The sequence below is a fragment of the Scardinius erythrophthalmus genome (assembly GCF_964197995.2).
Source record: "Scardinius erythrophthalmus genome assembly, chromosome: 1".
NCBI lineage: Eukaryota > Metazoa > Chordata > Actinopteri > Cypriniformes > Leuciscidae > Scardinius > Scardinius erythrophthalmus.
The window spans coordinates 55,234,546-55,494,646 of NC_138221.1; the positions used below are offsets into that span (position 1 = coordinate 55,234,546).

Consider the following 260,101-nt stretch of genomic DNA (forward strand, 5'->3'; position numbering starts at 1 on the left):
TCCGTTCACTGCTTTGGAGTGTGGCTTGTGTAACCAGACAAAGTCAAGCTCAAATTTGTGGCCTGAAAAATGAACTCAGTGAACCGTTACAAAATAGTCTTCTGAGAGAAGGTGGAGAAATAACATGCTTTTTAACTTACGTGACTTAACTTTTTGAGTGCGTTGTGTTTGATGATCCTGACCCTGTCATAAGGCTTGGCATCCGGTCCTCATATATCATATAGGTGCTTCCTGACTGGATTTGACCGTCTTTGAGGAAATTGGGTCTAAGGGTTGATCTCTCCACTAGTAGGCAGTAGTGAGCTCATGACTGCGGTATCAGCAAGTAGACAGACAGCTTATAGGTATATGAATGATAATAGTGGGATCAAAACATACAATATAGCCGTTTGGGGTCAGTAAGATTATTATTATTATTATTATTATTATTATTTTAAAGAATGAAAGAATTTAATACTTTTAATTAGCAAGAATGCATCAATAGACCATTTAAGTGTTTGGAAACAGCAATGATGTGTTTTGTAGGCGGAGCCTTACGGGTGAAAGAAAATAAAGAGCTCTTTAAGTTGTTTACGATCATTATTATTGTAATGTTATGTGCTTTGAGACATGCTTTGAGACACGAGGTAATTTAACGTCGTCTCTCGTGACGCTTTGCATACTCTGCTCTCTTGCTGTGTGTTCATGTGTTTTGAAGGAGGCGTGGCTTTGGAGACGCTCTGAAGGGAGGGTGGGATCTTATGCTCTCAAAGCTAGCTTGCTATTGCTAGCCGTTCCAAAATTGCCTACCCTACATTTGACAGTAACAGTCTATGGCAGCCACAGAATAAAATAACAAAAAGGTATTTCAAGTGTATAACTCACAATTCTGACTTTTTCCCTCACGATTCCGAATTTATTATATCAGATATTCTGACTTTTTTCCTCAGAATGGACATTTTCCCTAATATCTCTTTTTGTGTTCCACACAGAAGAAAGAAATATGAGACTGAAATGACATCGCAATTGCTGAGTAAATGATGAAATATCATTTTAGAGTGAATTATTCCTTTAACTTCTTTTATATCCAAACACTCCAGAGAGTATAAACCCATAAAGAAAAGCTTCATAATAATGTTTTTCACAGATCCTGATGTTAACGGAGAATAATTATGCGTGCAAAGCCACAGAGGAGAATGTTGGACAACAATATTGAAAGGAAAATTGAGGAAGCATTATGGAGAGGAATGCAGCACGGGTTGAGTAGAGGACAAAATCAGCCTGTTGTCAATCAGAGGTCAATGACAGACCTTAATTTTCTTTCCATATGGGGAGAACGAGATGATTACTATTGCATAAGTAACAGGAATTCAACCAGTGACCCAGACGTACTAATGCTAAACAGATGAGTATGTGTATTCTAAGGGTGTGTGTTACATTTAATATTTACAGAACCTCAAAAGTTCTTCTTTTATTACACTAGATTTTTTTAATGATCCGTTGCTGAAACGTAAAGCTTGCAGTATTGGCCATCATTTGTGAGCACTATTGTTAATGTTGACACTCCAACTACTTATTCTCTTATTATTTCTAATTACCTTGGAATGCCCCATTATTCCAAATGAATGTAAATAAATAACCCACATTCCTACTTCTGGAAGCAGCAAAGCATTGTATCTTCAGATGAGTGCATGTCGGTTGAGAGCTTTGTGGGATGCATCAGCATGATTAGGAAACAATTCACATTTGAATTTTTTTTAATTATTAGAAAAATAATACAAGTTTATTTTAGGAGTATGGAAATCTATTTTTTATATATATAAAAATATGTATTTTAGGTAGGCTATAGAATAAAGTATATTCTCATTTAGATAGGTAAATGTGTGCGGGTCAGATTTTGTCTAAGTTGTGGGATAATTTAATGCAGAAAACAGCTTAATAAACTAAATAAGGTTTATTGAAAATGTAGGTAAGGTTTATGTAATTTGGTTTGAAGAATACAGTGTAGGAAATACCATTAGCTCAGTATAAAACCAATAAAAGTCAGTGGAAAGATCCCACCATGATAGAAAACGAATGTGTTTTCACAGAAGTGTATGGTGAACTAGTAAGTTGTGCAGACATTTTGCCTGAATTTTTTTATGGGAGATGAACATGAGCTTCCAAAGACCAAAATCCTGTTATTAATTCTCCTGGGAGATGAACATGGGCCTCTAAAGACCAAAATCTTGGCTATTCATGTAACAAGCTGCATCCTGCAAATATACATACTGTACAGGCCACATTGAGTTTATGAGCGAGTTCACTTGTGTTTGTGTGTGCTTATAAATGTTTATGTTCATAAATGTTGTGGGTCTTCTCATGGTTTACTTTGTTCTAATACAGAACAGGGAAACTTCTGAAAGAAACCGACAAAAACTGATCTTTCTGAAAACAGTTTATTTGGACGTAGAAAGATTTACCTTTCGTGGAGAAGTTTTGACCGACACTTTATATTAGAGAAAGGGAGAAAACGAAGAAGAGTAAAATAAATAGGAAAGTCTGTCTCAGCTGGGAGGCTCTTTGAGTTTATGTTCAGGAATGGGATGGAAGAAAGGCACTGAGGGTGAATTAGAAAGCAAGAAAGGGAGGGAGAGAGAGAAAGAGGGAGGGAGAAATGAACAGACTGAGGATTTTTCCCAGTTCTTTTTCTCTTCTCAGCGCACTGACCCAACGGCAGCAGCACACACATCAAAAAGTCCTGTAAGTTTTGCTTACACACACACATGCACATACAATCACACCAGAAATAAAACTGCTTTAGTTCATTTAGGCTTTTTATAAAGGAAAATTAATTTAGTGGCAATTTTTGTAAGCAAACTGTGCAGCCTCATTAAGGTGATCCGTAAGTTACAGTGCTCAGAGAGTTTTTGCGAGCTAGTTAACATCTTTCCAGCAGATGAACAGCTGCCGAGACTCTGAGCATGTGGAAGGCGTTCATGCTCTGAAACCCGCCTGCTGTTTTACAGTACAGTAATACTGGAAGATAGACTTAATGTATTTTGGTTTTAGCACGTTTTAATAAAGGATTTAATTAATTTGCTGCAGGTTAGTAAAAACATTTTCATTTTAAATGAATGGACGCTAGAACATTTAGCTGAATTTTAGCTTTATTTAAAAGAAGGCCTACACTATGCCATTTTTTTTATAACGAGCCGATGCATCATGAATTCTTCCAAAACGTGTTTTTGTCTGACCCTGATTCACTACAGTAAGTGTTTATATTTTGTTGGTTTTCGTGGGAGATTGTGTAACCTACGTCACTCGCCCGTGCGTGTCTCGTCATAATCCCTGAAAAAGAAGAAGAAAAAAAAAAACTAAATAGAGAAAAGTTGCTCCAGCTATTGAGGCGTGTATGACTTTGGAGTGGAAAGGATTTGAGCCTCAGGTGTTGTAAAGGCGGAGATGGCGTTTTTATTACTCAACAGGTGAGTACGGTATTTTATTGAACAGATAAACTGTCTATTGTGAAGGGTCATTTCATTATGGTTGTTGTAGCTGTGCTGGGATTTATTTCAAAGTACTACCGTGTCTATTAATGGGTAAAGCTACAGTAACGTCTTCAGCTTGTCAGCTTGTGATCCTTTCCTTCTAAACTGGTTATATCTAATGAATGTTTAATGTTTAACAGTAGGATAACCGCATTCATCCGCGCTGTCACGTAGAGCCGAAGCACAACCAAAACAATGTTCTTCCGCAACATGCATGAAGTTTTGTTTTTAACCGCTAGAAGGACAGAATGTTAGTGTACACTTATTGTAATAGTGTATTTTTGTTTAATGCATATTTAATGTGCATTTATTGAATTTAATTTATTTTTACAAAAATAATCGGTGGTTGAAGACCTTTGGATTAGAATGTGATGTGTTGTTATTTGTTTTGTTTGTCAATTAAGGACTGATTATTTTTGTATGAATTTGAGTCATGGTTTGTCCCATAATTATTCAATACCTGCACTTTTGCAATGGAAATTAGCATGAAAGTTTTATGACTAACCCTTTTCATTTGGACTTTTAGTGAGTTGTTGAGACGTTTCATGCTAGCATTACCAAAAGCTTTAATTTTCTTAGTCTCAACATGTCAGACTAAACAGTCTGTTATAGTCTGACGTAATACAGATTCTGCCTTCAGATCATAAAAAAATTTCTCACTCAAAATAAAGCTCAGCACAGAGAAGAGCTTGATATGTATTGCAGATCCTCCCAGCTGTGCTGCTGCTTTCCAAGTGAGATCCAAAAGTCAAACACTCTTATTGGTCTCTTCACTCAGTGCTGATATGTTCACTATGTGCATCTGAATGATCCATTATGGCTTGGTGAACATGACCGAATGCATTTAGTGGAGTTAAGCTGTTTCAAATGCTTCCGTTCAAAGGTTTGGGGTCTGTAAAAGTGTTTAATGTTTTTGAAAGAAGTTTCTTATTGCTCACCAAGGCTGCATTTATTTGATCAAAAATAATTATAAAAATGTTCTGTTTGCATATATTTTAAATGTAATGTGATGTCAAACCTGAATGTTCAGCATCATTACTCCAGTCTTGAGTGTTACATGATCCTTCAGAAAGCATTATAATATGCTGATTTTCTGCTCAGGAACATTTTCTTCTTAATATAAATGTTGAAAACAGCTAAATGTTGCATGTTTCCTGATGTTGCAGTCCCTGTATCCTTAATATCAGCATGGATACAATTTGTCTACCCTTTTTTAACAATCATTTTCCATTTTGTCTTCTTGAATGATGTTGGTTTATATAAATATTTGCTGGTCAACCACTGTCTTTCACCGACAAGGAATGTGATTTTTAGGCTTTTCATCTTGATTATATGATGTTTTATATAATCCACTGGTTTAAATTCCACTTTTTCTGTCCAAGAACTGCTCACTTAGACAGGAAGAGATGTTTGACCTACATGCAGGCTAAAGCATCCAGCCAGGTTTTTTGTTTTGTTTTTTGTTGCTACTTTGGGCCAGTTTATCTGAAGTACATTATACCATAATCAATGACATCATGGCAAAAGTGAATTTGAATAATTGCACAGCAGTCTCCATATGATTGGTTGCTATATGATTCCATGGAAATTCAAGGCACAGTGTTTACATTCTTTAGGGCATTCAACCTGTGATTAGTATCAGTACAGAAAGTATTTTAACATCATATATTCTTAGCAGACATGAATTTGGAAGCGTTTTTATCTCATGAGAATTAGCAGATGAACTTTGGCAGATACGAGCTGGATTCTGTCGAGCGGAGAGAAAGACAGTCAAGACAGACTGAACTCTGTTAGTTTAGCTGTAGTAATGTGTGCAGGTTGGACTCAGACCAACAGAAACATTCATATGTGTCCTGAAAGGGCCTACATTTGTCAGGCTGCATTCCACTTAGCACTACCCAGAAGCCCCTCTTTCTATTTTTCAGGATTATACTAATCCAGTCTACCTTAATGATCCCACTAATAAATACACAGTCTCACATTAGCGAAATAACAACAGTGTGTGGAACGTTATTATAGGGAGTGCCTCTTATAAGTGCATATTTTTTCTCTTTTCTCAGGTCGCACCATGTTTGGGTTCCTCCTGCTTGCCTGTCTGTCTCTACATCTGGTAGTCTCCGTACCTCAACCGCCCTGCCGTCGATGCTGCGACCACCTCCCACGACTAGATGATGCCGCAGCCTTAAAGGAAAGCATGCCTGAGGTCCGCACATACATCAACATGACCATTCTCAAAGGTACCCGAAAGTCTTCAAAAAGTGCTTTAGCTCAAGATAAAATGCAATGTTTCAGAGTCATATAGCATCAGAAGAAACTATAGCGAGGGAGAACTTTGAAAATCTCACTGTACACTCTTAGAAAAAGGTTTAATGGGGTTCTAAATGGAACCCTTACATTCTTGACTTAAAGAACTCTTTTATGTCAAAATGTTTCTATATAGGGAGAAATGTCTTAAATGATTGCATAATACTTTAATGTTTAAGAGGTTATTTAATTTTTTCTGGTAATAAAGTATATTTACAAGCTGTTTCATTCATAAAATGTAATTTAAAACAAATTGAATTAAACTAAATCCATATAACTATCCCATGATGAGAACCCCTAAAAGGTTCTATGAAGCGCCTGATAGAATAATTTAAAGTTCTATATAGAACCTTTTCTTCTAGGAGTGTATAGCTGAATTTTGACCCCAATGATCCTTGTTGGATTTCAGTTTTCCCTGTTTCCCAATCTTTCGCTTGTCTGTTGTCTGGCACAAGCATTTTGGGATATTGGAACTGAACTGCAAACTGAACATAACTGTAATTCAACTGGGAAATAATGTGTTTATTGAGCTGAATGATTGGAATATGTGTTTTTAGCTGCTTTCTTCCTCTCAGTGAGCCTCAGTTAACCTCTCTTGGCCCAGAAATATCTGCTCTGCTGGAGGCCCTCTTGGTGGACAGGAAGTGACAAACCTGGCAGGAAAGGTGCCGATGTGGCGAGAACCGTTACGAGACGGTTGTTTTATGTGTCTGTGTATGCACATATGTGTATGTGTTTGTTGCATGTACAGAAATGAAGCCTGCAGGAAATGTGGTTTGTGGAAATTTTGAGCTGCCAAAATGGTACGTTGACAAAGATGGACAAAAGAAAAGAAACTGAGCCCAAGTTAAGTGCGTTTTTTTTTTGTTGTTGTTTTTTTATTTTAGAAGCTGTGATTTGAGATTCTTGGGACTTATTTTAGTCTGCAAGAAATTGCGCTTGTGCCTTTTCGGATTTCAGCATTGGTATAGGAACTCTTTATAATTTACATTTGTTAATGCAATAAAGGGATATTCACCAAATTTTTTTTTTTATAATTTACTCGCCCTCAAGTTGTTTCAAAACATGTATGAGTTTCTTTCTTCTGTTGAACACAAAAGAAGATATTTTGAAGAATGTCAGTAACCAGACACTTGAAGTGGCCCATTGACTTCCAGAGTATTTTTTTTCCTACTATGTAAGTCAATGGCTACGGGCGTTACCAACATTCTTCAAAATATCTTCTTTTGTGTTCAACAGAAGAAAGAAACATGTTTGGAAACAACTTGAGGGTGAGTAAATGATAACAATTTTCATTTTTGAGTGAACTATCCCTTATCATGCAACCAATGGTGAGAGAACTTAACTTGGCAATTTTGTTTGAATTAGGAAAAATTGTGTTGATCTACGGTCGGTTTTCAGGTCTAATGGCAGAGCAAAGGTTTGAAGATAATCTTGCTGAGCAAGTTATTTAACCCTGTAAAGCCTGGAAAAAAAAAAATCTAATTTCTAAATGAAACACTTTATTGAATCATTAGAAAAAAAATGTTTAAACCAAATTTTCATGTGTTTTTTTTTAAGTATCATATTTGCTACATCAAGCTTTTAAGGCTCATTATAATATGATATAGGAGAATATGGAGCTCATACTCGAGGTGGGAAAAAAAGACATACGTTTTATTCAAAAGACCAAACTGAGCAAAAATATGTCATTTGGTGCAGATGTTGTTATTTATATGAAAACAAAAGTCAGATGAAATCTTAATATGAAGCTTCTAATGTAAGTCTGTGAGATTATAAAAGAGATATATATATATATATCAGATTTCACTCAATATCTCCCAATAATATGTCTTAAAAAGATGATCATTAAATGCTTAATTTTATGACAAAGCTGTAGTTTTTACTGTGGGGGCAAAACATATGCAATGAAATACAATGATGATTGAGAAATGGACAAATAAACGTTCCTCAAAAGGCTGATGAATCATATTTGAAACTCACATTTTAATATGATTTTTCTAAAAAAAAAAAAAAATGTATGGATAAAGTAAATTTAAGTTGCTTCTGTCTAGTAAGTGTTCAGTTTGAAATATTACCCGTATAGCGTTTCATTTATAAAAGTTCACTGCAAAAAGACACGATCTGATGGGGAATGTTTTTAGAATTATGAAGATTATGTAGTAGATTGTGTATAAAAGGCAAAGTTTTCATCATGTTGATAATTTAGAGGCCTTAGAAATTAGTGTATCAAATATGATTCAGGCTTTATAAGGTTAAAAACTGTAAAAATGTTTATAATGTCCACCTGAATTATAGCCTAATACATGATTAAGTTTCCTTTAGGCTTCTAGCTCTTTTTCCTTCGGCATCTTTCTGACTTTTCTGACATCTTTTCAAGGTGACAAGGGTGACCGTGGAGAAAGGGGCACTCCTGGGAAGCCTGGGATTGAGGGTTCCCCGGGACCACGAGGGTCTGAAGGCCCTCAAGGAGATAAGGGACAAGCCGGAGCCCCGGGTGACGCCTGCAAGTCTCAGCACTCTGCTTTCTCAGTCGGCCGGCGGAAATCCCTTCACAGCGTTGACAACTACCAGGCCCTGATCTTTGACACCATCTTCGTCAACGCCCCCGAACACTTTGACATGTTTGCTGGGAAGTACCGTTGCCACATACCAGGAATCTACTTCTTCAATGTGAACATCCACACGTGGAACTTCAAGGAGACGTACCTGCACATCATGCAGAACGACAGCGAGAGGGCCATCGTTTACGCTCAGCCCAGCGACCGCTCCATCATGCAGAGCCAGAGCGTCATGCTGCCTCTACAGGAGGGCGACGAGGTCTGGATCCGTCTTTACAAGCGGGAGCGTGAGAACGCCATCTACAGCGACGACGTGGACATTTACATCACCTTTAACGGATACCTCATCAAGCCTGAGACTGAGTGATACCAGAAACGACGGCGGGAAGGACAAGATGGTTGAAAATGTGCCAAAATGCTTGAGCGTTGAAGCAACTTGAACAAAACTGAAAAGCATCCAAACATTTCATATTAGATTTCTGCAGTTTAAACGAAACCCCCCGGATGCAGTGCAGAGAAATCTGCTTTTCATACTTCAACAAGTCTTGTATGAAGAAAACCAGTATCTATACAAAATACAGTAATTTGGTGTTATTTTATTTCATGGTAAAAGCATGTCAAATTAGACGGATGCCCACATGGGCATGTTGTGCAATGCTATCTTCAAAAAGTTTGGTGCCAACCACATGTTTTGAATTATTAGCTGTCAAGAGCATCAAACCATAGAAATGCTAAGATTCATGGTAATACTAATACAAATGTTAGATTTTAAGGACAGTTCTGTTGACTACTGGATAATACACAGTTGAAATCTGAAGCAAAACCAGTTGAGGACCACTGATGTGGCCCAGATATTTAGGTCTGTGTTGAGACTTTTTCAAATCAGGCAGGGTCTACCTAAGATTTATCAGCAGCGTCTGGGAAATGGAAACTGGTTTATGTTAGTTGTGAAAGGATGTTTACATGGGGTGACTGACTATTTGATCCTGCTGCTGGTCTTTTCTGACCTTTAACAGACATTAACAGGCAACTGGAGTCGTAACAGAACAAGTTCATCACATTGAAGCATGAGGTTGCTGTAGGATGTTCTGGGTAGCGTTTAGTGGATTGCTGTGTGGTTGCTAGGGTTTTGTAGATGGTTGCTAAGTCATTGCTTACTATCTCAAGTTAAAAGAACCCAAGAACTAAAAGTTTAAGACATCTGGTCAGTTTTTTTTTTGTGGTGGGTGGGGGGAGGGAGTCTAATATACACTACTGTTCAAAAGCTTGAGGTTGTTTTTTTAGATCTTTTTTTGAAAGAAGTCTCTTATTCTCAAAACCGGTCAATATATTTTAAAATGTAATTTATTCCTATGATCAAAGCTGAATTTTCAGCATTGTTACTCCAGTCTTCATTGTCACATGATACTTCAGAAATCGTTATAATATGCTAAACCTAACCGTAACCAATGTAGTTACTTTCTTAGGTAAGTACAGGTAAGTGCATGTACTGTAAAATAAAATGCAACCAAAAAAAAAATCTTACTGACCCCAGACTTTTGAACGGTAGTGAATTTCAAGAAAACGCGATCAAAAACAAGTCATCTGCCAGTTTTAAATGGGTAGAGAGCCCTGAGAAAGTCAGCTTTGAGTGTGTGTGTTGGTGTCTGGCTCTGTTTATTGGAAGGAGGGGGGGGGGGCTTTTAGTTGATGTTAAACAGGATGTATGTGGCTTTCCTATTTCAGTAGCAAGAATCCACTTGAGAGAGACTCAGATGATAGAAATATAGAGAGGGAGAGCAAGATTAAATGTTCTGAAACCACAAGGTACAGATCTCTGCCCAACACATGACTTAAAAGAGTCTTCAATACAAGCTGGTTGTTGGTTTAGTATCTTAATCCGGCTTCAGTCTGGTCTACAGAATCCGGATCTCAGGAATGTATTTATTCTGAGATGATTAAGTAAAGAAATGGAGCTGAGGAAAAGTAAAACACAACACAATTGTTGCTTAAGGAATCAGGTGCTAAAAATCATTTGTATTTTGACATACTTGACAGTGATTTTAAAAAGGCTTTGGTTTGTATATTAAAGGAACACGCCGACTTTTTGGGACTTTAGCTTATTCAACGGATCCTCCAGAGTTAGTCCATACATACCCTTTGCATCTCCGTGCGTGCGTAACTCTGTCTGACGCACCCACCGCTAGCCTAGCTTAGCACAAAGACTGGAGGTAAACGGCTCCAGCTAGCATACTGCTCCCAATAAGTGACAAAATAACGCCAACATTTTCCTATTTACATGTTGTGATCTGTACAGTCACAGCGTGTACAAATAACAAGGTCACGTGAGACGCAGCCATCTTCTAACCATATACATACTGGGAACTATATTCTCTGAAGGCGAAGCACAGCTACTTGGGCGGAGGGATTTGCTCGCAGCACCTGAGAAGCCCCATGGTGAGGAGCAGAGAGTTCGCTAAGAGTTGGAGTAAATCACTCCGCAGAAGTAGCAGTGCTTCGTTTTCTGAGAATATAGTTCCCAGTATGTATGTATACAGTTAGAAGATGGCTGTGTCTCATGTGACCTTGTTATTTGTACACACTGTGACTATACAAATCACAACATGTAAGGAAAATGTTGGCGTTATTTTGTCACTTATTGGGAGCAGTATGCTAGCTGGAGCCGTTTACCTCCAGTCTTTGTGCTAAGCTAGGCTAGCGGTGGGTGCGTCAGACAGAGTTACGGCACGCACGGAGATGAGAAGGGCATGTGTGGACTTATCTAACTCTGGGGGATACGGTGAATAAGCTAAAGTCCCAAAAATTCGGTGTGTTCCTTTAACATCTCAGTGGTGCTAAAAATTATTTGTAATACATCAGGTGCTATAAATGACATACTTGACAGTGATTTTAAAAAGGCTTTGGTTTGTATATTAACATCTCAGTGGTGCTTTATGTTAATGTACTGTATGGATGTCAAGCATTTTTTTTTTATTAATGATTTTTAATGACACAATAAAGGGTTAATTTCACCAATGTCGACTTGAAAAGTCATGAATGGAAGTTTTCTTGTTGTGTCTTTTTTTCTTGCTGGAAAATTTTCAGCCTTGAGATAAAAAACATTCTAAAGATTTCAAAATAGTGTTATTCATTTAACCCTGGTTCAATGTCAGCCATTGAACAGAGGAAAAATGCTGCTGTTCCCACACCCTCTAGTGGCGAATGGGAATAGCGCATGTCATTACGATCACAATAAAAGAGACTAGCTGTCATATTGGTCACTCACTTAATAGTAAAATAATAAGTAATAATAAAACATTAATAGGAAACATTACTTACAAAGAAGAAAAAGTCTGATTTTATTTTTCTCGAATACAAATTCCATACAAACAAGTCACTTCCTACACAAATGATCAATTGTAAAAGAAACTATAAACTTCTCTGAATTCAACACAAGAGCAATCACCATTGAGTAAAATTATCCAAATTATTTCCAACATTCCTGTGCAACAAATATATGAAAAAAACAATCTTATTTCATTAAATACAATCTGAAATATCAGTAATTGCACAGCAATCATTAAACAATGACTGCAGTAGAGCATAATCCAGTGTGTTAACATTTGACTCATGAAACTACTGTACTTAATGCGTTGGACAGGAAAAACAACCATTTGACCAACTGATTGTTATTCAATAGTACAGATTATGGCTTCTAATTTCTCTACAGGAAGTACAATCATTCAAAATGTTGGCACAGCAAAAACATTTCTCATGTAAACAACAATTACTTACTAATGTAAAAGAAACAGTTCAGCCACAAATGTAATTTCTATCATCATATAAGAGGAAATGCTTAACAAAATATTCCAAGTAACCTATGTGATCACGAGACATAAAAAAAAAAAAAAAAGACAAAAAACACGATGTAGTTTTGAAGCATAACCAACTTCTCTTTCCACACTACTATGCATGTTTGCATGTTACTATGCTACGAGTAGGCCCTCTGTAAATAAACGATAGAAATTAAACTCTTGTAAATTGTTCCTCTTAAGCAGGCTGGGTTTGGGAAGAGGTTTAACAATGTTTTCAGAGTGTACAGATCTGAGAAACTGCTCTCTTTTGTCTTTGTAAATACTGGCAAAAGTCTCTCATAATAACCAGCATTTTAGCAGGTCACACAAGGTTGCATCTCTGCCATGTAGGAAGAGGAAAAAGACAAAGCAGCAGCTCAGATTTGACTTCGGCTCACTGCCCCTGTGAGATCTCTCTAGGGTAAACAGACAGTGGCACTGTTGCCCCCTGGTCCCATAGAAAGCAACCACCCACCTACTGAGTGACTAGAGCCAGTGTTAGTTCCGCATTATTTCTAAACCTCGTCAACTTGGCAAGATTCCTACCTGAGATAAAAAGCAAAAATAAAGCAGGATCACACGAGCAAGAGTGCTGATGCTATGATACCTCAGCCGGGCCAATTTAGTGCAACAACAGCAGGGTTACGAGTGTGATTTCTTTGAATAGGCCTACACAATTTCAATAAACAAGGTTTACTGTGATGACGCGTTTTCACAGATATCAACATCGCAAATATAGTTAAGTTTTAATATTTTCATTTCTAAAAAATGAATATACATTTAGTTAGCCTATTACATTGGCAGTAAATGTAAAAAAACGACGTCAAAATTTCACATCATTGTCTTCTAACTGCTGTAGCCTAATCCGTCTAGCCAGTTATCTAGTTTTTTTTTTTCTATTAATTCACAGGAGGATGTTAACAGCAGTCAAAATGGCACATTTTAACCTTTTCCCTGCCAGCATTTTAGATCATTTTCACGTCATGGCCCCTTGAATATTTTGTCGTATGCATATCTGAACATGCAATAGCGAATCAAAAGAAAGAACAGACCCTCTGCTTATTTTTTTTTTATTTTTTTTAAAACGTTAATACGTTTTATTCTAGCTTCATGCATTCTTTTTTTTTTTTTTTTTTTAAACGTTAACACGTTTTATTCTAGCTTCATGCATTCTTTTTTTTATATTTTTTTTTATCAACACTTGGATAAGTTTATTTTTTTTTAAATGCAACAGCTGAGAAAATCCCGTTTTTAACAAAGACTAGCCTACATCTGGATGGTGCGTTCAAGTCATCTCATAGGCTATAGATCGTATTTACGAGTTGAACGCACATGAACGCCACCACAATGTCGTACGAGTGGGAAGCTCGGGATTTTCTTTAAGCCCTGGGCCCGTATTCATAAAGATTCTAAGAATCCTCTCAGAAAACTCTTAATTTAGCTTAAAAACTTTTACGTAGGAGTCTTAGCTTAAGAGCAATTCGGGACTGATCTGAGAGCAACTCTGAGTAAGGAAAAGACAAAAACTTTTATCTTAGTAAGAAGGCGGGGTTGACCCCGTTGCTATGTATGACACAATCTTTTGAAGACTGTGATTGGTTGGTTGTCCAAGAAGGGGAAAAAAGTGATTTTAAGTATAGGGTCTATTCAAGCCTTCACTTTGAAATTACATGCGTAATTTTTCCTATTTGACCGTTCTCACACACACATTATATATATAAATCCTTATTTTATTAACCATGCTGTTGATTTCCTATAAGGTATTTGCTTGGCTTAGAATGATAAAAAAAATTTCCACTCTTTCTAATTACACTGATTGTTGGCATGTCTATTTAAGTGGTGGTTTGAATGTTGGTTTTAATGTATCAAACATGGAATTTTCCCAGTTGCCAAATATCGTAATGTAGTGATTACTTTCATTTCGGGCGCTATGGCATTTCTGCGCTGTGTTGGAGATATTAGCGTGTCTCTAAAAAGATCTGTCACAAACATGATCCCTGCATGATCTAATCTAAAGCGTCTTATTAACTCACTGTCATCCATTGTCTGCAACACATTTCTTCTCCTTCTTCGTCTTTCTGCCATTTTCTCCTCTGCTAATGAAACTCTTAAGCCTCTTAAAAGTCCTCGTCCGTGCTCCTAACAATTTTGACCTTAAGACCTCTTTTAAGGGTTAAGATGCTTTCTGAATTACTTTTTTCTTTGCTAGGATTTTTTCTTTAAATTTAAGAGTAAACGCCCACATTTCTTAGAATTTTCTTAAAATTTTGTCACTAGAAGCTACTCTTTGCATTAAGATTCTTTATGAATACGGGCCCAGATCTTTACGAGTTGTGGGCGTGTCCGTGAGAAACATGGCGGAATACCACAATACCAAAAGATATTTAGCAGTGATATTGTCAGGCTTTTCTATTTATAGCGAAGTAAGCTAATTACCTGTACATAATATGATGGCATTATAATATAACGATACGATAAAGTTTGCAGTGGCTTCATAAATTAATTAAAAATATTAAAAACCAAAGCACACCTGATGCACATTTCTTTGTTCTTCATTTTCTAGAACTAGAGTAGAAACTTGCTGTATTTTTGTTTAATTAATTAAGAGGAGGTATATACACCGACATCTTACTCCGACGAAAGTGACGAGAACGCACCGGCCGTCGTAAACACGACTTCGTAAGTATGAACAGAGAATGTCCGTAGACGGGCTCTGGTATGAACTTCCCACCCAGGAGGACTTGAGCGCACCATTATTCAGAACGATGATCAAAACATAGATGGAGTAGATCGAGTCCTTGCTTGCACAGTCCTACAGCCCGTCTTGGGTCTATTTTTTTTTCAGTATAACGTTAGGCAGTTTTGATTTATATGCTGTTTAATGTTTGTGATTACGTTATTTTACATATGCAAATTATTATGACATTGCATGTTTGTGCATGTGTGTTCAGGAGATACATTCTCAGAAGATGCGTAATAGCGCCCTCTACCGTAAAACAGTGAAAACACGGAAACCCGGAAAATTCCGTCAATGACGGGAAAAGAGGAAACATTATGGATGAGGCCAATATTAAAGTTAACACTTAAAAATAGCTGCATTTAAATTAAACATTGGTCTAATGCAATATCATTTTAACTGGCAAAGTGGAAGTTAACTTTGTGAAAGAATTCCCTCCGCTCAAACAGTAACCTAGAGCACGGCGCAAACTACACTAAGTTCATGGGTTCGATTCCCAGGGAACGCATGAACTAATAATTGAATTCACACACATGAACAACTGAATTCTCTTCATTTTGAACCTCAAGGTTTGAATGCCCTTTTTAATGCCATGCTTTCTAAAACTTCCCATTTGTCTTGGCTATGTTTGTTATCTCATAATTTCTTTCCTGTTGCTGCTAACTTTGCTGACACAGTAAACTCAGTTCCTGACTGGAGTTCCGGTTTCAAAGCACAATCTACAAGATTCACATCAGTGATACTTACAGCTAATGCTTAACGTATCTGTATCCAAGCCCACAGAGCATGACAGACCCTGTGAAAGCCTTGAAACTCAAGCCATCAGCAAGATCTTACAGACTGTGATGGGGCCATAGTTCAGTGGACATGAAAGTGGCATTGCAGCTGCAATATCATTGTCATTTAAAGTGTAAAAATAATGAGAAATATAAACAATACTCATTAAGAGTTTTTTTAATCATCTTGTACAAACAAGACAATGAAGGCCACGAATCCATCCAATTTTAAAATTAGAAATTTGTCAACGAGGTAAGAAAAAAATAAAATAAAATAATATTAAGATATATTCTCTGAAAACAAGTATTTACATATTATTTTGTATAAATAAGAATGTATTTTATATTACTATTGTTTTTATATTATTTGTCTTGTTTAAAGTTGGCATGAAAGGAAAGTTGTAATAGTCTTTTCTGCTATATTGTGAAGTGTTTCCGAGTGAAACGGCTTCTCAAACAACAAAATAAATTGTAGGGTGGGACTTGATTTTGTCCATGGGGAATTGATTGGATGGTTGTGGTTTGCTATTGGTGTGATGTCATGTGAGTGACAGGTTCTCCCACCCTGACGCCAGTGAACACATCATAAGAGATGAGATGAGCTGCAAGAGGGAGGTAAAGTTATTTTGATTCAAGATTATGAGAGCATATTCATTTTAAAATAATAATGGATAAATACAGTAATATTCCATAAAAATATTTGGCCATTTTGGCTTCATGCTGATTTTAAAGGATGATTTTTTTTACTGGAAAGAGAATAGTGATGACTTATCTTAAGAATCAAAGCATCAATGCAACTAATGCACTAAGGCAGTTTTTACCACAGTCCCGATTTGACTGTAACACTCTCTCTAGGTCTCCATTTTGAATACATAATCATTAGGATACAGAAACTATCAGGTAAACTTAGTAAATGCCTATTTGAAACAGATCCGTTTCTCTTAACGTTTCTCTTTGGCAAACAGGTTCTCCAGCAAGTAGCGATATTTATTATAGTTATCCAGGAGGTATTTGGGAGCGTACATATGCTCTTTGGGGTTTGTGGGTGGGTAGTTTGGTACAGACCCATCAAACCAACCTCCTGTACGTATTAACTCTTTAATATAACTTATATTCCGTTTCTCACTGTAATCGCCCCAACGTGGGAAGTCTCCATTCTGAGCTGATACGAGCTTGTAATAAATCCCTTCTGGTTTGAAACACCAAGAGCAGTGCCATCCAGCATAGTGAACAGGGCTTCCGATGGCCCACGGTACTAGAATGCGTCCTGTGGAGTTCTCATATTCCCGGAATCCCGACATGGAATAATAGGATCGGCGGCGAAGGAGAATCCCATCACCCTTGTAAACCTTAAAGAGCATAGCTGCCGTGCAAGCAGATAAGATGTTTAGCGTTCCGAACTGCCTCCAGTAAAATCCATATAGGGATTTGCGCATGTGTATCCCAACCGGTTCCGACCAGCCGTTGTAGAGTTTGAGGAAAAGGATTCCATCTCGAGCAGGAATTTCATCTGCATCATCGATGATGAAAACGTCATCCGCTTTGAGGCCCTCAATCCTTGACATTCCATTTTTGGTCAAATATGTGCGCAGGTAATCATCCATGATCCAGCCGTCCTCACGGCCGCCCACTGGAAAGTGGTCCAGGAAGACGTACAGAATCTTGTGCTTAATGTAATCGAACGTTCCGTTTAGGAGCAGGTGCCGGAAATATAGAGGTCTTGTGTCCCCGTACGCGGTAAAGTTGGATTCGCAAACCAAAAACACGTCCACAACATCTGCAAGTTCGTGAAATCGAGCGTGTAGTAGGTCAAACTCATGGTTGATGTTGATGGCATTGATGACTCGACGTGGAACTTTTCTGGGTTTTACTTTTGACTTGGACGGGAGATTGGAGTGATACACAATTGTAGGTATGCCACAGTGAGGGCCGTGCCAACCCTGCCGACAGGGACACTGAACCTCCTTCTTGCCTGCATTGATTGTGTCGTCTTTGGAGTTATGTTGCAGTAACCTGCGGTGAGAAGCAGTGGCGGCCATATCCGTACCCTCACGGAAGCACACAGCTCCGGATTTGGTGTGGATGAAAAAGGGTGTGGAATCATCATGGAGTACAAAGGTACGTTCATGAAGTTTCCCACCTGGAGGATCTGGCAGAATCACATTTAAGTCATATTGATTCTGTTTGGAGGAAAAGAAGATTATTATTAGAAATACAGTTTAATATATTTGTAGACAAGTGACATTTTTGAGAGCTGTGACATTCAGTATTGTTAGCTAATCTGTCAGTTACTTAGACGCATACAATTTTAGATGAACAACAACACATGACACTTGACAAAAAAACAGAGGTGTCAAGTAACGAAGTACAAATACTTCGTTACCTTACTTAAGTAGAAATTTGGGGTATCTATACTTTACTGGAGTAATTCTTTTTCAGACGACTTTTTACTTGTACTCCTTACATTTTGATGCAATTGAAGAGAGAGAGAGAGAGATTTTTTTCCTTACATTACTTTTATACTTTAAGTAGTTTTGAAATAATTATTTTTTATACTTTTACTTGAGTAAAAAGCATGAGTTCATACTTCAACTTCTACAGAAGTCTTTTTAAACCCTAGTATCTATACTTCTACCTGAGTAATGAATGTGAATACTTTTGACACCTCTCCAAAATGGAGAAGCCAGGCGTGACAAACTATGTACACCCTATGATTTATTTTTGGCAACCATCATTTTCTATGACTTTATCAGTAGGAATTTTTGGCTCGCCCTTCTTTGCAATGTTGCTTAAGTTCATTGATTCTTGTGGGCATTTGTTGATGCACAGCTCTCTTAAGGTGTCATTAATTTCAATCGGGTTGAGGTCTGTCGGGTTGATTTCAATCGGGTTGGTGTCTAACATTTCAAGCATAACAAGCCCAAACTGTCAAGTACTGGTCTTTCCACTGTGGCTTCTCCATTTTGTTAAATAAATAAATAACACGGTGTAATATGTCATGTGTTGTTGTTCACCTGAGGCTGTATTTACCTAATCTTAAGACCTGCCAAGGACCAGATGATTTTATACTATGTCCTGATACGTAAAACCATAGAATACAAAAGGTTGTAGTCTACTTTCCTTTTCACATGACTGTATAATATACTGTTTATATAAAGCTGAAGTCTGTAGATGAGACCATGTGACCCAACTAGTAACCTTTATGCTAACCACAAAATAACCTGCTCTCTATATAAATACTCTTAGAGTCATGACTAAACCTGTTCATTAAGTCACATGAGGAAGCAGTTGTACTCTGAGATGAGATAACGGACAGGTCAGGTAGAAGACCTCCGATTAAAACTTCTTTCACCCTCATCGCCTCTACCTTCAGGTGGCTGTGTCTGTTGAAGTCTTGTTGGGAGTGGAAGACAGTAGTCGGAAAACCCCAGAAGATCCCATTGAACACCTTCAGGGTCTTTAGATGGGTGGAGGAAGACGAGAGCTCCTGCAGCAGTGAAATATTGTGCAGGGCTTTGTAGTAATGAAGGAAGGAAATGACACAAATCCCCAGTAAGCACAACAGGAAGACCTTATGCTTCCTTATTCGTATCCTATAACACAGGTAGAATTCTGTTAGTTGGACAAAAACAAACTCAGTCACTAACATCCAATTTCAAAGAGTAAGTGTGTCACTCATTTCTTTAAATAGTCTGGCTGTCAAAGTGTCTTCTCGGTTCAAAGTAGCAGGTAATTAATTAGCAGAAAGTTAACGCAATGACATTTAGGATCCCGGGTGTCACTGAGGTGCTTTTGTCTTAGCCCATGAAATATGAGCAGTGTTGTGCAACATTAGCAACCATGGGAAAGACTAGCGGAAACAATCTGACTGACTCTTCTTTCGTGTGAATGGCCCCTTACGTTCTGTGAGCAAGCTGAGCAAATATATGTGGTAGAAAATGAAACTATTTTTCTTCATTTGACTCTTCCTTATTTGACAAGAAAAGTGTCTAACATTTCAAGCATAACCAGCATAACAAGCCCAAACTGTCAAGTACTGGTCTTTCCACTGTGCAAACTGCAGTTTATGCCTTTATTACATTGACAGTTCTCAAATCGTCTCTCCAAAGAGGCAAAGGTCTGGCCTTAGTGCAATATTTGCATATATATGAAAAGTTAATGGTGTCAATAAACATTATTTTACTAGTACAAGAACGCTGTGGAAAATAAGCAGGTTTGGAGGAAACTAAAACCTCGAGATAAATGGACTTGGGTGGACATGAGAAGAATCAAGGAAGTGGTTTTACTGCTGTAACTTGTTACTTTCAAAAAAGGAAATAAAAAAGGTGGAAACAATAGCCTACATACACAATGAACACTTAGCATGAAGTTAGCATGAACACAAATCCTCTGACACAAAAGTTAATTGCTTCTTTTTCTTTTGGCTGAGAGAGGCTGAGTGAATAATTCTCCTAACCTGTATGTTCAGTTTTTCTCTTATAACCAGTTTTTCTCTTATAACCAGTTTCTCTCAGCTTCCGGTGTTACTACTGAACAGGACAAACAAGAGCTATTGCTTAACTACAAATGATACGATCACACATTAGTTCAAGCATGGTTTTATATGGTGCAAAGGTCAGTGTGTCTTCAATTATCAATAATTAACAAAAAGACTCAAGACTGACTTTAAATACTGAAATATTTATACATTATTTATATTTATACTACAGGGCTGTTGAATACTTGAATATGATTGACCGACAAAGAAAAATACATTTCCACGGCTGAATACTTCATACATGTGTGGCTTGTAAACGTAATCTCTCAATCTCTCTCTCTCTCTCTCTCTCTCTCTCTCTCTCTCTCTCTCTCTCTCTCTCTCTCTCTCTCTCATAACTGCATTAGTCTGTTATCAGTGGCTCAAGCCTCTGTTACTAGCTCTAAAATGACGTTTTGGAATTAGCAACAGAGCTAATTGAGAACGTTCAAACTGCGAACAAAGTGTAGCCAATCCCATGACAAAGATTGTTTAATTCAATAATCATTTAAATAGTGTATGCTATCCTTTTCACAGACTGTGGTGATGTTTTTTTAACGATCATCAGCATCGTAAATCCTGCAAAGTTTTTAATATTTTCATTTAAAAAAAATAAAAAATGTAAATTTATAACACCTTACTTTGTATTATATTACCTTTGCATCAAATTACAAGAAACTAGTTAAGGCTGCTGTGGGGGTGTTTTTTAATACAGGAGCTGTAGGAGTGATGGTCAATTTGACATTGTTCTCTCTTCCGACTGCCGTTATCAATCTCTCTCAGTTTTTCCCCCTCTTTTTGGAAGTTGCGAAAACACCATTATGGAGTTTTTCTTTTGCTATTTTAATGTATGCTCTCATTTACCGCTATAGAAGTTTACCCAACTATGACGATCAAGGCCGCATTAATGCACGGGCTTACCTGGGCTGAAACCCAGGGGCTTCAAGTTCAGGGGCCTCCCATGTTCAGGTTCATCATGAGCTGAAAAGGTCATATTTTTTTGTAACTTGTCAATCACTCTAATCGCACGTTACATGTCTGCTGATTGAGTGACCCACGTGGCCCCATAAGCCCCGTTCACACAGCCAGCGATTTTGTCGCTGTATGTCGCTAGTCTCTATACTGTGAAGTCACTTGTGGACTTTGCTGTCGCTCTAATGTTATTGGTAGACTGCTTGTCTGGCCACATCTATACAAAACACCATCACAAGTGATACAACTATATTATTTTAATTTGACTAGGAATTAAGCTCAAAAGAAACAGTTTGCTGTTGGGAGAGTGTTTTTATATTACACACAGCAGTGTTCAGTGGATTAAATAACTTACTAGATTAACGATCAATCAATCTACAAATTAAACTCATTTATACTGTCATAAATTACTAAAAGGTCATCCGAATTTGACAAATAATCAATTTTCTTGTCCCTAATAGTCAACATAATGCAGGGGAAACTACTAGATCATAAAACTACAACACTCGAACTATAAATGTATGAATTAAACTCACTGAGACTGTCGACAGTTTCTTTTCCATGCATCATGTTTGTGGTTCGTTACAGTCAAATCATATAAAACAGTGAAATCGCCCTCGAACTCTTCTGTCTTGCCTCCACTCGAGGATACGGTGACGGGAGCTGAGCTACGCCTCCACACCTGTCTCGAGTCCCACGGAGGAGCTCAGGAAGAATAAAAGGAGGAGTGATGTAGGGATGGGATTTTTTATCGACAAAACGACCGACATTCGACACATGCTCCACTCGACAAAAAAAATAGAGTGTCGACATGTCGAGGGGGCGGGACTTGTGGGATTTCCAAATTGCATTTTTTTTTTTTTTTTTTTGCCTTTTAATTTATTACATTTCCTCGGTTACTTTAACCTCGGTTCCCTGAGAGATAAGGGAACGACTATTGCGTTGCAAACGCTATGAGAAAACTCCTTTTCTCGAGAAAAGAACGACCATGGTGTGTAAACAGAAGCAGCAGCGGAAATATGCACGATCCGCGAGTGCTGAAGATGTTCTGCACGGCTTTGATGGGTGCTCAGGAGGACACAAATGGTGCGGGGCGACAGCTTCTTACAGTGGCGGGAGTTTTTTCCCCAGCGCCGTCAACAGAAAGAGCGTTAACTGTAGGTAGGCTACGTACACGCTACGCCGGCTGCAAAGAAGCTCTGGCCGCCCTGTCAAGGATGCTTGTCAAAAGGACGCCTGGCCGGGACTCGCTCTCTCTCTCTCTGCTCGTGCGTGCGCGCTTAAAATTTCATATTTTGTTATGAACATTCACCCGCCAGTGTGGCGGATAGCCTTTTGAGATTTACTCCCCAAACAGAAAATCTACCCGCATTTGGCCTTAATTTCGATGTAGAATATTTTCCACCCTCCGCATTGCTGCTGCTTTTTTTTTTAAAAAAAGAAAAAAAGGCCGACAATCCGACAAAAAGTCGACACATGGGCCTCGACAGTCGATTTCCCAAATCCCGTGTCGTTCCCATCCCTAGAGTGATGACAGTGAAGGATGACAGTCATCCGTATGGGGCCACCGCTTTACTTTAATGACACAATAATCAAACAACAAAACTAAATTTGTTGATCGTTTGCTGGTTCCCGCCTCCTTTTTTCCTTATCAACAAAACTTTTGTTACAATGGTGCCAAAACCTGAGAAGAGGGAGGTGAGAACCACGATTATAGCTGTTAAACACGATTATTTTAAAACTAAGTTGAAAAAACGTGGGCTGACGTCTTCAACAGAAGCAAATATTATCAATTAACAATCTGTAGCTTTTTAACGAGAAGTTATCGTTAAAAATCAAATTCCCTATGGAGAAAATGAATAGAGTTTTTGTTTTTAAATAGTTGAATATAACTTTCAAAAAAGTGCAGTAAAAAGTTACAAATGTAACGTTAATCACAGTTGCTAGGTGACAAGAACAATCCTCCGTAGGCTAGACCGTTCCATTTAACAACACTCGGTCCAACCTTCGCGGCCTTCGAAGGATGCAGCCTCTGAATTGGGACACAGCTTAAATGTGGGAGACTACCGGAACTTCAAGAAGAGGTGGGATGTCTGTAATAACAGACCGTTTAAGCGGGTATTCTTGAGGTTATAAAATGTCAACTTAATATTTTGTTCAATTATCTTTTGTATAACAATTTATCTTTTGATTATCTTTTGATTATCTTATCGATTATCTTTTGTATAACAATCTGCTGACTGTACACTATCCCTTAGCATTGCCGCCCAGTTTGGGAACCACTGGGTTGGTTAAACCATGTCATTTCTATTTGTCAAGAGCACAACTTAAGAAAAAAGGACAGTTATCTTACTTTATCCTACCCAATAAAGTATTAAAACCAGTCTGATCTTGTTTTCTGTGTCATGAAACCACAAGACACTGATTTTACTGGGTGGTTTTGTGTTTGTTCAACCCAATCTCGCAGCAATTCGTACGTATTTCACGAGGTGGCTAATTCATACGAATTCGTACGACCTCACTTCGTAAGATTTTAAGATCGTGAGAGCATCAATGTGCTGGTTCTAAAACATCACAAAGTTACATTTACAGGAAGACCCGCCAGTACAGGCATGTGCTTGCCTGAGCTTATTTTGTATAGCATGCTTAACCTTGATATTGTGAAAAGCTGAAGGCTTTTTTGTGGCCATCACTCATGAAATACAGGTGAAGCTACAATGGTGCTGGTTAAGGTATGACTCAGGACATATGAGCTTTCAAATATTCCAAAGCTCTTGTTGCAAAACTTATTTTTAGCAGATGAAGTAATGGGGCAGATTAAATGCTTGTTCTTGCTTGTTCCACCGAACACAAAAGGGTATATTTGAAGGATCTGCAGTTTATGGTTGTCCCAACTAAACCAACAGAGTTCAAGTTTGCAGACAAAGACCATCTGGTAACCAACGCTTATTCTTATCAGACCAGTGCTTACAATTCAATGATCTTGTAAAGAAATCATTATCGTTTTATACCTTACCATCATTTGTTTAAGAAACTTATGGAGAGACACTATATATTTATTTTTTAGTACACATGAAAACTTTTTGAAGACTACTATATATATATATATATATATATATATATATATATATATATATATATATATATATATATATATATATTAGGGCTGTCAAACGATTAATCGCGATTAATCGCATCCAAAATCAAAGTTTGTGTTTACATAATTTATGTCTGTGTACGGAGTATAATTATTTTCTATATATAAATACACATGCATATATATATTTAAGACAATGTGTTATTTATATAGAAAATATTTATATATAATATAAATTATATATAATATAAATATATATACACAGTATATACATGCAAATATTTCTTAAATATATACATGCATGTGTGTGTATGTACTTAAATATATACATGCATATGTATATATAATATATATATATATATATATATATACAGTTAATAAAATAGTTATAGTTTATAGTAATAGTAATTTTAGTTTGACCACACCCTTTTGAACACATCAGTCAAAGATGAAAATCCTGCCATGGCGTTTGTCTTGCCATTTTTTTTTTCTGAATGGTGAGGGAGATCCTTCTGTGTTTTACCTAAAAAAACAGCATCATAGAGTTTTGCAACTATATGAAGGAGAGTGACAGAATGACTGAATTTTCATTTTTGAGTGACATGTAAAAAGGGCATCCAGCAAATCCTTATTATCTTTAGTGCAGAATAAACTATAATGTTGACCATCATCCTCTGTTCTCACTTCCCATCTGAGAATGTGTAATGAGCATGTGTGTGTTTCTTCAGAGGGCACCCATGCCTGGGGCACAATGACTCCTTTTTTCTGCCAGGCTCTCCCTCTTCTAATTCTCAAATGTCAACTTTTTTTCTCAGCCTGTACAAAAGCTCTGTTCTCTTGCTTTGGGAACACACACACAGATGCAGAACACCCGTAACCTCCTTTGCCATTCTGTAGACCTAAACTGAGAAAGAGGATTATGGTTTGTTTTAGTTTTGTTTCTCTCTCTCTCTCTCTCTCTCTCTCTCTCTCTCTCTCTCTCTCTCTCTCTCTCTCTCTCTCTCTCTCTCTCTCTCTCTCTCTCTCTCTCTCTCTCTCTCTCTCTCTCTCTCTCTCTCTCTCTCTCTCTCTCTCTCTCTCTCTCTCTCTCTCTCTCTCTCTCTCTCTCTCTCTCTCACACACACACACACACACACACACACACACACACACACACACAATTCTTAATTGAAACTGGTTTGTTTTAGTTTTCTCTCTCTCTCTCTCTCTCTCTCACACACACACACACACACACACACACACACACACACACACACACACACACACACATACACACACACACACACACACACACACACACACACACACACACACACACACACACACACACACACACTGATGGTGGTTTTTAGGGGCAGCATCACCAATTAGATCCAAACAAATCTTTGTTTGGATATAAAATACTTGCAGCCTGTAAAGCATATAATGTGCTTGCAGTTTTGCAGACTCTGTCTTATGCCTTTCATCTATACTTCCTAACAAGCTATCACAGAATATCTTAGTAACCACATAGCAATGCTCTGCAACCACGCAGAATACCATAGCATTAAGGGTTTACACTCAGTTTGCATTTGTAAAACAAACTTTCTGCAAAATGCTAAACACAGTTCTCTACATCAGACACTTCACTCAAAACGAACACATCTTGTGTTTCATTTAGAAAACACTGCTATTTAAATGCCAAAATAATTTCCTGATTAACCTACACCTAACGATCATGTGTGAAAACATAGAAATCAAAACTCAATGTTTTCAGAAAGAAAGAAATTATTTTAGCCTCTTGCATTTCTGTTTATAGTGTAAATTAATTGATCATTAGAAACTCAAAACTCAATGTTTTGAGAAACAAATACATTTTTGACCCTTGGATTTCTGTTTATTTTGTAAATGTATACTGAATATGCATACAAGTCAAGTCAGCTTTATTTGTGTAGGACTTTATACAATACAGATTGTTTCAAAGCAGCTTCACAGTAACATATTCAAATTCTTCTGTAAAGCAGCTCTAACAAGCCAATAGTGTCATTATTCAGCTCAAGTCAGTTCAGTGTTGATTCAGTTCAGTTCAATAACTGTAAAGTTGATCAGTTGTGCATATACACTGTTTGTGCACATACATGTATGCGCGACAAACTACTGTACACTCATGGCACACTGAACATACAAAAGAGACAAGAGTATTGTTTTACATTTTCACATCCGTGTGCAGTTTTGCATGTATGTGGCTAATAATTTGATGGTTTGTGTGAAGGTGCTACGCAAAAAAACAATCTTTTTAAAAGTTCAAATAGTTTTGAATGAAGTGAAGAGATCTGTAATGTTTTGCATTTTTTGCACAAGTTTCATAAATTGTGTCAGATATTAAAAAAATTTGTAATATAGAACAGTGATTAAACTTCCTGGAACTACCTGTGCATTAAACAGTTTTAATGCACAGGTAGTGCATGCACAGATTAAACATCCAGGCCAAAATCACAAGTTATTTACAAAAGTAATACCTGAAATCTCCTCAATAAGCCACGTGATTTTTATATAAATCGTGTTCACAGTATAAACAGCGAGAGAAACTTCTTACTTGGAACTAATAGTAATATAAGCAACAGTAACGGTGATGTTCACTTTAGTAAAAGGCAATACATCCTCAATTACTCTAAATAAATATGCACACAGAGGTCTGTATAAAACACCACCCTCGGCTGATTATTGCGAATCAAACATGTTACTTTATTCAGACAAAGGAAATCCATAAAACACACCTTTTCCTGTACATTCATACGTGCACGGCCAATGATAACTGGAGCGAGAAAGACCACAAACTGACAAACATGACAAAAATAGCCTAGGGTTATATCATGTGGTCATATCTGAGCCACCTGATATGAGTTTAGATTATATCAACTTCACTGGCATTCCAACAAAAAGAGACACAAACAAAGGAGTTTCAGCATTTAGGAAACATAGCAGAAACCAAATAGTAAAAAAAAAAAAAAAAAGTGCAGAGGTAGGCTAAGTTATATCTCAGAGCTGTTTGCTCCAAGCACAGGTGGGTGATTCTCACGAAATCCAGATTTAGAAAGTGTCCAGCGTCAGAATTTTTTAAATGCCCTTGAAGCCAATTTTCTTTTTGCACATATAAGATTAAGGTCTGAACTTACTATAACCATTATTTTTAGAAGATTTTTAATGTTAGACAATGATTGAAAATTGTTGCGGAGGATGAGAAAATTGGTCTTGGACACATTTATATTCCTTATTATTGTCACTGCATTTACCAATGATCACCAAATAACACATGTATCTTTACTGTAACATGTTGTATGTTTATAGTATAACATGCACTGAAGCTTTTTATTTTTCTTAAATTTGTTAATTATAAATATTTCCATCTCAAAGAACCCAAATCCAGTCATGGACACGTTGCGGTAATGAGAAATTTCCCCTTAAATGTGGAAAAAACAACAAAATTGGTATTTATGATTTTATTTGAAATTATGTGCAAAATAGTTCATGAAGAGATGTTTATAACTGTAGTCTTCTTATTTAGCATTTACTTTTATCATCGAAATGCTTCATGACACCTCATAAGTCTAATTTCGCGAGAATCACCCAGGTGTTTCCTGATCACACAAAATTTCACTCTCTAAATGGAATGTTCTAGAAACCGCATTATTTTCCTTTTAGTTGTTTTGCATTTGAGTTCAAACACTTTCATTTAAGTAGTGGAGTTAACCAAATGTTTAAGATACTCTTCAAGTTTCAAGATTTAGATTGTGATTTGAACACCTGGATGTCTTCTTGTACATGCTTAACCTGCTTCACTTGAATCTGAACAACGTTTTTCAAAGGTTTTCTAAATAGTTTAAAAGACACCAAGTGTGAACACAACAGGGCTGAATCTAGTAAATGTATCTAGGCTATGCTCTAAGCAAAAATTCTAAACCTAAAAACAACTGATTGCTTATTATTATAAAGCAGAAATTAAAAGGACTAAATTAAAAACAAAAACAAATGCACAAAAATGTTGGATGAGGTATGAAGAACACATTAATTCACTCGTCTGAACTAGTAATTATGTTACATTAATGGGTAATTCCAACAATTTATTGATACTGCTAAGTAGAAAGTAAGCTCAAGTAAGTAAAAATAAGTAGAATTTTAAACCAATACTTAACTTCTAACAAAAAATATTTTAGCAAAATATGTATTTTAGAGAATTTTGCTCTGTCTGTTTGCCATGTCAAACATGTCATGTCAAGCAACTCAAGTCAGTCAAGTTTTACAAAACTCGCTTTGTTCTTAGAATATGCTTTTGCGTTCCGGTTTGGGTGACGGTGTTGGCAGTCAGAGCACTATAGCAACATGCGAGAAGTGCCGGTGTTGAGTCGCATTTTGACAGCCTGCCAAAGTATTAACACCTCGTTGAAGTTGCTACCTGATCCTAACCCCACCCCTAACCCCTCCCCCACAACTAAACCCACCAATTCGGGAGTAATAATTTGGCGGGGGTTAGAATTCGGCACAACACCGGTATGCAAGAAAAGTAAGGGTACGCTACAGATTAAAATATAGAAGTGCCGGTGTTGTGCCAAATTCTGACCCCCACCAGATTATTACCCCTCAAGTCCGCAGTAGGTTTAGGATTAGGTGTGGGGGAGGTGTTAGGATTAAGCAATCAGGTACAGATCGAAATTAGGCACTGCGTACCTGCCAACTTCAAGCACTGGATATATAACAGTAAAATTTATGCCCCAAAGAAAACATGTGTCAGAGGCATTAAAACAGCACACTCATCTGTCAGAGACAGGGCAAGCTCCTATGCTTTTTTTTTTAAGTGCTTATAAAGCATTTTCATGTTTCAGACAACTTGAATCATGTTTTTGATCCACGGCAGCTCACTCTGTGTCTATTTTCCATATGCGTTTTTTACCACTATAAAGTGACATGAATGGCTGTTGGTTTCCCACGACACGACTAATCGATAATCAAATTAGTAGTCGATTATTTTCATTATCGATAATAATCGATTAAATCGATTAGTTGTTACAGCGCTAGAACACAATGAGCGATTTTGAGAAATAATTATTGCATGGATTTGCTAAAGTTAGAGATATCAAATTGTGTTTTTCGTTGCGAAAGCCAAACTACTTTGTTTGGCCTTCCAAAAGAGGACACAATTAGAAAACAGCGGTTAAGCTTTATTTACAACACTGCACATTTTTCGGAGGACTGTTTCCAGAGAGTACAAGGGCAGCTTGTGCACAAAGGCTGATTCTAAAAAGTGAGGCATCTTTGCAAGTATAGTCTGGCGCTTCTGACTCACAGACACAGCCTGTAAGTATGTTTTCATATTTTAACAATTTGCTACTGACTATTCGAACACGAGTTTTGAGCAGTATAGTAAAGTAGCGATTGTTTGTCGTTTCTACGATCACAAATGCAGACATGGTTTTATGTTTACATAGTGTTCTCACACCCATAGCGTGGCGCAACGTGTAAAAAGACGGTATAAGTCATTATAATCAGTTATTATGCCCCCAATGAAATAATACTGATACGTTCTCGTCCAGTCGCGCTGGCAAAGTTGATTGATCAGCTTGGTCATCTGCATTTTCCGCATCAGATTCGGGCTCGAATTGATAAGGTAGTGCCGACATTATCAGCTGTCATAATTGCTTTGGGAGCTGATGTTGCAAATATGGTAAGGGGCGTAACATTTCCATCACAAGCATAAGGTATTCGGGCCAATCACAATGCACTGGATCGCTGGCCAATCAGAGCACACCGCGCTTTTCAGAACGATGAGCTTTGTAAACATTTTCTAAAAAAGTTTCAGAAAGGCGGGGCATAGAGGAACAACAATAATGTATGGTATGTGTGACTTTTTTTAAACCAAAAATCACGTAAACACGTTGCATTAAACCAAATACACAAAATAATGTTCTTTTTAGAATCATAATATGACCCCTTTAAGCATTTACTAATACTTTATTAAAATCTTGTTAACATTAGTTATTACATGGCTTGGTTGAATGCGGTCTGTTATTTCTTGATAACAGACCGCTGCGAAGTATAACACACCGTTGCCATGAAAAACAGAGCGTTGCTATGGACGCAGGATTCTAACCGTAGAGACCGAACGGACTATTTTCCTTAGTGGAAGCAGTACAATCGTTTTTAAATCAATAAACTCCTTTTAAAATCAATATTTTGTGTAAAATTATTGATTTATTTGGTGGGTAGCCATGTAATAAGCGGGATAATGTAGAGCGAGGCGGTTGTTATAGCGAATACAACCCCTTCAGGCTGATCAGCCTGTCGGGGTTGTATTCGCTATAACAACCGTCTCGCACTACATTATCCCTTACTTAACGCACTGTGAACTAACATGAACAAACAATGAACAGCTGCTTTTTTTATTAACTAATGTTACCAAAAAATTTGAAATACAGTAACAAATGTATTGCTCATGGTTAGTTCATGTTAGTTAATACATTAACTAATGTTAACAAATTAAACCTTATTGTAAAGTGTTACCAATATTTGAAATAGAGTTTTGTTTGGGGCGAAGTAAACTAGACATCAGGATTCACAATTGTATAGTCTATTTCCGTTTCGTTGTCATGTCAGTGTAATAATTTGCTTATATGGAAGAACTTCCGATCAAAAGAAGAAACTCTTCAAACCGTTGCTCCACCATGAGAGCAGTTAACCTGAAAGAGAAAACACACAGAAAATGCAAAGTATACTTGCATTATGAACCATGTTCTGACACATTTTGCCACTTTGTGTAAGGGTGTCTGATTGTGCTGCAATCAATTTGCACATAGTAGAGTTTCACTTTCACAAACCCTAAGACCTTGCTTGCAACTCACCACCCACAAGTGCAGTAGTGCAAACTCAGAGGCTAATTTCACAAATCGGTCTTAAAGGAGAACTCCGGTCAATTTTAACATTGAGCTCATTTTTTTTGTAAATTTGGAGTGCTGTCAATACAGAGAACAACGACAAAAATCGGTGTTGCCTACACCGTGTTATCCTCTTTTTAAAATTTGCACCCTGTTGACTTCAATGGGGCAAGTTTTAAAGTCAGCATGAAATCAAATTTGACAAATCTTCTTTTTATATGTAATATTGTAGTGTTTATTATAAATGATTTATCTGTGCACTTCATTATTTTTTTTAAATTAATGTACCCTTATAATCTTTAATCAAATACATTACCCTTCCCTGCCCCCTCGAAACGACCTCTCTTCTCTTTCGGTCACGTGCCATGGCGAAAGGGTGCGGCTATCGAGATGCTCTCGAGGGTGAACTTGACTGATAACAGAGAATGTCTAATAAGGCTGATAACTTGACTTGATTCATCTTGGTTCACGGGAATAATAAAACAAAAATAAAAAATCCTTCATGGGAGGGTAACGGTGGGGATTCCGGTGGAGAGAAATCCTCCACAACTGAATGTAAACTGGCATTCAAATCTGCCTCCATTTTGTTTGCAACGCCCAACCTCCAACGATCCAATCAATTCCCGAAGGACGAAATCAAGCCCCGCCCTACATTTTTTTCTCACTCGGATATACGTCACAACAAGGAAAAAATTACAATCTCAACTTCCGTTTCATGCCGACTTTAAACCTGCTTTTAGCCTCTTATGTCATTACAAGAGCACAGCCAATGTGAGCGATTCCTTTAGAGTGAACACGAGTGAATCTGACTGCAGTAGATGTGAAAGATATTAATAAAAATAAAGTTAATTGAGCCAGCGCTCATACCTGTATTTAGCCTACATCCTGTTTTCGGTTGAAGTCCAAAGTAGTCGATTGTCGAGTTCACGCGCATATGTTTAGCTACCTATGATCACGCGTGTGAACTCGACAATCGACTACTATGGACTTCAACCGAAAACAGGATGTAAATACAGGTATGTGCGCTGCCCGAATTAACTTCATTTTTATTCATATTTTTCACATTTACTGCAGTCAGATTCACCCGTGTTAACTCTAAAGGAATCGCTCACATTGGCTGGGCACTTGTAATGACACATCAAGGATGTTAAGTTTAAAACTTGCCCCATTGAAGTCAACAGGGCGCAAATTTTAAAAAGAGGATAACACGGTGTAGGCAACACCGATTTTTGTCGTTGTTCTCTGTATTGACAGCACTCCAAATTTACAAAAAAATGAGCTCAATGTTAAAATTGACCGGAGTTCTCCTTTAATAGACAAATGGTTTTGTGTATTATACACGTCAGGCCTTTCAAATGCCCAAGTTTTGTGTTCTGGTGAATAATCACACATTTGTAGGAGGACCCTCATCACTGTTTTGGCCTTGAGCCAGACACATTTAAGACAACTGCAGAGCTTTATGCAACTGTGTTGCAAAGAACTATGGATGAAAGGCAAAGTAAACTGAACAATACCACTGTAAGTTGTATGTTTGTGTTATTGCCTGCATTCGAAATCACATACTCTCTTGAGTAGCAAAGTACTTCATGATTGCTAAAAAAGTATGTTGAGTATGAGTATGTGTAGTAGTAGTATTGTCATTATCACGTGACGTCACTTCACTGCCATTCAGATCTTCATGGAACTTCAATATGTGCACTTCTTATGCCGTTATGCTAAAGAAACACTTGTCTTGTTTATCTCCATTCCTCAGCATTTCAGTTGTAGTTTGTATCGCTGCTCTGTGGTTTGTTAGGAGCTATTCTGGCATTGAGGGCCTGTAACTTCCAGATGGGTCACCCTATTTCTTTTTAGATAACTCTGCTTTTTAGCTGAACTCTGAGACAAAATACTGTAACAATTTTTTTCTCCGTGGGACAAATTATATAGAATAATTAAGAAGGATACAAAGAATACAAATAAAAATGAAAATAAAAACTGTCCTAAAAAGAACTTTGAAAGTGTCTGAAAGTTAAAAAAAATGCTTATTTGTAAGTTGTAAAGGCATTATATACTTTGAATACACACATGGATAGGATCCTATAAAGAAGTCCTATATAGTCTGTCTCTCCTTCTTTTGCCTATTAGTAAGTTTGCCTATATAATTATTAAAGTCAACATGAAATCAAAATGGACTATTCTTATTTTTTTTTATGAAATATTGCACTATTTATTATATATGACTTATATGTGCACATCCATTTTTTTTGCCCTAGTAATCTTTAATCAAAATAACTAAAATAACCCTCCCTTGGGGAGGTAAATAAGCCTTCCTTGCAGCATCTTCTCTTTAATGACGTGTTTACTTGAGTGGGGATCACTCACATGACATCCCACCACTAGCAAATGACACTGACCCAACCATCTAATCAATTCCCCATGGACAAAATCAAGCTCCAGTTTTTTTTTAAAGGTGTTTCACTAGCATATTCATCACAAAAAAGAGGAAATAAAGGCTCTCACAACTCCATATTTAAAATATGTTGTGCATGTCCAATCAATGTTGTTGTAAATGTATAACTTAGAACATAATACAAGGGTTTACAAATATACAATGTGACATCTTGAAACCTTATGGATCTATGATACATCAGCCAAATCTGTCTACATTTCGAATTTTTGTTTTGTTTTTTTGGAATAGGCTATTGGCATTTTTCCCTTCAATTGTGTGGAATATTATAGCAAATATAATATAAATACTTATTTTTAACTATTTTTATGCTCCTGCACGTGCCATCATTAAATTGTGTATTTTTCACATAATCTGCCATAAACATCCTGAAACGTTGTTATTGGCATTCATCATTAAAAAAAAAAAAAATCAAATCTGTCTAGGATTCATATCGAGGCAGGGTGAACTAACAAGGTGAAACACGAACATTTAAAAGCCCATGTGACTAGTAGACAGCTCACAAAGTGCACTCAAGTAATTTGACATTACTGGTTACGATATAAACAGCATTATCAAACCAGCAAAAACCTGAGCAGTTAAATATCTTACCTGACAGACAGGTGTGATCTCCCCATGCTGTTCCTACATGTGCCAGTCAATTCGTTTGTTTCTCAACGCATGTAGTGTTTCTCTGTGTTTGCCTCTTAACTGTTGACTACACTCGCCAGGAAACTGAACTGTACACGCTCTAGCTCGCGCGCGCACTAGTGAAGCGCGAGGACTCTGAACAGACTATTGCGCGTGACTTCCTTACAGGTGAATTAAATTTTAACCCATCCACACCCACTCTATCCTTGTGTATGTCTTATAATAATTCGTCATCTCTCTTTATGACAAGTTATTGGCATGAAAATTAGCCTATAATTATTGGTCTGGCGCGGATTTCGGGTGTTCTGCCGAATTCTGGTGGCGTCGACGTTTCAAAAGCTACCAGTCCGTATTTCCCCCCACAGTTTGCGCTTGTATGTCCCATCATGATTCAGGATTTCCGATGACACTATAAAACACACGATATTCTGTAGTTCAAACGACAGTAAATTCACACTTAAAATAACGGTTTTTTTTCCGCAGTGATGTCATTGACAACCCAGTTTTGTTTCCCGAAAGTTCAGTGAAAAGTTTTTAAAAGAGCCTTTTTTCCCCAAGTGAAAAACATTCGAAAGACATTCAACATACGAGTTCTTACTATAATCCTTTTGTTTAATGGATAGGTTCCAGGGATAAGTTTCTTCATGGAACCATAGATGAAAATAAAGAACCTTTATTTCTTTATTGAAGTCATGTGCTTCAACTAGTAAAGTCATAACATAATGATACATTTGCAAATCATTAGCTAATGATTAATTAAAGCAGACAATTCAAAGTTGAAGTAGGCTACATGACTTCAACCCATCGTGGTAATTAACGCATTAATTATGACCGCCGCTAGCCTAGCTAGCGAAAGCGGTCATATAGGGATTGTCAAAGTTTTTTTTTTTTTTTTTCCGTCATCTAACTGAATTTTTCGTCAACGATACCAGGGACACCGAAACACCGGGGAACATGAAATTTGGTGTGCATGTAGCCCCACTAGATTTTTACGGAAAAGTTTCGTTTGGTCCCCGGGGGCCACTTCCCCCCCCACGCTGGGGCCCCCGTGAATTTTTCGTCAACGATACCAGGGACACCGAAACACCGGGGAACATGAAATTTGGTGGGCATGTAGCCCCACTAGACTTTTACGGAAAAATTTCGTTTGGTCCCCGGGGGCCACTCCCCCCCCGCACTGGGCCCCCCCAAACCCAAAAAATGCAGTTTTTCCTAAATAACTACCTGAACCGTGGCACCGAGGATGAAGAAATTTTTATGGTATGTTGCTCTTAAGGGCCCACATCAACCTAGCCCATAATCACTCATTTGTGATTTGCGCCCCTCCCATAAAAAATGAAAATGCAATATTATTCTGCTTTAATCGCCCCTATCTTCAGTTGAGATGTTCAGAACTGCACCATATTTCATGTGTATGATTAACTTGACATCCTCTGGGGGTATGCTAAGTTTCGTAGAATTTCATCCATGGGGGGGTATAAAATAAATTCATTTATGTGCACATTTAGTGACTGTACACTCATTGGCCTGTAGATGGTGGTGTTGAGCGAAGGGTTGCTGGTTTAGGATGATACTGTCACTAAGGTTAGCCTGGCTCCGCCCTCCTACGTACTTCCGCTCAATTTCATTTTCCTTCAGTACTACGTCTGGGACTGCTGTATATTCTTAGGTTTCCAGAACCAAATTTTTTGTAGGACCAATCAGCGAACAGAGGGAGTGGCTGAGAACGATGACGTTGATGTAGTGCGTCAGTTTGAGTTGGAATAATGGCAGCGGAGAAAGACGTGAGAAAAGCTATTCGGTGCGTTGTTGCAAAACGGCCGATTATACAGAAGTTAAAGCCGGAGCAAGAACAATGTTTGCTAAGTTTTATTGGTGGCAATGATGTTGTGGCCCTCCTCCCCACCGGGTTCGGGAAAAGTTTGATTTCCAGCTCACTCCGTTAGCACTAGAATTCGTGCCAGAATTCCATAACTACTAAACTGCCGCAAGCAGTCATTTTGATCGCTATTCAAAGCTCTGGGCTATCTTTAATGATAAATCCCCAATTGAGAGATTAATACATTTATTGTACTAGGATGTCTTTTAAAAAGAAAACAACACCATACTGTACATTTAAACAAGTTTAATTATAATTTATAAATAAATAATATTCGTAGATGCCCTGAACAAAATAGCCTAGCCTATGTTTTCATGTTTCCACTGTTTGATCGCGCCCGCCGACACACACACACCATATTCCAGCATTGCAGCCTGTTCATTATAGCCATAATAAAATATAATAATAAAATACTCAACCTAACATATAAATTCAACTGCTTCTCAGTAGCCTACTATAGGCTACAATTCGTACCATTTTATGCGTGTGATGATTTTTTCCGTCGATATTGGACCGTGAGTGAAGTTCAAAATCCTATGATAAAGAATAGTTTAGCGTTTAAATACATCGAAAATGTTGAAACATTTGGATTCTAATTAGAGAGTTACGTGAGCCCAACGCCGCTTACTTTCACTTTCGCTTATAAAGCATTTCATTTTGGCTTTAAATCAGGGGCGGATCTAGAAAAATATTTACGGGGTGGCGAGAGGGGGGGCAGGGATTTTTGAGGGGTGGCAAACGTATATATACTGAATTTAATCACAGTTAAATTGGCCATAACTTTTAATTTGTTGCTGCCAATAGGGATAGGTATCATTCGTTATTACTACTCTTACCAATACTCCTTATCGATCCGATACTTTAACGGTACACTGTAAAAAATTTGGAGTAGGAATTACTTGAAAAAAGCTTGCTAATTTTTTTCACTCAGAAAATGCTAGTAAATTTACAACGTTTGCCAAGTAAAACCTAAACATATTTATCAGTAGCTTTAATTAGAAATCTTTAAGTTAAATTTACTTGGAATATGTAATTAAGTAAACTTTACTTAACCTAGTTAAGTGAAAGTAACAAAGATAATAAGTCATTTAACTTGGCTAGTAAAAGGTCGATTAACATCAATTCAGTTGAAATTTCCTTTGCATTACATTTCACTCAAACAATAATATTGAATAATACCAATCATTTATAGTATGTGCTTTACTTAGATTATCTAAGTAATTTATACTACATCATGTCAGATGTTAAGTCTCATGTAAATGCAAATACAGTACCTCAATACTTGGTAGACAATACACAATGACGGTAACATTTGATGGATCATTTTTGTGTTTGAATGTGTCATTTTGAGCAGAAAATTTACTTGAAATGTCACAAAATGGCAAATTACTAATCCTGAAAACAAAAGCAATGATAAAACAGTGTAAATACAGCTGGAAAACAGTGAAAAATGAACCTCATTAATTATTCAAGGTCCAGTGCATGATGGGAACCCCAGTATCAGAAAAGTTGAGTAATTTTTACTTAATTTTATTGAGTAGATATGTACGCTTTCATTTCTACTCGCTTGAATTAAGTACTGATATGGAATTTACTTAGTTTTTTTAATTATTGCCTGGACTAACTTTTTCATGTAAATTACATTGGTTTATTTCAGTAGTATTTACTTAACCAAAAAATCATTTTTTACAGTGTAGCCTATATCGGTTCTTTTTGTTATATTAAAAAAAAGGGGGAAAAAAATTTAGAACACAATTAATATTGTTTTATATTTTGAAATGTAAAATAAATATCTATAGCAAAAGAAAAAGCAATGCTTTAACAAAACAAATAAAACATACGTTATGCAGAAGGGTGCAGGTTTTTGTGTTTTATATTCAGAAGACATAGGACACCAAAAAACAAAGTACAAACACATGGTCAAACAAAAAAAAGTATACAATTAAACAAATATACAAATTATATATCCAGTGCTTTAATTTCAGTAATGTCTACTGACATTACTGTTCAGGAGTAATATGGGCTAAAAAGACATCTAATAAAGTCAGATTTAAAATAACACTGCATAGTTTATCATAGATAGATTAAAACTTATATCATTCAAGAGCTGCGACTGATTTTTTCTTTGCCTTTTGTTATTTGATTCACATTAATGGAGCAATCGTCAGCAGGTTTATTAGACTGCTGCCTCTTTAAGACCAAATGCAGATCTAATCATTATTACGCATCATATTTTCTCCCAACTATTAACGCCCATACTTAATCCATTTGTATTTGTTATTTCCCCAGTTGTAACCTAGTTTCATTGCTGTGATATCTGAGAGGAATTGGATTTAATAGGACTGCTTAGCTAATCAAATGATCGATCTCCTTACTGCCACTGTATTGTGTTGTAACGTAACGTCGGCGTAACGGCGACCATCAGTAAACGTTATGGATACAAACAATATTTTATATTTTTTATTAAGCTGTTCTTGTCTTTACTAAAAAAAAATAGGCTAATCAAAGGGAATAGTGCTCTTACAAATCACGAGGGAGCGATTTGACCGCTGATTTTGGCTAACGTAATAGACTCGCTGTTTTTGCTGATGCTGAATCGTCTTTAGCATACAATACATTCATTACAAATGTAACTTTAAGTTAAACGTGTATTTAAACTACACCTGGGGAAACTCACTTCACCTTCAGAGGCTTTGGGGCAGCTCAGTCTCTCCAATCGGGTTGCAAGACACTGCGTACTGCAGACAGATGACTGTGCTGCCTGCCCAGACTGCCACTGGTGAAATTTCATTTTCGCGGGTCGCTGCCGTGCTAGTGATGGGTGAAACCATTGTGAGGGGGAGGGGATTCTAAATCGGCGATTTCTGTTTGAGAGGAGTTTGTTGCGGGTCTCCTTGGCCTTCAACGTGTAGGCTATGAACATAAAATATACTTAAAAAATATTATCTGATTTATAAATGGGGTGGCAACAGGGGTGGCAAGACTGTATCCCAGGGGTGGCAGCTGCCACCCTTTGCCACCCCGTAGATCCGCCACTGCTTTAAATGTAATGATATTCAGAACAGAACAAGAATGAAAAAATAACTAAAGGCTTTAGTTATTTTTACATTCTTGTTCTGTTCTGAATATCATTACATTTAAATGATTTGTGTTGAATAGCCTATGTTTAGTGTATTTTTTACCACATTTTATTGTTGCGTATATTGGTATAATAATACCGCGAAATTCAGTGCGGTCAATATGACCGTTTATGACCGAAATAGGTAAATAATAGGCTATGTTCATTTTTTTTTTTTTTTTTTTTTTGCCTTATGTGTAATTTATATGAAAAACATTTTAAATGAAAATACAGACACTTTTAGGAATAGTCAGGCACCAGAAGGATTGTATTTATATTTTCAACAAAGTTATTGCAGATATAAAATTCAAAACGGTAAAAATGACTGGCAGTTCTAGTGGTGAATGAGTTAGCTAAGGCGAACGATAGGGATGCAAAGCCGATAGTTGTTGTCTTCTCCCCTCTTGTTGCACTAATGGAGGACCAAGTGAAGGAGGCAGAAAAGTTGTTTCCGTATCGCGCAGTAGCTTGGTGATCACTGTACAGCATTTGCGGCAGATCCGAAACGACCGCAGCGGCGTATTGTTAATGATTAGACCCAGCTTCGACAGTTGACTGAATACATCACTGTCCTTAGTGTCAAATATACATTTAGAATTTGCAATTGTTCCTTGAACTCTTAAATTCGATTAACAAAACCAGCAGCTCTCGTTGACAGACATCTTATTCTAAACATAATCCTCTGATCATTTGGACTTCTTGTTTCCGCCGGCCGGTTTCGGCGCATGACATACGTCACGACCACACGTTAGCGATTGGCTATGGCAGATCCTGAGTGACTCTGGGCAGATCCAATAGTTTTGAACTTTAACAGAGAACCCGCCTACAAGGAAGTAAACGTTTCTCAATGGAGCGAGGCCAGACTCTCTGTACAAATCAGTGACGTGCGGTGATGTCTTAAAGAGGCTAGGCACTGAGTTATGAAAGCCAGATAACCTGATTTATTGTTTAGGCTAATAATACATAATAACAGTAAACATTGCGCACAAGCGCGGCATATCAAGAAATGTACAAATCAGGATGTATATCGCGTGTATTCTCTCTCTCTCTCTCTCTCTCACACACACACACACACACATACACACACACATACATACATACACGCACGCACGTCGCACACACACAAGCGCGGCACAGGCAGCACACATACCGGTACGGTTGATGTCCACTCCAGCATTAGAATGCAACCATTATTAATCCTTATTGTTGCACAGCGGGCAAAAGTAAAAGTAAAATCACACACTGCTCAATTGAATATGAAGGCAAATGGCTTGCATTAATTCAACCATATTTATCAATTCAACATTAAGCCCAAAATAGTTTTTGACTCACCAATCGGTAGATTATTTGTAGCCTACATAAAATTCATACGCCGCTCTTTCCTCGTGAAGACGTCGATCACAGCTTTGTAAAACTCGTCTTTACGGGCCTTCAGTTTGCAAAGTCTCTGGCTCTCAATTTAAAACATTTAACTCTGTGATGACGGCCGGTGCTGTCATTTTGGCTTTGAATTTGGCGCGGGGATTAGGCATGTAGGCTAGCTGTGGTGTAACGTTAATGACGTTAGCTGCGCAAATGTCCAGTGATATCTCGATTTTAATTGGTCCATGTCTGATATGTTACGGAGATGTTACTGGCATACCATATTTACGTCCAAAGGCACAGCAGAGTTGTGCTTTTTGACGTACATGTTAAAGAATACAGGATCGAAGTGCGCATGCGCAACGTGGGTTTTTCGCTTGGCGTCTGCAATGAATGGACAGTAAAAGCACTGCTTATTCTACAATTTGTTTTTTATTTGATTATGCGTAACTGCTACATTTGTCATCATAACGTCTAAATGATTGGAATAACACACATATTGCATATATAAATGACAAGAATAAACAGTAAAAATACAAATACAAGTTTATTATTTAATAAACAATTTTATTTTTGAATATTGGCAGGGTAGGCAGTGCCTAGTTTGCCTACCCAGACCGCACGTCACTGGTACAAATGAAATGTACTAGAGTCTGGTAGAACCAGGCTACACTAAGGTTGCCAACTGTCCCGAATTAGACATCCCGTATTTTGGGCCTAATTTATTTGTCCCGTGCGTGACCTCCCGTGTCCCGTTTTTTGACAAGCTGATAAACCACTGACTGATACAACAGCAACAGCAGCAGTGCTGACCACGACACTTGAGAATGATCACCGACACCTTTCATCATCCAATCACAGCTTTTTTTAATCACTATTTTGAGACAAATCATTGTTTGATTTGCGAACATCCTCTGCCGTCTGGTCGCTTCCGCTTCAAGCCGGACTCGTCTCACGCTAACGGTAATTTCCTTTTACTGTCCACGTTTTGATTTCGGCTAATCAATTTTGCCGAATGCAAACAACGTGATTATTGTTCATGAGTCTAACATCCAGCCACGCAAGAAAACATGTAATCTACCTGAGGAAATAATATGCTCAAAAAACATTTTTGATTATTATTAATGTTTTAAAGCTTTTAGAAAGTACATAGAAAGCTTTTGTAACATTACCTTAACTGCCACTTTTGATTAATGTAATGCATCCTTGCTGAATAAAAGTAGGCAATTACTTTATTTTTTTTCCCAAAAAATAATCTTACTAACCCCAAACTTTTGAACTGTAAGCCTAGTGTATAATGTTAAAAAAGCTTTCTATTTTAGATAAATGCTGTTATTTTGAACTATGGTTTGTTTGTAATCGTGACTTTTTTCATGTATGACATTAAAATTATTTTTAGAATTAAATACATAAATAGGTTAAGCAATACAAATGTGTTTATGTCTGATAACCTTTTAAACACAAACTTAACTGCAGACACTGAAATGACGTACACTGTGTGATACAGTACAAATATTTTGAGTGTCCCTCATTTTCCTATAAATAACCACGATTGTCCCGCATTTTCCTTTTCTGAAGTTGGCAACCCTAACTGTCACACACACACATGCAGGAATACAAACAAACGCAAACATGCACACACACTGACATCCACACGCACAGACACACACCCATACACACACATACAAATCCACATGCACAGACACACACACACAAACACACACGCGCACACACATGTACGCACGCATACACACACACACACACACACACACACACACATACACAAACACACACACACACACACACACACATACACACACACACAGACAGACATGCACATACTACTAGGTATATACATAAACACGCAATACAGCCAAATTGCTCCACGTCATTTATTTTTGTGGAAAGCCAGTGCAGGCCTGAGCGGCGGTCATATTTTGTACCGCCATGCGGTACATCTAGTTTACACTATTAGTTAATAAAATATGTTATTAAAGAACTGAAGTAATACATTATGACAGATTTAATTAATAACAATTCATATATTACTTAATCTATTAATCATTTAGAATATATTATTAGTCACTGATGCAGTAATCATTAATTAATGGTTTAGTTCTTCACGAGTCATAGGCACACATGATTATATGTGCATTAGTTAAGCATGAATTAAAGTATGGTAACTCTTTACCAAATCTTTTAACTGCATTTTTTTCCTCGGCCAAACTCCATTCCACTGCCTGTCACACACCCAGTTTAAGAGCAGGTCTTCTTCTTGTAATTAGGAGTGTAGTGAGTAGGCCTACATGCTTTACCTTCACAAATTAAATACTCAAAGAACTTTGCATTTAAAGGCCATTTTGAACTGCGTTTCTATTATTTACACACTTTATGACATTGCAATGTTTTCAATCTAACGCTTTTACAAGACTTGACTCTTTGTGTAGTCATACAAATAATTAACCATTTGCATAACTTTAACACAAGTTTTTATTTCTCAAATTATAAAAGCCAACAGAGCTTTTGCCGAAAAGTGAGCTAATATCACAAACCTTATAGTTTGCAACACTTAAGTGCCACTTCAGTCAGCACTTAAGAATCAGTTTTTGACTTTACTGAAAGTTGCTATAACTGTACGTTCACACCGCCGCCGCCCTGCCAACTCTGGAATCCTCTCAGGCGGAGGACTTCTACATTCTGATTGGTTGCCGCCGAACCGCGTCATAGCTTATTACCATAAAGTTGACTTGACTTCAACAGTCTCCTCGCCGCTCTCACCGTCCAAGACTCGCCGCGCCGCCCTCGCCCAAGCTCGCCGCCGGCTCTCATTGAAAATGAATGACTTCCGGCCAATTTGACGCTCTCGCCGGCGGGCGATATTTTTTTTCCCAGGATGGTAGGGGAAGACTCATGAATATTCATTAGGGAAGTCATCCCTGATTGGTCTGATGACCTACCCCTAACCTACCCGCCACTGGGGGTCTGATGACCTACCCCTAACCCCGCCCTAAACCTACCCGTCACTGGGGTTAAGACCAATCAGGGATGACTTCCCTAATGAATATTCATGAGTCTTCCCCTACCATCCTGGGAAAAAAAACATCGCAACAGGTGTTGTACCGAAATCCGACTCCCCGGACAAATCGCACTCCCCTTCGCGTGAACGCGCAAGCGAGTTTAAATGCACTTCCTTTGCCATATATCCGTTTATCGATCGATTTTTCACACAACAAGCACCCAGATCCTGCATGGAAGCTTTGTCTACACTTAAATAAATTAACAGAAAGTGAACTAGTGTGGATAAAAGATGCAAAAAAAACCCCAAAAAAAAAAAAAACATGGCAGATCGATTCAAACTATAAACTTCGACGGGTAAGGAATAAAGCTCCAGCTATCAAAACAAAACTGTTAATTTCACTTAATTTAACTGAACTTATCGTTTGTGTGTTAAACATGCTGTGGTTCATAGTAAAATATTGTATTACTCTCCCCATTGCACATGAATGTCATTAAAAATAATAATATTTAACCTTTTTTCACGAAGATAGGCTTTAAGAGTTCATCAAATAAATATTGTATATATATGAGGCAAATACCTGTCTTTTTGTTTGTTTGTTTTTTGCTTAATTGCGTCTTAAAATAGAAATAAAACAAATTATTAGTGATAATTGACACTTAACCCTTTCATGCATGAATTATGATAACCTCACTCAGGATTTTTTTTTTTCCTGTGTTTTTATTGCTCTTAGGGCATGGAAAACAAGAATTGATTTTTATTTTATTTTTTTTTACAAATTTTTCAAAGAGATCTTCAGATGTCCACTTGAGTGGACAGCATGCGGTTATGGTTTAAACTGAAGATATACTGTATTAAATATAAGACAATAATCAAACAGATAAAGTATGTGAATTTAACAAACTAATCAATACAATTATATTAAATCATGTGAAAACTATAAGATATATACAAAAAATATAAATGCAAAATATTGCAAAGGCTTCATACAACTTCATACAAGTTGCACTTCGCGTATCTTTGATATCAGAACATGAGGACGTGATTCCATCAGAATTTTCTACAGCCTGTCAAGGTACAACTGTGGAAACCACTCAGATGCTCCCTCCAGTGCACCAGAGTATGGAGATTTACCCTTATTAGCTGATAATTCTGATTATGTTCAAGATGGACATGCACATTTCTATCATAGCCCTCCTCTGAGAAAACCTAGCGATAAGTTTTTTCAATCTCATCTGAAATGATCAGTGTTGGGGGAAACGCATTACAAGTAACATGCATAACGCATTGAGATTACTTTTTTGATGTTACAAGTAAAGTAATGTGTTAAAAGTAACATGCATTATGTAATCAGATTTGTTTTTTTATGTTACGAGTAATGTATTGTAACATGCATTACCTAATCAGATTACTTTTTGATCTAACAAGTAATTAACTACATGTAATGTGCATTACCTAATCAGATTACTTTTTGATGTTATGAGTAAAGAAACGCATTACAAGTAACATGCATTACATAATAAGATTACTTTTTGATGTTATGAGTAAAGAAACATTACAATAACGCGCATTACATAATCAGATTAATTTTTGATGTTATGAGTAAGGAAACGCATTACAAGTAACATGCATTACATAATCAGATTACTTTTTGATGTTATGAGTAAAGAAACATTACAATAACGCGCATTACATAGATTAATTTTTGATGTTATGAGTAAAGAAACATTACAATAACGCGCATTACATAATAAGATTACTTTTTGATGTTATGAGTAAAGAAACATTACAATAACGTGCATCACGAAATCAGATTACTTTTTGATCTAACAAGTAAAGTAATGCATTACAAGTACATTACGATCCCTTAGAGATAGGGTGAGAATCTCGGTCACTCGGGAGGAGCTCAGAGTAGAGCCGCTGCTCCTCCACATCGAGAGGGGTCAGCTGAGGTGGCTCGGGCATCTGTTCCGGATGCCTCCTGGACGCCTTCCCGGGAAGGTGTTCCGGGCGCGTCCCACTGGGAGGAGACCCCGGGGAAGACCGGACACACTGGAGATGTCTCCCGGCTAGCCTGGGAACGCCTCGGTGTCCCCCCGGAAGAGCTGGAGGAAGTGTCTAGGGAGAGGGAAGTCTGGGCATCTCTGCTTAGACTGCTGCCCCCGCGACCCAGCCCCAGATAAGCAAAAGAAGATGGATGGATGGATGGATGGATGCATTAAGATAGGTTTTCCAGGGGGAGTCGGATTTTCTCAGCATTAAAATACAGACTGGTGAAATCAGTTGATTGTAACTCATTTTGTGTGAGTGTATACTGTACATGTTACTACATCCAAATAAAATGTATTTAATAATTTTATGATTATATTTTTTAATATCCAATGTATTTTTTATTTTAAAATATTTTAATAATTCATATAATATAATAATTTAATAAAAATTACAATATATGTATATAGTTTTACTTAGAAATTAGTTTTATGATATATTATATTAATATATTAATATAATAAACATAACTTAATAATAATTAAAAAATACGGTTTTACTTGGAAATTGGTTTTATGATAAATATTATATTTATTATATTAGTATTATGATAGATATTTTTTGGGTTGAGCAAGACGGGAAAAAACACACTGCGCAAAAAAGCAGTTACAATCAAATGCTTTTGTCACCACACAATCACTAAACCAAGATGTGACAGGGGCAGTAGTGTGGTGAGTCTATGACCTTATACACCTGTGCTGGAGAGGGGAGTGTGATTTCACCAGTCTGTATTTTAATGCTGTAAAAATCCGACTCCCCCTGCTAAACCCATCTTGTTTTTTAGCAGTTTTTTTTTTTTTATTTTAAAAAAGGGCACCTGACCGCAAAGCAATTGCTCCAGCTATTTTAATTGTATGTCCATAAGCTATGTAAGATGTAAAATTGAAAGAATGAATAAAATAAATAATACTTTTTGAGGCTTTTTTCCTAATGTGCTGGAAAATAACTATTAAAAAATGTTTAAGGTTTCTTTACATTCTTAGCTTTAAGTGTCAATTATCACTAATAATTTGTTTTATTTCTATTTTAAGACGCTATTAAGCAAAAAACAAACAAACAAAAAGACAGGTATTTGCCTCATATATCTAGGCTACAATATGTATTTGATGAACTCATAAAGCCTATCTTCGTGAAAAAAGGTTAAATATTATTATTTTTAATGACATTCATGTGCAATGGGGAGAGTAATACAATATTTTACTATGAACCACAGCATGTTTAACACACAAACGATAAGTTCAGTTAAATTAAGTGAAATTAACAGTTTTGTTTTGATAGCTGGAGCTTTATTCCTTACCCGTCGAAGTTTATAGTTTGAATCGATCTGCCAAGGTTTTTTTTTTTTTTTTTATCCACACTAGTTCACTTTCTGTTAATTAATTTAAGTGTAGACAAAGCTTCCATGCAGGATCTGGGTGCTTGTTGTGTGAAAAATCGATCGATAAACGGATATATGGCAAAGGAAGTGCATTTAAACTCGCTTGCGCGTGCACGCGAAGGGGAGTGCGATTTGTCCGGGGAGTCGGATTTCGGTACAACACCGGCGGCGGTGTGAACGCACAGAGGCTAATTTAACGTTCACTTGACTGACTTACTCACTGTTTCAGTGGTTGCCTAGCAACATAAAACACGCAGGGACAGTGCTGTGCGCCTCGCGTTTTCGAACCTGAAAAACGCGTTTGGTGTGATCGGGGCAAATGATCTAACATTTTAAGTAATGCAACTGAATGCAACCATTGTTCTGCACATTAACATGAATTTGCCAGGTGTTTTTCAAATCCCATCTGGTAGGTCACTTCTGCAACACATTCACATTACCATACAAAATGTTAAAAATACTTGTGCTGCTCAATATTTTAGTGAAAACCTGTGTTTTTCCAGGTTAAGCATTAGTGCAAGGTCCCACAAGTGTGCAAATAAATAATTTGAAAGAATGTTCATCCCTTTGAAAGATTGTATTTTCAGTTAACTTTAGTCAGGTGCCTTTTACATTGTTAATGTGCCTCTGATGTAATCAACTATCTGTCTGTTAAGGTGTGATACAGCGAAATATAACACCCATCACATTTCATTGGTGTTATCAAGGTTAAAAACAGCAAGTTGTCAATTAATCAGAGGAAGACGAAAACATTACTTATCATTTGCTTACATCTCTTATTTTGTGTGGAATATCAAATTATAAATGGTAGAATGTATTGATTTTAGCCTTCATTCATAAGAGAAGTCATGTTTATTGGCAGCAAAAAATGTCAAAAACACCAAGCTAAACAGTTGCAACTTTTTGGAAGCCAGTTTTTTTTTTTAAAGCATAACCCATTAATTGCTAAGAGTTATGGTACCAATCACCTTCAAATTAATTACATTATTTTAAATGTAAAAGAGGTTGGGTCTTGGTAAGAAATATTAAAAATCAGATCCTTTTGATTTGGCACACTTAACAGTAAACTAAAACAAGAATTCCTTTGCTTTCCTTTAATATTATACCCAGAGGCAATACAAGATCCATTAACACATTGTGACTTGTGAACTAAAAGCTGCAGCTAGCAGGAAAGCATGAATGGACAGACACAAAAAAGGTAATTTAATATTTTATTCGAGGACCATGCAATAGCCATTAATGGCCCTTGACATTTTTACAAGTGTAGATCCTTCATTACCTCTACATAGTACAAAATAACTTTAAGTTACTAAAAAAAAAAAGAAATACAACTAACAAAAAGGGTGAGGGCAGGGGAAAAAAAAAAAATCCTGCACAGCATGTACATTTTACAACCTGCTTTGAAGAAATAAAGTTACGTGAACAGAACAATGAAAGATTAAGATTCGCTAAATGAAACTGCATTTACTGAGGGAATGCAGGAGGGGCCATGGGGAACGGCATGGACTGTTGCATCTGTTGAGGGTTAAAGGGGAACGGTGGAGGGTGGTTCATGCTGTTCTGAACGCTCCCTTGATTGGGACCAAACTGCTGGTTCTGATAGCCTTGGTTTCCATAGCCACCACCAGACTGATTGCCAAAACTACCCTGTCCGTTATTGCTGTAACCCCCATTAAAGCTGCTACTGCTGCTGCCGTTGTAGCCACTAGATCCGTTTTGAGTCTTGTTTCCAAACACCTTCTTTTGCCCATAAGAGTCACCACCATTACGGTTGTCCTGGCTGTAGCTGTTGAAGTCCCGCCTGCTGCTGGAGTGGCGATCCCGGCGGTCGTCCCTAAACCCCCCACCTCGCCCTCCCCTTGAACGACCTGGAAAAGAAATTAGAAGTTACAGTAGGATTCGCAGATAGAGCAAACTAAATCCGAACCGTACCCTTCTAGAGAGATTATGAAGGACAAAACTGTGAAGGTAAACCACAGTTCTTGTATCTCACCAATTGGATTTACCTCCTCTGTCTTCGGCCATTTGGATGAGCTTGGGGTTTATGGCTTGGTTGGCCTCCCGGAGGACAGAGACGAGGTCGTGAGCCTGTTTCATGTTGTTGGGCGTAAAGAAAGTGTACGCCGTGCCAGTTTTCTGACTGCGAGCCGTACGGCCAATGCGGTGAATGTAGTCCTCGGAATTGTTGGGGTAGTCATAGTTAATGACAAATTTGACGTCCTCCACATCTGTTAAGAGAAAATGGACGCGCCATGGCAGGAATAGAGGAGTGCGGGTGCACACCGCCACAGCAGCGAGAATAATAGACGTTAGCAGGGGAAACAAATGATTGATAGGTCATCGACTTACCATGCTGAGGAAAGGATGGTTAAAAATCAGGACTTTAAGGATCCAAATGACAATTAACATTGTCCTCTATTAAAAAGTGACAAGACAAACTGCTGCATCTTGCCAAGACTCAACTTGCTCAAAAACAAGACCGATTAAGGGCTTAAATTTAAGGCTGACGCAAGCTTTCCAACCAACCGGTGCTCACTTGAAAGAAAATATGATTCTCTTTGGCAGGACTCGACATGACTGAAGCCAGCAAAAGGAGGGCACGCATCGACCAGCCGGGTAATCGCATTCAGTGCGGAGGCATGTAGATTAAAGCAACTGCTCTCGATGGCAAAACACTAAAATTTTATACAAGACACGTCCTATTACGTAAACGCCCAGTCCTTATACTTAAAAAGTTCAACAGTTCAAGCTGTTGCGCGAGAGCAGATGCGAGCAGGACGCAAGTGCGACCACACAACGGCACCGCACTCCTCCATGGTATGCCGCCCCTTGGATTACGCCCCAATCACAGAGCTCCGACCACCTCTGAATGCAATTTGATTGGCTGGCAGACAGGCAGAACTCCACAGAGGAGCTCCTTACCCCCTCCTGGTGAACCTGGACGCGTCATGCCAAGGTCCTGCCTCCAAGACTCCACCTTCAGGTGAGAGGGGCTCAGAAAGGCACAGCAGTTAAAAGGAAACGGCAGAACTTCATAGAAAACACAATATGAAAATGTTAAAGGACATATTGAGAAGGAACAAACCTAGTCCTCTGGAGGCGACATCTGTGGCAATGAGGATGGGCGCTTTTCCATATTTGAACTCTGTCAAAGTAGGAAAACGAGTCAAATCAAAAGAATTAACCAAGAATGAGTTGATCCGAGACCTATATGGCAAACACATACCATTGAGCACCCAATCTCTTTCCTGCTGGCTTTTGTCTCCATGGATACCCATTGCTGGCCACCTGCAACAGAAAAAGCCAATGAAATTCCTCCATTTGACATTCACACAAAGCAATCGTAACACGGCAGAGCAGAGAAGGTCATCTTACCCATCCCTACGCATCCTCCTAGTAAGATCATCACACCTCCTTTTGGTCTCCACAAAGATAATGGTCTTGTTCTCCTTCTCACTCATGATTTCCTCCAGCAGACGTATCAGTCTGGAATGGAACGAGTTTGTCGTCATGCATTCCCTCATACAGCCATTGAAACCAAACTTCAGTCACTCCTAATGTTCCCAGCACTTACTTGTCCTCCTTCTCGCCATCATTGCAAACGTCGACAATCTGTAGGATGTTGTGGTTGGCACTGAGCTGCAGAGCACCAACGTTGATCTGTACATACTCCTTCAGGAAGTCCTCTGCCAGCTGCCTCACCTCTTTGGGCCACGTAGCACTCCACATAAGAGTCTGTCGGTCTGGCTACAGGTGGAAGCAAATTTATTTATTTTTATTTAATTTAATTTATTTTTTTACTTCTTAACAGCTTATAGCACACCAAGATAATACATACTCTAATTTGGTCCAAGATTTTCCGAATCTGAGGTTCAAAACCCATGTCAAGCATCCTGTCAGCTTCGTCCAGCACAAGATACGTGCATCTGCGCAGATTTGTTTTTCCGACTTCTAGGAAATCAATAAGCCTCCCAGGTGTGGCAATACAGATCTCAACTCCTGAAAAAGCAGTAGAAAAGAAAGACAAATTTAGTACACTATTAAAAAGCGTTCCAAAGAGATTCAAGCTCGGTTCCACTCGTACCCCTTTCCAGGTCCCGGATTTGTGGTCCTTTAGGCGCGCCTCCATAGATGCAGGTGGACTTGAGACGAGAAGCTTTGCCGTACTCTGCCGCCACCTGCTGGACCTGCTGTGCCAACTCACGGGTGGGAGCCAACACTAAGCACTAAAGAGAAAAACACCTGATTAAAGAGCTGATTTTAAGACACTGATTAAGATTTACACTTGACAGATAGTTGAACTTACAATGGGCCCATCTCCGTGCTCCAGGAATGGTTGGTGGTTTATGTGAACAATAGCAGGAAGCAAGTACTGTAGAAGAAAACTCATTAAAACCTGTTGAAATGACTCAAATAGAAATTTAATGACAGGATGATTCATAAGCATCATACCGAGAGGGTTTTTCCCGAGCCGGTCTGTGCAATGCCGACCAGATCTTTGCCACTAAGTGCAACTGGCCACCCCTGAGCTTGGATGGGGGTTGGATCAGTCCAGTTCTGTTTTGTGATCACATCCATCACATAGTCTGCATAAAACAAAACAAATGGTTAGTTTAAACTGGCAAAACTCAATAATGAACATTATAAAATTTAACACTCAGCACTAACATACTTGGAAAGCTTGCTTCATGGAATTTCATGATGGGTTTGGGGGTGTCTCGACCCTTCACTGTGATCTCTTTGGTTCTCCTGTAGTGTTCAACGTCTTGCTGCAATAAAAAAAAAGACAAGTCACATCTTTAAAATCTCCAACTGATGATGTAATTTTTTTTTAAAACACCACAATCATGTGTTTACTCACAGGTGGCCTCCGAGCAACCTCGTGGTGCTCCTGGTAGAAGTTCTTTTCAAACTTCGGGAGCTCATCCAGGTTCCAGTGCTTCTTCCGCAGACGGTCACCTGGATTCCCAAACTTCTTGCCCTGAGGAGGTCCATTTCTGCTGCCTCCAAAGCGTGGGGGGCCACTGCTGTAGCTACTGGTAAATAAAAAGGGTATTATATTAAAACATTTGGACTCAATTAATTGGTGGATGCCAGTGTGTATTTTTTATATATATATATATATATATATATATATATATATATATATATATATATATATATATATATATATATATATATATATATATATATATATATATATGAGAGGTACCTTGGTTTAATAACCCCCAAAAACACAGAAATTGTGTGTACTATACTTCCAAAACACAAATTATGGTAATACCATAGTACCATATCAAATTGCATTTCCGTAACACTTTTGACAAATACGCCATACAGTCATATAGCATAGCATTGGTATGTCATGGTAACACCTCAAAAACACGGTACATGGACTTTTGTGCTTATTACTTGACAAATACAACAAATGGCAGGCAAGCAAAACACAAAAGGCCTGAACAATAGATGATAAAAGCTCTAGTTTCGATTGGCATCGTGAATTCTTTTCTGCGCCACGTTTTAACGTCGCTGCCATTTTATTTCCTACCGGCAGGAGACAAAGAGGAAAAACCGGCCGGCATTTTAGAACATCACAGCCACATGGCCCGACGAGGCCTTAAAACGATATAAAGCTACGAAATTCATGTTAAATGTAACATAAACATGAGTATTTTCGACGTTTACGACATATTTTTCAAGTTAAAACAACAGACACGGCTTTTTCACACGATTTCTATCGAGAAAATGGACACGAAACGTTACCTACGCATCCCCATTAACAGTTACACAACAACACACATTCGGTCAGATTCAAAACCAGAACAAAACGGATAGCAAACTGATTCGATATATCGTGAAAATGATCGATTACCAGACACAAAACACAAATAAATTACAAAAAGCACCGGATTAATATTTTAAATTATGACAAATTTTCCGACGAAAAACCAAAAAACCTCTTACCCTCTGTCGCGACCGCGGTCTCTGTCGGAATATCCAGGCATATTGTAATCTGAGATTATAAATTAAAAAATAAATACTCGGACGTTCTTTTTCCCCAGTAATGCGCAGTGACTGTGCTTGCGAACGCCGATAAGAACGTGCACTCGCCGAGCTTTATAGGAAGAGGAAGTGGCTTCCGGAAAACTGCTGACGTCTTTCTGACGTTCGCGCGTACTCGTCTCTGAGCATGCGCGTTTGGAGATTAGACTTAAGATTCATGTGTTTTAGGATAATATTTGTTATCAAACCCCTGCGAAAGCTATTGTGGCGGTACCATTATAAAATGATGGTATCAGATGGTAATGCATACTTTATATAATCATACTTCATGGTATTTACATTGATTGAACTCTTAGGTTCTTGAATTTACCATGGTACATGTCCAAAAACATTTCAGTATGATGCCACTTTTTTAATTAGTGAACAGTAGTTAATACTTAATAACAATGCAAAACGTTTAATTTAATTGGCTATGGAGAGTTAAGTGCTTTTAAAAAATCTTTTGAACCCTGTGAAAGTCTCTTTAAGTTATAACCACAGGCATTGTCTTATTTATAAATGCAAAACTGCTATCCTCAAAACCTATAAATATATATTCCAAAGGGAACCAAAGACTTCCTCCAGGTTTAGGACTACAATCCAAACAACTCTTAGTTTTGTAGATAAATACAAATTGGGCCTATGTTCATTATATACTATAAAAATATAATACGAGGATTGGAACCGCAATCTAGATTGAATATGTTTTTTTTTTTTTTTTTACATGTATAATCACAAATATTTGTGTTATTTCGTAGCTCTGATGATTTAACTATTATAAAATGTGAAAGAGGTAGGTGAGGTCAAACTTGTGACTGGTTTCGTACAATTATGTAGTAAAACTGCTTTATTGGGAATGCACTCATTTTGGGTTACATTACATTGTGTAAAAGGTAAAAAGTTAAGTCTGTCTTTAGATTTGGACAAATCAAGTCTGACACCTAGAATACTTGCTAAAAGGGGAATATTTACACCTTCCCCCACTTTACAAGATGGAGAAAAATGTCTTTCTTATTCTAATAGTGGCATCAGTCCCTTTGTTCCAATATGGTGCTTAATAGCCCACTTTGGTGTCACAAAATGATTGTGAAACACTATTTTGCCACAATACCAAACCCGATACTGTAGTATTTGCAATCATTCTTATTGCAGTAAGGTAATGCATCAAGGTTGTAACCCCTTTTAACACAGAATCATCTTTAACTCAATTACTGGAATGATTGGTTGATACCTCAATGAAGGAATAACTTTTTTGCATCATTCAGACACAGTCATACAGAACCAGGCGGCCACAGTGATCCCATCAGGAAGGCAAGTTTAATCAGATCTAATTACACACAAAAATAAAACACTCTTACAAAAAATGATAGTGTGTGTTACATTTAGCAAATTCCACCGGTCAGCTATGAAAGTTAAAAGTGTTGCTAGTAAATCATGCTATAAAGGAACGACCCTCTCAAAGTCAACAGGGCATCCAGTTCAAATGAAGGCCTATTTAACTATACAGTAAAAAAAAAAAAAAAAGGTTAAAAGAAGAGAAAACAAAGAGATCTTTGTGTGTGCACCAGATTTTAAATGAAATATATAATCATTCAGCCCATAAAGAGTTTGGTAAATATATATTTTTTGCCTATTATATACAGCCATTATATAGTGTGTGTGCAAAATGTATTTTTTTCTTTCAAATCTAATTAAATTAAAGATAAATGACAGTCAGTGACTCACATATATGAACAATACTCTATAACTATACAAAGCACCATCTCAGAATATTTAACTGATCCATCCAGAGGCTTTTTTATTATTTTTTTCACCTTCTTTCACACTCAAATTTATAATAAAAAAAAAGTAACAAAAGATGTATAGCTCATTTTCAGCGTATGCAAACTCTTAACAACAGTCCATGGTCATAGAGGATTGCTATAGACAGGCAGCATCTCAGAAACATTCAACAATATATATATTTATATATATATATATATATATATATATATATATAAAACTGCATTTGTTTATTTATGCAGTTTCTCTTAATAATCCTGAAGAAACAGGTTTTCAAGCTGTGCATTTTGGAGGCTTACAAAAAGCACATCAGACATGCTTTTGCTGTTTTCTGCTCGATTTACACCTAAAGCTGTTGTATTTCTAGAAAAGATAGAATTGTTTCTTGTTCTTTAGTACAGCGATCCTCCTTGCAGTTCGGCTGTAATGCTCACTGAAGGCCAGTGACATTTTTGCATGGTAAAAAGTTCAGTAAATTGGTACTACAATGGGTTAATAATAAATCACAAAAATAACAAGTGATACAGACACTCATCTCCCTTGATTTCCATGAGGGGTAAACAAATGCATTTTCTTCTTTTATAAAAAAAAACAAAACAAAAAAAAACTGTAAGAATATAATGAGAAGGTATGAAATGGAAGACATTTCACATCTCATTAACATGCTCATACATATTCATCATATTTAAATCTTTTAAAGGGTTCAGTTGACATCCGAGACGAATTAGAATTCAATTACCAAAAAAGTTGACACCAAAAATGCATATTTAAATGTTTTTCTTCACAATTTTTAGTCTTCTTTAAAAAAAAAAAAAAAAGAAAGAAAAAAAGATGGAACTTGTCAGGCGTTCAAAGCAAGCCAATGCCAACCTCACTGAAGCCTTTTTCATTGGGCACATCCTTTTTTAAAACTTCATTTTTTGCTCTGGAAACATCGGCAACGGTTCCTGCGACGATGCCAATATATTATATCTGTATAATTTTATACCTTTAACCTCGTCCTGTCACACCGTATAAAAATAAAGCTAGACTACCTACCTACCTAAGATTTCATGTATTCGTTCGTTCACTTTCAACAAGCTTATGAGTCAGACTGCGAGAGACACCAGTCTCCAGGAATGGAGCACAGGTAGTCAGGATGGTGTCTGGTGTAGGACCGCCCAGAAGAGGCCAGTGGAGCCCAGTTCCCTGATCGAGAGGAAGGTCATCTCGCGGCTTGCTAAAGTCCAAGCGGGCCGAACAGCAGCACCCTGTGTCCCAAATGACAAACTTTGCAGTATTTTTCTTGACATTGGCATCTTCCTCTTGTCTCGTCTTCGGTAAGGACAGTAGTGCTTCTACATAAGCTTATGCCCCGCTAAAGTTCGGCCTCTCATAAAGTCTAGTCTGTGAGAATGCTACATGAAATACTGTTAATATGTTGTCTTAATGCTAATAATCAAAGTATGGACTTAAAAAAAAAAAAAAAAAAAAGGAGGAAAAGGAGGTTCCAAAATAGTGAATAAAAGAGTTACTAGCAGCTGAAAAGATCCACTGTTTTCTTCTCTTCTTTTCAAATAATGCAGAGAGATCTGTATAGCAGCATCAGGCGTTGAATGCTGCGGTATAATCCACCCTTCCGTCGGAGCGTCCTCGTGAGGCCCACGCGCCTGTCGGCTGACTGACAGGACTGTCCCGCCTGGAGAAAGGTTCCTCTGCGAGCGCCGGCCGCTGACCATCATTCCACAGCGAAGCCGCAGGTCTCCTCGATGGCCGTCAGCAGTTTGTCGTAGAGTTTATCGTGGTTCTCGTATGGTGGAATGTCAATACGGTTGAAGCTGAGGTGGAGTTGAAAAGAAACAAATGGCATTGGTCAATTAGTGAGTCTGAATGCAGAAAATGTTAGTAGTTTGTACCAATGACAGGGCGATTTATTTACTGATTATTGTATCAGGTGAAAACATTTAATGCAAGTGTTAGCTGTCTGTAGATTTTGAAGCCGATGCAAGGAAGAGCTATGTCGATTTCTGTTTTAAAATATTTTTTATATTTATACACTACCATTTCAAAAGATTGTGGTCTGTAAGATTTTTTGAAAGAAGCTTCTTAATCTCACTGAAAATAACTTTATTCTTTTTGAATATTTTGTAAAATGTAATTTATTCCTGTGATCAAATCTGTATTTTCAGCATCATTACTCCAGTCTTCAGTGTCACATGATCCTTCAGAAATCATTCCAATATGATGATTTGCTGCTCAATAAACATTTATTATTATTATAAATGTTGAAAACAGTTGTGCTGCTTCATATTAAGGAAACTTTGATTAATTTTGTTGAAGATTCTTTGATGAATAGAAAGTTTAAAAAAAACATTTATTTGTAATAGTAAAGACATTTGAAATGTTACAAAAGATTTCTGTCACTTTTGAGCAATGCAATGTCTTTGCTGAATAAAAGTATGAATTTTTTCAAAAACATCTTGCAAATGTTTCAATGGTAGTGTATAATACTTTAAATATTTCTACAATTTAATAAAAAGGAAATACAATATACAATTTTGTATACGTCTCACTGCTCTCTGAATTTCGCCATTGTCCTTTGAGAAAGAAACGTGCTCACCAGGTGTGTGCTTTGGGCAGGTTGTTGGTGCTGGCATCGATCTGGTGAATGGTGAAGAGTCGTGGTCCAGCGGCACCTGATCATACAGCGTTTTAGTACAAACACATATGTGGGATTTCAAGTAACCAAGATACTTTGAACTTGACCAATATTTCCAGGCCAATCATTCTGCCTATCATCCATCAATCTATCATTCTATCTATCCATCTACCTATCTACCTATCTACCTATCTATCTATCTATCTATCTATCTATCTATCTATCTATCTATCTATCTATCTATCTATCATCCATCAATCTATCATTCTGCCTATCTATCTATCATTCTGCCTATCTATCTATCTATCTATCTATCTATCTATCTATCTATCTATCTATCTATCTATCTATCTATCTATCTATCTATCTATCTATCTATCATCCATCAATCTATCATTCTGCCTATCTATCTATCATTCTGCCTATCTATCTATCTATCTATCTATCTATCTATCTATCTATCTATCTATCTATCTATCTATCTATCTATCTATCTATCTGCCTATCTATCTATCTATCTATCGTTCTATCTATCTATCTATCTATCTATCTATCTATCTATCTATCTATCTATCTATCTATCTATCTATCTATCTATCTATCTATCTATCTATCTATCTATCTATCATCCATCAATCTATCATTCTGCCTATCAATCTATCATTCTGCCTATCTATCTATCTATCTATCTATCTATCTATCTATCTATCTATCTATCTATCTATCTATCTATCTATCTATCTATCTATCTATCTATCTATCTATCTATCTATCTATCTATCATCCATCAATCTATCATTCTGCCTATCTATCTATCATTCTGTCTATCTATCTATCCGCCTATCTATCTATCTATCTATCTATCTATCTATCTATCTATCTATCTATCTATCTATCTATCTATCGTTCTATCGTTCTATCGTTCTATCTATCTATCTATCTATCTATCTATCTATCTATCTATCTATCTATCTATCTATCTATCTATCTATCTATCTATCTATCTATCTATCTGCCTATCTATCTATCTATCTATCGTTCTATCGTTCTATCGTTCTATCTATCTATCTATCTATCTATCTATCTATCTATCTATCTATCGTTCTATCGTTCTATCTATCTATCTATCTATCTATCTATCTATCTATCTATCTATCTATCTATCTATCTATCTGCCTATCTATCTATCTATCTATCTATCTATCTATCTATCTATCTATCTATCTATCTATCTATCTATCTATCTATCTATCTATCGTTCTATCGTTCTATCTATCTATCTATCTATCTATCTATCTATCTATCTATCTATCTATAAATAGATTAGCCCATGTTATATGTATCAAATTGATGTAACTGTAAAAAAGTCTGAGCTTCCTTTGCAGATTTCCGGAATGAGAAACCTCAGGTACCTTGCAGGGCTTTGAATCCTTGCAGCGGGACTCTGGAGGAGCCAGTGACGAACTGCAGCAGTCTGGCTCTCCGCTCCTCATCGTACGACTCCACGGCCCGCCAGAACCACTTCACGATGTTGCTGTCAGGCGTGCAGTGCTTCAGACGGGTGTTAGACTTCCAGTCGTTGATATCGATCTTCCCCAGTCCACACACAATAAGCTGAAAGTAAGAGAAACACTTGAACCCTGTTCAATGTTAAGGCTGGCAATGGCAACATAGAAGGACTGATGTTTTCATACCTCCAACTCTTTCTCATCAAACGCCTTGAGTAGATGTTGTGGGATGACCTCATTAAAGCCTTTCTGCAGGGCCAGGAACTGAGCCTCGATGCCCCGCAGGAACCGCCAGTTCACGTACAGCCTGTGCAAAAACGGGCACAAGACATTACAACTTAAAGCCATCTGAAGAGACACATTATAACGGGAGGAAGAAGGTGTTGAAAGACAGCTCTACCCCACGCTCACCTCACATACTCCTTCTTGGTGTCCTGGGTGACGGGGATGCTCTTGCCGTTGGGTTTCAGCTCATGCTGAATGATCTCTCCATATGCATTGTGTTCTACGCAGAACGTGTGGTCTAACACCCCCGTGATGTCATTATCTCTAAATACACACAAGAAAAAAAAGATTATTATAGACAAAATACCACAAAATGTGATCAAAACTGGTGATTACAATTATCAATTGTATTTTAAATAAAAAATAGACACTTTTCCTTGTACATTAATATGAATGAAAATGAAAATGTATTAAAGGTTTATTTTTTTGTCAACTCTCTATATATCTACAAGCAAATATAAATGTTTTTACTTACATTAAAAAATACCTGCATTGTAATTCATTTCTGTAAATACATCTCTAATTTTAGTCTTCCCTGTAACCACATCCCACCTCAAAAGCTGAAAATGTTTTTTGCAATACAATATGAACACAATAAGTACATTGTACTCAATAAATTTTTGACATAGGCACATTGTAGTTAAAAGACACCTAATATAAAGTGGGACCAACTCTCCATCTCTCCATATATATATATATGAAATTATAATACACTATAATTTTATTATTATTATGATGAAGCATAGACATATTTTTCTCATCAGGCCATGTTCTGCTGAAAATACAGCCAGAGTAATAATTATTTTACAGCTCATCTTTGAGTGTATATTGTAATGGACGTATGGATGTATAAAGCACACTGACAGGATCCAAACGAGGCTGTTGTGGAGGTCTGGATCCACGGACTCCATGTCATCCAGAGTGATGGGTTTCCCGAGCAACTGCTTGTAGAAAGGCAGAGTGAAGCCTCCGTCTATATAGTGGCCGTGGAAAACAGCCATTCCCATAATCCTCCCCACAAAGTGGAAATAGGACAAATGCTCCTAAGAAACAAATAAAAAAGAAAACATAAAAGGTGAGCGTTATCTGTAAAGTGCTTGAATTTAAGGAATATCTGCTTCAGCTCCGGGTCCACTCACAGGGTTAACGGCAGAGTCCGGGTTGATCTGTAGCGTGTAGATGTCGTCTCGGGAATACTGGAACAGTCCGTAGTATGGATTTAACATCTCGTGCGACAGCAAGTATAACCACTCTCTATGACACAAACACACACATTGGCACAAACTATTAACAAAGTCAAACAAAAAATTATTCAGACACCAGATATAATTTTTTATATATTTTTTACTAGCGGGTGCAGGACACTACAGGTCATTTATGTAAGCGAGGATAGCAACATGAAGTAAACTGTGACATATTATACCCAAAAATTCTTCACACCAGTCAAATTTGGGACCACAAATTATTCAGACACTTGTTTTGCTTAAGTGTTTTTTCTTTAATTGCTAATGCGACCTTTTTACACCACAGACTGAACAAAATTAAGCATTGCTTGGTAATTGGTTGACCTAAATTGGTATTATCTCATTGTGTACTTAAATTTAACAGCTGACAGCTATTAAACCTAATTCATTTGTGAGACAGTCTAACAGAAGGATGGCCAAAACCAGTGAAATATCAACTGATTTGAGTTCTTGTCATGTTTTATTACCATTTTCTAAACTATAGCGAATAAACTGTGGTATTGTGAGATATCTTGAAGGTGTCTGAATACATTTTGGTTTGACAACATTTAGTCTAACATGGCCCATGTAACATTGTTATACTCTAATCCTGCCACTAGATGGACACACAAGCTTTAAAGGTCAGCAGGAAACTGCATTCATAACCCATTTAACTGCCATACTGTGGTGCATGTATTAGTTGAACAGGAAACAAATGGTATGCTGGGAGTTGATTTTACCCATCTGGAATTGATGATAACCGTTTGTTCATCAACGGAAAAGGAAAGTCGTTTTGAATAATGTTCACAGATGAATCATTTACGATAAGAACAGGAACATGTATTTAGAAAGAAAACTCAAATTTTGAGAGACAAACAGAGGAGTCTGCTTGCAAAAAGAGAACGCAAAAGAGCTCATAATGAAACAAGAATCAACAATGACTTTGCTTTTCGGTGATGATGAGAACTGAGGGATTTGAAATGTTGTAAAAGCAACTCAGAGATGTCTGTGTTTTTATTACTCAACAGCTGAGTAAGGTATTTTATTGAACAGATTAATTGCCATATGTAGCTCTCTAACAGAGTTCATTTTAAAGCGCATTATCTATAGTGAAGAGTCGTAATCATCACAGTCAGCCAGAGCCGAAGCACAATGTTCTTTATATCTGCTTTTTAACCACTAGAGGGCCAAAAGTTACATGAATGTTTTTGCTTTGAGTCAAACTCATACCTAGCGACTCCACCATAGTCGAGACCTTCCTCTCCTCTGAACTTGACCATTAACCTCTTCCACAGGTCCTTCGGCCTCATCTTCATCACCTGCCGGTATGATTCCTGAGGAAATAGTAGAGACACAGAGTTGAAATTTATGAAGCGTTACAGAAAGGTCACAAATCTACTTCTGCATTATACAGACTTGTAAATACTCGGTTGACAAACTCATTTCAAACTTCTTTTACTTCACATAATTGTCAAGGGTCATAAACAAAATTGTATATGCTGGTGTTATTTTAGTATCATTGAGATACTATTATAGATTTTATTAATAGTTTGAATAATTTCATTTTTTTTTTGTTAAAGCTTTTGTTGTGTGTTTTTGTCATTTTTATTAGCTATTGTTGTTTAAATAGTTTGAATTCATTTTTAATTCAGTTTTAGTTTTATTTGTTATAATACATCAATGAAAATGAGAAACGATTCCTTGGCAACTAGCTTCAATAGAATAAGTTTAATTTATTCGTTTAAACAATTAATTATATTTCAGTTAATGTTTATTTTATTTCAAGTACGAAAAAAAAGGAAGTTTAATTGTACTTTTATTTAACTATAATAACCCTGGTATCTGCACAAGAGCAGAAAACACAATAAATAAAAACGAGCGCAGCGTGTTGGAATGCAGCATCCAGAAATGCCTGTGTGTATCCAGCTCAACACCCTTAAACACCCCAAAGCAGATGACCAAACAGACACACAGACCAAAAACACTCAAGCTGAGCGAGGGGGGGATTAATGTTTTTCCAACAGGCCTGAGACGAGCCTCAGAAGTGTGTGCAGTATGTCACACACATTAGCTGAACTCAGCGTGGTGTTTGCTGCATGCTAATGAGGTTTAACATCACGTCTGATGCATCATGGCTTTTTCCACACGTAAATTGCTTTGTGGGTGATACCCAGCTGAGTTCAAAGGCTTTAGGAACGCTAAAGATTAACCAGGCCTTAGGGCTTTGAAATATCTCTATTACAGGCTGGTTCAGATTGACAGGTGTTACTGGTGCAATTAACAGCCTCGAACAACAACAGAGATCCCCTCTGCCTCCATGCTCACGAGTGAAGGATTCAACGAGGATTCTGCTGCTTTGTGATTGGTTCAGTGGTTGCAGGGCGCACAAAAAACAAACAAACAAACAAACAAACAAACAAACCCCAATAAAAATAGCCCAAAGAAATGGAAAATGTGAGGGTTTTATTTGTTTTGGCCACTTGACTCTATTGGATAGACATGCAGAAGAGAGAATAAAAATGTTGGTGAAAAGAGGCAGGAACGGGACGGTGAAAAAAGATCATGAGGTGGATTTGAATTTGTGCCACATGGATGATGACGACAATAAATGAGTCAGTATTTTAGCCTTGTTTTACTGTAAAAAAAAAAAAATCGAAACACAAAAGGACATGCTTTTTCATAGTTTTTATTTGCCAATGGAATAAAATTGAAAGGTAATTTAGTTTATTTTTCAATATTCCTTCTAGTGTGAAAAGTATTTATTTTGAGTTTGATTTTTACTGTGTTCTAATTCCAAAATGAAACATTTAGAATCTATGTGGCTACAATGGCTGATGATGAAGTTTGGTGTCTGTAAGACTTTTTTTTTTTTAAAGAAGTCTCTCAAGCTCACAGAGGCTGCAGTTATTTGATCAAAAATACAGTATAAACTAATATTGTGGAATTTTTGTCCTGTGATACATTTGGTTTCAGGATACTCTGATAAATAGAAAGTTGAAAAGAACAGTCTTTATTGATTCAGAAATCTTTTGCAACAGTATAAATGTCTGTTACTTTTGATCAATTGAATGCATTCTTGCTGAATACAAGTATTACTTTTTCAAAAAAAGAAAGAAAAAAATCTTACTGACCCCAAACTTTTAAATGGCAGTGTAGATACATATTGAATATGGTCAAAAGGCTATAAGCTGTGTTTAATGTTTGCTAATATATTTCCAAACTGATTATTTGCTGCTGGAAAAGAATCCATTCATCAGAGTTTGGATTGTTTGGACGGATGTTCGTTCTCACCTCAAAGATCTCCTCACGCGAGACCTCGATGCGACAGTGTCCCGCCTGAGGCTGCTGCTGGGACAGCTCCTGTCTCAGGATCTTCAGTTTCTGCACCAGGTCTCGCTTGTACTTGGGCACCGTGAGACATTCGGGGTCCTCGGGGAGATTTCCGGGAGATATGGGAGATATGACCGACTGAGCCTCCTGCTTCAGCTGTCCAGGGCGACTGCGGAGAAAGAGCGAGGGGGAATAAAAAGAGATGAAACGTTCTGCATGCATAAACACTGACCCCATCTTCACCCTCGATGCTAGAGCAGTGTACAGGTCACGACAGAGACGGATAAAATGAGCTTCTAAAGGAAATTTCTCTTCACAAGCTCCAGTATGGTCCGTAACTGATATAATGCTGAATACACAGTCGGCTCCAAAAGTATCTGGACACTTTTGAACACTTAACGACACTTAAAATGTTAAATGTAATTGCATTAGATTGTGGAATGTCAAACGATGAGGCATCGGCAAACAAACGCCGCTTGAGCAGAACTGACTTCACAAACTCCAGTGCTTGACAAATAAAGATGGAGTGAGAGGGCAGAGGTGTGTTCATATAGCACAAAAAATACAGATGAAGTGAGGTGTGCATGCATTCGTCCATCAACAACACATTTTTTAATATGTAAACACACGCTCACTTCACATATCACTCCGTACGCACTTCACAGACACTCTCAGACTCATTTATCCATGTGACACCATGATCCTTACGCTCGTTCTCCGTCTGCACGTGACCCACATTCTTCAAATATTCCCTTCCTCCCATTCTTTTTCCTTGACACGCAGAAACTAACTTCTCTGTGCCTGCAGTTTTACAGTTTCTTGATGCATTTACAGCACTATACTGATCTAAAATCGGTTTGATTCTGAATCAATGTGTAAACAGCCAAGATTATATCTTATTGTTACTTTGTAAAAACAGCCTGATGTTCATTATAATATACAAGCAACAAGAATTCATGGGTCAATGACAAATAAGGATGTCTGAGATGATATAAAGAAGAAGAATCTAGCTCAAAACAAGTAATTAGAATCTAAGGGTGTGTTCACACTTGGCATGTTTGGTTGGATTAAGACTCTGATAGTGCGGTTCATTTGAATAAGTGTGAACGCTGCAATCTGAATCCTGGCGCGCACCAAACAAGCGGGCCGAGACCTGAAAAGATGGGTCTTGCCCACTTCCAAATCAACTTTGGAGTGGTTCGAATGAAATATGAACGCAACACGGACCAAATACAAGTAAGCGGACCAAAAACAGGACGTGATGTCACAAGATGCGACCCTAAAAAGGAAAGAATGTTCAAGCATACCATGTTGTCCATCTCAGCTCGGTACAGGATCAGAACCGTGTCTCCTTACAGCAGATCGTTTGTGTGTGTGACGGAAGGATTCGTGTCGCTGTTTTGACTCCTTTACACATTTTATAAACTCTTCACAAGTTCTCAGCTGGTCAAAACACCATCATATGTGGGCTACGCACAAACAACGAGTGCATTTTAACCCGCACACAGCAATGTTTTGGATGCTTGGTAAGTTCCGTTACGAAATACACGTCTGAAAAGTCGACCAATCAGGTTGTGAACGTATCCCTATGCCTTTCGGTATCTTTAGATTCGGTGTTAAAAATGTGTGAACACTAAGCGGATCAGGACTAAATGGCATTTTTTTGAACCAAGCGAACCAAACTACAAGAGTGAACACACACTTAATCTTATGATCTAAAGTTCTTAATCACGTTGTTGCCATTTTCATAAAATAAAAAATAGTGGAGTGACTTTCCAGAAAACAAGTAACAATTATTTTCAATAGACCTTGAATTCACTTTTTTGTCCAATGTTAATCATTAATAAAAAATATATATTTTTTAGCCATGAATATAATATAGTTTTCTTAGGGTTACTCCATTTGACCTGGTGAAAAAGTGAAAATATCTCATTTTAAAAAATAAATCAATAAGAAAAAACACATGATTTCCTGCAAGTGAAACTGACTTTGATTTGGTGGATAAAAGTTTTTCAAATATTAATATTTTTAAACTTTTTACATTAATATTTCAACAACTTTTATCCACCAAATCAAATTGCATTATTTAAAAATAATTAACAATAATAAAAGATCATGCCAAATTACTCGTGCCAAATCATATTTACAAGAATTACATTATTCTTAGCCTGTTTTGTCATTATAATCTCTGATAATCATTACAATCATTTTGCCATTAAATAGCTTATAATCACTTTTTTGACATTAAGAACAAAAAAATTAAGAAGTTTAAACCATCTACATTAAATACGAGATTTATTCATTCATATCTGTAAATAATATTCTTGAATAACTGAACAGATTCAAGCAAAAAAAAAACAACAAAAAAAAAACAACGTTTTTTTCTAACTGCAATCCATTAATGACCCTTGAAATGCTGGATGTGGATCATGAGGGTGTATCCATCAAAAAACAAACGCAGCTCATGCATGCACACACGCACAGCCATGACAATCAACCCACCCGCCCGATGCTCCCATCACGCACTTGATCGTGAGATCATGAAGCCATCAAGGCTGAGAGGAAAGCTCACAGCACTGAAGAGTTTTGCCAGATGACAGAGAGGTGAGAATTTCTGCTCTGATTTAAGACAGATGTTTCGACAGATATCCACGTAATCTATCTGATGCCTTTTCCAAAAGTGAGACAACTGCAGCGCCAGGAACGTTTACACTGACTCGCTTTGGCAGTTAGTTTGCTTGAGGGATGATGTCTTAATGCAAATGATCTGTTTGGACTGATATCTGTCTGGTATCTCTTTATGGCAAACATAGCGATACAATATTAAATCAAAATCTAGGTAATGGCACGATAATGTGGTTTTTTTTTGTATGTTTAGTGCATAATCATTCAAAGCTGTGTTATATTGCACACTTTTACTATTTGTTGCTTTATTATCTGCATTACATTGCTAATTCTTCTATTATCTGCTTTCTTGCGCATTCAGAGTTTAGATTTGGGTAAAATGGAAATAATTCAGTTTGCGCTGACCTAAAGCTAAAGTACATTTCACACTTTCTCTGAATGGTGGACAATCTCTTGTTTCACAAATCATGTGAAAAACATCAACTAAAAACATTGGATTTTTGAGTCATGAATATTATGTAGTTTTCTTAGGGTTACTCAATTTGATCTTGCAAAAAGGTCCATATCTTATATTAAAAAACAACAACAACAACAACAACAACTTACTAAACACAGCTTTCTACACATGACACTGACTTTGATGGATCATTTTTTCAATATTATATTATAATATATTATATTATATAGTATATATTATAGTAATTTACCCTAACTAAATCACATTTTCTTCACTGCTTACATAAAAAAAAAGAGAAAAAGTTATGTATAAAAGATCATGCTAAATTATTCTGAGCCATAACTTTGATCTCACAACTTTGACTTTCTATTTCCCTATGTGACTTTATTTCTTGTTTTAAACTTTATCTTTTACAGTTTTACCTTGTTAATCTTTATTTCATACATCGGGTGATTAAAGTGAGAATTTCTATGTTCAAATATTTTAGGCACATTTTCAATAAATTCTGCAAAATGTTGCCAATGACCTTTGGAAAAAAACATATTGATTAAAGGGGGGGTGAATTACTGTTTCATGCATACTGAGTTTTTTACACTGGTAAACAGTTGGATTCCCATGCTAAACATGGACAAAGTTTTAAAAACTAAGTTGTACGTTTGAAGGAGTATTTTTGTTCCAAAAATACTCCTTCCGGTTTGTCACAAGTTTCGGAAAGTTTTTTTCGAGCATGGGTCTATGTTACGTAAGATGGTGCGGAATTTCCTTATATGGGTCCTAAGGGCACTTCTCCGGTAAGATCGCGGGCGCGCGCGCACTCGTAAACCAGAGCAAGAGAGTGAAAGCAGTTCGCCATCAAAGCGCCCTGCCCGGCTTTTGGGAAGTCAATGTCACCAAAGAAGTGTGTTTTTGGTTGCCAGGGCAAGACAACCCTGCACAGATTCCCAAAGAATCCAGCGTTAAGGCACCCGTGGATGGAGTTTGTTTTCCTGAGCATAAACGGAGTTGTGTAAGGCTGTTGTTCCCTGCATTTCGACGATGATTGTTTTATAAACAAAGCCCAGATCGACGGATTTGCAGATCGTCTAGCCTAATGCTTAAGGATCGAGCAGTCACAATGATAAAGGTTCGCGGTCGTGCGTTGGAACGGTGAGTAAAACTGTTGAACAAATGTCTCTGTGTGTTGTTAGCTCGGCGCGTTAGCACAGCTTTAGCTTCGCCCACACGGCCCGCCCCCAGCCGCTCGTTTTTTTCCGGAAAGACTCGGTACAGCCAATCTTTCAATTAAAAATATAATAAAACAAAAGACTTTTTGGAGATATGAAGGATGCAATATTACTCTATAGGTACTCAAGATTAACAGGAGATTGAGTGAAAATGAGCATTTCACCCCCCCCCTTTAACGTCAATCCAAACATCCCAGTTGACAGGTGGACGCTTCACATTTCCGTGAAGATGCTATCCAGGTGCAATGATTCATTTACAAGATCCTACGTGAACTGTTATTCCCTGACTTGTGTGATGCCACTCATGCAAGCCGTACCCCACAGAATATTCTTGTTACTGCAAGAACAACATGAAGTGGGAAGACGGAATGTGGGACATGTCCTTTGATCTGTCAGGACAGGAAAAGGGAAACCCGATCTCTCCCCATTAATGCATTCCTCTGGCTCAAGCGACACACACAACTACACATGCACGGTCACGAGCATGTAGATCGATAAAACTGCTCCAACTGAAGAGAATCTGATAATTTCTTACCTGCTCTGAGCCTCAACGGCCCCACGGGAGCCATTCGGACTGGGACTGTTGGAGTAAACGTGAGACACAAGAGATGAGACTTCAGCAATACGACTATGTGTGTCATGTCTCTAGTAGTTTCTAGGTTAAATGGTGTCTGGTTCTTTCTGATGAAATTGAGAGTAGGGTTGCACAATTCTGGGAATTTTCAAAGATGGAAACTTTCCATGGGAATTAATGGGAATTTAAGGGAATTAACAGGAATTTATGGGAATAAACAGGAATAAACTGGGAATTTTCAAAGTCGAAGGTTGGCTCTTCATAGGGAACTTAAATATAGTTGAGGAAAGTATATTTTAGCATAATCTTGACAAAAACAAACAGATGCCATTCAAATACACTTGAATATCCATGCCATTCCTCAATCACATGCACATAGCACACTGCTTACTGCATGGCTATTGAGACCACACCCCCTACTGGCACTGTGCATGCCTCCATCACATGTACAGAAGCCCAAAGACTATTGAAGCCACACATTTGAGCCTGTGGACTAAACAAAGTGAAGTAAGTTTTGATGATATTATGGGGAAATATATTTATTAAATGTTTAAATTGCAAATATCACATACAAATGTATTCATCTAGTAGATAGCAAGATGATAAGTTAGATGCTAAATAAGCTAGCATAACTTTATTTACCACATAAGTAGGGCTGGGCGGTATGACGGTATATATCGTTACCACGGAAGAAAATGTCAATCGTAACAGATTTTTTTTATTCCGTGTATACGCGACACGTAAATAAGTAGGCGTGGTTAACTCACGTGCAGCGTGCGTGAGACTGAGACACTGATATTTGTCAAAGAAACATGAAGAAAGACCAAGAGGATCCACAAAAGGAATTACGTTTTCAAAATTAACGTGATATTTTCGGGGTGCAGAAGTCAACTAGAGCAGTGCAGCACACTGAAAGTTTAGAGAGACGCACATGCTCGCAACGGGGCTTACTTGACAACAAGTTCATATATCAATATTCTAACGAATAGAAATAACCTTAAATAATGTATCTATCTGTCTCTTATGTGTACAGTTACTTTCAGAGTGGACGCGCAAGCGGTTGCCGTGGTAATGAATATTTCCAAAATTCCCCAGCTTAACTTCCCATGGAAATTTTCCGGAAATTTTTCCACCCCTTTGCAACCCTAGTTGAGACTGACTCACTTTAGGACGAGGTGCAGGTTAGCTGAGAGACGGGGGTCCGTGAATTGTGTGGTTCGGTTGTTGTGGTCCACAAAGTACACCCGTCCTGTTGCGGTGTTCCTTATCTCCCAGCCTGGAGGCAGCGGACCCAACTCCTCACAATTCACATTACTGAGATCCCTGCAGAGAGAAAGACGGAGAACTGTTTGTCAGCTCTAGCATTGGTTTAGTCCCTGGTGAGATTAGAAATTGTTATGATATATGTAGAGAACTTGTTCACAATTGGACATTACCATAAATGCACATAATATCTGGAGTATATCTGAAGACTTCAGATGCAAAAGCCGCTAAACGATATTGTGCGAATGCTCTCCGCACATAGTATACGTTCATCGAATACTTTCGCTTCAAATCCGCTAAATCCCAGCCTCTGCCCATTTAGAAATACCGGTTTGTGGCAGAAACCGCTAAACGGCAAGTTCATAGAACCAGAAGACACGAATCGAATCATATGATTTCAAAATGAATGACAGCAAGCGTGTGAGCCAGCTTTCAATTGTTGAGCTGCTAGTTGTTATCCTGTTTAAAGAGATTAACTAAAGATGTTTAGAAGTTTTATGTTTTATGACAATGAATTGTTTAGATTTGACTAATATCAGTTTAATGTTTACTGACTTCAACTTATTTAACAGAACACTTACGATACTCATGCGGCAGTAGTGATTAGTAGTGCAACTGTTTACCATGTCTTGAATTGATTAAAGTGATATTTTTGAAAGTAAGGCATTTCAATAACTGACTAATAACTTTTTCATTGCCATGAAAGTGAAATTACTGAACCTAAACATGATGGGAGCCTGATAAAAAAAAAAGTCAGAAGAATTTAAAAGAAAAATGTCAGAAGGACTTATGTTTTTGCATCTTAACTCTTCATATCTACTTCTTTAGCTAGAGGATTCCCCGAAATGGAAATTTGATGTTCCATTTGTTGATTTTATTACAAATACTTTCATCATTTCAACTTGTCTAGGAAACATTTGACCATTTTTTTTTATTTATTACTTTTCAAATGCCTTTTATGTACATATTGTATTATTTTACCCTTATCCCAAACTTTTTTTAAAGACATCTTAGAGTATAACAAAATTCTTGAAAAAAAAAAAATACATATACTACATTAATTATATTTTTGTAACATAAACCGTTTCAATATTTATTGAGTGAAAAAACTTATATCATGATGATCGTGATTTGATGGAAGTGAAATATGTTCATGATTTAAAATTAATGCAAAAAAAAGTAAAAAATGCCATCACTTAAACAGTGCTAAAACACTTTAAATATATTGTAATGTGCTCTTTAGACTGACGTTAAATTACAAGAGAGAGAGAGAAAGACAAGAACAAAGCAAGAAAACAGACGAAAGAAAGTTCGAAAAGAGAGAAAGTAAAAAAAGAACGAGACGATGATGAAGAAACTTCAGAGATGTTGATTTCGAGCTCCTGCCAAACATCATCAAACTAACAGAGCAACAAATGTGCAGCGCTGCAAAAATGCTCATTGTCAACCCAAAGCCACATTTCATTTTTCAATCTCGGTCCCCTCATAAAGCTCCAACTTTCACCAAGTTCATGTCTTCTCAGTTTCTGCCCTAGCCAGTTGCAACCATCAAAAGCATTGAGCTTCGAGGCATTTTGAAGAATAATGTTCGCACACAGTAATATCTCATTGGTCAAAAATCACACTTTGGTGTATTATTAAACAGTGATGTTTTGCATGTTACACAGAATGACTGGTTAGAGGCGCAGGTTTCCAACCAAATTCACTATAAAATATTTGTTAAACAAGATAAGTTAAATAATTGTAATAATATTAAACATGTAAAAGACACAAAGGATAAGGAGGTACCTGGGCACTCTGGGGTCGTGCCATGTGCTGACGCCCGTCTGCGTGTGCAGGAAGTAGACCTGGCCCTGCTGCGTTGTCCGTTGCTCTGTGAACAAACACCAGGGGGCACCATCCGTCATTTACAATGTGAAAAAAATGACAAGAGGGTTGAATACTATCATTGTTTTTGTGTTCATGTGTGTACAGTAGTGATACTTTCATTCTTTCACTTTCAATTTGATTTACCGTATGCTTATCTGGCCCATGACTGTAAACCATGTTCGTTTCACATTTTCATTTTTACATCAAAAATGTAGTATAAAGAAACGAATTAATAAAATGGGACCAATTTTAAAAATCTTTAAAAACATAATTATTTTACATCAAAACACTGCATTTTTATTTAAAGAATGTGTATACTGTATAAATTAAAACAGATGATCTTGGTTGTATGATATTTCTTAAAATAATAATAATACAATAATTATTCTACTATACAATATTAATATAGCTCTTTTCAAGTTAAATCACACTTTGTGGTTTTGTGGATTTTTTAAATTCATTATAAATATCAATATGATTCATCTCAAAGTCTTTAAATGATGGTTTAAGTCCCTGTTCCTTGTACTTGACCTGTATCCCATGTCTACAGACCCACATTTTGCTACTTGAGCAGAGGAGAGCACACAGAGCTCTATTTAACCTGTGTCTATAACCTCTGCCCTCTGTATCTCTCCACGGACTTACACACACGCACACAGACATAGAGGGATTTCCAGGTCACCCGTCTGACCCTACAGCTGGTGCTGACGGCACGTCTGACATATTTCAGACGAATTCCCTTTCTACAGCTCAAGAGACGTTTTAATTACTCCTGCTGCAGCACAAATTTCCATCGCATGTGTGTGTGTGTGTGTGTGTGTGTGTGTGTGTGAAATGTATGCTGCAGGGTGTATTTTTGACCTTTGCAAGCTGGCCAGTATTAACGGAAGAACTGATGTGTGCGTACCGTATCCCTCAGGCAGGTCGGGCGGTGTGTGTAGGTGAGTTCTGCTCATGTAGTTTCTGTGTCTCTGAGAGCGAACCCTCCGCTCCTGCACCCGTGGGTCATCCGTAGGTACGCCCGCTGCCCCGTTGGGCGTCATGATGGGCGTGTTCTCATCCACCAGGCAGCTGAGTGGCCGGCCAGGACTCGAGTACTCGGACGCAGGCCTGTGTGTGTGAAAGAAGAAATGAGAAAGTATGAGACAACAGACTGCATTAAAATGGTTCAAATTCACATATTCTAAGAATGCAGAGTCGCTTTGAATTAAAGTGTGTGCTAAATGTGTGAAAGTACAGTGTGACTGTGAAATTCAGAAGAACAGAAGATTACAGAGCATTTTTGTGATTACTTATGCAAAACATCATAACAAATATGATAATGACCAAACATGTTTTCTCAAACTGAGTTTCTTCGGAAAGTACAAAGTGAAATAAAGTCTCAGCATCATCTCTTATGGCCCTTTCCATCTGGTTTGGACTTTCCCAGCTTTACTAAAAAAATAAAAAAAACAAAAAAAAAAAACAGCCTAAGTTGGTTTGCTGGTCTTAAAGGTGCTCTAAGCGATGTTGGGTGACATCACTTCTTGTTGACGTTCAAAGTATTGTCAAACAAAACGGAGGCCAGCTCAAATTTTTAACGTTAGTCGCTGTCGTTGTCTAGGACATCTCTCCTCTAGCTAACTTCCCTCTTCATGCTTCTCTCTCCTCCACTCCCCACACCCCCCTTCATGTGCACACACACTAACCCCCACCTCCAAATCATTCTTATCGGTTATTGGCTGGAACACTGTTTGTTATGTTTCGTGGTCCAGGCTGGGCCAGTTTGTTTTTGTTGCCGTTTGTTGAGCATGGGCTGTCTACAGAGACCGTGTTTTTTTACAGTGTGTTCAGGGGACAGGCAGTGAGCGGATAGTGAGGAGATGTTTGCTGTATGTGACAAAACATGTTTTGGCCTAAAAAATGCATGACATCGCTTAGACCACCTTTAACTGGTTAAAAATGACCTCCAAACCTGGCTGAGTAAGTGATTTATTTGGGTGGCCAGCTTGTCCCTACCAGCATCACCAGCTAAAAAACATCCAAATTCCCTTTAAAACCATCCATTCTAACTTACTGGTCCAAACTAAGACTAGTAAGCCATTTTAGGCTGGTCTTAGACTGGACAATCCTGTCCTATCCAACAAAACCACCTCAAACCCAATGACCTGGACAGAAAATTGGGCAAGCCAAAATGCCTTGCTCCTACAAGACTTTATTTGAGTCTGCAAAGCATTTGCATCTCTAACAAAACTAGAAAAGGGATCATGAAAGACTTTAGTGGCTTTTCTGGGGTACAATCAGGCATTAGTTTTGAAAACCCATGAAATTCAAATCTCCATGGTCCAAAACTGTACAGTTGCTCTGAATACTAAATGAATAATGAAGACAAACACTGGCAAGCAGAACGGCGTACAGCGATGAGCTGAGGGACTTGATTAAGTCGCAGACCTGCAACCACTCCAAACAAGGGAGTGAAATTTCTGTCCTTCTCCAGCGTCCCAGGTCGACCGTAAGTGCTGTTATTGTAGAGTGGGAACATCTAAGTGCAACAGCAGCTCGACCGTGAAGCGGCTGGCAACACGAGCTCACCGAACGAGGACGAAGTGCTGAATCATGTAGCGCGTAGACACAGCCTGTGCTCGGTTTCAATATTCCCTCTGTTCCACTCGGTTTCAACACTTCAGAGGTTCAAAACTGCCTTTGGAAGCAACGTCAGTGCGAAAATGATGTTTCGAGAGCTCCCGTGGCTGTGAATAGTAATGCGTGCTGCACACCAGGACTAGTCGGCCAATGTCGACACATAACCTCACTAACGTGCTTGTGGCTGAATTGAACCAAATCCCTACAGGCTACAGTAACGTTTTGAGGAAAGACTAGAAAAACAACGGCTGTAGAGTAGAAACAAAAGAGTACATGGGTGTTTTTGAACTATAGGTACTTATGGCCCTGTTTTTGGTATAAACCTTCTATTATTTGAGGTATATTCATTGTTGTTGGAAATTTACCCTGTCCTTGCTGACCTGGGCTGCATTTCCCAAAATAATCAAATACAATCACAAGTAGATTGTAGAGACCAAAACATTTGGGAAACGCAGACCAGACCAGCATTTTTTCTAGATCTTCGTCTTGGAATGTTGCCTGGAATGTTTCTTGGTCTTTATGGTTGAGTGTTTCCTTAAAAATTCATGAAGTGGGGATGCTCCCTGACATGGCTTTATATATCTTTCAGCTGTACTCTGGATAAATTTGGGTCAGTGTCTGAGATGGCAAAGGAGACAGATGTGGCCGACGCACATTTTCCTTTTGTGTGGCACACGCGTACACACACAAAATGACCATTCTCCTAACCAACAAAACCACCTCAAACCCAAAGACCTGGACATTCATTTGGGTAAGCCAAAATGCCTTGATCCTACAAGTCTTTAGTTCAGTCTGCAAACCATTTACATCTCTAAAAAACTAGAATATATTTTTTAAAACAAATAAATATAATAATAAAAAAAAATAAACATTGAAATAAAAAAATAAACACGTAATAATATATATATATATATATATATATAAACAAAATAAAAATAAAAAGTTAATAAAATAAAATAAAAATATATAAAATAATACTTAAAAATAAAGTAAAAATAAAAGAAAGTTACAATACAAAACAAAAACATTAAAAACAAAAAGTAAATAAAATAAGTACAATTAAATTAAAATAAAATAATAAAAATAAAAGTAAACTGGGACTACAACAAAGTAAACCTGACCCCACCTGGTAGGTCTCTCCCATTGGGTGCTGCGTGTGATATGATTGAGATACTGGATCCGGCCAGATGCAGTTCTCCTCTCCTCCCAGCTGCAGACAGAACACAAAGAGACATTCATACAGATGAACAAACAGACAGAGAGACAGACAGACACACACATGGCGCAGGAACAAACACAGGGGTCGGATAAAAACAGTGGCTGTTCAGTATCCTCTAAAGATAAAACATTGTTTTATATTTAAGCGCTCATTTGGGAGTTTCTTAAGAGTTATTTCACGTACCCATCAGGCAGGTCATTGTCAAACAGACGACTGCAGTCGACGACTGGCCCTCCTGTGCCTATCCTGTCCCTGGACTGAAGACTAACTGTTGACACAAACACAAAAACAGGCTGTTAGATGGGTCCCATCTGTGAAAGGTGTGTGTGTCATGGATTGACTAAGACTATGTGACAGCCATGTCAAGATGAGTGTAAGACATGCGTAGTAGCATGGATATTTTGCCATTTTGGGGTGTTGAGTTAAAAGTCTGAACTGGCAACCGAGAGGTTGTAGCTTTGATCCCCACAAAAGAAAATCACTATAGTGACCGTGAGCACTTTTTTTCCCAATTCAATTCACATTTATTTGTATAGCGCTTTTCACAATACACATCGTTTCAAAGCAGCTTTACAGAAAATGCATGAATGTGTGCACGAGCTTTACAGAAACTTTGCGCATTTGTTCCTGCAATAAGTGTACTGCAAATTCCTTCGCACAAAAACATCAGTTAAACTAGACACAATCGAGTTAAATAATCAGGGTTAAACGTTAATCAAATCTATTAGATCTTGGCATAGAAAACAAGTATATGGTTTTAGTTATAAAATAATACAAATAATACATAAAAAATGGTTTACTTCCATTAATACCTAGTAATTCATTGTCATTTAAAAATATTGCTATATTAAAAATGTATCCTAATTAAAAAAATATATATATAATATTGGAAAATACGATATAGATCATGTTTTTGAAATTTATCATACATTTAAAAAATATTAATTAAAAAAATGTTGGCAGACACCGAAAAGCTAATTTTAATAAAATTCTGAAAATTAATAAAATAATTTTTGCAATATTCTCACCTATAAAGACTGTTTTTCAAAATTTATCAATAAAAAAAGTAATACTAAAAAATGGATCCAAAAAATGTATATTGGCAAATACAAATAAAGATAATGCATTTAAAAAAAGGATAAATTGTTCATATTTTTATACAAATGGTGTGTGTGAGGAGATATATTTAGGGTTAGTGTTTAGAATAAAGGTAACTTAGAGTTAATAACTACTTGTTTTCATTAATGATCAACCGGTAACTGTGACTCATCATAACACACGTGATGAAAAAAATTGATGTGACATTAAGAAACAAATGGAATATAAGAGAGTTGTTTGAAATTCTCAGGCATGGGAAAGCATTCATCTTCTAATGAATGGCTGCTTGTAAAACCTGTGGTGTGGCCATGGGACGTGCAACCCAGTGCGCAAATACATCACCACGCCACAAAACTCTTTATTGATGAAGGAACAATGCGGCTCTTCGAGCGCATGAAAGAAAATCGCAGTGGAATATCAAAGAGAAACCGATAAATCAGGCAGAATGAGGGCGTTTTTTTTCCCCAACCGAGGGACGATTTTAGGGCGTCGAAGGTAAATGTGTGGGTTTAACCATCATTAATGAAAAACTTTGAAGCTCTAGCGCTGGTGTGACTCATGGGATACATGGCAGATGTGGCAAAGAGATGAAAATAGAGGAGCTCTCCAAATTCCTGACAGGTCCTTCTCTCGAACGAGCAAAGTTTGTGACTCACCTACTATCTGTCCCCTCACGGTATCGCTGTCATTGGGTCCCAATTTGTTTAGGTCCAAACGCTGATCTGTAAACGAGGGAAAGAGAAAAATTAGTGTCAGGATAAAGAAATGGTTCATGTGAGAAATAATCAGAGACTTAAAAGACGCCTTATACGCTCCATATTTCATGTGTGAGGTCACATATACTGCAGCGCTCTGTATCAGTGTGTGTGTGTGTGCGTACACACACAGAGGCTGCTTTATTCCTCTCAGACTGTAGATGTGCCGATAGGAGTGAGGCGCTTCCAGAAACACGCTGGGGCTCTCTGTCATTGCCGGAAAGAGGGAGACAGGAATAACAAGTAGCCTGCAGACATTAGAGAGGCCACTATCTGTTCTCACTCTCACATAGACACACACAGTCAGATCAGGATGCACACTCACAGCTAGACTAAACAGGGCTGGATGAGTGTTCACCCATCCCAAAACACTCATCTCACATTTAAACCCCTTCATATGGTCAAGCACCTGCGGAAAATTTACTTTCACTAAAGACTAGGGATGCACTGATATAGATATAATAACAGTAACTAAAATACAAGCGCAAAAGCAAAATATATTTATAAAACTAATTAGCTGACCAGACTAGTTAAAATAATTTTAAATGTAGTTTAAGTAAATGTATTGTAATTTTTTTGTATAAAAAAAATAATGTAGTTGTCGTCAATATATCATGCATCATGTACATTTACTGTAATAAATTATTTATCAGATACCAATATAGCGGTCACTGGTACATTTTCACATTGTCATCATAATTTAAAAATAATTAACACTGGCCAATTGCAATACAGTCAAATTATTGATAATGATGGTTTGACTATTAATGATTACTACTATTAAAAGACTATTAAAAGTTAGAATATAGCCATTACAAATAAAAAATAAAAATAAAAAGAATATTAGCTGAAACAGATATAGACATACTGCAATTTTGTGCACACATCAGACACACAGACACACACACATATGAAGAGGAAGTAGACGAAAATGAAGAGGAATTTTGTTTGTTTGTTGTGAATTTCTTATTTTTTTTAAAAAAGGTAATATTGGCAGAGACCAAAAAATTTTTCTTATTAAAGACCCTAATTATTAGTGATAGACTGAACGGGAAAAAGAGAGAGAGAGAATGAGAAAAGACAAAGAAAGAATGATGGCAGAGAGACAGAGGGGTGCAACAGGAAATGGTGAACTGAATCACTTCCAGCTGTGGGAGCGGCTGTGGGTTTCCTGTGCTTATCCAGGACAGTGGTCATGCTGGAGGGTTTCTAGGGAAAGCCTGCTTTTAAACACAACTGTGGAGCTGGAACAGAGCCAGACAGACTGTGACAGGGGCCCTCGTACCCTAAACATCCTGACACCCGTTCTTGTGTAGCCGACAAGAAAGTGACACACAAATAACAGGACGTCATTTACCTGAGATTGACAGTGGTCTCCAGTCAAAGTAAGATATATTATTGTGTTTAAAAACGTTACTGTTGCGTTTTTTATTTAAAGGTTGCACACTTTTAACACACACAGCCATTGTAGCACATACTTACAACCTCTCTAAGCCAATTACACACACACAAGTATTGAATTTGTCTTGAGCCATGTTTTCTGAGCTAATTATACACACACTATGAGACTGCTTCTAAGTCAATCATACACACAAAAACACACACACACACACTCACACTTACAGCCTGTGTCCTTGAGTCGGTTAATGGAGTTGGAGAGGAGTCGTACACATCCCAGGAATCCTGCTCCCTGTTTCTTATGGATCTTCTTATGGTTCCACACGCTGATGGTGATGGAGTCCGACTTCCCGATATACCTTGAGAAAGAACAAGAGATGTCACTTTAAATCAGACTTCCCAGTCTTGACAGTCCATGGTGCAGTTTGCTTGGAACGTACATTGTGAAACATGATTACATGCAGTGGCTCAGAAGAGAAGATCAGCTGCTTATTTTAGTTTTATGTAGATAGCAAAGAAGATGGCATGGAAAGGATGAAAATAAAAAAGATTGAAGAAGACAATAGACAGTTGATAAAAGCAATGAAGAAGAGTAGAAAAGGTAAAGAAAATGGAGAATGACAGAGGAAGATGATAAATAAGAGGAAGACGACGAAGATGTGGAAGGAGAAAAAGAATATGACAAAAGGGACGTCAAAGTAGATTAAAATGACAAAGGTAGAAGAGGAACAAGACAACAAAAAGGAATTAGCGGAAGAGGAGGAAGAGGAAAAAGAGGAGGAAGACGACAGAGAAGATGGAAGAGGAAGATGACAGAAGTGCAAGATGACAAAGAGGAAGTGGATGAAAAGAAAGAGGTAGAAGATGAAGAAGATGTCAAGGAAGAAAATACCATAAAGAATAGAAAGAAGACGATGAAGAAGAGTAAGATGACAAAGAGGAAGACAAAGTAGATGAAAACAATGAAGAAGGAGAGGAGGAATAAGATTACGAAAAGAAAGAAAGAAGGTCACAAAGAGGAAGTAGCTGAAGATGAAAATGAAGAGAAAGAAACAGAAAAAAAAAAAGAACTGGGTTCTTTTTCACTCTTTTGACGTCTTGGTCACTTGAAGGCGTCTCGGTTTGGTTCTTTTAAACAAGATTCAAAGGGGAAAAACACCCCACATCTTCTCCTAATTTCAGCAAGACGAACCAAGAAGTTCAAGAACTTCAAGCAATCCAATGCAGTTCTCTTGTTCTCTTACCACTGTCTGTCTTTCATCAAGTCCTACATAAAAACTCAGCTGGTTTGTCTGAATGTTTTGGCATGGCGTTAGACAAAACAAATGATTCCCTTAAAGTTGGGGAACAGAAACACCTCAAGAACTGGACATGAAAAGGAGCTAGCCTGTCGAAAAACGTCCAAGCAAAGTTTGAATGTTCTGTAGGCCTGCCAATGGGACAGAATCCCTGGGCAAAAGATCTTGTTTGGACTGAAAACCAATCGAAGCGATAGAGGAGTAGAGAGAAAGGGCAGAAAAAGGGGGTAGGGATGAAAGAAAGAAGAAGACAGAACGCCAGTGACTCAGTGGATGTTCTGACCAGATTGAGCCCAACCAAACCCAAACAATCGATGTACTTCTCTCTGATCTGGAGAAAGTTTATCAACCGTCTACCAAGCCAAACACCAGCTCTGAAGTCTTAGCTCATAACAGCCCTTATTTATTCGAAATATGTAGGAGAGTCTTAATGCCAAGTTTGACTTACACCAGACAAGAGCTTGTAGTTAACCCAATCAGTTCGAGAGGAGACAGAACAAAGAAAAAGTCAAGACAATAAACCTGAAACCGAATGCTGACAACACTTAACAGATAATTATAGTTTTGTGCATTTTAAGTTTCTCTAATAACCCTTCATTAAACGCGAGTGATCGTTTCTGAAGGAAATACCAACAGAACTGTAACTCTGTTAATGAGTCAATGGCAAAAAGATGTAGCCAATCAAATGAAAATATATTCATTTTAAATTGAATTTAAAACTTGTGTGCCAAGTTTAGACAAATTTAATCTTCGTATTCATTTTTGAAAAAACGAAAACCTTGATTTTGCATGTCTAAAGTGGTAAGGTAGTTTCCACAGACCAGAGCATCTCTAAAAAGTGGTTCTGACCTAAATAATCGAGCACATCTTCTCTTGCGTTCATTTTTTAACAGTTTCCTCACATCTAGGTTAATGTTTCAGTCTTATTGCTTATGCTGCTCTATTGTAAGTCGCTTGGGATAAAATCATCTGCTAAAATGTAAATGTTAATCTCTGTTGGTACTGGTTTTGGTTTTCTCCTGCTTGACTGACTCTGTACTATTGTTCATTATGCACATTAGCAGTTATCTTTCTGTGCAACATGCAGCCTTTGGAGGTTTTCAGTCCTGTCAATCTAAATGATTTTGACATTTTGGCATCCAGCAAGAATAACAAAACTTCTAAATAGCTTGATAACCTTTCAACAATGGCTATATTTCCCTGCCAACAACGAGACAACTGAACCCTTGTGATGTGCATTATGGGAGTACATAAAGGCACATTACAGTATCACTAACAAATAAACTTGAGTTCAAAAGTACTTGCTAAACCCCTGATTGCGAACAGAAATCCCAGTGTACTTCAAGTATTTAGGATGGAGGATTTAAGCAACATCTCCATGGTTTTCTCTTCCCCACCCATTATTCCGGGTTGCAGGGAGGGCTGTGGAAACGGCGGCCTATTTTCCGCTGACAGACGTGACATGTTTGGCTAACTCGACAGCCGTCCTGGGGGGTGAGGGTTAGTCTACCATTGCCCTGGCAACCAAACAAACGAAGACGTGTGCTTTCTCTAGCTGCCGGCTGTCAGCTCGATGTGCGGAGACAAGGTTTTTGTGGACCTTTATTGTATCTCGCCCTCTTATGCTTTCCATCCTCTCTTATATTCAGCCTTTGGTCTGTGAGAAAAGTGGCAGGCCTGCGTGGAGGGAAAGTTTCTATTTTTATTCCAGTTGATACTTGTAGTTGTTAATAAAACGTCTGTAAAAATGTAAATAGAGCTAGAAGCGTACGGTATAACTAATGGATATGGGATTTTTCCACCCATGCCCAAACTCCCATGGAAATCCGCACTGTGATCTCCTCAGATAGAGCCGTCGACTCCAGAGGAGGTGACCTAAATCCTCAAAGCCTGAAGGATGCTGGGAGCTTTACTGATGGGCTACATTGATTAAGAGATTGGAAGAAATCGTACACCACTGGTTCAAGAAAAACCCCTGGGGTTACTTTCAAGTGCATGCTAATGTGTTAGTTCAACACTAAATTTTAATTTTGCCATTATTTACACACCCTCAGCCAGACTTTAATGATTTTCTTTCTTTTGTTGAACACAATATTGTGAACCGGAGATGAAAGACAATATTTGGAAAAATGTTTAACCACTGTTGTCCATACAACAAATAGGTACATTTATTGTTGAGCTTAAACAAGGACAAAAAGCACCAAAAATGCGGTCCACCCAAACAATGGGTCTCATTCACTAACTGTGCGTACGCATGAATTTGTGCATGAAATATGCATACGAACGTTTTCACATGATTCATCAGTAACTTTCGTTCTCTAAATTTACAAAAAAAAATTAGGAACAACTGAAACCACTCGTACGCAAAAATCTGATCTTAAATATATGACATATATACATATAGTAAGAGTAAGAAAAGGTGTGTTATAGCATAAAAACGCAGATAAACGTATGTGCATCCAACCCGGCCCACATCCAAGTGTGACGTCAGAGGCCACGCCCATGACCAACTACATCAAACCAGTTCAGCGGTTCTTCTCAGTTCTCGCGCATGTGTCTTGGCGCTCTCATGAACTCACTCAGAGGCCCACACGGAAGAAAATGAATAGTTGAATAAAGTCCCACAAAAAGTATCGTTGTCGCTTGATAAACTTAAGCTTGAGCCACTGTAGTCACTTGGACTATTTTAATAATGTCTTTACTAACTTTTCTGGGTCGGCAAGTTTCAATTACAGAGAAGCCTATGGAGGAGTGAGCTCGCTCTCAGATTATCAAATATATCTTAATTTGTGTTCCGAAGATGAACGAACGTCTTACGGGGCTGGAACAACACGAGGGTGAGTAATTATTAGTCATTTTGGGTGAACTAACCCTTTAAGTTTGGTTTGTGTCTCATAGCAATCTAGCATACAGCTTCAGAAGCCTTCAGAACAACTTTTATTGTGTTTTTTTCCTTAGCATCCTCTTATATTGTATGGAAAAACAGCAGCTCAGACATTCACCCAAATATCCCCTTTTTTGTTCCACAGAAGAAGAAATAAATCATACAAATCTGGAACAACATGATGGGAAGAAATATTCTGTACTATGCATTTTTGTTTCCTTTTCAATCCAAATGTTTTCAACATAGTGAGCCATAATCCATAAGCACACTTAAATGAGATGTCAAAAACAGGCACAGTTTCTATGTGGTGACTCACACAGAAAAATTACCGAAATGAAACCACACGAGGCGTCTAATGACAGTCTGACAGCACTAAAAGCCAAATCTCTAAGACTCAAACTACTGGACAGTGGCCATGTGCTTCGAAATCAGTCTGCTTCAGAGTCGTCTTCCTCTGGATTCTGGTTCCTAAACATTATTGTCACGGGTTTATATTTCTTCTAAACTGAGCTGGTATGAAGCTTAAATGAAATCAAGGTGTGACAGTGTGTGTGTGTGTGTGTGTGTGTGTGTCTGTGTGACTGAGAAAGCCATTGAATGCAATCAGACCAGGAAGAGCTCTTACAGGTCATAGTGTTGGTTCCATTTGGGGTCCAGGGTGTTCCTCACTGTGTCTGTCGAGTGGCACTGTCCTGAACCGTCCACCACCACCTTGGCAAAGGGGTCTGGCAGCCCTGCAAAACACAGAAACAACGTCTTCTGAGCTGGAATCGAAGACGGCATTGAATACAAGTTCATAATGCAGTTTGAAATGTATTTGTGAAACCTGTAAATGTTGCCGCAGAATCCAAAACACTAAAGCTCCAAATACTACAGACGCACTAACACTAGAAATGGAGACTGTCAAGTCATGTGTTATATTGTGTTATTCCCACACAATATTATATACCATTTACAGTGCATTCAGAAAGGTTACTTCATTTTGTTCACATTTATCATGTTACAGGTAAAATACTTTAGAATATTATTCATTTTTAAATCATATTTCAGTTTTCATTTTTGATATTTCCGATTTTCTTTTTAATAAATGGGTCTGAAGGCGTACTCATTGAGCTGTATAACATTACTTTTATAACCAATTATGTAACGATACCGCAACATTTTATGGTTTTTAAGGATAGTTAGAATTTGTTTTACAATGAGAGCAATGAAATGAACATAATTTGTGTGGGTTACTTCCAAAAAGTGCCTTCCCTGCATTACAGCCGACACTGGTGGTCATTGTGGCGAGCAGGACGAGGCCGAGGGCCGTGAGAGGGCGGCACGAGGCCGGTGGCGTGATTGCTGATGAGCGACACCTGCGCGACGCACCGGTCTCGAATCTCTCACGGAGGAGCGGAAGCATAAAGGAGGAGCGACGACAGTGAAGAGAGAGAGAGGACAGGCCTGATTTTTATTTGGATGTGTTGTTTCTGTTTTGTGTGTTGCCAGCAGTCGTCCGTGAGGGGCTGCTGGCTTTTACTTTCATTTTTGTATTTGTTTATTTGGTTATTAAAATGTTTAAGTGTTCGCCGGTTCCCGCCTCCTTCTTCCCACAACATCATACCTCGTTACAGTCATTTAATATTTGCATTCATAAAAATAATTGGATTGGATTGAATACACATATAGTACTCTAGATTGACACTTTAGCATTGATGCTGTTTAAATTAGATTTAGTATTTAAGTGAAATTGGAAAACATTGGCCATATTGGTAATTTCAAAATAAGCAGTTATCTATATTTCATAATTCACATTCTAATATTGTGACACTTACACATCACAATAATTTTTTTTAGCTTTTAGCTGTTTTTTATAGGCCATTACAGGGAAATAATTAACTATTAGTAGATTATTAGCCAGAATTAAGTCGATTATTAGAAAAATTAGTTTTCGTAGATTATTAGCCTCTCTCTCTCTCTCTCGCTCTCTCTGTCTCTCTCTCTCTCTCTCTCTCTGCTATTTTGGCTACACGATTCAACAGAAATCAGATCTGTGTGGCTTTATAAATTCAATTGCAGGGTAAGAAGGAAGGGGAAGATATGCATGAAGGTTTACAAAGAAAAGAGACTCTAGTCTACATTTAACTGCATACGGTCTCTGCTAAAACTCTGCCGACATCATATTTCTGCTCCTACATTTTTTACTGTCTCCTCTTTTTCCTCAGACTCGCCTGGTACCTGTCTCCCTTCCCACCCCCCAACAACGTATCTCTTTTCTCTTTGATATCTGATGAGAGTTTCAGATGTGGGCTTGGTTGTTTGTGTTTGTCGGGGTAGAGAGAATCGAGGCAGAGAAACTGTGGTGTGCATACATGTGTCAACCAGCGGTTGCTTTGTCTCCCCGAACTGACCCACATTTCTGCTGTCTCGTGGGGGAAGAGCACTTATCTCTCTCTGCACACTTTTAACAGATGAGCCCCTGCTAAAACAGTGCTTGAGACACGGTGACAGACATAGAGCGCTCTCGCAGTTCACTCGTTCACACGCACGCTCGTTCTCAGTATTTATGAAGGCTGGATACTTACGGAAGAAGTCTTTCTTCACCAGGTTCTTTGCGCACAAAACTGCAGAGAAAAGAAGGAAAAAAACATCATTAAAACGTTTTGAAATGGATATTTGTGAAACGTCACAACAGTGATTGATCAGCTAATTATGTCTTCCAGTAAAACCCTGTAAGATACAAAGAATTGTTTTCACAATATTTTATTTACTTAAAATGTGACAATTTGCCAGTGGGATAGGCACAATAAACCTAATTCAAGATATAATCTCTGAAAACAAGCATTAACTTAATATCATATGTGATTTTTGCTTATCAAATAAATGTATCCTTCCTAGAAAATGACGCCTAAAATATTTTTTTTTGTGCAAAACTGAGGGGGATTTAGGTCTCGTAACGGCTGACAGGACAGTGATACATAGATATGTTTTTAATTTCCGAGTTCTGTATTTTTAGGATCTCAGCATGTTTAAACCGCCGAGAAATTGTTTAAATCCATAGCGCGGCTCTTACGCAGCTCAGCACTCCCAGATCAAGCTCACAATGTATTAGAGATGAAAAAAAAAAAAGCCCTCTGATCCACATCCCACTGCTGGCCTACATTCAGCTTAACTCTTAAAAATTAAATAAAAAAGTTTGACTGACTTCAAACTGGCCTGGGCTACGTTTCCAAAAAGCATTGCAAGCTAAGTGGTAAGTCGTAGAGAACACTGTGGTGGCAATGGCCTTTACGATCAACTTGGGCTCTCGATGCTTTTGGAAAATGAGCACTGAGCTGTTAGCTAACACACACAAAAAATAATAATTTTAAAGCTTCCTATATGATACCACAGGCAACTGCAGGGAGAACTCTTTATTCTTCCTTTGACGACTGTGAGAATGTCAAGAGGTTAAAAAAACACTTACAAATAATAACAAAGCTGAAGAGCATTGACGATCAAAATGGGTCTAAGGGTGAGAAACGTACCGTTTGCGACAGAGAAACTTTTCAAAGTACTGATTATTGGGTTGTAAAAGGCTCAGAAACCATCCAAGGAGCATTTGGAGACAATTACCATGGACTGAAGGAGCAAGAAATTAAAATGATTTGCTATTTTGGCTAAATAATTTGAAATAAAATATTACGAACAGTAATCAATCAATTTAAATGCTAAAAGTGAATTTAGGCACTTCAACGTTATAGTGTGCAGTATAACATTTTTAAAGATATGCTAAATTACATTCACAGTGTTATTTAATTATTAATGTTTTTAAAGATTAACCAAGTGAGCGTTAGATGGCAGGAAAATGTCATCTAAATGTAAAAATTGGACAAAATGAGCACCGGCAATTAAATATCTGTACATACGCAATATAAAATAAAAAATCTCAGACAATAAAAACAGTCTACCACTTGTAAGAAATGAAAGAGAGACTGAGTGCGTGTTATTCAAAGAAAGAAAAAGTAAATGAGGGCAGACAGATATTTGATGGAGAGACGAAAAGCTAAAAAGGGAGGACAGACTGCAGGAGAAACCGTGAAGACAGGAATGAAGGGCGACTAGAGGGCAGGAGGAACACATTTGAGGTATTCAAAGTAAAACTAAAGCAGTTCACCCCACCAGATGTAAGAAAGCTGAGACGGTAAGAATAACTGGAATGTGTGGAGGAGGTTAAAGGGCAGAGAAAATGTTCATGTGCAGGTGAGTCGCAGACTTTACTTAGCAAATCCAAACAGACTTGGAAACACCCATACTGAGACTGCTATTGATTCTGTCTGCGGCACGACTGTGGCTATTCCTCAACTCACACACGCGCCACGACAATTATACATACATGCAGACACAAAAATACGTGTAAAAAATGCATATATGAGAAAAAAAAACATGTATGAAAGGGTTGGAAAAAAAGACACATACGTGGATATATAAAATAATGCAAGCACATGTATTTTTTTCCAACCTTGGCATGCAGGGTTTTTTTCTCCAAAACATTTCACAATATTATGGGTTTTAATTTATTCTTGTGATGGCAAAGCTTAGTTTTCAGCAGTCGGTTTGTGTTTGGGTAATTTTGACCAGGAGAGGATTTTCTTTCTCCCGAAAAATGCTAGTTTTTTTGCATAGCCTCAGATAAAGGAAGCCTACAATCAATCAGTTCTAAAAAGAAATACAAAACCTGTCATAATTGAAAGAAAACCAGTTGACAAAAAGATTGAATCCAATATTTGGATATTAATATGGCATAATGAGCGATTTACAAGCATTTTTTTAAAAGGAGGGTCATTTTTGAACGAGAACACAAAAGGTGTTAATGGTTTTCAACACAGCATAGGTTTAGTTATAAAAATGTTATTTCTAAATGTGCTCTGAAGATTCAAATTGTCAAAGTGTTTTAAAAACAGGAACATTCCCTTTTATCATTTTGCAAACATTATGGGAATGTTACTTTTTGTTCTATGAACATTCTGAAACAATTAGCATTTTAAAAACGTCACATGAACATTAAACTAAAATGTTTCAGGAAAAAAGTTCCATTAACCATGTATAAATAAAATTGTGCTTACGTTTTGAGAACGTTATTAAAGACCAGATAACTTTGAATGAACATCCTATTGATGTTACCAGAAGAACGCAACTTTGAGAGAACCTTGGCAGAATGTTTAAAGTTCTGAGAACGTTCACTGTTAGCTGGGGAAATAAACAGAGAAAAATAAAAATGATCATGCCACTGTGTCAGGAAGAGTGAAGAGACTCGTGTGAAGGGTTCGAACAGTTGCAGCAGGTGATGATAGCGATGGTCTGAATCCAAGAAAAGTGAGGGAGATGGCGAGAGAAAGAGGAGAGGGAGGGATCGGATAAAAAGGAAACATGCTTGCTTCGCAGTCGATGAAGAATTTCTCTATGCAAACATCCCTGGGAATGTTTACCGGTCCAATGAAACCCACCTCATCATTCCACCATCTGGAATGTATCTCTCTCTCTCTCTCTCTCTCTGTATGGAAGTCTCACTCACACACAAGCACGCACACACACACACTGGGCCTTCGAAACCTTGTCTGCACTCAACTCCATTAATTATTGACATGAAGCAACAGTGTCTGTATTAGAGACAAATTAGAAGAACTAGTGACAGAGCATTTAGGAATGAGTACAATATTGAAAGAGCACAATTTTTTAGTGTGAAAACAACTTAATTATGAGCACAGTAGAATTTAGCATTTGTAGCAAGTGCCCTTTTAATAGACTCAGAGTAGACACCATACTTAATTTTTAAAGCTGAGACTGAGGAACGAAGTACATTTTAGCGCATAAAGTTCGGTTAAGCTTCTGTTTATGTTTGCTGATCAATGTTTATGTGAAAAAAAGCCTAAATTCAATTTGTTCATCATAAAGCGATCAAGTCTCTTCAGAAAATTTGGACTTAACCGCTCAAATCATATGGATTAGGTTTACGATCTTTTTATGAACTTTTCGAACCGTCAAAGTGGTAGTTGCGTATATGGAGGGACGGAAAAATCTCAGATTTCATCAAAAAGATCTTCATTTGTGTTCAGAAGATGAACAGAAAAGTCTTACAGGTTTGGATTGGAATGACATGAGGGAGAGAGTAAATGACAGAATTTTCTTTTTTTGGGTGAACTATCACTTTAAAAGAAACTCAATTTGTTAACAATGGTTCATGCATTAATGAAACCTTTTTTTTGTGTGTGTGGAAAAACCTGGACCAAAGATTACCGTAGTATAAATGTAGTGTATTTAAGTAAATGTGTAAACTTTGGACTTTAAATATGGCATACCCCCTGACTAAAGTCATTTATTAATTGAAGAAGTTCCTAGATCAGGAACAATGCCAAATTCCCTGAGTGATTAGTGAAATGCACTCAAGCAGTTAACAAAACACACCATCAATCTCACGCACAGTACAAGTTCATAAAGCACCATTCCTGCACTGACAAATCAATATTTCTGTGAGACGTATAGTGAACTGGCAGCATGTAATGCAGCCAATCTTCATTCCTACAAATCAACTGCTGTGAATCACTTGCAAAGTGAAATTCTGACACGTTTCCTTGGAGCAACAGCATCTGCCCCAACACAGATGTTAATTTATGAATGGAGTGTTTCACAGCCACCAAAACACGCTTATCAATTCATCAGATGTGAAATGAAGCGAATCAATGCACAAACTCATATAAATAGACAAGACACTGCTGTACAGGCAGCGAACAATAGATAAAAACCTGGCTTAGATTCTGTCAATGTTTATCTCTGTCGTGTCTCAAAGCAAACTAAAAAAAGGTTTGACTGGTTTCTGTGACGCTCTCAAAATGTGCAACACTAGTTTAGTACGTCAGATAACATCAGCTACTCGAAACCAAGAACACCGAACACTTAAAGGATCAGTTCACACCAGAATTAAAATTTCCTGATAATTTACTCACCCCATGTCATCCAAGATGTTCATGTCTTTCTTTCTTCAGTCGAAAAGAAATTAAGGTTTTTGAGGAAAACATTCCAGGATTTTTCTACATATAGTGGACTTCAATGGGGTACAACAGTCTGAAGGTCCAAATTGCAGTTTCAAAGGGCTCTACACGATCCCAGCCGGGGTATTAATCGATTAATCAACAATTAATATACACATGGAAATGTACCACAATACACAGTGAACACAGTGATAAAAAACAAGTTACAGTCGCTGGTTTCTCACAGTGATTAGGGCACTCAACGTAACTGGCTCACTGAATTAGACAAAAAAGCCATTTTCAGGTCCAACTGTGTGTGTGGCTTTGTGTGTGTGAGTTCAGCTCCAGAAGGCAAGATAGTAGCTAATTTAGGCTGCAGAAGCCAAGACAGCGGCAGTCTGAGGGTGACAGAGAACAGTCTGATACCGGTAAAGGGAAGTGACACGGTCAGTACCAGCAGCCGTCGAGCTCTGCCCTTGTCAAGAGGCCTGGAAGAGCCGGACAAAGCGGCTGCAATGTGCATCTGTGTCCGTCACAAACACCTTCTTTGCGTCAAGAATGGCTGAAAGATAAAGATAGGACTGAGATGTGATCCGTAGAGCTCAATGGAGAGACACAGAAAATGAGGGAAAAAACCCCAAGAAAGCACTGATAAAACGAAGGCAGGGAAACAAACTTGCAGATAGACAGCGAGAAGCCGCGTGAAAATAGCTGAAGCGTTCAAGGACTGCTCTTCCGCAAAGTCTCGAAGGACTTCTGGAAAAGTAACGACTTTCTAAAAGCCTTCGTTCCCACAGACGACGAGCTTCCAGCTCTACAGGATGCATACATTATCATTCCCATGACACGTGGCCCTTTTCTTCCATTCTGCCTTTCTTTTTCTGTGTCACGTACTCACGTTCATACATTCTTGTTCTCTGAATCACATGTGGACTCTGTTAGTGGCGAAAGGACTGCTTTTTTGATGTTTTATCATCTTTGAAGTAGTCTTAAAATGAGACAAAAACAAACATGAGAGTGAAACCCAATTTATCAAAGCCCAAACGTGACAGCGAAACCAAAATGGAAGTCTAAACGATAACCATCATGCTGTGAAATCTCTTGAAAGAGAAACTGTTACCATCTAGACACGTCCATGTCCAAGTAACTTCTCATCTAAACCATTTAAACACAACTGAAAAACAGGACGTACTCAACTCATTTTGACTTTAACCCAGATATCGTCGTGAGCTCTCCCTCTTGCAGAACGGGAGCTCAAAATAGCATTGAAGTTGAGATGTTATCACTCTTCGTGTCTGGTGCAGCGGACGTCTCATGATTGACTAGACAATTTTCTGAGAAGTGGATCACGACTTACTTCGGAAAAAGACAATATAGGCGATCACACGTACAGGGCGGCACATCAATATTTTAATGGTCTTGCTGGGAGTCCTGTGTCATGCTTTCTGCGAATACACGTACAATAACAAAAGGAAAGAAAAGTGGAGAGGTGAAGTGGATATGATTGGACCCGTCAGTTGAGCAAAAAGACAAATATTAGCTGTCAAAAACACTTTTGTACACTGTCAAAACACACCAATCACGCCAACTACGGCACAATGGTCATTGTTCTCAGCTAATTCCAATTCTCTCCACAAATGTCTGGGAATTCGCCATACTATACAATACACCAAATCCCTTCTTTCCTTTGAGAAGGGTTCCCCAAAGGTTTACAAAGCATTGACTACTAACAAGCTCAACTGGTTTAGTGCAAGCAATGTAAGTTTGTCCTAATGTCTATTTGATGAAAAACTGCACAAAGATGGACTGTCTCCAACTGTATCTGCCTAAATCACCAAACTTAAGTCTAATTTCCATCCACACAACTCACAAACAATACTTAAAACATTGATGGTGATAATTACAAAGTTGTCAACCATCAATGAACTGCAAAAGAGCCTTTCCCCAAAAGGGTTTGATAAATGGGAAAGTCCATAAGGAATTGTGAGAAGATTTGGGGGTAGACAAAAAAAGATGTTAGTGGTTAAATTATGTGAAAGCTGCGTAATGGAAAGCAACAGTGTAGAGGAAGTGGGGGTGTGAGAGAGAAGGCACATTAAAACCGAAGGTTGTTCAGATAATTAACACTTTGGGATACAGTCTGAGATGGAACATCTATCTTTAAGTTTTCTCAAGTTTCTCAATACGTTAGAGCAGGGTTTTTTCCAAACCTTAGGCCACAGACCTCCAAATATAATGATCCCCTATCTAACATATAAAGGCAGTTATATATTTTCATATATAAAGACTCATTAATCTATTTTGTTTTTTAAATATTACATGAAATAAAGTCTACCCACCAAAGTAGAACCATATAAACTATGGTTATCAATAGTGTAAAATAACTGTGATGAATAAATCAGTAATAATGTCTATTATTTCTGATTATATAAAAAAAAATTATATATATATATATATATATATATATATATATATATATATATTCATTATAGTGTAAAAATGTGTAATGTAAATACATGAACTAGATAGCCTCAAAGTTAACAAACATGGACTAAAATCCACAAACCTCCTATTTTGTTTTCATGGGTTCTTTTGGTGGTGGAACAAAATGGTTGACTACCTAAAAGCTTGCCTTACTAAAATATCTGCCCGTGAGTTCATCCACGACTTTCTGAATGTATAATCCAGTCACTCCAAACAGGCTGAGGCATCTCACTGGAATGCAGGCCTCCTTCCTCCCCGTCTCTCTCTCTCTTACCCAGCTTCCCCTCACACTATCTGCGGACCGGCCCAGCCTTGCCCTGCCCGTCTGAGCCATGTTTTGTCTCCAGTTCTAGGGCCACATGCTCTTATTCACAGCATTGTTCGTCTGTAAACAAAAGGCTTCCTTTCTCTGCGCCACTCCTTCCTACTTAGCTTCTTAAAACAGTACGGGAAAGACGACGGAGGAAAGGAGAGAAGGGTGGAGAGGTCGACTCGTTGTTAGTGGAGAGCTTGGTGTAATCTCGAATTCGCTTCCTGCTACCGCACTCTCCGGTTTCCCCCCTTTCGTGATTTTCGTGAGTAGGGAAGGATTTAGTTTTGCTTTCTCACTCACTGGATTGGTATCTCATTCATTAGGCCACGACTTGGCATCCTGTTTGGCTGAGCTCACATCTAAGTCAAGACGTGCACTTATCAAGGGTGAACTTAAATGACCATTTGAGAACATTGCTACAGGAGGTGCAAAGACATTATCGGATCGGATCGTAGTTCTGGAATCAATTTTCCACCACTTTCTTTACAGTGTCTAGGTCAATCTCTTAGTCAGAGGTCTGAGAGAACTCTTAGTCACAAATTGTAGGCCACATAAGACTCAAAGAAAACCCAAGAGACTTAAGAACCATCAGTGGCTATCCCAGAATTCTTCTGTGGTTGCATCTCAGACTGTGCATCATTTATTTTGGGTCACAAATCAAGGGATTGGCCTACGCTGATACTGAAAGCTTGCATGACGGAGACAATTTACACCCTTTGTGAATAATATACCTGGTGGAAAAGTGTCTGAATCATGTACATTTACCATTTAAAACTATATTTATTGTTAGAGACACAAAATAGCAGATGCACAACATACAAAAAATCTAATTGACAAACTACAGTTTCAAATAGGCTAACTGAGTCAACAAAGTAATCTTCCTTCTCTGCTTTTATTATGTACCTTTGCAGTTGAATTGAATACATTGCAACTTAGTGCAAAATAATGGCAAGAAAACATGTTTTTCCATTGTGTTGTCTTTATGCTGCATGCAAAAACAAACAAAAATGCTATCAGTGTAGTTCAATTCATAAATTAATGACTCTTTATGAATCTGATCATCACCTAAAACAATGCCCAACCAGCACAGTACTATTCATGAACAAACAACTCATATGAACCGGTTCCTTTTAATGAATCAAAAAGGCTGACAAATCAAGACAAATCTTTGACTGAATCAACTCATTTACTAAATTGCAAGTTATTATTACTTTCAATCTTAAAATCTTTGAAGTGTGGACAAAAATGTTCTGTAGGAATCACTGCGACAAAGCCAAAACAAACTACATTAGATTTGATCAACAATTTTACAAACATAAATCATTTGCATGATCTGTGAGGCAAGAAGGTCGGCATTCCTCCATCTTGATGAAGAAATCATAATTGACAAACATGTGGTTGTTTTCCGCAAAAAAATTGACCGCACACATTTTTTTGAAGGGCTTTAATGTTGGTAACATTTATACTTTATTTGAAGCAAAACCTCCAGGAACAAGATTTCACTGAACTAAAACATTTTGGAAGGAGTACAAGCAATTTTGAGAAAACTAATATTTGCCTGATTGTTCACACTCAGGTTGAATTAAAGTTTAAGTGTAGTTACCTTATGATTAACTTGATGACCTAAATTAATGAAGGTATGTGGGATGTTTCATCTAATCACACCAGGAAGGATTTCACCAAATTGAAAGCTAAATCCACCCAACCCACAGCAATGCCCTTTGGCTACAACTACGGTATTAATAAAAAAACAAACAGCTTTGGATAATTCTCTCTGGTGCAAAAGGTTACACGCTTTGTTCTCATATTCATGTCATGAAAATCAGAAATGAGACAACATCAACATCAACATCCTGAAGTATATGGCTCAAAAATGTGGCAGGGAAACCCAAAGATCCGGGTCATATAACCCAGACCTTTAACACTTCAACAAAAAGGAAAAAGACGTTGTGCACCGGTGGAGGAAGGTCTAGGGTAGTGGGCTTAGACTAAACAACGCAGACCTCAGGAAGCCTGGACGACTGCCTAGGTGCACTTGGAGCTGCGTCAGGTAAACATTAAGATCTGTTCCCAAATGAGACCACTGCTGTGTGTGGCTCTGCGGACAAACCCTGAATTTACCTGCGAGAGGAAAGTTCACGTCTGATCTGAGAAGTTTGAGAGAGCAGAAAAATGTGATGAATATGAGGTTTGCATCACTTTTACACAAGCTATATTATGTGAATGAATAATCAGAAAAAAAAAGAAAAAAAATTATATATATATATATACACACACAAGTAGGATTTTCCAGCAGGGAAGGTTTAATAAAATCTAGCCTACTGTTTGTCAGAAGAAGACGTGTATTTTAGTCTATTGCCATTTATCAATTTAATTCCCACTAGAGACAAACCCTGGCATGCTTTTCCAACTGTAAACCATTAAGCGTCTCTATCTGATCAACACAGAAGTACTTTCCCATCTGAATCCCCCATAAACAGCATGTAGTTTAGCTGAGTTAATTTTCCTAACAATCCATCAGTGTCGTCTACTATAAACAGCACTGCTCTTAAAGATCCTATGAATACAATGAAAGAGCAGAAGAGCAACATATTGACCACAAACGACCAATATTTGGCCATTTTAAACTATCAGCATTGGCTAATAACGGCACTAGGGTCTTAAGATGGTTAACTACTAATCCAACAACCGACTAAACTGAAAAATATTGATATTGCTTTCAAAGAACATATTTATATATTTTAGACCCCATTGGCAAATACTTTTATTTTCCTGTTTTAAACACAAATCTGACTTAATTTACTGAGATTTATGCTTAAAACAGAAACATGCATCATTTGCATTTGCGTAGCTAGTTTATTGACATTTAGCTACTGTCTGATTACACAGATGAAACTCACAAAACCTGTCTAGATGATGTTTATGTGTCACCCCAAAATCAAATGAAAATGTAATCACATTGTGCTTAAACGAAACAATTGGCAAACTGTTCTTACAACAAAAAGAACAATTTGTTAAGAGTAAGAAAAGAAACTTATATCTTAATATATTCTCTGAAAACGAGTCTTAAAGGGACACCAGGCAAGCCTGAGTGTTTTTTTCTCTACGAAGCTCCCCCTAGTGTCTGGTAGTAAATGCTTTCAAACACACTGTCGTAAAAACGAACTGTTGTTCCTCCCCCCTCGCCACGAGCAACCCAGCTGATCAGCTGTCAACCCAGAGGAACCGGCTATTTCAAAACCAGTTATGTCTACTGAGGTAAGTAAAGCAATATTTTCTTTCCAAATGATGGCGATTTTTTTTTTTTATTGTGTTGTCATGCATACTAGCATTTTTACCGGGAACGAACGATATGAACGAGGCGAACTACTGCTTTCGTGTTTTTTTTTGTTTTTTTGGGAGAGTGGGCATGAGCATAAAAAATATATATATCGGAGGCTAATATTTGTCTAAAGTTATATTAGCAAGGTCTATAAGTTCATCTGGTAGAATGACGGTTTACCCGCCGGCCCAAAGTTGCAAGTGAGTTTTTTCCGCTCTCGGGCACCAGGGGGGTGCGAAACCACCACCATTCAACCCGAAATAAGTAATATAACCATTCCACTGACTCCGAAGCTGTTCAGTTAAGGTAAAAAAGTTACTTAGATCACCTTTAATATCAGTAAAATATTTACTTGAAATCCCCTAAAGTTGTGATATGAAATTAGGCCAATATTTCCAAACAAATCAATAATGTGACCTCCAACATAGCTGTAGGTCTAAATATTAGATGAGAACCAGACATGTTAAAGGTGGGGTAAGCGGTATTTGAAAAACGCTGTTTGAAAGTTGGTCTTGACCGACACAACCAGACACATCAACAAACGTATAGCCGGTAGGGGGCGAATGACGGTGGAGGAGAGAGAACGAGCAAGATGGAGATTTAAAGAAAGACTGTAGAAAGAGAAATGGCTGAGAGACATTACAAAAGAGAAAAGCTCATAAGAACATCACTGGAAAATGAAGGGTTATGATCAGGAATGAGTGTTAATATTAGAAAAGTTTTCCAGAGCTGGAGAGATGCGGAGGTTGCTTTGGTTACGCGAGTAACACTGGTTTTGAGTGTCATTGTTTGTCTGGAGCTGCTGTGTTGTTTGCAACTAACAACGAACTCTGGTTTGCATTTACTCTTGTGTATGCATGTTCATTTTTTGTGCTTCCTTGTCGTTCGTTCATCATCTTCGCTTTATTTTTCGTGAAGCATTTTTTTGTTGCGCATCTGCTACGATAAATAGACACCCACTCTTTCATTGCGTGTGTAATGGAGGCCAGCTAGCGAGAGTTGTGCATGCTGAAGACTGCTAGAGAATGCGGTGTTTACTGTTTAGTGTCCTTGTTAGTGCACCCACCTCGCATATCAGCGATCGAGGTTCAAGGCCGACTCGGAAAAGGCGGTTATGGTTGAAGGGTGAGCTTTGGAGGCGGAGCAATGAAGGTGTGTTTGTTTGGGTTGATTTCAAATATCAACAATGTTCAGCAACGACTTTGAGAAATAACATACTGCACCTTTAAGAGATCAGGCAGAGGTCACAAACTTCGCTGTCAAACACAGACAATTAGATTAAGTGTGCTTACATTAGTTGGCATGATGTTTCATGATGTCATAGGTTAAAGCACATGTGTCAAACTCATACTAGACCGAGGGCGGGATTGGGCAAAATGTCACCTTAAAATAACGTGTTAAACCTGGGTGTGCTCATGATACCTGCTCATCTGGACCAACTAAAGTCCAGATTTCACATCAGGCTTGCAGCGATAGTCTGTGTTACTGGTGTTACAAGATGTTTGGCTGAACACCTATTACATTACTTGCCAGAAAAAAATGCTATCCCATGTGAATTTTATCAGGGTCCCTAAGCACAGATATACAAGTTAAACATCCAAATGTTTACCATTAAAAATCGTCCAGCCTGACCACAATACCATATGAAGTCTCTTGAAAGCTGTTCTTGATCTACAGAATTAAACAGTGCTAATGAGGAATGTCTAGCCAAATGTTTTCATTTTCAGCCAGACATGCGGTGGAAGTCAAACGCAGACTTGTCTCAGCTGGCATCGGACCACAAGCCAGTTTCTGATCCTGGATCACATTTCCCCAAGTCCAATCTGGTCAATCAAGGTAAAAAAAAAAAAAAAAAAAAACAAGAAACAAGAAAAACAGACAGCATTATTGCTCAGGGACATGAAAAAACACATCTAAACGCTTCTAACATCTTCACACCTGGTCTGAAGTATTGCACAGTGCAGCAGTTAGTGCAGTTGGGTCTCTTATTTAAACACCCTGCGTCTGCGTTTCTGTCGCAGCTGTCCTGCTTATCTGGCCGTTACAGTTCAGATGCAGTGGCTCGTAAGCACAACCCGCCGTCTCGGCCTTCGCCTTCCAGCAGAGCAGCTGAACCAACAGGAAATCCAGTCTCAGTCTATTAATTGGTGGAACAATTTCAATCATTTGAGGGCTCTCAGTCGGAGAAGAAAAACGCTTACAAATGGTGTGCAATTATTGCACTTTCTTTTCGCCTGCTTTCGATTTGTTTTGTTTTTTTTCCCCTCCTGCCCTTTAAACTCTCCGCTAGAATGCAATTCGGAAATTTGGCAGCCGAGTCGACAGCCGTATGCAGCTAAACATGGTGTTTTTACCAGCCGCTCCGTCTGGAGACCCACATGGCTGAAATGGCATTCCATTAACCATTACATCACAATTACACAAGGACAACTGTCTGATGCCAACAAATAAAACACTCCCAGCTATGGATGAGAAATTTCGTGCTGGACTAATGCTGCATTGCATGCTTACAGTCAACATAACCCATTTCACTTTAGCAATATGACATTTCTGAGAGAAACAGGATATTCAATGAGAAAAAACAAGTAGCGCTGGGCTTGACTGGGGAGGGGTTGAAAGATGAGAGTGCTTGATGATGTCAGCCAACGAGTTGTTTCAGAGGTGCAGCAGGTTATTACATTTTGATGACATGGAATGTGTATTAAGGAGGAAAATAGAATTGACAATTTATTTTAAATTTATAATCTTTCTATACAGTCTGAGAATAACAATACTCCAAAGCACAAATAGAGTAAAAGAGTGTGTAGATGCCAAACCACGCAGTGAGTCACACAGCAGGATGAGATGAGACAGTGAGATGAGGGGCATTTCCATGGCAAAAAAAAATTTGATAATACTAATATTATTATTAATAAAAAAAAAGATGGCAAAGTTAGTCACATCGAATGTATGAGAGACGTGATGGAATTGCACATGGACTCTTCAGCTGTGTTGATATGACAACGTTTCATCCTTGTCCTTTCCCACTGCATCTCTGTAAGAAGACAATAGTCTTCAGACTTTTCACAATCAAAAAAAGTTTTTGTATTTCGCATAAAGAAAATTTAGCCATTTACCTTGTAAAATTATTTTAATGATGATTAAACATGTTCCCCTCAAATTCTCATTACTATAATTCATCCAGAGTTCTTCTTTAAATCCGAATATTTTCAATGGTCTATGACCATTTCGATAATATTTCAATGCATGAGGGTGAAAGTCACAAACCATGTCTAGATTAACTCAATATTTCATCCCAAAATCATATGAAAAAGGAATTTTATTGGGCATGAAGGCAATATTTTTTAGAGCTATTACGATTATTAGCATTTTTCACCTATTAATTTTCATTACTCTAGTGTAAAATAATGATGGATTGGTCCTGAAGTATTAGTCATTTTTACCTATTTTTGGCCTATTAAATTTATAAAGAGTAGCTTTCAAGTTTCAAATATAATGGTAAATGGCTATAATTACCCATTATGTCCTCAGAAAATGCTAAAAAATCAGTAGTGGTATTGATATTGTCCTTGATAGTACTTGGTATCAGATCGAAAGCATAGTAAAATGGGAATAAAAGCCTAAATTCAATCTGTTCATCATATAAAGCGATCGAGTCTCTTCAGAAACAGATCGATCTCTTTATGAACTTTCTGAAGTTTCTAAGTGTCAGTTGCGTAACTGTCAATGGAGGGACAGAAAGCTCTCAGATTTGCTTCTCAAACCTGTATGACTGACTTTCTTCTGTGGAACACAAAAGGAGATTTTTATAGGAAAATGTCTAATCTGCTCTTTTCCATTTAAAGTGAGTTATGACTACGGCTGTAAAGCAAGACTTTCTGCAAATGATGACTTAAATTTCTTTCAAAGCTATTGTATGGCTTCAGAAGTCACTTTCATAGTGCATTATGGGGATTTTAGATATTTTTTGTGTTTATGCTTGCGTTTGAGTTCTTGAATGAATTCTCAATGAATTCTTTTCATAGGGCTGCCCCAGACTACAGATTTTCTAGTCCACTAGTTGTCCCTCATTTAAGCCAATAGTCGACTAGTCGGATGTTTATGATATGAATTTAATTATATATATACTTAGGTTTGGGGAGTAGCATCAGAAAATGCTTTAAGTTTCAGGGCTAAGAAAGATTATATGTAACATTGTTCTACATAATGAGCATTTAAAATATAAATGAAGCGCTCAAGCACATGCATAAAGCTTGTCGTAGTGTACCAGCAAAAGTAGTGATTATGATGCTGACTCTCATCTGCACAGTATAGTGGATTACAAAAATATTGTATTGTACAAAAATGTTATAGTGGATAACATTTGGCTACTACTTGCATATTTCAAATGATAAGCCACGTTTGAGGTCAATGAATGACATAATTACATGCCCAAAACCCCCAAAAATTATGGTAAAGGCTGGGAAAAAATACTTTAGAGTTTTTGTTTTTCTGTGACTAACTGACTAATTAAAATTTGATTGACTAAGCCTCTTCTTGTGTTGACTAACATTTAGTCAACTATTAGGGGGGCAGCCATACCTTTTAATAAAGCACAATGACTAAATTGTACAAAGTCATGAAGGAAGTAAAATCACTAGGAAGTGGTCATCCTTAAAAGTGGGCTGGCTTATGGATCACAATTTAAACAAATCATCACAATAGTCTGGCAATAATAATCCATTAAACCCTTGAAACCTTTTCACATTTCTGGGAAGCAGAAGTCATCATTATTGGGTAAACTTCTATAGTGATTAGCATTTCTATTCGTGCTCCAATAGCAAAAGAAAGAAAATGTAGCTTTTTTTTAGATATTGCAAACGTTCTGTGACAATCTGAGAAAAGGGTCCATTAGCCAAGAGAAGGTATGCTTTTCAGTGATTTTACCTCAGAGGTGTTAGCCAAAATGTGAAGCAAACCATGGTAAAATCACTGTAATGCACAGCCTTTGATGCGATTGCCACTGAAATGGGAATGAAATCTGTATGCATGTACAGCAGCCACTGTGAACAGTCGTCTTCATAATAAATTACATCAGAGAGACATTGAAACGCTTTAAACCAAAGAGGACGTCTTGATTCCTGAAAAATGAGTTGCACTGTGGTACAACTAGGTTAATCTCCTATAGTGCAGCACTGGGAGCCGGTGGGAAGCTGCGAGATGACAGCAGGTCAGTCATTGTAAATTTTTTTATCCTCATTTCATCCCACAGTACAGTGAAAATAGCTCATTTAAGGGTGCAACAGCAACCAGGGAGGAAAATGAGCTCTTTCTATATGCGAGAGCCAGACATCTCCAGAGCCCCACAGACGAATCTTCCAGTCTCGCAGACTGCTGCTTCCTCCCACAACCACACTGCTGGGTCATGATGAATACTACAACATCCTGCTGCATACTTGGAGGTTGATTTCACTGCACAGTATACTCCATTGTGGAAAGCATTCCCTGAGGTCATGAACAGAAACTTTTATAGAGACAGACTGATAATAAGGTTGGCCAATATTTTTCACCGATATTCACATTTTTGGTTCTTCAACATGGGGTTTCATCGCCATTTGGTGGGTCTTCAAAGAACATCACTCAACAACAAAACCAAGAGTTCAACAGGAAACAGCAAAGCTTACAGGAAACCCAACTTACTTTTTGTTTGCATAAATTACACATCTTCTTATGTAACAGCCATTCTTTCTGACGTGAGAAATGAGTACGATTTTAAACTTAACAGTGACATAGGCCAAATAAACATATAGGCACCTATTACAAAAATATTCATAATGCATTTTATGTCTTTATTGTTGTAGTTAAATGATTAAGCTATTTATTAAAGTCAAAAAATATAAATAAAACAATTAAAAATGATCTCATTGGACATGTAAAAAAAACAAAAAACAATCGCAATGGTTGTTAAAATATTTAAAATATCTCTAATATTTTAATTTTGCTAAGTGAAACCTGTAGTTCAGGGGGACATTGATGATATTGTAAACAATTATAGCTTTTACAAATTATCGATCAACTGACAGTTTCTTCAAGATTTGAGTTTCAAATAGACAATATGTAGAACCAATTTTTTATTGTTTTACTTCATTTTAACACAATGCTAAATTAGAGTACAACAATAAAAACATAAGAATTGTGGATATTTCAATAATAAAACATTTAAAATTAAAAGAAAAATAAGTCTACCATATCTCAGGTTATAAAGTGGATAAAGCTTGAGGCAGAGATTTAGAACAAAATGTTGCCATTTATCAGTAGATCTATATTAACAATGCAGTAAGTGATTTCTGAGAAACACTGTTGGTATTTGAAATCAACCCAAACAACCCCCCCTCCTTCAATTGCTCCGCCCACAAAATGCACAAACATGCAATGCAAGAGTGGATGATGTCTCTTCATCGTAGCTGAAGCGAAGCAAAACAATGCTCCATGAAAAAAAACATTAATATGGTGAACAAACAAGAGCATACAAGCTTGTTAGTCGCCAGCAGCTCCAGACAAATAATGACACACAAAAACTGTCCTGTTACTAGAGCTAACATTACAACAAAAGCATATCTTGGTCCTGTGAAACTAATGTTACTCACATGTGGAGCAAAAACTACATAACCCCTGCGTCTGTTTTCTAAAATCGATACAGCGTGGTATCATGATATTTTGCGTGGGGATATTGTATCAATACACGTACGCCAAGTATTGATCTTTTCAGGGACTGAATTTCAGCTCGGGATTGCGAATACTGTGCTTATCTTACTGTAAAAACCACGCTTATAGTGCGTGAAATAGTAATAAATTGAAACCTTTTGTTTAGACTAATTTCACAAACAGGTGAATCAGTGCTAACTGTGAACTGTGGAGGAAGCCATTCTAGCATATTTCTGAACATGGACTGCACGGGGTGGTCTTAATAAATGTGCTAATTCAACATGCCATCACATCACATCTGCACTTCAAGCCAGCTGCCAGCTATTCTTTTTTTACTCAAACTGTTTTGTGTTATTGTGTAGACTATTTCACAACGGGAGAAAAAAAAAAAACAGTACAAGCTGTTAATGGCAAATGTATGTAAATTTCCTAAAACCACGATAAAAATATGATTCAGCAGTGTCACGTGTTCATTAAGGTGTGGGTAAGGTTGTTCTTTGTAAAACTGCTTAAAACAATATGTTTTGTAAAAACAAACACACTGAATTGAGCTTGCATGCATTGAAATGTGCAAAAATTATTGTTTAAAAGTTGTAATTTCTATTCAAATGTCAACAGTAGGCTACCAGGGAGAAAAATATTGAACAAGGAAGGGATGAAGGAGATGGATATGAAGATGTGAAATGAACAGACTGAGAACTTATTACATAAAAACAATCTTTGTCCATATATTTACTTTGGGGACATTTTGCAATTGAAAAAAAAGGGTAATAAATTGGAATATATTTTATTGCAATACTCAGCATCTCGCAAAACGTTTATTATTACAATAATATCGTATCGTGGATAAAGAACCGTGATAATATCGTATCGTGGCACCCCACTATTGACAGTTTTAGTGTAAAATCGATACTAGAGGTTCTGTCGCACGCTTCATTTTCGAAAAAGCGAGTTTTTTTTTTAATCCCTCCTAAATGTAACTAGTTAAAAGTAATTGGTCAAATAGTATCAGTGCCACATGGTGCAAACATTTCAGATACAATGAGATTAAACGCTTGCTGACTAGGATTAATGTGATTATGATTTCTTAAAACCCACATCTTAGATTTGGCGCAACTGGCTACGTAAAAATACACGTTAAATATGCGCGTTTAGGAAATTATAACACTGATTTTGTGAATAGGCAAGCCATTTCATTCGTGGAACGAATCGCCAAGCATTTATTAAAAGCCCTAGATCCGTACGCGTGTAACTAACGTTACATGAATTCGCTATTTAAAAAAAAGCACATTAAGAATAGCCAACTCGCAACGCAACTTAGAGAACGTAAACAATGAACGCATAAGAATTGTAATAGTTGCGTTCGCGCTCCATAGAAGGATCCATTATGACGCTGCCCGTCCATCCCGCTAAAGAACGCAACCCTGCAAAAACGCCAGTTTCGGTCACATATTCGCCAAAAACATAATGTATTAACTGACAATTAAACACACTATAGGGCATTTAAATGGAAGTCCACATGTAACGATTTAACACCACAATGACTTAAAGAAATAGCTGTTAGCCAGCTAGCCAGTTTCAGATGAAACTGTACGATGTCGCAAATTCCTTACCTGTTAAACGCAACTTGACGGGTCCATTTCTTCTAACGCCTTGATTAGACATGTCCTTGTCCCTTATCCAGGATGACTACTGAAAACGAGTCGAATGTACTATTGAGTTGCTTTTTGGGTCCTCTCAACGCCAGTTTCACAGTGAACAGAAAATAATGGAGTCACGGTCCTGTGGCCCGGATGTGCACAGCCCTGCCATGTCTACATACATACACTCGGCTTTAACGTGCTGCTCGTATTTCTACCCTCTGCGAAAGTAAATCCACGACGTTCCCTAAAAAGATCCGCTTACAGAGACCTCCTGAAGTTCTCCGCATTTTCCACGAACGAACCGCACTCGGGTTCTTCTGCTGCCCTTCCAAGGAGACCTTGAGGGAAAAGTTGTATCGCTAGTATTCGCTACAGGCGACTGAATTGAGGAAATGTGGTTTGTTAGGTGTCTGGCTTCTGCTGAGCCACTAAAACCGCCCAAAAGGTGACATCAGACCCACTTGTTATTCATAGAGCTCGGTAATCCATACTTATAGATAACTTATGGCCTTTGGAATCACTCGTTTTCCCACCATTATTTATTCATTTATATTTATTTTAAGTCTTGGATAAAGATACACACACAAAACCCCACTTTTGTTCTTTTAATTTTTTTATTTACAACAAATAAAATTGAAACAGATTAGTATGTACAGCTCAGAGCATGAGGTCATCACAAAGAGTAACATGAACAAGACAAGTGGTGTGCAGAAATGATCAGGGGACAATCATACACAAAACAAACACACAGGTCAGATATTTAGAAGTTGAAAGTGCTTTGGTTGTCACTGATCTGGAATGCATAGCCATCAGTTGTAGCTTCAGGGGCGACGCATTCGTCCTCTTCCTCCTGCAAGATGGAAATATATATCATGCGTTTAGGAAAAGCAGGTTCTTAAGCATGAGAAAGCAGGTTATTTAGTATAAGTGGGGTCTAGCTGTATAAGAACAGCTAGACACACCACTTTCAAAACATTTAAAAAGGGTTGAGATGCTTATTTTTTGCCAATTAATATAACAAGCAAACTATTAATACACAAAGTGAGCAAACCTACACAAATAATGTATCGCTTAAGATTTTGAAAGTTAACATTCAACCGACCTCTCCAGAGAAGTACTTTTCAATAAGGTTGAGGGAGGCCTTATAGACCATTTCATTTTCATGCGACTGCAAAGCTTCGATTTTGTCCAGGCCGCCACATTCCTCTATCATCAGGGACAGCTTATCAACCTCACCAATCTTCTCACCAGCCTTAAAAAAAAAAATAATAATAATAATAAATAATAATAATAGAAAAAATCCAGTCAAATAAGAGGCAGGTTTGACACTGACTGTATAAAATGCCTGATTTAAAGTCACAATGAAACTGCAGTAGCAAAAGATATTTTGTTCCGTATTGTGATGAACATTCAAGTGAAACATTGCAAAAAAAGATTCTATAGGAAGCAGATGAACGTGAGATTGAAGGGGCAATATTAGCAGATTAAAATGATTGTAGTCCTAAACAAATCACGAGAGAAGTCATTTCAAGTATTACAAGGTCCAAAAAAATTATATATATAAAAAATAAATAAATAAGAGATCTATAAAATGCATTTGAAAAAAAAAAAGATGAAGTTTCATTCCATGCTGGCTTTAAAGGAATCATACCAAAAAGATATTGGTGATTGCATCCAAGATGACAAGAATAGTTTTGCTGTCCTTAGTGGAGAGCAGGTTCAACAAGGGCTCTAGTATATTGGCCTGAACAAGGTAAACCACTTGCTCTACTGTGCCCCCGCTGGTGTAGTTGGTCACTGCCCATACAGCCTCCTTCTGGGTCTTGTAGTCACCCTGCATAAAGTACAAGAAAAAGGTTAAAAAATAAATAAAAAGACCGCTTCATGGACAAGTCTTATATTGTGTACTTGTACTGTGGCAACATACCCGTCTGAGAACTTCCACCAGGTAAGGTACAATGCCAGCATTGATGACCTCCTGAATCTGATAGTCCCTGCCAGCCGTGATGTTGGACAAGGTCCAGGAAGCCTCTTTTTGAACGTTGTTCTTGTGGTGGCGCAACAGAGCAGGAAACATGGAAAGAGCACCAGCGCTGATCACTGCTTGGGTCTGTTCATCTGTGCCAGTGACAATGTTACCGATGGAACGCAGTGAAGGGGTCTGTGGAAAAAAATAAATATACATATATACACACACACTCCTATAACTTCCCTGTATGAGTATTACTTTCCACCAACTTACCACAATGGAAAGTTCTCCTGATCCCAGTAGCTTCACAAGTTGAGGGACCACGCCAGTCTGCACCACCACCTCAATCCTTTCATTGGGCCCATCGGTGAGGTACGAGATGGCCCAGCAGGTGTCCGCCAGAACCTCTTTATCATCATGATGCAGAAGGCGGATAAGTGTTGGCAGTATCTGTTTCACAGCCTCTAGAGGTGGTGCAGGGTTCTTATTGCGGCACAGGTTTGACAGGGTCCAGGTGACGTTCCTCAGGTAACCAGACTGCAGAAGTAGTCAGACTGGTTAGTCAGGCCAAAATATTAAAGTTTCGATGCCACCTACTGGTAAAGTATGCTCACTACATTTTAAATAGCAGTTTAAACCCAATAATGCTAAACCCAAACCACAATAGGAGGGGAAAAAATTTAAATCATTTACATAAATGTTTTTTTATATACACATATTAGATATAGTATATTCTATAAAAAATCATCATGAGCTGATAGTCAAGTTGAGCCATGACATTCAATCTGTGGTTCTCAAATTATTTCACGTTATTCAAATACACACACATATAGGCTATACATACACGTGTGTGTGTGTGTGTGTGTGTGTGTGTGTGTGTGTGTGTGTGTATATATATATATGCGTGTGTGTGCATGCATATATATATATATATATATATATATATATATGTATATATGTGTGTGTGTGTATATATATATATATATATATATATATATATATATATATATATATATATATATATACACATATATATACACACACATATATACATGTATATATAAATATTAGTATTCATGTTGCCCACAGATTTTTATTTTTTTTTAACAAACTTACAGGGAATACAGAGAAGTCAGGACCAGCCAGCAGAGCTAATAAGGGGGCAATCGCACCATGCTTAATGACTTTATCTCTATATGCAGAGCCGTCACCTATAAACACAAAAAGGACAAAAACAAATTCAACCTCATTCAACCAAGTTGGCAAAATTAATGAATCTCATTTAAATTAAATGCTAATGGCCACCCACCAGCTATGTTTCCAAGAGCCCAGACTGCCTGCTCGCTAATATGAGCATGCGGTGAAGAAATAAGGCCGATGAATGCTGGGACGGCCCCTCCCTGAACCACAGCGCTGGTCTGGTCAGATGTTCCAGATGCAATGTTAGTCAGAGCCCAGGCTGCCTCAAACTGTATGGGAGGAGAGTCTGCCAGGCTCAAGAAGCTCACAAACTTGGGAATCAGACCAGCGCTGATGATCCGGTCAATAGGTGGATGTCTCTCTCTTGACAGCAACTTCCTACATTACAATAGCACAAATCATAATATGAAAAACACTTGATATAAACGCATATTTTTGCACATGAAAATGCTATCTTTTAGGCATTACCTGGCAGCTTGGGTGGCCTGGACTTGAATCTCCAAGTTATTACTGTTCACACCATTTACAATCTCCTCCACAGTCCAGTGCGGAGCCTGATTGAAAAGGACAAAGATCTTACGCTGTGTAATAGCTAAACATGAATTATGCAAGAAGATATATCATCTACCTACCTGACAGTTCTGGCTTTTCTCTTGAAGGGGAGAGGTGGCCTCATCCGGGAGAATGCTCACGTTTCTCCTTTTCAAAATCTGATCGTCTTTCTTTGCTTTACGAAGTTCAACATTTACTTCGATCCTTCGACGTCTCAGCTCCTACATACAAGTATTTGACATTTATATGAAACATAATTGTGGCACATCTGAAAACAAACAATTGACATCAGCACTTTTTGTTGTAGCAGCATGTATATTACTTACAGTTGCATCTTTTCCTTTGTTTTTGAACTGAGTAAGTCGTGCAGTGTTCTCGTTTGCAGCAGACATTTTAATGGCGTTTGATTAATCAGTATATCGCAACCTGAAAAAAAAAAAAAAACTTTTCGTGTAAAGATCAACATAAGGTTCATCACGATCATTTCACACTTCAGAAATCAGATGTTTTTACTTTCTAATACTAAAACTTGAAAAACTACATTATAAACCAACTTTTTACAAAAGAAGGAACTTACCGCTTCTAACCAAAGGACTGTGAAGGTGGAAGTATGAACAGACCTTTAAACACGCGCTATGGAGAATCTGATTGGTCCGTTCGAGCAAAAGCACTTTCCCATTGGACCGTTTTGAAAAATCACACTGCTGGTAGGGACGTGGCTTATGTATTAACGCGAGATCTGGCGAGAATGCCAAATAGATTTCTGGGAACTGGGATTACTTTACATTTAAAAAGAAATTACATTCAAATTACCAGATTATATATTTTCAGATTATAAATATATATATATGACTTTGACATCTGATTGTTTTATTGATTTGATGATCTGACTTAATGTTCTCTATACATATTTATATGTTAACTTAGTTAACTTTAACGAATAGTTAATTTTATTTTATACATGACTTTAAACAATACAATAAAATTGCAAACCTGTAAAATTATGTACTATTTAATATTGATTAAATATATTTATTTTGTTAAAATGCATAAATCGATGCCTTGTGCAACAAAGGGGCGGGGCAAAACGGCACCAGGTTTAATTCTGATTGGTCCATGGCGACAATGCTGGGCTTTCTAAAATTTAAAATCCATGGGTGGAAGAAAAGCCATTACCCCACGTGTTACACTGTATACAGAACGCATAAATCCATTATGTTGGAAAATAAACTGTCAAAAATAACACAAGATATCGTGCCTCAATTTTAAAAAAAAAAAGAATCTAGTATTTCTGTAAATTAAACAATCCTTTGGCGTACGTGTACTCACCATATTTATAATAGGAAATGATTTGTTTGATAACGAAAAACAACTAGTTAATGGTGACACAACTTTCAAATTGTTAATGAACACTTTAATTGACTAAAGAAATTCATTAATAAGATCAAAGATTGGAACAAAACAATTATTGCCATAAAAATATAACAAAGCATATCCTTAACTATGTATGTGGTTTCATTTTGTGCCTTTTAACACAATTATCTAGACAAAATATTAACGATTGTGTTAGATCATTTACGTACACACAATTAAAAGAAAAATATGAATTTTAAATCTAAATGGGCAGATTCTTTAGGTGTCTACTGAGGATCACATAAGTGTTATTCATTTTCAAATGAAGAGAATATAGAGACATCTTAATCAATGTAGAAGAGAGAATCCTGTCCCCTCCATTTATTTGTTTCATATACATCAATATTTCTTCAGTTGTAATACAAAAAAAAAAAAAAAAAAAAAAAAAAAGTTAAAGACAAGTTATACAAACAGGAAACCTTCTCAACTAGCACTTTCATCAGTCCTCAACGCATTCTTAAAGCGACACCTCCTTATTTTAGGTAACCTGTGCTACCCCATTGCTTAAAAACCAATTAGCCGATTGCGTCCACATTCCACTTCTGAAGTAGTATGCTGAATCATATGAAGGGGAAAAAACCAACAGGTGCACCCATGATAGACTCCTGCTGTCCTGGGTAATGTGAACATGGTTCCGAAGGGTTTTAAAAACTCACAAAAACATTTTTGTAGGCATTTAATCCACAAAGAAATCCTTTAGGAGAGCATGATCCCAGTCAAAACTCATTGCTTTAACAATCAAAAATGTAAACCGTCCATTCTTGATCCAAACCCACAGCATTTTATGTCCAATATTCCACCAAACGCTGTGGCTATGTGCGATGCTGGCCGACTGGGATAGAGTTCCATCTTGAATTAAATGTTCAAAGTTTATTTAGAACAGCATGTGGTTGTATTCTATGAGGCTGACGACTGTAGCTTGTTGTTATGAGACCTAGAGAATACAGAGAGAATGAGGTTAAGAGCCCTTTGGTTTTATTGAATATTCACAAATAAAACGAGACAAGTGGAAAATGAAGCATGGAAACAGAAAAACAGCCTCAGGGGTTAAAGGAATGGCAGCCATGTTGGTGTACTACACCGGGAATGACTTTCAGTCGTTTAAATTGGTGCTGGTGTCAGATTAAATTTAGAAGAGATGAAAAACAAAACAAAAAAAAAAACATACCATTTAAACTTGTTTTGAAAGCATGGTCCTTTATTTCAACTTCCTAATAAAAGGATTTAAAACTCTTTATTTCACTTTATTTTCAAGCCAACTGAAACCGTGTAGATTCTGCGCAACATTTGCACATATGCATTCTGCAAAGACTACGCATAAATCAAGCAAGTTCATTAGTCCTCTCAATGAAAACCTGGACAGATCAGCGAACCAGCTGAAACAAACATGTTGTTAAGCACATTACAATAAAACTGAACAGAAGTCTTAAAATGTCTTTAATCAGCCAATCCATGTGATAAATATGATCATGCATCCATAAACATCATAAATAACATCATGTGACAAGCAAACGTAATGGGGAAAAAACAAAAAAAAAAACAAAAAAAAAAACAGGTTCAAAAATGCACAGACAGCATTTCCCTTGATTTTTTGTGTGTTCACAGTGCTTCAACATGGCTGCCGCTCTCTGATTGTCAAAGGCTTCACTGGAGTTTTGGCTTTTTTGACAAGTTTTTCATTCTCCAAACAGTTTTCACTTAAATGTACACCGGTTTCCGCTGTTAATAAAACAGCAAGTTCCATGATTCTCTAATAAAGAATGACTCCGCCCCTTCAGCCACTATGACTTATGACATCACAATCTGCAAGAAAGGACAATGGGTTGTATGAATGACATGCATGAAGAAGCACAAACACAAAAAGTTATGTTATCAGCATACTGTAGTACAGAAATATGAGGATGAAATGCCAGACAGAGAAATCAGAGGTTAGATGATGACAACAGAATTAAAAATATATTCAAAGCAGAATAATTCATAGAGTGAAAAACAAAGTGAACAAAGACAAGATAAGCAGGCACAAGACAAAACTGGATGTATGGAAGCCAATGCAATGGAAAAGATAAAGGAAAATTGTGAAATCAACACTAGCGCAAACTACAGTGACAAATTTAGTATGGAAAAACTAATAGTATGGCAACACCTAAGAACATTGTTTTACCTGTAGTAAAACCACTGTAACGCAGCCGTTTGTAATCGGTTTGACCATTTTAACCGATATTCACAATTTTGATTTGGTAAACAGTTCTTCACATCATTTGATTGGTCAATGTAACACATTTAATGTATTGTTTGGATAATTACCATGTAGCTTAATTAAAACAAAGATGAACATAGGAAATATTATTTTGCATACTATGTTACTACAGTAATTATAGTATAGATACCACAGATAACACATTTATTGTTTAAATTTGTGATAAAATGGACAGAATTTGAAAGCTGAGACTTTGTTTCTTATCAGAAGTAACAAAGCTGTTTGCGATTATTGGATAGGAAGCGCGCGCTATAAATAATGTTTGGTGTAGTGAAAAACTGCAGATCTGGCAACCCTGGCTTGATTCATAGTGTCGAATAGAGCATGCTTTAAAGGGATAGTTCACTTTGAAATTAAATTTTGTTATGTTTTAGCTTACCTCAAGGGCATCCAAGATGTAAGTGTCTTTTTTTCCGCAGTAGTTTCAATTTGGATATTTTTAGGTCAAACCGTTCTTGTCTGACAGTCATATCATGCAGGTCTATGGTCACTGTCTCAGAGAGCATGCACAGAGTCCAAATTAAAACAATTCCCCATCGTCCAAATTAAACAATTCCCCATCATAAGTACACATTGATGGCCTAAGACACGAAACGAGCGGTTTGTGTGAGAAAACGAACAGTATTTATATCGTTTTTACCTCTTGTACACAGCCACGTCCAAGTGATCTGAGGGCGCGAGCGCTTCCTGGTGTGTGACGTGTACGCGGACTGGTGCATAGATATATACACTAGATGTCACCTTGTCTACGGCAGTTCATTGGAACGAATGTCTTTAAGGCGACATCTAGTGTATATATATCTATGCACCAGTCTGCGCACACGTCACACACCAGGATGCGTGCGCGCCCTCAGATCACTTGGACGTGGCTGTGTACAAGAGGTAAAAACGATATAAATACTGTTCGTTTTCTCACACAAACCGCTCGTTTCGTGTCTTAGGCCATCAATGTGTACTTATGATGGGGAATTGTTTAATTTGGACGATGGGAAATTGTTTTAATTTGGACTCTGTGCATGCTCTTTGAGACAGTGACCATAGACCTGCATTAAATGACTGACAGACAAGAACGGTTTGACCTAAAAATATCCAAATTGAAACTACTGCGGAAAAAGAGACACCTACATCTTGGATGCCCTTGAGGTAAGCTAAAACATACCAAAATTTAATTTCAAAGTGAACTATCCCTTTAATGACGCTTTTTTTAAAAACTGTTAATGCGTTATTGTCACATTAACTTCGACAGCCCTAAATTCAACACAACAGAAATTTTCTTCATACACACTATGAGCTGCAGTTTGACACATTTTTCCCACCCCCTTTTGATTGGATATAATTGGCCCTGATCATCAGTTAAACAACTGGCCGATACATCGTGCAACACTAAATTATAGTTTTAAATCATTTATTCGTTTGGAAAAGTAGGGGAAAAAACTATTAAAATCAGTTCAGCATAACAGTTATGAGACACCCAAACATTAGAATAATGGGTATTGGTCATAAAGTGATGTCGGTTTGCAACAACATGAGGGTGAGAGAATGACAAAACTTTAAGTTTGGGTAAACTAACATCCTAACAACATCCTATGCTGTTCTGTTGTATGTGTGGGAGCAGACGTTACCTGCTTGCTTTGAAAGCTTTGAGTTTCTGTACAAAGAAAGACTCCAGGAACTCAGCACACTGGTAAAAAGGCGAGTCGCTGGGATTGTAGTAGCGGCAGTTGTCGAAGATTTTGGTCATGTCCGCTACGAACTCTGTGAGTTTGCTGTAAAAGCGTTTCTGTATCCTCTCCTCCATCGTAGAGAGGTCTGAAGATAACAGGAACACGAAGGGGAAAACAATGAAACCAATTACTAAAAAATAGATGTATGATTAAAAATAAATATATGATCAATCTAACTGGTGCAAATTGTTCAAAATATTGTTTACAAGTCATCTATAAAATAATGATATATAATACAGTATAATAATTTAGGAACTACCTCTTTAAAATGTATAATATTCTATTACAAGTCAAAATGATTCTTGTCATACAAAAAAAGCAGGAACAAAAACTCATACCCATCGGTTCCTTGATGATCCCATAATAATCTGGAGCATCATTCGGATCCACTGGTTCCAGGAATGGCCACGCCATCTTATGGGACTAACATACAGGAAACATTTACAATGATTATACAATTTGTTTGTTCCCAATAACTTCCATTATAATTTTTGACCCTACAAACAATGGAAACCGCAGCCACTATAGCGTTGCATGACTGATGCATAGCTTTTATTAAATTTTTTATTCAAAATATTCAAAAACTGATATTCCGATTCTCAAATATTATGTAAGTGAATGTATTTCTTTGTTTAAACTCCTTTTTAATGATCAAGTTAGACGCACGACAAGCGCCGCCATGTTAGTTTGCGCAGCAGTTCAGAGAATCGTATCAGTCGGATTTACAACCCGTAAATTCATCAATCTCTCCCGAAATACACAAGTGACCGGTGAACTAGGAGAAGAATAGAGCAAACTTTATAATTACCTGCACAAAGTGTATCTGATATAAATAAAACAGGTTGACAAATTATATTACGTGACTGAAAACACTGACTAGTTGTGATATATGACAAGCGCAGAGGGTGTCAGTCTCCGGAAAGCGCAAAAGCGCGTGTGAATTTAGCAGTTAATCAAATGAGGAACGCTCCAATCACACAGGTGTGATTGTACGCGGCAAAGGTGAATCCGATCACAACACCACAATCACTTGCTTTAGTGATGATTATCTAACCTAACCACAATTAGGGTTAAAATTGTAGGGAACAATGCATGTACCAATCATACAAATTTGGATTGTGTTCCATTCCAAATAAAACACCAGCTCTAAAATTCAAAACAGCCATGAAATCGTATTGGTTTTCATACAAACCTGTAAGGAGCGCAGGATTCGCTTCAGCCCCTCATAGTCTTTATCTGTGAGTGGCGTCAGGACTGTCATGGCGTCCTCCGTTGACTGGCACTGCGGACACACATACTCGTCGATGTGTGTGGCTTCACTCTGTAGGATGCCCACACAGCGCCCGTGGTACCAGTTCTGACAGCGATCACAACCGATGTAGAACCTAAAGCAGAAGCATGTCAGAAAGCACGTTCCCAACGTGTACCTTTGGAAATAAATGTGATGAAACTGCAGAAGCATGATTACTGCGACTCGTCGTATGGGGTTCTGCAGATGCAGTAGAGCTCCTCTGTGCTGCCCTCCTGAGCTCGTTTACATTCTGAACAGATGTAGTCATCCATCTTCTTGGCCTCTTTCTCGGTGATGCCCACACACTCGCCGTGATACCAGTTAGAGCAGAGGTCACAACCAATGTAGAACCTGAGTCAAGAACATACCAACATTAGATTGATATCACATCTCTTTGATTTTCATCTTTCAAAACCAGTTATATTTGTATGGCTTCAGTAGACAATTCTAACAGTATTTACATTTCTGCATTTTGCAAAATGCCTTTTGTGTGTGTGTGTGTGTGTGTGTGTGTGTGTGTGTGTGTGTGTGTGTGTGTGTGTGTGTGTGTGTGTTCAACCGTCTACAGAAACGAATTCAAATTGAATTCTCTTACATAGTAGTTGCAAAATATGTCAAATCTAAATGTGAGGTTTAACCATTTTTCTCTGATAAATGTTCAAACCAAGTAATAAATTTAAATAATTTTCTTTGCTACTCAAAGTAACCCAAGGAAACTAACTACACAAACCAAAAGTATAAAATATCCACAAAGTATAATATCCTTTTAGACCAGATGTATTCATATCAAGTCTGATGCACAAAATTAATTTAACATTAATATATTTAGAATTCTCTGCAAAATCTTTCCTTAATATCTTATAGTATGTTTACATTTTTCATGCCAAAAATCTGTGTAATTAAAGAAAACAAATAAATAATTTGATAAATAGGTATATTTCTGCCTTTTAAAATATTATTGTATGTTTATATTTTTATGCCAAAATACTCTTAGTAGTGTAACTAAAGAAAACAAAAGTAATAAATATTAATTACTAACAGATAAAAAACAACAACAACAACAACATGATAAATAGGTGTATTGTTTTGTTTTAAAATCTTGCTGTGTGTTTGGTACATGTACTTACCATAGTAATAACAGTAAATTATGCATAACTACATGCAACTAACCCTCAACCAAACCCTAATCCTACCCTAACCCTATAGTAAGTACATGTTGTTACCGTAATTAATCTTACCCAGTACTTAAATAATTACATTGTAACAATGACACATTCACATAAACTGTAACCTTATGTTAATATTTTCATGTCAAAATACACATAATAGTGCAATTACAATAAATACATAAATCCTAACACATAAAAACAACTGGCAAATAGATATTTCTTTTTAAAACCTTATTGCACGTTTATATTTTAAGCCAAAAATGTGAACTTCTAGTCTAAATGTCTCAACACCTGATGACCCCCTAAACCAGAGGACAGTAAAGGTCTCGTACTTAGACTCGTCGTAGGGCGTCTTGCAGACGCAGTATAACTTGATGTCCCTCTTGTTGTCCTTTGAGGTAGTGGAGATCATCTTTTTGCGTTTGGACTTGGAGGCGGCGTCTCTCTCCTCGTCCCGCTTGCGTTTGTGTGCGGCGGAGGGTGAGGTGACCGTGGGCGCGTACGAGGAGAGACCGCTGTGCACGTGTGCGCTGACAGCCGCCGCAGCTTGAGCCGCCGCAGCCTGAGCTTTCTCCTTCTCTCGCCGGAGTTTAATGAGATCCCGCTTCAACTCCTCCTGCAATCAAAAGAAGTATGTAAATGCCTCAACACACGGCGTGCAGCTTCATCTGTCTATTTGGCAACACTAATGTGGTGTGAACAGAGTGTGTGCGAGTAAAGCTGAGATGTGCGTGAGAAATGAAAGCATGCGTCTTCATTGCCAGATTCTCAATGCTAAGTGCTGCCATAAACGCCGCAAAACAGTCATTAGTAAGTGTACATGACCTTTCAAAAGTTTGTAGCCGGTAAGATTTTTTTCAAAGAAGTCTCTTCTGCTCACCAAAGCTGTATTTATTTGATCAAAAATACAGGAAAAACAGTAATGTTGTGGTATATTATTACAATGTAAAATAACTCTTTATATATATATATATATATATACTTATTTATGTGAAGCAAAGATGAATTTTCAACATCATTACTCCAGTCTTCAGTGTCACATGATCCTTCAGAAATCATTCTAATATGATGATTTGGTGCTCAAGAAACATTTCTGATTATTATCGATGTTGAAAACAGTTGTGCTGCTTCATATTTTTGGAAACAGTGAAATGTTCTTCATTTTGTTCAAAAGAGCAGCATTTATTTGAAGTAGAAATCATGTGTAACATAAAAGTCTTTACTGTCAGTTTTGATCAATTTATTCCACCCTTGCTCAAAAGTTAATTTCTTTAGAAAAAAAACCCTTGAAACCCCAACATACATCTTGAATTAACTCAAACTCTCATATCAGTGCAAAACAGTAAAGTTTCCGCACTTCCTGTTCCTCTCACCTGCACCTGCAGCTGTAGTTCTTTATCGAGCAGTGCTCTTTTCTTCAGGATATCAGCCTTGAGCTGCTCTTTGTGTTTGAAGAGCAGGGCCGACAGCTTGCTGGCGTTCTGCTTGCTGCGCTTTTGCTCCACAGACTCCTCCCGTTTCCTCTTTTTGGCCGCCTGCCTCTCGTCCTTATCGATTTTATCCAGGATGAACTTCATCACCTGGTTACAAACAATCATTCTGCCCAGACAGACAAAAAAAAACCAAAAAAAAAAAACCAATGGATTTGGTTGATTAATGCCAGTCTATTCAACTCCATAAATACGGCTTTCAGTGGCTTATGGTTTATCTGCGGTGCACATGTAACAAATATAATGAGACTGGAATAACGCTTCATGTTTGTTGGAATTTAAAATCCCGAATGTCATTATAATTTTAATAACTTGGAAAGGAAAAATGGAGATTGACAGTGTTTACCTCTGGTTCTCCTCTCTTTCAGCAGGAGTCATGGTTTTCTTCTGTTTTAACTGCTCTATGGCCACATTCTGCTTCTGAGCCACCTAAGCGAAAAATAGAGTGTGTTTACCATGCTTTAACTCTCTATACAGATGGAAAAATTACAAAACAACACAAAACAGCATCAATTAAGATGCTAACTTCTGTAATGTCAAATATTTCCTAGTAAATTCAACACATTCAACTGCAATTTGCATTTTATTCAATATATACATATGCATTTAATTACATATGTTAAAAGGTGCAGTAAGCGATTTCTGAGAAAAGCTGTTGAAAGTGGATCGCACCAAATTGCAAATATTAAGTAAAAACACTAGGTTTTGTCTTTTATTTGACAAAAAAGCTTTTTTTTTTTTTTTTTACTACATTTTAGTCTCATTCTTTTTTTCATCAACGATATTGCATGTTGATATAGTCACGGTAATCATTTAATGACGTTGGTGTCGTCTCGTCACCGTCTCTGAAGAAAAATGTTCACTGACGATCTTTTTTCTTAGATTTCATTAACGAAATTAACACTAGTCATTACATTTTCAGGAAACATACTGAAAACTTTTTTCTTTAAATAATAATAATAATAATAATAATAAGTTGTCCAAAAAATATGGACAATGCTATATTTTATTTGTATTTATTTGTATATATATATATATAATATGAATAAACTATATATATATAGTTATATATATATATATATATATATCCTTCCATAGTTTATTGTAATATTTATTACAATTTGTCCATTATATTATGCATGAACAATATTATGCATTATTTTTAGGTACATATTCCCATATTTATGTTATTGAATTTAGTGTTGTTGTTTTTTTGCTTGTTTTATTCCCAAAACTAAATTGTCCCTTGGGATCAATAAAGTTGTCTGAAATATAAGATGAGACATTTTAAAGAAATGAAATTAAACTTTCATTGCTACCAATAAGAATTAAAATGACAATAATACAATTTGCCTCTAATTTAAATATCAATCAACTAAGTTTTAATCAACTAAGGCTCATTTACACATGCATAACAACGTGGTCTGACTTCATTCATGGGTAATGCCTCTGACCATAGTGAGAAATGATAGCAAATACCAAGCCATGTTTAACACTCAAATCACAAACAACCATATACTGCTGCAGTGCGACCTAAAGTAGCCTAAAGTTGACATAATACCCCATCTTTCTTATTGTCATATTTATCCAACTCAGTGGAACTGTGGAACAACTTGAGTCATATTAGTTTCCTGACCTGTTTCTGTATCAGGTCGCTCTGGCTGACGTGCTGCTGGGCCTGCTCTCTCTTGGCCTCCTGCTGTTTCTTCTTCTGCTGCTGCTGTTCGCAGAGCTGCTGGATCCGCTGGAGCTGCTCCTGTACGCTGGCCGTCTGGATGGTCACCAGATTCTGGATCTGGTGCGCTTGGACTTGCCCTCCGCCCTGCTGCTGGATCTGAATGGGCAGTTGCAGTTTGATCTGCTGGGGCATCCCGGCTGTGGTTCCGGCCTGCTGGACCTGAGCTTGAATCTGGGCCGCTACCTGACTCTGGATGTGGGAGATGACCTGCTGCTGGAGCCCGGGGACGCTGAGGAGCTGCGGGGGGAGCTGGATCTGGGGCTGGACTTTGGTAACGGTGGTCTGGGTGACAGGGATGGTGGTGATCTGCTGTGGAGGTGCGGTGGCTGTCACCTGTGCTATCTGAGGGACAGGGACAGGTACAGATACAGATGTAGGGGGCGGGACTGATGTTTGAGGAAGGACCTGGGGCTGAGGTCGGAGCTGCACGGGCGGGTGGGGTTGTAGAGGTGGAGTCGGTTGGGGAGCGATTGCGGCTGGGACCGTGGTGGGTATGTGCTGGACTGGCTGTGATGGAGGGAGAGATGATGTGGGAGGAAGTGTGGTTGGAGGTTGGGGCTGTGGAGCAAGACGAGTAGCTAGAAAAAGAGAGAGAAAATATATTGGAACTTAAAACACTCAGAAGCATTGTGAGCAAAGCTGATCATAGAGACCATTAGTGACATTGGTTCTACGATCTACTTAGGTTTATGATGCTTTTGAGAAACACAGCCTTGAACAAACCAGGTTAAAAAAAAAAGAAAAGAAAAAAAGGGTATTTGTGTTTTTCACGATACATGGTATTAGTTTTGCCATGATACAGGAACTTCAAAACAAGAGGGCCAGTGCTGTATTAGCCGCTTTCCGACCAAGTAGTTCTAGGAACTTAGTTATAGGAACTGTCCACTTCTAAACAGTTCTATGAACTACTCTCCCCCAAACTCGGTTTTGCTGTTTGCGTTTGCACTGGCCAAGTGGCCATAGGAACTGGTAGGAGGGGTAAGGGAGTGACACAAGCATGGTGACTTTTATTTTGACGGTGCGACGGACCTTTATTTTGGCGGCGCTGAGAACGCCAGAGCAAACAATGCTCGCATTCTCTGTGTTTATTAGTTAGCGATCTGTCTAACAGTACTGTTTAATATCTTATTAGATTGAACTGTTATAGAAAGTAGACAGTATATGAAAAAAGGCTATTAGCCTACATAATCATGTTTGGCTTGGTCCCCTCAAAGTTGCGTTGGAATTTCTCTTCAGCATTTAAGGTTTAGAGACCCATCTATCACTGTTTTCCATGTTTGTATAGTTAGTTTATGGAGTAAATATATAGGCTATAATCTGTGTGTTTACATTATAGCTGTTTTAAAAATGGCGGGTGCTTGTGTTCCGCGTGCGTTCGGCCAGTCAGCGTACACTAACGTCACGGATAGTTCCTATAGTGCTGGTTTAGACCCTACTCTGAAGTAGGACCTAAATTAGTTCCTCCAAATGGAGTTCCTAGAACTAAAATCGTTCCTAGTTCCTGCGGTGCGAACACGCCGACATCCGGGTACTATAGCCAATAGTTCTAGGAACTGTGAAAAGGTTCCTCCGGTCGGAAAGCGGCTATTGTCACAAATTTGATCACTTGCACATTTTTTTTAACAAATTTTATTTGGTCAGAAAACTGCAAGGAGACCTTTAAATGTCTGTGACAACAGGTTTACAAAACTGTGTGAACTGTTGTATAATCAGTCCACGGAAATGGTGGAAATTATGTGAATGTAAAAAAGCATAAATGGAGCACAATGAACATGAAGAGTTGGAGTTTGGTACATTTACTGTGAACCGAGCCTCTCCCAGACACTGAAAACACCAGATCATGAGCTGTGAACACAGTGACTCGTTTCATTCTGAAACACGCAGCGCAACGGACTACATATTTAAAATACACACTGAGGTGTGTGTGAAAGAGACTTAAGAAGCGAGAGTGATAAATCGCAGCTGGTTTTACTGTATCGATACTGCAGAAAATGAGTAATGAAACAGTTTCAAATATTCAGAATTTGACGAAGCTTGTAGGCATCTAGGTAATCTGTGCAGGACGTTCAAGTGTCATCAGAGAATTTAGTAAACTTTTTTTTAAGGGGGGATGGTTGGGGTTAAATCAGCTTCTGCGTTTTGCTGGCTTAAGAAGATGTAACATTGCCAGACAAGTTCCATACTGATGCTGCGTGAAGATAGAAGTGTCTAATAAATAATAAAGTCTCACCTGGTTGAATGGGTGCTGGAGTTGTGCTGGTGACGGCAGCTGGTGCAGCTGTGGCTGGGATGCCTGATGAGGTCGTTATGGCGGGGGCTGCGGGGGCAGACACTGGTGCAGGGGCCATGGGTGTGAACAAGAAACGCTGGACTTGGCCATTGGGCATGGCAGCCTGCATGAGCTGCTGACCGGGCCCTGGGATGACCGTCACCCCCTGAGGAATGACCTGCAGCTGGCCTGTGGTCTGACCTTGCCCTTGGATCACTACTGTCAACCCTTGGTTCCCTCCCTGAAGAGCAAAAGTGCAAGTTTATTTCAGTAGTAAGTAACATTAATCAATAACCTTGTCTTAAAAAAGGCAATAGCTAACAAGTGGCTAAATGCGATTACATAAGTTTTTGGGGACATTAAACATAATTACAATTAACAGGAACAGGGTTCCTGCAGGTTTCAGTTAGTCAAATTTAAGACCTTTTTAAGACATTTTAAGATTAAAGATTGAAATTTAATACCTACACGACGCATTGCCAAAAAAATATTCAAATCAAAGAATTCATTTTATTTCAATGAATTCAGTAATTGAAAAAACATTAACTTAATTTACAGATAAAGCAATCACATTAGTAACCTTCCAGACCCAACAACGCGTCAGAGAAAAGAACAGAATCAGATATCATTTTTTTATAGAAAATTGTACTTTGCATATTATAGGCCTACTGTAAAAAACACATAATTAGTTGATTTTAGTTGATCATAACTAGAGATGAAATGGCATGAACATTTCATTTAATTATTATAGTGCCAAAAATGATCACTGTTATCACAGAATCCTGTTCAAAAAGTACTAATACTACACAATGAAATCAATTCACCAAGTTTTGTCAAAAAACAGCAAATACCAAATAAAATTAGCATCAATACACACTAACATAAACATTAAAATAATACGATTAAAAATGATAGCCAGATTTTAAAAGTGTCTTGCAACATGTTATATACTAGCCTAACATGTACAAGTTCAAATAAAGTTGCCAAAAAAGGTTTTTATAAAAAGATAAACCTCACATATTTCAGACTTTATCTTTTTTGACTCATTCTTTTTATAAAAAATGATTTACTGACATTTACAATACACTTTAGCTTATCTTTTATTATTAACAGTAAAATTCGGTCCGATTTTCCCGTGGCGTCCGTCGTTGCTATGCAACCATGCCCTGCGCTCTCCACAATGACAAAAAAGTTTTAGTGGCTAATGGAATGGATAGTGGCAAAACGCTTGCTGTAGCTCTGTTACAAGATTTATTTACGGAGAAGAGAAAAACACCCGTAGTGTTTGGGTGCACCCGCATCCTTCATGTCTTTTTTCATGTCACTGCGCCTGGAAAAAACGAGCGCGTCGCTTCAATTATAAGCGCGCTTACCGCGCGCCTACATTTGAATGAACTTGAGCGCGAAAAAGACGCGATATGTGAACTGCCTCTTGGCGAGCGACTTCGATACTTTTTTGCTACTTTGTAATAACTTTCTGCAGCCAGCGTTTCTGGAAATGAACGAGGGTAAAATCTTTTTTAAGACCTGACTAAATGAAATTTAAAGGGGGGGTGAATTACTGTTTCATGCATACTGAGTTTTTTACACTGTTAAAGAGTTGGATTCCCATGCTAAACATGGTCAAAGTTTCAAAAGTTAAGTTGTACGTTTGAAGGAGTATTTTTGTTCCAAAAATTGTCCTTCCGGTTTGTCACAAGTTTCGGAAAGTTTTTTTCGAGTATGGGTCTATGTTACGTAAGATGGTGCGGAATTTCCTTATATGGGTTCTAAGGGCACTTCTCCGGTAAGATCGCGGGCGCGCGCGCACTCGTAAACCAGAGCAAGAGAGTGAAAGCAGTTCGCCATCAAAGCGCCCTGCCCGGCTTTTGGGAAGTCAATGTCACCAAAGAAGTGTGTTTTTGGTTGCCAGGGCAAGACAACCCTGCACAGATTCCCAAAGAACCCAGCGTTAAGGCACCCGTGGATGGAGTTTGTTTTCCTGAGCATAAACGGAGTTGTGTAAGGCTGTTGTTCCCTGCATTTCGACGATGATTGTTTTATAAACAAAGCCCAGATCGTCTAATGCTTAAGGATCGAGCAGTCACAATGATAAAGGTTCGCGGTCGTGCGTTGGAACGGTGAGTAAAACTGTTGAACAAATGTCTCTGTGTGTTGTTAGCTCGGCGCGTTAGCACAGCTTTAGCTTCGCCCACATGGCCCGCCCCCAGCCGCTCGTTTTTTTCCGGAAAGACTCGGTACAGCCAATCTTTCAATTAAAAATATAATAAAACAAAAGACTTTTTGGAGATATAAAGGATGCAATATTACTCTATAGGTACTCAAGATTAACAGGAGATTGAGTGAAAATGAGCATTTCACCCCCCCTTTAAGACCATGGATAAAAATCTGCCTGTTTTTAAGACGTTTTAAGGCCTTAAATTTAAAGTTCAGAATTTAAGACTTTTTAAGACCCTGCGGGAACCCTGAGGAAAACATCTACTTACTAGTCTGCAAGCTATTCTAACTCAAACTTTCAAGGATTTTCTTATTTCTGTTTTTTAAATAAAGACTAAAATAGATGTTGGAAGCTTAGTTTTGGTGATGTTGAAGTCATGCGACCGTGTTGTAGTTCTTTAATAGTCTACGTTTAGCTTTTTACTTCTGCGGATTTACACTTCAAAATTCCTAAAAGTTGTGTTCATTTGTGAAGATTATCATAATGAACAAAACATGAAGGAATCATAAACTTTTGTTTGGTCAGAGTTTATTTTCAGCAATAATCCCAAAGCCAATGGGGAAAACCTATTGGGTTTTTGTCGACGGAACCAGGGTGATGCTGACTACATCACTGCAGCGCTCTATAATGTGCACAGATTAACAGGGCACAATAAGAACATTAAAATCTGTGATAAAAGAAGTAAATAAAGGTCCATTTGAATTGCATGCTGATTTAAAACTGGTACAAACCTGAGCCCCTTGGGTGAGCTGAGTGAGCTGGGCCAGAGTGAGTTTGACCTGACCCTGCTGTGGTCGGGGAGAAGAGGCCGTCTGTGGGGTCTGGGGTTGATTTGGAGTGGAGAGGCGAGGAGGAGTGCCCACCACCTGAGTGCCCACACTTGTTTGCACTGGCTGTTGCACTTGACCTGTGTGATATAAATCACAATCACAATCTGAAGTTTCAGAAACGATTTAGAAAACTTTGGTGTCTTCAACAGAGTTGGGCGTAAGTTACTGTGGACATCACATGGTCACAATGTAGCCTTCTGCTGTCAAATATTTTGGTTTAATGACCACTAATTAAATGAGACCCCATCATTTCCTGTCTCTTCTCTACTTTCCTACAGAAACCCATTAAAAGTAAAATTTCCAGGGCAAATCCTTGTTGAGAATACCTTGCTGAACCATCAGGGGTGTGCGAATGATAGTCTTCCCCAGGGTGGTGGCCTGTTGCAGGGGAGAGCGTATCACAGTCATCCCTGGTCGTAGAGCGGTTCCAGTCGTAAGGACCTGGGCATAAACGAGTAAATGAAACATTATTGCAGGAACACAAATGTTGAGTTGACCAGAGTGGATCATTTTAGTGAGGGTTCATACCTGCTGCGTGGAGGTGGTTGTGTTGGGTCTGATGTTGATGGTGGCTGTACGGGGCTGGAATGGAGGGAAGGACTGTGCGGTGGCCGCTGTGCTTGATGGAATGATGCCCACCACCTTCTGCTGTACCTGTACCAAACCTGTTGAGACAATGAGTAGATATAGTTTGCTCCAAGAGTACAGCATTACATGGATACAAAACTGTTCAAAAGTTTGGGGTTGGTAATATTTTTAAATGTTTTTGGAAAAAATCTCTTATGCTCACCAAGGCTACATTTATTTGATACTAAAAAACAGTAACATTGTGAAAAATTTTAAACTTAAATTTTTTATTTAGATATATTTTCAAGTGTAATTTATTCTTGTGATGGTAAAGCTGAATTTTCAGCATCATTACTTCAGTCTTCAGTGTCACATGATCCTTCAGAAATCATTCTGATATGATAATTTAATGCTCAAGAAACATATCTTATTAGCATCAATATCAAAATGGCTTAATATTTTATTTATATATTTATATATCATATATTTTCTCAGGATTCTTTGATGAATAGATCACAATTTATTTGAAATGTAAATCTTTAACTGACATTAAAAATGTTTTACTGTCACTTTTGATAATTTAATGCATCCTTGCTGAATAAAAGTATTAATTTCTCAAAAAAACCTTGCTGACCCCAAACTTTTAAACGGTAGTGTATTGATATCAGAATAAGAATATTTGACTTGGAATATTAAGTTTAAGTGTTTTCCAAACAGAAAACCAAACAAATTGGCACAAAAAAAAGAAAGAAAGAAATCCTTTGTATTATGCAATGAAAATGCTAAACAATGACAACCAACTAAATTGAAATTGAAGCCGTAAAAAGGACGTAGAGCTTTGTACCAAACTTTATAGGATGTTCACAATGACAGCAATTAAAATGAATGTTTCCTTCAACTCAGTGACTTTCAGCTGCTTTTTTGCAGCAAAGTGCTGCCAGTCTGAACAACCTTTTAGATAACTAACAGGCTGCATTAAGTGACCCATGCACACGGTATGCCGTTTATCATTAGAAACGAAGTAAAAAAATAAACGTCATTTAAGAATATGGTGCCGATATTATGCCTCTCTGCGAATCTGCGTGCAGGCAGGCCTAACTTGAAACAAAAATCACATGCCAATGATGTTGGAGGCCTGCCGTACCTCCTTGCGTGGTTGGCACGTTCACTGTGACTATCTTGCTGTTGGCTGGAACAGGTAGTTTAGCGGTGATGACACTGCCGGCCATCGACCCCGCAGCAGCAGCGATGTGGAACGTTTGCCCAGACGTGGTGGCGCTACTCGCCGCCACAGTCACAACCGAACTGGTAGAGACTGCAAGACACAGGTCTGATCACCACCCTAGCACATACATCTCAATCAGGTAATACAGCGGCGGTTGCATCCAAGTACGCCACGGACAACGAACGTCGATGTCAAGCACTAACACACCACTATAAATAAGCTCCCCAAAAAAATAATAATAAAGTATGCTAATTTCCAATCAAATACACTGACGTGCAAAAAACACACTACAATAACATCTAAAATAAAAAGACATCAAGAACTGTAATTAACCATGCATCCTCATAACATTGTAAAGACTGACCTGAACTGCCCTGTTGGCCCTGCTTGACCCAGGAAGCAAAGGACTGCTGGAAGTTCTTGTTTTGCTGGAATGTCACCGGAGAGCCCAGCTTGGTGGTCATTACCACTTTTGGCGCTGAAGTTACCTGACCGCTAATAGAGCCCAACACCACCTTCTGAGTAGTGGTGCCAGGGGTTGTAGGGGTGCTGGTCAAGGTGGATGTGGTGCTGGTGCTGCTAGGTTTTTGCTGTTCCAACCGTTTCTGCAATATTATCATCGAAAAAACTTACCATGACAATATAAACAAAAATACTAGGCAATAAGATAAATAAATAGACAAAATCAGCCAAAACAAGATTATTAAAATTAAGAACACACACAACTAATCTGAGAGTTAAATGATCATTAATGGCAACAACCAAACAAAAGGCCCATTGGAAAGAACACTCATTTCTTTCAGCATTGTGCCCCTGGTTAAGAGGGGCGCCCCAGGTGGGCACATGTCTACATTCCCACCTGCTGGGCTGCCAATCTCTGATGCTTTAGCTGAGCTTCCAATTGGGCCTTGACCTCCTCTGCTTTCTTCTGCACACTAACCTTAGTTGGGTCAGCCGCTTGTGCCTTTTCCCTCTCAACCCTGTCATACAAACATACAAATTGGTAATTGTGTAAACATCCACAGGAAATAACATTCTACATTTTTATTATCGTTAAAATATAATATATGAAAATGTATACATTCATGTCTTATCTACAACCGTCCTTTATCCAATAAATTTCACACAAGAGAAAGATTTTATGGAGCGTTTGACAGATGAGTATGCAATGAATCAGTATGTTGCATTGTGAAGGCGTGCAAATTCACAAAAACAACAGGAAAAAGAGGAAATTCCCACCTTTCAGTAAAGGCTCGAATCTCCCAGAGTTCCAGATCTTCCTCAGCCACCCAGGTTTCGATCACAACAGGCCCTGTCTGCTTAGCCGGTTCTGGCTTCTTTGGTCTCAGAGCACTCGAACGAAGGCCTTTCCTTTGAGGTGTGGGAGTCTCTGCTCAAAGGAATGATGGACAGACCAAATATCAACAGTGTTTCGGGTCAATCTAGCCTTGTATTATAGAAAACCATCCATGTCTGAAAACAATGGACTAATCGGTTGCCTGGCATAAGGACTCATTGAGTCACCATTACCTTTGGGAGTCTCAGGTACCCCAAGGGGACAAATAATCTTCCTGATGCAATACTCTGAACGAATGCCATATGGACCAACATCTCTCCGTTTTATGATCTCCGTGGTGGTGATATCAGTGTCAGATGTCTCTGTTAAGTTACACAAAAATGGTTGAGCACTGGCTTTTTAAAGTTCCTCATGAATGCCAAAGTGATATTAAAGCGGTTAAGCGCCAACCTGTTCGCGTTGTCCCTCCTGTGGGTGAGGGTTTCACAGACATGTCATCCCATCTGAGGCAGGCCCAAAGTAGCCTTAGCATTAGGCTCACTCCAGCCAAAGACCTCACCGTCTGGAGTCGGTATCTGCATGAAACAATCTCCAGTTCATTAACATCACAGAATTATTATTATTTTTTTAAATTAGGTATTAATGCAGATCTCATAAGCCTATTTGGTCTTTTGGCAACTAGTACTGCTCTTAAAAATGATCGTAAATGGACAGCTAGCATCAATATCCTGGTCTCTCCTCTGGACACCAAATTAACCTTGAGGAAAGATTTGAACACTAATTGGGACCAAGAACATAATAGTTCAGGAAAAGGCTACAAAATACCTTTAGGAAACCAGTAGATTTATTAGATAAACTAGATTCCAGTTCACATTCTCTGAACAAAAGTGAGAGGTCCTTGAAGCTAAACCTGTCCCCAAAACTACTAAAGGGGTTGCCAGTGCATACTAAAGGGGTTGCCAGTGCATTGCAGTAAAGTTGCCAAGTTGTTCCAATTAGATTTTAGTGCACTGCAACATGGTTGCCAAAATGTTCTCAGTGGTTGTAGGACATTGGTAGGTTATTACTGGCCCAAGTCAAAATAGCCCACCCCAAGTCTCGATGAAATTCTGGTCCCATACGGTTATGATTTTCATTAATTTTCTCATACACAAGGCAAAAACACAAGTCTGATTGCCTAGAGAAGTGATGGCACATCTCTTCCTTTACAAGACACAAGATTTGAAGCATCATCCCTGTCCATAGAACAGAAAGTTAATACATCAGTTTAGCGGCTTGATTAGGGCTAGAACTAAACTCTGCTGGCCCTTCAGGAGCAGGAATGGACACCTCTACCCGATGACTGCTTAATCAATTAATTCAGGTGTTTAGAAAGACAACATGAAACAGGGAAATCAAGTGAAAATACAGACCTCCATGTGATCCCAAATGTTGGTCGTGGGGATGGGTAGGGCCAAATGTCCAGGGCTGGCTTGGCATTATAGTTGAAGATGGGAACTTCACGGATACCACCGCGCCTTGCTAGTTTCTTCAGCTCATCATTGGGAAGCACAAAGATACTCTTCTTGCTACTCTTGGTCACAAACTTGCGGTACGAGGGCAAGGCTGTTCCGGACCGCGTTTTCTTGGTGCGAGAGAACTTTAACAGTCGTACCCTGTCCCTGGTGGAATATTCGTGACTCACTGTCATAGATTTTACAGTGGAACCACTAGGACTCAACATGGTATCGGTCAGTGTTTTTGTGACAGTGGTCAAACACTCTTTTGTTAGAGTAGCTTCCTGGGGTGAGTCTGTAACCTGTGTAACAGTGGTAGTTGTAGTGGAGAGTGTCGAAACAGAGCTGGTAGACTCCACCTTAGAATCTGTTGGTACAGGTGTACTGATCCCGTTATTGGAAGCAAGACCATCACGTGAGGTCAACACCATGCGGGACGCTGTGGATACTGTGGTTGTAGTTGTCGTGACTTGAGTAATGACGGTCGTAGTCTCGCTAACGCTGCTGCTGTTTTCGGTGAGGTCACTACTTAAGCTGGACTCTTCCGCTGAAGGGACGGGGGAAGGAACAGGAGGCTTTGCCTCCTCAACTTGCATTGGCTCTATCTTTGAGCTATGACTAGGCACCTCGGATCTTGCATTCGGCTCGGAAGCTACAGAAGAAGGTTCAGGTACAGTGGAAGAAACCGAGGAGTCTATAGATTCTTCAGTGTTGTTTTCCAACTTGGCCACTTTCTGAGGCGGTGTATAATCGGGATCAAGCTTGGTAACCCCTTTATCCTCATCCGAATTCAGCTGAGGAATCGTGCTATTAGTCCATTCGTTAAGACACTCTTGAGTGGCGTCACCATTCAATAGCGACTTCACTGGTTCCTTTGGTGATATTGCTTTAATCTCCTCTGCAACGGTACTGGTTAGATCCTTTGTGTTAACATTATCAGTCAAAGTCTTACATTCTGGGTCAACCGGACCATCCTTCCCATTTACTTGCACAGGCAAAGCTCTCTTTACATCTAGGTCATTTTCATTGTTTTCAATGATGTCCTTTCTCTCAGAGTCTTCAGGTGGGCACGTAACATCTGTGACAGTTTTCTCAGGTTTAGCGTTCAAGCTGAGGCTTTGATCCAGACTTTGAGAGTTTCCATTAAGCTCAGACATTGCTACCCTACTGGCGGTCTTGGGTTCAGGTTCTGTCAGCTTCTGCTCATGTTCTTTAGGGGCTAAGTCACCAGAGTCATTTAATCTGACATCCAGGATGTTCTTCTGTCCTGAAGTGTTTGTCTTAGCCTGTTCTTCCTCCTGGTTAAAATCAAGCCTTTTGACCACATTGTCTTTTTCTTGGATTACTAGACATGCTACTCCCTCAGTCTGTCTAGCCTTTGGAGTTTCAGAGATAGTTCCTTCAATCTTAATCTTTTGATCTTGAGCAGCAATGGTTGTCTCTTTGTTTTCCAATATCTTTTCTGTAGAGGATTTAGACATGGTTCCCTGCTTGAGTTTCTCAAGCCTCTGCTTCTCTTCTATGGTGAACTGTTTGACCCGCCTCTCCAAAAGCCCATCAAGTTTTGATGCCTTGATTTTCTTGTATGCCGTGCGTAGCAAGAAGCCTTCACTGACGTTCACAACATCATGCCAGAAGGACTGCAGGGGTTGACTTGGGGCACTATCCTTCGTCAGCTCACTATCCGAAGGCTCTCTTTTCAAAGGAGAGGCATCGGATGAGGCATTTGTGATGTTAACTACAACCATGAAAAACAGACTCATTAGCAACTGTTCCACATTACAAGGCAGCTATTTTTACGCATTCAAATTCTAGTCAATACATGCTTTTCATTTTCACAGCCCTTTTTTATGTACCAAGGACAGCACATCAGAAATGATAGAGTAAAACTTTGCAAATACCTTTTTCATCATTTACAGAGTTTGGAGTGCTGGTGTCCATTTCTTCCACCGATTCATTTTTCTCATCACACTTCTCTTTAACCGTTTCATTCTCTTTTTCTTCATCTTGTTCTTCATCTTTTAACACATGATCTTTCTCCAAAGATTGCTTTTCTTTAGAATAATCTAGGGATGTGTCCTGGACGTTATCCTTTTCAGGAACACTTTCAGAGGAAATTTCATCTGTTTTAACCAAAGTTCTTGGTGTTTCTGAAAGAGATGCCTGATTGTCCATTCCAGTTTTAGCTGCTGAAAAAAAAAAAAAGTGTTTTATCAGACAAATACAACTTTTTTGTTTCCCAGATTAGGGACATTTTCTAATATTCTGTACTAGCAAACAGCTTACCCTCAATTGCTTTCCGGTAATTGACGTTGGTGTTTCCAGGTAGCTTTGGGAAAAAGCGATGGACGTGCGTCTTACTCACCCAGCTCCAACCTCCATAACCAGTTACTCTGTACTCCTCACCTTTCTGCTTCCACACCTACATAATATGTTTGAACAGTTACCGAATGCCTTCAGCTCAAATGTTGAAGCTGATGTAATTTCCTAAAATGTTCAAATAAAACGCTCAAGCTAGCAAGTGTTCAGATGTACCTGGTGTTTGATGGGGAAAGTGTACTTCACCCATGTGGCCTGCTGCATAGTCTCTTCATCCTCTAATTTTTTCTCTCTCTTTTTCACCTTCTCCTTCTCTTCCCGTTCAACAGAGGTCATGCGATGAAACCTGCGGAAAGATGAAGCACAAAAAAAAAGAAAAAAGAGAGATCACCAAAACTGGGACATAAAGGTGACTCGTTGTACATTTTTGGAAAGCCTCCAGCACAGAATTTGCTGAAGTAAAAAATGGATGATTTTCAACAATGTGCAGAAATATATTACTGCACTAAGGTATTGTTATCCACACATGCAAAAAAAGCATTTAATTTCCCTGACAATAAACTGCACATGACAATTGTGCTAGTTTAAAGACAACAAACCAATATTGTGAAAACTTGACCGGGTTTTTTTTTTATTTTATTTTTTTATTAAATATAAAATCCCCAAGCCCTTTCTGACTGCAAATCCTTCCAAAGCGTTCAAGCTAAACACAGCCCAGACATGAATTGGGTTATTATGACTTTCCTTATTAATTAGAATTTTTTTTCCTAAACAGAATATCAAACAAAAACCTCATCCACAAAACTCAGCACAATCCTTTAGCCCATTCTGATTTATTAATCTTCTTTTATTTTATCTAAATGCATATCTCTAAAAATCCCATAGATGTTAATTGACAATGTCGACGATGATTTCAAACTCAAATTTCATCACAAACGCTTTAAACTGTTCATCTATGCATCTATCTGTCTGGCCTGTATGACTTTCAAATGACAACTTTTGAGTTTTTTGATGTTTATATAATACTTTTACATGTATACTTTTAGAGGATTTGTAATGGCTGCTATTATAGGAAGACTTTCAAAACAGCTATAGCATTAGATGCCATAACTAAAGCGGTGTTCAAAACGAATAGCAATGAAATTGAAGGAGTTTCTAAACTGTTAGTTGCTAAATATATTTTTTATATTTTCTATCCTACCCAGCTCTAACGGGCAACAGATCGTGTGAACTTCACTGTCTGCACTCGCATTGAAGGTCACCATATTGCATTCATAGTATAATTCTGTAAATATTAGCATCAAAAGATTGTAGGTTCATTTAAACTGACCTTGTGTGACCCAGAGAATCCTTCCACATAGGGAGCATGACCACTGGTTTGATTGCACACTCTAGAATGGCCAAAGCTAAAGCAAACTCTCTCGCCTTGCTGCACATTTGGACAGCCTTTATCCAGTTTGACCTACAGCAATGGAAAAGGTCACAGGATGACATGGTTAAATTCTTCTTCTAGGAAACTTTAGCACATTCAAAATAAAAACAAGTCCTACTGGTACTTGTAAGACTTTCACCTGTGTGACGCCCAGTTGGGATGCAAGAATGGAGCAGGGACATTGTTCTCCAGCTGGATGATGGTTAATCTCAGAGTGGACACAGTTAGGGCTTTGGAGCCGTACAGCGATCCGTTCCACTTGAACTCACCAGCAGGGGTCATGCAAAACTTGTGGGAAAGATGTCTGCGTTTGTCATGGTCCTCACGGTGTTGGTGCTTGTTCAGGGCAAGTGTGTTAGTGCTATACTGGTTGTGGTAGACGCGAAACTTGCCCTCATGGCCCAGTTTGAAAAAGCCACTGCTCTTGTTAGAATCTCTCTTAAAGGAGCCAAATGACGACAGTGGGGGAGTCTGAAATATCAATGACATGATTTAAAGATTTACAGATTTAGCAACTATGTAACTTTTTTGTTGAAGACTTATGGTACCTTTATACTAATACATGCCTTAGCAAATACCACTAATGACCAAAAATCCATTTTGTCATCAAAACATCAACAACCTCTATAAAAGATGTAATCTGTCACCATAAATAAAGACAACAGCCTTACCTCTTTAAGTGCTCTGCTACCATCCTGAGAGCTGCCATCTTTGTCCTGCATGACCTTGCGTTGGCTTAGCTTGCTATCAGGGTTCCGGAGTCGTGTAATCATGCGTGAAGATCCTGTCTTTGCACTATCTCCATTAGCTTTACCCTCACCTAAGAAAAAGAAAGAAAAAAAGACACCTATAACCCAAAACTTTTGAACAGTTGTGTATGTTTATTTATAACAAATTTTAAACATATATAAGAAATTTAAAAGTATATTCTGTGTATGTAGGTGCATAGAAACCTGTATCATCTTGGCTGTTGAGAGAAGATTGTGAAGATCGGTCCACCAGGTCAGGCTCTTCTGGACCTCGCAGGCATTCAGTGATGGAGAAGTGACTGCTGCAGCTGTTCTCATCCACTGTCTGTGCAGGTTCAGTCTCTAGTACAGAATCCCCATCACCATGGGCAGCAGACTCTGAAATCTTATCTGAAGGAGAATCAGTGACAGAAGATACATGAGATACATTAGTAATGGCCATGTTGAGAGTAGAATACTCCCATAATACACATACAACTACTGCAAAAATAAATTACTAGCATTTCACTCTAGCCACAGCCAATATAATATTGTAGTAAATCATTAACACATCAGCAGTATATATCAGTGCACCATTGTAAACTTTGTTAAATCCAATTCAAACAGGCTCTATACTCTCAGTAAACACGATATAACAAAGACGATGGCAAAGATCCAGTGCTGCTTTATAGACGGCACTGTTGAGCAAAGGTTGCTGGGCAAAGTAGATGGTCTCTTGTGCCAGGAGGGTCTTTGTTTTAGAACTAAAAAATGGAAGATCTGTTTCTAGCTTGGAAATCAACTGCAGCTAACTAGTTAGAACTGTCTTAATGTAGCAGCATGTGACTTGAACATTAAGAAAAGAACTTGCTGTACCTGCCAACTCTTTCACCCCATCAGTCCGTTCCCCTGCCTCTTCACCACTGGAAGACGATGTCACTGCATTCCCTATGGGATTCTGGGAGTCAGTTTTAGTCGGAATGGTTGAGCTGGATGCCGCTAGCTCAGGAACGTTGGTGGTGCTGCCCACCTCACCAACTGGGACAGCTGAGACTGAAGCTGAAATTTGACAAAAGAGACCACGTTTATCAAGTATAAAATATCATTACACAAGGGTAATAATATCTTAATTATTAATAATAAAACAAAATTAACAGAAGAGTAAAACTAGAAAAAAAGGAAATTCATAATAGAAATTTCAATAACTTTTTTAAGGCCCAAAAAAAAACATTTTTAAATTTCCTGATATTTCCAGGTTTTTAATGACAGTGGGACTCCTGTAAATTAGAAATGTCATTCTCACATTTTATCAATAAACTAAAGATGATGTATGTGTGATATGATAAATAGCCCTTCACAAACAAAAAAGGTACAAGATGTAATTACTACTAAACAGACCCCAAATCACAAGTGTGCCTGAATTACTACTTACTATTAGAAAGATGCAATTGCAATTAAATCCGACATCAAAAACACACAAAATCATGTAAACACAGCAGCTAATTGAGCCATAAAAAGATCTCTAACCGTCTGCAGAAGTTTGCTCATTCATCGCATTCCCATTACTGGAGTCTTGTTGTGGACACGATCCGTTCGAGTTCGCCTGATCGCTCACAGCTGGTTCACCAGATCCTGATTTCGATTCCTGTCTGGCCCTCTCAGCCTCCTCCGCTGCCCGTCGCTTCACCTCCTCAAGCTCCGCTTCCTGCTTGGTCTTCAGGCGGTCCAGGATCACATCTGGAGGAAATGCATAGTAGAATATTCTCAAGATCTCGCCCATTTAACAGCACTGAAACACCACAACAGCTGTCCGATGTGTATCCCTAAACAAATCCGTTCCTAATTCCTAATAAGATCAAATGAGATCATCAACATTTCATAAGCCTAAAGATGCGTCAACGAGTTAAGCTGGTTAATCACTGACATACAATGGCCTACAAGTTATTTGTAAGTTTTGAAAAATTTAACTACTTGCAACTTACCAGTCCCAACTAAGCATTCAAGTAACCACATGAAAACAAGGTTTGCATGCAGGAAGCAAAAGATGCATGAAACATCTGCAGCAAGTGAAAAACTTTCCCACAAAACCTTTACAAGATGAATCTCGCTTCAGTGCAGGTGGAGCTGCTTTTGCACTGCTATAAATAGCTGGGCGGAAAGACACCTTACAGTCATTTGAATTCCTTCACATTAACTATTACTGATTCAGACAGTCACTGACTGTAGTTAATTAAAATAACACAATTCTTTCCACATTTTCTTTTTGACACTGCTAAAGTACACTGCAGGCAATCACAATAAATTTGTGAAATGGAAGTCCTTATTTGCAATGGGACACGTGAAAAAGTATGAAAATCCACATGATTTATTTATTTAGATTTCATCATCCATTCATGTTGTTTATTTAATTTAGTACTCTGACTTAAATATGTCTGTGTATGCCATGAAAAGATTATAATAATGATAATAATAAAATAAAAATGTAAACATTTGCAAAGAAATGTGTAATGGTATTATCCAGTAATGCAATGCAGTAATATTTTTATTACTACAATAAAACAAGTATTGAAAGTAATTTAAAAAAAGAAAGTAAAGAAAAAAAAAACCTTTAAAAGTGCATATATTCTGATTAAATCTAGTATGTTTTACTAAATGGATATAAGTTTGTTCAACATAACTAAAACAAGTCAATTGAAATAAATGATATTTGTTGAAAAGGCTTAATTTAATTATGGTGTAATAGTCACGCATAATTTAATTACTGGTGAATTCACTGAGCATTTATTAAAGTTAGGTCTTAGCATTGGATTCATAAGCTGCATTTTATATATATATATAAAAAAGCCCACATAGTTAAGGAAAATAACTGCTGTCATTTCCATACAAGAAAGCTGAAGGCTTAACTTAGAGAAATTAAATAAGTCCCACTTCCACAGAGCAGACAAGAGACCAACAGAGTCATGAACTATTTAGAAAAGGGGAAAAATGAGTGTGGGTTGCTAAAATGACCAGTTTCCGAAAAGAAATCATGTTGATTCAGACAACATGCATGTCCATAAATAAGTCAATCGGTTAGTCAGACATCCAGGAATGATCTGGCATCTGCTTAAAAACTTAGCTCATAACATTCAGTGGTTGTGTATGCTGTATTAACTAATAACGATAACTAATATGCATGATTCCCACAGGAAATACATATAATAAACAAACAATATTAGAAAAAAAAAAAAAAAACTTTGATTTATTTTATTGTGAGTAAATCTTACAAAACTAAAATTATTATTTGGTGAATTTTTTTTTACAATATGGCTGTCCAAAAAATAAAATAAAACACACCATCTAATTAAATAAAAAACCTAGCAAGCTAGTTTGTGGTGGTCTCACTTTGCACATCCCAACAAATGTGTATTTCCAAGACGGTAATAAAAATGGTGTGTATGAGCTTTTGATTCATGTATTTTCTTACCATTGGCAACGGTGAGGTATGCCTTGTTATTCCCACGGGCCTTGTTAGTGAGCTCCTCGGTAATGTCCATGTGAGAGTGGATCTCCTCTCTCATCTCCTCCAGCACGGAGCAGAGGTCATTCTCCCAGAACCCTTTATCCATAACTTCCAATAACTCCCCCAGCTGGACTTTAGTGCTGTAGTACCAAGTCTGCTTATTTTCATCCTCGCCATCTTCCTCTCTGAAAAGGATCAGGTAACATACATTAAACACAAGCACTTTAACCATATTTTGGTTACATTTATTTTAAGGTGTCCTTGTCACAGTGTAATTGTACTGAGTAATATCAATTAACAACACAGGGCTCCAGACTAACTTTTTTTATTAGGAGCGCTGTAGCCCCTGACTTAAAATTTTAGGAGCGCAAGCAGAAAATTTAGGGGCACACCTTCACATTTTCCCCCTAAATAACTATTACAGACAAATGCTTTGATAATAAATAGATTAAGCGTACAGAAATTATGGTGCAGTTTTATTTTAAGATCACAGGGCTCCAGACTAACATCTGAGGGCCGCGGCTCTAAGTTCTACAGAAAGTATTTGGTAGCACTGTGGGATGACAAAGCACTGAGCTAAATTTGTGGTGTATAGATAAAGTTAAATTTAATTATTATCCTTCATAATGTCTTAATATTATTTCAAAAGCAAAATGAGTGACAAAATAGATATTAGGGAGTGAAAATAGCCAATAAGCACCCTCAGCAGCTGTTTACAATGGTAATTTAGTCTTCTTTTAAAAAAAAAATAAGTGTGAGTTTTCCTACTTCTTGAAACTTTCAGTTTTATAAATAGAGACAATCTTTAAAGGATGAACAAAATGTTTTGGTCGACACATTAAAAACAACAACATTTTAATAGGATATAGTTTTGAAGTGCTGTAAAAAGATGTGTAGGCTACTTTCATAACCACAGTATACCATAGTTATAGTTATGCCTGGTTCAGAATACGCAATTTTTTTGTCTGTTACTATAGTCAATGTATCAGATTACACGATTTCGACTCCTAAAAATCTTGTCATGTCCTGGACAAGAAACATTGTCAGACTACACATTGCTTTACGACCAGTCATCTCGAGCCGTCTCACACACATATTCACTCGCACATGTACACACGCACTCACTCACATACACGCACATAGACTAACGCACGCACACACTCACTCGCGCACACACTCTCTCACTCTCTCTCGCTCGCTCGCTCGCTCACTCACTCACTCACGGTGCGTGTCCACTACAGCGGCAAAAGTCCGCTCAGTGCCGCTGGTAACGCTGTAACGTCTCCGCTTTGGGGTGTGTCTGTTGCGAGTGTGTTTAATCTATGTTTTTTACAACACACGTACAATATAATCATCAGAGATGCACGCCATTACATTTAGAAATAGGCAAGCTTTGTTTCCAAATGCACCAAGCAAAGATATCCTTTCAATTTTATAAACTTTTATTAACCCAGCCAATATAATCACAATGAACACATCCAAAATAAAATCTTTAACATATATAACAACTGCAAAGCGTCTAATTTGTAAACAAAATGATTTACGCACTAAATCCAGCATTAACTCCGGCACAATTTGCATATTTTTAAACTCTCAGAACAGACGTCACATCCCGAACCTCACAGCAATTGGCTGCCGACCGCGTTTTTCGCTTGATATTTGCATAAAGTCAAAAACTGCCCAACCTTTTTGACGCTCTCGGTCGCTCTCAACGCTTTCTCCGGTCCGCTGGCAATCCCAAAATGCACTGCGCGAGCGTGAAGCTCAACTTCCATAGGAATGAATTGAAAACGCTCGCTCCGCTCCGCTCGCAACGCGCCAGTGGACACGCACCGTCACTTGCGCGCGGGCGCACACACACACACACACTCATTCACTCACTCACTCGCGCGCACACACACACTCATTCACTCGGAACCCTTCATGGAGGACCGTTAAAAAATTAAACATGCTAGTCTTCTTGTCGTGATGTCGTAAACAAAGCATCGCAGACGCGACGTCGGTTGTCGCCCACTTTGAACGAGATGAAATTTACTGGTCGCACATGTGCGACTGGATGTAAAATTTAGTCGCACACTCTCAAATTTTGGTCGCAGAATGCGACCATTTGGTCGCAGTCTGGAGCCCTGCAACATGTACTGTACTTACTATAGGGCTAGGATTAGGGTTTGGTTTAGGGTGAGTTGGATTTAATTATGCATAATTTGCAGTAATTACTACAGTAATTACATGTAAAAAATGTAACAAGGACACTGTAAAATAAAGTGTTACCCCTTGTTTTTTCACTTTTTCAGAAAAGCTAGGTTGAAATGTTAGTAATGCACCGACATTTTCATTATCAACGCTGTACTGTGATTTATCAATAAAAAAGCTTAGAAACTGAACAGTTATAGCATAGATTTTTCTACTTTTGAAGTAACTACAACCCACAGCTTCACAATTAATAGAGAGACGGAAGGAATAATTCACACACGCAATCGCTCTCATTAATGCATTGAAATAAATCTATTTTACTTGTGCTCATTTATCTGTACCTGATTTAGAACAAGCAGAAAGACATAGACAAAATAACTGCTGTAAGTTAGTTATTACATCAAAGCAAAATCACTGTGGATATGGAATTCCAAAGCTGCCAAAATAATATATTTGCCGCAGCTGTACACAAAGCGACCCGAGTTCGAGTCACGCTTTCAAGGTTCAAGCTTTCTCAAGCCAACATCAAAGTTTATTCACAAACTTTAGCCTATAGTTATAACAATAATGTTCACAAATATGTCAATGCATGAACGAAAGAATCCTTCTTTAGAAAATAGCATGTTTCATGATAATTTTATGGTAACACTTTACAATAAGGTTTCCTTAGTTAACATTATATAACGTTGACCAATACTTGTACAGCACTTATTAAAGGATTAGTTCGCTTCTGTCGTCATTTACTCACCCTGAAGTTTCTTCAAACCTGTATGAGTTTCTTTCTTCTGCTGAACACAAAAGAAGATATTTTGAAGAATGTCGGTAGCCAGACAGTTGATGGACCACACTGACTTCCAGAGTAGGAAAATAAATACCATGGAAGGCAATGGGGTCCATCAACTTTCTTCATAACATCTTCTTTTGTGTTCAGCAGAAGAAAGAAACTCAGAGGTTTGAAGCAACTTAAGGGTGAGTAAATGATGATAGAATTTTCATTTTGAAGTGAACTATTCCTTTAATCATAATGTTAATCTCAACATTTATTAATACATTTTGCATAATGCTGTATCTTAAGTAAGGGTTAATGCCCGACGAGGTGTCCATTATCAGGTATTAATGGACGACGGCGAGGCGTGATTGCCTCCGCCGAAGTCCATTAATACCTGACAATGGACACCTCGAAGGGCATTAACCCGCTTATACCATGGTCACTTACGAAAGAAAGAAATATTTAATCAATTAATAATACTTTAATGTGTTTTAGAGTAAAAATCGTGAGGGTTTTTATTTATTAAGTCGAGCGCACTATTTACTATCTCCCGTATACAGGCGTTGCCAAGCAACGACCCGACCGCAGCAGTTGATCAGTGAGTTTGAGCCTTCCCTAGGTGTACATTATCACTTTTTAACGGACACCCTGCAGCCAATCAGAATCGAGTATTCACCCAGACCATGGTATAACATTAGTTAATGCACTGTGAACTAGTGACATGAACATTTTTATTAACTAATATTAACAAAATGTTAATAAATGCTGTAAAAATATATTGCCCATTGTTAGTTTATAATAGTTAATGCATTAACGATGGTTAACAAATGAGACCTTATTGCATAGCTTGTTATTGTTATTTTTTTGCATACACAGGTCAATAATTAAACTCCTTGAAAGTGAGTTTTTTTTTTTTTCACCAGATTCTCAGCAGTTTGTATCCATAATATATTGCAAATACTCACACAACGATCCTCCTGTTGAGAAACCAGTATTTTCTTTGATGTCGGTCGTAACCAATGGGCTCTTGCCGGATGTACGGCCTGCTCTTCTGAAACTCTGTCAGACAGTCTGTTACGCCGGGCACTTTGTGCGCCACACAAATCTCACACTGCCATTCGTCCTCGGGCACCTCTTCCAGCGGAGGCTTCACGCACTCAAGGTGATACACGGCCGAGCAGGTCTCGCAGCACAGGAGGTCGCCGAGCCTGTGGCAAACCCGGCAATGGTCGTCGTACTGAACGACCCCCTCGGACATGAGCTCCTCGCGGGCGAGGTTGGTGGTGAGGAATTGGTCCACCAGGAACTGTAAGACCTTGACTTTGCTCTCCAAAGGGCTGAACGGGTAGTCTTCGCCCTCCAGGTCAGGGAGCACGTGGTGATACTCGGGGTCGCTTTCGCAGTATGAACGCACCACTTCTGGCCAGGTCATACCGTCAATGAAGTAGAGCGTGGAGTTGATGCTGTCTTTGAGGTCCGCGGGTCCGAAAGTGGTGTTGGAGGTGTCCTCCTCCCGTAAGATGGCCTTCAGCAGACAGATGTGCGTCTCCGCCATCAGCGTGCACTGCTCCTGTCCGACCAAAGCGGCGCAGAAGTCCTCGAAACGGAACGGAGAGAGACGCAAGACTGTACTGAAACTGCGAAGGACCTCATAAACAGCTGATGCGTTGAGTAGCTGCTCGTTGGGAATGAGAAGGTCCTCGGAGGAACTGGGCAGCTCCAGAGAAGGAATCTCCTTCTGCTCCAGAATAGGAGAAGGTGGTCGCCTTGGTCTTGGTCTTTTACGACCTACTGAAACAGAGAGAATCAGTATCAGTTTTGATTGCTGGATGTAAGTACTCCAATTAGGAACAGATTAAAGACAACGTGAATTTTTCAAGGAGGAAAACAAGTCCCAACACAATTTTATGATCATGTAATATAGAAACTTTGTCTCATTTTATTTGTTAATAAGAGAGACGGTCATGTTAGTCCATTTGGAATAACTTGCATGAAATGATCAGTTTCCCCAAAAAGTTCATGTTGATTCAGATGACAATTAATTAAGTCAATCAGTTAGTCAGACATCAGGAATGATCAGGCATCTGCTTAAAAACTTAACTCAAAAATGAGACAATAAGGAACATAACGTTGTGCATGCTGTATTAAACCAACAGTTAATTTTTATGATTCCCAATTTGCATGCACACAACAGTTTAAAATAAGAAGCAACAACACAGAAATCTGCATAAGGTATACTTAAATTCTATAAAAATATATTTTAATCGTTGAAAAAAAAAAAAAACTTAATATGCACAGCACTTTTTGGGGTTTGAAATTAATAAGGTCACATTAGATTGATCAAAAGTGGCAGTAAATATATTTATGATGATACAAAAAGATCTGTAACTTCATAAATGTCTTTCTTTTGAACGGTTTTATCCATGAAAGAATCCTGAAAAAAAAAATGTATCACGTTTCCACAAAAATATGAATCAGCACAGCTATTTTTAACATTGATAACAATCAGAAATGTTTCCTGAGCATCAAATCATCACATAAGAATGATTTCTGAAGGATCAAGTGACACTAAAGACTGGAGTAATGATGCATTTATACCATCACAGGAATAAATTACATTTTAAAACGTTCAAACAGACAACATGAGGTTCAACACCTCATCCATCACTCTAAAATTACTTTAACCCTAATTATCTCTCATAAGGCGGGTAAATCATCCTAAACCTTCATGAGCTACATCATAAATGGAATTATGACGTCATGTGCGAGAGTGACACACAGTAGCGGGTCGAATTTAAACGTCCTCCCCGCGTCAGGTGCGACGGCACTGGCGCTGGATTTCAAAACAATCGGCCGCATGCTGCCCTGTCATTAGCTGCACTTCAGCTTTGGCTACGTGCTCCAAAACACCAGTCAGACAACCATAGCCTCATGCAAATGAGGGTGGATAGTAAGTAAGACACCTAAATGCAACACTCGACCGTACTTTTATCAAAGTTTATGGAATATGCAGATGGTTTTATTAACAAATTATCTTATCAGCGCGAAATCAATTAGCAAGATAACGGGCTAACTAACTTTTGGTGTGCTCATATGCAAGATTAAAAAGTGACCCCGTTACAGTCTAAACCCATGGAAACATATAGTCATATAACAAGAGAGAGTGATTTAAGAGTATTTAAAACACACACACTGCAGAGGGTGTCTGGATTTAATGAGCTAACGGGCTAACCGTTAGCAAATGCATAATTGACGAGTGAAGATAACTTTTTGTTGATATTAAAAACCGCTTTGCTGTTGTACAATGGGATTTTTAAGTTTAATATTTAACTTTTTGCATCTTGATAGCGTCCCGCAATTGCAATTTCATCGCAACAAATGCCTACCGCGCTAATGCTAAGTTACTTGCTAAACCCGCGGCCTTTGCCAGCATAGAAAAGCACCAGGATCCATTTTGAGTGTTTTGGTCAACAAAAGAGCGCTGTTTTCGCTCTCATTACTTGCACACGGATCAGTCGCCGGTGAGATCGATGAAGATCGCTCGTACCTGCGTTGCTGCCGTGGCTGCTCTCCGTGCAGTAACTCGCATCATCTTCTTCCAATTCGTCCAGTTCCTCCAGGTAGTCGGACTCGTCGTTGATGGCCTCCTCCTCTTCTTCTTCTTCCTCCTCTTCATCCGTCAGAGGCTCCTCAATGATTTCCTCCTCTTCTGATCTCAAACTAACCGCATCCTCATCATCTTCATCGCTCTCGTGGTCGTCGTAAACCACCCCGCTCGCGGTGTTCCGCCGCCCCCTGCCTCTGGCCGTTCCCCTGCCTCTTCCTCTCCCTCTCGAAACCGCGGATCGCGCTTTTCTCCGGCCTCGTGTTGCATGATGATGAATCCCTCGTTTAGGGGTAACATAATCGTCATCGGAGGTAACTTTCACCTTCGCCCGCAAGCCCCGGCGGGGTCTCAGACCGCGCACCGGTCCCGTTGAGGGCTCCTGCATCAGCTGCGCTTTGGGCGGCCTGCCTCGTCTCCCCCTCATTATGGATAAAAATCTATTCTCTTCAGTTTCGCGTTTAGCCTGCACTTTACACGCACCAAACCCGGAATTTCGGGCACCACCGCAAAGTTGATCCCGTGCAGGTGAGAATGCACTAGTCCCGCGGAGCCCCGGTCTCGGTTAACGCGAGAAAGCTCAAAACGAACGCCCGGCGCCCCGCTTCAGGTCGCTCGTAGCCGCCATGTTCTTTCCTCCCTCTCCGTCCCGCTGACAACAGACAGCAGGCCTGTGCTGGAGTCACGTGACCCGCGCTCCGACTCAACGCTTTCAGCACGCCACGATGTTTGTTGCGTTTCGCGACTGTCAACACGCTTTCTGAGCGCCTGCTACTATCATTAGGCTCTTAAGCACGTGAAAGTGTGCCTCCGTGTGTAGATTTGATGGTTTTAGTGTTGTTCTGAGGCAGTGGCTCTTGTCATCTGTTCTCCATTTTCTTCTACGTGTTAACTTCATTCGGTTCATTGAGATGGAGGGTTGACAGAAACAGATTGGTCTCTTAGAGTATATATATATATATATATATATATATATATATATATATATATATATATATATATATATATATATATATATATATATATATATATATATATATATATATATATATATGAAGAGTTCAGATGCAAAAGCCTCTAAGTGCCATCTGAAATTTTCTTCTAAAATGATACATTTTATCAAGCTCGTATATTTAAGTTCAGTAATTTCACTTAAATGGCAATGAAAATTACCTATTAATTGTCATTTAAGTGAAATTACTGAACTTAAATATACAAGCTTGATAAAAATGATCATTCTAGAAGAAAATTTCAGATGGCACTTAGAGGCTTTTGCATCTGAACTCTCCATATATATATATATTCATTATGTTATGCTGTGTCCACTGTGGTGGACACCAGAACTCAGTTTTTTTTTTTTTTTTAAAGAAGCCATGAATAGGCAAAACAATGCTATTAAATTTAATACTAAAAGAGTATGATTATGATTGTTAAAACTGAAGAGGACCTTAAGCAAAACTTTCCCTCTTTTTATTTAGGTGACCAAGTATTAAATGTGGTAAATGAAATGTTGGGTCACATTATTAGAAATTATCTAAATGATAATGATGGTGTGCAGCGCCAGTGCTGTAAGTTATATGGACAGGCAAATATGTTGGCACGTAAATTTTATATGTGCACAGGTGATGTTAAATATGGCACATCTGTAGTGTAGATATAGTAAAACTAAAATGAAAAAGCTTCAGGTGGCATTTAATGATGCATTAAGATGCATTAAGCTTAAGCTCCCATGGTGGAAATGCAAGCCAAATGTTCGTATGATGTTCCTATACATTGCATGCTGTGTTAAGGAATTATATGTATAATAGTAATAATAATAATCAAAAAATACAATTAGAATGGCCTTAATGATCCTACATTAAGTGATACAAGATATTTCTCCTGGTTCTGGAAGCACTGGAATTCAAGTTTATATGTTTTTAAATAATGTTTGTTTTGTATGTAAATCTTTGTTTGTATGATATTCTTTTCTTTCTTTTTCTTTTACTTTGTGATATGGACATAAGAGTCTGAAATAAAGAATGAATGAATGGGATTTTTTTTCCATTCACCATAACTATGTTATTAAAGATTAAACGGAATTAATTTATATACCATTTTGCTTTATACAGTATGTGGGTAAAATGGCTATAAATGGGTAGTCCTATTCAATACAATGTAAATACTGATACAATTTGCATATTAATGTGTTCTTGGGGCAACGTGTAATGAAAGAAGTGTAATAATGGGAGTAAAAATTGGCAACATTTTCATAATAATATTGATATATCATTTTTCCCATATTCACTTGTGTTTCCCAAAACGCCTGATGAACCTGATTTAAGTCCTGGTGTCCTCTACTAAAGTCATGAATGAAATCAATGCCCTGTTTTGTAACAGAAAGTCGTATTTTAATTAGAAACCCCATAACATTTTCCTGAGATGTTGATTTATGATAAACAATTTGAAAACGAGTCCGATTTAAATAATGACAAAAATATTATCATATTTCCATAAGAGTGCTAAATTTGATCATTAAGTTAATGTCAGTCATATTAAAAGACCAAGCAGAAGTTGTATTATAGTTGTACTATCGTGGACAAAAGTCTATTCATGGGTCCCAGGAGGAGATATGTGTTATGCGAATGAAATTATATGATCAGTAATAACCATATTTGATTTTTCATGCTGAACTTGAAGGACATTTCACTTAACCTAAATGAATTAATAATTGGATAAATTATTCCTGAACTGACCAAAGTATTTAAAGGGAGAAGGTTAGGCCTACATTGAAAGCATACATTAAATATTGATGTTACATCCACTATTCTTTTATGTGTATTGATTGTTTATTGTTTATACTATATGTATATTATATATATTATACTATATCTATACTATACTATATAGTTTATACTATATTGTTTATGCTATATGTATTAATGTCTTGTTTATTTTTTCTGTAAGGTGTCCTTGGGTGTCTTGAAAGATGCCAACAAATAAAATGTATTATTATTATTATTATTATTATTATTATTATATAGAATTGTTCTATAGTCGATACAGTATTTAATGCAATCACATCAGAAGTAACCAATTAAATTACAGACAAATCAAGAGGAATATCCTAGCTTACTTTACTTTTTCAAAGGAATCTTACCCTAATTAAATTGCAGTAATGAATTACTTAGTAATGAATTACACCCAACAATGATAAAAGTTACATATTTTTCAGGTAAAAATAATAAAGTAGTGTATGCGATATATTTGTAGGTGAAAATGTGTTTTCTTTAAAAGTAACTGATGAGTATCTTGTCATATGGAAACAGAATGGCTTCCTTCTCGTTGGTCGCAACACTTACTTTGATTTAGCAGAACTGCAACATTGTGAGAATCAACACTTCCACTGTCTTTGAGTGATTTTCTTGCCCCTTAGAGATATCATTTTGCCCATCATAAATGCCTAGAAATGGCATGAAGCCTCGAAAGTTAGCTTTTTTTTGTTTGTATATACATTATCTAACCATTTGCATTGCTGAGCCTTTGATGGTCTGGTCCATCTCCATCTATATAAAAGTGATAGAATGTGGCAGATTCATAACCCAGAAGCAGTGTGATGCATACTTGTATCCAAGATCAAGACCTGGTTTCACAGACAGGGCTTAGACAATGCCAGGACTAGGCCTTGCCTTAGTTCAATTTGGACATTTACCCCCAGTTTCACAGACAAGGTTTAAGCCTGAAACCCTAGTCCAGACTAAAATGCATGTTTGAACTGTGAAAGCGACTTGCACGGACATATCTTACAATATGTCGGTGTTGTTGTTTTGTCTCAAGATGCACACCTAATGTTTTGTTTTTTCTAAAGCACATTTATAAAAGCTATTAAATGTCATAATTGAACTATAAAGCCTAATCCTGGCTTAATCTAATCCTTGTCAGTGAAAGCTTTTAAAAAGCGTTAAAAACTAAATTACTGGTGTGCATCTTGAGACATAACAAGTTGCTATCAGTTAAGACAGCTCAAACATGAATTCTAGTCCGGACTTAAGCCTTGTGTGTGAAACCAGGCACAAAATACCAAACCGATTAAATCCAACAAACAGACCCACTCAACATTATCCAAAACGCACAGGTCTGGAACAAGAAGCACTAAAGACATGAAGCTATTCACAACAGTCTAAACAAGAGATCAGGGTTCTTACAAAGGTGCCAATCATACAATGCAGATTGAGATAAGATTAAGATCAATACTGGAGTGACAGTGACCTCTGATGGTTAGGTTGGGATTGTCAGGTGTGATAGTATATGTGACATATGACAATAAAACTTGACAAACGAGCGCGTGAGCGTTTTGCCCTTCTAGTGTGTAGGCTAACACTTTGTACAATACAAACAGTCAGTCAATCAATCCAATTACAGCTGTAAGATATGTGATATTCGCTCTGTGTAGTTGCAACCAGGTGTGTTATTCGCTGAAAACACTCTCATTCTCAGTTATGACCTAACACGCACACACTGCGTTCGAGCTTCTTTGCGTGTCGCTCGTGGGACGTTCTTCTGAACAGTCGTAATAAAACTAGGTATTACAATTACATTATCATTAATTCGTTATTAAATTTAAAATTGTAGCGGTAACGGATCATATCTTATGTAGTCGTGGCCGAGTGGTTAAGGCGATGGACTAGAAATCCATTGGGGTCTCCCCGCGCAGGTTCGAATCCTGCCGACTACGAGTTCCGTTTTTCATTTGCTTTTGCACAAACATCGTTTTACTATAGCAAGTGTAAAGGGTTTTTCATTTTTAGAGTAGTAAAATCCCGAAGATTTCTCATTGCTTCGTGTATTTTAGAAGGACTTTCGTAGCTGGTATAGTAAATAAAGAGAAGTTGTCAGTAGGTGGAGCCTTTGTGTCAATGTACTGTATTAAAACTGTGGGACTCAATCTTAAAATCATTGTTCATATTCTTATCATGGGTGTCAATATTAAAATATGTTCTGTACTCTCCATATTAGTGCCAATTCACCCAATGAATAAAAATGTTGTCAACTGAGGGCAACTAAATGAAGAGTCAACTATCATATAGTCAATAGTATCCTTTTATGATAAAGCAGTTTTATAGAAGTTGAATTAAATAAATTGGCATTTAAACTGATTTAGTTAACCACAAAGATATAATCAGTTTACCATTTCCAATGGGAAGAGCTTAATGTGTCAAAAAGGAAACAGCAAGTTGACGTAAGATAGGCCTAAATGTGTATGATAGGGAAAGTCAGTGTTCCAGAGATCAGTGTTTGCATTTTGGAACACATTTGCATAGGGTGCAGCCGAAGAGTTTAAAGCCAACAGGGTTTTCTTTGTCTCACCCCATGCCATCACACGATTCGGAAACTGCCCTTAAACACTTTGCCTTCCAAGATACTGTACTGATCACCTGCTGCGACCCGAACATATTTGTCCTCCGTCCAAACAGAGCGATACAATCAAGAGGAAAAAGAAAACTGACTTCATCAAGGACTGGCTTCTGTCTCTTCCTTATGTAATATCTCCACAGGTTCAGGCTGAGTTGTGGGAATGTTAAGGTCATGCAGCCAAGAAAAGGTTGGCAGAAACTTTATACTATACCGTTCATAAGTTCGTGGTTATTAAAAAAATGTTTTATCCTTATTCAGGTGTGATACATTAAACTGATCAAAAGTGATAGTATAGACATTTATAATGTTACACAAGATTTCTGTTTCAAATAATTGCTTTTTTTATTTTTGAAGGTGTATTTTTGTATCACACAAAATGTATCACTTTTCCACAAAAAAAAAACTTATAATAAAAATGTATCTTAAGCACCGAATATTAGAATGATTTCTGAAGGATCATGTGTGACTGAAGATGCACTGTAAAAAATTATATGATCGATAAGTTATGACAAAATATGTTTTTACATTGCTTTAACTCATCAAAATAAGTTAAACAATTTCCAACTTTTTTTTAAATTACAAGAGTCAACTATGTTTTTAAAAGTAAGTTTAGTGCAATTTAAGTTGAAATGACTTAAGACTTTTTTTTTTTGACAGTGGAATGATCCTGAAAATTCAGCTTTGATATCACAGGAATAAATTATATTTTAAAAAATGTATTCACATAGAAAAAATAGTAATAAAATTTCACAATATTACAGTTTTTTACTTTTTACTGATTATGTTTTGGGTGAGCGTACGAACCTTCTTTAAAGAAATATTAAAATATCTAAAAAATAAAAACTTTTGAATGATGTGTTTGTTGGTCATTCTAAAGAACAATTTAAATTCCTTTTAGAAAACTAAATGAGTGGAAATGAAACATTTTGTCCATATATTAACCCTTTCACGCATAGTGGTCACTACAGTGGACAGCTATTAAAAAAGCATTTTCTTGAATTTGCACGGGATTTTATGGCAAAGTTGCACATCAGCCTCTTCATTGGACCCTGGTGCATCATCCTATAAATTGCAACCAAGTGGCATGCCTTTGTGTTTCGATTTTTTCCCCCTCCAAACCAAGATGGCCAAGGGTCAGTCGGACACGCCAAGTTGCTCCGGAATATCCACCCATTCCTTCTATCCTAGGAGACTCTTGTAGGTAAAAAAATATTGCAGCATCAAGCAATATCTAATGAGTCATATCACAGTAAAATTTTCCAAGTTTTGATTTTAGATTGAGAGAAAATTCTGATTAATCACATGTCCACTGTAGTGGACGTCATGCATGAATTGCTATATTTCAGCTACAATTCATAATTATAATGTGAATATTGTTTTTGAAACTTAAAAACTTAATCTGCAGTGACTTTTTTTACTGTAAATAAATGTATTTGTATTATTAGAATGTAATTTTCATTGACATCGAAAAAAGTCATGTGATTACATAATGTATGACACTTGTAATGCATTACTTTACTTGTTAGATCAAAAAGTAATCTGATTTTATAATGCACGTTATTGTAATGCGTTTTTTTACTCATAACATCAGAAAAGTAATCTGATTACGTAATGCATGTTACTTGTAATGCGTTTCCTTACTCATAACATCAAAAAGTAATCTTATTACTTAATGCATGTTACTTGTAATGTGTTTCTTTACTCATTACATCAAAAAGTAATCTGATTAGGTAATGCACATTACTTGTAGTTAATTACTTGTTAGATCAAAAAGTAATCTGATTAGGTAACATGTTACTTGTAACACATTACTTTACTTGTAACATCAAAAAAGTAATCTGAATGCGTTATGCATGTTACTTGTAATGCGTTTCCCCCAACACTGATCATTTCAGATGAGATTGAAAAAACGTTTGGCTAGGTTTTCTCAGAGGAGGGCTATGATAGAAATGTGCATGTCCATCTTGAACATAATCAGAATTATCAGCTAATAAGGGTAAATCTCCATACTCTGGTGCACTGGAGGGAGCATCTGAGTGGTTTCCACAGTTGTACCTTGACAGGCTGTAGAAAATTCTGATGGAATCACGTCCTCATGTTCTGATATCAAAGATACGCAAAATACAACTTCTATTAAGTTGTATGAAGCCTTTGCAATATTTCGCATTTATATTTTTTTGTATATATTTTATAGTTTTCACATGATTTAATATAATTGTATTGATTAGTTTGTTAAATTCACATACTTTATCTGTTTGATTATTGTCTTATATTTTATACAGTATATCTTCAGTTTTAACCATAACCACATGCTGTCCACTCAAGTGGACATCTGAAGATCTCTTTAAAAATTGGTAAAAAAATAAAATAAAAATCAATTATTGTTTTTCATGCCCTAAGAGCAATAAAAAAACACATAGGAAAAAAAATCCTGACTGAGGTTATCATAATTCATGCATGAAAGGGTTATAACTTTCTCTTCAGTCCAAATGTGTGGCTTATTTTAAAAAGCAAACTGTGAGCTTTAAATTAGTTTGGACTTTCTGTGCTTTTGTGCTTCACGTTGGCCTGTTTAGACAGATTTATTGCAATTGAACGTCAACTTTTAACCTGAACCATGACATCCTCCACATATGTGATTGAAAATGCTTTTACTTATCACCATGTTTCTCAAATGCACAATAACAAACAGAAAATGGACTTTCAAGCTTTATTTTGTCGAGTGTAGGGTCAATTTGACCCTGGAAGATTCATCATGGAGTGGCTTGAAGTGTAGCTTTATTCAATTTGGCCACTTTGAGACCAAATAATTAGCCAGCAAAGCAGGACATCCCAGAAGTTGAATCAATAGATAAAACGGCAGTTCACTTTTCTCAGAAGAATTCAGCTCGAGAACACCACAAATCTTCCACGATCTGTCGTGTATTCTACGAAGAAATGTAGTACAGTGCAATGTTGCGAGCTTAGCTTATAGGCTACACAGCACTACAATCATATTAAAGCTCATTGTAACAGTCGTTTGAAGGCTGCTGGTGCTGGTGGCAAAGCTCACTAACCCTCACAAATCTGATTGCAGTGCAGATAACTTCCTAATCAACCAGCCGGACAGCCAGAAGGGCTGTGACAACACCCGTCCCTATATTGTGAAACGCAGAGATGCCCTGTATTTCACCCTCAGCAGGAAGCGGGGGTTTCGGCTAAGTGTGTAAGTATGCTATTACCCAGCCATAGTGAAATGACCTTTCATTATGGCCAAGAGCTTGTAGTGAACAGGTCTTCGTGAGTTCAGAGCTTCTCGCGGTCACGATCGATTCATTGTGTACCGGAAAATGTCAGTGTCTTAAAATTTTTACACTTCTTTCTGCTTTGATGCATGTATGCGTGCATCTGCTAATACACAAATCTCTTATGATAACTCAGTTTTTTTTTTTTTTTCAGTCGTGTCATTTTTGCAAAATAAAGGTGGTCACCATCCTATTAGTAGCCTACAGTTCCCGCCACTAATATTGGCACCCTTGGTAAATATGAGCAGAGGTGCATGGCTGTGAAAATAAATCTGCACTGTTTATCCTAACTTTCATAAAAAAAAAAAAAAAAAATCTAACCTTTTGTAACCCTTCACTAAATTTGATACAGACAATGTCTGCGTATGGACCAGTCAAATCAGAAGCCTAGAATTCGCCTGTAGAGAATAGGATGTCCCAACAATAATGAGTCACTCACACAAGGTTTAAGTTGTGACTGATTTAGTATAATGAAAAAAATTTGTATTCAAGAATTTCAGATATTCAAGAAAAACAGAGATAGATAAAATAAAATACAGGAAATAGAAAAGTAAATAAAATACAATGAAGTGTGCGTCTCAACAAATTAATTTCTTTAAACACTTTTGTTTAAAACTTCTTAGGTTTCACTCATATTTCAGTGGTTCTTTTGGAAAATAAAATAAACATAAAATAAAATTTAGAATTTAATCTAAACACCTAATCTGATTCCTTTTGAAATTCTTCTCTTATCTTCTAATTTTTTAAAACAAAATAAAAGAATGGACAACAAAAAAAAACAATTACCTTTGATAAAGCAACACAAAATAAAACAAATAATTAATAAATTCACATTTAAATTCTTTTTTTTTTTTTTGGAATTTAACCTTTCAATTTCGACATGAGTTGAGTGCAGTCTCTGAAGTTATGGCTGAAATGGGTAATAACAATGATTTTGTCCGTTTCTCCTCGTGAATGAAATTCCTCCCAGTAACAGTGAAAAGTGTGAGAGCTGTTAGTTCAATTTCCTACCATCCAGTTCGGGAACAATAATGTCAGTTTCAGGCAATCGATCAATACTCGTTGTTAGACTCGTGCGGCTCGCCAGTCCCGACTCCCTCCGCGAACATGAGAGTTAAGACAAAATCCAGGAACTCCAATCCGGAAAGATTCGATCTCACAGCAGCATCAACTCAATTCAGCACACACTCGACGACGATGAAAAATTAAAATCAGAAAAAGACAAGAAGAAAACAGAGAGAATACAAAACAAAACAAAAAAACCTGACCTTGAATACAAGATCAGAAAAAAACCTTGTTAGTTTTCCATAACATAACGTTACACATCACATTTAACAGTGTTTAACACGGCATCAAAATGGCGATTGCATTTCACATACAACGTGCAATCATTTCGTTCACCAAATGTGGTTATGAAGAAAATACATTACTTATAAAATAAACAGATTTCTCATTTACAATTCTCTAATATAAGCATTTCATGAACATTTAACCCAAATGGAATAAAAGTGTAACTCACCAAGACCAGATGAGCTTGAATATAAACCTTTTTTTAGGTTTGAAGAACGGTTACAACTTCAGAAAAATCCTTTTCTCTTCCTCACTCAAAAATATATTCGTATTACAAGTCTCTGTTTCTCAATAAATAAACCTCAATTTGTGAACGCGCTGTGTTACAACGGCTGCTTCTCCGTAACTGCGTCACATATGCGGTTTCTCCGTAACTGCGTCACACGGTATAAAATCAATTTAACTCTTTTTCTCAATCTCTTTCATATCAAATTTACTTCTCTTCCACTACATCGTCTCTGGAACAATATACATGTAATTCACATCAAGTTTCTCAAAGAAGATAACTTATCTCTCAAATTTCTTTGGAGAGATTCAACTGACGTCTGCTCTCGTCTGCGATTGCAATCAAAAAGAACGCGGTCTCTAACTGCGTGCGTAATATGGAAAACAGAAATGCACTCTCATTGGTCAATCCTCCCAAATAAAACTAATTTTAATTGGCTATTTTAAAACGCATGAAAATAATTTATGAAATGAAAAGAGAATTTATATAGGATATATATAGGATTTGAATTTTCTAATTTTTTGTTAATACTGGTTTTTTAACCTGGGTTACACCCTCCCCCTGTTGATCTTATGCACGTCCTCGGGCATGCATACGGCTGTGTTGTCAACACTGACAAAGGGTCACCCGGTACCATGACACAATTACCCCAGATCAAATTTGAATTTTCTTCGGATTGATCAAAAGCATTACTTAGTCCTTGTAATAAGGACTGGACTACTGAAATTAAAGGATTTCCTAATTGAGGATAATGAAACTTCTTTGGGGGTTTGGTTTGCCTTGAGGAACGTCTAACACCATCAGACTGGGGGTCATCTTCCTCTGACATACCCTCTTCAGGAACTATACCAGGTCTAGGACAATTTCCCTCATCCTGAACAACCCTCAGATCTTCAAATAGACTCGGGATTACATCCTCCAGCGACTTATTCACCAACCCATGGTTAATACAATCATCCTCCCCAGACACTATTACAGTGTCATCTGCTCTATCTTCTCCAGGATCAACATCCATATTCTCAGATTTCACTCCATCACTTACAGGCAAGTTCTCATTCACGTCACACACTTGTTCGTTTACCTCACTAACCTCAAACTGTTTTTCTTTCAGGGAATCAACATTTGTCTGACTGGTTCCTGCCGATTCAACTTCAACAGTGTCTGTGATTTGGAAATTCCCCAAATTATAGGAAGAACTTTCAGGTGGTATGTAACGTGTAACCACTTCTACTACATCTCTGGGTAAAAAACAATTAGACTCATTCTCAGAACTCTCTTCATCGTTTGAATTTCCCTTCTCATTAGCATTTTCCATACCCAACTGAGACCTTGCTCGACGTCTTTGACGCACTTTGGGTAAAATTGTCTCATCTGCCTCCACACCAGGTAAGAACCCACAGGGTAAGAGCAGGTCTCGGTGCAGCGTACGGACAGGACCCTCTTTCCCTTCCGGACAAAGGGTGTACACAGGAACATCTTTTGCTTTCTTCAACACCAAATAAACATCTGATTCCCATTTGTCTGCCAGTTTCTGTTTGCCTCTCAACCTGACATTCCTAACTAAAACCCTATCACCCACTTCCAAACTGGAAACCACTACATTTCTGTCAAACCTCTTTTTATTCCGTTCAGCTATTTTCATACTGTTTTCCAAAGCCAATTTGTAGCTTTCTTCTAGCCTATTCTTTAGAGAGGTTACATACTTTGAGTGGGATTGACAAGATTCGTCGTTCAAGATGCCAAACGCAATGTCCATTGGCAACCGAGGCTGCCTTCCAAACATGAGCTCATAAGGAGAGTAGCCGGTAACATCATTTCTGGTGCAATTGTACGCGTGCACTAGGGGTTTGACATACTCTTTCCAGTGAGCTTTCTGTTTGTTCTCTAGAGTACCCAACATCTGCAGCAAGGTTCTATTAAATCTCTCTACTGGGTTTCCCCTAGGGTGGTACGACGTCGTTCTTACTTTGCGAATGCCAGCGATCTTACACAATTCCCGGATGGTATGGGACTCAAAATCTGGCCCTTGATCACTGTGTAGCTTCTCTGGAAACCCATAATGTACTAAAAATTGGTCCCAGAGGCACTTAGCAACTGTCTGAGCTTTCTGATTTCGAGTGGGAATAGCGACAGCATACTTCGTAAAGTGATCCGTGATGACCAAAATATCCTTAGTGTTGCTGCGGTCGGGTTCAACTGACAGGAAGTCCATACAGACCAACTCTAATGGCCTGCTTGTCTGTATGTTTACTAGTGGAGCAGCTTTCTGTACAGGAGACTTTCTTCTGACACAACGCTCACAAGTCCTGATCTTTCTTTCCACGGCATTTGCCATTCGTGGCCAGTAAAACCGGGAACGAAGAAGATCAAGGGTCCTTTCCACACCTAGGTGGCCCATATCATCATGCAAACAGGTAAGTACCATCTCCCTGAGATTTTTAGGCAATGCTAGCTGTCTTTGCACTTTTCCTTGGTCCAGACGCTTACGATACAACAATCCGTTTCTCAGTTCAAACTTATTCCATTCCTTAAACCACAAAACCATTTCCAACGGCTTCCCTTTCACACTGTGTGGTTTTTCGTTAGACTCTAGACATTCAATGACCTCTCTTATTTCAGGGTCCTCTCTCTGTCTACGCATTAAGTCATCCTCAGACAATCTAGGAATGGCAGGTAACCCATGGTCGCACTCATCCATAAACGCCTGAGGTAACACATCTGCAGTCACAACTAAGGACTCAACCAAAGCTACAGGAGAAGGTTGGTGAATCTGATTCCGCTCACATATAGCTCTCACTACCTCAGGAAGCATAACCTGCTGTCCCTGTTCGGCCTCACCTAAATGGTTTAAGGTGAACTGTCTTATGCGTTCCCGTTCCTTCTGGGACTCCAAATCATCTCTGAGCTGACCATTCGGACGTCGAGACAATCCGTCTGCGTCCTGATTCTGGGTACCTGCTCGATACTGGATTTTGAAATTGAAAGTAGACAGACTGGACAACCACCGGTAACTTGTGGCATCGAGTTTTGCTGAAGTTAGGACATACGTTAAGGGATTACTATCGGTCACTACTGTGAATTCGCTCCCATACAAATAGTCACTAAACTTAACGGTAACCGCCCACTTAAGCGCCAAAAACTCTAGCTTATGAGCTGGATACTTTGCTTCACTGCGAGTCAAACCTCGACTTGCATACGCAATGACCCTAAGCTGGCCTTCCTGCTCTTGATACAAAGCAGCACCGAGCCCGGTGGTGCTGGCATCAGTGTGCAATAGATAAGGTAGCCTTGGATCAGCATAACCCAGAATTGGAGCGGTTGTCAATCTGTTCACAGTGGTTTCAAACGCTTCTTGACATTCAACAGTCCATCTATCCCCCAACGGCTCTTTTGGGTTAAAGTAGGGCCGATTTACCTCTTTACACTTAGTTTTCCTCCTAACTGGGGGATACCCGGCTGTGAGACTATTTAGGGGTCTAACGATCTTGGAGAAGTCCTGTACGAATCTACGGTAATACCCTGCAAATCCTAAAAAGGATTTCAACTCTCTAAGATTCTGTGGTCTTGGCCAGGTTTTTACGGCTTCTATTTTATTTGGGTCAGTACTCACACCATGTTGGGACACAACATGACCCAGATACCGTACAGATGTCTGAAAAAAACTGCACTTCTCGGGAGAAAGTTTTAAGCCGTACTCTTTCAACCGATTAAGGACTTGTAGTAGACGGCGTTCATGCTCTTCAAGGGTCTCAGAAAACACAATCAAGTCGTCGATGAAGACCAGAACCTCACTTCGATTTAAGTTCCCCATGCAACGCTCCATGAGCCGCTGAAAAGTACTTGGGGCATTTGTTATACCCTGGGGCATCCGGTTAAACTCCCAGAACCCCAGGGGACACACAAAGGCCGTCTTTTCCTTATCCTGCTCGTCCATCTCAATCTGATAGTATCCAGATTTCAGGTCGAGAACAGAAAACCATTTGGAGCCCGTAAGAACCGAAAACGCTTCCTCAAGATTTGGAAGGGCATAAGCGTCCTTAATGGTCTGCGCGTTTAACTTCCTGAAATCGATACAAAGCCGTACAGAGTTATCTTTTTTTTTTACTACAACGATGGGAGTTGCAAAAGGCGATTCAGACTCCCTAATCACTCCAGCATCTAACAACTCCTGCAAGTGCTTCCTAACTGCATTGACATCATGAGGATGAATTGGTCTGGGTCTATGTTTGAAAGGAGTCTCATCACTGAGTCTAATGCGATGTTTCACCTTGTCAGTATGACCATAATCCATATCATGCAAAGCGAAAACTTCAGGCATTGCACTCAAGGCAGAAATCCGACTCTTCCATTCCGTAGGCAAAGGTGAGTTACCGAAATCAATGTGTATTTGCGTTTCTTGCGATTCTGCTCTGGCTTGTGGGGAGTAAATGTCCTGAGGTGCCTCAATCACCCTCTGAACCGAATACATTTCAGCTAACACTGTCTTAGGAGGAATCACGATGTCGGCATGGGTTTCATTTCTAATCAATACAGGCACACTAACGGAACGTCTGCTGGGAAGGGTGTGTAAACCACTGGCAATGACCAAACCACCAGGTAAGTTAGATGATTCAGATGGCCCAATGACTGCTAAGTTCTCGGGTAGGCAGCTGTTCAGATAAACAACACCATCAAACACTGTACTACCACCCGCAGGCACCATCTCAGCATTTTCTCCACCCAAAGTTACATGCCCTAAAGTCTCTGCACATCTCTCCTCATGCCTGGCGCTCAGAACCTTAAGCACAGCTCGATACCCATTGAAAGATGGTTTGAGCTCAATGTCTCCTCCTTGAGCATGAGTGTCATACAAGGTATCCAAAGAGTTTGTTCCAACTAAAATCTGTTGCACTCCCACCAAGTCAGGAACCACTAAAGCTAGAGTGTCAATTTCAGCCTCTAATCCTAGAAATTCTTTAGGGAAGGTCAAAGTAAGTTCTACATACCCTAAATAGGGTACAGACTGCCCATTGGCCCCCTCTACCTCCAACAAGGCATCTAACGGCTTCACTGGATGATCTGCTAAATGTGCCTTGTGGAATGAGGATGGAATTGTGGTCACTTGGGACCCAGTGTCTAATAAACAATTTACATCTATCCCGTTTATGCACAACTGGGCAGTGCATTTTGTCCCAATTAATCCTTTTGGCAACCTTCTAAACATTCTGCCTTTTGAAGAAATGTCAAAGGTTTCCCTGCTCTTTTTAGGGCATTGAAACTCAGAGCCGTTTTCTACATGCCCTTCTGCAAAAACGGCCTGGAGTTTACCTGCTGCGATTTCCCCTGGTTCTGCAAGTCCCATTGGGCTTGTTTCTCTCTCAACAAACACCGTTTCCTGGCTACTTTGGAAATGTCTGGGTCATTTTCACACTGGGCAACCATGTGCCCATCTTCGCCGCAGCGAAAACAGTACCCTGGACGAGGTCGGGGCAAACCTGCTGCACTCTCATTTGACTCAAATGGTCTGGGCCACGCCTTTTCAAAATTTCCACGGGACCCTAACTGGTTTTGTGTTGGACTTTTCTGTGCTTCAATCGTAACCATTTGAGCTTTTAATGCAGCTACTTGCTTCCTTAGCTCTGCAAGTTCTGAAGTACTCGAGTCAGTGCAAAATTTTGTTTTAGGCACAGCGGACTCTAGAGCCTGGACTTGCACTCTCAACTCTTTTACTTCTGCTCTTAATTTTGAGAACTCTGCTGCTTCCTGGGAATCAGCCCGCTCCTTCTTAGAACTTGAAGTCTTCTGAGAAGTTAACTGTGATTGAATGCCTGACATTGTTCTTTTTACCTGCTCCATTTGAGCGATCTCTTCACCTCTAAACTCGTTAGCATTAGGGGACAACTGATGTACGGTAGCTTTTGCCTTAAAAGGGTGTGAGCTAAGTCTACTCATCCCTAAATGGCTCTGCATTCGCTCCTCCTTGGAAGCTTGCTTGTTCTCCTCAGCCCTAACAGACACTACTAACTCAGCAAATGAAGGGGGGTTGCTCTTTCTTTCTTCAAGACGCAAATTTGCAAGTAAACGGTTATCCCAACACCCTCTACAAAACTGCTTTAATAAACTGCGGTCACGCTCTGCTTCTGGAATGCCTTGCCTACGCACTGCCGCGCTTAACATGACTTGCAGCCGATGCAAGTAATTAGAGGGTTTCTCACCTTGGTTTTGCAACAATGTCATAAATTTTGCCAACAACTCGTCGCCATCTTCAACTGACCCATAGACGGACTCTAACAGCTCTAAATATACCACTGGAGATGCTTGAGGGCCAACGTGCTTTACAACATCAGCCGCAGGCGGCAAAAGGCTGTCCAGTATTTTCCTGGTTCGAGACAAGTCAGAAATGGATGGGTCATCAAGCAAAAAATCTACGCTTCCCCTCCAGGTATCAAAGTCGGGTTCATTAGCTGGTCGGGGAATTTTCCCTGAAAATGACCTCAAGCGCACTGGAACATACTGAGTTGAAACAGCATCAGTAGCTCGCACAATGTGTTCGACTACAACTCTTTGCACGCTAGGGGGGCTTAATACATCCATGGGCAGAGCAGTACACGAGGGCACCGCATTTGCCTCAGTCTTGGTCAGGTTTTGATCTTTGCTTTGTTGACTACTTGACAAATGTACGCTATCTGACAATGAAGATGTAGTCGTCTCTTCAACTACTCTTTGTGACTGAGATGATAATCGACGGGTTTGAGAATCAGCCACAATAGGACAATCAGTTTCATCACTTGACATGGATGACGGTTCAATGAAAGCACTAGCAGCATTAAGCTTTTTTAGCTCCTCTTGAATTACAACCTGCAAAGGTCTTCCGCTAAATCTAGCCATTTCTTGCAGTTCCTCTAGATAATTGCTAGTGACATCACCCCCAGTCGTCTGTGTGTAAACACTGCTCAAGGCACACACATTAAAGAATGTGTCTGCATTAGAAGTACTAACAATTCGTAATGGCAACAAGGGTCGCAGTGCATCCATAGCGGAGCTATATTGGAACTCTATTATAGCTTGCTGATGAAATTCGGAGGATGGACTATCAATGAGCAAGGTTCGCTTTATGCTACCATAGCGCATCAGCCATGACTCAAGATCTTGATCGGATTCGGATAGTGTTAAACCGTTTGCTAGAACGGCATCACGAACACACACTTTCTCTCGTCTCACAATGTCCATTGTTCTTAACTGTTCTAAACTGCTTTTTCACACTGAGAGATCACTATTGTTGTATGACACTCCAAATTCTCCTGGCTGGCTCGCCAACTTTGTAACCCTTCACTAAATTTGATACAGACAATGTCTGCGTATGGACCAGTCAAATCAGAAGCCTAGAATTCGCCTGTAGAGAATAGGATGTCCCAACAATAATGAGTCACTCACACAAGGTTTAAGTTGTGACTGATTTAGTATAATGAAAAAAATTTGTATTCAAGAATTTCAGATATTCAAGAAAAACAGAGATAGATAAAATAAAATACAGGAAATAGAAAAGTAAATAAAATACAATGAAGTGTGCGTCTCAACAAATTAATTTCTTTAAACACTTTTGTTTAAAACTTCTTAGGTTTCACTCATATTTCAGTGGTTCTTTTGGAAAATAAAATAAACATAAAATAAAATTTAGAATTTAATCTAAACACCTAATCTGATTCCTTTTGAAATTCTTCTCTTATCTTCTAATTTTTTAAAACAAAATAAAAGAATGGACAACAAAAAAAAACAATTACCTTTGATAAAGCAACACAAAATAAAACAAATAATTAATAAATTCACATTTAAATTCTTTTTTTTTTTTTTGGAATTTAACCTTTCAATTTCGACATGAGTTGAGTGCAGTCTCTGAAGTTATGGCTGAAATGGGTAATAACAATGATTTTGTCCGTTTCTCCTCGTGAATGAAATTCCTCCCAGTAACAGTGAAAAGTGTGAGAGCTGTTAGTTCAATTTCCTACCATCCAGTTCGGGAACAATAATGTCAGTTTCAGGCAATCGATCAATACTCGTTGTTAGACTCGTGCGGCTCGCCAGTCCCGACTCCCTCCGCGAACATGAGAGTTAAGACAAAATCCAGGAACTCCAATCCGGAAAGATTCGATCTCACAGCAGCATCAACTCAATTCAGCACACACTCGACGACGATGAAAAATTAAAATCAGAAAAAGACAAGAAGAAAACAGAGAGAATACAAAACAAAACAAAAAAACCTGACCTTGAATACAAGATCAGAAAAAAACCTTGTTAGTTTTCCATAACATAACGTTACACATCACATTTAACAGTGTTTAACACGGCATCAAAATGGCGATTGCATTTCACATACAACGTGCAATCATTTCGTTCACCAAATGTGGTTATGAAGAAAATACATTACTTATAAAATAAACAGATTTCTCATTTACAATTCTCTAATATAAGCATTTCATGAACATTTAACCCAAATGGAATAAAAGTGTAACTCACCAAGACCAGATGAGCTTGAATATAAACCTTTTTTTAGGTTTGAAGAACGGTTACAACTTCAGAAAAATCCTTTTCTCTTCCTCACTCAAAAATATATTCGTATTACAAGTCTCTGTTTCTCAATAAATAAACCTCAATTTGTGAACGCGCTGTGTTACAACGGCTGCTTCTCCGTAACTGCGTCACATATGCGGTTTCTCCGTAACTGCGTCACACGGTATAAAATCAATTTAACTCTTTTTCTCAATCTCTTTCATATCAAATTTACTTCTCTTCCACTACATCGTCTCTGGAACAATATACATGTAATTCACATCAAGTTTCTCAAAGAAGATAACTTATCTCTCAAATTTCTTTGGAGAGATTCAACTGACGTCTGCTCTCGTCTGCGATTGCAATCAAAAAGAACGCGGTCTCTAACTGCGTGCGTAATATGGAAAACAGAAATGCACTCTCATTGGTCAATCCTCCCAAATAAAACTAATTTTAATTGGCTATTTTAAAACGCATGAAAATAATTTATGAAATGAAAAGAGAATTTATATAGGATATATATAGGATTTGAATTTTCTAATTTTTTGTTAATACTGGTTTTTTAACCTGGGTTACACCCTCCCCCTGTTGATCTTATGCACGTCCTCGGGCATGCATACGGCTGTGTTGTCAACACTGACAAAGGGTCACCCGGTACCATGACACAATTACCCCAGATCAAATTTGAATTTTCTTCGGATTGATCAAAAGCATTACTTAGTCCTTGTAATAAGGACTGGACTACTGAAATTAAAGGATTTCCTAATTGAGGATAATGAAACTTCTTTGGGGGTTTGGTTTGCCTTGAGGAACGTCTAACACCATCAGACTGGGGGTCATCTTCCTCTGACATACCCTCTTCAGGAACTATACCAGGTCTAGGACAATTTCCCTCATCCTGAACAACCCTCAGATCTTCAAATAGACTCGGGATTACATCCTCCAGCGACTTATTCACCAACCCATGGTTAATACAATCATCCTCCCCAGACACTATTACAGTGTCATCTGCTCTATCTTCTCCAGGATCAACATCCATATTCTCAGATTTCACTCCATCACTTACAGGCAAGTTCTCATTCACGTCACACACTTGTTCGTTTACCTCACTAACCTCAAACTGTTTTTCTTTCAGGGAATCAACATTTGTCTGACTGGTTCCTGCCGATTCAACTTCAACAGTGTCTGTGATTTGGAAATTCCCCAAATTATAGGAAGAACTTTCAGGTGGTATGTAACGTGTAACCACTTCTACTACATCTCTGGGTAAAAAACAATTAGACTCATTCTCAGAACTCTCTTCATCGTTTGAATTTCCCTTCTCATTAGCATTTTCCATACCCAACTGAGACCTTGCTCGACGTCTTTGACGCACTTTGGGTAAAATTGTCTCATCTGCCTCCACACCAGGTAAGAACCCACAGGGTAAGAGCAGGTCTCGGTGCAGCGTACGGACAGGACCCTCTTTCCCTTCCGGACAAAGGGTGTACACAGGAACATCTTTTGCTTTCTTCAACACCAAATAAACATCTGATTCCCATTTGTCTGCCAGTTTCTGTTTGCCTCTCAACCTGACATTCCTAACTAAAACCCTATCACCCACTTCCAAACTGGAAACCACTACATTTCTGTCAAACCTCTTTTTATTCCGTTCAGCTATTTTCATACTGTTTTCCAAAGCCAATTTGTAGCTTTCTTCTAGCCTATTCTTTAGAGAGGTTACATACTTTGAGTGGGATTGACAAGATTCGTCGTTCAAGATGCCAAACGCAATGTCCATTGGCAACCGAGGCTGCCTTCCAAACATGAGCTCATAAGGAGAGTAGCCGGTAACATCATTTCTGGTGCAATTGTACGCGTGCACTAGGGGTTTGACATACTCTTTCCAGTGAGCTTTCTGTTTGTTCTCTAGAGTACCCAACATCTGCAGCAAGGTTCTATTAAATCTCTCTACTGGGTTTCCCCTAGGGTGGTACGACGTCGTTCTTACTTTGCGAATGCCAGCGATCTTACACAATTCCCGGATGGTATGGGACTCAAAATCTGGCCCTTGATCACTGTGTAGCTTCTCTGGAAACCCATAATGTACTAAAAATTGGTCCCAGAGGCACTTAGCAACTGTCTGAGCTTTCTGATTTCGAGTGGGAATAGCGACAGCATACTTCGTAAAGTGATCCGTGATGACCAAAATATCCTTAGTGTTGCTGCGGTCGGGTTCAACTGACAGGAAGTCCATACAGACCAACTCTAATGGCCTGCTTGTCTGTATGTTTACTAGTGGAGCAGCTTTCTGTACAGGAGACTTTCTTCTGACACAACGCTCACAAGTCCTGATCTTTCTTTCCACGGCATTTGCCATTCGTGGCCAGTAAAACCGGGAACGAAGAAGATCAAGGGTCCTTTCCACACCTAGGTGGCCCATATCATCATGCAAACAGGTAAGTACCATCTCCCTGAGATTTTTAGGCAATGCTAGCTGTCTTTGCACTTTTCCTTGGTCCAGACGCTTACGATACAACAATCCGTTTCTCAGTTCAAACTTATTCCATTCCTTAAACCACAAAACCATTTCCAACGGCTTCCCTTTCACACTGTGTGGTTTTTCGTTAGACTCTAGACATTCAATGACCTCTCTTATTTCAGGGTCCTCTCTCTGTCTACGCATTAAGTCATCCTCAGACAATCTAGGAATGGCAGGTAACCCATGGTCGCACTCATCCATAAACGCCTGAGGTAACACATCTGCAGTCACAACTAAGGACTCAACCAAAGCTACAGGAGAAGGTTGGTGAATCTGATTCCGCTCACATATAGCTCTCACTACCTCAGGAAGCATAACCTGCTGTCCCTGTTCGGCCTCACCTAAATGGTTTAAGGTGAACTGTCTTATGCGTTCCCGTTCCTTCTGGGACTCCAAATCATCTCTGAGCTGACCATTCGGACGTCGAGACAATCCGTCTGCGTCCTGATTCTGGGTACCTGCTCGATACTGGATTTTGAAATTGAAAGTAGACAGACTGGACAACCACCGGTAACTTGTGGCATCGAGTTTTGCTGAAGTTAGGACATACGTTAAGGGATTACTATCGGTCACTACTGTGAATTCGCTCCCATACAAATAGTCACTAAACTTAACGGTAACCGCCCACTTAAGCGCCAAAAACTCTAGCTTATGAGCTGGATACTTTGCTTCACTGCGAGTCAAACCTCGACTTGCATACGCAATGACCCTAAGCTGGCCTTCCTGCTCTTGATACAAAGCAGCACCGAGCCCGGTGGTGCTGGCATCAGTGTGCAATAGATAAGGTAGCCTTGGATCAGCATAACCCAGAATTGGAGCGGTTGTCAATCTGTTCACAGTGGTTTCAAACGCTTCTTGACATTCAACAGTCCATCTATCCCCCAACGGCTCTTTTGGGTTAAAGTAGGGCCGATTTACCTCTTTACACTTAGTTTTCCTCCTAACTGGGGGATACCCGGCTGTGAGACTATTTAGGGGTCTAACGATCTTGGAGAAGTCCTGTACGAATCTACGGTAATACCCTGCAAATCCTAAAAAGGATTTCAACTCTCTAAGATTCTGTGGTCTTGGCCAGGTTTTTACGGCTTCTATTTTATTTGGGTCAGTACTCACACCATGTTGGGACACAACATGACCCAGATACCGTACAGATGTCTGAAAAAAACTGCACTTCTCGGGAGAAAGTTTTAAGCCGTACTCTTTCAACCGATTAAGGACTTGTAGTAGACGGCGTTCATGCTCTTCAAGGGTCTCAGAAAACACAATCAAGTCGTCGATGAAGACCAGAACCTCACTTCGATTTAAGTTCCCCATGCAACGCTCCATGAGCCGCTGAAAAGTACTTGGGGCATTTGTTATACCCTGGGGCATCCGGTTAAACTCCCAGAACCCCAGGGGACACACAAAGGCCGTCTTTTCCTTATCCTGCTCGTCCATCTCAATCTGATAGTATCCAGATTTCAGGTCGAGAACAGAAAACCATTTGGAGCCCGTAAGAACCGAAAACGCTTCCTCAAGATTTGGAAGGGCATAAGCGTCCTTAATGGTCTGCGCGTTTAACTTCCTGAAATCGATACAAAGCCGTACAGAGTTATCTTTTTTTTTTACTACAACGATGGGAGTTGCAAAAGGCGATTCAGACTCCCTAATCACTCCAGCATCTAACAACTCCTGCAAGTGCTTCCTAACTGCATTGACATCATGAGGATGAATTGGTCTGGGTCTATGTTTGAAAGGAGTCTCATCACTGAGTCTAATGCGATGTTTCACCTTGTCAGTATGACCATAATCCATATCATGCAAAGCGAAAACTTCAGGCATTGCACTCAAGGCAGAAATCCGACTCTTCCATTCCGTAGGCAAAGGTGAGTTACCGAAATCAATGTGTATTTGCGTTTCTTGCGATTCTGCTCTGGCTTGTGGGGAGTAAATGTCCTGAGGTGCCTCAATCACCCTCTGAACCGAATACATTTCAGCTAACACTGTCTTAGGAGGAATCACGATGTCGGCATGGGTTTCATTTCTAATCAATACAGGCACACTAACGGAACGTCTGCTGGGAAGGGTGTGTAAACCACTGGCAATGACCAAACCACCAGGTAAGTTAGATGATTCAGATGGCCCAATGACTGCTAAGTTCTCGGGTAGGCAGCTGTTCAGATAAACAACACCATCAAACACTGTACTACCACCCGCAGGCACCATCTCAGCATTTTCTCCACCCAAAGTTACATGCCCTAAAGTCTCTGCACATCTCTCCTCATGCCTGGCGCTCAGAACCTTAAGCACAGCTCGATACCCATTGAAAGATGGTTTGAGCTCAATGTCTCCTCCTTGAGCATGAGTGTCATACAAGGTATCCAAAGAGTTTGTTCCAACTAAAATCTGTTGCACTCCCACCAAGTCAGGAACCACTAAAGCTAGAGTGTCAATTTCAGCCTCTAATCCTAGAAATTCTTTAGGGAAGGTCAAAGTAAGTTCTACATACCCTAAATAGGGTACAGACTGCCCATTGGCCCCCTCTACCTCCAACAAGGCATCTAACGGCTTCACTGGATGATCTGCTAAATGTGCCTTGTGGAATGAGGATGGAATTGTGGTCACTTGGGACCCAGTGTCTAATAAACAATTTACATCTATCCCGTTTATGCACAACTGGGCAGTGCATTTTGTCCCAATTAATCCTTTTGGCAACCTTCTAAACATTCTGCCTTTTGAAGAAATGTCAAAGGTTTCCCTGCTCTTTTTAGGGCATTGAAACTCAGAGCCGTTTTCTACATGCCCTTCTGCAAAAACGGCCTGGAGTTTACCTGCTGCGATTTCCCCTGGTTCTGCAAGTCCCATTGGGCTTGTTTCTCTCTCAACAAACACCGTTTCCTGGCTACTTTGGAAATGTCTGGGTCATTTTCACACTGGGCAACCATGTGCCCATCTTCGCCGCAGCGAAAACAGTACCCTGGACGAGGTCGGGGCAAACCTGCTGCACTCTCATTTGACTCAAATGGTCTGGGCCACGCCTTTTCAAAATTTCCACGGGACCCTAACTGGTTTTGTGTTGGACTTTTCTGTGCTTCAATCGTAACCATTTGAGCTTTTAATGCAGCTACTTGCTTCCTTAGCTCTGCAAGTTCTGAAGTACTCGAGTCAGTGCAAAATTTTGTTTTAGGCACAGCGGACTCTAGAGCCTGGACTTGCACTCTCAACTCTTTTACTTCTGCTCTTAATTTTGAGAACTCTGCTGCTTCCTGGGAATCAGCCCGCTCCTTCTTAGAACTTGAAGTCTTCTGAGAAGTTAACTGTGATTGAATGCCTGACATTGTTCTTTTTACCTGCTCCATTTGAGCGATCTCTTCACCTCTAAACTCGTTAGCATTAGGGGACAACTGATGTACGGTAGCTTTTGCCTTAAAAGGGTGTGAGCTAAGTCTACTCATCCCTAAATGGCTCTGCATTCGCTCCTCCTTGGAAGCTTGCTTGTTCTCCTCAGCCCTAACAGACACTACTAACTCAGCAAATGAAGGGGGGTTGCTCTTTCTTTCTTCAAGACGCAAATTTGCAAGTAAACGGTTATCCCAACACCCTCTACAAAACTGCTTTAATAAACTGCGGTCACGCTCTGCTTCTGGAATGCCTTGCCTACGCACTGCCGCGCTTAACATGACTTGCAGCCGATGCAAGTAATTAGAGGGTTTCTCACCTTGGTTTTGCAACAATGTCATAAATTTTGCCAACAACTCGTCGCCATCTTCAACTGACCCATAGACGGACTCTAACAGCTCTAAATATACCACTGGAGATGCTTGAGGGCCAACGTGCTTTACAACATCAGCCGCAGGCGGCAAAAGGCTGTCCAGTATTTTCCTGGTTCGAGACAAGTCAGAAATGGATGGGTCATCAAGCAAAAAATCTACGCTTCCCCTCCAGGTATCAAAGTCGGGTTCATTAGCTGGTCGGGGAATTTTCCCTGAAAATGACCTCAAGCGCACTGGAACATACTGAGTTGAAACAGCATCAGTAGCTCGCACAATGTGTTCGACTACAACTCTTTGCACGCTAGGGGGGCTTAATACATCCATGGGCAGAGCAGTACACGAGGGCACCGCATTTGCCTCAGTCTTGGTCAGGTTTTGATCTTTGCTTTGTTGACTACTTGACAAATGTACGCTATCTGACAATGAAGATGTAGTCGTCTCTTCAACTACTCTTTGTGACTGAGATGATAATCGACGGGTTTGAGAATCAGCCACAATAGGACAATCAGTTTCATCACTTGACATGGATGACGGTTCAATGAAAGCACTAGCAGCATTAAGCTTTTTTAGCTCCTCTTGAATTACAACCTGCAAAGGTCTTCCGCTAAATCTAGCCATTTCTTGCAGTTCCTCTAGATAATTGCTAGTGACATCACCCCCAGTCGTCTGTGTGTAAACACTGCTCAAGGCACACACATTAAAGAATGTGTCTGCATTAGAAGTACTAACAATTCGTAATGGCAACAAGGGTCGCAGTGCATCCATAGCGGAGCTATATTGGAACTCTATTATAGCTTGCTGATGAAATTCGGAGGATGGACTATCAATGAGCAAGGTTCGCTTTATGCTACCATAGCGCATCAGCCATGACTCAAGATCTTGATCGGATTCGGATAGTGTTAAACCGTTTGCTAGAACGGCATCACGAACACACACTTTCTCTCGTCTCACAATGTCCATTGTTCTTAACTGTTCTAAACTGCTTTTTCACACTGAGAGATCACTATTGTTGTATGACACTCCAAATTCTCCTGGCTGGCTCGCCAACTTTGTAACCCTTCACTAAATTTGATACAGACAATGTCTGCGTATGGACCAGTCAAATCAGAAGCCTAGAATTCGCCTGTAGAGAATAGGATGTCCCAACAATAATGAGTCACTCACACAAGGTTTAAGTTGTGACTGATTTAGTATAATGAAAAAAATTTGTATTCAAGAATTTCAGATATTCAAGAAAAACAGAGATAGATAAAATAAAATACAGGAAATAGAAAAGTAAATAAAATACAATGAAGTGTGCGTCTCAACAAATTAATTTCTTTAAACACTTTTGTTTAAAACTTCTTAGGTTTCACTCATATTTCAGTGGTTCTTTTGGAAAATAAAATAAACATAAAATAAAATTTAGAATTTAATCTAAACACCTAATCTGATTCCTTTTGAAATTCTTCTCTTATCTTCTAATTTTTTAAAACAAAATAAAAGAATGGACAACAAAAAAAAACAATTACCTTTGATAAAGCAACACAAAATAAAACAAATAATTAATAAATTCACATTTAAATTCTTTTTTTTTTTTTTGGAATTTAACCTTTCAATTTCGACATGAGTTGAGTGCAGTCTCTGAAGTTATGGCTGAAATGGGTAATAACAATGATTTTGTCCGTTTCTCCTCGTGAATGAAATTCCTCCCAGTAACAGTGAAAAGTGTGAGAGCTGTTAGTTCAATTTCCTACCATCCAGTTCGGGAACAATAATGTCAGTTTCAGGCAATCGATCAATACTCGTTGTTAGACTCGTGCGGCTCGCCAGTCCCGACTCCCTCCGCGAACATGAGAGTTAAGACAAAATCCAGGAACTCCAATCCGGAAAGATTCGATCTCACAGCAGCATCAACTCAATTCAGCACACACTCGACGACGATGAAAAATTAAAATCAGAAAAAGACAAGAAGAAAACAGAGAGAATACAAAACAAAACAAAAAAACCTGACCTTGAATACAAGATCAGAAAAAAACCTTGTTAGTTTTCCATAACATAACGTTACACATCACATTTAACAGTGTTTAACACGGCATCAAAATGGCGATTGCATTTCACATACAACGTGCAATCATTTCGTTCACCAAATGTGGTTATGAAGAAAATACATTACTTATAAAATAAACAGATTTCTCATTTACAATTCTCTAATATAAGCATTTCATGAACATTTAACCCAAATGGAATAAAAGTGTAACTCACCAAGACCAGATGAGCTTGAATATAAACCTTTTTTTAGGTTTGAAGAACGGTTACAACTTCAGAAAAATCCTTTTCTCTTCCTCACTCAAAAATATATTCGTATTACAAGTCTCTGTTTCTCAATAAATAAACCTCAATTTGTGAACGCGCTGTGTTACAACGGCTGCTTCTCCGTAACTGCGTCACATATGCGGTTTCTCCGTAACTGCGTCACACGGTATAAAATCAATTTAACTCTTTTTCTCAATCTCTTTCATATCAAATTTACTTCTCTTCCACTACATCGTCTCTGGAACAATATACATGTAATTCACATCAAGTTTCTCAAAGAAGATAACTTATCTCTCAAATTTCTTTGGAGAGATTCAACTGACGTCTGCTCTCGTCTGCGATTGCAATCAAAAAGAACGCGGTCTCTAACTGCGTGCGTAATATGGAAAACAGAAATGCACTCTCATTGGTCAATCCTCCCAAATAAAACTAATTTTAATTGGCTATTTTAAAACGCATGAAAATAATTTATGAAATGAAAAGAGAATTTATATAGGATATATATAGGATTTGAATTTTCTAATTTTTTGTTAATACTGGTTTTTTAACCTGGGTTACACCTTCATTAAAGTAAAACAATTAAATCAATGTTTTTCTCCAATGCATGTTGGCCACAATTACTGGCACCCCTGGAAATTCTTATGAGTAAAATATCTCTGAAGTATATTCCCATTCATATTTACGTTTTTTTTTTTTTTTGGCACACCAGATCATTACTTCCTGTTCGCAGAGGAGTATAAATATGTGGAAACACAAAGGCCAAATTCCCTTAATAATTAATCACAATGAGTAAAGCCAAAGACTATAGTTCTGATGTGCAGCAAATGATTGTTGAGCTTCACAAAATAGAAAGTGGCTTTGAGAAAATAGCTAAAGCATTGAAAATCCCCATTTCCACCATCAGGGCAATAATTAAAAAGTTTCAATCAACTAAAGATGTTATGAATCTGCAAGGAAGAGGACGTGTGTCTATATCATCCTAATGCGCAGTGAGGAGGATAGTTTAAGACTCTCCAAGGATCACAGATGGAGAATTGCAGAGATTAGTTGAGAGTTGGGGTCAGAAGAAAAAAAAAAATATATATCAAACAACCCCTACATCACCACATGTTGTTTGGGAGGGTTTCAAGAAAAATCCTCCTCGCTCCTCCAAAAACAAACTCCAGCACATTCAGTTGTCAGACACGACTGGGACTTCTAAAGGGACCGGCTTCTATGGTCAGATGAAACTAAAAAAAAGTGTTTTTTGACAGAAAACCCACCAGATGTGTTTGGTGCAAATAGGGATAATTAGTACCCCATGCCCAAGGTTAAATAAACTGCTGGATCTTTAATGCTGTGGGCCTTATTTTTTGCTGGAGTTCCTGGACATTTTGTTCAGATATATGGTATCATGGATTCAAATAACAGATAAAAAATCAAAACCTGACTGCTTCTGCTAGAAATCTTGAAATGTGAGTTTCCCCCCACTTTCAAATGTTTTAGTTCAATGAAAGGTTAGAATTTTGTGAATGGTTTGAATGAAAGATCAAAAGGATACACAATGCAGATTTATTTTTCACAGCCGCCTTTGATCATATTTACCAAGGGTGCCAATATTAGTGGATGGCACTTGTATATTATATTCTTGCAAGAGGGACATTGCGGATTTAACACAAGTTAAGCTCAATCTACAGCACTTGTGGCATAATTTTGATACCGCAAAAATAATTATACATATGGTTGTCACAGTACCAAAGTTTCAGTAGGCCTAGTCGGTACCAATACCAGTAAAATATCACAGTCCTATGTACCAATTTCGGTACCAGTTCAATTAAGTACATATTTTAAAATAAAAGAATTGTCCCATTTTGTCTCGTCCGTTGGTTATCACTGTCAATCATTGCGGATTCCAATTCAGTTGCACATTTAAATACATGTATTCATTTAGTAGACGCTTTTATCCAAAGTGACTTACAAATATGGAGAAAAATAGAAGCAATCAAACCAACAATAGGGCAACAATATGTAATACAATAAGTGTTGTGACAAGTCCAAATTACACCCTTTTTTAATAGATATATAGAATAGTAAGTTAGTATTAATGGGTCAAGTGTTGCCGAAAGAGATGCTTCTTCAGCTGTTTCTTGAAAATGGCTATGGACTCAGCAGCTCGGGTTTAGGTCATTCCACCAGCAGGGAACAGTCAAGGTAAAGATCCGTGAAAAAGTGAATTTGGGCCTCTTTGGTATGGCACTACAAGGCGCCGTTCACTTGCAAAGCACAAGCTTTTGGAGGGCACATAGGTGTGAAGTAGTGAGTTTAGGTATAGGGGTGCAGAGCCAGTGGTTGTTCTCTAGGCAAACATCAGTGCCTTGAATTTGATGCGAGCGGCAATTGGCAGCCAGTGCAAGTTTATGAGGAGAAGAGACGTGCACTCTCTTCATCTCATTAAATATCACTCTTGCTGCAGTCTGGATAGAACAAGAGCTTTGACAAGGAGTTGTGCGGCATGCTTCGATAGGAATGTCGTACAAGCCAAATCTGCAGGACCGGGCAGTTCTAGCAATGTGGTCTGTGAAGTTCAACTGATCATCAATCACGACACCAAATTCCTGGCTGTCCTGGATGACGAACCTAACTGAATGGAGAAGTTATGATTAAGTGTTATGTTGGCTGAGACTATAAGCAGCTCTGTCTTTGCTAGGGTGAGTTTAAGGTGGTGGTCCTTCATCCAGCAAGAAATGTCTCAGGCAGGGACATTGAGATGCGAGCAGCTACCAACGGATCCTCTGGTTGGAATGGGAGGTAGAGTCATCAGTGATAGGAAAAACCATGTTTCTGAATGACAGATCCTAGAGATGGAGAAAGGAAATGGTCTAATCACTGAGCCCTGAGGCACCCCAGAAGCTCGATGTTGCCAACCTAACACCTAAAATGGCTAAAACACTTTACAGTTCAAATATCACACAAGTGTTAAGAATGTCAAACTGTGACAAGAAACTGGAAAAGCTTCTTTCATTCAATGGAAAAGCCTCTTTCATTCAATATAAAGTATCTGACAACACTCTCTTTTTTTATCATTTTCTTTTTATTTATTCAAAAGAAACAAGGAAAAAGGCAAAAAAAAAAAAAAAAAAGTTAAGAAAAAAAGGCAAGACATTTAAATAGGAGTGAATGTGTGCAGGTGTGTTCAAGAGGAGGAGAAGGAGGAGGGCGCGCATGATTTCTCACTGCGGGTCTGACGAAACCCAATGCTCGGGCTAAAGCAGCAAGCCAGAGACACTGTCACACCAGAGAAAAAGGCACTAATCCAGAGAGAACAAAACATCACGGAAAACCGGGTCGATAATACACAAGGAGGGAAACAAAATACATAAAAAGAGCTAAAACATACAACACGGAAAAGACAAAATATGAAGGAAAAACAAATGCATCACATTAGTCGATGTGACAACTCGTATATTTGAAAACTCTCTGGTTTCTCACTTCTTACTGGCTTAACCGGCATCGGCCAGTTTTTCGACACCAAATATTGTGATTTTAAATGTTTCGTTACAAATGCAGTACGTGAACAGCTTTTGACACCATGAATAGATGCGTCTCTGAAATCATGCACCTGCAGTTCAGCTCTCCAGTCTGAAGTCCCTCATGATGATCTCTACAGAGTGATGTCAGCTACATTCACAACCCAAGAAAAATAAAAACTGGCTGCAATAAATACATTGGCTTAAAATGGTGGCTAGCCATGTGGTTTTTCACATTAGATGCAACTCCTGCAAGACCGGAAGCTCCCTCGCGATAAATCGCTATCGTCAAGGATCCACTCACCTATTGGTTCTAAAACAAAATAAGAATGATGTCAAATGGAATACATGATGCGTTAAATACTACGGTGTTACGTCTGGGATGCTCATAAAATTAGCATGTCCCAGAGCTACTCCGTTTCATTCGTCCCTCCCCAAAAAATTAACATAATTTACAATTGGAAAAAAGAAAACAAAAATGTGTTGAAAGATAAAACTGACAGACACATACAAATATATAATATATATATTCTTAAAAAAATGGATTCTCTCTATAGGTGTTTTTTTCCACAGCCCAGATGTACAATGCATTTGCATTTTTCTTCCTCTTACATTTTTATATATTTTTTAGAATGTTTTTTTTTTTTTTCCTTTTTAAAAACAGCTTCAGGATTTACTATTATAAAGAGATTTAAACATGCAGCCAAAACAAAACGAAAAAAAAAAAAAAAAAAAAAAAAAAAAAAGTCTAATTGTAGACTAGAAAAGAAGCCAGAAGCAGCAGGATGAATCTACAGATAGAATCATTGTTGTTTTAATTTATGCGTTGTTTACTATGCTAAGATTCAGCCTTTCCTTCGCCCTAACAGCTCAGTCTGGACTGCAAGCGTTCAAGAAGACATCACGATTCTCAGGAATAATAGTTTCGCCCGGGCACCACGAAAGAGGTGGAAACGTCCAGCCTCTCTGCTACGTTTTTTTCTCTCCATGATTTCAGTCACATTTTCCTTTCTTCTGTGCCGCTTTAGATTTCACAGGACTTTAAGGGTGTTGACGGGGACATGTAGGGTAGTCTGATTGTATGTGAATGTGAGGGGCCGATAATTACAACTTATTCACTAATCACTTGGTTTTTTCCTTTACATATTCCGGTTCACAGGCGTGACGTAGTTGCGTGGAAACATGCCCGTCTGGCCGTGACAGGCGCCCTTCCACCAGTTGGGGTCAGAGTTGTCCAGGACCTGAATGAAGTCTCCGCGTCTGAAGCCGAGCTCTCCGTCCTCCTGAGGGTCGAAGTCGAACAGGGCCTGCACGTATGTTGGATGCTGCGGATGCACAATAGACACGTGTAAATGACATGATGGCACGTTTTGAATCTAACACACACTCTACTGTACACAATTTTAGTGTCAATAAGATTTTGTAATGTTTTTGAAAGACTCACCAAGGCTGCATTTATTGATTAAAAAAATACAGTAAAACAATACCGTTAAATATTACAATTTAAAATGCATGTTTACGGTTTGAGTGTATTTAGAAATGTTATTTATTCCTATAATGTTATTTAAATATTTTATGACATAAATCCATTTATTGTCTATTTTGATCAATTTAATGCAGCCTTGCGGAATAAAAGTATTAATTTCTTTTAAAAACATCTTACTGAAGGTAGTATAAGTGAATTGAATATTTGATATTTTAACTAAGACCTTGAATACAGAGGATTTTGAGGAACTTTTTATTTGTCCATTCAGTTTCCTAAAATCCACAAAAAAGCAGCAAACTTGTTGAGTTAGGATGTTTGATTCATTTCAACAAATCATTTCTGGACTGTCTCAGTCAATTTGTTTAAAACAATGACTGAAGACTTTAGCCTCGTTCAGACCAAATCTGATTTTTGTGCATATCCGATTGGAATCCGATCACATTAGCATGTGTGAACAGCAAAAAATCCATTTTGAGCTACATTCATATGTGGTTTGAAATCCTATTTAAATTTCTGGAAACCCGTTTCAGTCTGACCGCTCTAATCAGATTTTGAGTGGTTTATGTAACTTTCTCACACCACTTAATTAGTAGAGTACAACAATGTTGTCTTTTTAATAACAGATATACATAACCAATATACATGTCTGTTTTTGACAGAGCACTGAACAAAACTGCTGTAATGAGGTAAACAAACGAATAACAAATATAGCATGTAAAAATTATTCTCAACAGCCTGAATAAAAAAAAAACTGCAACTTTAGTGTAGCTTAGAACAGTTGCATCTTTTTATTTTTAACAAGAGCAGTAATATTAACAATAGGCAATAGGCAAAGTCTAATGTCTTCAAATGGAGAACATAAACAACTGGTTAGTCTTTCATCTTTGCATGAATGAGCATTCCACTTTAAACTACAATTTTAAAAGGTTGATGTGTTGTTTAATAGGCTAAAAAGTGAAGAGAACAGAATACGCTGGAATTCGTTGGAATATGCATACATTTTCAGAAAAACAAACAACAAATACATCAGCACAATTACCGAGTCCATTTGCAGTCCGAGTCAGAATTTTTAATAATGATTTTGTTGGTCTAGATTATGAAATACCTGCTGACAGATCGCTGTTTTTATCTATATGTTTACACAGAACTTCTCTTGCAGAGATAATTGATTTCTACATAGCTGTAATTTAGTTGTTTATAATAGCTAAATAAAAGGTTACACAGCAAATGTTAATGTAATTTAGGGAGTTTGTAAACGAGTGGATCTTGGTAATATGGTGGCCATGCTGGAGCATTTCCTGAGCATCAACCCGGAGAGTGAACAGCACTATGAAAGTGATTTTACAAGACCGATGAGAAAAAAACAACTGAGAGATAATTAAATTCAGCAGTTTTATTTCCAACATGCACTCATTAATTGCTGTTTTATTTAAGTAATGTAAAATTCCATCTTTAGTGGGACATGACTTGACAGATTACGTGACCCCGTGAGTTCATCTAAATTTTTTAGCACCAAGTTTAAAACTACATATCAAGCATGTAACTTTGTTACTGTGTTCGTCATCAGGAACCTGGGTGTGCTCTTTTGATACCAATCTTTCATTTGAAAGCCACGTTTCTTGTTTTAGTTTCTGTAAAACCACATTTTTCCATCTTAAAAATATATCTAAATTACGACATATGCTTTCAATAACAAATGCAGAAAAGTTGGTTCATGCGTTCATGACCTCAAGGCTAGATTACTGTAATTCTCTACTGGGTGGTTGCCCTGCACGCTTAAAAGGGGTCATATAATGGTACATGCACTTTTACAAGTTGATTGTACTGAAGTGTGTGTTGGCAGTGCCTGTACACAACCATCATATAATGATAAAAATCCATCAAGTGGTCTTTTTTTAATCTCCTTGTATGTTTTCCCGTCTCAAATCGAGCCGTCTGACCATGTGATGTCACACGGTCGGACGGCCCCTCCCACGATTGTTAATTGACAGCAGCGTTTCAACACAGACCCGCCCTGAGCGAGCTGTCATCATAGTCTGCCATAGCGTTCGTATCTCACTACTCTAACGTTACCCTGCCAGTACATACAAAGATAGATCAAAGTGACATTACGTTAACCAACCATTCAGAAACGTCATGTTCAAGCCTTAATTGTCGAACTTTTTCGGGGCTGTCATCTTTTTCCGGGTCCGACTCAGGTTCAAATTGATACGGTTGCACAAATGTGTCCTCAGAGACTCCCGCTGCCATTCTTTCTCCAAAATATGTTGTCAAGGTAACACTCCACGTGTGTTGTGTCAAAACGCCCCACAGAACAGAGGGGCGGGGAGAGCAAAGCTCATTATCATTTAAAGACAGATGCACTTAAATGGCGTACTGAAAACAGAGCTGTTTTTGACCAGGTAAAATAAGTGTTTTCTTACAATACTAATGAGAAATTTTAATTAAAGTATATTACAAACTTTTCATTTAGACCCTATAGAATCATATTAGCTTGTTCAAAAATGGCATTATATGACCATTTTATTATATTATATTCACACGAAAGATTATATAAAAAAATTCACAGACAACATATGTTCACATTCATGGCACAATTCAAACGGGACCAGAAAATAATTATTTTCTCCCATTAACTTGCATTGATGATTTTTCAACCTAGAGGTCCAGCGGGGTTAGCGGAGGGGGCGGGACTTACCAGCTCTATAGAAGTAAAGGTAATTTAATGGCTTTTATGTTCAAAAAATTACTAAGGGAGGCAAGTTATTTTACCTTTGAACACTCATCACCCCTCAAACGCAGTGCTTTAACAGAGTTTCCCCAGGTTTGATCACAAAGACTTTAAGACCTTTTTAAGACCACTTTAATGAAAATTAAGACCTACATCACACCCAAATCCCAATAATGACTATTACTAACAAATTTTTTAATTAAAAATACATTTATTATAAAAAAAAAACTCATTCAACAATACACTGCAAAGTGATGTTTTTGGTAAATAAAGAAATATTCCAAGAAATTAGACGTTCTCTGTCATTAAGCTAATTTTTAATTTGAGGGGGGATTTAGACTTTTTTTTTTTATTACATTTATCTCGCCTAAATGTATGCTTACTCATTGCATTTTTACAATGGGGTAATTTTGTTCTCAAGAATTTACACAACTCAAGGAAGCTTGATTTCAATCTTTGAATTAAATTGAAAAAAGTAGCACAAATAAATACAATAGAATAAAGATACCAATAAAGAGAAATAAAGAGAAAAGTTTTTGCTTAGGTCTAACACAAGTATTCAGAAATACTACAGAGACTGAATAAAGTAATCAAATATAAAATAACACTGGGTAGTATTTTAGTCCTGACTAAATTAAATACATAGGCTATTAATTCTGATTCCTTAAAATGAAAGCTATGTTTTGTTGTTTTGACAACCAAATTAGACATATGGCTGCCGTCACTTTAAGTGCTAGTGCACGGATCCTGTTTTCATTATACGGTCACGTGCGATTTATGCTTATTTAAGACATAACCGACTGTGTTAGAGGATACTCACCAAGACCGAAATTGACATGATTTTCGCATGCATTTGACTGTTAAAGAGATATAATCCACGAAAAATAACTTTTGTTACCCGCGAGCTGTGTGTGAGGCGGCTTTACTCTGTGCATGTGTGCAGAGGAAAAAAACATCACTCAGACAGCGCGCAAGTACCGAAGAGTTTAAAATCGCGTGAATGTTTAAACTGGTCCATTCCATCTATCACGACTCCCGAAAGACGAGAATGTATTATCCCCGTCTGCGCTTAACGATTGCCTTGTGCAACCCATTTTGAGAGAAGAGAGCTAGAAGACACAGCACCGCTGAATCACTCGCGCTGTTTACAACCTACATGCTAGAGTGCATCAATGTTTGCGGGAATTTCCCGCAATATAAATGGCAGACCTGCGGGAATGATTAAAATTATGCGCAATACCGGCGCCGAAATTCGAGCCCTGCCTGTTGAATTTTCACGTTGTTGTTTTTCCCCCATTTCACCTGACTTTGACTTTGAATAAATAGGCTAGTATAATGAAATTTAAGACCTTCGTTTAAAAAATTAAGACTTGGACAACGGAATTTAAGATACCACTTTAAGGAGCCGTTCATATATCGCGTCAAAAAACGCGTGGAGAGCGTGGCCGCACTGTTTCGGTTAAATGTTTCTCCTTTCCACAAGCTTGTACTTGGTCTGAAAAAAAGTGGTAGCGGTGCATCCCTAAATGGCAGTCTTGCACACAATTTTTAAAACGCCCACAAGATGGTGCCATTTATCAGTGAACCGATATAACAAAACCGATATTCGATTATGGAAAAATGCTTAAATATACAGTAGCACCTCAATGCAATACACGAGATCCGGGGGGCGGAGTTGGATCCAGATATAAGGGGTGGAGATTGGTAGGTTTAGGGGTGGGTTTAGGGATTAAGGGGTGGAGATGGGTAGGTTTAGGGATCAGGGGGTGGAGATGGGTAGGTTTAGGTATATGTAAGGTGGGAGGAGTTGGATCTGGATCCGACTCCTCCCCGTGGATTTCATGTTCCGCAGTGAGGACCATCTCTAAATATAGGGAAAAATATTGGTTAAACCAATTATCAGTCGATCACTAGTTTCGCTGCAGAAACAAGGTTGTGTTGTTGCAACAGTTGCGATACACAATGTGGACAGTCAACAATTTAGATCAGATTACAAACGAATACACAAATAATCGTTTTTTGACTGAGTGTAAACACAGCCTTTATCTCATCTCTTAAAAATATTGCCAAAAGCCCTGGTGTGGTGTTTTCCCACCTTTCAGATTTTTTATTAAATAAATTGTCTTCATTTAGTGTGTATAGCATGCCATTTTCCCTAATGTTATTGTAAACAATTATTTACTGCAGGTTATTCCAAAGAAATTTTTTTTCTCTTCCCATGAAACAACTTCCCTGTTCCACAGATTTTACTTGAAAAAGTGTTGCATTACAAAAGTAAAAACAGTCATTCACAAAGACTAAGTATTAAAAAGGTAAAAACTGGCATACCTGAGGCACCTGCTCGATGTCTCGTAGAAAGATCTGTTGGTTTCTGGAAACGGAAGTGGTGCGGTGATAGTCCACCAGCTCGTTTAGAGAGTTAAACTTCACGACCCAAAGGAAGTATTTCCCAGCCCCGTCACGCAGCACTTTGAAATGCTGTACATCATTACCAAACCTTAAACAAGAAGAAAGACAACACTTCACAATTGATACTGAAGAGATTAATATAATGCACTCCTTTGTGTGCCATGATCCAAAAATAAAGCTGTGAACAGAGGTCAGAATGCATATTAACACGTGTATGCAAACACAGGCGAGACGTGCACGATAGCCGGGGATCAAATGGGTAATTGCCCTGATGTCTATCAAAGAGCTCGGCCTGAATGAGACAAGAACCGCCTTGACTCACGCGAGACAGTCAAATCACATGATGACATTCAGCTACATGTCTTTACATCTACACTACTGTTCAAACGTTTGAGGTCAGTGAGATTTCTTTTAATGCTTTTGAAAGAAGTCTCTTCTGCTCACCAAGGCTGCATTTATTTAATCAAAAATACAGTAAAAACAGAAATACTGTGAAATATTACCATTTAAAAATGGTTTTCTATTTTAATGTATTTTAAAGGGGACATATTATGCCCCTTTTTACACAATGTAATATAAGTCTCAGTTGTCCCCAGAATGTGACTGTGAAATTTCAGTTCAAAATACCCCACAGATCATTTATTTGGGTTGAAGCAAAAACACGCCGTTTCCATGCGTGTCTCTTTAAATGCAAATGAGCTACGGCTCCCCACCCCCCTTTCCAGAAGGGGGCTGTGCCTTTTCTGCTCGTGCCATTCTAGCAACAACAAAACAGGAAAAACAGTATGGTGCCATTTCTAAGAACACATTTTTGCATTCTGCTGCACTGCTTTTCCATTGTTCTCCATGTAAACATTTGGGGCCATTCAAACGCAAGGTGTCGAGACATGTTTTTTTTTTAAGTTAAACTTCTTTTAGCGTTTCCTGTGCGAGACACTGTAAAAGATACGAGACAAGCGCAACACGCCTGCCTAGAGAGTTTACGTAGAAAAAGCAATGGAAAAGTAGTGCAGTGGAATTATGGAAAACATGTTCTTTGTTCATTGATATACAACAACAGAACATTTAGGATGCCTGAGACAAACACTAGGTACGCAAACTCGATCTCAGGCATCCCTGTGCTCCCGGTCAGGACTCGGACTTGATTAAACCTGTAGTGCTGGGAATGTCGACGTACTTGACAGACAGTGAGAAGTCTCCAGGCGCACTCTCGCTCTCTCTAATGAGGAAGGCTCCGTCGTGCCTCTGTTTGTTTAGGATCTCCTCCGCTCTGGCCCGTGGAATTCTCCCGAAGAACCACCTGAGAACGTATGAACACACAAATATAAACGTTACTATTATATCCGAACAAAGACATGGTATTGTGAGAACTGAAAACAGAAGAGGTGGAAAGAGAGATGCTGAAGACAGAGATCAGATGAATTTCACTGATTTACATGGAAGTGTGGATGAATAGAAAGGAGGATCATTTTCAAAAAGATAGGCAGCACAGAGAAAAATCCGTTCAGAAGAACATCTACAGAGTTTAGAAGATCAACAAAACAGTGATCAGTGATCAGCACAGATTGTGTGTGAACAAAAAAACATGCAGATGTGGTCTGCCTGTGGGTTTCTTCTAGAATAAAGCTGGTCTTTCTTGTACAAGCCAGTTTATAAACCATCTAATTCTATATGTCTTTACTGAATGAACTCAAATTTCAATAAGACTTGCTGTGTTTGTGCATGTGTGCGGCAAAGTCAGGTGAACTGGGTTAAGCAAACCTGACAACCAAATGCCTTTATTTACTGGAGAGACAAGAAACAGCTGACAGATCCAAAGTGCATTTACTGTGTGGTATTATAACTGATATCCAATGTCATCACTGCGCTTACAGACCCTAGATGGAGTACATGCCATATTTCATTTGAAGTAATACTAATAATAAAAAAGATGTCAATGGTTGCATTTTAATTTTACAAGATTTACATGTAAGAATAGTTTTACAAATGATTTACAGTTGTGCTTATGTTTCATTAATAAGGTTCAATGCTATAATTACTGATCATTCAAAAGGTGTCAATCAAAAAAGAACCCCCCCAACCCTTTTTTACAGTGGATTAAAAAAACCATAAGATAAATATATAATTATATATAGGCCTACATACATATGTCAAATGAAAACGGTTATATTTTAATTAGACAAGATTTACATGTAACAAATTTTTACAATTTATTTACAGTGTAGCTTGTTTCATTAATGAGGTCCAACACATTAATTACTGACTGATCATAAAAAAAAAGAGACAACATTTCCAGTGGATTAAAAATAAATTCAGAAGTTAAGGATTGTGAAAATAATATTAAGTGAAGATACTGCATCACACTGAACAGACTATTGAGTGCAACAGTTGGGTACTTGAAGTAAAAACCTCATTAATTTTCTCCACAGGGAAATTGATTTTGAATAATAACTTATCAACCTTTAAAGACAGACCTACTGTGAGTTACGAGGTTGTTAGTCGATCAAATCGATGGTATTTGCTTCTGATGAATAACGCAGCCTGCATTATTGCAGCTTATTTTTGAATTTTTTTTAACAGTGGAATTCCTGGCGAAAAACTACATTACCCATGATGCTGTGCAGAAAATTACACCAGAGTGTCGAAAACCACTAGTGAAACCACTAGTGAAGAATCCGGGCATGTTTTTCAAAAGTGCTCTCAGATTTGACAAACAGATCATCTCAGAGTTCTAGCTAAAGTAAAATAATGTTTTTATTTTAAGGACTTTGAAAGGGTGATTCATGCTTTTATTTCAACAAGGCTTGACTATTGTAATTCCCTTTCTATGGGTATTAACCAAGCATCTCTTAACCATCTGCAAATGGTACAAAATGCAGCTGCTAGGCTCCTTACTAGTGTGCATAAACGAGAGCACATTACTCCAGTTCTGATATCTCTGCATTGGCTTTGATTTTAAAGTCTTCTTGCTGGTTTTTAAATCCATGAATGGATTAGCTCCCGTATATATATTTCCGATTCATAATCAGTTCACAATCCTGGAAGGTCTTTTAGGTCAAAACCAGAGTCTGTTAAATGTTCCTCGGGGCTAGACAAATCGAGAGGAGATTGAGCTTTTGCCGTTGTTAAAGCAAAACTTAAAACCTCTCTTTTTTCTTTGGCTTTTAATTGTAGTTGATTTGTACTGTGTCTAGTCTGTTCAGTATTCTGTTCTGTAAATTATGTTGTACATGGTATTAAATGTTGATGATATTTGATATAGTTTACAACGCCTTGGTCAACAATTCTTGTTTTTAGTGGTGCTATATAAATAAAGCTGAGATGAGTTGAGAAGAAAGCAACACGCAGCAAACTATCTCTTTAGCTCCGCCCATTCCCATGAAGCACTGCGAATGACGTCATCGAGTCGATCTCCCTATGTTCTCAATATACTGTAATATTTGTGTATATATGCATACTTTGCAATAAACTTTCAATTATTTTTATATATATAATCAATATTTGTAAATGAGTAGTTTTATATTTCTTCATTGTTTTTTTATTCGATCATGCGGTTCCCAATGCTTTTATATATATATATATATATATATATATATATATATATATATATATATATATATATATATATATATATATATATATATATATATATATATATATATATATATATATATATATATATATAAAATTTTAAGTCCAAAATCAGCTCTGCTGAAAAAGGGAGCAGGCACTAATGCAATCTACCAACCCTCACACCTTTATTTGTATTCAAATCATACATGTAGTGAGTAAATATGATATGAATATATACTTGAAAAAAAAAAAAAAAAAAAAAACCTTTAACAAATAAAACCATAACATTTATGCTCCCAGGGGGTTACGTAAGACTATTCATAAAAACACTGGCTGTCTCCACTGTACCTGCCGAATCTTTCCTGTCCGCTTTGATGTGGACAGCACAGACACACAAACACAGAGCATGTGACCAGGAAGTGACATGAAAGCACTCTAGGGCAAATTCCACTCAACCACCGTCTGCACGCCGTGTCTCTCTCCGCTCAAACACGTACATTTACATTCCCTGTCCTGATAAGAAACATCCGCCTCCTCTTCCCATAAACCTGGCCAATCTTGTGTAATGTTAGCTGTCCTTATGATGTTAAAAAGCGTCGGTGGTGTATTTTCTGGGATGTCAAACAAAGCGAGAAAAATAGTGTTTGAAAAAAAACAAAAAAAAACCCTTTCTGCGACTGATGACACCACTGATGCAAAATGATCAATATTCAATTATCTGTTAAAGAGAGGAAGCTATTCATAACAAAGGCCCTCCCATAAGGACACCACAGCCGAAACTAATTTCATGAATTCTCCTTTATTTATAAGTTACATATTACTGTAAAATTTAAATATCAAGTTAAAAATAAAACTTAATGTGGTCATCAAATATTTGCATTGTGATTTTTCAGATAAAAATACTAAAAAAGAAACAAATGTATAGCAGAAACAAATGAAGGTGAACTCTTAGGGCTTGAGCCAGCAAGAAAACACTCAGGACACCTTAGCAACCAACTAGCAACAACCTAGCAACCATTCAACACACACCAAACAATCAGAGTACCTTAGCAACTTGCGTTACTAACAACCTTCTGGCATCATGGCGGCTAACTGTTGCTTTATTTCCATTTCAGAGAGTGGGGAAGAAGGTCTTTGATTGGAGGATCCTGTTCAGAGTCTCATTGTTTCATTACAAGGGTTTCAATTCTCTTTCTCGGGCAAATATTAGTCAATCATTCATTCATTCATTCAATAAAGCGCGAGAAACACTGAGACGAATGAGGAAGAGAGTGGGAGGAACAAACCGGATCATGTACATGTACAAAGACTTTGAGTTCAATCAAGCTGATTGGTATCAAAAGGGCAACAAAGCGTTCCCACGAAAATCATCAGGAAGTTCACCGACAAAAAAGAAGTAACTCTGCAAAATGCACAAGGAGGGATTTGGAAAAGTAAACAGACCTGAGAATCTGTGACCTGAGACGATTAATGATATAATTCCTGAAATGTTCAGATTAGAGCTCACACATTATTAGTCTCTCTCTCAAGGCCGATGGACTACAGAGTTTCTTTAAACGTACAAGTCTCATGCCTTTGTGCGCAGTTGAACGCAGAAACATTTAATTTAAAGTGAAGTTATTTTGTTGGATTGTTTAAAATATTAATTACGAGCTCTAGCAGGAATTCTGCAAAGCAACAGTTAAAACAGGCTAAAAATAGCCAAGGCCTTACACATACACAATTAATAAAATAAAATAAATAAATAAATAAATAATGTATGCATGCGTGTGTGTGTGTGTGTGTGTGTGACTGTGTGTATGTATGTGTGTATGTGTGTATGTATGTGTGTATGTGTGTATGTATGTATGTATGTATGTATGTATGTATGTATGTATGTATGTATGTATGTATATATATATATATATATATATATATTATAATATACAGTATATTAGTAATATACAGGTTTTTATTTGTAGTTTCTTATACAACACCGTTTAAAATTTGAGCTCTGCATTTATTTTCTTTTTCGAAAGAAATGAATACTTTATTCAGTGAGGACGTATTAAATTACAGTCAAGACACGTGTTGAATAAAATGTTGCAAAAGATTTATATTTAAAATAAATGCTGTTCTTTTGAATTGATAATTTAAGAAATGTAAAAAATATACCAAAACCAGTTATTTAAAATTGCAATATTTCACAATATTACTGCTTTTACTGTATTTCCCCAAACTTGTAAACAGTTTTGTGTGTGTGTGTGTGTGTGTGTGTGTCTGTCTGTCTGTCTGTCTAGCTATATATATATATATATATATATATATATATATATATATATATATATATATATATATATATATATATATATATATATATATATATATATATATATATATATATATATATATATACACTCACCTAAAGGATTATTAGGAACACCTGTTCAATTTCTCATTAATGCAATTATCTAATCAACCAATCACATGGCAGTTGCTTCAATGCATTTAGGGGTGTGGTCCTGGTCAAGACAATCTCCTGAACTCCAAACTGAATGTCAGAATGGGAAAGAAAGGTGATTTAAGCAATTTTGAGCGTGGCATGGTTGTTGGTGCCAGATGGGCCGGTCTGAGTATTTCACAATCTGCTCAGTTACTGGGATTTTCATGCACAACCATTTCTAGGGTTTACAAAGAATGGTGTGAAAAGGGAAAAACATCCAGTATGCGGCAGTCCTGTGGGCGAAAATGCCTTGTTGATGCTAGAGGTCAGAGGAGAATGGGCCGACTGATTCAAGCTGATAGAAGAGCAACTTTGACTGAAATAACCACTCGCTACAACTGAGGTATGCAGCAAAGCATTTGTGAAGCCACAACACGCACAACCTTGAGGCGGATGGGCTACAACAGCAGAAGACCCCACCGGGTACCACTCATCTCCACTACAAATAGGAAAAAGAGGCTAAAATTTGCACGAGCTCACCAAAATTGGACAGTTGAAGACTGGAAAAATGTTGCCTGGTCTGATGAGTCTCGATTTCTGTTGAGACATTCAGATGGTAGAGTCAGAATTTGGCGTAAACAGAATGAGAACATGGATCCATCATGCCTTGTTACCACTGTGCAGGCTGGTGGTGGTGGTGTAATGGTGTGGGGGATGTTTTCTTGGCACACTTTCGGCCCCTTAGTGCCAATTGGGCATCGTTTAAATGCCACGGCCTACCTGAGCATTGTTTCTGACCATGTCCATCCCTTTATGACCACCATGTACCCATCCTCTGATGGCTACTTCCAGCAGGATAATGCACCATGTCACAAAGCTCAAATCATTTCAAATTGGTTTCTTGAACATGACAATGAGTTCACTGTACTAAAATGGCCCCCACAGTCACCAGATCTCAACCCAATAGAGCATCTTTGGGATGTGGTGGAACGGGAGCTTTGTGCCCTGGATGTGCATCCCACAAATCTCCATCAACTGCAAGATGCTATCCTATCAATATGGGCCAACATTTCTAAAGAATGCTTTCAGCACCTTGTTGAATCAATGCCACGTAGAATGAAGGCAGTTCTGAAGGCGAAAGGGGGTCAAACACAGTATTAGTATGGTGTTCCTAATAATCCTTTAGGTGAGTGTATATATATATATATATATATATATATATATATATAGTGTATCTATCTATCTGTATAGTGTATCTATAGATCACAACTAAAAAAAGTTGTTATATATATTTATAACAACTGCTGAATTAAAAATAGAGTAAATATTGTGTAAAAATAAATAATTTACAAATATTTGAAAATATAAGACGTGCAACATCCACTTGTCAAGTCTGTTGGTATATTCTGAAACTGACACTTTCAGAGTTTAAAACCAATCAGTTTAGAAGTTCGGTTCTAGAAATCAACTCTTTTGAACCATTTTAATGAATCGTTCAAAACAATGATTCACCAGCATGCGTGTTATTTTAAGCTATTCTAATACATAAATATCAAGATGTACATTCTAAATGATGTAATAAATGAACAACATCTACTATTGCTGTTCATCAGTCTTTCACTCTAAGCATGCTTTCCAATGGCAGTTTAAACTCATCACGCATACTGGAGACCCTCGCTCCTCTGAGCAGAGCTGTGTACAGCTGTTATAAAATAATTACAGTAAATCTCCTCAATAATACAGGCAGATTCGTCAAACAGATGTCTGCAATGAACAGAAACACACCAGAGGAGTTTCTCTCAGATTAGTGAATTGAAGTCATGTCAGAGAAGTCAATGAAATGCCTGAAACCTGGGCCAAATACCAAGAAAATGACTCCTGTGGAAAGTCACAAAAGATTCAGCACAGTTCATTAAACCTTAAATTCGAAAGAAAAATGATTCTGAATTAAGCTTTTCTGAAAAAGAGGAACTATTCGAGTCATTTCATTTGGTGACACTTTGTCTTTAAAGCGGTGAATGATCTCAGAGTGGTTTGAAAGTGTAGGTGGCGGAAGTATCTTATACTCACGGATGCGCCTTCATCTCAATGTAGTTTTTAGGAATGAAACCGTCTTTGCCGTTTAGTTCTGCCTTGTACCAGTTCTGATCACACTCTTCATTTAATACCTGCGAATAAAAGAGAAGACGATTAATACTGATTAAACATGATTGAAGATTATCCAGCGGTAGTTGTACTTTACTACATTGCACCATAGTTTGCATGTAACAGGGTTCCTGCTGAATTATCACAAGCATGTGAGACACAGTGGTCAAAACCACTATCAAAGAAGCCAAACATCAAACCAGCATTAGATAGTTAAACATCTGTGGGAAAGTGTAACGCAAGAGTAGTCATGCTAACTCCCAGTTCAAACCACCTGCGTTCTGGTCATTTATCTTATTTTAGCATCAGTATGAAAATGAAAACAAATGTGTGTGACTGGTGATGTACTTTTAATTTGATTGGACGCTAAATGTATCCATCGACTGAGGCTTTATCAGTTTAGGTTTCAGAGATCCACCACTCTGATTAAATCAATTACATTTTCAATTCCAAATGTCGAAATTTGATTATTTTTGTTAATGTCTATAAATGATGCTGTTGGAAACTATTAATTCTATCCAATGAAAGCAATAAGACCCCCAAATGGGAAACCCATAAAAAAAGGTTTAAACTTTTGCCGTTATCAAACACCATCCCTATAAGTTAGCAGCAAATAAAAACATCTTAAAACTTAAAAAAATGACAAATTAAATATTATACATCTAATTTGGAAAGATATATCCTTTGGAACTCATTTTAACATCACGTTTCTATTTCTGATGTGCTGCACAGCTACTCCAGCTATTTAATTTTTCCTTAATTGCCAGAAATTAATTTATTATTTACAAATATGTCAACTGATTGTTACATCTGTGAATGTGACTTTAATTCATTTAAATAAGATCTGGCCATTATCAAAGTCAGCTGTTTTCTGATCCATTGCTTAATTCATCTATCTTTTTTGGCATATTTATCGAAATTAAAATTATGTGTTATTATACGATATGATATATCGGACGAAATTTGGAATTTTTTAATTATAGGCACCGGCAGGTTTTTCTCATAGCTGATAAGTGTCGAGAGCAGCTTTCATTTTTGACAGTGATGGGACTTTTATTTTGACAGCAGTAAGAACGCCAGCAGCTGAGCACAGATGCTAGCATAGACATTAAAGAAATGTGTTATATAAATGATGCTGTTGGAAACTATTTATCCTAAATAAAGTCCAGTAAGAGCAATAAGAGGTCCAGATGGGCAAACAAACACACACACACACACACAAAAAAATAAGGTTGCAATTTTTGCTGTAATCACACACTATCCCTTTTAGTTACCTGTAGATAAAAACCAAGATCTTAAAACCAAATGTATAAAAATATGACAATTAAATATTAGATATGTCTAATATGGACAGATAGATACTGATCAAAAAATAAAAATAAAATTGCCCTGAGATCGTTACAGCAGAGCAGCTTTTGAATTTATTCCAAAGGGAAAGCATGGTGCCTGTATTTCAGATTCTCTGCATTGGCCAATGTCCTTTTTAAAAGCATTCAGATGTGAGAGGGAAGGTGGAGGACCAAATATCTGCCAGAGAACAGACTCAAAACTGTGGTTTGGAGGAAACAGAGCATGAAACATCCTTCCGCTGCAAAGATTGATGGGTAGACAACCAAAGGAAGAGGAGAGAAAGAGAAAGCCTGTCATCAAGGGATGGACCATTGACCAAAAATGGGTTGGGAACAATTAAAGAATGTGAGAAGAACATCCACTAAACGTCCAACCTGATGCTCATTTCCACTTGAAATGGCTACAAATGAAAACAGAAAACCATGATGGTGGATTTCATATGTGGTTTTAACACCTGGTTTAGCACGTTCGTGGTTCACTTTTACTTTGAGTTTTGCTTGTGAACAATGCACATGAGAACTACAGCCATCCACAATCCAACTATAACTTAACTACAGTCACGATGTAGGCTTTAGTACAGACGTACTCAAACCTGCGAGTAGTTTACGCTTAGAAATAAGCCAGTTTTCATGATGCATGGTAAGTTATGCATACAACGTACATTTTTGACTGAACATTGACAGATCATTTTAAACCACCTTTAAAGATGTAAATCAAAAGTCAATGACAACATTTCCAGCTAATGCAATCTCTGACCACACCTCAATTTACGCAACAGTCTTCTTAACATTAAAAGAAACAAACAGACAACTTCTAAACATACTCCTTCCCATTTTTGGAAACAATGATTGTCTTTTTTTGACTCACACATACAATTTGCTTTGTTCATTACTGGAATTAAGTGGGTGCCCAGTCAGAAGTGTAGGAGGACATGTTGGGCGGATTTCAGTGCAGCAACAGAGCAATGAAACCCACAAAGAGGAATACAGAGAGAATTGATTGTGCAGTCCTCTCCCTGATGCATACTTCAAACATAATAGGGTGCTAACAGCTCTCTGCTAAACCCAAAAGACAACAATGAGATTGACACCATCCACTCAGCGGCTTCAATCTGGAGTGAAAGCTACAGATGGCCATCATTTATTTAGAGAGGAAGAGATCTCGCTAACTGCCTGCATCAAGTTTGGGTCTGATCATTTACCCAACCACACATACCGCTTCATCGACACGAAAGGCCACGTAGAGGAGTGAATCTCACGAAGCCTGTTAAAAGAATGTCAAAGTCATACTGCAGCCTATGATCATTTTTTACATTACATTAAACTTTAATTACATTATGTACATTTTCTGGATCGTATTAATGATAAATTAAACATTTAAAAAACCCTCCTGCAATTCTCAATAGCCTACTCAAATAAGTAAATGCATGCACAAATAAATAAATAATTGCATACATAAATAAATGCATGAATTAATGCATAAACAAATGCATGAATAAAGAAATAAATGGATAAATTAATGCATGATTAAATGCATGAAAAAAGTGAGAATAGAGATAGAAATTTTAGCGAAGAAAAAAAAAAAAAAAAAAAAGACAGCAAAAAGATTGCAAATCCAATCAAGCCAAAATTTTGAACAGAAATGATTACTTTAACATCCAATAACACAATCTTTGGCTGTGTTTGACATCTCCCCCTATACCCTCATTCACTATTCCCTACATTCACTGACATAGTCCACTTAAAAGAGTAAATGAAAACGAGTGAGTGAATTCAGACGCTGAGTTCGCCAGAAGGGCTGCTGCTGTTGCATAGCTTACCGTTTAATAATCATTTGAAACTACAGTAGTAATGAAAATATGTATCTGTCATGGAAACTAGCATGTATAAACCTTAACTAAACAATCTAATAATCAATTAAAAATGAATTAATACCTGTATGATATTACGCTGTAGCCACATTGGACCAGCGGTTTGGAACATGGAAACTTTATCAGATCAGACTTTATTCTTAGACAAGTGGCGCTTGAAGAGGAAGTGCACAAGATTAAGAAAGGCTGGGTAAATAATTGAGGGTCTAATGGATGTTTAGCATTATTAAACAAAATAGAAAGAACAGGTAAAATACCTTGAGCTTAAGTTTCTGGACCAGTTGCAACTGAAACGAGATGGGAGATTTTGAGTGAACAAGATCATCAAGCCAACAAGCTTCAGGGAAGTGGCCCCATTCTCTTGTGTGAGAGGGAATGATCGCAGAGAGGAAATGAAAGTAACCCAAAAAGTGCATCAGGGGAACTGTATAAGAAGTGTTCTTGCACAACTGCCTTTAAGCTTCAAGCAGCTTCAACATTTGTTTGACATTTTCTGATCAAAGACCTTAACAAAACCTGTTACCAGAACACTCTGGACAGAACAGCAACACAAAAACCGATCCTTACAAACACCAAACAAATGGCAAAATTAAAAAAAGCACGACCCTGAAAACTTAACTCCATGAAATGTCAGAAAGCATATTCATATAACATTCAGTATAAAATGATTCTGTCACAGTCGTTGTTATGATTATTAAATACATACAATGGTTTATAATACAGCAAAATTCAGCGCACAATTTTACATAATGAAGTGCTATTTTAAATGTGAAATGTGGACAGATGTTTATCACTTGCACATTAACATTTCTGCCGAACCGGTAGCAAAAACAACTTGGCCGTATAAATATATCATAGGCATAGCAGTGCAAAAGTAAACCATTTATCCCCAAAACAACTTCCCAATTACACTACAAAACACAAGCGTTTAGCGAAATGCATGTGTTTTTCAAGCAGCTATATATTTCAAATAATCAATAATTATTTGTACGTCTCTAAACACACACACACACCAACACTACGTCTATATTGCATCAGATCAAAATGACATAGTGCCGATTATAATCAGTGGAGCTCGTTGTGCCACGTTGATAATTTCAGTTGATGAACATTCATTTCTATTTCTGATGTGCTCCACAGCTACTCCGGCTAATACTTTTCTCCTTGATTGCAAGAAATTAATTTAATTACAAATATGTAAACTGATTGACACATCTGTGAACGTGAATTTTAATCTTCATATATTTAAATAAGATCTGATCATCATCAAAGTCGGCATATTGTGTTTTTTTTTTTTTTGGCCTATAGCAATAAATCCTTTTTTTGTAGCATATTTATATAAATTAACATTATGTACAAAACCTACTCTATTCTAGAATATCCCATACAAAGAAAATGGATTTTTATGGAAAAAGTAAGAAAAATAAAAGGTATTATTACTCAATTCACTTGTTAGAAGCAGTAAATCTAAACTACGAGCGGTTGAAAGATATATTGCCAAGGCTGATATTTCAGCCGATATTTGGAATTTTTTTAATTATCGGCATTGCCTGATAATTAAATAAGTGTCGTAATTTTACAGCGATTTTATTTCAACAGCAAAGGGACTTTTATTTTGTCAGCACTAAGAACGCCAACAGCAGATGCTAGCATAATCTTTAAACACTTGATTTTAAACTTTATCTGTATACTATAAAACGTATACTGTATACTCTGTATCTGTTTTACAGATATATCATATTCATGTCATATGTCACTGTATACTATATGCAAAATTAGTGCTACATGGTCTTTGGAAAAAATATGACTGCCAGTTTGCACACTTACCACATTAACCGTTTACTTTTTCTTTTCCCGTTTAAACTTTTCATTTTTGAAAAAATACAGAATCAAGGAGTTGCTAAAGCATAATATATTTTTTTTCATATCGATTCATATTACAATTACTCGTTTCTAATTTAGCTAATGTGTAAAATAAATCAATTTTATTGCAGCAATTGTTATGCAGCCCCTAGCGTAATACTAATAGCTATTTCAAGGCATGCAAGTTGGGCTCCTACCAACATAAATCTCCAAAACTGTAGGTCTAAATTATATTCAAATCACATATTTAAGTTTGTAATAAAATAATCTGACAACAATGGTACTACAAATTGTCCTTTCTTGGCACACTATTTTCAGGCTTAGCATGCAAGCTTAAACAAATTCGACTGTCTCTTTTAACTCCTCCCCTTATGAGGTTGCTGATGTGAGATCTATATTAGAGATAAATTGGGCAAGCTCAATCCCTCACAACACTCATTTTTCAACAGCAGACCTCCATTTTTGTCATCCAATACACACAGTTGAACCTGAAACATCTAATCAGAGAGAAAGAAAACTATTTGCTTTGTTGGCAGATTCACCAGTGCACACAACTGCGTTCTTGTGCTAAGCTGAACGCTGTGGCCTACACTTTCTCTCTCATTTACAAACACAATCTCTATTGTCAACATCCACCAGCACTCACTCCCACTTTTAATCAGACTATGGCGCAACAGTAATGGCGCTTTGGTTTTGTGTGGCAGAGATAATCTCATCCACAGCTGTCATGGCCTTCTGCTACAACCAACAGCCGCTGCTTCCCAGCCTGAGATGAGAAGAAACGTCGGGATACCCACAACGCACTGCAACCACCTCTAATTTAGTCAATATAGCAGGTGGTAACCAGAGTAACAGTTTAGAATATGAATGCTGATGGAGATGACGCATCTGCGGAGACTCTGGAGTCTCCCGTCAGATGAGGGTCAATGCTAAAGGTTTCATAGCGTGATAGAGAGACAAGAGGGGGCGGCAATGCAATCCAGAGAGGATTGTGATGGATGAAGACAGTAGATTATCTGAACGTGTGGATTAATCTGGTGTGCGGCCCATCATCTGCTGTCGATGGTGACAAAAAATACAAATAGACAAACATCACCTCAATACTATGTAAACTTCTAAGACTAAATGACCAATTGTAAGAAAAAGTAATAATTTAAGCGATATATATATCTATATATATATATATATATATATATATATATATATATATATGTAGTAAACTAGGCAATAGGCAGTACAGTATTTGAGTAGTAAAATAGGCAATACTAAGTTGTGTCTGCCTAAGCAAATGAAAACATCAAGAGAGAAATCACACAGACTGTTATCTTATATAATATAGGCCAGTGGTTCATATCATAACCCTTGTGTGGTTATCAACACGGGCATCCACAACTTCACAAAGGGTCAGGGCACGATACACCACCATAGACGTTGATGTGCACTACAACAAGTCTTCCTTTCATCCCAGCGTCCACTTTCACAAAGACACCAGTGTGTGTGCTAGTGTCAGTCTCTGCTTAAGCCTGACTGGACGACAGTTCTACAGGCAACAGACGCTGCCAGTCTGTCTGTCTCTCACACACACACACACACACACACACACACACACACACACACACACACACACACACACACACACACACACACACACACACACACACACACACACACACACACACACACACACACACACACACACACACACACACACACACACACACACACACACACACACACACACACACACACACACACACACACAAAAAAGAAGACTCTGCATATTTTAACGTAACAGCCAGTGAGAGTTTTGAGAGACGGAAAGGACAAGAGAAATACAATAGAACAGAAAAGAGAATAAAACATTTTTAATTTAATTAAATACAATAAAATATAAAAAAAATTAGGGATGCTGAAACCTTCTGGATGCACTTTGCATGTAAACATCATAACCCTTCCAAACCAAAATAAGCCACGTCCACCAGAGAATCTGATCTGGGACGCTGGTGGTTCAGTTCTGAATGTTCTTCCTGAAGAAAGAGGGATGGAGGAGAGAAACATCTGTCACTAATACCATTGCATCGGTAAGCGAACAATCTGCCGGCGAATTAAATGCATCAAGTAATCGTGAGAAGCCGAATCTTAATCTGCAAGGATCAAAGTTCTACAAGGTCTAGCACTTTTGATGGGAGCGTTTTATTGAGACGTTTCAAAATGCCACATGCAACTGCAGGTAGCAAGACAAATTAAAACCCATTTAAAGCCAGTTTAAGATACAGTAATTAGAAAGTTTGACGTCCTTATGGGAGCAAAGAGTCCTTATTGTGCTTATTACTCCCAAGAGGCCTTTTCATCCAGAGCGTTCACTCAGGACTCAGCTCTCGATCAGACGTGATGTCACTGCGCTTAATTATCCCTACAGATGAGGAGGGCTAGGTCACGCAACCACAAATTACAGTCATTTCCAGGGTTTGATTACAGTTAAGTGGCATTGTTACACTTGGATTTGCATGCAATGCCATTTCTGCTGACCCTGGGGAAAACATTCACGCAGAAATGCTCAAATGGAAACACTGAATGGAGAAGAGGCGAACGGTCTCGACTTTTAAAAGAGCATTTGACGTTTTCATTCACAACAGGGCTCAGCAATCAGAGACAGGGAGCCGCAGAAGTCAATCAACAGAAATCGTTTTCCTCCTGATTCACAGCTCTCCCGCTGGGACTTCTGATTGCTCATTAAATATAGCTCGCTTGTGCTCAGAGAATCCATTTCATCATATTTCGGGGATTAATGAAGCCTGTTAGAATTGTGTTCCTGAAAATAAACCAACCGAAAAGAGCTCCACAAGTTTCTATGGTAATGGCTCATGTCCTTCCCTTAATGAAAGGGACTTTTCTAGAGATGCACAATATATCTGTCATCTCATGCTCACTTTAATTTAATCTTAAAAAAAACAAAAAAAAAAACATGATTTATAAAAATCACTAGACCTTTCTAATGATTTATAGTCATAGGCTGCCTGCATGTTAAACCTGCAGTTTTTCGTAAAAATATGTTTTCTGTAAAATATAAATATTTTCTTATTATTATATTGTTATATTTATTCTTAAATACTCTATTTTTTATTTTTTAATAATGTTATCACAACAATAATAATAATAATATTTCTTATTTTGTTTAATATTTTTATTTAGCAATAATAATAATTATTATTAGTCATATTAATAAATATAGAAGTATAAAATGTTGGGTCAAATTTTGCATCTCTCTCTCTCTCTCGTAAAAAAAAAATGCACCTTTTTTTACTATCACAATTTTAATCAGAAAATCGCAATTCGATTCTAATTGTTTATCAATTAAATTCTGCTTTTAATATCAATGCATCTCTAGATTTTTTCCTTGTTTTCTTGGCAGACAAACATAAATCATAATGAGAAAGGGTGTCATCATTCACTTACTAACATGAAGACAGTAAGTGAACAGGACACATGGCACATGTAAGGACCAGTGATCTGAACTAAACTTTAATCTGCTCCACTCAAATCAAAAGATTAAATCAAACCTGTTTAGCTCTATTGATTGACTAAGTCTTTCTGCTTGCCCATCCGTGAATTATAAATCATGGATTGTGCTGTTATGTAACCCAGTGTCCTCGATGTCACATGAGCAGAAGCCTGTGATCACAGTTAGTGACAGACAGTTTATGGACACGTCTCTAATCCAGAGGCAGAGAGAGTGAGGCAGGCATTAGCAAGGACGCTCTTAACAAGCCAAAGTGGTCAACAAGTGACGGGCCGTGTTAATCCCTGCTTTAGGAGGCTGTTTTAATGAGCTCATCCCACACGGGATTGTGATCTTAGCCACCTTGTTCAATACCTGCTACTGTAATCATCCGAAATTGGATTCTTCAAGGGTTGCTAGTCCCTCTGTGGTTCTGACATTTAAATAGTTTGTTCAATGAGTTTGTTTCACTATTGCATCATCTCTTCCATACAAATAACAGGAATCTGTATTTGGAGAATCTAAGATAGGGTCTAAAAAGAAGAAACCCACTATCACATAAAAAATAAATTGACAAGTCAAGTTTAAAATCATTTAAAAGTCTAGTTTTTTTTTTTTTTTGCAGTTTTTTTTTTCATTATGCGACAGGAAGCAGGACATAAAACAACGAATGGCGTGAAGAAAGTTACCAAAACAAAAATAAAAGAAAGGATGGAATGGTAATTTCTTAGGTGCAAATTTTTAGACCTCTTTTCAATCTGACGTAAGGGTCAAACTGGCTGCAGTTTCTGATGAGTTGCCTATTGAGCCGTCTTTGAGTCACCTTAACCGCGCTTACAATGGACGTCTAGCCACAATGACTCAGTCCACAAAGATCCAGCCTGCTGATAACACTGCCGTGCTGCTGGAAACGGCCCTGACGAGGGCAGCCTCATCCGTCACCTACAAATCACTCTTCTCCATATGACTGCTTATGGTTTTATTTGATGCATGGCGAGGTAACTGTGCACAACATACACTGCCTCATTTCAGCACACGCTCATGTGGAATGCATGAGTGAGGCTTTTGCTGATGCAACGCTCACAGAGTCATGCTGCACACAGGGGCTTGTTATGCTTCACAGAGAAAATATGAAAGAGTGATTGAGGCTGTTGTTCTCTGGAGAGCAAATATTTATTACTTGCACATTAGAGACAAATATATGTCCACTGTGAAACTGCATAACTGGTAAACACACAATAACACTGAATGTAAAGAGTGTAATATAAACACACAGACTGGAGCTCAACCGATATGGCTTTTTCAATGGCTGATGGAGAAAGTGTGACGGCTGAAATATGAATCGTAAAATTTAAAATGACAGCAAATACACAAAGAGAAATCAACCTCATATTCGCCAATGATATGCTTTTATCAATGCAGTTTTGGCATTACATATTGCACTGTACGACTGATACATTTATACGATTCTTTCCTTAATACTCATTTCAATTCTTTTATTCTATATTTATTTAAAAATTCAATTTAAAATATTGAATTTGAATGAATATGAAATGAATAATAGTAAACTAAATCATTTTTTTTATTTTAGTTTTTGTTCACTTCAAAATTAACTTATGTTAAATTATTTTAAACGCATGTCATCTTGTTTATACATTTTTACTAAATACACTTCATCAATTTTAATCAATTTTACTTTATTTTTATGAATCCATATAAGTCTATTTAAAAATGGCATTATAATTTGAGACATATAACTGAATATCAATTATGAATCCTTAATACAAAACTTTGCTGTATCACTATTCTCAAGGTACAATCAAAAATAAATATATTATTAATTTAGCTTGAAATTCTACACAAATTTGACCTAATTTAAGAATTTAAGTGCTTCAAACGGAATCTGATTTTATGTGCCACACAATTAATAATCTAGAAAGATTGATTACCAACAGAGAGCGATGAACAACTCAAACACTAAAGCCAAAAAATATCTGAAGGATATCAGGAAAAAATAAATAAAAAATTCCTAGCAAGTGCGCGTAGAGTCTGAAGCAGGACGGGACAGGTTTTTAACAGTGATTAGACAGTGAAGCTAGAGTAGAATCAGACTGCTCAATGTTTGCCGCACGCACTCCACTGCAGCTCTGCGGATACAGGAAACTGCTGGGGGTGGAAGCTGTACCCAACAGGAAGTGAGAACAAAGTAGCGTTAAAGCCGAGTGCAAGCTCACATGCTGATGTCACCAGGGAGGCGTTGCACGCGCTCGGTCCCCCTACAGGCTGATGCGGTTTCCCAGAACGCCTGGGTCAGGAAGATGACGAGGAGGACAACGGATGCGTCACTGACCGTCCAATGGAGAACATCGTACATATTTTACAGATTCCACATAAAACTGCTAACATTTAAAGTCGTCTCACACATGTGTGTGTAAAGCACTGGCTTTCTGTGCCTTACAAAATTTCAGATTTAGCTCTAAAACCCATGGTGGATATATAACATCAGTCTGAAGAGAAATCAAATATGTCCTGTCTTGTCTTTCCTTGAGGGTTGAAAACCCAAAAACCCAATTGTTAACATAATTAACCCCGCCGATTGGATCCCAGAAGTCCTATAGCTTCAGCCAAGCAGCGCGTCATGTCACTCTGTGATTTACGCATTGTCTTATGTTGTGTTTGGCCTCGCTCGAGACCGCCTGCTCTAAATAAAGAAATGTGACCTACTATGGTTTACTCAAACAAAAAAGTGGTGCTAAAGCATCATGTGTATACGGTTTACACGTGTGCCAGTGGTGCTTTTTCATACAAATACTTGGCATAGTTTGGTCTCTAACTAAAATATGCTTGTTGTATTCAGCTAGTTGAGACCTTTTTAAACAAGACAAGTCTATCTGTTATGTACGATGACTTTACAGATCACGTTTTCATGTAAAGCAGTTATTTTTTCACGCTATGAAAACAGAGCACTTCTAATATGTCAGCTAATTTAAAAGCACTTGTTAAGTGATGGTCATATTCCCTTTATTCACTAAAGCCAAGCTTCTAAGCTTTAAAATGACACATTTTCTGTTGGTTAAGAAAGTGGCTGTAAGTAACATGATAACGTAGGCTACGTTTACACGACAACAATGAGCTTACAACAGAGAAGTTTTTCCTTTGAGTTTTCCGCACACAGACATTGTCAAAACGATCCCCATTCACGCGGATCCGCGAAAACGACTAAAACTCTGTATTCTGCTGCCAGGCCATTAGATGGCGATGAAACACTATAGACGGAACACGTAATACGCATGTGCATGATGTAATTGTCTTCAAAGATTCACGTTTTTGTTGTTTATACGGAGACCGTTTTCAAAAACTTGCACTTTGAAACCCGTTTTCAAAAGTTTGCATTTTTCTGGCACCCAGAACGCTGTTGTCGTGTAAACGAACGGCCAAAACGCACAAAAAGTTTTACGTTTTTAGTTGAAAACGGTGTCGTGTAAACGGAAAATGTTATGACCACAATAAATATTGAATTATAAAACTTAAATGAAAAAACAACAACTTTAATTTGGCATGAAAAGCATGTTGTAATAGAAAGCCCTTTGATGGATGTGCAAGGGAATCTTATTAAAGTTTCAAAAGCACTAGATTTAATTATGTGCATGTTTAGACAGCTCAGCTGATGTGCGTCTAAACAAGATGAGTTCCTCCTTTCTACTGGCAGTGTGATTCAAAACCACAAGACGTTGCAAGAAAATTTCCAAAAATGGAAAAATCTGAGAGCTTTATGAAAACAATGACATCACATTATAACAGCCATTTAATGATACTTAATCCACCAAAGATCAAACAATCTAAAATTCGAATTATACAATCGATAGTCGGTATCAGCTTCTTAAAGGAAGGTTAGTCAAGCACCCTAACAGCCTAGGCAAAAAAAGGGAAGTTCAAAGGGTTCAACAAATTCTGATTGTTCCAGTGTAAACCAAACGTGTTTTGCAGTGATAAGATGTACAAACTACATGTGCTATCAAACGTGTGATTATTATATTACAGAAAAGGACATTAACAAAGTGCCTCATTGATCATCTAAACTTGAGCTGTCATAAGACATTCACACATAATGTCATCATTGCATGTCTGCTTCTGAGAACCCAGTGTGGTCATGATGATCTAAATAAAAAGCCTCCGAAATGCGGTCTGTAACCAGACCAGTCGAGAAGAAGACTGTAGAACGGAAGTAACAAGACTGACAAAACAGAGGAGGAAGAGTTAATCTTTTCAAAAACCAAGTTTAACATCCACATAATGCTTATCGACTTATGACAAGAACTGATGAAGAGTTTTTCTTAAACCGACAGTCAGCTTTTAGGTTTATTTTCAGCTTTGGGCTTATAAAAATCGATTTGGAAAGCGAAAAGTTATTCTTGGAAAAATCCAGTGGTTCCATGCAGAAAACAGGGCTTTGCACATTACAGCTTTGATGCGATTAATGCCTTAAGGAAAAAAATAAAAATGTTTGAACTCCTCTACAAAAGACGCCAACAGCAAAGTTACGTGAAGCAGCTGATAATACATACAAAGCAAGATGACGCAAAGAATCAAGAGGGTCAACTTTGACTAAATATGCTTGATTTTTTTTTAAAACAATATGTAAATTAGAATACAGCATGTCTTTGCTACAACAAGCGTTTTCAAAATACAATGGCTCTGCTGACAGAGCCAAGGAATAATACGTTTTTAATTGCTAATATGATTTGGTCAAAAGCAGCTCTACCAAACATGTTAAAATTATTGGCATATATGTTGCTATTTTACAGCTGCGACATTAGCAAAGCAACATTTGTTATGGCTTTGCTATGAAGAGTTTGCAAAACCTTCTGCATTCCATATACACATAATATTTCATGCAGAATAGTTTAGGGCACTCACTCACTGCATTGGCGCATTTAAATTTAGAACTTTGGTTTGTGTGACCAAACAATAACATAAAAACATGACGACAACTTAGAAGTGTGGCATCTATATCCAATTCACTCAAATATTAACTGAAAATATTCCTCAGTTAATTAAATATAAAAAAGCAGTGCACATTACTCCAAGCAAAAAAAAAGTTTAAGTAGAAGGCACTTGTTGCATATTGCATATTTTCATGCTAAAGCGTTAATTGTGCTTAACATTCAAGGTCCCAAACACTTCAATCAGTTCTCTTTCAAGCCCTACATTTATAATTTAGAAGTTTAGACAAAAACAACCTAAATTATCTAAAACAAATCTGAATCTTTGTGATGGCTGCTAAAACAGACAAGACTAATTCTGTCCTTTGTCATTAAAAATGTAACATATTCGTGCCTGTAATGAACGGTCTGACAACTCTTTTCAATTACAGGACAGACAGCCACATTAACTGTCTTATGCATGAACACATTAACATTTCATCAGCTCGCCCCTTTCCTGTCCTTAACCTCACCGTTATTTTAAACATTAAGGACTTTTTTGAGACATGGGTTTGAGTTTTTACGTAAGCCACATTTTCTCAGTCCAAAGCCACTCAACTACTTAATATCCTTATCTTCCGCTTCTGCTCTTCGCAATGGGTGATGAATAGTTTAAAAGCAAGTTTGGCTTTCAGGGAAAAAGATTCAGAACTTCCATTAAGCCGAAGGAGACGACTTTCCATTCCCCTTTATTACATTTTAAGACGCAGTCTTAGGGGAAGTGAGGACAATCCGACTGCGTTCCAGAAAAAAGTAATCGTACATGACAGTTTCCACTAGTGACAGGTTCTTTTTAAGAGGTTGAGCAGTAATAAGCAAACTTCAGTATTAGTAGCTGAAGTGGAGAACCTGTCAGTCACGAGTCACTTCAGGGGGATTTCTTAGAAGTGTGCACCTTTAGAGTGAAGCTGGGCTTACGTTTGCAAAGCGTTTAGTTCCATGCATTGCTCACATTCTAACAAGACCAGATCAATGACGTATCTCAGCTCGCATATAGAAACCTCCCCGAAAAAAAAAAAAGAATCCCTACAGGCAAAATTAGCCAAATGCTGAGAACTTACAGAGCCAAACAAATGGTATTAAATGTGAACATATTCACGGTATTTATAATGTTGATTTATTTTATATCACCAACAAAATGTTGAAAGATACATTACAAATATTTAATATAATGTCTCTTCCTTAGTTATAGCCCACAACTTATAGTTATACATCTTACTACACAAACACATGCCAAAAGAAGTGGATTTATTTTCTATTTTACTCGTAACATCACAAACAACACCAACAGACCACAGGCACACTGTCATCAAAGAGCTGGAAAAGTTGCACTATCGTTTCATTTTTTGGCCGCATTTACAGCTGGATGGACACAAGTGTATATCTACCCACTGCAAAAAAAAAAAAAAAAAAAGGTTTTGGTTGAATTAGGTTTTTTAATTGCACTTATTTGACAAAGCCAAAATGCATTATCTATTTACAAGAAAAGCTTAGTGGCATGAAATCCTTCCAACAAATTTAAGTGGCTTGCGAGCTACCCGTCCTGACTCAACTAAAATGTATTTCAACAAGACGCATCCAACTCTGCTCACATACTGTAGAGGAAGAGACGTTTAAATTAGAGTAGGTCACAAGGCCACAGCCTCACCATCAGTTTGATGAGCCCCTCTATTGATTGCAGATATAATCAAGGTAAAACCACTGAGCTGTTGCAGTCGTTGAGCAAGCAATCAGCCTAAGAGTTTACACAAGCCTATCCCTATAAATGACCTGCCATTGGCTTCAAACCCTCAGCATACGTTAGAAGTCAATGTCTTTTATCAACAACTACAATAAAGATTGGAAATATGAAATTGGCAGTAAAGAAGTTGTAGTATGTAGAAGAATGTGATAAAAAAATTATGAAAAAAACTTTGTATAAATATTCATCCATTTAATTATTTTTTCTGTTTTCCCTAGTCAGGTAGCAGTGATTTAAAGGTCCCATGACATGAAATTTTCACTTTCTGAGGTTTTTTTAACATTAATATGAGTTCCCCTAGCCTGTATATGGTCCCCAAGTTTCTAGAAATTTGAATCGGTGTAAATCAAGCTTTTGCTATCTTTCTCTGCCTTTGAGAAAATGGAGGCTCAAACGGGCTGATCTTGAATCTCCTCATGACGTTATAAGGAGAAATGTTACCTCCCCTGTCTCTGCTTTGCCCGCCCAGAGAATATTTCCCGCCCAAGAGAAAATGAGCTAGGTGGTAGGAACGCGCATGCGCAATTTTAGTTTGTCCACGAAAGATATCATGGCTTTTGAGCGAGCGAAGCATAATAATTGCTCAATAATTGGATGTACAAATGAGCCTTTTTTTAGTTCCTTCATCCAAACCCCAGAAGAACCAGTGGATTGATTTCATTTTCTCTGGAAATGCGCCGACTCAACTTCCCAAAGTTTTGCATGTCTGCGGCAAACATTTCACCGACTACTGTTTCCTCAACTTGGGTCAATACAGAGCTGGGCTTGCTGAATGTCTGAAACTAAAGTCTGGATCAGTACCAACTCTCTTTGGCTCAGCTGCACACCTCAGACAACTAAGTCAACTAATGATATATAAGTGTGTTGCTTTACTGTTTATGGTTACCTAGCTTGTTACACGTACTGTAGAATGTGGCTGTCACATTAGCTATGCAGTTACTTGCGCTAATGTAAAGGTAGACAGCATCAAGTATGTGTGTGAATACACACACTGTAACGAGAGTGTTGTACACTTCTTTGTTATTTGGATAACTGTTTTCCTGTTGGTTATATGGCGCGCGCGATATCCGCATTTCAAGATCGCAGAGCTTTATGTAATTGGAATATGATAAATTACAGACATTACAGATCTCTGTGTACTAGAACATCTAGGCACAAAAAAACAGTTTTCCCCCCATGCTATGTCCAGCTTAAACAGCTAACATAATATTTTAAACTAACCATTCGGAAACGTCCTGCTGGAGCCGCTGAGTTGCAACTTCTTCATCTGTTGCTTCTCCATCTGGATCAGATTCTGGTTCAAACTGAAATGCTTGAACGACTGCGTGTCTTCGTGCCATTGCAATATATCCAACGTAAACATGCAAGGTACCGTTGCCGCAAGATGGTCAAGGCCACACCCACCCTCCACCTTGCGCCGCCTTTCTCCTCCTCATTAGCATTTAAAGCTACAGACACCGAAACGGCCCGTCTGAAGGAAGCTCATTCTGGGACTGGCTTGTAGTGGCTATAATTCTGCACAGAGGCTGAATTTTTGGAAAGAGATTTCAGATACAGTAGTAGGGACCACTAAGGCCTATATTAAAGCCCACAAAAGTAGCATGTCATGGGACCTTTAATATTTTCGCCTATCTACTGCATAAACAGCCAGGTTTTATTGAAAGTCCATTTTGTCTAAATCAGTCAAATCATGTCAGGTGACTCGTCTAGTGCAGGACATGCTTGATATTAAAGTGTTATTGAGCTGCACATTAATGTGACCCTATTATCGTTTTTCAGATATTCCCTTTTATGCAGTGTGTAATATAACTGTCTGTGAATGTAAACGTTCTGCAAGGTTGTAAAGTCAAAAGTGCTCGATAAATATTGTTATTGTCTCCCTAAAGAAAGAATTGACTGAACCGCCTTTACGAGTCGTTTTTGTTTCGAATCCTACTGCTTTACGGTTCTAGAAGATACCTTTGCATAATGTTGTATGTTGTCCGCCCGTGAACAACTTGACCAGCCCACAAACACGTCCGACTGCTTATCAAATCTCGAAGTTTAATGCGGGATTCGCAAAATGCTTGCTCTTGAAAGACGGGTCAGTACCCAGTTTATTTGGACCAGCTTGCTCCTCAGAATCACAACATGCAAGTATGAATAATTATTAATATTTATTCTAAGAAGTTCAAAATTCTATTCTGGAACTTCAAAATATGTAGTTTTGTGTTTTATATTGTGTAGGTCTCCGGTCAACCGGCCAACTCATGTTATTACTGTCTTACTAAAATAGTTCTGCTAAGCAGTTGAGGGCAACTATTACCAAAAATAGTGTCTATAAGATTGCAGATTGTCTGTCGTTCTTACTACTTCGAGTAATGATGAAGGATTAAGATTTGTTTCATTGAGTCTATTGAGTCATTTGAGAATCACTGAACAATTTGGTGATGTGCAATGTATATTATGAGAAAAAGTTTTTTTTCTGATGCATGTAAACCTGTTGTAGGAGACTCAAAATCAGGAGCCTTTACAATAGCATAATTGGGCCCCTTTAACATTTGCTTGTCTGACAAAAAACAACGGAAGTCGTTCCATAAGCTGTAACAACACCTTTGAAGTGCATTTTACTTCATTATAAAGTGCTAAAATCAAATTCATATCAACGATCAAAATGTGTTTCACTTCATATTTGTAACACCCACCAAACCTGCTGAACCTGCCTGCAACACGGCCGGCTCTGTACAGGAATGATGTGTTCAGGATGCTGCTGGGTTGAGGAGGCAACAGCCCCCACCTCCAGATCTAGGGCACAGCAGAAAACTCCAGAACAGGGCACAGCAGAAAACTCCAGAACAGGTGGAAGAAACCACAAGCCTGCTGCCATTTCCCTCTGAGATGATGATGATGATGATGAGCTTTAGGCCGCCAAGAGCAGCCTGAAGCAACTCAGTGACTAAAAATCACGTTGCTAATAGAAGTTCCTGTATTAACCAACTGCAACACTATCACATGAACTCCACTATCTGCTTGCGATCTGCTGCATGGTGTAAAAGCACTAAACAATTCTCAGAATCTGATCTGTGTATTATAACATTTAGTTTCCTTGTTGTCAATAACACTTAAAGCCTTTATGTATAATGCACTATAAAGGTATTCTTATGTTATAAAGCATTATATCGGTTCATGAATAATTGTAACCAAAGTTAAAATTCATTGTAACATTTGCAGATTCCTTGTTACATCTGAAAATTGGTTGTTTGATGTGTTGTAATGCATTATATTTTATAAAGGTGTGTTCCAATGATTAGATTATTACTATGTTTCATAACTGTGGTTACAATTATTCATGAGACCATACAATGCATTGCAACGCATAATTAATGCATTAAAATACATTATATATAAAGCCTTTAAGAAAAGTGTTACCAAATTGTCTAAACTAAATCCAGATTTTTTGGATTAGGAGCAAAAGTAAATTTCTACCCTTTGGTGGAATTTAATTATTCATCATAAACAAGTATGAAATGTTATATTTATGACATATAAATTAACATTAATGAGAAGGCCATCAGACGACAATGGAAGAAACATACAACATTAGTGAAGTGTCAATAAAAAAAATTCATAGTATTTTATTAATACATTGCATGTGTTTAGTTTAATTTCATCAGTTGCGCAAGACATTTGTTGTTGAGTATGTGTTGCTTGGGGTAACGATTTAGTACCAGTCTGGTATCGCACAGAAGCCACCTTTTTTGTATCAATCCAACCTTAGTCTTATTAAAAGTTTAATTCTACTCAAAATTGTCACATCGCCAGTGGTCTCTGCTGTCAGAGATCGCCAACTCTCATCAAAAAACAACGGCTTCTGGTTTTGTCAATGCAAACTGCAGTCAGTGTGAACGGAGACTGACTTGCTAGCAAAGTAGACAAGAACAGATGAACTGAGAGGGCAGCAATGCAGTCTAATAGCTGACATGCTAAATTCAGCTTGACTAGAGGCCGAGGGCAATGGAGCAGGGGCCTGTTAAATCATGTCCGTCTTTACCGACTCATCTCAAGGAAAAGATCAGAGCGTGTGTCACAGTCTGGGGGGGGAGAGAGAGAGAGAGAGAGAGAGAGAGAGAGAGAGAGAGAGAGAGAGAGAGAGAGAGAGAGAGAGAGAGAAAAAAAATGGAGCAAAAAAAAAAAAAAAGAACACTCGGAAAAACAAATGTAGGCTATTGATATCAATGCAAATTGCGTCAGTTTATTATAGCATTAGCAAACTGTTTTTATTACCATTTTCCAGGATAATTTCACCTCATTTCCACAGCTAGAGGCAAATGTACCAGACTGATAAACCAAACTACATAAAGAGCAAATAACCGACTTTAGCATGCGGCAGCTTTATGAAGTTGTCAGAGGTGAAACGCAGGGGACGCTGAATGACAGCTGCTGAAACTATTCGAAATTCACGAGGGAGAAACTGAAACTGTGGAGGAATGAAATGAAACCTACAAAAAACGTTGCCCCCAGGTCAACAGACAGCAGCATCTGCAACCACTCATTAGTAAACCCACAACTGACACCTGACCTGAGTCCTGACTAAACCTCTGATCTTGTGCATAAAGAGTGACAGTTTTACCAGTCATCACGGCAGATATAGATTATGACAAACATGCAGAATACATTTTTAATCATAGCTGTATTTCTGCTTTTTGGCTCAATAGGAAAAAATTAGAGACAGCATAGCATGCATTATGAATATAATGATAAAAAATATTATTATAATTTATTTAAGCAAATGATACATTAAATAAGTTCCTTCACCACTGAGCGGATGTCATTTATCAGATGTAACTACAGTCAAACCATAATGTATTCAGACATCTTCAAGATTTCTCACACTATCACAGTTTATTCACTATAGTTTAGAAAATGGTAATAAAACATGACTAGAACTCAAATCAGTTGATATTTCACTGGTTTTGGCCATCCCTCTGTTAGACTGTCTGACAAATGAATTAGGTTTAATAGCTGTCAGCTGTTAAATTTAAGTACACAATGAGATAATACCAATTTAGGTCAACCAATTACCAAGCAATGCTTAATTTTGTTCAGTCTGTGGTGTAAAAAGGTCGCATTAGCAATTAAAGAAAAAGCACTTAAGCAAAATATGCTCAAAGTGTCTGAATAATTTGTGGTCTCAAATGTTTATAAATTTAAATATCAAACTGATTATCAGTTAAACCTTACCTTTGATAGATTTACTGTCAAGAAAACAAGTCTTTGATCTCTTTAGAGAAAGCGTTTCAATGGATGCATGACATGCATGGTTGCAAGGGCGTTGCTAGGGTATTCTGATCAGGGGTTTTTTAATGTGGTGGGTTGCTAGTCCACGCAAGCTCAAAAATAACCCAACCCCAGGTGTAAGCTATTCTAGTCTCCACTCTCCAGATTTGGCTCAGGTCCCTCCTTCAATGTTTATTTTGTCAATCAAAAACTTGAAATCTAAACGCTTATAAACTTAACATTACATTTACATTTAGCAGACGATTTTATCCTAACTGACTTGCATTGCATGCAAGGTATATATTTTATCAGTTCATGCACTCCCTGGGAATCGAAGCCAAGACATTGGGTAACAACACCTCTTATTAACAAGCCGCACAATTCAAAGTATCATTCGTGTCTGCAACATTATCTGCAAGACAAGTTACACACTGAACTTTAATACTTAACTTAGCGTTACAACCTTTATCTCTACTTTATTGTATTCTGAATCACCCGTGAGTACTGAAATAAAACTTTTTCATTCTTTTTGGAAAAAGATGCTCATGGTTATTCCTAGAATAAAGAGTCTGGAGCATAATGACTCATTTCAGAGCTGTGCTGCTATCCCAGGAAGACGCTCATGGCATGTTTCAACAGCATTGCAAACATGTTCATATTAGCGGGACAACGAACCCTCGAGCTAATGTTCTCACGGACTCCGTCTCCATCGCTTCTAAGATGAGACAGACCCTTAAACGGAGCAGTCCTTCCCAATCAGCCATCAATGTGGAAAATTAAGAGTGAATGAAAGGTCAATTCAAAGACGCTTGGCCTTTCAGCGACAGCCATCAGCCGGTCAATGTTTATTCCGCAATCTGTTACAAGAGAAACAGCCATTGTTGTCCACTTAAGAAAATCATTCTGCACGCCGACCAGCTATCAAAAGCAAAACGAGAAGAGATTTTGTCTTTTTTATTTTCATCTCACAGATGAATTAGAAGTAAATTTAAAAAAGAAAAACCAGGTTGTTCCTCTTATTGCGGTAGCAAGCAAAAACCCCGCAAAATCCCTTTATTTACAAAAAAAACCCCTTCCATACTTTAAATACTTGCATGTGTCGATGTGTACGATAACTGTCACAACGTCAAAGCTTTCCTGCAAGTCAAAGAGGACCGTACCGATATCTTTGGTGTCTTAAAGCTCAAAACACTGTTAAAAGCATGATAGCACTATCATAATGGGTCTGAATACATGCACTTACTCCTCTTGACTAATGGACCAAACTTCATACACAAGAGGAAAGTGTGTTTAAATCCACTGCAGTGCATTATATCTATTCACAGTGTCTTCTACCTATATATGTGTCCATCACAAGCTGAAACACCTGCCTAAGACAGCATAAATGTCCATTTTATTCCCTGTGCTGAAAAAAGAACAAAATAGTAAAACTCTGATATCAGCCAAAATGATTCAGTTTGGTTATTTTGAGATTACCAGCCAGTTTCAAGATCTACTGACATCCTTGTTAATTAGTGCACGTTTTTCTGGTAATAATACAGAACACGCGTTTCTGTTTTTTCTGGTGGCTTAATATTGTATAAAAATAAATGTGTTTACATTTTGCTACTGTATTTCTCATTTATTGTCATTAAACTGTATTATTAATCAGCCACCCTGCTCTCATGATATCAGTATTTGCCTTTGGCAAACCCACACTGACCACTAAAAACAAGCCATATAAGGTGAACTACACTTAGGATGAAGCTCATTTGGCTATTGCATTAGTTTCATTAGAAAAGAAACCAAGACAAGATTACTTGAGCATGTTCACCACTGCAACCTCAGTCTTTGACGATTCAGGGTACAGTAATACAGGGCCAAGAGATAACCTGCGGGTTTTCTACATCACCACCGTTTTCAGATATGTCGATGTCATACTAGACGTCACATCTACATTAGAGGCTGACGAGCTCAAAGATAAGGAAGTCTTTAAGACGTTCTTTAAGTGAACTGCACTTGTCCATCAACAGGTACTTAAGTTGGAGCCAATTTGCTAAAACACACAGAAATCATCACTAAGGCTATACAGAGCAATTGCTCTAAAACCCACTCAGAAGACCTTAGCAGCTGAAAAGCATCACCTTGACAACCACCAAGAACCCCGTTGCATTGTGGGGGTGACTTTTTCCTATGCAAACACCACTCACATTTTCATCTCAAAAATGTAAATCAAGTATAAAATAAAATGCTGACAGACAATAAAGAAGACCTCTCTCTCTCTCTCTGGACATTTTAGTACCCTTGCTGACTGATGGTGTATTTTTTGCACACTCCGAAGAATCACTTCCTCATCAAATCACAGATGCAAAATGAAAAAGAAAAAACAAGAAAGCACTCAAAAATGCGCACAGTGTGTTCATAATGGCCAGCAACTCCACAGAACCATATAGAACACACAACGCTGAACATCTACATGAGAACATGTGTGATTCCCCCTTTTTCTTTCCATCAGACTGCAAAAAAGACAGAGAGGAATTGTGGGAAGTGGGTAGACTTTGAGCCAGTCAGTGCGCTACTCTAGACTCACGACGTTTGCAATGGTAAAGACACTTACTTGATGTTTGTGCACAATATTACACCAAACTGCAATGGTTGTTGGGGTAGTGTGAACTAGCCTATAAACAAATCAGTAAAACTTGTCAGGTAGATCCAGAACATTCTAACACACAGGGCCGAAAACATATCTTGCAGTTTGTTGATGAGATTGAGCAAACTCAGTTATTTTACAGACAACGCTGTGTCATTGTGACTGATAAGCAGAAATGAAGACAGTTTATGTTAACGTGCGCTGAAATACTCTTCCTGACGCATTTCAAAACACAACATGCGAAACTAAATGGACAGTTCAGCCAAAAATGGAAAATTATCTCAATTTACTCAACCTCACATCATTCCAAACCTGCCGGACTTTCTTTTTTTTTAATGCTTTTTTTTGTTCATAGAATGAATGCCAATGGGGTCCAATGTCGTTTTGGACCCCATTGACATCCACTGAATGGATAAAACCAGAATAAATGCATACGTCATACAGGTTTGGAATGACATGAGGACGAGTACAGAGAATTTTTAGGGGAATGCCTACTTGCTTAGATAGTTCTTATATTTGCGTATAAGGCGTAAAAGAGACTAAATAAAGTCAGATCTCTGCATGTAATCATTTCAAACACACACGTGAACATACATGATTCCTTGTTGAATCATCTCATTACTACCCTGTTGTTCTGCATGCATTATCCAACAACATAATCTGAAGTCGAGAAAAAAAAGCCCACAGAAGAACAGACCAATGTCATAATCCTTCTTGATGTCATCCGTTTTCACCCTCGCCACTCCAGCACGTGGTTCATTTAGTGACTCTTTGCCGTCCCATCGCAAAGACAAAGACCTGATGATAGTCTCAGGTAATCAGATCAAAGGAATGATGCGGTTGACGTGCCTATGAGAGGCTTATGCGTGCATGATGCACGAAAGATGCCCCCATATTTAACCTGAAGGATTAGAATGATTGCGTTTAAATCTTCGAGCACTTGAGTACAAGCCCTTTCCTCCGCACATCTGAAATGATGCAATCCAGCTCAAAGAGGGCCGCTTGAACTCTCCTTAGGGAGTGAACGAAAGACCGCGGCTTTACATAAGCTGGACAGCGACATACATCTGTGAGGTCTGGCCGGATTAACAGATGCTGCGCTTGAGATTAACATTCAGACGCAGGAGGAAAGAAAAATTATGTGCTTGCGTAAACAGTCATTCGGATGATGACACTACGCTGATATCACGGAAGAGATATTAGAAGGGAGGAAATAATGACCATGAAATGCACAGGAACTACTCACTGAAATCAACAAATGTCTCTTTTTGGTCTTTGTTCATTCGTCATACAAACGCTCTAAAATATCAATTCCTTACATTTTTCCCTTCCAAGTCTCTCAAGATAAAAGCATCTGCTAAATAAGTACATATAAACAAACATGTGCACATATTGACGGTGATAATTTGTTGAAATATACATAAGATATATAAGATAAGAGATGCACCGGTCGACCAACCATCAATTGGAACCAGCCGGGAGGGTTTTCGATTTGTTTTACTTTCGCCGATTTGTGTTCTGGAAATACACCCATGCACACAAACTGCATTGGATTAATTTCCAAAAATGTCATCCATTTGGAAATATTACAGAGTCTGTGAACAGGACGTTAAGGTCGCAAGCTGTAATGACAGCAAAGTAACAGTAAAAGTTAGCCATGAAGGAATTGGCCCATTTGCTTGTAAAAAAAATAATAATAATAATCGGCAAGCAGAATCGGCCATGAAAAAATCTTAATCGGTGCATCTCTAACGTTACTTAAGATTTTTTAAAACATCTATTCTACTTCATTTAAATGGCAAATAATACTTCCTTGCATGTGAATAGAAGACGAAACAATAAAACTAATCAATAACTAACAAACCAATTATCGCAGATCCAATTTAAGTGTTGTTTCAGTAGTTAATTAATAAGTAAGGAAATAATATACTTATAGACATCCTGATCGAGATAAAACTGCACGCTCATGTGGATTTATATTAATAAACAACAATACACATTAAATAATCTTGCCTTACCTTCAATATTTCCCCACGTTTAAAACTCAGCTCATCATCTGCAGTTGCTTTGAAATCATACTTGGCAATGGCCTCCATGATTCAGCCTGACGGACACCTATGTGGTTATAAAGCAGTGGAAAATGCCTCCTGATGCAGTTTATATCCCTGTTGTGGACCAGAGGACCAGACAATGAGATCTCAATAGCGATGATGAGCACAGATCCAAGAAGACACAAGGATGTCCACCTGCCTCTCTCTCTCTCTCTCTCTCTCTCAGCCCCGCGTCTCTCCTCCCGTCGCGATCCTCACATAAAGATCACGGCGAGAAACCTGTAAACAAAATACACTCTTTCAGAAAAGCCGATAGGAGAGTGTTGATCTAGTGTTCTAGATTGTTCAATGGGCCGCGCCCCACGATACAACTGGCATTAAAAAGCAAATGCTCCCCATAAAGAGGAAGGAAACCCGTCTGCTTGACGTCTCAAGCGGCCAATTACTCACCGCGAGCACAGCGGACCGTCCAATCAGATTAGCGCGTCGAAGAGGACTCGGCCAATCAAAGCCCTAGAAGCGACGTCAACACCCAATTGGCTTCGCTCCGTCTAGTGTTCGACCAATAAACGTTCGGAATTTCTCAGCGTTGGAGAACGCAAGGCTCGATAACGTCATAGTGCTATTGAACGTGCACGGAATATTATTCGTTTAAACCTGTGAGCAAATATCAAGGATTGCGCAGACATAAGTCGAAGCACAAACACAGCTAAGCAAACCAGCTGTAATGTATTAACGATATCAGATTTCTAGCGGAGAAAATTGCGTAAAGGACACCGGAAATGGAACCGCTGTGGGTTGTATCTAAAGCATACATGTTATTTTACATTTGAATCATATTGACATCTTGCAGAGTATTGGAAATCAACAGGCCAGCATTTGACACTTAAGTATTGTTGTCTGACTGTATACATATTGAAACGTTTAGCATCATCTAACAGAATAACACAATGTTTACAACATTCAAATAAAATATATATTAATTGTAAAACTGATATGCTTAATATTGTTTACAATTATGCATAGAGTAACACAATATAAAACTCACTTTCACTGTCTATTATGTTCAAGTTTCTAAAGTATTACTATTCAACTATGTATCGTTTAAGTGATAATAGAAGAAACATCAATAATTCCAGAACAGTTCCGAAGGGTCTCGTTTATAAATTCAACTTCAAAACAATACACGAGATTGAGTTTCTTTCTCGACTTTTTGTCAAAATGTATAGAAGCATAAAAGCGAAGGTTTCATAACCATAAATAATAGCGAATATTGATAATGTATAGTAAAGCACACAGGCCTTATGGCCTTTGGTCATGTTAACGTAAAAAAAACTGACGCTGGCAGTCAGAGAAAAACTGAAGTTTCATATACTCACTCTTTTAAACAACTGTAAGGGCCAATACTCGCTCTCTCGTTGTAATGAACCTAGAATCCACTCCAATTAGTCTTTAATCGTTGGTGAGGTTGAGCTCTTGTACCTCGCCCGACTTGAAATGGTGAAAAATTGCTGTATTTTTCTGTTTATTTCCGTTTCCTCCTCGATACAGCATGTGCAGCTTCCGCCTGCCCCTAGTGGACGAGTTGTGTCATTACACACTTTTACAATGATGCTCAATTGGCTGCGGCATTGCGCCATCTTCTGGTAAAATACCAAAAGCGTTTTAATAAAACAGAGAATAAACATATTCTAATCTAGAGTACCTGACGTTGTGTTGGTTGTGGATGCTCAGATGTGTAGAACATTGCTTTTTACCACATGGCCTGAAACTGCATCATCTTCACTTATTCAGATTAACTTTTAGGATCAAAATAGTGTATTATCATAATTATTATTATTAATATTCCAAAAAATATTACTAAGTATGATTTAAACTGTTTTCCTCATGGGGGGGGGGCAATAAATGTTCCAACAAGGACAAGGATTTTGGATATCATCATCTTTATATTCATCCATAATAGGGTTTATTGCTAAACAAAATCTAGAGAAACTGAACACTCTTAATGAAAACTTTCTTGGAGTGGGAGAGTCAACGACTGATTTTAGCAAGGCTATAGTCAGAGGCAGAATCCCAGGTGGGGTGGCTGTGCTCTGGGATAAAAAGCTTGATGCTGTGATAAAGCCGATCAGGCTTGATGTTGACTGGTGTATTGGGATACAATATACTTATAAAAGTAATAACTTTGTCATTTTAAATGTTTATACTCCATATGAGTCTAGTGAGAATGAGGTTGAATATCTAAATAGATTGGCTTTTATAAATGCTTTTATTCAAGACAATAGCATTTGCAGTGTATATGTTGTTGGGGATATGAATGCTGATTTCAGTGAGAGTAACTCATTATTTGCTAAGCATCTAACCTGCTTCAGTGAAGATAATAACTTCATTCTATCAAGTAGAGTACTGTTGCCTGCAGACAGTTATACATACATAAGTGAAGCCTGGCACTCAACATCATGGCTTGACCATTGTTTTAGCACAGCTGATGGGCATGCAGCCATAGAGAATATGGGTATTAAGTACGGGGTCACAATAACAGACCATATACCTTTGGCCCTCACAATTAACATTGAAGAATTACCATCTACAGTCAGCAAGAATATTGCTATATGTGGTAATGTGAGTACTAAATTAGACTGGTCAACTCTTTCTGAAGAGGATCTTCTGGCTTATTATACTAACACAGACCATTATTTAAGTAATGTTTATCTGCCCAGAGAAGCTATTATGTGTAAGGATGTCAACTGTCAGATTGAGGAGCACAAGAGTAATCTATGTGCCATGTATGATGATGTTGTGGTTGCTCTGTTGGAGGGTGGTAAACCTCTTCAAAAACATAGGAGAAACAGGGCCTATAATATTAGACCAGGATGGAATGAGTATGTAGCACCATATCACGCTGAAGCTCGGGAAGCTTACAAGCTTTGGGCCCTGGCTGGGAGACCTAGGCAGGGCCCTGAGCTTGAAAATAAAAAGCTTGCCAATGCCAGATATAAGTATGCTGTACGTTTTATATCTAGAAATGAACAAGCCATGAGGGCTGACTCTATGGCCAGTAAAATGATGAGAAACAATATGACTGACTTTTGGAAGGATGTGAGGTCCCTCAATAACTGTAAATCTTCCATTCCTTGTACTGTTGAAGGAGTCTCCGGAGAAGATAATGTAGCTAAAAAATATGGAGACAGCACTATAGCTCCCTTTTTAACTGTTTAAAACATGACCCACATGTGGAGGACTCTCCTATCAGTAATGAAGCAATAAGTATTCTGACACATGAGGTATTTGATGCCATATGTAAATTACCTAATGATAAAGCATGTGGTATGGATTCAATAACTGCAGAGCATCTGAAAAATGCAAGCCTTAGGCTTGCTTCCCTCCTAGCAATTAACTTTACTGGTTTGTTGATCCATGGCATACTACCAGATTCTATGTTGTCTATTCTGCTTGTCCCAGTTATTAAGGACAAAGCTGGAAAAGTTGGCTGCCTGGATAATTATAGACCTATAGCATTGGCCAGTATTTTATCCAAGGTAATGGAAAGAATCCTCCTTGATAGAGTGAGTGGGTATATCTCATCCCTGGATAATCAGTTTGGATTTAAGCCAAACCATGGCACATACATGTGTATTTATGCTCTTAAGGAAATAGTGAATCTGTATAAGTCTAAAAATTCTACTATTCTCATGTGTTTTATTGATGCCTCTAAAGCATTTGATCGAGTGAATCACAAACAGCTTTTTATTAAGCTAATGCAAAGGGGAGTCCCTGGGTATATTGTGAGGGTTCTTGCGGGTAGCATATCTGCCCCCTTTAGAGTGTCCAAACTGTGTTAGGCAGGGAGGAATTTTGTCCCCTGTCTTATTTAATTTATATATGGATGAACTGTCAAGTAGACTTAATGGTTGCAACACTGGCTGTATGATTGGTGGCATGCTGGTGAATCATATGTATGCAGATGACCTTGTTACTTTTAGTCCGAGTAGTGCTGGGCAGCAGGAGCTTCTTGATATATGCTCTGATTATGGGGTGGAATTTGATATAAAATTCAATTCCTGCAAAAGCGCTGTTTTAATATGCAGAACGAAACAGGATAAATGGCTTAATTTTCCTGTGTTCACGCTAGCCAATAAGTGACTTGAGGTCTGCAAAAAAATTAAATACCTTGGTCATTGTATTGCAGATGATATGAACGATGATGATGACATATACAGACAGTGTTATAAGTTATATGCACAGGCAAACACCATAGCACGTAAGTTTAGCTACTGTTCTACTCAAGTTAAAGTGGCTCTGTTTAAAGCTTACTGTACACCACTCTATGCATCTGTGGTCTTCTTATAGAAAATCCAGCATGCAGAAGCTACAAGTTGCCTACAATGATGGAATGAGAATTTTGCTTCCCAGAGGAGGGAGTGCTAGTCAGATGTTTGTATCTGTAGGAGTAACCACACTGAAAGCACTTTTAAGAAATTTGATGTTTAAGTTTATGCAACGTCTGGATAAGTCTAACAACAGTATCATGGTGGCACTCTCAAATCCCTTAGTGAGTTGCTCCAGGTACAAATCCAGACTGAGTGTGCATTGGCTGAAATGTCTGTATGTATTTTAATTATTGTGTGTGCTTTTTATTATTGTTGTTTGCTCGTTTGTTTTTATCTGTTCTGTCTTGCATGGCTTTTGGACATGAGTCTGGCAAATAAATTGAATTACCAGGACACACGCATGCACGCATTACAGCACACACACATTTTCACAAGCAGTTGGTCCTTTTTCAAAACTCTTAGTACTAAAATCACAACAGATTTTCAAAAGTGCACTTTTTTCATTTACATTTCGCCATATTTTCAATCGTATTGAAATACACAAGATCATAAAGTATCATCGTTTACTACACAAAATCTATAAATGTTATATATGTCTATATGTTTCATCTATAAATGTTTAATTCACAGTAACTACCTCACATAAAGCTTTTACAATCAAACTTTTGATTTGAATCTCTTCTCGTTCAGTGTGTCTATTATTCAATCTAACTGATCTTAATGGTTAATCAATAAATAAAAAACTATAGATTTCTATAGATATTGATACATTTCTATAGAACTTGTTTGCAATGGGTTACCAAATTTAATGACTTTACATAAGTGATATATCTTAGCTGATAACCATATGTTCAAAGTGTGTGCAGACACATGTGTGTTTGAGAGAGAGAGAGAGAGAGAGAGAGAGAGAGAGATTTGCAGTTTGTGAACATAGAGCAGGATAGAATACAAGGGAGAGGAGACATAAGATTGATCAAAGATGCATGCGAGACAGATGGCATCAAATACAGCATTTTACATGAGAGTTTGCCATGTGATAGGCCTACTGTAAACAGAGGAATTACCATGGTAGAGACGGTCTCATACTGTAACTCACCCTTCATCTGTAAAGGTCTACTACAGTATTCAGTAAACTGGCACAGTGAGAACATTTACTGTATTGCCAGCAAACTCTGTTCTAGCAGAAGCTCATGGCTACTTCATCACACCTTATATAATACATTACAAACATAATGGATGTTGGGTAAGTTAGGTCATGTGTTACAAGATTTTTGTAAGATTTTTTTTACAAGAGACACCTTACTTGTGAAAATAGTACCAAAGCGAATAACAAAACTGTAATATGACATTCTGATTGGAATATAGCTACTTTTAAGTACCCAAAAATATGCTTTTCGTTATTGAAAATGTTATTTCTGAATGTTCTCTGAACGGTTAAAACCGATAATGACAACGTTCCCTTAGCTGGGCAAACATTATATTTTAGTACTTTTTCAAGATATTAAAATATGATATCACACAACCTAATTGCAGTTTATTTTTGCATAGATTATCTGCTTCAAAATGTGCGCTTCGCGCGTAGGCTGATCAATGGGATTATTTGCTGTAACCTTGTGTGCCGTTTCCCGTTTCTGTACAAAAAAGTGGCCAGAAATGGATGATGTTCCTCACGTCAGCAGCTTCAGGCAGCAAATCAGATGCTGCATCGAGCTCAACACACAACCCCTTTTCAGCAAGGCTCATTTTCTCAGATGTCCTGTATATCAGGAATAAATGAGATAGTTGACATCACAGGAGGCACATCTTCATCGGACAATGAAGCAGTGAAGTGTGTATCTGGAGACATATTGGCGATGCAGAAGCAGAAATGGGTCGTGTAGGGCGCGTTTGAGGAGCTTTCAACTAGTGGCAAGCGTTTCGGAGAAATTAAAGGCTAACCACTGGAGATTACTCAGATTAAGGTAGGTTTATGCAAATGAGATCGAATTTGATGCGTAATTGTTTTACACTAAGAAAAAGTACCACAAAGTGTTTGTGGACAAGCATGTCAATAGCACATTTCATAATATTCATAATAGCTCCATGCTGTTTTTGAAGTACCTTGGAGTATAATGTAAATACCATGGTAGCCTATACTGATATTGTGAAGGTTGCCTATAAATGATGATAATTAAAAAGAAAGGCTATTATAAATGGTCATGCACAAAGACCCATTTAAATAAATGGGTGAATGAAAAACCCAATTAAATCAGTGTGAGAAAAATAGTAAGCTTGATATTGTAAAGATGTGTTGTATCTAAAATGTCTTAATTTGCTTTTATGTTGCCAAAATTAATTATTAAAATATTATCCTGAGATATTTTCGTTTGTTGACATTGTCTATTCCATGTAATACAATTGTTCTTATTTCTTACTGTTCAAAATTAAGGGCGTTAACCGTTAACAGAAATCTGATTTCATGAATCTCAGGATAAAAAAGTGATTATATAAAATTTTGTAAATAAATTTGAAATCATTTATTTTGGACAAATCCATAAGATAAATTGCTCTGTTTGGAGTTTGTGTGCAGATTTGACTGTTTACAAAAAAACTCAACAGGTGTTGAATATAAGTGTATAATATGTGTAAGACTATCTTGAATTCCCTCTGGAGTCTCTACAATTGTACATATATTCTCTAGTGGCAAAGACCACTAATAATTAATTTCTTAACAGTAAGTTATAAGCATTTATTCTCATGTCACTTAAAATATGTTTTGAAACAATCATATCTCTTATGACAGCCTGTTGATAATAACATCTGTGCATTTGTATTTTATGATCAAGTTTGTGATGGATTACAACATGACCCCCAATTCCAGTGATGAGTTTAATTCATCTCAACATTTAAATGCAGGTAAATACGTTATATCCAAATGTTGTCCAGCAACCTAAATGTGTGTCATGTGGCAAATTAACAGGCTTTATTCAAGTCAAACATAATATTTATTTGACTTCATTAGGTTAGACCATCAAAAGTAGTTTGTCTCTTACCTTTTTAAGTGTAATGTTTTGTTAGATACATTTTTGGTTCTCTGCTTGTGTGTAGCTCATGACTCACCCCAGATAGCAAACAATCATTGAAACAATATAAAGTCAATGTTGACGGCTCAACATTAATTGCATTGAATTAACGTTACAAAGTGATGTTGCTTCAGTATCACTTTTTGCACCCTCAGTTACTGTTGAAACAAAGTTGAGATTTCAACAACAAAAACAAAACAAAATTCAATGATAATATCATTGAATCAACCAAGTGATGTTAGCTCAATATCACGTTTGCACCTGCATTTAATGACGAAAAAGAAAGCATAATGTTACGTAAGAACAATTCAGTTGTCATACAGTCACATTCAAGAATGTTAATATACCAAACACAATTTGATTCACTTTAAAATATTCTAGCTATGATCATAGTATCATTAAATTGTTTATTTATTCTTTTAGAGCTTAGGTTTTTTTCAATGAAAATGTCTTTGAAGGGATAGTTCACCCTGAAATGAAAAGTTGTTCCAAACCTGTATGAGTTCCTTTCTTCTGTTGAACACAAAAGAAGATATTTCAAAGAATATTGGCAACCAGACAGTTGACGGTAGTCACTGACTTCCATAAAAGAAAAAGAAAAAAGAAAATACTGTGGATGTCAATGGCTGCCGTCAGCTGTCTGGTTACCAACATTCTTAAAAATATCTTCTTTTGTGTTCAACAGAAGAAAGAAACATGGAAAAACATTTTCATATTGGGGTGAACTATCCCTTTAAAGCAGCAGATTCACATTATGTGGATCTTAATCTCTTTAAATATCACAAAATAGCCATGTCATTCACTTTCTAAATAAACACAAGATGTTTCACTTCAAGAAATCTGTTAAATGATGTTAGAACCTTATTCAGGAAATTCCTAATAAACTTTGCTAAAGCAAAATGCATTTTTTAAGAATATAGAAAAATTGAAGCCTTAGGGCCTGCTCACATATCGCGTCTTTTGCACGCGCAAGTTCGTTATTTCAAATGTAGCCGCGCGGTATGCGCGCTCATAATGGAAGCGACGCGGTCGCGGTGCGACGCGGTTGTTTTTTCCAAGCGCGTCCGCGCCGCATCGAGATAAAAACATCTCAACTTTTCAGAATGCCGCAAGCGCACCGCAGGTCACGTGACAAGAACCAAGCTTAGCAACGACAGACGCCTCCGGAGCGCAACCACCCGAGCGCTTTGGAAAAAGGAGAACGCGGCGCGCCTAGCGTTTTCGACGCGTTTTTATGCGCGATATGTGAGCGCGGCCTTATTCAAACACCCACTAGTGGTCTGCAGAGATACAAACCTGCATGATCTTGTGCTCATCAACTACAAATCACTGTCAGTTCAATGTCACTGTCTCCACCCACGTGTGTTGTTGGCTTTTATTTCAATGCTGATCCAACACACTTTGTCTGTTAAACACTGAAATGGTGAAAACTCAACATTGTATGAATGTCACCATGCTTTCTGGGACAGGCTTTATTGCACAGATAGTGTTCAGTCATTATCACAATACAAACCCTGAAAAGATGCTTATTGTGTGATTATGACTGGCTGACTGTACAACATTCTGCTTATTATATGGCTACTTGCAACATTTATTTAATACACAGGCATGAAATATTGTAGAATTTAGAATGCTATTGCACACGACACGTGAAAATAGCATAGTTATGTTAAAAAAACAACAACAGTGATGTTGGGAAATATTATTACAATTTAAAATAACTGTTTTCTATTTGAATACATTATAAAACGAATTTTCAGCATCATTACTCCAGTCTTCAGTGTCACATGATCCTTCAGAAATCATTCTGATATGATGATTTGCTGCTCAAGAAACATTTCTGATTTATCAATGTTGAAAACAGTTGTGCTGCTGTTCTCTGTTGAGTGCCATGTTGTAGTTTTCCCCCTTGATTGTCTTTCCCAGGTGTGTCTTGTTAACTTGTTCGCCTCTGTGTATAGCCCTTGTGTCTCAGTTGTACATGCAATGGTTGCTTCCGGTCCTGGTTTCCTTACTTAGTTTGTTGTTTTGTTCCTTTTATTAAAAACTACTGCATTTAGATCCACGTCTATCCCTCCTTTGCTCCAGCATGTTACAGATCAAATTTTTGGGGAGTCTCTGATGAATAAAAAAGATCAGAAGAAATTGAAATATTTTGTAACATTATAAATGTCTTTACTGTCAATTTAATGCATTGCTGAATAAAAGGTTACGTGTACAACTTTTGAAACTAAAATTGAAAATAGCTAAAAATACAAGCATGTATTTTAAATGTACTTTGATGCTGAAAACCAAAAGCACTAAAATCTCTCTTTTGTTTCTTGCAGACACTGACGAACAGTATCACAATGTGCTCATGCCTAGCATTTATGGTGTCATCTGCTTTGTCGGCATTATAGGCAACTGCATTGTCATCTACACCATTGTGAAAAAGACAAAGTTCAGGGCGCAACAGACAGTGCCTGACATCTTCATCTTCAGTCTATCCATCGCAGATCTTCTGTTTCTCCTAGGCATGCCATTCCTCATCCACCAGCTGGTGGGAAACGGTTCCTGGTGTTTCGGTGCCACCATGTGTACCGTCATCACAGCGCTGGACTCCAACAGCCAGATCGTGAGCACCTACATTTTAACAGTCATGACGTTGGACCGATACTTGGCGACAGTTCATCCCATCCGCTTCAACCACATTCGCACTCCATGCGTGGCCGTTGCGGTCGTTGGCCTGGTGTGGATCCTCTCGCTGCTGTCCATCACACCGGTGTGGATGTATGCCGGCCTCATGCCTCTGCGAAACGGTTCAGTGGGATGCGCTCTGCTCCTTCCTAATCCGGCTACCGACACCTACTGGTTTACTCTCTACCAGTTTGTGCTGGCGTTCGCTTTGCCATTGGTGATCATTTGCGTGGTTTTTTTCAAGATCCTCCAGAACATGGCGGCCACGGTCGCCCCACTTCCCCAGCACAGCCTTCGCTTGCGCACCAGAAAGGTCACTCGGATGGCCGTCGCCATATGCCTGGCATTCTTTATTTGCTGGGCGCCTCATTACATCTTGCAACTGGCACACCTGAGCGTGCAACGGCCCAGCTACGCCTTCCTCTACGCCTATAACGTCGCCATTAGCATGGGCTACGCCAACAGTTGCATTAACCCGCTTCTCTACATCATTCTCAGTGAGACCTTTAAAAGACAATTCATTGTAGCCATCCGGCCAGTGCACAAAGACTTCCGGGCTGATCCGGGAACGGCCGACGGAAGCGTCAGTCTTCGTTTGGCCCCTGACGGAGTGCAGCAGTCCCAGTCCTCTCGGGAGCTGTTGCCAGTCACCGTGGCTGTACCCTGAAACTATTATCTCACTAGAAATCCTGGGAAACTGCAGTCATGCTGAACACATTATTGTGTCTATAATGAGCATACAGCTGAAAAGAAGTCTATTAAGATTGTTGCAGAATTGCTCAGTAACGGAGTCCGTGGGTTTAAAAGGATCTGTGACTGCACATTTCCCTTGTCATATTTCTGTGCAGTGAAAGAGATATGATACGCAACCCAATTATAGCAAGTGATTTCACAGTGATTTACTACCTTGCAGTTGCATTTACAACCTTTTGCTTTCTGTAAAATATGGTTTTGGTAAGTTTAAGGTTGGTACGATACACAGTGGAGATCAAAATTAGAGAACAACCTACAATTTTCTAAATTTCAAGGTCGCTGCTTAGTCCTATTTGAAGTTATCCTAACAGGAGTAGAAGGGCAGTAAAAAAAAAAAAAAAAAAAAAAAATTTCATAAGTTAAATACATTCTGAAGAACAGCATGGATAACTTAAATGAGACATTTAAAGAAAAACTGATCTAGATTGGAGAACACTTTCAGATACCTCCCACATCTTGGTGTTAATCTGGCACATGGTGCTAATTTCCTTAATTATCTGACAAACCCCATTTAACTAGCAGCATTCCTGTTAGAATAACTTTCCCATTTTCACAGACTTTGCATGATGAAGAGCCGCTCTAAGGTGCGACAGCAGGGTATTCAGATGAAGGCCTAAGTGGGATGACCCTTTCAGCCACTGCAAGAGAAGTTGGTCATTCCAAATCTGTGATTTCTAGAATATTGCAGCTTTACAATGACACTAATTCACTCAAGTCCCCCAAAAAGGCTGGTCGTCCTCATAAAACAAATGCACGAAAGGACAGGATTATGCGGAGACTCTCAATGGAGAATCGGTTCAACACTGCAGCTGGAATTGCTCACCAATACAGTGCTGAAAAGGGTAAGGATTTGTCTCGGCATTTAATAGAATTCGGATTGAAAGCCCACTCTGCAGTGTCCAAAATGCTTGGCTACCCTTTGCTGAGGAGGATGTTGTGTGGACAGAGGAGAATTGGTCCAAAGTTTAATTCATTTGTGTAATTTGGGAAACATTATGTTCGGCATCAAACTTGGGAAAGACTGAACCCAGAGTGCGCAAAGAAGTCATTGAAAGTTGGATGAGGAATTGTCATGTTTTGGGGGATGTTTTCTGCAGCAGCTGTTGGGCCTTTTGTACACCTACATGGCAGGATGAATGCAAATGCATTGCACATGTGGTTCCTTCCCTGCAACCATCTCCCGATCAGCCCGCAATTTTTATGCAAAACAATGCTCCCTGTCACACTGCAAAACAGGTAAAGCAGTTTGTTGAAGCTAAGAACATTGATTTAATGAAATGGCCAGCCCAGAGTGGCCAAACCTAATAGAAAATCTCTGGAAAATCCTTGGTGACAAAGTTAAGGCTAAGAAACCAATCACAGTTTCAGAACTTTGGAAGAGACTAAGTAGAGTGGACCAAGATCACACCAGAGCAGTGTGAGAAACTAGTGAAGTCATTCAATGCAAGGGCTTCTACACTTCCTACTAATTTGTGACATTTATATTTATTGCTTTTGAAAGTCTCTTTTGCTCACCAAGATTGCTTTAATTTGATGAAAAATACAGTGTAAAACAGTGTAAAATTTTTCTGTAAAAGCTACAATATGTAATTTTTTTCACCACAAGGGGTCGCTAACCTCTTACAATAACAAAGGCGTAGGTTGATGACGCGTAAGCGGAATAATGGAACTTGTCGTCATGCCGAAGGATCTAATAATGTTTATGGATGAGTGAATAACATTGATGTTTTTAACATGACTGTGGTATGAAGCAGGTCGGGATTGCTAATGAGAGACAGATATCAGCGCCACACGCGAGTCCCGCGGATATAAAGGAAAAATTACATTTCATTCTACCGAACTACCCGCAAGTGCTGAATTACTACTCACACAGGTCAGTTTATTAGACGAATGAAACTTGTGAGGTAACGCAGCGCTGTTTCACTTGGTCTACACTATCACACTAGACTGCATTTGAATGTGTTGAAAGTTATAATGTTATGTATTAGTTTGTCTGTATGTTAGCAGTAAGCTAGATCAACATTAGAATAACATACTTATCATATTCTAACATTTCACCATGTTGAGCTATATAACATTGATTAGCTTTATGTACATTTGCTCACCTGTCTAATAAAGTACATGCAAGAGCGGCGTCTCTGTCAAGTCGAAGTTAGTCGTGGACGTGGAGCTCTCGGCATCTCGAAAACGCCACGCTGATATTAATCCTCGTTTTAGTTCTCCTTTTGTCCCAAAGTCTGCTTGCCATGGTCCATAATGTTTGAACGAAACAACAACAGCGTGAGCTGTTATATAACAGCTATATAAATGAAGTTATATAAATGCTAGACGTAATGCAGTTGTCCACGTCTGTGGCCGTGGTTACTATGCCAGTACAAGCGGAAACCAGGGATAACGCGGATATTACATCATTGACAGGCGACAAGTGAACCGGGACGAGCCATTATTTAAAATGGGAATTTCTCTGAAATTAAAAATCTTTGGGAACTTTTGGGATATTGTAAATACACAACTGCAGGAAATATATCACACTGTGCAAGTGTTTTTTTGGATATTTTATTACAAAAATCTTGCATATTGTAGCTTTAAAATGCAATTTTTTACTGTTATGACAAAGCTGTTTTAGTTTTATTTATTTTAGATCATTAAGTTACACTAAATGAAAATGATAAATGTCACACAAAAAAATTCAAGTGCTGATTTTTAAAAATGGTTTTAGTCCACTATAATAACCCTGATGACAGTTTCTATATGTTACCTATATTTCCTCAGAAGTGTCACAGTTTCCCTTTGTTTGTGTTAGTATTGCACTGTCTAATCTAATCTGTCATCATGGACACTAATGTAAATTTGTTATTAAGTTCAGGTGTTTCCTTAATTATCTTCATTTAGCTGTGTATTTAAGTTTCCTCGTTTCAGTTCAGTATTGTCGGGTCTCGTCAGTGTTATGGTGTTTGTTCTCCTATGTTTGCACTGTAAGCCTACAGGTTTCCTCACTTCTGCGAAAACTTGCAGACTTTGAATGGGATTTCGTTCGCACTTTTATGGACTTCAAAACAGAAACAGCAAGTCACTGCCATTATAAAGCTTGGAAGAGTCAGGACATTTTTAATATAACTCCGATTGTATTCGTCTGAAAGAAGAATGTCATATACACCTAGGATGACTTGAGGGTGGGCTAATTTAAATTTTTGGGTGAACTATCCCTTTAAGTGCTTAGTGTTACCTGGTTGTTGTTAAGTGTTAAAATTGCATTTTGTTTAAAAAAAAATCAGCCATCATGTTCACAGAAGGCAATTTTCTGATCTTTGCTTTTAACCAAAATAAATGTTTTAAAATCCAGAAAATGTTGTTTTCTTTTTCCTAGTGTGACTACTCTTATGAAACTTTAAAGTATAATATTTTAATTATGTAATAATAAAAGCAGTATTTCCTGTAAAAATACAATTTATTGCTGTAGACAACATGTGGCATATACTGTATTTGGTAATTACAGTGGAGTACTGTAAATGCTGTTAAATGCAACCAGCTGCAAGTATTTTACTGTAAATTTACAGTGAAAAGTTTTACAGTGTGGATTTACCTGTGGATACTATTAAAGCCTGATTTGGATCTTTATCTTGGTCGTGTGTGTTACTACAGCTAATAAATTATGACTAAGTCCATAATTGTGTCACATTGTCTATCTCACAAGAGACTTGCTTGTTACATTATTTATAAAATTATTTTGCGTTGTAAAGTCATTGAAAATGGTTCTTATGAGCTATTCTTAATTGTTTTAATTAGATCAATGCTTTTTGTTGGAAACACAACTCTTGTTTTTGATGTTAGTGTAAATGTGTATACTCGTTTTTATATGTTTTATGTTGACTTCTTTAATCATTTTGGTGATGTATTACATTTTTAAATAGTCTGTACATATAAATAGCACTACAAAATATCCTTGATTGTCACTCATTACAGGTATGAAGATATAGTATGGCAAATTGTGTGTGTCTGTATAAGTCAAGTCAAGTCAAGTCAACTTTATTTATATAGCGCTTTTCACAATACAGATTGTATCAAAGCAGCTTCAGTATTAAATAAAATAGTACATCAGTGTTTGTTTCTAATGTAAAACGTCCACGTTTGGTAATGCTGATCAATAGTATTGTTGATTGATTAATTAATTAAATTAAGTATCCCCAACTGAGCAAGCCAAAGGCAACAGTGGCAAGGAACCGAAAAACTCCATCAGGTGACCTAATGGAGAAAAAAAAACCTTGGGAGAACCCGGGCTCAGTCGGGGGCCAGTTCTCCTCTGGCGTTTATGAACTAGAGACCGGATTTAACTGTAAGATTAAAAATATTATATAAATGCCTGGCTGAAGAGATGCGTCTTTAATCTAGTTTTAAACTGAGAGAGCGAGTCTGAGCAACAAACAGTATCAGGAAGACTATTCCAGAGTTTTGGAGCTAAATGTGAAAATGATCTCCCTCCTTTGGTTGATCTGGATATCCTAGGTATGACCAAAAGCCTCGAATTTAGTGATCTTAAAGAGCGCAATGGATTATAGGGCGATAGAAGATCCGTTAAATAAACTCTCAATGTTACTCAGAAAACGGGCTATAAGTTTATTTCGTTCGAAGTACTTGTACTAAATGTTACGCTCTTAGATGCTAGAAAAACATCCCTATTATCTCTAGCTTTGGCTACCATATATAGACCGCCTGGGCCTTACGCTGATTTCCTAAAAGAGTTTGCAGATTTTCTCTCAGACCTATTAGTTAATTTCGATAAAGCATTAATTGTTGGAGACTTTAATATCCACGTAGATAATTCAAATGATGCGCTAGGGGCTGCGTTTACAGATTTATTAAACTCCTTTGGGGTCAAGCAAAACGTTACCGGACCAACTCATCGTTTTAATCATACACTCGATTTAATTATATCACATGGAACCGATCCAACCGATATAGATATCATTCCACAAAGTGACGATGTCACTGACCATTACATGGTAACTTGCATATTACGTACTCCTGTAATATGTCATGCTGCGCCGCGTTATCGATTAGGCAGAACAATCCTTCCATCTACCATAGATAATTTTTCAAATAGCTTATCTGATCTGTCTCAGCTGCTCAGTGAACCTAAACAAACAGATGAACTTGAGGAATTAACTAGCACTATGAGCACCATTCTCTCTGGATCATTGGATATTGTTGCACCCATTAGATTAAGAAAGGTTAGAGAGAAAAGTAAAGCACCATGGTACAACAATACTACGCATGTTCTAAAGAGAGAAACCCGTAATTTAGAGCGTAAATGGAAAAAAACTAACTTAGAGGTCTTTAGAATCGCATGGAAAGACAGTATGTCACGTTACAAAAAGGCCCTAAAAGAGGCCAGGGCTGAGCATCTCCGCAAACTAATAGAAAACAACCAAAACAATCCTAGGTTCTTATTTAACACTGTGGCTAGACTAACAAATAAACAGATGTCTCCTGAACAAAATATTCCGTTACAGTTTAGTAGTAATGATTTCATGAAGTTCTTCACTGAGAAAATAGAAAACATCAGAACCACAATTGTAAACGTTCAATCCTCAATTGCGTCTTATAATTCAGCCTCAATTATCACCCCGCAAGAACAATTACAATGCTTTACAACTATAGAACAAAAAGAGTTAAATAAACTTATCACTTCATCTAAAACAACAACATGTTTACTAGATCCTATACCAATTAAACTTTTGAAAGAAGTGTTACCTATAGTGGAGGAGCCTCTCCTCAATATTATTAACTCGTCTTTATCTTTAGGTTATGTTCCAAGAACATTTAAACTGGCAGTTATAAAACCTCTCATTAAGAAACCACAATTAGATCCACATAATCTAGCAAATTATAGACCCATTTCAAATCTACCTTTTATGTCTAAAATACTAGAAAAAGCTGTGTCCGCTCAACTGGGCTCTTTCTTGCAAGAAAATGACATCTATGAAAAGTTTCAGTCTGGATTCAGGCCGCATCATAGCACTGAAACTGCGCTTGTAAAAATTACAAATGATTTACTTTTATCTTCTGACCAAGGCTGTATCTCAATATTAGTTTTACTTGATCTTAGTGCTGCGTTCGATACTATAGATCATACAATACTCTTAGATCGACTACAAAATTATACTGGTGTTCAAGGACAAGCACTAAGCTGGTTTAGATCGTATTTATCTGACCGCTACCATTTTGTTTATTTAAATGGAGAAAAATCGATCATAACTCCAGTAAACTATGGAGTGCCGCAGGATCTGTGTTAGGCCCTCTATTATTCTCAATATATATGCTGCCACTTGGAAATATTATAAGGAAACATGGAATTAGTTTCCATTGTTATGCTGATGACACTCAAATCTATATTTCATCACGGCCAGATGAAAACGCTAAATTATCCAAATTGACAGAGTGTGTTAAAGATATAAAAGATTGGATGACGCGCAATTTTCTTTTATTAAATCCAGACAAGACAGAGGTACTAATCATCGGTTCAAAAAACCACCCACAAAACCTCTCACAATACAACTTTAACATCGTAGGATGTCCTGTTACTTCATCCTCTACAGTAAAAGACCTGGGTGTTATATTAGACTGCAACCTGTCTTTTGAAAATCATATTTCATATGTTACAAGAACAGCCTTTTTCCACCTTAGAAACATTGCTAAGCTACGTAATATGCTATCTGTTTCTGATGCAGAAAAGTTAGTTCATGCATTCATGACCTCGAGACTAGATTACTGTAATGCTTTATTAGCCGGTTGTCCTGCATCCTTAATAAACAAGCTACAGTTAGTCCAAAATGCCGCCGCTAGAGTTCTAACTAGATTAAGAAAATATGATCATATAACACCAATTTTATCATCACTACATTGGCTAGGTAGTGTTAAAGTTCCGTATTAATTACAAGGTATTGCTACTGACTTATAAAGCCCTAAACGGCTTAGCTCCAGTCTATTTAACGGATCTTCTATCGCCCTATAATCCATCGCGCTCTTTAAGGTCACTAAATTCGAGGCGTTTGGTCATACCTAGGATATCCAGATCCACCAAAGGAGGGAGAGCATTTTCACATTTAGCTCCAAAACTCTGGAATAGCCTACCTGATACTGTTCGTTGCTCAGACTCGCTCTCCCAGTTTAAAACTAGATTAAAGACGCATCTCTTCAGCCAGGCATTCATATAATACTTTTAATCTTACAGTTAAATCCGACCTCTAGTTCATAAACGCCAGAGGAGAACTGGCCCCCGACTGAGCCCGGGTTCTCCCAAGGTTTTTTTTTCTCCATTAGGTCACCTGATGGAGTTTTTCGGTTCCTTGCCACTGTTGCCTTTGGCTTGCTCAGTTGGGGATATTTGGGAATATTTAATTTAATTAATCAATCAACGATACTATTGATCAGCATTACCAAACGTGGACGTTCCACTAGAAACAAACATTGATGTATTGTTTTATTACTGTGAAGCTGCTTTGATACAACCTATGTTGTGAAAAGCGCTATATAAATAAACTTGACTTGACTTGACTTGACTAAGCCGTTTAGGGCTTTATAAGTCAGTAGCAATACCTTGTAATTAATACGGGACTTTATAGGTAACCAATGTAGTGATGATAGAATTGGTGTTATATGATCATATTTTCTTGATCTAGTAAGAACTCTAGCGGTGGCATTTTGGACTAACTGTAGCTTGTTTATTGAGGATGCAGGACAACCGGCTAATAAAGCATTACAGTAATCTAGTCTCGAGGTCATGAACGCATGAACTAACTTTTCTGCATCAGAAACTGATAGCATATTACGTAGCTTAGCAATGTTTCTAAGGTGGAAAAAGGCTGTTTTTGTAACATATGAACTAGATTTTCAAAAGACAGGTTGCAGTCTAGTATAACACCCAGGTCTTTTACTGTAGAAGATAAAGTAACAGGACATCCTACTATGTTAAAGTTGTATTGTGAGAGGTTTTGTGGGTGGTTTTTTGAACCGATGATTAGTACCTCTGTCTTGTCTGGATTTAATAAAAGAAAATTGCGCGTCATCCAATCTTTTATATCTTTAACACACTCTGTCAATTTGGATAATTTAGCGTTTTCATCCGGCCGTGATGAAATATATATTTGAGTGTCATCAGCATAACAATGGAAACTAATTCCATGTTTCCTTATAATATTTCCAAGTGGCAGCATATATATTGAGAATAACAGAGGGCCCATACCAACACAGATCCCTGCGGCACTCCATAGTTTACTGGAGTTATGATCGATTTTTCTCCATTTAGACAACTGTATAACAACTATTGAATAAAGTCTTCACAATGCCAGCCATTGTTCCTCTGAAAAGAGAGGTGATTTGGATGGAAAATAGTTTCCCCCATTTTATAAACATCATCTTTTTGCTGAAATCAGCATATAAAGGAATTCAAAGTGCTCCATTTCCTCTTTTGATTGGGGTGGAAAACAGGACAAAACAGGTTTGATATTCAGAAACTACCTTGCAATTTCATAGCATCCCTTCAGTGCAACACACGTCAGCAGATTTGTCTATGAATTTATCATTTTAATTTTCTAATGAGGGCTTTAAGTCAACACCTATAGACAAAACGAGGCTCGTTTAAAAAGAAAAGGTATTGCTGTAATTTATAGCAATATCTTCAGTATTACTTAGAAGTCTAGTTTCAAATATAATTCTTTTGAAGTGATGGTGCTTTCTGTGACATTATCTAGCTAGCGTGAGTGATAAATCCTGTTTGACATTTGTGCTGGCTACTGTATACAAGCCACCAGGGCGCCATACAGACTTTATCAAAGAATTAGCTGATATTCTATCAGAGTTAGTACTGGCTGCAGATAAAGTCCTAATTGTTGGTAATTTTAATATCCATGTAGATAATGAAAAAGACACATTGGGATTAGCATTTACTGACATTCTAAACTCTACAACGTGTCAGGACCTACTCATTGTCGTAATCATACTTTAGATCTAAGGTCACATGGAATCAATGTTGATGCCATTGAAATTCTGCAGCAGAGCGATAACATCTCAATTCATTATTTAATCTCATGTATACTGAATTTAGCCAAGGTTACAAAGTCGACTATCACTTCTGCCACTAAAGATTGCTTTACAAATAATCTTCCTGATCAGTTTCATCTCGTCAACATCCCAGCTTTGAAGAACTCGATGTTGCAACAGAAATTATTGACTCTCTTTTCCAGCACTTTAGACACAGTTGCTCCATTGCGCTTAAAGAGGATTAAAGGAAATAGTCCAATACCGTGGTACAACGAGCACACTCAGGCCCTAAAGAGAGCAGCCAGAAAAATGGAGCGTAGCGGGAAGAAAACAAAATTGGAAGTTTTTACATTTCGTGGAGAGAGAGCACGATTGCGTACAATCAGGCCTTAAAATCTGCTAGATCTGCTTATTTTTCAACACTTTTTGAAGAAAACAAACACAACCCTAGGTATTTATTCGAAACAGTGGCTAAATTAACGAAAAATAAAGCTCCAACACAGGACGTTTCCAAACTGCACAGTAGTAATGACTTTATGAACTTCTTTACTTACAAGATTGATAATATTAGAGAGAAAATTATAACTATGCAACCGTCTACTACTGTCAGGCTGCAGGGTAGATGAAGTAGGAGGCAAACTCGCAGATGAAGTAATCCAAGGTTTTAATTCACAATCTCACAAAAACAAGGAACAGGGAGCATGTGCTCAGGCAAAGATCGCCTAACATAAAACATTGACCGACAAGTGAAGACTGAAACACTCAGGGCTTAAATACAGGGGAGAACAGATCAGGGAAACAAGACACAGCTGACAAGACTAACGAGGAACCAGGTGATACAAATGAACTAATGAGGGTAACCATGGAAACCAAGGAGTGGCGGGAAAACAGAACAAAGGAAGACATGTGACCAGTGACAAAAACACTCAAACAGAACAGAACTGTGACATAACTCCCCCCTCCCGGTAGGCGCGTCCTCGCGCCGTAGACAGACCAACAAATAGGGTGGGAGGGTGGGCGCCCTGGAGGCTGACAAGGGCGTGGCTTGGCAGGACAGGGAGCCTCCAGGGCGGAGCTGGCAGTTCAGGTGACCAGGGCGAAGACAGCCTTTCAGGCGGCCATGGCGGAGACAACCCCTCGGGCGGCCATGGCGGTGCGGACCCTTCGGGTGGCCATGGCGGAGACGACCCCTCAGGTGGCCATGGCGGAGACGACCCCTCGGGTGGCCACGGCGGAGAAGACCCCTCGGGTGGCCACGGCGGAGAAGACCCTTCAGGTGGCCATGGCGGAGACGACCCCTCGGGTGGCCACGGCGGTGAAGACGCCTCGGGTGGCCACGGCGGTGAAGACCCCTCGGGTGGCCACGGCGGAGAAGACCCCTCGGGTGGCCATGGCGGAGAAGACCCTTCAGGTGGCCATGGCGGAGAAGACCCTTCGGGTGGCCATGGTGGTGAAGACCCTTCAGGTGGCCACGGCGGTGAAGACCCTTCAGGTGGCCATGGTGGTGAAGACCCTTCAGGTGGCCATGGTGGTGGAGACCCTTCAGGTGGCCATGGTGGTGAAGACCCTTCAGGTGGCCATGGTGGTGAGGACCCCTCAGGTGGCCATGGCCCCTCGAGTGGCCAGGACGGAGCCCTATGGCCCCCCCCCAAAAAATACTTGGGAAAAGTCCCGGGTACCAGAGAGGGCTCGGTGCAGGGCAGCGACGAGGGCTCGGTGCTGGGCAGATCCAGCGACGAGGGCTCGGTGCTGGGCAGATCCAGCAAAGAGGGCTCGGTGCTGGGCAGATCCAGTGACGAGGGCTCGGTGCTGGGCAGATCCAGCGGTGAGGGCCTTGTGCTGGGCAGATCCAGCGGTGAGGGCTTTGTGCTGAGCAGGACCAGCGGTGAAGGCTTTGTGCTGGGCTGGACCAGCGGTGAAGGCTTTGTGCTGGGCAGGACCAGCGGTGAAGGCTTTGTGCTGGGCAGGACCAGCGGTGAAGGCTTTGTGCTGGGCAGGACCAGCGAAGAGGGCTCTGAGCTGGGCGGGACCAGCGGCGAAGAGGGCTCTGAGCTGGGCGGGACCAGCGGCGAAGAGGGCTCTGAGCTGGGCGGGACCAGCGGCGAAGAGGGCTCTGAGCTGGGCGGGACCAGCGGCGAAGAGGGCTCTGAGCTGGGCGGGACCAGCGGCGAAGAGGGCTCTGGCTTTGAGCTGGACGGAACCAGGGGCGAAGGGAGCTTCAGGGTCGACGGAATAAAAGAAAACAAAAGCTCTGCGGGCATGACGCTGTCTGTCACAGGCGCAGCGGGCATAACGCTCACAGTCTCAGGGGCGGCGGGCATGACGCATACTGCCTTGGCTTCGGCAGGTCTGGCGTGAAGTGCAGGCTCGGCTGGACTGGCGTGAAGTGCAGGCTCGGCTGGACTGGCGTGAAGTGCAGGCTCGGCTGGACTGATGAGAGGAGGGAGATCAGAGAAGTCATCATCTCTGGAGATGTGTTTGATTCTGCAGACGACTGGCTCAGGTTCTGGTTGGACGTGGGGATGTTGGTGCTGAAAAAAGTGTCTGGCCCCATATCGCCCATATCCTCCCCTGTGACCTCCACGGATCCCCCTGAACACAGCTTGGCGGGTTCCCACAAAGGCCTGCTTCCAGATCTCCATCTTCTTTTCTTTTTATTTATGGTCGGTCAATCTGTCAGGCTGCAGGGTAGATGAAGTAGGAGGCAAACTCGCAGATGAAGTAATCCAAGGTTTTAATTCACAATCTCACAAAAACAAGGAACAGGGAGCATGTGCTCAGGCAAAGATCGCCTAACATAAAACATTGACCGACAAGTGAAGACTGAAACACTCAGGGCTTAAATACAGGGGAGAACAGATCAGGGAAACAAGACACAGCTGACAAGACTAACGAGGAACCAGGTGATACAAATGAACTAATGAGGGTAACCATGGAAACCAAGGAGTGGCGGGAAAACAGAACAAAGGAAGACATGTGACCAGTGACAAAAACACTCAAACAGAACAGAACTGTGACAACTACAGTATTGCGTTAGACAGTGCATTGTAGTCTCCCTGAGGAAAATTGAATTCATTCATTGCTATAGAAAGAATTGCCTAAACTCGTTAAATCCTCTAAATCAACATGTATGTTAGACCCTACCGACTAAGCTATTGAAAGAGCTGGCTTTTAAGCTGGCTATTATTAAACCTTATTAAAAAACGCAACTTGATCCTAGAGAATTAGTCAATTGCAGGGTGATCTTGAATCTACCTTTTCTGTTAAAATTAATAGAAAAAGGCAGTATCCTCACAACTATGTTCCTTTTTAGAAAGAAATGGTATCTGCGAGGATTTCCAGTCAGGATTTAGACCGTGCCATAGTACTGAGCTCTGATTAGAGTAACAAATGATTTGCTCTTATCATCCGATCGTGGTTGTATCTCTCTAATAGTGTTACTGGATCTTCGTGCTGCATTTGATACCATCGACCACAACATTCTTTTGAATAGACTTGAAAATTATGTTAACATTTAGTGGAATTGCACTAGCATGGTTCAAATCAAACTTATCTGACCATTATCAGTTTGTAGCAGTAAATGAAGAGATGTCATATTGATCAAAAGTTCAGTATGGCGTACCACAAGGCTCAGTACTAGGACCGTTGCTTTTCACTCTGTACATGCTACGCTTGGGAGATATCATTAGGTCATAGTTTTCACTGTTATGCTGATGACACTCAGCTTCTTCACACCCTGACGAAACTTACCAATAGCTGATATAAAAATTTGGATGACTAGTCATTTCCTACTACTTAATTCTGAAAAAACAGAGTTTCTAATTATTGGGCAAAAAACCTCTGCACGTATTAACCCAGAATACTGTCTAACAATTGATGGCTGCTCTGTCAAGTCTTAGGAACCTGGGTGTGCTCTTTGATACCAATCTTTCATTTGAAAGCCACGTTTCTGTAAAACCGCATTCTTCCATCTTAAAAAATATATCTAAATGCTTTCAATGAAAAATGCTGAACAGTTAGTTCATGCGTTCATGACCTCAAGGCTAGATTATTGTAATGCTCTACTGGGTGGTTGCCCTGCACGCTTAATAAACAAAGCCCATCTCCAAAGTCCAAAGATCCTTCTCCTATTTAGCACCTAAACTTTGAAACAGTCTTCCTAATATTGTCCGAGAAGCAGACACACTCTTGTCAGTCTAAATCTAGACTAAAAATGCATCTCTTTTACCAGGCATTCATATAGAACATTACACATTTCTATTATTCAAATCAGTTAAATGATTATTAGGCTGCATAGGTTAGGTCAGCCGGAACCGGGGACACTTCCTATAACACCTGATGTACTCGTTACATCATAAGAAGAATGGCATCTACGCTAATGTTAGTCTTTCTGTTTATTCCGAGGTTTACTAAAGTCAGCCGGATCCAGGCCGTATCCAGATCAGATGGTGGACTTGCACCTTGACCCATCCACAGTGCATCCCTGAAGTGCCAGCCTCATCAGGCCTGTGAAGGCCTCATCGACACGACAGCCATCGGCACTGATCCTCAACAAACTCGTCTCCATACCGGCGTGATGACTCCGACTTCCAACCAGATCGAACTGGATAAATAATCTGAATGTTTTCATCCAGTCTGACTTCTGACCTGTAATGCTGCCTGGATCATAATCATACATATGTTCGTTCATTGGCCAGAGGAGAACTGGCCCCTGACTGAGCCTGCATGTTTCTCCCAAGGTTTTTTTCTCCATTCTGTCACCTGATGGAGTTTTGGTTCTTTGCCACTGTTGCCTTGGCTTTTGGCTTGCTTAGTTGGGGATATTTCATTTTCAACAATATAATTGATCTGCCTTACTTTACTTACTGTGAAGCTGCTTTGATACAATCTTTATTGTAAAAAGCGCTATATAAATAAAGGTGACTTGACTTGACTTGACAACAACAAACTTCCTCTGTAAAGGAAATTGAGAGGAAATTGCCTGAACAAATGTAGACTACTTAAAGCTTTCATGTCAAGAATCACAATGAATGTGTAAACCATGTACTGTTACCTCAGAAAACGAGTCTGATAGCTTGGTCATGTTTCAAGGAAATGCAGTGAACACGTGAATTTTGGTGCATAAGATACAGTGGAGAATGTTTGGTCTGTAATACATTAAGTGGTTTGTGTTTAATTCATTTGAGTGCACACGTGAATACAGATGCAATAAGGCTGAGTGCCTGAAACTGTTTTTGATTTTCACAACGATTGTGCCCGATATCCTGGACCGTTTCAAGTCTTTCTTTCCTCAGGACCGGGGCACAGACCTCTCCATCAAAAAAGTGACCCCATATTTTGTTTCTCTTTTTTGATACTCTGTGATACTGTATGAGATATATGGATATAAATTTTCTTTACCTGCAGTAGCTAAAAAAATGTGTTCATAAGCTGCACACGTACAATAAAAGGGCTGCTTCATCACATGACAGCATTTTTAGAGGTTTGTTTCATACAATGGATTGCAGGTAAATATCACTCCATCCAGTGCTATTTTTGTTTTCAATGCAATTTTTGTAGGTAAGGAGCAAGAGGGATTTTCTGCACTTCTATCTGAACATATGAGATGGGGCCGTATTGAGAGCGCATACGAATAGGTTCCCGCTTACTACCAACGAATAAATTAAATGCATGAAACCAGCCAAACAAAAAATTGTAGAGTTCGCTCGAGGGAAGAAAACACTCTTCGAGAAGTGGTGTCTATATAGTTAGATCACACACACACACACACACACACACACACACACACACACACACACACACACACACACACACACCATAAATAATATATTTACACTAAGTGCAAATAGTGATAGATGCTCACACTAAGTGAAAATAGCAGCATTGTCTTAGCGATATGCTATTTACAAAGTGAAAAAAGCGACAGATTCTATTTACACTGTATAAAAGTAGCAGTTCTTTGCAATAAGTGCAAATAGTTTTTTGATGCTATTTAGCCCACTTATAAATAGTGGCAGATACTATTTGCACCTCAGTGTTGTTGTACATTAAACGGTAATAACAAAGAGTGTAAATGACTATAATCATTAAAATTATTAAATGGATGCCGCCTTATCTGGACAATAAAGCCTTCCCTACACCTAACCCTTACCAATAAACAGTTTATTATTAAACTGTCGTTAGGAACTTTATTTCCACTTTTCAGATATTTTCTTAATTTTTATTGTAAATAAATGCCTTTTTTGAAAGGGAGAAGAGCGAGTTCAGCAAAAGGTGTATTCGAAACCGGATCGAATGCTTCAAAAGCTACTTTCAGGCACCACACTCCCTACGGCAGAGGTCTTCAATCCTGCTCCTGGAGGGCCACACTCCTAGCCTGGATGCCAGCTGAACTTAGCCCCGCCCACAACATTTTAGGTTTGGGAAGTTCGGTCTGGACTTGATCCATTGTGGAGCATCTATGCTTGAACCAGAGCTGTTCGGACCAATCAAATTGTCAGGGCGGGCTTTATACTATGATGGACAGATGATCAACAGTAACGTAATCATCCACGTCACGAAAGAGCGCTTGGGTTGAATTCGTTTACAACAAAGATGACTGCCGCTGGAGAATTGAGATGTGTAGATTCCGCCATCACATCTGTTATAGAAGATATCGACAGCGCATTCATTTTAAAAGAGGAACAGAGATCCGCGATCATTTGTCGATCGGAAAATTGAATGAAAAACATACGTCACTTACTCTGATTGGTTGTAGGTCTATCCAATTGAGTGCAGAGGCATTTACTTTCCTGGTTCGGTTGAAACACACCCCATAATCACAGCCCAATGGAGCAGTATCAGACTCACATTCTGACTAGAATCTGAGTATGACGACGTCAGGCTACCACAGTCCTGCAGACTTTAGTTCCAACCCTAATCAAACACTGAATAAGCTCATCAAGCTCTTCAAAATCTTATGCATCAGCATAATAATAATATAATAATAATATAATCCAGTTCATGACCCTTTTAAAAATAAGAATAATAAATTAAAGTTTTACACAAGCTGTGTTCTTGTTCATGATGAGGGAGTCTTCAGTAGACTCAATAGCACTGCAGTGCATTTTCCCCTCTATCCACAGTAGCCTATGTGTCACATTTCTGTATGTGTTGAGTTCTGTTTTGTGATCTTGTTTTCCCCTGCCTTTGTGATTTTGGTTTAGTCCTGTTTTCCCCGGTCTGTTTAATTAGTTCATCTGTGTCAGCTGTGTCTTGTTAATTATCCTGTTAGCCCCAATGTATTTAAGCCCTGTGTTTTCCCTCAGTGTTGGTCGGTTCTCGTCCATGTATGGTTGTGTGTTCCTGAGTTCTTGTATTTTCCTGTAACCTGAGTTTGCAAATAAACCAGCTGCACTGAAATTCTGTTCCCTCGTCTTCAGAAACCTGCACAACCTGACACTATGTGATGACAGCTCATTCTTGACCGCTTCACTGGCAGTGATTACCATGGTCTGCATCAGCAATAATACCTGCTGATGCTCTGATTTTCTAAGAACCGCACTGAGTGTGATTTCTGGGAGCATTCATCTGCCTTGGGCTGTAAAGAGCTGTTCTTGAGGTGATGGGAACAACAACCGCCAACATTTAACATAATAGCGGCTTTTTAAAACTGGTTGTTATTGTGCTCAATTCACTCTTTTATTTATTCCGGGAAAGAAGAAAAAGTCCTTACTGTGATTTGTAAAGAAACAGGCAAACTTCATCCCCTCCTGGCCCTCACGAATGAACACCTGCTTATTTCAAGCACAGGGAGTTTCAATCGATGAACTTTATTCATGCTTCATGTTGGTACAATGAACATTAAATGCAGAATAAAAACAATATTTACAGCACTGATACAGAGAATGCAATATAAATGGGTTCACTATTAAAAAAAATGTGTAACCTTAAAATGTGCTACATGTGGACCTTAATTGGAAAGTATTTGAAATGTTTGACTCAATTTTCCTGCATTAAATGGACCCAATTAGTAGAATGGACAACACATTTCCCTTGGTATATGTGGCCGTGATGCAAAACTGTGAAGCAATGAAAATAAATGAATTAAAAATATAATGAATTCCAAGCTCCAGCAAGGTTTACTTTTGATTTAAATCTGTTTTGTTACTTTTTTTGTATTCGCTGCATTCATTACCATTACACTATCGTTATCACACATGCTTTTTGCCATACTTAATTCCTCACAATATACAAGTAATTTATATGACTGTTCAAAAATGAAGTCTGCTCACTAATATTTTTGTAATAAATACATCTTCCACATGGCGTACTATAAGGAGATTTACAGCCAAAGACCCAGAACCAGATATGATGAATGAAGTCAGAATTATAATATATTGAAGAAAAGTTTTACTGAAAATATTTGCAGCTTCTTCAGGCAGAAGTCAGCTTTAAGACTATTTGAACATCCACTAAGTATTTGAACATCCTGTCAACTGCTTACACTTACTCAGAATATCTACCGCTGCAGATCATGCCCTCACATTCTGCACCCTGGCTGCCCAAACAACATGGGTGGACGACACACTTGAGCTACTCTTCTGCAAAATGCTGAAATCTGAGCTCCAATCTAAACTTGCATGCCGAGGGAATGACAATTGACACAAAGTTGACAATCTCAGTCGTTTTCGCAAACCCCCTACTAGACTTCCAAGCCACAGAAAATACGAGTATACATGGTCATGCCTTTCAGACTAGTTAATAGTCCATCAGTTTTCCAGACATTTATCAACAATGTGTTCCGTAACATGCTCAACTGTTGGGTAATTGTATATCTCAATGATATCATGATTTACTCCAGCTCTTTAGAAGAACACATGTCTCATGTCAGAGCAGTTCTACAAAGCTTTTCAATTATATGCCAAGGCAGAAAAGTGTGAATTCCACCAGTCATCAGTAGCATTCCTGGGCTACATTATCAGTTTAGAGGGGTCAGTTTAGAAGCTGTTGTGAACTGGCCGTTACCCACCACTGTGAATTAATGGGAATTACAGAGATTTTTGGGGTTAGCAAACTACTACTGCTGGTTCATCAGGGATTTTAGTTATATCGCAGCACCCCTCACTTCCATGCTAAAAGGAGGGGGAACCAGGCTCAGATGGTCGCAGCAGCCACCCAGGCATTCCAAGAGGTCAAGTTACAATTTACCTCTGTTCCCTGCACCTCCCTGACCCCAGTCTTCCTTTTGTGTTAGAGGTTGACACAAACACAGGCATGGGGAGATGCTGTCACAAAAGACCATTTCACTAGTTCACACTTACAAATAAGTTAGATAGAATAAATGCGTATTTGGCGTGCTGTCCGAGGAGAGGGCTCCGGGCTCGGTATTCGGCCCGAACCCAGAGTACTCCCCCCGTATTCCTGGCTGTAAAGATTAAGCCAAGAGTGAGGAGTCGGGGTGGTGGAGGGATGCTGAAAAAACTGTCAAGGAATATTAGGTGAGTTGACAGTGTGGATATATATATACTTCTTGTCATGCTGATTAGGGTAGACGTAATTGTTTGATGACGAGTAGATTGGATTGCTTATTTGAACGTGCTCCTCCCGAACTTTGTTTATAAAACATCATTTGTAGCATTAGAGGAAAGGCGGCATTGGCTTAAGGGAGCCCGATCCATTTCTGTTGCTAACTGAACACAAAAACCCTGAGCTCAATCACAAGCAAGCTAGATGGGAACTGTTCTTCACTAGATTCCAGTTCCCAATCACTTATCGCCCAGGCACCAAGAACTAGAGGTCTGCACGGGCTTTAAACTTAAACCCGGCCCGTACCCAAAATCATTTAATCCGACCTGAACCGAACATTACAGTTATCTTTTAAGCCCAAGCCCGACCCGAACCCGAGGTCCGTTTCTCACAGTAAATTCCTTTTTTTTCTTTTTTGCAATATGCTGTATTTTATGATTGCATGCAACTATAATAAAACAAGTAATACAAACTCAGTGAGTGTTTTAGCGCAATTTTCTCACGTCATGGGATCACAACACTAAGAGATAGTAAATCTTTTCCTGGATTTTTTTTGTGCGTTCCCGAGATTAGACCTTCCTTAACATAATGCCGAAAACCCGAAGTCTCTAGGTGGTCTGGTTGAGGAGTAGATAGAGGTGCAAGATTGGTGCGCACAGACAGAACAGAAATCATGAGTTAACAATCGCAATTTTGTCCGGTGGAAAATTGCGCTAAAAATAGGCTATACAAACACTGTTTCACCAAGGCACAGCAGCCCCCTCATCAATCAGCACACAAGAAAAAAAAAAAAAGAAAAAGCACGGATTTAGGCTACTAATTACGAAACTTTGGCGAGGTGTAAACAGCCCCTTTGGCTTTTTTTGCCACAACCTTGATTGAGTGTTTCATCTGGGTCTTTCCGAAATGAAACTATGAATACTTCTTCCTCATAGTCTCATTATAAATTTTGTAGGATGTGAAAGGCGTAAAATATGTTTAGTAACAGAAAAGATTTAACAGGATAGGTAAAACAATACAAAAATGGATATTAAAAGATTGCAACAACCTTCTGAACTTTTGTTACTGTTTATAACCTCAGAAGATGAGTTGACCCAGACTTGTATGTAGGATACTGTGGGAAAGAGGAAACATTATCTTAGAAACAATACAGTATAAATATAGTTTTGACATTAAATATAGGCCTATTCATTTGACACAATAAAGATAATTAGTCTTACCTGGTTTGTGCATGATGTTGAAGTGGATTCATCTCAGAACCGCTGGCTTACAGTGTTTCAGTCTGTAGCTGTTGGTGTGTTTTATAAACGACTCCCCAAGAAGTGTGACCGACCGGAGATCAGTTAAAGCACAACAGGTCTTTGCAACAGGGGGTGGGGTGTGTGTGGTGGGAGGGGATCATTTATGAAGAGTTAGATTAAGACCACCAAGACTAAGGCTGTTTGACACTTTTTACATAAAATATTTCTTAGGGGAGAAATATTTCGAAAGTATGATTGTTTATTTATATGTAGTTTATAATTACTGAAAAAATAAATAGTATTTGCTAGTTTTGACTAAACATTTGCACTGTTATTGCGCAGGAAAAGATACACGTCATAACACACGTTTCAGGGGCATTCAGGGGCAATCAATATTGGTAGAAATACTCCTAAAGAAACCACACTTTTTCCTCTACACCAGTAAAGGACTTAATTACTCTTTCGTAGACTATTTTGAGGCTGCTTTGTGAAACTTCCCTGGGTCACCCTCCTCTCTTCATCTGAGAACACAGCAAGACCTTAGATCCAAGATCATGTGTCCACACACATAATTACACGTTACGACTGAATAACTTCTTGAAATGGAATGACAACTTGAAATCCATTAATATCACCCGCATCAATAATGTATTGACTTCCACATGAATAAATCATTTCGTCCACACTTCTGCTCTGCAGCAGATGATGACTGCCAGTGGATGGTACTGACTTTATTATTCTGTCAAACTACTTTTTAGTGCGGTTTGACCATGCAGTCCATAAGCAAGAGAATGATCTCAATGCCTAAGTGCTTTGCTGTACTGACTGCTATACACTGGAGGTTTAATTTGTTGAAGTATCCTCAGGTTTTACATGTAGCAGATTCTCCATCCAGGCCTGAAGTTGACAAATGACACCATCTTGAGACAGACAGGTACTATATAAGAATAGCAGCAGTCTATTAGAAAATAGGGCCATGAAGATGGAGGAGAACTATCTGACATGTCAGATCGTTGGGTATGTTCCTGTGTTCTTGTCTTGTCTCCTGGCCGATTTTCTGAGTCTCCAGTGCATTCCCTGTCGGATTTATTGATTGCTCTGCCTGTCTTCTCTGAGGATCACCTGATGTCGTTCCCGTCCTTGTTCAGCGGTGGGTTGGATTTCCTGATCACTCCTCTCACTTCCACAGAGGATCTGGGTTGCCCATTGAGTCCCTGCCGTGCCAAGGGACAGACTGTTCCAGGCACCACATCTTCATCTGACCCTGTTCAACTACTCTCACCTGTGTCTTACAATAAATGTTTATTGTTTGACTCGCAATTGAATCCTCTGTCTTATTCCTCGTGACAGAATTTGTATTTCATCAGCGAATCCAATGGCAGGAAGAATGTTTGCCAGGAGGAACACTGCCAAAGCTGTTTTCTGGATGAGGAAAGACAAACAGCTTATACTTTCACTGACTGCACATTCAATTTCCTTTCGCACACTTATGAGTTTCATAATTTGTGATGTCAGCTGAAAAGGAAGCAGACGAAGACTTTTCAGAAATGAAAGATTATGAAAACACTATCCATTATCCATACATTATTCTGATGCATCTTAAAGTGACAACCTGAGCTTTCTAGAAATTCCATATGTTTGATGTTTTCATGAAAACGAATAATGAAATGACCCTTCACAATAGATAGTGCTTTACAATGAACTCTGTTAGAGAGCCATATATGGCAATTTATCTGTTTAATAAAATACCTTACTCACATGTTGAGCAATGAAAACATCATCTCCGCATTACTTTTACGTAATTTCAAATCCCTCGGTTCTCGCCATCTCCGAAAAAACCCAAGCCAATGTTGATTATTGTTTTATTATGAGCTCTGTCGCGTTCTCGTTTTGCCATCAGCAGACTTTCCTCTGTTCAGATGATTCACTGAAGGTTTGAGATAAAGGGGCGTTTTCACAACATAATTTTCCACTAAAAACTGAAAACTTTGATTGCATTCATTTACACAACAATGGCATTTTGGGGACCTGAAAATGCTAACTTTTGAAACCGGTGAACAGGCATCATTTTGACAACATTGTCGTCTGTACAATATTTTCTGTTTTTAGTACATCATTTGTAACGCAAAGTTGGGATGTGGCCCAGAAAGAAAAAAAACAATAACGTTAGGTGTCGGAGGAAAAGATGCACGAGAGACTGGAGATTGCGTATTTTCCCCGTGTTTAATATACAATTACTTAAAAGTCACACTCGTCCGCATACATGGGGGGTTCGAGTGAGAAAAAGTAACTTATACAAACAAACATCCAACTCTGGTCACAAAATATAAAAAGGAAATAAAAGAAAGAGTAGCGGTAGAGCGGTTATCTCCTCTCATCACCCGTCAAACCTACAACTGACACTCTACGCGCATGCGCAGTTCCCATTTTACCCCATATTAACACAAAAAACACAAAGTGACCGTTACACATTGTTGAGTAAAGTGCCCTTAGCTGCTCCATGTCAACCTTTCTCAGTCCCATCAAAGTAGCCGGAACAACTTTTTCAGTTAACAAGTCCTTGCTAACTGATGAGGAGATTAAGACGTCATATCCGTGTGGTGGACAGTAGCAAATGGGGAGCGATACAGTTTTTAAACGTTGTTCCATATTGTGTAGTTACATAAAGTTTGTTCTTGCTTTGAAGTACCAAATAAACAAGAATGAAAAAGTGCCGTTACATCTAGTCAAAAACTTTGCACTCGAAGAAGGATCGCTAAAACTTTGCTTTTGAAGGACGATCGTTAAACAGATTATAGACTTTTGGGATTACTGTTTTTTTTTTTCTAACAATGTCAACATCAATGGATTAAGCGATCGTATGGACGCGCTTGGTGGATGCACGTCCATTATGGAACTACTCATGTGGAGCACACACGACATTTAAAAGTTATTGCGCATGGTTCAGTCTGTGTTGGGATATCCTGTTTGAGGGATCTCGTACATGAAATATTCCTTTTTAAGAGGCGTGATGACTGTTGCATATAGTTGATTCTGCAAAATGGATGACCATGATGCAATACATTGCAATACCGACTGCAGCAACTGCATGGCAAATGGAAGAAGCTTCCGATGTTAGCCCGAAAAGGACACCTCATTTAACTGAAAAGGCATTAGAATTAAAGCTGCACAATCTCATAAAGGACAGAAGATCAAAACTTGGCCAAATTACCAAGTTAATATGTCACCAGTAGATTAGACTCTTGCCATATCCGGTTGACAAAACAGCAAAAACGTCCTTCTTGCAAAGGAACGATTTGAGCGCCGTCTTCTGTCCTTCTTTTAGATAAAAAGCCAAGTCTAACTCGTTCATTGTAGCGGCCAAAGCCGTTTCAAACAACCGATGTTCACCCATAGCCATCTTGCAATGCTTACTAATGACTTCAACATCGCAGCGCTGTCATCATTTGTTTAGCTCTTCTCTGGCCCGCCTATATCAGATACACCGATGTGTTTGGTGCAGCTTGGCTACAAGGGCATATTTAATGAACATCATTACTCAATGCCAGAGTGACTCGCTGAGCAAATTCAAATTGTGCTCTCGCGAGAACTCTGGATTTCCAGGGTAACCGCAAACCGCATTCATCAGATCTTGCTCTTCCAACTTCCACTCCGTGTGTGCTCGTGTTGCCTTGTAACGAACGTGTTTGCAGCGGGAACATGTAATTTATCCGGAAACAACTAATTCTAATTTCTGATTGGCTGGTAGGTGGCATTTAACTCTGTATAACTCGAGACAGCAGCTATGAACTCGGCAGAGAACTTCCATCCATTTGCCTGCGCCTCGTTCATTAATTGTATACAAGTTATCCCTTACTCTTCAGCGTGAGAAAAACAAGGTGTGGCGTGTGAACCGGTTGAAATGCGCGTCTCACGGTGAATGCATGAGACTTGAGAGCCCTGGTTGAATAAAGAATTCAATTGCCTCAATACTGAATTAGGAGTGCTTCTGTCTGAGAAAGAAAGAAAGGCAAATCATGAGAACTGGTTACAGCAGAAAGCAGCATATATTGAGGAGTTTGTAAAACAGACTCAAACTCGGATTCTTACAACCAAAGATAAGATAGAAGCTCACATTGGTCCTGAAGACAGTGTTTCAGTTACTTCATCACAAAGACAAGACACACAAAAAAAAAATATGGGTCCGTTGCTGGACGAATGTCAAATGTATCCAGTCGCAGTTCAAGTTCTGCAGCTCAGCTTAAACAAGAAGCAGAACATGCAGCATTATTTGCACGTTCTGCATCTTTGAAAAAGAAGCAATCCATTGAGCAAGAGATGACGAAATTGAAGGCAGAGCAAGAGCAGTTGGAGTTGGACACAGAAATGGCAGCTTCCTTTGCCAAACTCAAGGTAATTAAAGAAAATGACCTCCTGTTTGACGATAAGAGTGAATGTCAATCAAAACATGCAGATATATATTGTAAAAAGGAATTACACCACCACCTTCTCAGAGAACCCACAGTACAAGATTTAGAAAATAACTTGTTAAAGATAGCAGTTCTGGAGAACTTGGAGGTAATTTATATAAAGTGATGCAACGACAGAATGAGATCACTGAGATGTTTGTTGAACAGCAAAATTTTTCTCATTTGCCACAAAGAGACATTCCAATATTTACAGGAAATTTGATGCAATACAGAACCTTTGTCAGAGCTATTGAACTTGCCATCGGCACCAAAAAGAGAGAGTGCAAGAGACAAATTGTACTATTTAGGACAGTACACTGAGGGAGAAGCCAAAGATCTTGTCCGTAGTTCATATGGAACCTGACAAAAGCTACAAAAAAGCTTTGGACCTTTTGCACAAGGAGTTTAGCGACGAGATAAAAATAGCCAGTGCTTATATAAACAAAGTGCTGAATTGGTCACAGATAAAAGCAGAGGTTGGAAAGTCATTGTAAACTTATGCACTTTTTCTCATTGAATGTCGAAATGTAATGGAAGATTTTGATTATATGGATGAAATGGACAATCCCACAAAATATCAGAATTGTCATCTCAAAGCTTCCATTCAAGTTGAAAGAGAAATGGAAAGGTAGAGCCTTTAAAATTCAAGAACAATGTGGAAGGAGAGCAAGATTTGCCGACCTTGTGGGCTTTATAGCCACTGATCCATTGTATGGAGAAATTCAAAGCTTTTCTGTAGGCAGTGAAGGAAAGGCCACATCTGTCAATATTAAAGTTCCAAAGAAAATTCCACAGAAATGTAGCTTTGTCACAGCTGAAGGGCTGAGCAAATATGGACAGAACTCTTTACTGCCCTAGTACTTCAAAAAGCCTTTTAAAGGTATACATGTGAATTAAACGTGGCACAATGGCCTTCATCATCACAGTATGCTAATGCCTATCTAGGGCAAGGGTTTCATCAATATGCTGATTGAGGACTGTTGGGACACTCCAGGCACAGGAGTGATCACTACCCATTTGCCTCATCTTTTGGTTTGCTGTCGGTTGGTTTTGGTGTTGGTATTACACTCATGTTTAACAATGCTTTGCTCAGGGAATAAGAAGGAAATATAACTGTTGATCAAGGAGAAAGGCTTTAACCCTGCCACTCCCGCACACCGGTGCGTAACCTCATACTACAAGAAAGGCTTTTACGGCCTCTTCTGCACGACAGTGCATTATTTGTTACAACTGAGTTTCTATACAGTATGTTGTTCAATTCTAATGTCTGTATATTTAAACGTAATTTAATAAATAACTTTGCCTGCTTTAAAGGCTTTGAGAATCTTTCCTTTTATCACTGATTATGTTGAGCACTAAAGTGATTATAACTTTCGTTATCTAAACGTTCAGGTTAAATCCTACGTTTTCCTATCAGTTCGAAGAAAGACTTTTAAGAATAAGAGGTTAAAGAATAACAACTACTTTAATGGAGTCAGATAAATATTTGAATTATACACGTCATCCTTCAACTGCCTTTTGTTCCGATTATTGGTTCAAAATAGCAGCGTAAGCTTCCAGCCATTAATGAAAAGGAAGCATCTAACTCTACTGCAAAAAGAAACTCAGTGGTAGCTGCCAGTGCATTTGAGAAACACTGTTTGTTTTGTCAGAAGAACCACACACTGGATTTTTGTGGTAAATTTATAGAGTGCTCTTCCAAAGAAAGAATTGCCTTTTTGAAGGCTCACAGAGACACCCTAGCATACTTCATATTGATAAGAAGGATGATCAAGTACACAAGCAAAAGAAAGACGGCACAGAGGAAAAAACTGACCTGATCTCACTAACTCTCTGGTAAGAGTTTTGATTAGGTTCAGACAAGACCCAGTAGCCCTAATGGCAGACATAGAGTCTATGTTTTATCGAGTAAAAGTTCCAGACAAAGATACAGATCTGCTACGTTTCTTATGGTGGCCAGAGGGTGATTTGACACAAACCCCTGGGGAATACTTCCATTCCCGTAGAAGACAGAGCTAAAGAAGTCAAAGACCTAGACTTGAGTCACAATGTCTTACCTATGGAAAGAGCTCTAGAAGTCCAGTGGTCCACTGAAAAGGACATTGTGACAGCATGAGAGGTTCAGGATCTTTAATTTGTGCGAGTTCCCAGTAAACACCACTTCAACAGTCTCTTCAGTATTTAGGTGTGTTTAATGATTAAACAAAAAGTTTACAACTTAAGTCTCTTCAGCTCAAAAGTAACTTAATCTTCTTTGTTTCACAGAGGTATGTCTCCTTTCCACAGCCACACACACAAATCAACAGTTCCCTTTCGTTGTCACTCCGAGTTACGTCAGATGACTACGAATGGGGTTTCGCTTAGAAATCCTATCATCTTCGAGTATTAAAACACGAGCCAATGGCAATGAAATGCCATGGGTCTGCGGAATTTGCATAGCGTAACTCCGCCCCATGCAGGGGGTATATAAGGAAGTGCGCGAGCAACATGCAGACTATGTTTTCGCTTCGGAGCCAAGTTCAGTACTTCACTCCACAAGCCTTTTGAGTGTCATCTCAAATCTCTTCGAGACGAGCGGCTCTTCAGTGTGTTGGTGTGACGGCGCTTCCAGCGAGATCGCATTTCCTGCTGCTGATTTGTACAGTAATCTGCCGACAGTGAGTGTGTTTCTCCCTGGGTGCTTCAGCACTCTGCTGAGCTTTTCCACTCTCTAAAAGAGCTGCACGCGGCACGTCTTTTTCAAGACGGTTCGCCCGTGTATTTTCTGGATGTGTGTGCGTCAGTCATCTGCCTAACGGTCGCGAGCGCTGTTTTGCGTGTTGGGCTTAATCACGCTTGGCAGCGCTCGTTGATGAGTCATGTTTTCATTGCGGGAACATGACCATCGCGATGTTTATAGATCAAGACTCAATGATCTCCATGTGAGTAGAGTCCCCTCTGCCACACCCCAATTTATCTCTTCCTCGAGAAGGGATACTTTGGCTGGTGGCCAGGGTGATCTGAGGGTTTGGTGTGGCACAACAACCGACGAGTCAATTCCTCGGGCCACACCCCCCTCCACATCGCAGACCATGCACTCACAGCATCACAAGGCGGGCTTGATTCCTCTGGAAATGAAGTTTCGACTGCGTTGCCTCCCACGGGAGTGCCATCGTTGCCGGGACCGATCCAGAGCTGTCAGTCATGCTTTACCGGGCAGCTGAAAGCATCGGCTGGAGTGGCCCCGCCCTCCCCCCGAGCGCTGTAAGCTTCTCCCGGACGTGCATCAGGACGCCTGCGCTGCGCGAAACTCCACGTGACTTTCGCGGCCCGCGGGTGTCCTCCGCCTTCGCTGCTTTTGATCGCACGGCGATCATGGTCTGTATGTTCCCTGTCACTATAGTGGCACAGTCATGCAGTGCTGTGTGTCGCCTGCGCCTTCGATGCAGTGCTGTCCCGGGAGTTCTGTCGAACCGGCCGCAGTGGAACGCTAGTCCTTCCCTGGCCAACCCTGGCAGAACGCGGAAATTCTAATCACGCCCCTATGCTGGGACGCTATGCCTCCCATGCCCGGCCTGGTTGTTCCGCCACGCACACTACTGACCTCGCTCTCGGGCGACATCGGTACCTGCGTGATCCTGGGTCAGGTGATGTCCACTATGTGGTCCAGACATGGGCTTAGCCAGGTTGATGTGGCAGGGTCTGAGAATTCATTTTCTCAGCTCCCCCATGTCCCAGGCTGAGCTCTTTGGCGGTGTGGCTTCGACCACCTGAAGCAGACTCGTGTCCGGCACCGATGGTCATCCATCCGTGCGGCCTCCTCAGTCTGCTTCCCGCCAAGCCCCCCTCCATGCGGCTGCTCCCCTCTGGCCTGCAAACGGACCTGAGCAGGAGGAAGCCGCAGGAGGGTGGCGCTGCCAGTCTCCGCCCCTTAGACTGCCACGCCAGCCTAAGCAGCACCTTGAGGCGGGCAGCCTGGTCGGCGGGGTGGTTGAGGACTGCGCCCAACAGTCTTCGATCAATCCACAAGCAGACTGAGGCTTCTGCACTGACGGTCATCCGTCGGTGTAGTCTGCTTAGTCTGCTTCCCGCCGACGCCGCCTCCTTGCGGCTCCTCCCCTCGAGCCTTCACTGGCCTGAGCACAAGGGGGTCGCTGGAGGCTGGCACCGCCTGTCTCTGCCCCTTAGCCGGCTAACACCTGGCTGAGCAGCACAAAACCTGAGACAGGCAGCTTGGAGTTAGGGCTCAGTTCTTCAGGAACTGGTAGCAGGACCACTCCTTCCCCCGCTAGAGGGCTGGGTGAAGATCTCTACAAAAGAACTAATGCTCTTTCTCTGAGCCCCAAGAGGCTGTGGATGACAGCACGCGCCGCCCACGGGCCACGCTCCTCTCATCCCCCTCTGTCGCCAGACCCCTGCCAGAGCACGCCCCCGTGGGACGCTGGTCCTCCCCTGGCCTCCTCTGGCAGGACGCGGTTTATGGCCGTGCCCCCGCACCGGGCCGCTATGCCACCCACGCCTGGGCCGGTCATTCCGCCTCGCTGCACCCCCGACGGTACGTCTGTGGTTCGAATAACCCCGCTGGCGCAGTTTCTGGAGGCCTGGCTAGAGCTTTCCGGACTGTCCCGCCGGGTCGGAGAACCATCAGGCTCGGCTACGTGATTCAGTTCGCGTGGTCTCCTCCCCGCCTCAGGGGAATCCGCTCACTATGGCCGGTGGCAATGCCCCTGTCATGAGAGCGGAGGTCGCTACCCTACTGGCGAAGGGTGCGATCGAGACTGTCCCTCCAGCCGAAATGAAGTCTGGGTTTTACAGCCCCTACTTTATTGTACCGAAGAATCCGGTGGGTTACGACCAATCCTGGACCTGCGCGTCTTGAACCGCTCCCTTCAAAAAAGAGGACGCCGTTCAAGATGCTCACGGCCAAATGCATTTTCGAATAAGGACGCCTACTCCCATGTCTCCATTTTTCCTCGACACAGACCGTTTCTACGGTTTGCTTTCGAGGGACAGGCATACAGTACGCGGTTCTCCCTTTCGGGCTAGCCCTGTCTCCTCGCGTCTTCACGAAGGTTGTCGAGGCAGCCCTTGTTCCCCTACGCGAACACGGGGTTCGCATCCTGAACTATCTCGATGACTGGCTGATCCTAGCTCACTCTCGAGACCAGGTTTGCGAACACAGGGACCTTGTGCTCCAGCACCTAGCTCGTCTGGGCCTTCGGGTCAACTGGGAGAAGAGCAAACTCTGCCAGTGCAGAGGATCTCTTTTCTCGGTATGGAAATCGACTCGGTCGCCATGTGCGCGCAGCTTACGAGCGAGCGCGCGCAGTCACTGCTGACTTGTCTTCGTCAGTTCGAGGGCAAGAGTGCGGTCCCACTGAAACTTTTTCAGAGGCTCCTGGGGCATATGGCATCCACAGCCGCAGTAACGCCGCTCGGTTTGCTTCATATGAGACCGCTTCAGCTTTGGCTTCGCGATCGAGTCCCGAGGTGGGCATGGCAACACGGCAGGCTCCGAGTCCCAGTGACTCCGACCTGCCATCAGACCTTCTCCCCGTGGTCGAACCTCAATTTTCTACGGGCCAGAGTTCCCTTAGAACGAGCTTCCAGGCATGTTGTTGTATCAACAGATGCCTCCGCCACGGGTTGGGGTGCCATGTGTAATGGACATGCTGCCGCGGGCTCCTGGACAGGACCCCAGCGCCTTTGGCATGTCAATTGCCTCGAGTTGCTGGCTGTACGCCTTGCCCTGCACCGCTTTCGGGCGTTGCTCAGGGGTCAACACGTACTAGTCCGATCAGACAATACCGCCACAGTAGCGTACATCAACTGTCAAGGTGGTCTACGCTCCCGCTGTATGTCGCAACTCGCCCGCCACCTCCTCATATGGAGTCAGAAGCATCTGAGGTCGCTTTGAGCCATTTATATCCCGGGAGACCTGAACCAGGCGGCCGACGAGCTGTCTTGGCTTCGGCCTCTCGCTGGTAAATGGCGACTCCATCCCCAGACGGTTCAGCTGTTTTGGGATCAGTTCGGGGACGCACAGGTAGACCTGTTTGCCTCCCACGACTCGTCCCACTGCGACCTGTTTTATTCCCTGACCGAGGGCACGCTCGGCACGGATGCACTGGCGCACAGCTGGCCGCGGGGCCTCCGCAAGTATGCGTTTCCCCCAGTGAGCCTTCTTGCGCAGACCTTGCGCAAGATCAGGGAGGACGAGGAGCAGGTAATTTTGGTTGCCCCATACTGGCACAACCGCACCTGGTTCCCAGAACTAGTACTCCTCGCGACAGCACCTCCCTGGCCTATTCCCCTGAGGAAGGACCTGCTTTCTCAGGGACGGGGCACCTTATGGCACCCTCGTCCCGATCTGTGGAACCTCCACGTGTGGCTCCTGGACGGGACGAGGTAGGTTTGAGTACCCTACCACCAGCGGTGGTGGCTACCATCACTTCTGCTAGAGCATCGCGAGACATGTCTATGCGTTGAAGTGGAACCTCTTCGTCAACTGGTGTTCTTCTAAAAATCTTGAACCCACGAAATGCCCCATCAGTGTCGTGCTTTCCTTCCTGCAAGAAGGGTGGAGCGAAGGCTGTCTCCCCCCACCCTGAAAGTGTATGTTGCCGCCATTGCCGCTCATCACGACGCAGTTGATGGTAAGTCCTTGGGGAAGCACGACCTGGTCGTCAGGTTCCTGAGGGGAGAGAGGAGACTGAATCCTCCTCGTCCTCCCCTCGTACCCTCTTGGGACCTCTCAGTGGTTTTAACTGCCCTGCAGAGTGCTCCCTTTGAGCCTCTGCAATCAGTGGAGCTTAAGTTCCTGTCAATGAAGAAGACAGCGCTCCTGGTTGCATTGGCCTCCATCAAGAGGGTAGGGGACCTGCAGGCATATTCGGTTGACGAAGCGTGCCTGGAATTCGGGCCGGCTAACTCTCACGTGATCCTGAGACCCCGGCCTGGATGTGTGCCCAAGGTTCCCACCACACCTTTTCGAGATCAGGTGGTGAACCTGCAAACGCTGCCTTTGGAGGAGGCAGACCCAGCCTTGGCACTGCTCTGTCCAGTACGCGCCCTCTGTGCTTACGTAGACAGAACGCAGTGTTTCAGGACCTCAGACCAGCTCTTTGTCTGTTATGGTGGGAAGCTGAAGGGAAAGGCTCTCTCCAAGCAAAGGTTGTCTCACTGGATAGTGGACGCCATTGCTTGGCTTACCAGCAGCAAGGTCGACCATGCCCCCTTGGTGTGACGGCCCACTCCACCCGGAGTGTGGCATCCTCTTGGGCTCTAGCGCATGGCGCCTCGCTAACAGACATCTGCAGAGCTGCAGGCTGGGCGACACCTAACACATTCGCGAGATTCTACAATCTCCGAGTGGAGCCAGTTTCTTCTCATGTACTCGCCTCAACTAGCCGGTACTAGATTCTGCTCAGGTGTCTTCGCTTGCTCGCCATTCCTCTCCACGGACGGGATACGTGCGATATTTCCTCAGGTGAGCCTAATAAGCCCTGAGTCTCCTCCAGCACTGACGACGTCAACGCCAGAGTTATGCCACCGGCAGCTTTTGCCTTGGCTAGGTGCCTCCATGTGCATGGTTCCCCTCCGGGCGACCTCCACATGTGTATTCCACTGTAAGCCTCCTTGAGCATGTGTCATTCCCTTGGCAAGCCACCTTGCCACCCCTGGGGTTGAAATATTCCACCTGCGGCTGGACACCCCAGTGATTCTCCTTATGCAGTTCCTTCGGGTCATATGTGTATTCTCAAGCTGCCTGGCGGACATCTCGACGTGGATGAAGGAACATCACCTGCAGCTCAACTTGGCAAAGACTGAGCTTCTCGTCCTCCCTGCCAATCCGTCTCTACAGCACAACTTCACTATCCAGCTAGAGTCATCATCAATCACCCCATCAAAGTCGGTGAGAAATCTTGGAGTAACGTTTGATGACCAGCTGACCTTCACAGATCACATTTCAAAGACAGCTCGATCATGCAGGTTTGCTCTGCACAACATCAGGAAGATCAGGCCTTTCCTAACTGAGCATGCAACACAACTTCTCGTCCAGGCCCTGGTCATTTCTAGGCTTGACTACTGTAATGCTCTTCTGGCCGGACTTCCAGCATGTGCAACTAAACCCCTACAGATGATCCAGAACGCCGCAGCCCGTCTTGTCTTCAACGAGCCAAAGAGAACCCACGTCACTCCTCTGTTCAGCTCACTGCACTGGCTACCTCTCGCTGCTCGCATCAAGTTCAAGGCATTGACGCTTGCTTACAGATCTATCACAGGCTCAGCTCCCTCCTACTTTCACTCACTCCTACGAGTCTACATCCCTACCAGAAACCTACGATCGGCCAACGAGCGACGTCTCGTGGTTCCATCCCAGAAAGCCACAAAATCACTTTCCAGAACATTCTCATTCACAGTTCCATGCTGGTGGAACGCTCTCCCCACCCTCATCCGGAATGCAGAATCCCTGACAACATTCAGAAGACAGCTGAAAACCCATCTCTTCCGGGAGCACTTAACCTCAAAAAAAAAAAAAAAAAAAAAAAAAAACTCCCCTTTCCCTCTAAACCTCGCTTATCGGGCTTATGCTACTCTGAATAATGCCTGAACTTTGTATCTGGAGCACTTCTTGCGCTGCTTTTTGTTTTTGCCTCTTCATGATGACTCGCTTAATCTAGTCCTACTTTGTAAGTCGCTTTGGATAAAAGCGTCTGCTAAATGACTAAATGTAAAATGTAAATGTAAATTTATTCTTAAGTCCCCCCCTTCGGGCTGGGCATGATTGCATATTTCTACTGGATATGCTTCCCAGTGTACCTTGGTATTCCTGTGTTAAGTAGGAGTCCTTCGTCCGTGCTAGTCTCACGACAGGGAGCTCAGACTTACGCAGGGCACTGGAAGACAGTCGAGAGGTGGCGTGATTACACTGGGAACCCCATTCGTCGTCATCCGACGTAACTCGGAGTGACAACGAAAGGGAACGTCTCGGTTACGTATGTAACCCTCGTTCCCTGAGTAGGGAACGGAGACATTACGTCTCCCTGCCACTTCCGCTGTACCGCTGGAACGCCTGAGTTCAGTCTCGGCTCCTCAGCGAAGACATAGTCTGCATGTTGCTCGCGCACTTCCTTATATACCCCCTGCATGGGGCGGAGTTACGCTATGCAAATTCCGCAGACCCATGGCATTTCATTGCCATTGGCTCGTGTTTTAATACTCGAAGATGATAGGATTTCTAAGCGAAACCCCATTCGTCGTCATCCGACGTAACGTCTCCGTTCCCTACTCAGGGAACGAGGGTTACATACGTAACCGAGACGTTTCTCACACCCACTATTAGAGCCTGCTGTTGGACTCATTAGCTGCAGCTGTACTCTCAGGCAGCCTGGGTTTTGTAGTCCTTAACAGATGGCCATCTTGCTCCAGCCATCTGAGGGCAATGTATCTGCCCTCTAGAACACGCCCTCTCATGATGCCACAACATGTTCACATTTAAAGTGCAGATACAAGCAAAACAATCAACCAGATGAGGAATTCTATCCGTAGTCAACTCAAGATATGACCCATAGGTTTCTGGCACATGTCATCTTACCAGCTAAACAACTACTGAGGAACCTATGTAAGGATAAAAAAGTTTGGCATGAAAAGATACAAGATGATCAAGAACAAAAATGCTGCAAATGGCTCTTTGACTTAAAACAAATTTCTAAGTTTGCAGTGCACAGATGTGTCAAACCAGCAAATTTTGAATCCACAAAACTGGCTCAAATGCATCCCTTTGCTGATGCCAGCATTCTTTTCTAATGGCCATATCAAGGGTGGCACCTTTAAAACAGATCACAATACCCAGAATGGAATTGACTGCTGCTATTGTTGCCATCAGAGTTGACAAAATGATGAGATAAGAGTTACGGTTGAATCTTGAAGAATCAGTCTTTTGGACAGATAGCATGACTGTGTTGAAGTACATTGAGAAACACAATACGTGGTTTTAAGACCTTTGTTGGTAATCGTCTAGCATTCAAGAATTAACTACAGCAAATCAATGAAGGTACGTCAACACAACACTGAATCAAGCAGAAATGAGAACCTTCCAGGGGCATGAGAACAGAAGCATTCATCAGATGCGAGAGTTGGATACAAGGACCAAGTTATTTGTTGGAGGAGGAAAATGAATGGCCAAAAAGACCAAATGACATTGGGAAGGTGGTTAATGTTGATGCTGAGGTCAAGAAACCTACTTCATTTAATGTAACAGCTGTGGATAAGAGTGTTGATGCTGTGAACATGCTTACCAACTACTACTCCAAGAGGCATCAACTGAAAA

The 260,101-nt window shown here is 38.8% G+C and overlaps 8 protein-coding genes across 23 annotated transcripts; 2 read left to right on the forward strand and 6 right to left on the reverse strand.

Annotated features, from left to right (window-relative positions):
• Positions 1-5,577: 5,577 nt before the first annotated feature.
• Positions 5,578-8,741, forward strand: c1qtnf6a (C1q and TNF related 6a; the record flags this gene model as incomplete). The annotated part of the gene is made up of 2 exons (XM_081381674.1): positions 5,578-5,746; positions 8,194-8,741. 2 exons carry the CDS (start codon positions 5,578-5,580, stop codon positions 8,739-8,741), a joined length of 717 nt encoding a protein of 238 aa, XP_081237800.1.
• A 7,804-nt stretch (positions 8,742-16,545) lies between these two features.
• On the reverse strand, positions 16,546-34,357 carry mgat3a (beta-1,4-mannosyl-glycoprotein 4-beta-N-acetylglucosaminyltransferase a). The gene is made up of 3 exons (XM_081367578.1): positions 34,251-34,357; positions 19,088-19,313; positions 16,546-17,900 (listed from the first exon to the last, which is right to left on the reverse strand). Exons 1-3 carry the CDS (start codon positions 34,274-34,276, stop codon positions 16,662-16,664), a joined length of 1,491 nt encoding a protein of 496 aa, XP_081223704.1. The 5' UTR covers positions 34,277-34,357; the 3' UTR covers positions 16,546-16,661.
• A 13,932-nt stretch (positions 34,358-48,289) lies between these two features.
• On the reverse strand, positions 48,290-53,277 carry ddx5 (DEAD (Asp-Glu-Ala-Asp) box helicase 5). Of its 4 annotated transcripts, none has more exons than XM_081378419.1 (13): positions 53,056-53,277; positions 51,953-52,127; positions 51,764-51,860; positions 51,544-51,677; positions 51,398-51,463; positions 51,176-51,317; positions 50,930-51,090; positions 50,666-50,838; positions 50,467-50,577; positions 50,318-50,379; positions 50,177-50,236; positions 49,098-49,319; positions 48,290-48,959 (listed from the first exon to the last, which is right to left on the reverse strand). In XM_081378419.1, exons 1-13 carry the CDS (start codon positions 53,094-53,096, stop codon positions 48,556-48,558), a joined length of 1,848 nt encoding a protein of 615 aa, XP_081234545.1. In that variant the 5' UTR covers positions 53,097-53,277; the 3' UTR covers positions 48,290-48,555. The 4 variants fall into 4 exon arrangements, with proteins under 4 accessions (XP_081234545.1, XP_081234547.1, XP_081234546.1 ...); XM_081378421.1 differs by having other exon boundaries at positions 49,085-49,319; positions 53,056-53,276; XM_081378420.1 differs by having other exon boundaries at positions 51,953-52,124; positions 53,056-53,220.
• Positions 53,278-55,837: 2,560 nt separating this feature from the next.
• smurf2 (SMAD specific E3 ubiquitin protein ligase 2) lies at positions 55,838-104,791 on the reverse strand. Of its 2 annotated transcripts, none has more exons than XM_081369816.1 (20): positions 104,590-104,791; positions 85,752-85,790; positions 83,810-83,918; positions 79,228-79,361; positions 77,506-77,571; positions 75,935-76,019; positions 75,659-75,742; positions 72,818-73,020; positions 71,830-71,914; positions 69,943-70,101; positions 68,740-68,784; positions 63,861-64,068; positions 61,800-61,903; positions 60,486-60,600; positions 60,211-60,389; positions 59,473-59,610; positions 59,248-59,368; positions 58,966-59,167; positions 57,515-57,590; positions 55,838-56,732 (listed from the first exon to the last, which is right to left on the reverse strand). In XM_081369816.1, the coding sequence occupies exons 1-20, from the start codon at positions 104,639-104,641 to the stop codon at positions 56,633-56,635; spliced, it is 2,304 nt and encodes a 767-aa protein (XP_081225942.1). In that variant the 5' UTR covers positions 104,642-104,791; the 3' UTR covers positions 55,838-56,632. The 2 variants fall into 2 exon arrangements, with proteins under 2 accessions (XP_081225942.1, XP_081225941.1); XM_081369815.1 differs by having other exon boundaries at positions 79,222-79,361.
• A 341-nt stretch (positions 104,792-105,132) lies between these two features.
• On the reverse strand, positions 105,133-109,003 carry kpna2 (karyopherin alpha 2 (RAG cohort 1, importin alpha 1)). Its single transcript, XM_081360011.1, has 11 exons — positions 108,918-109,003; positions 108,667-108,766; positions 108,421-108,561; positions 108,257-108,342; positions 107,898-108,166; positions 107,705-107,799; positions 106,862-107,125; positions 106,547-106,780; positions 106,271-106,453; positions 105,722-105,871; positions 105,133-105,469 (listed from the first exon to the last, which is right to left on the reverse strand). Exons 2-11 carry the CDS (start codon positions 108,730-108,732, stop codon positions 105,380-105,382), a joined length of 1,578 nt encoding a protein of 525 aa, XP_081216137.1. The 5' UTR covers positions 108,733-108,766; positions 108,918-109,003; the 3' UTR covers positions 105,133-105,379.
• Positions 109,004-110,039: 1,036 nt separating this feature from the next.
• On the reverse strand, positions 110,040-144,687 carry bptf (bromodomain PHD finger transcription factor). Of its 10 annotated transcripts, none has more exons than XM_081388199.1 (32): positions 143,815-144,687; positions 141,233-142,055; positions 137,270-137,490; positions 135,331-135,540; positions 134,680-134,862; positions 134,029-134,214; positions 133,747-133,895; positions 133,215-133,546; positions 132,974-133,105; positions 131,860-131,989; positions 131,611-131,746; positions 131,226-131,513; positions 129,241-131,062; positions 128,279-128,403; positions 128,062-128,190; positions 127,771-127,921; positions 127,472-127,511; positions 126,896-127,136; positions 126,451-126,621; positions 125,268-125,404; positions 125,066-125,180; positions 124,641-124,816; positions 121,653-121,932; positions 119,321-120,000; positions 118,031-118,113; positions 117,568-117,793; positions 116,527-116,810; positions 115,203-115,376; positions 114,927-115,119; positions 114,073-114,157; positions 113,633-113,819; positions 110,040-110,687 (listed from the first exon to the last, which is right to left on the reverse strand). In XM_081388199.1, the coding sequence occupies exons 1-32, from the start codon at positions 144,296-144,298 to the stop codon at positions 110,651-110,653; spliced, it is 8,610 nt and encodes a 2,869-aa protein (XP_081244325.1). In that variant the 5' UTR covers positions 144,299-144,687; the 3' UTR covers positions 110,040-110,650. The 10 variants fall into 10 exon arrangements, with proteins under 10 accessions (XP_081244325.1, XP_081244318.1, XP_081244321.1 ...); XM_081388192.1 differs by having other exon boundaries at positions 127,391-127,511; XM_081388195.1 differs by having other exon boundaries at positions 141,233-142,058; positions 143,815-144,522.
• Positions 144,688-174,298: 29,611 nt separating this feature from the next.
• grb2b (growth factor receptor-bound protein 2b) lies at positions 174,299-216,301 on the reverse strand. 3 transcript variants are annotated; one of them, XM_081381689.1, is made up of 7 exons: positions 216,112-216,299; positions 214,932-215,011; positions 214,700-214,846; positions 189,417-189,514; positions 182,529-182,651; positions 181,271-181,439; positions 174,299-176,050 (listed from the first exon to the last, which is right to left on the reverse strand). In XM_081381689.1, the coding sequence occupies exons 3-7, from the start codon at positions 214,775-214,777 to the stop codon at positions 175,865-175,867; spliced, it is 654 nt and encodes a 217-aa protein (XP_081237815.1). In that variant the 5' UTR covers positions 214,778-214,846; positions 214,932-215,011; positions 216,112-216,299; the 3' UTR covers positions 174,299-175,864. The 3 variants fall into 3 exon arrangements, with proteins under 3 accessions (XP_081237815.1, XP_081237816.1, XP_081237814.1); XM_081381690.1 differs by having other exon boundaries at positions 175,382-176,050; positions 214,928-215,011; positions 216,112-216,183; XM_081381688.1 differs by having other exon boundaries at positions 175,382-176,050; positions 214,700-215,011; positions 216,112-216,301.
• Positions 216,302-221,897: 5,596 nt separating this feature from the next.
• On the forward strand, positions 221,898-225,468 carry mchr1b (melanin-concentrating hormone receptor 1b; the record flags this gene model as incomplete). The annotated part of the gene is made up of 2 exons (XM_081374809.1): positions 221,898-221,958; positions 224,453-225,468. Exons 1-2 carry the CDS (start codon positions 221,907-221,909, stop codon positions 225,466-225,468), a joined length of 1,068 nt encoding a protein of 355 aa, XP_081230935.1. The 5' UTR covers positions 221,898-221,906.
• Positions 225,469-260,101: the final 34,633 nt, after the last annotated feature.

What these genes read in the sequence shown, in the direction of transcription:
- ddx5 (XM_081378419.1), bottom strand. Translation starts at nt 53,096, where the DNA reads ATGCCTGGATATTCCGACAGAGACCGCGGTCGCGACAGAGG. An exon ending in CCATGAAGCAAGCTTTCCAA is followed by an intron (nt 51,678 to 51,763) that starts GTATGTTAGTGC and finishes TGTTTTATGCAG; the next exon opens with ACTATGTGATGGATGTGATC. An exon ending in AAGAGATTGGGTGCTCAATG is followed by an intron (nt 50,237 to 50,317) that starts GTATGTGTTTGC and finishes CTACTTTGACAG; the next exon opens with AGTTCAAATATGGAAAAGCG.
- bptf (XM_081388190.1), bottom strand. Translation starts at nt 144,298, where the DNA reads ATGAGGGGGAGACGAGGCAGGCCGCCCAAAGCGCAGCTGATGCAGGAG. An exon ending in ACATTTGGGATCACATGGAG is followed by an intron (nt 128,404 to 129,240) that starts GTCTGTATTTTC and finishes TGTTTCATGCAG; the next exon opens with ATACCGACTCCAGACGGTGA. An exon ending in ATTCGAGCCTTTACTGAAAG is followed by an intron (nt 127,512 to 127,770) that starts GTGGGAATTTCC and finishes TTTGTATGACAG; the next exon opens with GGTTGAGAGGGAAAAGGCAC.
- grb2b (XM_081381689.1), bottom strand. Translation starts at nt 214,777, where the DNA reads ATGGAGGCCATTGCCAAGTATGATTTCAAAGCAACTGCAGATGATGAG. An exon ending in AACGTGGGGAAATATTGAAG is followed by an intron (nt 189,515 to 214,699) that starts GTAAGGCAAGAT and finishes TTTTATTCGCAG; the next exon opens with GTATTAAATGAAGAGTGTGA. An exon ending in ATTGAGATGAAGGCGCATCC is followed by an intron (nt 182,652 to 189,416) that starts GTGAGTATAAGA and finishes ATACGTTCTCAG; the next exon opens with GTGGTTCTTCGGGAGAATTC.
- smurf2 (XM_081369815.1), bottom strand. Translation starts at nt 104,641, where the DNA reads ATGTCTAATCAAGGCGTTAGAAGAAATGGACCCGTCAAGTTGCGTTTA. An exon ending in GCCGTTGAGGCTCAGAGCAG is followed by an intron (nt 64,069 to 68,739) that starts GTAAGAAATTAT and finishes CTTTCTCCGCAG; the next exon opens with TCGCCCTGGACAGCTGAAGC. An exon ending in AGGATTCAAAGCCCTGCAAG is followed by an intron (nt 57,591 to 58,965) that starts GTACCTGAGGTT and finishes CTGTATGATCAG; the next exon opens with GTGCCGCTGGACCACGACTC.
- kpna2 (XM_081360011.1), bottom strand. Translation starts at nt 108,732, where the DNA reads ATGTCTGCTGCAAACGAGAACACTGCACGACTTACTCAGTTCAAAAAC. An exon ending in ACAAAGGAAAAGATGCAACT is followed by an intron (nt 108,562 to 108,666) that starts GTAAGTAATATA and finishes ACTTGTATGTAG; the next exon opens with GAGCTGAGACGTCGAAGGAT. An exon ending in TGGTGGAAGTTCTCAGACGG is followed by an intron (nt 106,454 to 106,546) that starts GTATGTTGCCAC and finishes TACTTTATGCAG; the next exon opens with GGTGACTACAAGACCCAGAA.
- mgat3a (XM_081367578.1), bottom strand. Translation starts at nt 34,276, where the DNA reads ATGGGGAGATCACACCTGTCTGTCAG. An exon ending in AGATCACACCTGTCTGTCAG is followed by an intron (nt 19,314 to 34,250) that starts GTAAGATATTTA and finishes CCTGTGTTATAG; the next exon opens with GATACGAATAAGGAAGCATA. An exon ending in ACAGACACAGCCACCTGAAG is followed by an intron (nt 17,901 to 19,087) that starts GTAGAGGCGATG and finishes TCCTCCAAACAG; the next exon opens with AATCAATATGACTTAAATGT.